Genomic DNA, 283,469 nt, shown 5'->3' on the forward strand with positions numbered 1-283,469 from the left:
GGGGATTGAGGCCACTTCTCATTTCCTTTTCCCTCCCTGACCCAGGAACTGCATCGGGAAGCAGTTTGCCATGAACGAGATGAAGGTGGCGGTGGCCCTGACCCTGCTCCGCTTTGAGCTGGTGCCAGATCCTTCCAGGATCCCTGTTCCCCGGCCAAGAATTGTGTTGAGGTCCAAGAATGGGATCCACCTGCATCTCAGGAAGCTCCTCTAAAATCTGTGCAGACAAGGATGAGCCCGAGAACCTCCTGCCTGCCATCCTGTCTTCCTGTCTGTGTCTCCTGTCCCCTGTCTTCTGCCTCCCTCACAACCTCCATGATCTCCCCCTCTTTCCCATCGGACTGTCTGCCCTTCTCTGTCTCACCCTTTTCCAAGACTCCTACTAGTTTTCTGTTACCCTCCTCCTACTCGGCTGTAGCCCTGACTGTGCGTGTAACTCTCAATCACGCACCTGTCCTCTAGCCTGTCTGGCCTCTCCTGTCGTTATTCTTCCTGTGCGCTGGTCTGTCCTGTACTGTTTTGTCTTGCTGGTTTCCCAAATGACACAAACTTAGTCCCTTAAGGGACTGGGGCCAGACTGCCTGGCTTTGAACACTGGCTCTCCCTCTTACCAGTATATTGACGCTGGAAAGGCAACTAAGCTCTGGGTGCCTTGGTTTTCTCGCTCAGATTTTGAGATTTATTTGAAAAAAATCTGTTGCGGGTTGGGGCACCTGGGTTGCTCAGCTGGTTAAGCATCCAACTTTGGCTCAGGTATGATCTCATGTTTCATGAATTTGAAGCCCACATCGGGCTCTCTACTGTCAGAGCGGATCACACTTCCAATCCTGTCTCCCACTCTCTCTGCCTTTCTCCCACTTGGCTTTCTCTCTCTCTCTCTCTCTCTCTCTCTCTCTCTGTCTGTCTCTCTCTTTGTCTCTCTCTCTCTCTCTCTCAAAAATAAATAAACATTAAAAAAAACTGTGTTAGAGTAGTTGTGGGTTAAAATATATAACGTTCTTTGCCCAGTGTCTAGAACATGGTAAGCACTCACTAAATGTTAGCTATTTACAAGTATATGCACCCAACTATATAGAGGAAATCGAGGATTTGGGGAGGAAAGACAGAGTGACACCCAGAATTCCATCCCAAGTATCCCACTTCCAACCTCCCTCCACAAGTGTTCCCAGTATGCTAGGTGCAAAGCTGGTGCTGGGCCAAGTAAAGAAAGGAGTAGGGTCCAAATTCAGTGGGCCGGGATCAGAGAGAGATGGGAAGTAAACAGAGAACTGGGGCAAGGTTGAGAGGAATGGGTAAAGTGGCTACCTCTCCCTGGGTTTGGACAGGAGCCCAGATTTAGGGGAGAGAGCTAAGAACTCCAGTGCTGTGGGTTGTGTAATGAATCTCCTGTCACGAGGTTGGGCAAAAGAGAAGGACTTTGGAGTTACAGGTGAGATGGGTGAGGAACAGGGCAGAAGGAAAGGGGGATTCATGGAAAGTGCCTTCTAAAGAAATCCTCATGAAGATATTTTGTTTTTATTTTTCTGAATTTTGGGCCTAGAGTTGACTTTGGGGAAGAGAAGCAGGAACAAGTAAGAGATTAAGTTGTCCCCATCAGATATGCTTTCATAGGCTCTCCATGAGCCTTTAGTGCCCATCCCCTTCTCTAGCACTCCACCTGGTGAACTCCTATTCACCCTTAAAGCTCCCACTCTCCTGTTTTGTTTTCTCCTTCCCTCGTAGGGCCCAGCCTACACATCACTCTTTCAGGACAGGCTTTATTGTGTTTTCCTATAATGTTAGTTCTCTGCTTTTACCCTTTAGACTGTGAGCTCAAGAACATTGGCTGAGTGCATGAGTGACTGCATGAATGTGCATTCCTGGGAGAAACTTGGGAAAGGGACGATTATGCCACATTACAGAAGGAGAAACTAAGGTTCAGGGAGTCTAAGTCACTGGCTTCCTAGATCATGAGTGTGCCCTAGGGTTGGATATCTAAGGCCGGTGCTCTGTCTGCCAGCACAGTCAGCCCCAGGCAAAACTGGTGAGTAGATAGTGACAAGCATGGGGAACATTGCTGAGGCAGATGAGGCAAGTGGTCGGGAGAACCCCTGATTCTAATCTCAGCTGACGCTCTCGATAGTGGTTCTCCTGTGGCCATCTCACATTAGCCCCCTGTAAGACTTGCTCTCTGAAAAGGGATAATAATCCAACCAAGGCACACATTCTCACTTGGTAACTGGACTGTGCTCTTATTGCCATCAGGGCTCATGTCTGTTTGCAAGCAGCTGTGTTGTGGCACTTAGTACACCTGACACTTAGGAGATGCTCATGAAATACTGGATGACTAATTGGGAGAAGGGCAAGTGGGAGTTTGCCAGCCACTGTCGCTGTCTGCTGAGAAAGCTTTCCTCCCACTGTTTCCTAAGGTGGATCCTCACAGTTAATGAACTCTGAAAGCTCTGTCAAAGCTCTTCTCTCTCCCTTTGCCCTCCCTCCAGGTGGGCAGGGCAATCCTCCCTGCAGTGATGGGGCTGGGGTGCTCAGGGGAAGTCAGACATAGTCGGGGACAGACAGGAACAGCCAGCAATCCAGCAGTCCCTGCACCATGAGTGTCTCTTTGCTGAGTCTCACCAGACCCCTGGGCAGTGTCTCTGGGCTCCTGCAAGTGGTCTCTCTGCTAGGCCTGGCTCTGCTGTTGCTCAAGGCAGCACAGCTCTACCTGCACAGGCAGTGGCTGCTCAAAGCGGTCCAGCATTTCCCGTCCCCTCCTTCCCACTGGCTCTTTGGGCACATCCAGGAGGTAGGAAGGGGCTGGACCAGGGATGGGAGGGCAGGCTGGGCCAGCAAGAGCAGCAATACCCACCCAGCACTGACAGCACTAGCTGGTGGTGAAGGGTGCCCAGAGCAAAGGAACGACCCACATGGTGAGAGTCTCAACAAGGTTTTGTGGATTGTTCAATGGTAGGAGTCGATCAGGATTTGCCTTCTGATGTCTGCCTTTCCTTAGAGAAGGAGTCACCTTCATCTAGTGGCTTGAACATAAAGAAGAGAACTGGAAACAGCTCCTATGCCATATTGGTGCCCCAACACTGCTCTGTCCCTTCTCCTTCCTAACCTCCTCCTGTACCCTAAGTCATTCATTGTCTCCCCCTGCCTGTGCATTCCCCTTCAACGGCGCTGCTCATACTTTCCCTTCCCCCTGGATAAATCTTTTCCCTCATATGGCCATCTGCCAAAGTCCAGCCCCAAGCCTCCTCCAAGATGTTTTTCTGGGCATCTCAGGAGTGGAGAGGACAACTCTTTTTCCCCTGGACTGTCCTTCTAATAAAGCAGGGCTGACCTGACTCCGCTATTTTTGTCTGCAGTGTCAAAGTTGTGAGCTCCTTGTAGGAGAGACCACCTCTAATTCATCTTTGTAACCCAATAGGGTGTTGGTCAATGACTTGATGAATGAGCAAATGCATGAGGAAGGGCTTTCTAATGTCCAATTCTGAGTGCTCAAAGCTTCCCCAGACACTTGGGTTTCCCTTTATCACATTAATAATCTACTGTCGTGGCCACTTACTCTGTCTGTCTCCTCAAGTACAGCAGAAGCTTCAAACAGGTAAGATCTATGGCTATATCCTAATTCAGTGTTTAAACCAATGCCGTGCACATAGTAAATGCTCCGGTAACATGTGCTGAGTGAAGGAACCTGCCCTACAGTAGCACAGGTCACCTCAGCACTAGGAAATCCTGATTGTCAGGTGGGAGCAGGCAGAAATTAGATGCCAATGTAGCAGAGAGTTGCTTGAGTTACATAGATGTGGTAGAAATAAGGGGAGTTGCCTACGGGAACAAGTCCAGGAACAATTGCTTATGTGAATTCCAGAAGTGGAGAGCAAAGCAGAGTGTTGAGAGCTGAGGAGTGGCAGTTGCTCTGTGGCAAAGTAGAAGGGCCCTCCAGGTAGAGGAAAGGGTGTGTACAAAGGACAGGAAATGTAAGCAGGTGTTGCAGGGCAGGTGTGAGGAGCAACAGTAACAGCATCTTCAGGGAAGGAGCAACAGGGCTGCTGGAATGGTCACAGGCAGGAGGCAAAGTAGAGAAAGCGAAGTCAGAAAGCAAAGACTTTTGTAATCCCCACTGAGGAGATGAAGGATACTACTGCAGACGGTAGAAGCTCACAAAAATTTCTTTTTATTACAAGGTGAAAATGAGATAAAACCCTCAAATATCAAAACCATAGATCAGTATTTTTATCTCTATATATCCAGACTTAACAACTGTGTGCATATTCAATATGTAAAACTACATCATGCACACAGTTTTGTATTTATTTAGTTTTCACTTAGCTATATACCTCCCAAACACTATGCAATATTAACAAACATTTACATGTATTTACATGTATGCTTTCAATTACTGTTGAAAGTAATATGGCAAAATAAAGTTAATACATAAATTTAATTTTAAAATATAAACCATTTCATGCTCCAAATAATATAATGAGTTGGCCAACTGCTTACCAAGTAATAAAAGTTGTCTTAAATTTTTTATGCCAATGTTATACCAATGACTTCCAAAAGTTTTGTACACCATGGAGTCAATCCCTGACATGTTTCTGTAGGCAGCTCGTTGTCAGGGCTCCTAACTCTACTCGACAATACGACAGAACCTGGCCTTAGGGCAATCCTTGGACAGCCACCAGAGTCTGGATCAGAGGCCAGGTCATAAGACACAGTTCTGAACACTTTGTTCTGCTGATAGTTCCAGAACTCTTTCCCTGTGCCCATCCTGACCTTAACGCCAACACTAACCCTGGAGCCAGAGGAAAGGGTTTACTGATTTACTTTTCCTGTGGTGATAGTTCCAAAAAGAAGAGGATCTGCAATGCCTACGGAAATGGGTAGATAAATTCCCATGTGCTTGTCCTCACTGGCTGTGGGGAACAGAGGTGGAGCTTGTGGTCTATGACCCTGACTACATGAAAGTTATCCTGGGACGATCTGGTGAGGGGACACCTTCATAACTGTTGAAGCAGCTCTTGCCCCTTGGGTACATGCCCACGGGTCTGTGAAATTGTAGAAGAGACTGGAGGCTCAGAAATCAATACCTGACCCTTTCTCTAGCATCCTCCCTGCTCACAACCAGCATGAGGCTGAATATTTATTGAAACCGAACTCTGTTTCCTTTCCTTTCCTTTCCTTCCCTTCCCTTCCCTTCCCTCTCCTCTCCTCTCCTCTTCTTAATCCTCCTTTCTTCCACTCCTTCCTTTCTTCCTTCTTTCCTTCCTTCATTCTATCCTTCCTTCCTTCCTTCCTTCCTTCCTTCCTTCCTCCATTCCTCCCTGCTCACCTTCTGGCCTTCTTTCTTTCCTTTTTTAATCAAACTGAGATAATTCTAGAGTGAAAGACAATTTTCTACACAAGATGATCTGACTTTGGCACCTCTAACTGTTCCATATGGTGAGTAATGGGATGGCTGAGCCACTATAACTTACAGAAAAAACAGATTCTGTTTTTTCTTTGGCAATGAAACGGAACTTTTGTTTCTGCCCAATCCACCTACCTGGACTGGTAGGGCAGTACTGTGGACACTGAGTCTACCCTCCTGAGCCCACAGTGATTATCTGGAAAGAAAGGGAGTCAGGGCTGGGAGGCAAGTGGGAGGTGGCTTGACCAGCTGACAATCCTCAGGAAGGGATAGGGACCCATGGCCTGGACCACTGCACCTCCTGGGGGCAGCCTGCTTTCCTTATTCCCCTCAGTTTCCTGCAATGCCCTCTTACCTTTCAGACCCAAAGTCTCATGGCTTCTACAGACTCCTGGCTCCCTGGATAGTTAAGTACATTGAACCAGGACTAAAGTCCACCTTCTGGTTAGGTTTGCCAACAACTATCCATTCAGCCCAGATTAAACAAGAGGTGACTGGCACCATAGTCACACCCCTCAAGTCTGAATGGAGCCCCATTTCTCTCCTGATAAAACCCTCACCCCTTCCTAATGGTGGGGAGAGCCCTCCTGAAGCTCAGCTTCTTCCACATCACTTTGCAGTCCTCGCCAATGATGTCTGCCTGACTTTTCACCAAAGTCCTTCTATGACAAACACCCTACAACAGACTATAAGAGATCTCAGCTGTCATGACCATTTGTTGTGAAGTCACCCTCCTCATATGCATTGGCCTTCCTGACTTGCCCAGGATGCCCTTCTCATACACTGGTTACTCCCAAATTCTTGGGACATGTCTGGGAATACCCCTCCCCACAAACCCCCATTATGACCCAGGGTATGGTTTGCTCCTGTTGAATGGATGGTCATGGTTGAAGCACCGGAGAATACTGACCCCAGCCTTCCACTATGACATCCTGAAGCCCTACGTGGGTCTCATGGCTGACTCTGTCCGTGTGATGCTTAGAAGTCCATCCCACCCTCACCTGCACACTCATACCCACAGCACAGTTCACAGAATAGACTATCAGGCAGGTGTGTCCCTCAGATATTCATCAGGCATGCCCCCCAAAATCATGCACTTGTACCTTACCATGAGACAGGGCTCCCAAGAGTCGATGCGACAGGAAAGTACCCAGGCACCAGCTTTTCGCCACTCTGTGCTCATTGCCCACAGAAGAGAGAGTCATGGTGGATAGAGGGTCCTTCTCCTCCCCACTTCATGTTTTTGGCTTGGATAGGAAAAGTAGCTTATCCCCCTGAAAGCTGCTAGGACAAGCTGCCACTGGCTGACCTGGGCAGTAGCAGCTTCAGTGGCAGGGTAAGATCCCAAGGATGTCACTGAAATAGGCTCTTGGCTTGGGCTAAAGGCTTCTACATAGATTTTAACCATTCCATGGAGGGAAATGGAGACCAGGTCTCTACCCCCAGGGCTTGGTCCTGGAATAATATCATCTCTGAACAGGACCCTTATTTCTCACTGTGCTCGGCTGACTTTTGTTGAACAAAAGGAATTGAGATCCTTGATATCCCTTCCTTAGGAACCCTGGTACTGGCCCTTTAGCCTTTCTCCTACTTTGACACTTGCCCCTTAATGTGGAACTTCACCTTTTTCTCATGTTAGATCAACTACAGGACAGAAAGATTCCCCCTTTGTGCCCTGGGGAACAATGTTTCCTGGTCTGCTAAAAGATGGTTAGTGCCATAACTTACTCCTACATCAGACTATAAGAGATCATGATTAATTATGTAACAAATATGTCTGAGAAATATTAATCACTTTAGAAATACTTACTTGCCATATGGCTCCAAATAGCCCCAAACACATCCACTTTAGAAAGTGAGGACATCTCAACAGAATATTTGCAGAGACAGAAAGAGAGTCTAGCTTTGTCAACATGGGCCTTCTGGAGGAGTAGAGGATTAATATGTCCCACCACCACAGGACAAATGGGAGGACTTCATCAGACAGAACTCATATGTGGAGATCTTTGAGCATGTCTCCTTGATGACCTTGGACACCATTATGAAGTGCGCCTTCAGCTACCAAGGCAGCCACCAAGCAGACAGGTCAGTGTAATCTTCAGCTACCAGGTCCTATTTCCTACCAACTGGCATGGACTTATCCTGAGAGGTAGGTAGGGCAGCTTAGGTGTTTTCTAGCACAAACAGCCACATTATGCAGAGAGCACCAGGCCATAATCAAATTCGGCCCACACCAAAGTTAATTAGGCACAGATCTCTGATCCCTGCCATAGGGAAAAACCTGGCTACCATCACACAAATGGGCTGATGGTCTTGAGTGCATAAGACAGAAAAGGAAAATGCCTCGGGTTGCCTGTCCCACTGATTGAGGAACCCTCCACCCACAGCCCCAATCCACTCCAGGGCCGATGTCTCCCTCACACAGGCCCTTCTGCATCCTCCCCATTCAGGATCTCCCAGTCCTACATCCAGGCCATTCAAGACCTGAGAAATCTGTTTTTTTTCCCCTGTGGAATGCTCTCTACCAGAATGACATCATCTACAGGCTGACCCCTGAAGGCCGCTGGAACCACCAGGCCTGCCAGCTTGCCCATCAACACTCAGGTTGGACTCTGACCCCTGGGCAGCTCCACTCCTTCACTGGACACATCCCAAAGGAACTGGCCCCAAATACTCAGGCAGACCCCTGTCTCCTCTCTGCTACTCCAGGGGCTGGGACACACCCACACTGGGTACCCCCCTGGTGCAGGTGTTAGGATGCCAGTGCTGTGCAGGAGCTGACACGTGTCAGCACATGGGTGAAGGTTGAGTGAGACCCCCTGCCAGCAGCATTCAAGCAGAGTCTCTACAGGCTGTGCTGTTGAGAGGCGACCCAACCCACAAGCACATGGTGCCACAGCTCGCACCCTGACATGCACACCCATTACCACTTTCCTCCTGATCCAGCTGGAACACAGGCTGGGATACAGGCAGCAAGTGGGCCAAAGGAGGTGACTGTGTCTGGGAACTTAGAGCTCTCAGCTCTGCCTGGGAACACTGTTCTGGGACAGACCAAGTGATCAAGCTGAAGAAGGCTCAGCTGCAGGAGGAGGAAGAGCTGGAGAAGGTCAGGAACAAGAGGCACTTGGACTTCCTGGACATCCTCTTCTTTGCCAGAGTGAGTGTGAGCAGGGGAGGCATGAGGCTTTGCACACAAGCTTAGAGGAGGGAGGCAAACCCTGCTGTGTCTCCATGTCTTCCCAGATGGAAGACGGGAGCAGCATGCCTGACAAGGACCTCTGTGCTGAAGTGGACACGTTCATGTTTGAGGGCCATGACACCACAGCCAGTGGCATCTCCTGGATCCTCTATGCCCTGGCCACACACCCTGAGCATCAACAGCAGTGCCATGAAGAGGTCCAGAGCCTTCTGGGAGATGGTGCCTCCATCACCTGGTGAGTGCTCATGAGATGGGAGACCCCTGATCACTCATTTAGAGAATTCCCTGCTTTCCAGCATCTTGCCTGTCCTTCAGGATAGCTTTGTTTCAGGGACCACCTAGACCAGATGCCCTACACCACCATGTGCATCAAGGAGGCACTGCGACTCTATCCGCCAGTTCCAGGCATTGGAAGAGAGCTCAGCAAGCCCATCAGCTTCCCTGATGGACGGTCCTTGCCCAAAGGTATGAGCATCACCACACTCACTAAATAAGAACACACGGGAAGTCAGAAATCTATACACCCCAAGGCAGTTCCTGAAAGTCTTTGAGACTAGTTTCCACCTCAAAATCAATGCTTCCTTTGCAGTTTGGGTGAGGTATATGATGTGCTTTGCACAGAGTTTAAATCCAGCAGAAGCTCAATAAACAAATGGCAGCCTCTGAATGTGGCTTTGGGTTTTGCCCTAATATTCTAATTCCCTGAGATGTGAATGCTTGAAAGACAATCAGGTGGAGTAGGGGGAGATGTTATCTTTCCTTTTGGGGTCTAGGTTACTGAGAGACATTAAAAAATTCACTGTCATGGCTCAGATGGTCCAGGATCTGGAGAGCCCTCAGGTTGGTGGCAGAAAGAAGATGAAGATCATACCTGAGATCCCAGCCATGGTTGGAGGCCAACATTTGGCTCACCACTGATCTGAATCCCAGCCCTGCCACATTCTAACTGTGTGGTCATAAGCAAGTAGCTTAGCTTCTTGAGGCTCAGGTGTCTCATGTGAACAATGGAGATATGAGTGCCTTCATTGGACGGTTGTTGTGAGGATGGATAAGTTCATGCATATTCCCCAAAGGCTCATAGATTGTACTTGACAAATGTGAGTTGTCTGTCACTTTAGTTCCTCCAGAACATAAGCCTCCAGTTCTTTCTTGTTTCTCAACCTGTTCTGGTTATCTAGTAATATGTTTACATATGCTTTGCCATGTAAGCCCCACCTCCCTTGCCACACAATCAATCCACTTGGAGTGATGAGAAGTGGCTCTCATTGTGCATGCACACGGCTCCTCATGGCATGAGTATGATCAGTCTTTTGTCTTCTGTCCCACAGGATTCTTACTCATGCTCTCTTTTTATTGCCTTCACCACAACCCCAAGGTGTGGCCAAACCCAGAGGTATGATGGCCTGGGGAGGAGGGGATGGGATGATCTCTCCAGACAAATCCATCTTCCCCATCCCACCTCTGGGTAGTCTGTGTGGTGGTTGGTTGATAGGAAGGAGAGACTTGACCACACCTGTCCTGTCCCTGGTGTTCCCTCTGCAGGTGTTTGACCCTTCACAGTATGCACCAGGTTCTGCTTGACACAGTCATGCTTTCCTGCCCTTCTCAGGAGGATCAAGTTGAGGTGCTTGAACATGGATGGGGGTGTTCTAGGCATATATTTGATGTTTATGACCTCTTCTGTTCATCTGTGATGTCTGCAGTTACTGGTCTTTTATGATTGTGTGTTGGGAAAAGGTGTGTGTCTCTGTGTTCAAAGGAAAGGTGGTAATCACAACCTGCCATGATGTCTTTGACCCACGCTCTTACCCAATAGCCAACTATAATTCAGTATCATGGTGTTCCAAAGTTTAGTGTATTCCAGTGCTTTCCTCACTTTAGGAGGATGATTTCTCATAATCAGAATATTTCAGATGTTTGATTTTCTCAATTATTACTAATTTCTAAAGATGATTTTCTCTCATCCTATATTGTGAGTCCAGCCCACTGCTTTTTGTACCTAATTCACTGATCTGTCACTCACTGTATCAATGCTATTTGCCTGGGTTTGGATTTCCCATGGATTCCTTTTACAAATGGTCAAGTCATATACATGATTGGTTTGAGTAGTCATTTGAACAATGTCTCACATCAATACCTGTCTTCTCTATTTTTGCAATCTAATCCAACAAAATGTTTACTGTGCATTAATATTCACATAACCATGACAACTTTTCCAGCTAGCAAAATTCCTTATGCGAATGGGATTTATATATCTTAGTCCCAGAATTTATATAGTCAACATTGGCAAAAAGCACAAAATTGAGGACAATCAACTGCTTTTGAGAGAAAACTCACTAATTTGTAGTGGCATTTGCAAAGTTCCTGGTGTGTAAAACATAAAGCAGACTTGAAGTGGCTGTGGAGCTGGATGACTATTCTCCCGAGTGGCTGCTCTGAAATCCTCCAGTGCTGTTGAAATGGTCCTCTAAATAGTAACCTCCATAAACCTTGTAAATGTTTACTAGAAACAAGTTATTTTCTGAATACATAAATCTGTGAGTTCTTCAAATAGTGAATCCACTTTCACAGAATAGGCTTTAAGCAAACTACTCTTCCAGATACTCGCTGTAGGATTTGAGCCTAGACATTGGTGCAAGTCATATGGCTGCCAGTAGAGACAGGAGAGGGATAGACAGCTCCAGCCTAGCTCACACCTAATAGTTACTCATATTTCATTTCATTCCATTCAGGGTTTTTTTCAGTTCAATAAACATCATTGAGTTATAAGACTACTAATTAAGCCTATCTCTGTGTGCCAAGTCCTCTTCTAGGAGTTGGGAACACAGAGAAAGATACTGCCCTTGCCTTTAAGAGTTCACAGTCAATAGATAAATGTCTCCACTCAAAGAGACATCATTCATTCATTCATTCATTATTCTTTCACTCCATCATTTACTAACTGAACACACAGTAGGATATTTCGTGTACCTGGAACTGTCCTATTATGAAAGGCGATGTGTCCCTGAGTAAAAAACACTAGTGTGACTTCATGGTCTGTGAATACAGATATGCTGCCAGCAGCAGAGGTGAGGGTGAGCTTTCATTGCCCTTAACCTCGAGCATGTGGCAGGTAGAGGTAGAGGGAGGGTATTCTCAGGGATCTCATCAGCAGGAGCTGAGCTGGAAGGTGGAGCTGGATAGATGACAGGTGAGTGAGGCAAAAGCTGGAGAGGGTTTTCATGCCAGCTGAGGCACATGGACATGTCCTAGGTGTGATGGAGGGCCTGGGAGGGTCTGAACTGGGCTGAGGCTTCAGGACAGGAAGGGAAGGCAGGAGACAGGAAAGCTTGGGTGAGGAGCCTGAGGGATGGCAGGCAGGGACTTTATCAAATACAATTAATATTTACAGCAGCTGGTTGAAGGAGGGGTCAAGGGGATGACAGGAGTCTAGACCCAAACTGGGTGGCAGATGGTGTAGCAGGTTGAGCATCGCTAAGGCCTTGACCCTCCAGGATGTTTCTCTGTTTCCATTCTGACTTCCTTACACAATTCCACCTTGTCCTTTCTCTGAGGATCTGGGTCCCTATAGCTCCCCAGATGGTTAAGGCCTGAAGTGTGTCCCAGCCTATCCCCTATGGTACCCTATCCTGGGTTTCCCTTTATGAAATCAGAAATGGCTTATGGAGAGAGCAAATAACTTGATTAACTGTTGTAGTGATCACTTGACTTGCCTGGGTGGCTCAGGGGGCTGACCCCCTTGTAAGAGGATTTCAGGCCTGTTGACAGCAGAGGTAGGAGAAGGAGCTAGCCCTGGAAGACTGTAGGCTTTGTCAAAGGTCAGAGGTAGAGTGTGAAGCAAGGCTTGGGTTGAGATGTATGTGTATCCTATAAGGAAAGGGATCGGGGCCGGGCCCATGCAGGAGGGCCCTGCATGTGCTGTTCCCAGCAAGGGGATTGAGGCCACTTCTCATTCCCTTTTCCCTCCCTGACCCAGGAACTGCATTGGGAAGCAGTTTGCCATGAATGAGATGAAGGTGGCGGTGGCCCTGACCCTGCTCTGCTTTGAGCTGGTGCCAGATCCTTCCAGGGTCCCTGTTCCCTGGCCAAGAATTGTGTTGAAGTCCAAGAATGGGATCCACCTGCATCTCAGGAAGCTGCTCTAACCCCTGTGCAGACAAGGATGAGCCCAAGAACCTCCTGCCTGCCATCCTGTCTTCCTGTCCGTCTCCCCTGTCTCCTGTCTTCTGTCCCCCTCCAGCCTCCCTGATAGCCTCCTCTTGCCATCAGAGTGTCTGACCTTCTCTGTCTCACCCTTTGCCAGGTTTCCTATTTACTCATCTTTTACCTTTTTCCTATCTACGTGAATCCCCGCCTGTCCACTTAACCCAATGCCTGCTTGTCCCCCACCTTGCTTTCCTCTGCATGTCTTTCTCCTTTTGTACCTATTTGGTTGTCCCTATATTATTTTTTTCTGGCTGCCAAAATAACTTACCATAGCCTTAGTGACTTATAATAATATCAATTTGTTCTCTTACAGTTCTGGAGTTGAAATTCTAAAATTGATTTTGCTGGAAAACGGCCAAGAAGTTGGTACAGTCACACTACCTCCAGGCTTTAAGAGAGAATCCCCCTCTGCCTGTTCCAGCCTCTAGCTGCATTCCTTATGATCTTTGGCTTTTGGAGCCTCCTCTATATTCAAATTCAGCAGTATCTTTCAATGTCTTTCTGCTTCTGTATTCATATCACCTTCTCTTCCATAAAGGCTTTTGTGATTGTATAGCCCTGCTTGGATAAAACAGACCTATCTCAGGTTCCAGGACATGGCCTTGGGGAACCATCATTCACCCTGCTTAGTTTCTGTGTGATTGCTATTGGTCCATGCTCCCAGCTCTCTCCTGTGTGTTACCTGTATTCTTGTTTGTAATTATTCATATACCTTCTTCTTTTTTCCTCCCTGGAATAAAGTTCTTAATGTTGTATGGGGTGTGTGTCTTCCCTTGGAAGTAGATGAAGAAAAGAGAGAGAAGGGGGAGAAATACAGAGGAGACAAGGAAGTGGGGTCATATCTGCTCTGTGATGCCAGAACCCCAGGAGGGCCGGATGTGTCCCATTGCATCAGACCATGGAGTGGTTGGCTGTCTAGGAAGTACTGGTAGGAGCCCATGTGGGCCGATGGATTGGCCAGTGGCAAAGGATGTGAGACCCCAAGCAGCAAATTGAAGGTGGTATCTCTCCCACAGGACAACCCCCTTGGCAGTCCCTTGCATCTCTGGTCTGCCACCCTGAGTGGGAGGGACTTTTTCAACCCTGCCCCATTATGTGACTGCTTGGGTGTTTGTCCTCCTGACCCTGGGCCCTGTTCCCAGGCCCTCCTTTGCCCTCCTCCACCTCTCTCAAACCAGCCCCCATTCTTTCCTTGGTTCTAAACACAGATCTCCCTCTTATCCCACCCCTGCCATTCCTAGCCAGACCCCTGGATGCCATAGACAGACTTCCTTGCAGGCCTCAGCCTATGGTGTGATGCTACATTCTGCCTCCCTGAAGGGCCTTCTTCCCCAGTTGGTGCTTGTAGCCAGGACCTCTCTTTCTGTCCCCTGGCTTCCTAGATCACTGGGCTAGTTCAGCCCTTCTTTGAGAAGGGACAGAGTGGATGCTTGGTGTTTGACTAGGGGTTGGGGCAGGAAAGTAAGCTGGGAAGGCACTGGACAGGAAGTCTGGAAGGTTCCCTGGCATCAGGTGGTGCAGAAGGGGAGGGGCTGAGGCTCAGAGAGTACAAGATAATGGGAGCTTGGAATTCTAGGTGGCCAGCCATGGACACATGCTCTGACCACAGGATTACATTGATGTTAATGATTGTGACCAAGAAGTGAGCCTGCTGCCTCTAGGCAAAAGAAGAAACCCAGGCTGAGTTCACACTCATATGCACAATCCCCATGCCACATACCTGTATAGCCACACCTGTGTGCACTCCTCACACACTCTATAATCTACCCCATACACGTGCATACAAATGCCAGGGGTCATAGGAAGCCACTAGGTGTTTGGAGGGCTAGAAAGATTAAGTGGAGTTCATCTTTGGTGCCCGCTGTTCTGCAGCCTCGGTCCTCCCTTGCCACGTGGAGCTTTCCCCTTCTGTCAAGCTTGGAGCTCTCAGCTCTGTTTCCCACAGACATATGCTCTCAGACCAAGAGAATCAATACACCTATGGAGTCTTGGTCACGAGGGTCCAAAGTCAGAAGACCTCATCTCAAGATGTTTTCTGATGGGCATCTTGGCAGTTTCCTTCTCTTAACATTGAAGTAGGATAAGGGCCGCCTCCAGTCCTTCCTCATAGGTTTCCTGACAAACCAAACAGATAAGGGAAGCAGACAAGTCTTAGACTTGGGTGCCACCCATGGGCCAGAGGTGATTATGACCTCTGAGTTCTGCTCTCTGGTGATGGCTACCTCTACTTGCATAGAGAAAGGTCTGTCCACAAGCAGGATAGAGAGGGAAGTTGGTGGTATGGATGACACCCTAGCTGAGGTCTCTGAATCCCAGCCTCAGGTGGGTAAGGAGTTCTGGGTCTTGACAAGGCTTTGCAGGAGTGAGCAGGTGGCCCATAGCCAAACTTCCAGGGCTGTGGCCTTCTTTTAAGAAGGGGAAGCATCTGGGGCGCCTGGGTGGCACAGTCGGTTAAGCGTCCGACTTCAGCCAGGTCACGATCTCGCAGTCTGTGAGTTCGAGCCCCGCGTCAGGCTCTGGGCTGATGGCTCGGAGCCTGGAGCCTGTTTCCGATTCTGTGTCTCCCTCTCTCTCTGCCCCTCCCCCGTTCATGCTCTGTCTCTCTCTGTCCCAAAAATAAATTAAAAACGTTGAAAAAAAATTTTTATAAAAAAAAAAAAAAAGAAGGGGAAGCATCAATAGCAGGAAGGTTGTGTCTCCAGATGGTACATCCTCAGGGCAACATGGAGACATCCCCAAGTCCCAGGGCTAGAATTCCCCTCTCTTATCCTTCCCCTCCATCTCCAGTGTCCTCCCTTCCACTGTTGTCTAATTCCTGGATTAGAACTCAATAGTGGCCTTAGAACTTGAACCCTGGTGATATATGTGACCTCACCCATCAGGCAGCTGCTGCAGGGAATACTGAGGAAGAATTTCTAATTCATCATGGGGCCCCCCAGTCTGAGGCCCTCCCCTAAAGCCATTCTTTGTACCTTTGTACCTCACCTGCCTCAAGGTTTGATTTAAGCACTGTCTCTTCCAGGAAGCCCCCCTCTTTAATGCCACTCTACTGCTTTCTCCAGCAAAAGTCTGAACACTCAGAGTACTGGGTGACTGTGACACAGATGCTGACAATGGCTAGAGTGCTACAGAAACCTGTCTCAGGAGGGGCAGAAGATACACTTGGGAAACCATGTTCCATATTCCTTGATTTCAGTGGTAGTTGCCTGGGAATTTCCTTTAGAAATTCATTGCCTTGTACATTTTTTGTTTAGGTAATTTTTCCTTATGTCTGTTATATTACACACACACACACACACACACACACACGCAGATGCACACACATGCACACACATACACAGTTAAGCAGAGAAATACATCTCAGTGAGGGGGAAAGTCCCCAAAGCCATCCCTCTTTCATGTGGAGTAGGTGAGTGCTGGATCAGAATCACGAATCCCAAGACAAAGCTTCCATTGCATTCACTGCATCATCAGGGCTGGCATGTAAGTTTCTGCTACATTCTAGAAAGATTGTCAATTATAGGAGATAAAGGGAGATCCTAGAAGCAAGTATGTGCTCATCATATGTTTGTTGAATGAATGAGGTTTAGAATACACACATAATAAACATTTATTGACACACATGCTTACATGTCACTGCCCTCCAGATGACTGTTTATGTGGGTGCCTGCTCCTCTTCTAAACTGTAAGCCTCCCAAAGACAGGGAGCTATAGCTATTCTATGATCCAGCCTGGGAGATTCTATGATCCAGCCCAAGGAGAGGCCACAGTCTGGGCTGTCTGGGGCCCTATCCTAGGCAGAGCTACTTCCCAGAGCCCAGGTGCAGAGGCTTCAGGCGGAGGTGGATTCCATTCTTGGAGCGCAGAATTAGCTGGGGCATCCTGATGGGGGGCTGCAAGGGGTCCAGGGCGAACTCAAAGCGGAGCAAGCAGAGGGCCGTGACCACCTTCATCTCATTCATGGCAAACTGCTGCCCGATGCAGTTCCTACCGTGAGCAGCACAAGGTGGCATCAGACTATGGTGTGTCAAGAGTGAGAAAGTCCAAAACTCTTAGTGGCCAACAAAAGCCAATAACTATTTGTGGATGGACAACTGGCTGATCAATTGATTGACTTGGACACAGGCAACAGATCTTGGGAGCACAGTGAGGGTCCTAGACCGAATAGATTCACATTGGGGGTTCTGGTTTGGGGGCTTCTCTTGGAATGACTCAGCCAGCCCACCACCTGCCAGGAACATGAATATGCTAATGGAAAGAAGAAAGTCCCTGGAATTTACTCTGCTTTAGGATCACCCAAAACCCAGTGGCAGCTCCCTTATCACAGAATTCCCCAAAATGATGCTTTACCCACAACATCTTCCATTCTCCCCTCCCCAGTCCTGAGGGCCTGGGGACATTGGTCCTCTCCTTACCTGGGCCCAGCAGAGAAAGGCATGAAAGCAAAGGGGTGGCGTGTGGCCACATTCTCAGGAGTAAAGCGCAGAGGGTCAAAGACCTAAGAGGACAAGCCTTGTTTAAATATCTGCCAGGTGCTGGAGAGGGTGACCTCCATAACCTCCCACCCCATCTGACCTCCAGGCCCAGGGATGGGGTACCTCAGAGTCAGGCCACACTGAGCTGTTCCTGTGGAGGGCATAGATGTGCAGAGAGATCAGGCTGCCTGTGGGCAGAGCAGAGGCTTGGTAGCTAGGTGGTCCTCAGAGAGCCATGCCCACCTCCTCACAGGGCCAGAATCCCCTAGTATTCTTCTAACTGGGCACGAGCCCCTGCCTGAGCACTGCCAGTGATGGAGGGTTCATCACCACGTTCAAGACATAAAAGTGCTTTTGATGATCATATCTACTTCCTCCAGTCCCAGCACTGGACACAAGCACCTGACACAGACATTGTGGAATGGAGAGAGGAAAAAGGAGGACTGAACCCACCTTACCATGAGATAGGACAGGCAAGGACTATTACAACACTTTTTACTTTCAAATAATTGATGCTTGAGGGAAGTTACTATTCATAACCTTATGCTATCAATAGTAACACCTACCATTCATCAGGTGCATGTTGTGTGCCAGATACAGAGTTAAACACTCCTTACGAAGCTACTACATACAGCTGCACAGGTTGTGGAATGCACATAATCATTGTCTATGTGAATGGTGCTTCCTGAAGTTGTTCAGGACACAACCTACATAGTGGCACATGACATCCCTGATGAATACTGTCTCTTTAACCTTGACAACAACCTTGTAAGGCAAATACTCTTCTTCCCCCTGCTTTACAGAAGAGGAAACAGAGACTCGAGGTAGAGATTTATCCATACATTATAGAACCAGGATTTGGACCAAGGCCAAACACAAAGCTTGAGCTCTTCCCCATTGGTGCAAAGATTTGGCCAAAGGGACAGCGAGTGTCAGAGAAGCATCCACAAGGACTCCAGTTCCATCCCCAATCCATTCCATCTCACCTGCAGGTAGAGAGCGGCCATCCACAAAGTTGACAGGCTTGCTGAGCTGGCGGTACACCTGGGGCACAGGTGGGTAGAGGCGAAGGCTCTCCTTGATGCACATGGTCAAGTAGGTCATCTTCCCCAGATCATCCCTACCAGCAATACAACCAAGCTTTCTGGGGATGGGAAGCAACGGGGTTCCACAGGAAGGCAGGCTCCAGCCCCACCTTTCCACCTTAACCACCATCACACATCCAACAAGGAGAGGGACATAAATGCTTCAAGTGTCTACACCAGACTGGAATGGGGTAGCCACTTGGACCCAGGGGTTTTGGCTCCACTTTTCCTTTTTTTATTTTTTTTTCTGATTCCACTTTTCTCCATCCCTCCCTCATTGCTGCTAGAAAAGGAAGGCACAGAACCCTAGAGTTGTATGTGTATCCAGCCATCAAAGACAAAGTCACTCCTGTGTCTCTCAAGGCTCCGCAAAAGCCCCATAAAGGACAATTCTTTAGGTTCCACTTGGTTTCCCCTGTGGAACTGAGGTAGAAGAAAACAAGGGCTGATATACATTGGTTGAATGAAGAAATAAATGCATAAACTATGACAAGCTCAGTTCAAAAACAAAAATTGTATTTCTCTTTTCCTCTTTTCTACCAGGAAGCTCACACACAAATGTGGTCCAACCATGATCACTATGCAGCACTTTATTAGAGAGCCCCAAACCCTAAGGATTTTTTTTTTGGCCAGGTCCTCATTTTTTTTAGATATACTTGACTTTGTTAAAACCAGGAACTTGTATTCATCAAGAGATACCTTAGAGGAGATGAAATGGCAGGTTACACACCAGGATAAGATATTTTCAATTAACATTAACAAAGTATTATATACCAGTAATAATTTTTTCATTTGTGTTTTATTGCTTGTATTGAATAAGTGTCCTGTAAGTTGCTTCAAGTTCTAACTGAAATGAAGTGAAAATAAAATAAATAAATATTTTAACTCCCTGCCTCCAAGCCGTGTTCATGTTGTTATACCACCTAAATGCCTGTTTCTTTCTTCCTTTGTCTGGGTGTCACCCCTCCTTAGAAAGCCAACTCAAGGGGCATCTGGGTGGCTCAATCAGTTAAGCCTCTGACTCTTGATTTTGGCTCAGGTCATGATCTCACAGTTCATGGGTTTGAGCCCTGCATTGGATTCTCTCTTTCCTTGTCTCTCTGCCCCTCCCCTGCTTGTTCTTGTTCTCTCTCTCTCTCTCTCCCTCTCTCTCTGTCTCTCTCTGTCTCCCTCTCCCTCTCTCAATAAATAAAAGAATTAAAAAAAAAAAAGAAAGTCAGTCCAAGCCCCACTCCTTCTGATTCCTCTGCTGTCAACATGGGTCACTCAATCTTACTCCATTCTGTGTTTTCTCTCTAGCTTTTGGTTATTTGGTTCAACTTTCTAAAAACCTCCTAATGGCAACAACTTGGCTCCTTTTCCTTCTCTTCCCAGCCGCACCCCCAGAAGCACCTGGCACATGGCTGGACACGCTGGGAGGTTTCCAACATCTGGCTGGTAAAAGTATATAGTGGCGACATCAAATCTCAGATCCCGAAATATAGGTCAGTCTCCTTCTGGTGAATCTAAAGTCTCTCCCACTGACGGAGCATTTGCTGTGCTATGCTGTGTGCCTAACCCCATGTTGGAGGTAGCACAGGAGCCAGAGAGAAAGTTAAGGTGGCTGACAGAAGGCCAAAGCCTGAGGGGGAGGAGGGAGGGAGAGAGGGGCCTGTGGGAGAATCCCAGAGATGACCTGCAAAGAGGTCAGCATCTGTCAGTGTCATGTCAATGAGTTCAAATTTGAATCAAGAAACAGAGAACAATTGAAAGATTTTAAGTGATAGGGTTTGGGAAACAGGCTTTTCTCTTTCACCAGAGGAGTCTAGAGGCTGCACATAACCATCCAAAGGCAGGTGGGAGGGATGTGGTCAGCTCCCCAGGGTCTGGCTGTATCCATCCTCAGTTCCCTCCTATCTCCCGGCAGCTGGCCCCCACTGTTCCATCCAGCACCCCAGAAGGGTAGTCAGGTTCTGCCAGCAGAGGCAGTCAGTACACCAAAAATCGGCCTCCTGGTGGCAACTCAACCTGAAAAAGGCTGCACTATGGGAGAAGGAGCTGAGGGATGTGTCTGCAGAGGTCCCCCCCTGAAAGCCACAGCGCTGGAAGGAACAGGACAATGGCCACCACCCTCACCTAGTTTCCAGGATGGTCCCCCTGCATCATCTGAAGATGACACCAGACAGCATAGGCTCAACTTATTGCTGGGACAGGGAAGCAAGACACTGTGCTCAGCCACAGCCTCACTCACCACTGGAAGGAGTCCCGGTCCCCAAGGATCTCGCAGACCTCCTCCCGACAACGACTCTGGTGCTCCGGGTACAGGGCCATGCAGTAGAGAAACCAGGAGATGCCACTGGTGGTGGTGTCATGGCCTTCAAACATGAATGTGTCCACTTCAGCCCGCAGTTCTGCGTCGGACAACTTGATCCCACTTTCATCCTAGGTTAGGGAAGGCATGATGGGACAGCTCAACGTATTTGAGATAGGTATCAAGAAGACATCATAACAGCTGTCAAATGAAGGTCCAAGGGAGGGAAGGAAAACACCTTTTCAGACTGGGAGTTGAGACCTTCCCCCAGATTCCTATCTCAGGCATGGTTTGGATGCCTCCTACTCCAGGAAACCTTCCCTGATCCCTCTGCCCAAGTGACTTTACCCAGCCCTGACAGTCAATTCTGCTCAGAATGCCACCTGGCAGAGGAAGAGATCTTTGTCACTGTCACCTCCTGTCCTTCCACTAGACTATAAGTGTCTGGATGCAAGGCCAGGTCTTTCTCATCTTCTGCACAAGAACTAACCCAGGGTAGGGGTTAGTGAGTTTGTAGAGTGGATGAATAAAGGAAGGAAAAAAGGAAGGAAAGGAAGGAAGGAAAGACTCTTCAGAGTCTTAGAAGGCTAGAATTTGTCTTTAGGACTTCTAACGTATGACCCAGGCTTCCTGCTACTACATCTCTCCCCACTGCCACAGCTTCCCATCTATGAGTTTTTTCTGATGTGTGTCATAAGACAAGGAGCAGGTCATATTTGCTGGGGAAAGAGAAGGAAAGTGCTTACCAGCCCCTGCTGCTGTCCAAGGGAGGGGCTTGACCCCTCTGGTACAAGTTCTCAGGTGGTCCACTGCACACTCACTCACCCGAGCCCCCAGAAGAATATCTAGGAAGTCCAGGTGCCTCCGGTTCTGGATCTTCTCCTGCTCTTTCTCATCCTGCAGGGCTGCCTTTCGTTCCCTGATGACCTGGTCTGGGCCAGGAGCAGAGGGTGTCACTGCCTGGGGACCCATTCTCTGCCTGAAGGGGGGTTGAAATTCTTCAATGGCAGAGGTCCCAGATGGGCCTAGAGGAGCTAGACTAGACCCTTGGCTTCCTGTGGTTGGGCCCTGTGGGAAAGGCCCACCTGTGTGGTCGTGGGCTGCCTGGCAGGCCCGTAGGAAGCGTCGGCCATGTGGGGTGAGCCAGTAGATGAAGTCATTATGGTACTGGAAGGACTCGATGCGCTGCTGCATCAGCAGGGTGAGGTCGCTGACCGCCAGGTAGTAGCTATTGTCCCTACACAGTAGAAGAGTGGGCAGGAGTGCTCAGACTGTGACCCACAGAGTTGCCTGGGGCAATTCCATTCCAGAATCCAGCCCCAACCACATGCTTCTCACCCTTCCTCTCCCTGCCATTAAGCCTCTCCACCAAAGGAAGAATCTGTCTTCTAACTTTGGGCAAGGCCCAGTTGCCTCCACCTATGCCCAAGCTGGGGCTTCCTAGGGCAGGACCCTATGTCCTCTCAAACCAGGGCCTTAGAGTCTTGCCAACACTCCCCACTGAGCTGGCCTGGGTAGATAGAGACTGTGGTCAGCCCCAAGTACCCCCAGACCTGTGACTGAGACCGCTGTTTCCTTTGCCAAAGGTGCACTTCATGAGTGAGTCCAGCGCCATGTGGCCCACATCACAGAAGATGTCAAAGCTCTTATCCTCACGAGCCTTTTCTTCCCACTTGTCCTGGAGCCCAGAAATGGAAGGTAATGTCAGGGGGTCAGCTGGGCACCCCCACCCCTGTCCTCCAGGATGCATAGCCTATCCTCTCTCCCATGAACCAAGTCCCTGGCCTGGCCTCCATCCTGCTGGAATGTAGGGGTGCAGGGCAGGTAGGGGCTTCAGGCTAGGGTAGGACCAGGAGGCAGCACATACAGACACTGAGCCAGAGAGCCTACATAAAGGGAAAAGGAGGGCTGAGAGGTGGAGAGCTCCTCACCACAGCCTGTGTATAAGTCAGGCCTGCAGTGATGCTAGCAAGGAGTTTCCTACGAGGGGAAAGACTAGCCCGGGTAACTTCCAGGGATTACCCATCCCTGAGAGTCAGAGCCTGATCTCTGATCTTTGGCATCCCTTTCAGAGATGAGCTGCTAATGACATTATTTTAGATAGTTGTGGTAGGCAGAGAATGAGAAGGAAGCACTTTCCAGATATGAAAGACCTTCCTAATATTCTCAGATATAGGTATCCCTCCAGTCTGCTACAGGAGGATCCCTACTGGGGCCTCACAGAAGCCCTTTGTTCTAGGAAGAGGGATGCCTGGATTTCCCAGTGGAGACAGGGCCAGAGCTGCCCAACTACTTGGAGTCTCAGCACTTGATCAGAACCCAGCACACAGCAGGTATCAGGTACAGCAGGGCTTGGCACTGCTATTACAGGCAGTACAGGCCTTTGGGGTCTTAGCAATTCTCCTCATGGCCCTGCCCAGGGAAGCTTGGGGAGGAGGCAGCCATAGCCTCCAGGAGCCTGGCACTGGGACCTCACCAGCATGGCGTGTGTGGAGTTGTTGAACACAGCCACATAGGGTTTCAGCACGTCATAGTGGAAGCCAGGTGTGAGCAGCTTGCGGTGCTCATACCACTTGGGCCCATGGAGGACCAGCAGGCCTTTCCCTGGGTAAAAGATGGCAGAGGGGAAGCTGGTTATCTATAAGATCCTGTCCCACACCTGGCAGCTTGGGGCTCCCACCCCAGTCCTCCTTACTCAGCCTCCTGTCCCAACAGCTCTGCCTTCTAGCCACCCAGTGTTTGCAGCCTCTGATGAAACCAGCTTGGCCCTACCATCACTCCCTCCTCAGGCTTTTGCCCGGCCAGCACCACCAATAAAATCTCCTAGGATCCCACTCCAGGGCCACCTATTCCAGGAAGCTGTTTTTCAGACTCATGTATTTTCCAAAGCCCTTGCTATGCCTGTCCATGGAAGAGGACATACCCAAAAGGAGAAGATGCCTGAGCCCCACTTCCCCAGCCAGCTAGGAGCTATCCTGCCTCTTCCCCTGTCTCCCCACTGAGCAGCTGAGCTTGGGAGGGGCACTTGGGAGCCAGGTGTTCCCATGGATGAGATAAGACTGAGTGGGCACAGGACAGAGAGGGATGGGACAGGGAAGGATCCTGGTAACCCAGCACTAAGGTCAGAGAAAGCAAGTGCCCACTCACCAATCCACTGGAGGAAGAAATCATACACGTCCGCAGCCTTGGGATCTGCAGGAGAAAGAGAAGATCGGGTCATGCAAAAACTAGGAGATACCTGAAAGAGGCTTATTAATCAATAGGATGTGGACCTCGGCTGCCCAGACGTAAGGTGCAGACCCCAGGATTCCTCCCCACTTGGAGCTCTGAGCCCTTTGCTCTCAGGAAACCCCACCCTCTCTTGGGAGGCCTCACCTCCTCGGCTATACACAGCCTTGGCATAATCAGGCTCATAGATGTTCAGGAAGCCAAGGAACTGTCCAAGCCAGAGTGGGTGGGCATAAGGGAACTGGTGGGCCCAGGACACCACCTTGTCCAGGCTCCCTGTCTTCTGGATCTGAAATAGTTAAAGAAGAGCAAAACATTCAGGGAACACTATCACCAGCCAGGCCTTAAGTCCCTGGGCAGGAAGAGAGGAGGCTGCCCAGAGAGACCCTTGGAGCATCCTCCCCTCCTCCTGCATTCCTCTGCCAGCCAGTCACAGTCCTATATATCTCTGGGCTCAGTCCCCTCTCCAGTCCCAGAGCCACTGCTGTAAGTCTAAGCACACTCTTACTATACGTGGTTTAGCTTAACAATCCCAAACTAGCCAACCTGCTTCCATCTGGTGCCTGTCACCAACACTCTGTCTATACTGCTCACAAAAAGCAAATGCTTTTGAGCATTAAACTTTTTCATAGTTTAGAAAGATAGTTTAGAAAGATAATACCAGCTTGCTGTGCAATGCAGAAGTCTGCTCGATTCTGCCCCTGCTATGTCATTCAACACATTTGTATTGAGGTCCTACTATAGGCAGGGCACTGTCTAGATGTCCCAGGGGATGGGACAGACATGGTTCTGCCCTTTCATTCTATGGGGAACACTGATAATATTCAACTAAACAACAAGTAGAATGAATACAGACAGTAGTAAGTGTAACAAGGGAACAAACACAGTGCTATGAGAAAGACTAACAGTGCTATGAAAACAGACTAATCTGCTTAGACAGGGAGATCCAGGATGGCCTCTTGTTGGAGAGGACACTCAAGGTGAAAACCAAAGAATAACAAGGAGCCAGCAGTGCAAAGAGTAAGGAAGGAACACTCCCAGTAGAGCAAACAGCAAGCACAAATGCTCTGGGGCAGGGGGAATGTGGTGTCTTCCAGGAGCTGCCCCTCCGTGGGACAGTGGCCTGAGATGAGGTTGGAGAGGTTATCTAGAGGGTGGTGTGTGCTCTTTGGGGGATTTTCTAGCTACATCTACTCACCCAGAGGTGCTTTATATAAATGTACTTTTCTGAAACCTGCCTTTTTCATTTAACGTATCTTGTCCTTCTTTTCAAACTCATGCATTTAACTGTCCCTCAATATTTTTAGCTATTTCAATTATATGGTATTCCACTATAGTGATGTACCATTATGTATTTATCCATTTTCCCCTATTCAGAGGCAGTCTTTCAGAGATATACTTAAAACCCTTCAGTGGCCTGCCCATGGGTCTCAGAATAAAGTTTGAGCTCCAGAGTTTGTGAGGAGGTATAGTTATAGCTAACTGGGGAGCTGGAATGTGAACTAAGGAAAGCTGACTTCACAGCCTGCAATCTTTGGAGCTTGGAAGATCTGGGCTTGATATTGATTTCCCCTATTTTTAGATGTGTGAACTCGGGCAACATCTTTAGGCTTTCTGAATCTTACTCTTCTCATCTGTAAAATGGGAATGATAACTTACCTTATAGGATTTTTTTGGTATTAATTAAATCATGCAGGGCATGTGTTATTTGTTGAGGTCATGCGGCATTTAAAGCCCTTAACTGATATATTATATGGAAGGACCCGGCACTGGATCCTGCACAAGGTAAGCCCTCGACTTGTAGTTACTTCCCCTTCAAGCCTATTTTTCCCCAACATCCTCCTCCCTGCATCTCCTGCCATATCCTACTCCCAAAAGCCCCCAAACTACACTAAAGAATTCATTCTGAACATGCCCTACGATACTTCCACCCATGGATAAAGGATTAATCCTTGTCCCGAGTCACATGGGAAGTTGAGCTTGAGTTACACCCTCCATCTCCATTCCCTTGGAAACCTGGTAACTGCCTGTGGCGTTCTCTGTTAGTGTCCACTCTGCTTTCTGGGGCCACAGGCTCCCACTGCCCAGGAACGTCCTGGGATTGGAAAGTGGGGGCCAGATTCCCCAGACCGGCTCCTCTCTAGGGTGGACATCCTTAGGGGTCCATGGGTGCTCTAGTCTCAGTCCTCCCCCACCCCACCTCTTGGTCACTACCTCTCCCCACAAGACTGGGCAGTACTAAGCATGTGCATAAACCCTAACCAGTATCAAGGACACCAAAACTGTATATTCAAAGCTAAAAGATTAGAAATATCTACCAAGAAGAACTAACAACAATTGAGATGAGGCAGCATCTCTGAAATAACCATAAAAAATCAGTTTAAGAAAATGGATTAGATTTACACAAACTCCATGGGTCTAAGCACAGAGTCATCAGGAGATTGGAGGGGTATGTAATGGTCCACGGGGTAGAGAGGCAATTTCCCCCCCCACCCTAGTGACAAATAGGTGACTTCATTCTCTATCCTCCTTTTCAGAGACAAGTGTACTACCACAAATGTACATGTGAACACATGTGAATGGCTGTGAACACACAACTCAGAAGAGACCCTTGGCTCAACAGAAGGAGCAGAGGGACTTTGGGTGAGATTCACATGGGTCACCATGACTCTCCCAGCCACCACATATTGGCTAAGAAGTGATGGTGAGCCTTGCCCAAAGTCACACAATCCTCAAGTCCAGGTCTTTCAGTTCCAAAGCCTGTGCTATGCCTCCAATACCTCCCTGTCTTCAGCACCAAGGATGAGCTCCAGCCCCAGGAATGACCAGGTTGGAAGGGAAACACAGGGAAGCATCCAAACACCTAAGAAGACAGGAGGACAGGGGCCCAAGAAGTGCCCAAGTCATGGGGATGCAGACATTGGCCCCCACCCTATACGAGCAGTTTTGCTGCCCCAAATTGGGTCCCCCAGGGATTCATTCACACATTCAACAAGTGGGCATGGAGTACCCACTCTCTCTCTTTTTAAAAAAATGTTTAATGTTTATTTATTTTCGAGAGACAGAGTGCGAGTGGGGGAGGGGCAGAGAGAGAGGGAGACACAGAATCTGAAGCAGGCTCCAGGCTCTGAGCAATCAGCACAGAGTCTGACATGGGGCTCAAACCCACGAACTATGAGATCATGACCTGAGTTGAAGTCTGGCACTTAACCGACTAAGCCACCCAGGCACCCCGAGTACCCACTCTCAATGCTAGACAACAGGGCTAGTTCCTGGGGGAACAGTAGTGTGCAAGGCAAAGCTCTGACTTCTCCAAACTCACATGCCAAGTGGGGAGAAAGGAAATAAACAGGAATCAAATGCATTAGCAATATAATTTCAGATAGCAATAACTCCAGGAAGAAAAATAAAGCAAGCTAAGGAGCAAGGCTCCTACTGTAGACAACGGCTTAGGATGGTCAGGGAAGTCCTCTCTTAGGGGACATTTGAGCAGAGATTAGCAGAAGCACCTTCTAGAAAGCCCCATAGCATTGGGCCACTGTCTACTTCTCAAAAGCTGCTTTCCTCAGTTGTCCCCTTCATCCCTCTGCTCCTTGCTCCCAGAAAATTAGCTTTGCTCTACTTCATAAAGGAAACAGAAGCCATCAGATAAGAGGGCCCTAAAACCACAAGATCTGAAGAACTATCTGCTCTGCACCAGCTTTCCTCCTGTTCCAGTAGAGGAGGTGCCCAGGGCCTCCAACCCTCCCTTTGGGCACCTCACCCATCATTCACCCCCTCACTCTCCCACATCACAGACCCCATCCTCTCTATTGGCTCCTCCCACCTGCATTTAAAACATGCTCAAGTCTCTCTCACTTACAAAACAAAACCAAACCTCCATGGATTCTGCTTCCTCCTCTAGCTAACACCCCCATTTTCCTTCTCCTTTCATAACTTCTCAAAAGAGTTTTCTTGATGTTTCCACTTCCTCCCTCTTCAGCCCTCATCTCTCCAACACTGCTGTTGCTAATGTGACCAACACCCTTCTTGTGGGTGAGCCCAGCGGATTTCCAGCTGCTGTGACACAGTCGATTCCCTCCTCTTTCTTGAACTCTGTCCTGGATGTCTTCCCACCTCTCCCGATGCACCCTCTTGGTAGCTCCTCATCCATTATTTATCAATCAAAGAGTGAGGCTCCCCCTAGATCCAGTCCTGGGCCTCTTCCCATGCTGCACCTTCTTCCTGGAGGCTCTCACCTACTCCCATGACTTCCTTTGCCATCTATCTGAGACTACAAAATTGACAGCTCATCCCAGCTTATCTTTCTCCTAATCTCCAGAAACATGACCAGCCATCCCCTGGAAATGTCTGCATGACACCCCCTAGGCCCTCAGACCCAGCATTTTCAAACATCAACACAATATCTGCCCTCTTCACATACCTAGGAATGGAATCACCATCTGCCCTGATACCAGCCAGAAACATGGAATGAAGCCCTACCCCCTAATTTATAGTAATACAAAAGGGGATGACCTATGGAGGTTGCCTTTCTCCCCTGCAGGTCCTCCAAGTGATTTTTTCCCCTGGAATCAATAAATCAGAACTAAGAGAGCCAGATGTAACAGTTCCTGGGAAACTCTCCAAATCTGGACCCCAAGGCTCCTGTGCCCAGACACTGGAAGGTGCTGCCAGCCCTAAGCCTTTTCGTCTTGGGTCTCAAATCCCCACATTTTTACACTTAGACACAGAAATTCATTCCTCCTGGTTACAGTCCAGTCTTGTGGCTCAAGGAGACCTTTTCTCTCTTTAGGTGACTTTTCTAAATTTGGTTCTTATCCAGCTGTATTAATGCCACAGTTTAACAAAGCTCCCCTTTTCCTAGTGCATACAGGGGACCTCACTGACACCATTACATCTGGCTGTGGAGGAGGCCTTACTGCCAGCTTCTGCCATACCCTCAATGCCAGGACAGCCTGCTCTACCTCATACTCCTCCCCATGTCACTAACATGTCATTCAACTAACATCTGCTTGGATGGGAGCCTCAGCCCTGTCCTGCTCTTCCTGCCTCCTTTTTGGTCTCTGCCAATCTAGCCACCATCCCAAAGCCAGAGTTCACACAAATCTGAGCTCATCACTTCCTGACTTGAATCCCTTCAATGGTTCCCCATTGCGCTCAGAATAAAGCCTTTTGATGTGGCCTACAAGGTCCTATGTGATCTGCACCTGCCCTCTTCTGGCTTCATCCTCTTGCTTCTGTCCTCCCCCCTCAGAACTCCAGAAGTGAACAGCCATGAACATACTAGACCTAGAGAAAGAAGTATTTGTTGAACAAATTAATTTCCTACACACTCGATGCTCTTTCCAGCTGCTGTGCCCCTACACAGGTAGTGTCTTCCACCCTTCCTTCCTCACTTCCATAGGCTGCTGCATCTAGATCTCTCGGGACTCACTTCAGCATCCCCTGCCCAGGCTGGGCACTGTGTTGTGTTATCTGTCTCTCTTACAGACCAGGTCACTCTAAGGCTGGCTCTAATCTCATTGCTTTATCCTCTGCCCTCAGCAGAGGGCAAGACCCAGAGTTGTTGATCAGATAACACCAGCTGTTTGAGAAAAGAAGAACCTTATCTGACTCCCAAAGACTGGGTTGATTTTGGAGAAAGGAAGAGGATGAAAGAAACCAATGCCTCAGTGTGTTTTGCAGCAAGAATCTCTCCACAGGGGTTTAACAGCTGACATCTGCCCAGCACTTTGCATAGTATCTATCTATATTTTATCTTTTCTGATCCTCTACTAACCCAACAATGTAAAAATGCTTATCTCCATATTGTCGACGAGGAAAGGGAAGCACAGACAAGAAGCACAGTGAAGGCCCATCAACTGAATAAAAATGAGCCAGGGCCCCAGACTCCAGCCAGGGCCCTTCACTTCACAATACAAGGTCAGGGGCACTGCCCCAGTGATGAGCAAGGCCAGGGAGGAGGACTATGCAGTCCCAGGGGATCACTGTTCCTGGGCTTGGAGCTGGCATTCTCCCCTCTTCCCCCTCACAACAGTCCAGATTCTCCAGCCCCTCCCAACCTCAGACCAACAACATGACATGGCACCTACTATGTGCAAGATCCTCTCTGGGCCCCAGAGTAGAAGAAGGGGGACCCTGGAAGAATAAGACATGATCCCACTTCAAGGGGACACATTGTGAGAATTGAATAGGATGATAGGCAGATGTGTCCAGGGCCTCTAGACTGTAATCAGAGATAAAAAAGGAAAAATCAAGGGGTGCCTGGGTGGCTCAGTTGGTTGGGCATCCGACTTTGGCTCAGGTCATTATGTCACGGTTTGTGAGTTCAAGCCCCACGTCGGGCTCTGTGCTGACAGTTCAGACCCTAGAGCCTGCTTCAGATTCTGTATCTCCCTCTGTCTCTGCCCTACCCCCACTTGCGCTCTATGTCTCTCAAAAATGAATAAATGTTAAAAAAAATCTTAGGAGCACGTGGGTGGCTCAGTCAGTTAGGCGTCCAACTTCAGCTCAGGTCATGATTTCACAGTTTATGAGTTTGAGCCACGAATCGAATTTTTTAAAAAATTTTAAAAAAACTTAAAAAATAAAATAAAAGGAGAAGTTAATCCTGATGGACAGCTCTGCCCCACCTCCTGCCCTTCCTTTCCTACTTCCACAATCACTAGGCTAGGAATCAAACTTGCAGTCACTTTGTATGGAAAGATCATGTCCTGCATGAAAAGGCACAAGTCCTGCACCCAGCCTTGTCTCATTTCCTGAGCTACTATATGGACATAGGCAAATACCTCCCCTTTTCTGAACCTCAATTTCCTCATCTTGGTTTGGAAAAACATCCCTACCCTTACCCTCCCATCCCTCAGGCTCACGTGTGGATCCAACATAGCAGAGGTGCCAAACCTCAGAGGAATGTAGAGGTGTTAGGCCTGCCATGGTTCCCCAGGAAACCTTTGTAGGCCCAAAAGAACCTCCCCTCCAACACTTGTTCTTTCTTCCTGGTGCCAAGGCCCTCCAGATTCTTGTGTAAGAGCCAAGAAGCCAGAGCTAAGCTGTGCTCCAAGCCCTCTATACATCTCAAGGTGGGGGACAGGGGCATTTGGGGGGAGGAGGGCATCCAGCTCTGACATGAGATAGGGGAGCAAGTCCCTGGGCTAGGGAGGCCTATGGGCCTAGGGCAAGCCTAGCTTTGGTGGAGGCAAATAGAAGTGAAAGGAAGTGAGAGACAAGGGATTGAAGGTCTCCCTAAATGCCTTTCACACCTCCATTAGGGTTGACCTTCCCATGACCTCCTTCTGTACTCAGCAAAGCCTCTCCTTAACCCACTGGTCTCACCACTTGTCTTCTCCATCACTGTCTCCTCTATCAAAACCCTCCCTGCTCCCCAACATTCACTGTTTGTTCATTCAGTGATGTCCACTCTGTGCCAGGCTTTGTGATGGATCCTGAGGGTACAGAAATGAATCAGAGTAGATCTCCATCCTCCAGCAGTCATGGTCTGGTGGGCAAGATGAACAAGAAAACAGAAGATGACAACCCAATGGGACAATGATATAGAGATACAGAGCAATGATATAGAGATACAGAGTACACGCTGATGCAAAATCCTGTTTAGGCATCCCACTCAACCTGGGGCAGGAAAGGCCCTGGTGTCTGTTTTCCCTCTAGACAGCAGGCTATTTGAGAGCAGGGCCTGGGTCTGATTCAGCTTCCCAACCTATCCTTTCCTTTCCTGGGTTTCTCCAGGATGTATGTAGGTTACTAAGCCATCCTGAGAGGGTAGTTATTTGTAGGGGAAAGGTTAAGTCTGGACAGTCCTTACCTGGAGGTCAAGCTCATTCCCAGAATCATGGAGGAGAGGCAATCCCTAACACAGTGAAAAGGAAATGGGTATTCAGGAGGCAGGAGCCTTAATCTCTGGCATTTATACCTGAGTTCCCAAACCTGGATGCACAACAACAAACACTTGGAGAGGCTTTTAAATTCAGCCTCTTCTCCTAAATATATAAATTCCTACATATCAACAACTACAACAAAACAACCAACCAACAAACAGACTACAATCCAATTTAAAAATGGGCAGAGGACCTGTGCAGACATTTTTCCAAAGAAGACATACAGATGGCCAACAGACACATGAAATGATGTTCAACAACACTCCTCATCAGGGAAATGCAAATCAAAATCATAATGAGAAATCACCTCACACCTCTCAGAATGGTTAATGTCAAAAGAGAGGAAATAGTAACTCTTGGCAAGGATGTAGAGAAAAGGGATCTCTCATGCACTGTTAGTGGGAACGTATGTTGGTACAGTAACTATGGAAAACAGTTTGGAGATTCCTTAAAAAAATAAAAATAGAAGTACTGTACAATTTAGCAATTGCACTTCTGGATATTTACCAAAGGAAAACGAAAACACTAATTCAAAAAGATATATGACCCCAATGTTTATTGCAGCATTATTTACAATGGCCAGGACATAGAAGCAACCCAAGTGTCCATTAATAGATGAATGGATAAAGAAGATATATATATATATATATATATATATATATATATATATATATATATATATAATGGAATATTACTCAGCCATAAAAAAGAATGAAATCTTGCCATTCATGATAATATGGATGGACTTAGAAAGTATTATGCTAAATGACATATCGGACAAAGGGCTAGTATCCAAAATCTATAAAGAGCTCATCAAACTCCACACCCGAAAAACAAATAACCCAGTGAAGAAATGGGCAGAAAACATGAATAGACACTTCTCTAAAGAAGACATCCGGATGGCCAACAGGCACATGAAAAGATGTTCAACGTTGCTCCTTATCAGGGAAATACAAATCAAAACCACACTCAGATATCACCTCACGCCAGTCAGAGTGGCCAAAATGAACAAATCAGGAGACTATAGATGCTGGAGAGGATGTGGAGAAACGGGAACCCTCTTGCACTGTTGGTGGGAATGCAAATTGGTGCAGCCGCTCTGGAAAGCAGTGTGGAGGTTCCTCAGAAAATTAAAAATAGACCTACCCTATGACCCAGCAATAGCACTGCTAGGAATTTATCCAAGGGATACAGGAGTACTGATGCATAGGGGCACTTGTACCCCAATGTTTATAGCAGCACTCTCAACAATAGCCAAATTATGGAAAGAGCCTAAATGTCCATCAACTGATGAATGGATAAAGAAATTGTGGTTCATATACACAATGGAATACTACGTGGCAATGAGAAAGAATGAAATATGGCCTTTTGTAGCAATGTGGATGGAACTGGAGAGTGTGATGCTAAGTGAAATAAGCCATACAGAGAAAGACAGATACCATATGGTTTCACTCTTATGTGGATCCTGAGAAACGTAACAGAAACCCATGGGGGAGGAGAAGGAAAAAAAAAAAAGAGGTTAGAGTGGGAGAGAGCCAAAGCATAAGAGACTGTTAAAAACTGAGAACAAACTGAGGGTTGATGGGGGGTGGGAGGGAGGGGAGGGTGGGTGATGGGTATTGAGGAGGGCACCTTTTGGGATGAGCCCTGGGTGTTGTATGGAAACCAATTTGACAGTAAATTTCATATATAAAAAAAAGAAAGAAAGAAAGAAAGAAAGAAAGAAAGAAAGAAAGAAAGAAAGAATGAATTATGCTAAGTGAAATGAGTCAGAAAGAGATAAACACATACCATATGATATCACCATTTGGAATCTAAAAAACAAACAAATGGCAACAAAAAGAGAAATTAACTCATAACAATAGAGAAAAAAATAATGGTTTCCAAAGGGAAGAGGAGTGAAGGGATGAGCAAAATAGGTGAGGGGCATTAAGAGGTACAATCTTCAGTTATAAAATAAGTAAGCCATGGAATGAAAAGTACAGCATAGGGAATATACTCAATAATACTGTAATAACTTCATATGGTAAAAGATGGGAACTACACTTCTTTTTTTTAAATTTAACTTAATGAAGGAAATTCTGCCATATTCAACAACCTGGATAAACCTGGTGAAAAAAAAAGTTTAATTAAGATAAATAAATAGGCATCAAAATTGGCAAGGATGAAGTTAAGCTTTCACTTTTTGCAGATGACATGATATTATACATGGAAAATCTGACAGACTCCACCAAAAGTCTGCTAGAACTGATACATGAATTCAGCAAAGTTGCAGGATACAAAATCAATGTACAGAAATCAGTTGCATTCTTATACACTAATAATGAGGCAACAGAAAGACAAATAAAGAAACTGATCCCATTCACAATTGCACCAAGAAGCATAAAATACCTAGGAATAAATCTAACCAAAGATGTAAAAGATCTGTATGCTGAAAATGATAGAAAGCTTATGAAGGAAATTGAAGAAGATATAAAGAAATGGAAAAACATTCCGTGCTCATGGGTTGGAAGAATAAATATTGTCAAAATGTCAATAGTACTCAAAGCTATCTACACATTCAATGCAATCCCAATCAAAATTGCACCAGAATTCTTCTCGAAACTATAACAAGCAATCCTAAAATTCATATGGAACCACAAAAGGCCCCGAATAGCCAAAGTAATTTTGAAGAAGAAGACCAAAGCAGGAAGCATCACAATCCCAGACTTTAGCCTCTACTACAAAGCTGTAATCATCAAGATATCATGGTATTGGCACAAAAACAGACACATAGACCAATGGAATAGAATAGAAACCCCAGAACTAGACCCACAGAAGTATGGCCAACTAATCTTTGACAAAGCAGGAAAGAATATCCAATGGAAAAAAGACAGTCTCTTTAACAAATGGTGCTGGGAGAACTGGGCAGCAACATGCAGAAGGATGAAACTAGACCACTTTCTTACACCACTTACAAAAACAAACTCAAAATGGATAAAGGACCTGAATGTGAGACAGGAAACCATCAAAACCCTAGAGGAGAAATCAGGAAAAAATCTCTCTGACCTCAGCCACAGCAATTTCTTACTTGACACAACCCCAAAGGCAAGGGAATTAAAAGCAAAAATGAATTACTGGGACCTTATGAAGATTAAAAGCTTCTGCACAGCAAAGGAAACAATCACCCAAACTAAAAGGCAACCAACGGAATGGGAAAAGATATTTGCAAATGGCATATCAGACAAAGGGCTAGTATCCAAAATCTATAAAGAGCTCACCAAACTCCACACCCGAAAAACAAATAACCCAGTGAAGAAATGGGCAGAAAACATGAATAGACACTTCTCTAAAGAAGACATCCAGATGGCCAACAAGCACATGAAAGGATGTTCAACGTTGCTCTTCATCAGGGAAGTACAAATCAAAACCACACTCAGATATCACCTCACGCCAGTATAGATGCTGGAGAGGGTGTGGAGAAATGGGAACCCTCCTGCACTGTTCGTGGGAATGCAAACTGGTACAGCCGCTCTGGAAAACAGTGTGGAGGTTCCTCAAAAAATTAAAAATAGACCTACCCTATGACCCAGCAATAGCACTGCTAGGAATTTACTCAAGGGATACAGGACTGCTGATGCATAGAGGCACTTGTACCCCAATGTTTATAGCAGCACTCTCAACAATAGCCAAATTATGGAAAGAGCCTAAATGTCCATCAACTGACGAGTGGATAAAGAAATTGTGGTTCATATACACAATGGAATACTACGCGGCAATGAGAAAGAATGAAATATGGCCTTTTGTAGCAACATGGATGGAACTGGAGAGTGTGATGCTAAGTGAAATAAGTCATACAGAGAAAGACAGATACCATATGTGTTCACTTTTATACGGATCCTGAGAAATGTAACAGAAACCCATGGGGGAGGGGAAGGAAAAAAAAAAAAGAGGTTAGAGAGGGAGAGAGCCTAAGCATAAGAGACTGTTAAAAACTGAGAACAAACTGAGGGTAGATGGGGGGTGGGAGGGAGGGGAGAGTGGGTGATGGGTATTAAAGAGGGCACCTTTTGGGATGAGCACTGGGTATTGTATGGAAACCAATTTGACAATAAATTTCATATTAAGAAAATTAAAAATTGAAAAAATAATAATAAAAAAATAAAATTAAATAAATTCAGACCACCAGTTCAAATATGCTAATTAGGCTCTCCAGAGACAGGGTGCCAAGGAATCTGCTTCTCCCAGTTGATTCCAATGCAGGTGTCCCTTGCCCTATGTTCAGAAAACTCTGGTCTCAATCCGATGAAGGCAGGGAATGTTCCTAACAATAGGTGCTAAGGTCGTCCCCAGCACCCTGAGGTAACTGGGGAGGACAAGCCAGGATTTGGACCCAGGAAGATGCCATGGCTCCAAGTTAGCCCACAGACATGACAGAGAGAACCCCATCTGTGGGTGCACCAATCACTTAGATGCTCCAGGGTAGAGGGGTCTCTCCAGGATTGCTCCAGGAGATGCTCTCTAGAAGCAACAGACTCATCTCTGCTTTCACTTTTAATTTCTTAAAAATGGAAATCTTTACACTGCACAGAACAAAGAGGATGGTGCTTAAGCTCTAAACAAGATAGCCTACTTCTTCTGGACTTTGTAGGTGGTTTTCCCCAATGCTATCACTGAGCCCTTAGCAGAGTTTTACCAGAATCTTGAGCCTGAGAATGATGAGGAGTCTGTGGCCTATTTGGGTTCCAACACTGAAGTATTCCCACTCCCAAGGCTGGGTCAGAAGGCAGAGGTGACGGGAGGAGTCAGTGGGGAAGCTGAATGGAAACCGTGGCTCCAAGGACATTAACCCCCTGCCCAAGCATAGGGGCTCCCTCCATAGCCGCTGGGGGGTTAGGCTGTATTCTCTGAAGGAAAGGAGGCAGTCTACGGCCATACCATCCTGAACACGCCCGATCTCGTCTGAAGGAAAGGAGGCTGTTTCCTTTTTCCAACCCGTCGCCCCACGTACCTCGAGGGCATGCCCGAAGAGCCAGTGGGTGGGGGGTCCTGGGAAACTATCCATAGCCCTGGCCAGCATCTGCCTCCGCAGCAGCAGACGAATGAGCTTGAGGAAGCCTAAGACCAAGATCAATCCAGATGCCCACAGGCCCAGGTGGGAGAGATTCAAGGAGAGCAAGATGGAAAGCATGGCTACAGCTACAGCCACCAAGGCTCTGGCCTCCTTCCTGCAACCCTGGGGTTTCCTTATACTGCGCACATGGCACCCTGCCAGCCCCCACCCCCAGCCACACCCTACAGCCAACAGCAGCACAGGCTGGGCTGAGCTCCAAAGGGCAGAGACAGCAGCCCCAGAAGTCACAGGCAACAGAGAGACAGCCTGGCTGACTCCTCCCAAAACTCAGCTGAAGAGACCAGGCAATGTGTATACCTCCTTGGCTTCTTGGAGGAGAAAACAAAAGGCAATTCTGGGTATAATCATCAGCATAATAATGACTTCCTTTTCACACAAGCACTTTGTATGTTTTGGGAATTTTCTTTTTTTTTTTTTTTAATATATGAAATTTATTGTCAAATTGGTTTCCATACAACACCCAGGGCTCATCCCAAAAGGTGCCCTCCTCAATACCCATCACCCACCCTCCCCTCCCTCCCACCCCCCATCAACCCTCAGTTTGTTCTCAGTTTTTAACAGTCTCTTATGTTTTGGCTCTCTCCCACTCTAACCTCTTTTTTTTTTTTCCTTCTCCTCCCCCATGGGTTTCTGTTACGTTTCTCAGGATCCACATAAGAGTGAAACCATATGGTATCTGTCTTTCTCTGTATGGCTTATTTCACTTAGCATCACACTCTCCAGTTCCATCCACATTGCTACAAAAGGCCATATTTCATTCTTTCTCATTGCCACGTAGTATTCCATTGTGTATATGAACCACAATTTCTTTATCCATTCATCAGTTGATGGACATTTAGGCTCTTTCCATAATTTGGCTATTGTTGAGAGTGCTGCTATAAACATTGGGGTACAAGTGCCCCTATGCATCAGTACTCCTGTATCCCTTGGATAAATTCCTAGCAGTGCTATTGCTGGGTCATAGGGTAGGTCTATTTTTAATTTTCTGAGGAACCTCCACACTGCTTTCCAGAGCGGCTGCACCAATTTGCATTCCCACCAACAGTGCAAGAGGGTTCCCGTTTCTCCACATCCTCTCCAGCATCTATAGTCTCCTGATTTGTTCATTTTGGCCACTCTGACTGGCGTGAGGTGATACCTGAGTGTGGTTTTGATTTGTATTTCCCTGATAAGGAGCGAGGTTGAACATCTTTTCATGTGCCTGTTGGCCATCCGGATGTCTTCTTTAGAGAAGTGTCTATTCATGTTTTCTGCCCATTTCTTCACTGGGTTATTTGTTTTTCGGGTGTGGAGTTTGGTGAGCTCTTTATAGATTTTGGATACTAGCCCTTTGTCTGATATGCCATTTGCAAATATCTTTTCCCATTCCGTTGGTTGCCTTTTAGTTTTGTTGGTTGTTTCCTTTGCTGTGCAGAAGCTTTTTATCTTCATAAGGTCCCAGTAATTCATTTTTGCTTTTAATTCCCTTGCCTTTGGGGATGTGTCGAGTAAGAGATTGCTACGGCTGAGGTCAGAGAGGTCTTTTCCTGCTTTCTCCTCTAAGGTTTTGATGGTTTCCTGTCTCACATTCAGGTCCTTTATCCACTTTGAGTTTATTTTTGTGAATGGTGTGAGAAAGTGGTCTAGTTTCAATCTTCTGCATGTTGCTGTCCAGTTCTCCCAGCACCATTTGTTAAAGAGACTGTCTTTTTCCATTGGATGTTCTTTCCTGCTTTGTCAAAGATGAGTTGGCCATACGTTTGTGGGTCTAGTTCTGGGGTTTCTATTCTATTCCACTGGTCTATGTGTCTGTTTTTGTGCCAATACCATGCTGTCTTGATGATTACAGCTTTGTAGTAGAGGCTAAAGTCTGGGATTGTGATGCTTCCTGCTTTGGTCTTCTTCTTCAAAATTACTTTGGCTATTCGGGGCCTTTTGTGGTTCCATATGAATTTTAGGATTGCTTGTTCTAGTTTTGAGAAGAATGCTGGTGCAATTTTGATTGGGATTGCATTGAATGTGTAGATAGCTTTGGGTACTATTGACATTTTGACAATATTTATTCTTCCAATCCATGAGCAGGGAATGTCTTTCCATTTCTTTATATCTTCTTCATTACCTTCAGAAGCTTTCTATCGTTTTCAGCATACAGATCTTTTACATCTTTGGTTAGATTTATTCCTAGGTATTTTATGCTTCTTGGTGCAATTGTGAATGGGATCAGTTTCTTTATTTGTCTTTCTGTTGCTTCATTGTTAGTGTATAAGAATGCAACTGATTCCTATACATTGATTTTGTATCCTGCAACTTTGCTGAATTCATGTATCAGTTCTAGCAGACTTTTGGTGGAGTCTGTCAGATTTTCCATGTATAATATCATGTCATCTGCAAAAAGCGAAAGCTTAACTTCATCTTTGCCAATTTTGATGCCTTTGATTTCCTTTTGTTGTCTGATTGCTGAGGCTAGAACTTCCAGCACTATGTTAAACGACAGCGGTGAGAGTGGGCATCCCTGTCGTGTTCCTGATCTCATGGAAAAAGCTCTCAGTTTTTCCCCGTTGAGGATGATGTTAGCTGTGGGCTTTTCATAAATGGCTTTTATGATCTTTAAGTATGTTCCTTCTATCCCGACTTTCTCAAGGGTTTTTATTAAGAAAGGGTGCTGGATTTTGTCAAAGGCCTTTTCTGCATCGATTGACAGGATCATATGGTTCTTCTCTTTTTTTTTGTTAATGTGATGTATCACGTTGATCGATTTGTGAATGTTGAACCAGCCCTGCATCCCAGGAATGAATCTCACTTGATCATGGTGAATAATTCTTTTTATATGCCGTTGAATTCGATTTGCTAGTATCCTATTGAGAATTTTTGCATCCATATTCATCAGGGATATTGGCCTGTAGTTCTCTTTTTTTACTGGGTCTCTGTCTGGTTTAGGAATCAAAGTAATACTGGCTTCATAGAATGAGTCTGGAAGTTTTCCTTCCCTTTCTATTTCTTGGAATAGCTTGAGAAGGATAGGTATTATCTCTGCTTTAAACGTCTGGCAGAACTCCTCTGGGAAGCCATCTGGTCCTGGACTCTTAATTGTTGGGATATTTTTGATAACCGATTCAATTTCTTCGCTGGGTATGGGTCTGTTCAAGCTTTCTATTTCCCCCTGATTGAGTTTTGGAAGAGTGTGGGTGTTTAGGAATTTGTCCATTTCTTCCAGGTTGTCCAATTTGTTGGCATATAATTTTTCATAGTATTCCCTGATAACTGTTTGTATCTCTGAGGGATTGGTTGTAATCATTCCATTTTCATTCATGATTTTATCTATTTGGGTCATCTCCCTTTTCTTTTTGAGAAGCTTGGCTAGAGGTTTGTCAATTTTGTTTATTTTTTCAAAAAACCAACTCGTGGTTTCATTGATCTGCTCTACAGTTTTTTTAGATTCTATATTGTTTATTTCTGCTCTGATCTTTATTATTTCTCTTCTTCTGCTGGGTTTAGGCTGCCTTTGCTGTTCTGCTTCTATTTCCTTTAGGTGTGCTGTTAGATTTTTTATTTGGGATTTTTCTTGTTTCTTGAGACAGGCCTGGATTGCAATGTATTTTCCTCTCAGGACTGCCTTTGCTGCATCCCAAAGCGTTTGGATTGTTGTATTTTCATTTTCGTTTGTTTCCATATATTTTTTAATTTCTTCTCTAATTGCCTGGTTGACCCACTCATTCGTTAGTAGGGTGTTCTTTAACCTCCATGCTTTTGGAGGTTTTCCAGACTTTTTCCTGTGGTTGATTTCAAGCTTCATAGCATTGTGGTCTGAAAGTATGCATGGTATAATTTCAATTCTTGTAAACTTATGAAGGGCTGTTTTGTGACCCAGTATATGATCTATCTTGGAGAATGTTCCATGTGCACTCGAGAAGAAAGTATATTCTGTTGTTTTGGGATGCAGAGTTCTAAATATTTCTGTCAAGTCCATCTGATCCAATGTATCATTCAGGGCCCTTGTTTCTTTATTGACTGTGTGTCTAGATGATCTCTCCATTTCTGTAAGTGGGGTGTTAGAGTCCCCTGCAATGACCACATTCTTATCAATAAGGTTGCTTATGTTTATGAGTAATTGTTTTATATATTTGGGGGCTCCGGTATTCGGCACATAGACATTTATAATTGTTAGCTCTTCCTGACGGATAGACCCTGTAATTATTATATAATGCCCTTCTTCATCTCTTGTTACAGCCTTAATTTAAAGTCTAGTTTGTCTGATATAAGTATGGCTACTCCAGCTTTCTTTTGGCTTCCAGTAGCATGATAAATAGTTCTCCATCCCCTCACTCTCAATTTAAAGGTGTCCTCAGATCTAAAATGAGTCTCTTGTAGACAGCAAATAGATGGGTCTTGTTTTTTTTATCCATTCTGATACCCTATGTCTTTTGGTTGGCGCATTTAATCCATTTACATTCAGTGTTATTATAGAAAGATACGGGTTTAGAGTCATTGTGATGTCTGTATGTTTTATGCTTGTAGTGATGTCTCTGGTACTTTGTCTCACAGGATCCCCCTTAGGATCTCTTGTAGGGCTGGTTTCATGGTGACAAATTCCTTCAGTTTTTGTTTGTTTGGGAAGACCTTTATCTCTCCTTCTATTCTAAATGACAGACTTGCTGGATAAAGGATTCTCGGCTGCATATTTTTTCTGTTTAGCACACTGAAGATATCGTGCCAATCCTTTCTGGCCTGCCAAGTTTCAAAAGAGAGATCAGTCACGAGTCTTATAGGTCTCCCTTTATATGTGAGGGCACGTTTATCCCTTGCTGCTTTCAGAATTTTCTCTTTATCCTTGTATTTTGCCAGTTTCACTATGATATGTCGTGCAGAAGATCGATTCAAGTTACATCTGAAGGGAGTTCTCTGTGCCTCTTGGATTTCAATGCCTTTTTCCTTCCCCAGTCAGGGAAGTTCTCAGCTATAATTTCTTCAAGTACCCCTTCAGCACCTTTCCCTCTCTCTTCCTCCTCTGGGATACCAATTATGCGTATATTATTTCTTTTTAGTGTATCACTTAGTCTCTAATTTTTCCCTCATACTCCTGGATTTTTTAATCTCTCTTTCTCTCAGCTTCCTCTTTTTCCATAACTTTATCTTCTAGTTCACCTATTCTCTCCTCTGCCTCTTCAATCCGAGCTGTCGTCGTTTCCATTTTGTTTTGCATTTCGTTTAAAGAGCTTTTCAGCTCCTCGTGACTGTTCCTTAGTCCCTTGATCTCTGTAGCAATAGATTCTCTGCTGTCCTCTATACTGTTTTCAAGCCCAGCGATTAATTTTATGACTATTATTCTAAATTCACTTTCTGTTATATTATTTAAATCCTTTTTGATCAGTTCATTAGCTGTTGTTATTTCCTGGAGATTCTTCTGAGGGGAATTCTTCCGTTTGGTCATTTTGGATAGTCCCTGGAGTGGTGAGGACCTGCAGGGCACTTCCCCTGTGCTGTGGTGTATAACTGGAGTTGGTGGGCGGGGCCACGGTCCGACCTGATGTCTGCCCCCAGCCCACCGCTGGGGCCACAGTCAGACTGGTGTGTGCCTTCTCTTCCCCTCTCCTAGGGGTGGGATTCACTGTGGGGTGGCGTGGCCCGTCTGGGCTACTTGCACACTGCCAGGCTTGTGGTGCTGGGGATCTGGCGTATTAGCTGGGGTGGGTAGGCAAGGTGCACGGGGGCAGGAGGGGCAGGCTTAGCTCACTTCTCCTTAGGTGATCCACTTCAGGAGGGGCCCTGTGGCCACGGGAGGGAGTCAGATCCGCTGCCGGAGGTTTGGCTCCGCAGAAGCACAGAGTTGGGTGTTTGCGCGGAGCGAGCAAGTTCCCTGGCAGGAACTGGTTCTCTTTGGGATTTTGGCTGGGGGATGGGCGGGGGAGATGGTGCTGGCGAGCGCCTTTGTTCCCCACCAAACTGAGCTCTGTCGTCCGTGGGCTCAGCAGCGCTCCCTCCCTTTGTCCTCCAGCATTCCCACTTTCTGAGCAGAGCTGTTAACTTATGACCTCCCGGAAGCTAAGTCGCGCTTGCTGTCAGAACACAGTCCGTCAGGCCCCTCCGCTTTTGCCAGCCAGACTCGGGGGCTCTGCTTGGCAGGCGAGCCGCCCCTCCACCCTGGCTCGCTCCCGCCAGTCCGTGGAGCGTGCACCGCCTCGCCGCCCTTCCTACCCTCTTCTGTGGGCCTCTCATCTGCGCTTGGCTCCAGAGACTCCGTTCTGCTAATCCTCTGGCGGTTTTCTGGGTTATGTAGGCAGGTGTAGGTGGAATCTAAGTGATCAGCAGGACACACAGTGAGCCCAGCGTCCTCCTACGCCACCATCTTCCCTCTCCTCCTTGGGAATTTTCTACACACTATCTCATTTAACCCAAACAAGGAGGTCATAGTTACTCACTCTTTATACGCATTTGCCAGATAATGAAACTAAGGTTCAGCTTGCTTGTGCTTTCTCACAAGAAAGCTTCACTGTCTTCTTCAGGATGGACCTCTGGGAGGCCTTGCATTCATGCCAGGCTCATAATGCTTTGAGTCTTTTTTTTTTTTTGTGAGGGATCTTCAGGGACAAGGTTCTAGCCCCAGAAGGGAGATCCTAGGTCAGAAAAAGGCCAACTCTACTCCCAAGATCCTAGTACAAACTTGACACTTAAGACCATAGAGTATTACACTTCGAGGGCAATGAGGAAGGTCATGAAATCTAATTACTCCTGGATTGATGGACCAAGTCTCTTAGGACCAGAGAGGGGCAGGGAATTGTCCAAGGTCTCACAGTAAGGCAATGGCAACTCTCAGTTCCCCAGGCCAGGGTTCTGTTGAAGAATAAGCTTGTCCCAGGCCCCAGACTTGCATGTGGAGAGTCTGATGTTTCTCCCTCCACTCTAGGGTTGGAATAGTCAGTATCCCTGTGCAGATGTTTCAGATGAAGAGACTTGCATCAGGCTCCTTTCAGAGGGGTAGGCAATGTTAAGAAATCAAACAAGGTATAAAATGGCAGCCAGAGACTAGCAACAATGGAAACCTAAAGGCTGGAGAATACCATTCCCAGGTTTTTGGGCTGAACGAAGGGGAAGAAATAGCATCACTGGAGCCTCATAGAGGTAGCTATTGAATGGGGCTGAAACAGGAAAATGTGTAGTCAAAGGTGTGTTCTAGGAAGATTTCTCCCTCTGTGTATATGCAGTGGTTCTGAGCTGGACTGGGGTAGGAGGAGCCTGGTGTCCGGGTTCACAATCAGGAAGAGGAAGTCAGAGAGAAGACCAGCAGGATGGATGTTTCCTAGGCCTCAGAGGTCCTATATACCTTGTCCTGCCACAAACATGGGCCAATTTATCACTCTCTACTCCCTGGCTGAAATCTAGCAACCACTCACACTTCTAGAGCCAAAGACAAGCCATCGTGTGGCCACCACAAGGAGACTGGGCAGTAGTCAACTCCTGACCCTACCATCTATGCTTCCAGATGCCTTGGCAGTGTGATTCTTGGAAGTCAAAATATGCCTCCCTGGAACTTCCACCCACTGGCCCTCGAGGGCCCAGTAGAAAACTTTAGCTGTAAGGAAAAATGTGGTGAGAACCCTCTATCCAAGCATGCACATGTTAAGGAGATGGAAACAATGAGACTCTGCCTTTATCCAAATGCTCCCCAATAGCCCTTCCTTCCATACCTGTCCTCCACCTTAGAAACACCAGTTAGAGCCAGTCTTCTAAATCTGCCAACTTAGCCTGCAGCTCTTCCCTGATTTCTTCACTTTCTCCTTTGCAGCAGCTGAGGGATTGGCTTCTCCTGAAATCTTCCCATTCTGCTGCAAGCCTGAAGACCGAGCTTGTCTCTTCCCTCACTTTGCTTGGCTGAGCCGGGACAGACAAGCCATAAGCATTCAGTGAATGCATGATCAGGTGTATAAATGAAAGAATGGACTACCTTGAGGGTTCAGTAGGTGCTGAGTTTTGTGGAAGTTGAGAGAACACTGGCAATGTGCGCTCACTGCACCGCCCTGCTACCAGCCACTCCATAAACCTTCAAGGGAGGCTCCTCTCTGCTTCCCCAGCACCAGCACAAAGTGGCACTTAATAAATACTTGTTTGTTGAATGGATGTTGCAAGGATTGGCTGCTATGGTAGGGGATGTGGGGAGGAGAAGGAGAGTAAAAGTTAAGTGGCCAGTGCAAAATATATGGGAAATGCCCCACTGGCGCCCTTCTGGATGATGCTGTTGGCACCCCCTGTGGGCAGGTCCCAGCAGCTGCTGTTTGATAGGGGGACCAAAATTCACCACCAACCTCAACCTGACCTCTACCTCAATTTCCCAGGGATGTCAGGCCAACTGAGGGAGTGGCGAGTATAAAACTCCTTGACAAGGGAGAGGTGAGGTCAGATTACATTCAGGAAAAGAATTGTGTCTAAAACACTCTTTCTCCATCTTGGCTGCACATCGGAATCGCCTGGAGAGCTTTAAAAAAGTCCAATGCTCTCGACATATCCCCATCCTCTCTGCTTGCCCACATCTGTCTCTCCTGGTTACACAGCCTTCTACACAGAGTTGGGGTGAGGACACTGAGAGTCTGGCAATGCTCTGGACCCACTGTGATTTCAGTGAACAGGTTAGGATATTTTTCATTGCTACAGTCATTTCCCAAAGCGAGTCCAGAGTTGGGGAGGGGAAGCAAGGAAGATGGTTCCCCGTCCTGGCATCTGGGACTTCCTGATTTTTATGATCTGCCTGCCTCCTTCCACCTAGATTTGTATTTGCTCATGAGCAATCCTGACTTGCTTTGGCTGAGTACTGAGCTGAGAACTGGCTGAGTTAAAACGAAAACCACAGGATCATAATGGAGCCACTTAAGTTAGGGTCCCATGTCAGTAAACTAAGATTTAATACCTAGCCTAGCTGCAGTTTCCAACCCCCTCAGAAATGTAACCTTTAATCAGCTGCATTGGGATTTCCTAGAGGCAACCCTCTCAGGGACCCTTTCCCCCTTAGGAGGGCCACCTTGCCTAAACAATGCATTCCTTGCTAACCATTTTTTGTGTGTGTGCCTTCTCTCTGTCTTTAAAAAACTTTTCCTTTCCTGCAGCTCATTGGAGCTACCCTCTGCTTGCTGGATGGGATGCTGCCTGATTCATGAATCATTTATCTTAATTTGTTTAAGTTTATTTATTTATTTTGAGAGAGCATGATCACGTGGGCAGGGAATGGGCAGGGAGAAAGGGAGAGAGAGAGAATCCCAAGCAGGCTCCACACTGATAGTGTGGGGCCTGAACTCACAAATTGTGAGATCATTCATGGCCTGAGCAGAAATCAAGAGTCAGACACTTAACCAACTGAGCCACCCAGGCTCTCCACATAAATCATTTAATAAAGCAAATTACATCTTCAAATTGACTCAGCTGAATTTTGTTTATTAACAGGATGCTGGTCTTAAAAGCATGGGATGTAGGGGAGGGGAGTGTGGAGGGTATAGATGGAGCAGGGGGCAGGAGGGAAGTCGGTTTCTCTGCAGCCTCTGTCCTGAGCTGAGGCTCTAGAGAGTATAGGGGACTTCTTCCAATGTGCTTCTGATCACAAGAGGAGCTTTGCCATGAGGACTGCTAACTAAGGACCTTTGTCTCAAAATTGCTGCCCTTTGGAGGACACCAGAGCCCAGCCCTTCCAGCTGGAATGGTGTAGTGCTTTAGGTTGCAGGAAACACTGTGAACTGTGTAACAATCTGATGGAAGTTACTGAGAGATATGTGCCTGGGAAGGACAGGTGCAGTCATGGCAAATGGGAGGAGAAAAGGAGGTGAGGGAACAGAATGTTCAAAACTCAGCAGACCTGAGTTACAATAAGTGAACAAAGACATGTCAGTGCTCATGAAGATACACATCAAAGCGGAGACTGCTTCTACTTGCGTATAAGAGGGGAGGAGCGCAAGGTGGCACCATGTTTCTATCAGCCAACAAATCACTCATTCATTCATCAACACATATATATTGAGTGCCTACCATAAGCCAGATATTATCTTGGATACCTGAAATAAGGTGATAGACAAAACAGAGAGTTCACATTCTAACACCGTTCTGCCAAAAACAGATTTCTCCCTGTATTCCCAGGAGCTGAGGTCCGGAATGCAGGTGTTCCCCTGCCTGCCAGGTGACCGCCCCTTTCCCGGAGAAGATCACTTCTATATAAGCCCAGTAACATTAAGACATTTGGAGGAGTGAGGAGTCAGGAAATACAGGTTTTGGTTTCAAGTCTTGGGGCTCAGTGGGTGACCTCTGGTGAAACCCTGCTGCTCTCAGTGCCTCAATTTGTCCCATGTCAGTGGATCAGATGGTGTCTAGGGGGTATTGGGGCTGTGGTGAGGATCCTGAGAGCCCTGCAATGCTCTATGCTCTCCAGCATACAAACTATAGTACACTGGCCCTGGCAGAATTTTTGTCCCATTTTACATCCTCTGTTCCCACCTTTTGGCTCTGATCATTTCTGCAGCAGCCAGTTGGCATGCAGGTGTAACCTGTTGGCACCTTACCTCACTTCACGTCTCTTGTTTTTGCCCTAGGACTGCCCTGCTGCTAGTAGGGCCAGAGAACTACCACCTCTGAGGCAAGCTTTGACCAATGAAGTACGGGAGCTAGTGAGTAAATAGTCTCCTCTCCCATGCCCTGGACAAACAATTTTGAGGTGCATTCTATACAGTTCCTCAGAGGCTCCCCTAGCAGGATTGAGCTGGTTACCTCCAGTGGCAACCAGTTCAATAACACAAGTTAGATCAGCTTTGTCTCCTCCCCTGTTTACTTGTCCCAGGCAGGTCCCTCCTATTTTCTGGGATCAGCTACCTGCAAATGAGCCTTTCCTGCAAGTCCTACACTTTGGGGAAACACAAGCTAAGCCATATGGCTATATGACTCATGATGATATGACTCTGTGTGGATGGAGGGTGCTGGAGTGACAGCGGTCAGAAGGCAGGGGGTGGGGTTTACATGTGGATGCTACATGTTGTGCTAATGCCATCTTTTTAAAAATTTTTTGTGTTTTATTTTTGAGAGAGAGAGAGACAGAGCATGAATGGGGGAGGGTCAGAGAGAGAGGGAGACACAGAATCTGAAGCAAGTTCCAGGCTCTGAGCTGTCAGCACAGAGCCCAACACAGGGCTCAAACCCATGGACCGTGAAATTATGACCTGAGTCAAAGTCGGATACTTAATCAACTGAGCCAGCCAGGCGCCCCTGTGCTAACATCAGCTTATTGCACAGATTAGTGCAGTAGACTCTGAGTCTGAAGAATCGTGAAGCTTAGCAACCCCCATGTGAATACCCTGTTTCCCAGGTACCAAGAAAAAATGATACAAGTATTTCTCAATCGCTGCAGAACCCACAGGGAGAAGACGTGTATTTGGCACATCAGGGGAAACTCTACCTGACATTCTTAAAGGACCTTTGTCCTTGCCTCTCTCCTTCCCTTTCTCTTCTTTCTTCTTCTTCCCCTCTCTCTTGCTAAAAGATAAACTGAGGCATATGAAAAATGTTAAGAGAGTTTATTTGAGCAAAAACTGATTTGAATGGAGCAGCAAACCATTTAGTAGATGGAAAGGAGCCCCAAGGAGCTGTACAAAACGGAAGACTTTTATAAGTAAAAGGGGGCAGGACAAGGAAGTTATGAGCAAAGAGCGGGCTGTTTCTGGCAAGGCCACTTTCCTTTAGGAGACAGCAGGGGTCTCTCTGGAAGATTACCTCATTAGTGCTGGCCAGGTGATTCCAGATTGACTAGTTTAAGATTCTACTCCTGGGAGAGGTTGAAACTGACTTAAATCAGGCATTAAATCTCAGTTTGGTGATGTTGGCTCAGCACAAATGACTCCATTTTGGACCTGTTGTCCCTTTTTTAAAACTCTCTCACCAGAGATGATGACTCAGTACGTTCCCTGATTGGTCCCCCTGGGGGACAGATAGATGAGTTTGCAGTGTAAGCTCAAAGAAACAGGGCTTCTGTTCCCCACTGGAGGAACCCAGGTAAAAGGGTGTATTTCTGCATGGGTGTGGCCTCTGGTATATGGACCCTTACATCCCTCCCCTCATGCCCTGTTCAGCTCTACCCCACTTGGTATTTCCTAGATATAAACTTCCAATAGTTTCTGCCCTCAGGGGCCTGGCTGGGGGAGCCAGGAAAAAGCCAAACCCTTACCCTGGCATTCAGGCCACTCCCCATCTAAGCCTTGCCTGGCTTCTACCACCTCCTCCTCAGATAAACAAGCTGCCTGGGACAGCCAGGAACCTTCTCACCTAGGGTTTCTGAGTGGCCTGAGGCACACATCCAACCCTGAGTAAGTCTCTTAACCTCTCTAGCTCTCTGGTTGCTAATCCTGTAGAACAGAGGTTGTAACAGTATATACCTCATAAGATTGTTCAGAGGATTAAAGGAGATCAAGTGTATAAAACACACAATTCCCACACTGAGTGCTCAGTAAATTTAAGCTTAAAATTCTTACAATTGTTTTTGGATGGGTATAATCAATGAAATTGTTTTTGGATGGGTATAATCAATTGTTTTTGGATGGGTATAATCAATTGTTTTGGATGGGTATAGAGGTGAGACAACCTCTAGCTTTGTCTTTGGAACTGCTTGTCCCACTGAGATAGACTTGCTTCAGAGCAATGCCAGCCACCCTGGCTGGTGTTTAGGCCCAAGCATGTACAAGTTGAGGGAGACAGCTCAAGCTATGGAATGTTGGCAGTGTAGGGTAGGATCAGGAGGCCTGGAAGCCGGCCATGTTCCATTCAGGTGTTGCATCCACACGACTCCTGAAACAGAATGCTACGGGCACCAGTGACAGTTGCAACAAAGTTTATTATAATGAGAGGCAAGGCCGACCGATCGGGACCAACACTCTTGATAAGAGTGTGGCCCTGAACAGCCGGGGTACAGAGTTTTTAAAGCCGATCACATCGTTTTATCATTATCTGGGAACAGAACAGAGAAACAGTTGCCAGATGAGTCAGAAACAGTTATCGAATGAGGTGATTATTTTAGACTTTCTGCCGCTAAGTTGCAACCAGTGGATCTCTTTGACCTTGTCTCTGACGCTCTTTTTTGAGGTTTTGTTTCCTTCATTGGTAAAGCCTGATTCACAAGAGTATGAAGTATGATTTACAAGAGTAAAAGCAAGGCTGTTATCTTTTGACCTTCAGTGTCAGAACAAAGTTGTTATCTTTTAAGCTAAGCGTTAGCCCTACAGTACAATTTAACCCTTACACAGGCACTACCCAGCAAGACAAGCCAGGATTCTGCCTCTGGAGTGGCCTGAAGGCCTTTGACTGAGAGTGCAGGATCAGGTCCCTGGAATAATGGATTTGGGGTGTGCTGGACAGTCTACTGGGCTGGGAAGCTGAATTCCAGGTCAATCTCTGCCATGGACTTGCCGTATAATCCTGAGTAAGTATGTTCCTTCTCAAGTCTTCAATCTGCCCATGTGTTCAATGGGAGGGTTGGACAAGGTCCCATCTTGCTCTAAGACATTTTATCTGAAAGAGTCTGACACCCAAAAAGGAGAACATACCTAGTCCCAAATCACGGATGAGTCTGAATGCAGCTGGGAGAATTCTAGAATTAGAAGAAATGGCATGGAGGAGAGACCATTTGAGTAAATAACAAGGAGGAACTTTAAGAACTAATGAAAGACATAATCCTTAGAATCAAGAATTTTAATAAATTCTAAGTGGGATAGATGAAGAAAAAAACCCACATCTCAACACATCACAGTGAGTCTGAAGACAGTATTCTCCATCTTCTGTGCTTTATTGTTGCTATTGAAAAGAAAGTCATTAGTCTAATTTCCTTCCTTTATTGCTAATTACCTTCTGTCTTTGCAGTTCTGCAAAGTGTAAGAGAGAATAACCATCAACCTAGATGTGAATACCCAGAGAAACTATCTTTCAAAAATGAAGAGGAAATAAAGACATTTTCAGATAAAAAAGAGAATATACCTGAAAACTAAGGAAAGTAGATCCCAGATGGAAAGTCTGAGTTGCAGTAGAAAGTAGAGAAAGTGGCAAATCAATGGGTAAATATAAAAAGACACTGACTGTATAAAACAACAATAGTGTCTCATGGAATGTTAAAAAGAGAGAGAGAGAGAGAGAGAGAGAGAGAGATTACCAAATAAACTGATAGTAATAATAAAAGATAGAGGAGGAAGGAGTAAAGTGTCCAAAGTGTCCAAATAATCCTTGGATTATTCAGAAGGAGATAAAGTATTAATTTTACTTTAACTTTAAACTTTGATATGTAAAGTTTGATATGTAAAGTGGCTATTCTAGGTAGCCACTTAAGGATATATTTCAACAACTTTTATGGGGCACCTGGGTGGCTCAGCTGGTTGGGCATCCAACTTCGGTTCAGGTCATGGTCTTGGGGTTCCTGAGTTCGAGCCCCACATTGGGCTCTCTCTCTGCCCCACCCCCATTCTCCCTCCCTTTCTCTCCCTCTCCCACTCACACACACACACACTCTCTCTCTCTCAAAAAGAAATAAACATTTAAAAAAAAAGAATATATTTCAACAACTTTTAAACATGGTAGAAAATGGAGTGAGAGAAAATGTTTAGTCAATCCAAAAGAAAGCAAGAAATACAGAAAAAATGGGGAATGCCATCTTCAATAGAAATAGAAAATAGAAAGCACAAAACAAAATGGACAGAGGAAGGGGAAGTTTTGCACCCAGCTGAGGCAGGGAGGCTGGGGAAGTCTGCAAATGGTACTGAGGGCACTTTCCTGACTTTGACCCCCAACCTTCAATAACCTACAAGAGGCTCCCACCTAGTGTCCTTCAGAAATACCATTTAAGTAAAAACAAAGCACTTGTTATGTAAATGCAAAGAAGCAGTGCTCCAGATATTCCCTACTCCTCCTCCAAGACATACCTCCCATTCCAGTTGAGGGTTCCTGTGCAGATTAGATGTTTAATTTGCACATGCAAACATAGAAGGTGCTCCGGTCAATTTCATGGGCCTTTTATTGGGATTCTCCTGAGCACAGGAAGGACTGACCCAACCATTGGGGCACATCAAAAATGTAAGAGGCTTAGGGGCACCTGTCTGGCTCAGTTGGTGGAGCATATGACTTCTGCTCTCAACATTGTGAGTTGGATCCACGTTGGGGGTAGAGATTACTTAAAAATAAAATATTTAAAAAATACTTATAAGAGGCTTGGTATTAGACTCAATTGGGGGTGGGGTGGGATTCCTGGACATGCCTTGCAGCCTGGAGATAGGAAAAGGACAGGAGAACAGGAGCTCACAGTTAACTGAACACTTACCATGCCAGGCCCATTATACAATCAGCCTGCCAGGCAGGCACACCTGAGCTTTGAGATGGTAAACTCCCCATCACTCTGAAGTAAGTGAGCAGGGCTAGGGTTACAGTCAGTGAGGCAGAGGAAGAGGGGCTGATTCAATGCCCACAGAAACTCCTTTCTCCCTAGCTCAGAGAACAGGGCTCCACTTGAGCAAAGCAGGCCTTTTGATGGCCCTTTCTCTGGGGACAATCGATGGGCTGGGGCAGGTACAGGTCAGGGCAAGTGATCAAGTTACCGGGCTATCCTGTGGGTCCTGCACCCGCCCTGTGACAGCTCAAGCAATTAGGCAGAATTTAGGGTTAGGACAGTGTCCAAAATCTCTGAGAGCTGGCTAAGTACCTTTGTCTCTTTGTGCAGCCTACAGCCCTGCCCTGGGAATGGCTCCCTTTACTGTGATCAGGAAACATTTCCTGGCCCTCAGGCCTGCTGAGGGGGAGCTGAGCAGATTTAGAGAAAGGGCTGGGCTCAGAGAAAAGTCCTGCTGGTTTGAGCAGGAATGGGTAGGGGTGTACACTGGTGACCTGGGCCAAAGCCACGGCAGAGGAACGACTCTGGGGCCAGAAACAGAACACAGTGGGTGGAGGAGTGAGTGGGGAGTAAAGAATGTAGGCAGTGAGGGTCACAGATCAACTGAGCAGGGCTCAAAAGAGGAGAGGAGCACCAAAGTGTGCTTTACTTTAAAGGTGGAGAGACAGGAGCATTTTTTAATGCTGAAGGGAGGATTCTTTTAATGCTGAAGGGAGGATTTTTTTTTTTAATGCTGGGAGAGAACAAGGTTGAAAATGCAGGGCATGGGGATAAGAGATGGACCCAGGTCCCAAGCAGTCAGGAAGACACGAAAACTACAGTACAGAATTGACCACTCCAAGACGGAGAAGGTGCAAGAGAGTGGGGTGGGCTGAAGGGATGAAGGTGAGGTTCTCAGGGGATCAAAAAGGATGCTGGATCCTTCTCAGGGCAGAAGCCAGGTTTCAGGCAGAAGGGAGGTTACCCTGAGTAGAAGACATGAATAGGAAATGGTGGACACCCAGAGAAGCTCAGGGACAGTCTCAGAGAAAGGACATAGAACACAGCGTGAGCTGGGGCACACCATACTGAAGGCAGATAAAGGAGAACAGAACCTGCCTGGAGCGGAGGTGCACAGAGTCTATGAGGGCTATGGCAGCCCTGGATAGAGAGCTTAGCCCGGTGTCAGTGATAATGGGCTGTGAGCACCTGCCCACAGTACCCAGACTGGTTCCTCCTCAGGGACTGTTCTTCATCCTTCAAGACCCGGCCTGGGGCCTTCCCCAGTCCCTGCCACCCAGCCAGAGTGAACCCCTCCATCCTGAGAGCCCCCGCAGGCCTCTCTTGAGAATCGCAACCCCTGAAATAGTGCTAGGAGCACCCAGATCTTTAGGTATGTTGCTTTTATTTTTCCTTTAACCCTTATAACACACCGTCAATAAGCAGGAATTACCATCCCTATTTTACTGAAGGGAGGACTGAGGTTAAGAGAGAGCAAGACAGTTGCCCAAGATGACTCAGCCAGGACTTGGCCAGGTCAGTCTGACCACAAAGCCCAGCCTCTCCACTTTGCCATGATTTCCCTGCTCTGAACTGTGGGCTCCAGAGGGCAGGAATGGGGGCAGCAGACACAGCATGGTGCTTGGGAATATTTGTTAAGATGACACCAGAGACAGATCATCTAGTGTGACCTTTCAGATGGATAAGGAAATTGAGGCTCAGTAGAGGAAGAGGGACTCATCAGGGTCGACTGGCAAATTGGTCCCAGTGCTGGCTTAGGACACAGATCTTCTGACTCTGAAGCCAGAGGCAGGCCTAGAGAACCCAGAATAATGTTTGGCTCCTTTCCCTGGCACCACACTCTCACTTGTAGCTAATTATTTGCCTGCTAATCCCATTGTATATTAGGTCAGAAACAGAGTCTCCTCTGACTCTCTTCCAGAGTCTTCTGGAACTTTGGAAGGCTGCCCACCAATCTCCCTGCTTCTTCTACCAAAGGAAGCCATTCCAAGAAACATGCAGCCATCTTGCCCAAGAAATCTGGGCTGGGAGCTGAGTCCACAGGCCAAGGGTTAGGCTGGGTCCTCCTTGGAAACACGAGAGAAGTCACAGATCAGAAACATCTGTGGGAAGGGGCCCAGATGTGATTTGGAGAAGTGGCTACAGAGCCGAAGTCTGTGTAAGAGGTAGCTACCCAGAAAGGAGTGTGGGAAGGGCACTTCAGCTGGAGGGAACAGCAAGAACAAAGGTGGTAGAAAAGTGAAAGATGAAAAGGACATCACAAGTTCAGGGTGGCTGTAATGAAGGTGCCATGAGACATAGGGTTCAGGAGTAATAGGGGAGGAGATAGTGTACAGGGCTGAGTGAGGCCAGAAATCCTCCCCATACAAGGAAGAGAATGGCACTGGGCACTTCAGGCGAGAACAGAACGAGCAAATACCACAAGAGGGAACAAAGAGGAAACTATTTGAATCATGGCACTACTCAGTCTAGAAGCTACCAATGGGATCACACCTCTCACCCTCAGGATGGAAGTCAAATCCTTTGCCACCCAGGCCCTGGTACAAACAGATTCCTGGTTACCCGATGTCCCCTCCTCACCTGCTGTTCCCTCCTCATATCCTGCTCCTTATGCCCAGGACAAGCTGTGCAGTTCTGTTCATGCTGTTGCCTCTGCCTGGAATGCTCTCACAAGCTCAAATGTCACTTCCTCCATGAAGCCCTCCATGGCCTACACTTGCAACTGGATACTCCCTGCTCTCTGCCCCAACATCCCCCAGTGCTGGCCTCCACCACAGCTCTGGTTACACACCACAGCTCAGTTTTATAATTATATAACAGGCGCCCAAAATTATATAACAGGAAAGAGAAAAGTGTTATTTTTAAAAGGCATCTGCAATCTGGGCCAATTGGCTTAGGAAGGAAGAAGGTAGATCTGTTCTTAGGGTAAAAAAAATGTTCTTCTGGTTGGAGAAAGGCCCTAAGAGGGGCACTTTTGGTGAAATGCCCTGCCCATAGGTTAGATGTGAGCTGAGTGGAGAGAGTTTAAGTTGCTCTGTGAGAAGTTTCCCACCCAGGGTTCTGCTATCTGTGTGCCTCTTTCCCTGCCCCTTCCGGTCCCCACCCAGGCAGCTAGGTAGGCCCAGGCTCTTTGCAACCAGAGTTAAGTTCTTGATTTGGGGATTCAAATGCTGAGACCTTGAATCCCAAAAACCTAGGCTTTGAACTTCAAAAGCCTAAGCCCTGAAGGAGTTGGAGCATCAATTCTACAATGTATAGTAGATCTGGAGAAGTACATGCTCAGTCAGGGCCACATTCCTGCAGGTGAGACCAGAACTGAACTCAAGTGGGGCAGCAGGGAGAGAGGAAAGGCTGGGATGAAGAAGAGATGAGACACTGACAAGTCCCTGAGAAAGGTCTTTGCATCGCATATGTGGGAACTCTGGAGATAAAAGACATGTGTCACACCTGGGGCAAGCCCAGGAACACAGCAAAGCTGAGTAGTGGCTTTGGAAAAGTGGCAAAGAAGGGGGTGGCATGGTGCCTCTAGGCTCACAGCTCTTAACCTCACTGCATGGGAGCAAATGAGGTTTCCGTGCACTCAGGTGGGGTGCAGGGACGACTGGGAGGGAGGTGGACCTGGAGAGGCTGGTGGTTGAAAATGAGGGAAGACATGGCAGCCACCCTCGTGAGTTGGCAATAAGGGTGAGACAGCAGCATGTACAGCTCAGGGTATGCCCCCAAGATCAGGCACCCCAAGCACCATACTCCCCACAATTGCAGTGACTACTAGAACTCAACATACACCTGGCAGAAGAAATGAGGAAACCCTGTAGTGACAGAAACACGTTTCTGGTGCCTGTAGGAAGGGTGTTGGAAGAAGAAAAGCTTAAATGTGGAGAGAGAACATTTCATTTCTTGCAGCCTTACATTTATGGATTAAGAATCCAACTGTTGGATGGCTCCCCATATGAAAACCAGAATTACTGCAGCTGAAGAGGTACAGGAAGACTGAGGGCAGAAGAAGAAAGGCCAGAGATGACAGGAGAGAGCTTAGGCCGAAAGGTGGACAGGACCAGCAAGAATCCCCTGTGGTGTGGAGCGCCCGTGAACTTGCACAGAAGTAAGTGTAACACTCAAATTTATGTTCTCATCTGTCTTGGTCTTTCCTGCATCTCCCCTCTGTGGCCCCAAATTGTCAGTCTCACCTACTACAGATGCTAGCCTTCCATTAGTGATGCTTTGTCAAGATGAAGGAGAGGCAACGGTGTGTATGCAACCAAGCACCAAGAAAGAGCATGGTCTTGCCGGGACATATGGTGGATGCGGCCAGCTGGCGCTGAGGCTGGGGTCTTCTCAAAGTTTCCCTCACTCGCATGTCACCCACAGGTCACCTGGGATGTCAGCCGAGGCTGTTGGCCAGAAACATACACATGGCCTCTCCATGTGGCCTGGGCTCCCTCATGGGACGACAGCTGAGTTCCAAAAGCAAGCGGCCAGAGAGAGAGCTTGATAGAAGCTCTATCACCTTGTATGATTTTGACTCGGGAATCGGGTAGCATCACTTCTGCCTCATTCTGTTTATTAAAAGCAGATCACAGAGGTTGGCCCACACTCAAGTGGAGGGGATTAGACTCAACTTTTTTTTTCAAGTTTGTTTGTTTATTGAGAGAGAGAGAGAGAGAGAGAGAGCAGGAGGGGCAGAGAGAGAAGAAGAGAGACAAAGTCCCAAGCAGGCTCCACACTGTCAGTGCAGAGTCTGATGCACAGCTTGAACTCAAGAAACGTGAGATCATGACCTGAGCAGAAATCAAGAGCTGGACACTTAATCAACTGAGCCACCCGGGTGCCCCTAGACTCAGCTTCTTGATAGGAAGAGTATTAGAGAATTGGCAGACATGCTTAAAACCACCACAAAGACCAAAAGGTGACCAAGAGAAACACAAGTCCCTGAGAATCTCTGAAAATATTGATTGTGAGGGTCACGCTAGTTTCCCTACCATGGTGGAAATGGGTCTCAGATGATTCTATTTGAGTAGCAAAGAGCAGGATGACCTGAGAGGCTAGAGGACTTTGGGGAACCAGTTTGCCTGACTGCCAGTGTGCCTCAGCAGCACACTCACTGCCCTCTGCCCCTGGGCATTGGACTATGCAGGTGAATGAGTAACCTACTATAACTGGAACCATTCAGGGTTTCAGTTTCCAGGGTGGGTACATGCTTGCTTACACTCTGAAAAGTTTGTAAAATGCATGATGCTCAAAGGAGCATTGCTACAAGAGAGGGTACGACACTTTCATAAATGGAAATGAGCATCTGGAATGGATTTTGGGACTGACCAGGTCTCCTCTGGACACACCCAGAAGCGGGCAATGGTTCCTCCAGTGATCAAAACTCTCAAACTAAACCAGGCAGCTAAAATCAGTATAGATATATTGAAAAATTAATCCCTCTACAGCACAGTGTCTAATAATAAAACAATCAGACCTGTGTATTGCAAACATGTCTGTGAGTGGGAGGAGGACAAGACAAGGGCAGAAAATGTGAATCAGTTTCTGCCAAAAGGAAACAAAAAAAAGAAAAAATCCCAGGGCCCCCCAGCTCCCATTGCCTCTGAGGACCCTCCCTTGCGAGAGGCTCAGCTCCTGACAGTAAATTGTTCACCTTCTTCCCTGCAGCAAGTCCAGAAGAGGAGGAATTACTTCTGCTTAGTCATTGTTGCCACTTCCCTGAGAGAATGGAAGTCCTAGAACACACGCATATTACTCAACCTATCCACTTTCACTCTCTCCCATCTCTAGCCTCACCTTCTCCCTTGCCCTCTCCTGATAAGCGACAACAGGGAATGGATAATATGGAGGCCAGGAGCTACACAGAGACTTTGTAAAGACCATGGGCAGACTTCTGGAGAGGGAAGTGGCTGGGGAGAACGGAGAAGGGAATGTTCTTCAAAGCACAACTCAAAGATACGCTCTCCCTCTGGCCATGGTGGGGTGTGGTGGGGGATATGCCCTACCTGTGGAAGCGTGCCTGGAGGAAGGGGCAACCTGACTAGCAAGGACAATGAAGCCAGCTCTTTCTTCATGCCACTTGGTACAGTTTTTCCAGAACCTCAGAGGAGATTGGAGCAGCAGGAACTAAAAGCCATGGACCTGAGCAGTGAAGCCATCTGAGATCATGTCCATACATTCAACAGACACCCACTAAGCTACTATTATGTGCTGGACCCAGTGCTGAGGGCTGGGGACACAGCTATCTCAGACATGGTGCTTGGGGTCAATGGGAGAGACACAGAATTAGGGCAGTCACATGTTTTTGGTGCTGGAACACGAGGAGGAGAGGAGGAATTTGTTTTAGCTGGGGTGGAAAGAAAGGTCATGGAAGCCTTCCCAGGGAAGGGTCACTAGACCTGAGTCTGGAAAGATAAACAAGCATTCCCTAGCAGAGGAAGTAATGTGGGTAGCCAAGACAACAGAGGTGGGGGATAGCTGGGGTACTAGGTGTGAGGATGGGGTAGACTGAAGGAAGACCCTAGAGAAGCAGGCCAGGCCCAGACCATGCCCAACACTGCAGAAGTTGGAGGAATTGGAGCTTTACCCTATAGAGGCCATGGGAGTGCTGGAAGGCTTGAAGGGAAGTGAGGCATTGGCAGTGAGGCCCACTGTGGCTATGATGTGGGGATCAGTGTGAAGAGGTGGAAAGGTGTGGAGGGTGGGAGATCAGTGGGGAGGGCTGACAAGAGATGGTGGAGGCTTATACTAGGGTAGGGGCTATTCAGGAACACCTGGATGCAGGACTACCAGCAGCAAGACCAGGATAATTGACAAGGCCAGAGGCCAGTGGTCAGGATCCAGCTGTCCAGTGTCCCAGATACTAACCCCAAGCACCTGGTTCCAATCCCAATCCCAGATTTGAATGGAAAGAAGATGTGGTATTGTAATATATAATAACATATATATATATATATATGTTAGAAATATATATGTTATGTATAGAAATATAAATATATAAATATATAAAATATATATATAAATGTATTTTAGAAACATGTTATATATAGACATATAAATATGTAAACATATATACACACACACACACACACACACATATATATATACATATATATATATATACATACATACACACACACACGCACATATAAAGATATATATATCTTCCCTTGGTTCCTGGCACAGAGCTCCTAAAACTCTTGTAAAACCTAAGAACACTAGGAGCATCTTTTGTTCTAATATTTGTCTTTGACCCTGGTTTTGAACACAGGGCTCCTGAAATCCTTATAATTTCCTGGGCGATGGAAGTGTCTTTCATTCCAACAAGGCAACTCTGGGTGTATCCTGGATAGCTCCTAGATGAGGGCTAATCACCAGAAAAACAAAGCCATAATTAGAAGCTTGGAATTTTCAACCGTACCTCCCATTCTCTTAAGAAGGGCAAAGGGCTACAAATGGACTTAATGATTTATCATTAAGATGCCTCACTAAAGATAAACCCTCACTAAAATCCCAATAGTACAGAGTTCAGAGAGCTTTCAGGTGGGCAAACACATCCACACCAGGAAAACAAAAACTCCTGTGCTCAGGACCCTATGTATCTTTTCATCTGAATGTTTGTCTGCATCCTTCATCATATCCTTTTATAATGTACCAATAAACCTAATTAAACTGTTTTCCTGAGTCTGTGAGCCACTCTAGCAAACTAATCGAATGCAAGGAGGATTTCACTGGAATTTTTGATCCATATATAGCCAACTGGTCAGAAGCACAGGTGACAAACTGAACTTGTGACCAGTGTCAGGGGAGGTTGGGGCACTTGTAACACAGAGCCCTTAACCTGTGGGATCAAACACTATTTCCAGGAAGATAGTGTTAGAATTGACTACAATTGTAGGGCACCCCATTGGTGTCCAGATGATTGCTTGGTGTGGAGAAAAACCTCCCCACATTTGGTGACTGGAAGTGAAGTGTTCTGTGTGGATAGCAAAGAAGAGTCACTGGCAGGAAACATCCAGTAGGAAAGAACCCAGCTTTTCCTGAAAAGATAAAAAGTTGAAGCTTTCTCCTTTTTAGAAATATTGGGGCCAGCTTCAGAAAGAAAAGAGAGACAGAGAGAGAAGAAGGCATCATGGGAGACACTGGGCAGTGACAGAATCCAGTGGGGGAGGCAGGGAGCAGGGTGACTTCCTCCTTGAGCTGGGGATCTGCATTCAACCCTGTGTGGTGTTGACTTGGAGCAGTAGGATGGCTGGGAGGGAGGAGGACCCCTCCTTGACTTCATTCAACAAGTTCATTCAACAGACATTTGTCCTGGGCCTGCTGAGGGAGAGGCACCAATCTTTTGGAAATAGCAGACCTGGTATGCCATTTACTAACTCCATGGCCTCAGGCAAGTAACTTAATCTCTGGGCCAGTTTTCCCATCTGGAAAATGGAAATGATCATCCCTTCCATATATAGTTGTTTTAGGGATTAGAAACAATAATAGCAGGAGGAGCCAAGATGGTGGAACAGCATGGAAGTTTTTTTGTGTCTGGCATCCATGAAATACAGCCAGATCAACACTAAACCACACTGCACACCTAGAAAACTTATTTGAGGATTAACACAACAATCTGCACAACCTGAACCACAGAACTCAGCAGGTACATGGTGCAGAGAGATGAACTAGGGGAGAAAGAAGCTGCGGATGGCAGGGAGCTGTTTGCATGTGTGGAGAGAGGATGGAGACAGGGGTGGGGAAAATATGGGAAAAGCACACCCCCCAAAAGCAGCTGAAGAGAAAGTGGAAAAGTGGAAACATCCACAGGGACTGAACTAAAAAGGGAGAAAAGGAGAAAGGAGAGGGTTTAAATTCCATTAAGACTCTATAAACAGGGGGAGTGCAGAGTCTGAGGCTCCGCAGCTCAATACCTGGTGGTGCTCTGGTGGGAAGGGCAAATCCCCTGAAGTCCGGGGGTCTTCAGGCCACATAGGGAGAGGCAGTTCCCCTGCTGGAAGGACATCTGGTAGAGGCTGTGTGGCCCCCCACAGGCAAAGGTTCCAGTGGACCTGGGAGAACAACCACATTCGCTGGTGCTGGAACAAGGTGGTTGGGGGTGAAGCCTGGTGCCAGACACATGTTGTCATTTGCCATAATCTCTGAAACACTGCTGTGACACAATCGCATGAACTTTTTCTGGGGTGGGCTGGCACCCAGCTGCAGTCTCTGGGCATCAACAGCAGCACAGTCCTGCAAATGTTCCTGGGTGCGGCCGGCACCCAGCCATTACTCAGTGAAACGGTCCCGCAGAGGGGCAGAACAGGTCAAAGCCACAGTCCCTCAGAAATAAGGGGTCAGGAAAAACAGCCACATCTGAGATAAAACTCAGGAGGGAGGTGCTGCCTAGGGCTTGGTCACGAACAGTGTAAAAGCAGGGAGTGGACAGAAGCCAAATACAAAGGATGGGTGCACTATTGCTGATCAGGGAGAACAGAGTTCCGATAATAGAGACTGAGTAGCTGGATGATGCCATTTTCACGCTCCCACACATGCACGTGCACACACACACCTACAAGCACTGCAACAATCTACCACAGTAAGCTAAGCAGCGCCATCTAGTGGAGAATGGAGCCATTACAGTAAGCCCCACCCAACTGGGCCAACCTCTGTCTTCAGGAACACAAGTCTCTCTGCCTGCTTAGTTTATGGACTATAAAGTGCTTCATAGTTTAACTTCTAGGGGAAAACTAAGTAATTTCAATAATATTTCAGTCTGTTCACTGGTCCATCTATTCAATTTTTTTTTCTCTTTTTCATTTCTTTCTTTTTCTTGAATACAGAAAGAGAAAAAATTATTTTTATTTTCAATTTTTATTAATAATATTTTTCTTTAATTTTTTTCTACTATATTTTTACTTTTGTGTAAATTTTTTCAAATTCTATTTTACTTCCATCATTTCACTTTATTCTATTTCAGTGTATTCATTTTTTCAAATTTTCAAACAATTTCCTTTTTTTTTCTTTCCCCTTTTTTCTCTAATCTGTCAAGCCCCTTTCAAGACCCAGACCAAAACACACCTAGGATCTACCTTCATTTATTTGATTATGTGTGTGTGTGTGTGTGTGTGTGTGTGTTGTTTGAAATCTTTTAATTTTAATTTTTTATTTTAATTTATTTTATTTTATTTTATTTTATTTTATTTTATTTCACTCATTAATTCCTTTTCTCCTTTCAAAATGATGAAACGAAGGAATTCACCCCAAAAGAAAGAGCACGAAGAAATGACAGCCAGGACTTAACCAACACAGACACAAGCAAGATGTCTGAACCAGAATTTAGAATCACAATAACAAGAACTAGCTGGAGTCAAAAATAGATTAGAATCCCTTTCTGTGGAGCTAAGAGAAGTAAAAGCTAGTCAGGATGAAATTAAAAGAATGCTATAACTGAGCTGCAATCTTGAATGGATGCCACGGCAGCAAGGATAGATGAGGCAGAACAGAGAATCAGCAATATAGAGGACACATTTATGGAGAATAATGAAGCAGAAAAAAGAAGGAGACTAAGGCAAAAGAGCATGATTTAAGAATTAAAGAAATCAGTGACTCATTTAAAAGGAACAACATCGGAATCATAGGGGTCCCAGAAGATGAAGTGAGAAAAAAACAGGTAGAAGGGTTATGTGAGCAAATCATAGCGGAAAACTTTCCTAACCTGAGGAAAGACACAGACATCAAAATCCAGGAAGCACAGAGGACCCCCATTAGATTCAACAAAAACTGACCATCAACAAGGCATATCATAGTCAAATTCACAAAATACTCAGGCAAGGAGAGAATCATGAAAGCAGCAAGGGAAAAAAAGCCCCTAACCTACAAGGGAAGACAGATCAGGTTTGCAGCAGACCTATCCACAAAAACGTGGCAGGCCAGAAAGGAGTGGCAGGATATATTCAATGTGCTGAATCAGAAAAATACGCAGCCAAGAATTCTTTACCCAGCATAGTTGTCATTCAAAAAAATAGGAGAGATCAAAAGTTTCCCAGACAAACAAAAATTAAAGAAGTTCATGACCACTAAACCAGTCTTCCAATAAATTTTAAGGGGGACTCTCTGACAGGAGAAAAGATGAAAAATACATACATACATACATACATACATACATACATACCAAAAGCAACAAAGACTAGAAAGGACCAGAGAACACCACCAGAAACCCCCAACTCTACAAGCAACATAATGGCAATAAATTAATATCTTTCAGTACTCACTCTAAAAGTCAATGGAGTAAATGCTCCAATCAAAAGACACAGGGTAATAGAATGGATAAGAAAACAAGATCCATCTATATGCTGTTTACAGGAGACCCACTTTAGACCTAAAGACACCTTCAGATTGAAAGTAAGGGGATGGAAAACCATCTATCATGCTAATGGTCAACAAAAGAAAGCCAGAGTAGCCATACTTATATCAGACTATCTAGAGTTTAAAATAAAGACTGTAACAAGAGATGAATAAGGGCATTATATCATAATCAAGGGGCCTATCCACCAAGAAGACCTAACAATTGTAAACATTTATGCTCCAAATGTGCAAGCACCCAAATATATAAATCACTTTATCACAAAAATAAAGAAACTCATTGATAATAATACCATAATAGTAGGGGACTTCATCACCCCACTTACAACAATGGACAGATCATTTAATCAGAAAATCAACAAGGAACAATGGCTTTGAATGACACACTGGACCAGATGGACTTACCAGATATATTTAGAACATTTCATCCTAAAGTAGCAGAATATACATTCTCCTCCAGTGCACATGGAATATTCTCCAGAATAGACCACAAACTGGGACACAAATCAGCCCTCAACAAGTACAAAAATATCTAGATCATACCGTGCATATTTTCATACCACAATGCTATGAAACTCGAAATCAACCATAAGAAAAAATTTGGAAAGGTAACAAATACTTGGGAGACTGAAGAACATCCTACTAAAGAATGAATGGGCTAACCAAGAAGTTAGGAGGAAATTAAAAACTATATGGAAGCCAATGAAAATGATAACACCACAACCCCAAACCTCTGGGATGCAGCAAAGGCAGTTATAAGAGGAAAGTATATAGCAATCCAGGCCTTCCTAAAGAAGGAAGAAAGTTCTCAGATACACAACCTAATCCTACACCTTAAAGAGCTGGAAAAAGAACAGCAAATAAAACTGAAACCCAGTAGAAGTCAGGAAATAATAAAGATTAGAGCAGAAGTTAATGCTATTGAAACAAACAACAACAAAAACAACAACAACAAAAACCAATAGAACAGATCAATGAAACCAGAAGCTGGTTCTTTGAAAGAATTAACAAAATTGATAAACCACTAGCCAATTTGATCAAGAAGAAAAAGGAAAGGACCCACACAAATGAAATCAAGAATGAAAGAGGATAGATCACAGCCAACACAGCAGAAATAAAAACAATAATAAGAGAATATTATGAGCAATTATACACCAATAAAATGGGCAAGCTTGAAGAAATGGACAAATTCCTAGATATATATACACTACCAAAACTGAAACAGGAAGAAATAGAAAATTTGAACAGACCCATAACCAGTAAGGAAATCGAATTAGTAATCAAAAATCTGCCAAGAAAACAAGAGCCCAGGGCCAGATGGCTTTCCAGGGGAATTCTACCAAACATTTAAGGAAGAGTTAACACCTATTCTCTTAAAGCTGTTCAAAAAAATAGAAATGGAAGGAAAACTTCCGAACTCTTTCCATGAAGCCAGCATTACCTTGATTCCAAAACCAGACAGAGACCCCACTAAAAAGCAGAACTATAGACCAATTTCTCTGATGAACATGGATGCAAAAATCCTCAACAAGATATTAGCCAACTGGATCCAACAATACATTAAAAAAATTATTGGGGTGCCTGGGTGGCTTAGTCGGTTAAGTGTCCGACTTCAGCTCAGGTCATGATCTCTTGGTTTGTGAGTTCAAGCCCCACGTCGGGCTCTGTGCTGACAGCTCAGAGCCTGGAGCCTGCTTCGGATTCTGTGTCTCCCTCTCTCTTTTCTCCTCCCCTGCTCATGCTCTCTCTGTCTCAAAAATAAATAAAAAACATTTAAAATTTTTTTAAAAAAAATTATTCACCACGACCAAGTGGGATTTATACCTGGGATGCAGGGCTGGTTCAATATTCGCAAAACAATCAATGTGATTCATCACATCAATAAAAGAAAGGACAAGAACCATATGATCCTCTTGGTAGATGCAAAGAAAACATTTGACAAAATACAGCATCGTTTCTTGATAAAAACCAACAAGAAAGTGGGAATAGAAGGATCATAACTCAGGATCATAAGAGCCATATATGAAAGGCCCAATGTTAATATCATCTTCAATGGGAAAAAACTGAGAGCTTTCCCCCTAAGGTCAGGAACAAGACAGGGATGTCCACTCTCGCCACTGTTATCCAACATAGTATTGGAAGTCTTAGCCTCTGTAATCAGACAACACAAAGAAATAAACAGCATCCAAATCGACCAGGAGGAGGTCAAACTTTCACTCTTTGCAGATGACATGATACTCTATATGGAAAACCCTAAAGATTCCACCAAAAAACTGCTAGAACTGATTCATGAATTCAGCAAAGTTGAAGGATATAAAATCAACGCACAGAAATCGGTTGCATTCCTATACACCAACAATGAAGCAACAGAAAGAGAAATCAAGGAATCTATCCCATTTACAGTTGCACAAAAAACCCATAAAATACCTAGGAATACATCTAACCAAAGAGGTGAAAAATCTATACACTGAAAACTATAGAAAGCTTATGAAAGAAATTGAAGAAGACACAAAGAAATGGAAAAAGATTCCATGCTCCTGGATAGGAAGAACAAGTACTGTTAAAATGTCGATATTACCCAAAGAAATCTACATATTCAATGCAATCCCTATCAAAGTAACACCAGCATTCTTCACAGAGCTAGAACAAATAATCCTAAAATGTGTATGGAACCAGAAAAGACCCTGAATAGCCAAAGCAATCTTGAAAAAGAAAACCAAAGCAGGAGGCATCACAATCCCGGACTTCAAGGTGTATTACAAAGCTGTAATCATCAAGACAGTATGGTACTGGCACAAGAACAGACACTCAGATCAATGGAACAGAATAGGGAACCCAGAAATGGACCCACAAACGTATGGCCAACTAATCTTTGACAAAGCAGGAAAGAATATCCAGTGGAATAAAGACAATCTCTTCAGCAAGTGGTGCTGGGAAAACTGGACAGCGACATGCAGAAGAATGAACCTGGACCGCTTTCTTATACCATACACAAAAATAAACTCAAAATGGATGAAAGACCTAAATGTAAGACAGCAAGCCATCAAAATCCTCGAGGAGAAAGCAGGCAAAAACCTCTTTGATCTTGGCCGCAGCAACTTCTTACTCAACACATCTCCGGAGGCAAGGGCAACAAAAGCAAAAATGAACTACTGTGACCTCAACAAAATAAAAAGCTTCTGCACAGCGAAGGAAACAATCAGCAAAACTAAAAGGCAACCGACAGAATGGGAGAAGATATTTGCAAATGACATATCATATAAAGGGTTAGCATCCAAAATCTATAAAGAACTTATCAAACTCAACACCCAAAAAAACAAATAATCCAGTCAAGAAATGGGCAAAAGACATAAATAGACCATTCTCCAAGGAAGACATCCAGATGGCCAACTGACACATGAAAAAATGCTCAACATCACTCATCGTCAGGGAAATACAAATCAAAACCACCATGAGATACCACCTTACACCTGTCAGAATGGCTAACATTAACAACTCAGGCAACAACAGATGTTGGTGAGGATGCGGAGAAAGAGGATCTCTTTTGCATTTTGTTGGTGGCAATGAAAGCTGGTGCAGCCACTCTGGAAAACAGCATGGAGGTTCCTCAAAAAACTCAAAATAGAACTACCCTACGACCCAGCAATTGCACTACTAGGCATTTATCCAAGGGATACAGGTGTGCTGTTTCGAAGGGACACATGAACCCCCATGTTTATAGCAGCACTATCAATAATAGCCAAAGTATGGAAAGAACCCAAATGTCCATCGATGGATGAATGGATAAAGAAAATGTGGTATATATATATACAATGGAGTATGACTCAGCAATCAAAAAGAATGAAATCTTGCCATTTGCAACAATGTGTATGGAACTAGAGCATATTATGCTAAGTGAAATAAGTCAGAGAAGGACAAATATGATTTCACTCATATGTGTAATTTAAGGAACAAAACAGATGAATGTAGAGGAAGGGAAGCAAAATACGATAAAAACAGAGAGGGAGGCAAACCATAAGAGACTCTTAAATACAGAGAACAGACTGAGAGTTGCTGAAGGGGAGGTGGGTCAGGGGATGGGCTAAATGGGTGATGGGCATTAAGGAGGGCACTTGTTGGGATGAGCACTGGGTGTTATATGTAGTGATGAATCGCTGGGTTCTACTCCTGAAACCAATACTATACTGTAGGTTAACTACCTTGAATTTAAATAAATAATTTCTTTTAAAGATGGTGGATGTTATCAATGCTGTTATGCAGACATTGTGATAATAATATTGTTTTTCTCCCCTTATTCTATAATAGAGTGAATTGTACTAATTTTCAGACGTTAAATCAACTTTAATTACCAATTTTTTTTTAATGTTTATTTATTTTTGAGAGAGACAGAGATAGAGCATGAGCAGGGGAGGGGCAGAGGGAAAGGGAGACAGAATCTGGAGCAGGCACCAGGCTCTGAGCAAGCTGTCAGCACAGAGCCTGACATGAGGCCTGAACCCACAAACTGCGAGATAATGACCTGAGCCAAAGTTGGACACTTAACCAACTGAGCCACCCAGGTGCCCCTAAACCAACTTCAGTTTCTAAGATGAACTCCTAGTTGTTCATAATATATCCTTTTATATGTAGCTGGTTATAATTTGCAGTATTTGTTAGAGATTTTTGCATCTATTTTCATAAGAAAAAGTGAGTAATTTTCTTTCTTTGTAATGTCTTTCTCTTTTTTTAAATATCAGGAGAGTATTGATCTCCAAAGGTAAGTTGGAGAAAGCTCCCTTCCTCTGTTGTATTTGGAATGAGTTTGTGTTGGATTAGTATTATTTCTTCCCTTAATGTTTAATAAAATTCACCAGTGAAGAAATTTAGGCCTGGATTTTCTTCTCCTTTATTATTTTTTGGGAAGAGAGGGAAGAGATTTTAATTACAAATTTAATTTCTTTATGATATAGGGCTCTTCAGGACATCCCTTTTTTTCTTGAGTAACCTTTGCAGTTTGTACTTTTCAAGAAATTTGTCCATTTCTTCTAAATTGTCAAATTTATTGGCATGAAGTTTTTCAAAATATTACCTTATTATCCTTTTCACATCCAAAGGATGCGTAGTGATGTTTTTTCTTTCACTCCTGATGTTGATAGTTTGTGTCTTCTCTATTTTCTCTTGATCAGTCTAAGTATAGATATATCTCATTTTATTGATATTTTCAAGGAACCAGACTTTAGTTTAACTTTTTCTATTGCTTGTTTTCTATTAAATGATTTCCACTCCTATCTTTCTTATTTCTTTCCTTGTATTTATTTTAAATTTAATTTGCTCTTTTTTCCTGGTATGTTAAGGTATATATTTATATAATTAATTTTCATCCTTTCTTCTTTTCTTTTTTTTAAATTTTTAAACATTTATCTATTTTTTGAGAGACAGAGCATAAGCAAGGGAGGGGCAGAGAGAGAGAGAGAGTCACAGATTCTGAAGGAGGCTCCAGGCTCTGAGCTGTCAGCACAAAGCTTGACACAGAGCTCGAACCATGAACCATGAGATCACTACCTGAGCTGAAGTCAGATGCTTAACCAACTGAACCACCCAGGTGCCCCAACTTTTCTTTTTTTCTAACATAAGAATCTGAATTGTAAATTTTCTTCTATGTTATATTAACCACAACCCTCAAATTTTGATATCCTTTGTTCTCTTTTCCTGCCTTTCTTTAGGTAGAGTTTTTGCTTGTTTTTACTATTTCATTATATTTCCACTATTAGCCTATCAGTGATGCATCTTTTCCCTATGCTTTACAATATTTATCTGTAACTTACCACAATCTACCTTCAGACAATATTATATCAATTAATACATATTGAAAGAGACATAATAATATGCTTCTGTCTCCTTCCTATCCTTTGTTGTCATACATTTTACTTCTATATATGTCATAAACACCACAATACAATGTTGTTGGGTTTTTTTTTTTCATTAAACAGTTAATTTCAAATTTTTTTAACTAAGAAAAAAAATCTGTATTTAACTTTCTTGGTGCTCTTCATTCCTTTGTATAGGTCCAAATTTTCAGCTGGTATTATTTTATTTGAACTTAAAGAATTTCCTTTAGCCTTTTTAAAAGTGAAAACTTGTATAAATTCTCTCAGCTTTTGTTTGTCTGAAAATGTCTTTACTTTCCTTCATTTTTGAAGAGTATTTTCACTGATGTATAATTCTAGATTAACATCTTTTTTCCTCATGCTGTTCTTTATTTTCTTATGTTTATTTTTTTTTTTTAATTTTTTTTTTCAACGTTTTTTATTTATTTTTGGGACAGAGAGAGACAGAGCATGAACGGGGGAGGGGCAGAGAGAGAGGGAGACACAGAATCGGAAACAGGCTCCAGGCTCCGAGCCATCAGCCCAGAGCCTGACGCGGGGCTCGAACTCACGGACCGCGAGATCGTGACCTGGCCGAAGTCGGACGCTTAACCGACTGCGCCACCCAGGCGCCCCTTATTTATTTTTAAGAGAGAAAGAGAGAGAGTGCAAGCGGGGGGAGAGGCAGACAGAGGGAGACACAGAATCTGAAGCAGTCTCCAGGCTTCGAACCGTCAGCACAGAGCTGACACGGGGCTCAAACTCACAAACCACGAGATCATGACCTGAGCCAGAGGCTTAAGTGACTGAGCCACCCAGGAGCCCCATCTCATTCTGCTCTTTAAAGAAATTATTCCTTTGTCTTTTGGCTTCCATTGTTCCTAATGAGAAATCTATGATATTTCTTATCTTTATTCCCCTGTATATAATATATATCTTCTTTTATGTCTGCCTCAAATATTTTCTCTTTATCACTAGGTTTTTAGTAAATTTGTTATGATGTGCTTTGGTATGGTTTTCTATGTGTTTATTCTAGAGTTTGTTGAGTTTCTTGGGTCTGTTGTTTATAGCCTTCTTGTTTCAAAAACATTTTGGCTACTAGTTCTTCAAACATTTTTCTGCCTCTATACTTTCTGAGATCCTGGTTATCCACATGTTATATCACTGCAGTGTTCCATAGGTAATGAAGCTCTATTCACTTTTTTTTAAGTCTGGTTTTTTTCTTTTGCTGCTACAGGTTGGATATTTTTAATTACTATGTCTTCAAGGTAACTGGTGTTTTCTTCTTCATTATCTAATCTGTTTTTTAAGTTACACGATGTCATCTTTAGTTCAGATATTGTACTTGTAAACTCTTAAAGTTCCATTTGGTAACTTCCACTTCTTTCCTCATATGTTCATATTTTCATTTAAATCTCAAATTTCTCTCTCTCTCTCTGTATATACATATATATATAATATACATATATATTAGCTACTTCAAAGTCTATTTCTGCTAACTCCATCATCTGTCTTATTTCTGGGTCTATTTCTATAGATTAATTTTCTCCTGGTTATAGGTCATATTTTCCTGCTTCCTTCCATGTCTAATCATTTTATTGAATGTCAGACATTGTGAATGTTCCATTGTTGAGGGTCTGAATTTTGTTTCCTTCCTTTAAAGAATGTTGAAGTTTGTTTAGTTTGGGCAGGAATTTAGGTTACTTGAGGGTCAGTTTTATTCTTTTTAACTTTTATTAAGGTAGCTCTAGAGTACCTTAACTCTGAGACTATGTTAGCTCTACTACTATGACCCTTTTGAGGTCTCCACTGAATACCCAGGTGTTCAACAAATTCCCTCCCCCGTAGCCAGCTGGAATTTTAATGTCTCCCAACCTGGTTCGGCTTATACCTACCCAGTAGTTATTATTTCCCCACACTCATTAAGTTTCACCCTGTGCATGCACAACTTAGGATTTAGACAAAGACTCAATAGAGACCCCTACACAGATTTCTAGAACTTTTTTCTGGGTAGGTCCTTCCTCTAAGGTACTCTACTCCTAGAAACTCTTCTTGAGTTTTCTCTCGCTGCTCTGCCAGAAAGTGCCATCAGGCATAAAGCTAGGGTAATCGTTAGGCTCACCTTGTTTGTTTTCCTTCTTTCATGGATCATAGTCCTGTGCTAGCATTGTCCAATGTCTGAACAGTTGCTTCATATACTTGTCCAATTTTCTAGCTGCTTATTCAGGAGGGAAAGCCCAGTACAATTTACTCAGTCATTTTCCATGTTACTTCGTTGAAACGTTACTTCAAAAAGTTGCAATCACTCCAACGATACTCCCTGTCCTCCTTTCCTGCTTCATTTTTCTCCTTAGTACTCAGCATCCAACACTATCTATTTTTGCATTATTTTGCATTATTTCGAATTATTTCCCTTCATTAAATCCAGGCAGGCAGAGATTTTTTTGTGTATTTTGTTACAGCTGTAACAAGCACAAAGATAAGTTGTAGCTCAGGCACAAAGATAAGTTTTTACAATACATTAAGGACTCAATAAATATATAATAGATGGATGAATAGATGAAGTCTCAAAAACTTTCCTAAATGACATCCCTAACCTTTCTGCATCTTGCATCATGGTGCTGATACACCTTTATTGCTTATGTGTCTGTTTTTCTTCTTCTCTCTCTCTCTTTCACTCTGTGTGTGTGTCTCTGTCTCTTCTTACACACACACACACACACACACACACACACACACACACACACACCCAGGAGTTCTTGAATAACAGGAATATGATTTTGTCTATCTGTGTGTTCCCACCTCCCAACACAGGGCTGGTCACAGGAGAGTTACCATTTATATGAGTGGAAATTGTCCACATCTTAAAAGTGCAGTTTTCTAGAAAACCAGAAGAGGGCAGTACAAGGCCATGCATGTCTTTATTGTGTCCCAGTGCATCTTCTCTAAGTAGGAATTGGTCTCAGAGGGAGCTGGACTTTTCAGTCTTAGGCTTAGACACACAGAGCTAGTGCTATTCTCTCAGAAAAGGACTCAGGAGGGCCCAGGAAGCTTCCCTTAAGTTGTTCTGTCACACGGCTTTGCTGATTCAGCCTCTCCCACCATTTACTCCTTCATCCATAAACACCCAGCCTTGACTGATGAAGCAGACACACACACACACACACACACACACACACAGTTCTTCTTTGCAAAAGAGACTTCCTTTCATGATCCCATCACCTCCTCTCCCAGCCTGTGCTATTTAAGTTTCATGGTTAAAATGGGATTTCTCAAAGGTCTGTTTCCTGGCCTCCCTGTTTACTTAATGCACTTTGCAAACTCCCTTGAAGCTTTTAATACACGCCATTTAAATTTAATCTTTACCACAAGCACTGCCAGGAGGTAAGCTTTGTTAGTTCCAATTTATAGATGAGGAAGCAGGCTCAGAGAGGAAAAGGAACTTGCCTAAGGTCACACAGCTAGTGGGGCGAAAGGGTGAGACCTGCACCCAGATGTGCTAGTCCAGGGCTCCTGTGGTCACTTGCAGCCCCTTCTCCAGCTCAAGCTCCAGGGGAAGAGGGCAAGTGGGCTGGAGGCCACAGTGCATGCTCTTTCTTCTCAGGATTATTGTTCTCATCCCAAAATAAGCTCAGTCACTCCAGACTTGCTTCCCCCCCACTTCCAGTATAAACCTCCTCTGTGGTATTTACCCCCAGGGCCATTTCCTGCTTCCTGGAAACTCTTGCAGGGCAGAACATGGATATTATTGGTGTATTCCAGAGCTTCACACAGCCCCCTGCAAGGGCTCCCTCAGACCAGGGTTGCTGGATGGATAAAGTAACCAAAAAGAAGGACAATGCCTAGAAACTCTTTAGAGTTTCATCTATTTCCCCCATAATTTAATCCAGCAAATAGTCCCTGAGGTCCTCCCAGTACAGGGCCCTGTGCTGGGGGCTAAAGACAGTTGACGGATGGGGAAACTGAGGCTACGACACAGCCGAGGCACAAAAACTTGCAGCAACTGAGAGGAGGCTGGGCCCAGAATAGAAGGAGAATCCCAGTGGGGGCAGCTCTCACCCCTGCCCATGATAATGCTGGGAACCAGTTGCTGTTTCCGGCTGCCTGGGACCCACTGGGAGAGAAACAATTGTTTAGCTTGGAGCCTGGCCCCTTTCCTACCACCCAATCTTTCCCTTTCCCATTGTCCTTAGGCCTCTCATCAGGGTACAGGATACAGCTGCTGGCAAAGCAAGGAAAAGAATGGGAAAAGGGTCGGGGGAAGCAGATGAGGCCATCCCAGGAGAGGACAGACCCTTACTGGTGGTCCCTTCCCAGATGAGCTGCAGACAAAGGCCTCAGGCTGCGGGCTCCCTGGGTGAACAAGTTGGGCTTCAGAGGCAAACAGATCCAGATTCAGGCCCCAGCATCTGCCCCTGACGTGCAGTGCCTCTTTTTCTGAGCATCGATTTCCTTCTCAGTTAGCGTATGGTAAGGTGCTTGCCTAGTGAGGATTGGCTTATTGTGGTGAGGATTAACACCAAAATGCCTGATATCTAAGTATTTCTAAATGTTTGTTTATCTTCCCTCCCCCCACTTTGACCATCGCAAACCACCAAGAAATATGATGATGGCAGAGAGGCTTCTTATAGCAGATGGAAGCAGCACATTCGATTAGGTAAATGACGATGTGTTACCAAGTCATCATTAAAATCAAATTTTAGGGGCACCTGAGTGGCTCAGTTGGTTAAGCGTCCAACTTAGGCTCAGGTCATGATCTCACAGTTTGTGGGTTCGAGCCCCATATTGGGGTCTGTACTGACAGCTCAGAGCCTGGAGCCTGTTTCAGATTCTGTGTCTCTGTCTCTCCCAGCCCCTCCCCGCTCGTTCTCCCTCTCTCTCTCTCTCAAGAATAAACAAACATTAAAAAGTTTTTAATCAAAATTTAAAATCTGTAGTAAATCACATTTAATAATTAATAATGACATTAATGGAATAGCTGACATTTATTGAGACATTTATTGACATTTCCTATGGGATAGGCACATTACGTGTTCACAGCTACCCTGTAAGCTGGGTATTATCAGGGCCAGCTTCATGGATGTGTGAGTAGTGCAGTTACACAGAGCCCTCCACTCAGAAGGGCAGTCCATAACTGGGGTTTAATGCTCTGTGGCTACCATCTTATAATTCTTAATAATTTTAACTTTGAATTTGTGTTTTGTAAGTGAAGTCCAATGAAATAATGGAGCACACTCTGGGGACTTGGAAACTCAGCTGACACATAGCTCTGCCTTTCATTGTCTCCCCGCCTCACCCTCCCCAGAATGGGTTCTTGGCTGCCTGCTCCCTGGCCTCTGTCCCAGGCAGGGGCTTGGATTCAGGCATAGGGAAAATTGGGTTGAGGATGCCTGCCAAGTCATGAGGCAGGGCCCCATACCCCTGTGAGTATCCCCATGCCCAAAGGACTGCAACTTTAAATAGTGAATAATAAACAGGTTGAGTGCAAAATCACAGAAGCAAGAAAAAAGGCTTTTTTTCCTGCTTTTTGAACAAGGAGCCCTGCATTTTCATTTGCACTGGGCCCCCCAAATTATGTAGTTGGTCTTGGGTACTATTACTACCACCATTTCACAAAAGTAGAGGCTCACAGAGGCTCAGTAATTCCCCTGAGATCACACAGCTACCAAGTGGCAGAGTTCAGGCACGGACTTGGATCCCAGAGGAAAGGATTCATCTGAGATCTCAAAGAACCACAACCCAAGAATTAGAAGCCCTGGATCTGATTTCTGACCATGATGTTGGGCAAGTTTGCCCCCACTCTGTGCCTCAGTTTTCCCAAGTGATAGTGCTCTGTGGAATTTTCCCAAGGTAGCAGAGGGTCTCAAGATTTGGCTTTCCACCTATACAGGTTGAGATTTTGAGCATGGGAATGTCATCTCTGCCCACCTTCCCCACAGAGATGCTAGGAGGATTTAGTAGGCATCACTTGTCCTATGTGACACTTCACAGCATATAAAGCACTTTCATGCCACTCCCTCCCCAGAAAGCTGGGCAAGGAATATTCTTATTACCAGTTTACAGACAGGGAAGTTGAAGCATCAGACCCACAGAGTGATTTAGTCAAGTTCACACTGCATTTTAGACAAGGTTTGGAAGGGTTATAAGGGTTCCACAGATATATGAACATCCCCAAATGAAAAGATGGGTCACAACATTGGTGAGTCTGGTGTGGGAGCACACCATAGGCTTCTCAGTGCAGGAATACTTGCTCTGAGAAGGTTGGCTTCACCTCTGGTCTTAACAGTCCCAGGTATGAAGGAGGAGGCCAGAGAGGCACCAAGAGCTCCTGAGAGAAGACACCTGACCAGCAACTTTCAAAGGTCCTCGGAATCCTTTGGGATGTTTACCCAACACAGGAGGGCTGTTATCCACAGATCAACAGACAAACAGACAGACAGAGGGGCTAAATGACAGACTGAGCAGAAGTATCCCCTTAGCTCTCAGCTCCACTCCTCAAGTCTCCCCACCCATGACTAGCCCACTGGCCAGTCCTGGGATAGGGCCCCATCTGCAGAGAGGGCAGAGTCTGGCTGACCGGAAGTCATTGCAGCTAGGTCATGCATCCTCAGCCCAGCACCACTCCCCTGGATTTCTCAGTCCCTGGTTCCCTGGGTGACGATGTGACATCTACAACACAAGAGGGCCATGGGAAGGGCTGTCCTAAGCTAGCCACCAGTCTTGCCTGGGGACTCTCATGACCCCAGAATGTGTTTGTGAAATGCCTCCTGAAGTCAGGACCCTTTCCTGCCTGTCCCCAGACCTTCAGGAAGGTGCTAGTGCAGAGTTGTCCAATAAAACTTCCTATAGAGATGGAAATGTTCTATGCTGCCCAATAGCCACTAGCCACATATGGCTATGGGACACAGTGGCCAGTGAGACTAAGAAACTAACTTAAACTTTTTATTTAATTTTAATTAAGTTAAATGTCAACTTTAAATTGCCATGTGTAGCTAGTGGCTACCATACTGAGCAGCGCAGTTCTAGAAAAAAAAGGAGATAATAAAAACAGAATAACTGCACCATAATTGGGGCTTCAAAAGCCCTTTCACAAGCACCTTATCCGGGCTAGACAAATGAGAGGAGAGTAGTATCTTAACTGTCCTGTGAAACAAATGTTAATCCCCATTTTGCAGAGGAGAAAACTAAGGCTCAGAGAATTTTTTTAATGTTTATTTATTTATTTTTGACAGAGAGAGTGTGTGTGCAGGAGGAGCAGAGAGACAGGAAGACAGAGAATCCCAAGCAGGCTCCGTGCTGTCAGCACAGACCCCAAGGCGGGGCTTGAAGCCATGAACCATGAGATAGTGACTGAGCCAAAACCAAGAGCCCAACGCTCAACCAACTGAAAGCTCAGAGAATTTAAATGGCTTCCGTGTTGACAGAGCTAGTACTACAAGCATGACTTCATCCCATATCTCTTGATTCCAAAACTCTATTAGTACCTGTATTCAACCCTCCCCCCTTCTGTAAACATTACATATTTATTGGCTCATTATTATTAGATGCCTAGCTCTGGGCTAGACACATACAGACAAATAAGAGACAGGCCTAGGCTTTGGAGGGGGTATCCCAGACAAAGATGAAAAATTACCACAATAATATGGGGGTATAAAAATTACTTCAAGTGACTTTTTTCCAAGTGGTTCAAAGCACTTTGCTTTAAAAACCACCTACACTTGATAGCTTTCGGATTTATATTTCAGGCCCCAGCCTCTGCCCAGAACTCCAGATGAATACAGACATACTTCATCTTATTGTGTTTTGTTTTATTGCACTTCGCAGATAAGTGCATTTTTTTTTTTAAATTGAAGGTTTGTGGCAACCGCGGGTCAAGCAAGTCTACTAGCGCCATTTTCCCCACAGCATTTGTTTACTTCGTGTCTCTGCATCACACTTAGGTGATCCTCACAATATTTCAAACTTTGTCATTATTATATTTGTTATGGTGATCCATGATCGGTGAGTATAATCACTGAAAGCTCAGATGATGGTTAACATTTTTTTTTTGCAATAAAGTATTTTTAATCAAAGTATAGACTGTTTAGACATAATGCTATTGCGCACTTAGTAGATGACAGTATAGTGTAAACATAACTTTCATTTATTTATTAATTTTTTTTTTATTTCTTTTTGAGAGAGAGAGAGAGAGAGATAACACGAGCGGGGAAGGGGCAGAGAGAGGGAGACAGAGAATCCCATGCAGGTTCTGCGCCATCAGAACACAGCTCAATGTGGGGCCTAAACTCACGAACTGTGAGATCATGACCTGAGCCGAGGTCAGGCACTCAACTGACTGAGCCACCCAGGTGCTTTTTAAATCTTGTATCACTTTGGTTTAATGGGTAACTAAATATTGTATCACAGTGATCTGTGATTGTATTTTATCAAATAATAATTTGTCTTTTGACATTTGTAACAAACTTCCCCAGATGAAATTCTGAATCAATTAGTAAGAGAAATGTTAATTTCTTTGGTCATTTGAGATGTTAAATTACATGGGAAGCATGGTCAAATAAGAAGCGATGCTGAACTTTCTTTAGCTTATACTTATATATGTTAATATAAGTGTTCCAGAGATTGTATGAAATTCCTAAAAATCCGATGTGTTCTGGTATAACCTTATCAGCCATGATTTTTAAATGTATGTCACAAAAAGAACCAAATTTAGTTGTCAATTTCATCATTGTCTTTGTATGTGTATGTGAACTCTTACCAGATCTTTTAAACTCTTTTGTAACTTATAGACTGTTATTGTTTCACTTTGATGCTTTTGCAAAAGTATTCCTGCAAAAGTGCTTCATCTTCAAAGAGATAAATGGAAAAAACCTTGACAAGTATTCTAAAATTCAGGTTTCTGGTATCGTTAAGATCAGAACATCACATAAAGTAAGAATTTCTAAAGCTCCAATGGAAAGCTGATTGATTCATAAAGCTGCTAACTCAAGATGAAGCAAAAGTTAGGGATTAATTGCCTAACACTGAAGGAACTGATGAGATGATTGTAATTTTTATTCCATTTAAAACATTGCTAGTAAAAAAAAAAAACAAAAACATTGCTAGTTCTTTAATGCTTTGTTCTCCAGATTTAAAGAACCCCTTTTTCTCCTCTCTTTCATGCTATCTGTAACTTATAGCAATTTGGTAAAATGTCTTTGTGACCAAGGTTAAAACATTTATCTTTTTCTCCCTACCTGATCCCTCCTGTATTCAGAAACTCCTATTAAATATTCTTGTTTTTATGATAATATATGTATTTGCATAAGTTCAATAAGAATCTGTTCTCCTTGTAACAGGACACAATTGGACAAGTCATTGGCTTGGCTTCCTAGCCTCAAGAAGCTTTGGAAAGTGCAATCTGAGAGAAGTTCTAGCAAAGCAGATTTTAAAGAGCCTATATGGTCAGTCACTATTCTTGCTGTACTTATGCAAATAATCAGGCCCCGTTTATTGAAACTACTTAATTTATAAACAAACTAGTCTTATTGTGGTTATCTTTGACAGAAATGGGGATAATTATACAGAATCATAACCTCAAACTGAGAAGCAGTATTTGTAATTTGCTTGAACTATTAACCTTTGTTTTTATTCTGTTTCCATAGAAATCCCTCTCATTAAACTACCTGATTGCTCACATCAAATAGAAGCCAATTTAGCCAACACTGGTTTCTGACCTACAACCTCCTCAAGTTCAGCCTGTTCTAACTAATCATGCTAATACATGATGTGATGCCTATGTAAATAAATAACTCATAAAAAATTGAAACCCAATTGCACATTATTCAAAAAATATAGATTGACTTAGGTAAAACATGAATCTGATTATAACCCATTTGAGTTATTTACTTGGTTAAATCTTGGCCCCTGGGAATCTCTGCTCTGGAAAATTTCTCAGTCCTTGGTTATTGTTTTCTTTACAGTCATCGCATTAACCTCTCCAGCATGTTGCATACTCTGGAGGGTTTTAAATGCCTGTCAGCAGCCAGTCATATGCCAAATGGTAGCCATCAGGATCAGACAACTGAATGAAATCAGCAATAGCCACATAAATGATGAAGATGGTAACTAATGGCCCTCCTGCCTGATGACTCAACTACTGGGAACATAGAATGTGTGATTCTGCGGCCTGACTACATCAATGTAGTAACCAAGAATAATGCTATATTGGTTGGTCATACCTTCAGCGTGCTGAGACAATGACCAACATGGGGGGAAGAGGGATTATTAAAATCAAAAACAAATGGAGACCAGCCTTGAAAACTCCCTGAGCAGACAAAGCCAGTTTAATCATACAAATAAAGCTTAATTTAGCTTTAAGTTTGCAAGGCTAACTTGACCTGGGTTGCTTGTGCCCCTGGAAATCATAAGCAAAACTTAAATTGCTTCCAAGGTTAATGTGAGGTAACCACTGGCCAATTCCCTATCATTTAAGAAAATTCTAATATTTACAACCAATCACTGTGAAGTCACTGCTTTGTTACTATACAAGCTTCTTTTTTTTTTTTTTAATGTTTATTATTTTCTAGAGAGTGAGAGAGGGAGCTGGGGAGGGGCAGAGAGAGAGGGAGACAGGATCCAAAGCGAACTCTGCCCTGAGAACAGTGAGCCCAATGTGGGGGTCGAACTCACAAACTCTGAGATCCTGACCTGAGCCGAAGTTGGATGCTTAGCCCACTGAGCCAGATGCCCCTATACAAGCTTTTTTATAATGATATACCCTTGAGCCTAATTCCAAGTTTTGGTTTGATTGCTCCCAGTTTGCAAACTGTCTTTAAGTAGTGTATGTACAATACAGTTTTACTAATTACTACTTCTATGATCCATTGATTTAACTTCTGTTATTTCTGAAATTTTGACACAGTTTTAAGCACCAATCGTTTCCCAAAGTCTTCATCATGGTCCATAAAGCCCTACAAGATCTAGCCCCTGACGCTGCCTGCCCTCATTTCCTACCAATCTCCTCTTTGTTCTTCAGGTTCAGCCACACCAGATCTTCCAGGTCACTCCTTCCTCAAGGCCATCGCACAACTCCCCACCTGTCTTCCTCCCAGTATCTAACCAAAGGCGCCCTCCCTTATCATGAGCCACTCCCTATCCCCTTATCACATTTCAGTTTTCCTCATAACATTTGTCACCTCCTGACATTTAATATACTTGCCCGTTGTTACTCTCCTCCCACTAGAATATAAGCTGCAGAAATAGAGTTGGCAGATAAAATACAGGACATCCAGTTAAATTTGAATTTCAGAGTTAAAAAAAAGATTGACTTTCCAGTATGAAGACGTCTCAGACATTGCATGGGATATACTTATACACTGAAAAAAAATCGTTGTTTATCTGAAATTCAAGTTTTCCTGATGTGCTGTTTTTGTTAAATCTGGCAACCCTACGCAGAAAAGCAGGTGGTTATTTAGCTCATCGCTGTGTCCCCAGCGCTAGAGCTGCTCCTGACAAGTAGTAAGCTCTCAGAAAATATTTATACAATGAAAGAATGTGTTCAACCGGGTCACTAACCTGTAACACGCCTAAACTTTTCATAAACAGCAACCGAGTCAGGGGGGCGGAGTCTCTAGACTGTGTTAGCCCAGATCACAACCGGGGGTCAGGTGGCTGGTGCATTTTACAAGCAGGTCGAGCAGCTGGGTATTTTGCCGGCCTCACCCTAGCACCTGGCGAAAGAAAACTCCGCCCCGGACAAGTGAACCGGCTGGTCCCAGGTGGCCCTCCTGGGGGCGGGGCCTCCCCAAACTGCCGGCGGGACCCAGCCCTCGCCGAAGCCAGGGCCCCTTTAACGCCCCGCTTCCCACCACCGCTCGCGTCCTCGTGTGACGTCACCCGGCTGACGGCCAATGGAAGCGTGGCTTACTGGCAGGCGGCGCCGGCTGCTGTGCCAAAGGGGAAGTGAGCTGGGGCTGGAGCGATGGCCCGGGTTTGGAGCCCGCGGCCGCCGCCGCCGCCGCCACCGCCACCGCCAGCACGTTTGGAGCAGCTGCGGCTGCAACCGGAGCGGGGGCCGGAGTCGCGGCTGGAGTGGAAGCGGCGCGTGTGAGTTGCCGAGAGTCGCCCTTGCCGAACACCTCAAACTCTGGGCGGGAGCGCTTCAGGTGGGCTGAGCCGCCGTCGCCCTTCTTTCTGCACCGCGCCACGCCGCTGGCCCAGACAGGAGGGTTGGGGTCTCCCAGGTGAAGGACTGGCGCTTGGCAGGCTTAGCCCTCCGAGCCGGGTTCTAGGCCTTCCTCAGTCTCGGGCTCCTTTCAAACTCAGGGCGGAGGCCGAAGGACCGTGATCACCCCGACCCGGGCATTTTCTTGGCGCCTAGGCTGTGTCGGGGCTGCGAGCCCCCTCTTGCTGCCACCTCTCCAGCTAGAGAGCGACTAGCGCATTCCCACTGTCTAGCTCTGCACCTCCCCCTCTCCTCTCATTCAAGAACAAGTTTCTTTTCGCTCTCAGTTGGAAGTCCTGCCCTGGAAGGCCAAAACACCCATCTGTGTGCCCTTCCCCAGTTCCTGGAGCACAGTTAGAAATATCTACTTATTGGGAGATAGAGGTTGCTCCCCTATCCACCCTCTTATCTAATTGAAACTCCATGCCCAGAGCCTTACCCATTTTGATCACCAGCTCCCTGGCCATCTCTATGTGACTTCCCCCACCCATCTGAGTTCCACTTTCCTCTGGGCTCCAATCTCTAGCCCCCAGCGGATCTGGTCAGTCCCACCCCTGGGTGGGAGTGACCCAGGGCTCTGGCCCAGATTTCCCACCCTGGAAGGCAGCTCCAAGGCAGCGAGAGAATTGGGCGTCGGGTACGAACCTGGCAGCTCAGGAGTGGGTGCTCCACTCACCCCACACAAGAAGATGAAGAAGCGCAAAGAGCTCAATGCATTGATTGGTTTGGCTGGGGACAGTCGGAGAAAGAAGCCCAAGAAAGGCTCAGGCCACCGCCTTCTTCGCACTGAGCCTCCTGACTCAGACTCTGAATCCAGCTCTGAGGAGGAAGAAGAATTCGGTTTAGTTGGAAATCGCTCTCGTTTCGTCAAGTGAGTGATGCAGTGGTGAGGGGTGGGGTGGGGAAAAGGCATTTCCTTATATTACCAAAGGGGAAAATTGAAAGGAAGGAGAAGGGTGTTCTTACAAAGCAAAAAGGGTGTAGACCTTGGACAGCAAACAGGAAGAAAAGATGTTAGGGAGAAGATGAGCTCAGGTTCTGAATGAAGAAGTTAGAGATCTGTCTGTAAGTGTATAAAGAATTCAGAATCCAGGGTGGAAGTATGGACTTGGGGAATGTACCAAGAGCCCAGAGAGAGCAAGTTGGGAGTGGCAGAAAAGCTAAGAATAGGTACATGGGAGCAAAGAAGCTTTGGGAAGTAGACCTTTTTTAAAAAGTGTAGTAAAGACAGGAACTTTAAGGCTGAAGATTATTTTTCACACTCTTGATGAGTCTGAACCTTGATGGTGGGAGGATATGGTGAGGAACATACAAAGTGTGACACTTGAGAGTATGTGGAGAGTGGGAGACAAAAAGATGAGGCAACTTTTTTCCAAACCACTTTGAGATGGTGCAGCCACTAGGCAAATCCAAATGAGCTTTGAGAACATTGGGAATTGGGCCCAGGATGGAAAAAGGCTAAAGGGAACCTCGAAGGTGCCCTGGGACCCTCCCAAGAGAGCACACTCAAAGAATATTCTGCTGAGGATGTGGAAGCTAGAGCTAGGCAGAAGGTTGGAGTGCTAAAAGAGATAAATCCTTTGAGGTTTTTTTGTTTGTTTAGAGTGTCTTTGTCCTTTTATTTTGTTAAAGGAAGAGTTTGGTTTCTAATGAGCTTTGTCAAATTAAGCAGTTAAAAGCAGTCTCGGATTTGGGATATGGAAAGATGATGAATAGTTCTACTGGAATAGTTGCCCTGATGAGTTACTTTAGACCTTGAGTGCTGGTTGAAGTTTGGTGTGAAATCTAACCCTTTTCCATGTTTCCTGCCTTCTGAGCCGATAAGCTAGAGTGTTCCAGGTGTCCACTTAAACCTACGGGCTCCTATTTCTTCTGTTTGCACTAAAACTTGCTCAAAAGTCTATGAAGTTTCAATAATAGGAAATAGGGTCCCCTGGAGGGAATATGTGTTGGAGAGCCAGAAATAGGGAAATTGTAGTGCTGTAATGGAATTGCAGAGATCTGGTCTTTACACTTTCCTAACACGAGTGTATCTCCAAAGACCTGAATCCATGATGATGACTGTGGGCTGCCGTGCCCACAGGATCTCTTTCTGTGTCATGTGAAGTTTGAAACCTTTGTATCCAAAAGATGAACTCTTCATAAGGTCTTAATTAGTCACCTTCAACCCGCTGTTCAGATTTACGTGTGTTACCCAATGTTCCCTGGTAAACAACTATATGGCAACACATGCATGCTATTTCTAATATAGCTGTACTCATAATCATTTTTGTACTCCTGATTGAATCTGTTCTTACGATCAGGGGAGACTACTTACGATGCTGCAAGATCTGTTATCCCCTCTGTGCTTTTGTCATCCTTGCCGCCTGTGTTGTGGCCTGCGTTGGGTTGGTGTGGATGCAAGTTGCCCTGAAGGAGGATCTGGATGCCCTCAAGGAAAAATTTAGAACAAGTAAGTGGTCGCCTTTTTCAGAGTATTATCTTATTTCCAGGTCTAGGTCCACAGAGTGGAATTAAGAGTTTGCCCAATTATATATTCCTTCCAGCCTTCTTACACTTTTTCTTAGCTGTCAGCTTGAATGTGAAAATAGCTGTTTGTATTTTTGAAACCCACAAACAAAAAGTTATGCTTATGTACCATCATGAAAAATAGCATCTGAAATCATGGCATTGCAGTCAACACTTAAGGTGCAGAAAGGAAGTGCTAAAGTCCAGGAGTCTAGAACCTTGGTGAACCTCAGCCTGTTGCCACTTATACTTCCCCAAAGATGAAGTGGCAGTAGCCACACTGGGCTATTTCCTTCCTCCTCACAGGGCCATTTGAGAAAGAATGTGGGAATGTCTGTCAGTTTCCTCCTTAAGAAACACCATATGGAAACAGGAATGGGCAATAATAATAGCATTTATTGAGTGCCTACTGTGTACCAAGTCACAAATAAATATTTGTCTCATGAATGAGACAACCGTTTAAGAAACTTTTTTTAAGTTCAAGAGTTTTATATATTTTAAATTATAAAGTTATATTTTGCCATGTCCGAGGTACTTTATTTGAAAGGTGTATTTGCATAGTAGCTTCCACCAGATTTAACCTAAGTATCTTCCTTCAGCAACACTGAGATCTTTAGTTCTAGGATTCAGGAGTTAATTTTCTAAGCTAAAGAACCAGTTTCAAGTTAATCCCAAATGCCTTAACCCTAGCAGTATTAGCACATGGGGTAACTGACCACTAGGCTTTCTCAAGGTTTTAACAAAATCTGGCTCCAGAACTGGAATTAGAGCTGTGTCCCTTCTTCCCATCTCCGTCCTTCGGAGATCACAACCTTCAGGCTTTCCCTCACCCCACCCTCTGTTTGCTGCCTGCAGTTATTCAAGTTCTGAACCTGACCTAGAGGCAGCTAATCCTTAGTTACTGTGATAGTAAAGTTCTTAGTGATGTTGCTTGAAAAAAATGTTGAAATACTAATTTTGCTTTTCTTCTGATTCAGGGAATGGAACTGGGTAAACCACAGTTCTCTGCCAGAATCATCTTGACCTATATGTTTAATCAACTGGTGGAATCAGAGTACAGTATAAGAAAAAATGAGATTTGTATTCTAATTAATTTCCTTCCTTAATGGCTGTCCATACCAGTATTACAAAGTGTTTTTAAGGCCAGTGTTGTCTTTGTAAGCCAGTAATCATAACTTGGAAATGAGGTTCTCAGAAACAATGTTTAACTATATATAACCACTAAAGACACCTGCCTGTGCCCTCATCTCTATATAATTAATTGGGCCACCTAGGTTTGTGCTATAGTTTGTTTTGATCACGTATAGCAATCATTTATTTATATGTTTCAAAACATTGCTCACTTCTACCCTCCAGGGATTCCTTTCTCTGACTGCTCTGTGCTTTTGTTTACAGGACACCCATGTAATTTATACCTTAGCTGAGCTTTTCAGGGAATTTCTTTTTTTAGAAATGTATATTTGAAGTGTATACACATAATTGACCTGGCAATCAATCAGTCAGCAAATATTTGTTGAACACTTGTTAATATCAATCCCTGGAAATACTACATTCAGGAGATGCCAGGAATTGTACCCTGAACTATGAGACCTGCTTTCTACCATTGAGCAACAGTCCCCTGGGACCCTGACTACATTTGTCAGCCAGCTGAGTGAAGCAGATTTGGAATTGTCAGTCCAGCTGCTTTGTTGTCTTTGGTTTTCTGCAATAGAAATGCCAGCTCTGTAGGGGTGTCTGGGTGGCTCAGTCGGTTAAGTGTCCGACTTCGGCTTAGGTCATGATCTCATGATTCATGGGTTCAAGCCCTGTGTTGGGCTCTATGCTGACAGCCCAGAGCCTGGAGCCTCCTTCGGATTCTGTGTCTCCCTCTCTCTCTGCCCCTCCCATGCTCATGCTCTGTCTCTCTCTCTTTCTCAATAATAACATTTAAAAAAATTAAAAATTAAAAAAAAGAAATGTCAGCCCTGTAATGTCTAAAGCAGGACTTCTAGGGGGTAGATCACGGGGCATAGTCAGTAGGCTGAACCATCGTGGACCACTGGCCTCAGAGGTGTTTTTTTTTTAAACCATTATCTTGAGTAAATGAGGTCAGTCATGTTAAGCTTAAATAGTCTTTCTTTGAATTACATTTCTACTTTAAATATATTTCAAGAAATTTATTTCTTGTTTTTCAAGAGGACCCTGGAAACCACTGATTTAATTAAGACCACCTGCTGGTCTGGCTTTACTAGCTTTTTGGGAAACTCAGAGCTCTTGTTCTTTATTTCAATAACTTTTCAAAGACATTTGTCAGGAAAGGAGGCGGGATTGCTGAAATATCTGAAATAGAAAGCAAATCCGATAGACTTGGTATTTTTCCTTGTGGTCCAAGAGTAACATGATACTGAAGCTAAAGGTACTAACTGGCCTTGAAACTCAGCTCAGTATTCTTTCCAGACCCAGGTACTTCAGAAGACCTCCACAGTTATTCTAAGGAAGGTTCCGTTCTCAACCATCCCTCCCTGTCATTCAACAATGAAACACTAGAGTAGAGAAAAAGAATTTGGAAAAGAAGGAAAATATTAATAAATTAGGCCATCTCTTCAGTCACACAGGCAGAGTAGCAGTTTGGTCATTTAGTACAGAACTTAAAAGTGTTCTTGTGGTGATGAAGGCTTTAGGAGGTAAGTGTCTGACAGCTGGAGTATTCTAGAGAGAGTACTGGCCCTAAGAGCAGATTTGACTGATGAATCCTGGGTTGCTCATTGCTAGCTGTAAAACTTAGATAAGTCACTTATTCTTTCTGAGCCATGATTTTCTCATCCATAGAACACAAAGACCTATTTATGCTACCAAAGCACTTTGGGCATCTCTCTGTCATAACATCTGTCACATTGCATAGTAACTCTGTGACAACACCTTGCTCCCCCGTAGGCTGAAAGCTTCAGGGTCTTCTGTATGCACTAGTGCTGCGTGCAGGACTGGGTACATGGTAGAGACTCCATAACGAGTTTGAATGATTACACAAAAGTTTATTGCAAACTAAAGTGTTAAATATAAAATATTGCTGTCGATATTGTATGTATTCTGACCAGAGTGTATGCAGAAATCTCTATTTCATTATCTTAGAGATCAGAAAAAGAGCTATGTAAAGTCCTTTGAGTATTAATATACCAAATTTTAAATGAGTTGCTTTCCATGTTGAAAGAACATAAATTAGTAATTGTAAGTTGTTTGCTACCCTTCCTCCCATTTATGTAGTCAAAATACCTTGACTGAGCTGGTCTCTCCTAAAAAGCCCCAAATCAGATAATGAAAATGATCATCTCTTGGCTCATACCATCTTAAGTATCCAGGGTGTTTTCAGGGCTTATCAGCTTTATTTGTTTGTTAGTTGATAACTGTAACCCAAGTTACTTACGTATTTGTCTTATTTCTTCTTCCACTTCTGCCTTCTACTTCTTTCATATAAACTATAGGAAAGATTCCGGCTCCCCTCCCACCCCCCACTTGGGACATTTGACCACCTGAGAATGACAGGCATATGTGGGATAAGTTTTACTTTACAACCTCACTGAAAACGTAAAAGAAATTCAGTGAAATGCTAAGTGCTGTATTAATTTAGACTGGTAAAATGTTCTTACTGTTGGATGGATATTTTCCTGCAAACTGTGTGAGTCAAATATTACATTAAAAGCCCTGAGGGAGGAAAAAAATAAAAGCACTAAGGGAAATCTTTCATTTGTAAAGAAACCATTTCACACATATTTTTGAAAAATTAATAAAAATATCTAATTTTTTAAATCTGAATTTTGAGGTAGTGGGCTTGTTTGCAGTAGGGATACCACCACCACCCCATCCCCAGTTTTGTTGGGGATTTTTTGTTGTTGAGTTTGATTGCATTTTCTTTGTTTTACTTAATAGGATAACATTAGTTCCATTTTACACCCTACAGTTATTTCCCTGGACAAGCATTTGGGTGCTTCTGTGTACCTGGCACTGTGCTGTGTGCTGGAAATACATCACAAATAAAACCTGGTCCCTGTCCTTAAGCAGCTCTCTCTTGGTCTGATAGAGGAGGACAGATGTGTTAAATGTATGTAATGAGCACAGTGTGTTAAGTGCATTGCAGAGTTTGGAATGGTAAAGTGGTGGTGGTCCAAGCCGGGAGCCCAGCTATTTGTGCTGAATCTTGAAAGGAATTAACTAGGCTAAAGTAACAAATGGAGAAGGAGCAAGCCAAGGGCATTTAGGAAGAAAGAATAGTGTGCGCAGGGTCACCGAGGCTTAAAGAGGTTCATGTCTGGGAAATCCATTTGGCTGGGAGATAGTTTGAAGAGTTATGTAAAGTGATGAGAAATGTGGTTGGGAGGTAAGCACAGACCAGATTTATTTGATCAGTGATACTTTCTGAGTGCCTAAGATGTGTCAGGTATATTCCAAAGCTGGCTTCACAGGGAGGAACCAAAAAAAGTCATGGTGCTTAAATTTTAGTAAATTGTTTAGTAAATTGTTAGTAAATTGTTATATATCTGTCCTGTATGCCAGGGTTTTTTTTGTTTTGTTTGTTTTGTTTTTTTTGGTTTTAAAGGAAATGTACAATAGCTTATCAGGCAGAAGAGGAAGGACTCTTTCAGGCCTCTGCATTCAGGCTGGCAAATCTCTAAACCAGTCAGAAGTTACAGTTTCCCAAAGGAAAGTTCAAATATCACCCTGTGCTTCATCTAACCTGCTCCTTTATCTTCTATTTCACTTTGAGCTTTTGGGTTGATTTAAGATTTGAGGAAACACTTTGCTGTTTATGAAAAAAGATTTAGAATTGTAATCCTCGTAACAGCACTTGAAAGGTGATTAAGAACCTATCTTGCATTTGACCAGTTTGAGATATAAAAAAAGTAGATCTAAGCACTTCGAGATACAACTTTTGATGTCACCTTGAGCATTAATGGAGTAAGGTTTATAAATCTTCACTGACCAATCACAAAGCTCCTTAATTGCTCTGGTTAATACTTAATATTTATTTATCACTTATTGTATGCCTGACCAGCCCTGTTTAGTACTTACTTTACAGCCATTCCTTCACTTAATTCCAAAAATCCTGGGGGTGCCTGGGTGGCTCAGTTGGTTAAGTGTCCGACTTGGGCTCAGGTCATGATCTCACACTCTGTGAGTTCGAGCCCCGCATCGAGCTCTGTGCTGACAGCTCAGAGCCTGGAGCCGGCTTCAGATTCTGTGTCTCCCTCTCTCTGCCCCTCCCCTACTCATGCTGTCTCTCTCAAAGAATAAACAAACATTTAAAAAAACTAAAAATAAATAAAAATAAAAGTCCTATAAAGTATATTTTATCCCTGATGAGGAAACTGAGCTCAAAGAATTTGAGTAATTTACTCAAGATCACAGTAAGTTACACAGTTAAGATCCAAGTCCAACTCTTTTTGCTGATACTTTATCATTTTTAGCCATCTGACTTTTAAAAGTTGCCTGTAGTGAAATAGCCCCAGTTAAAATGGAGCTTTAGTATTAAAGATATATGTTTGCATAAATAAAAGAACAGTATAGCTGATCAGATACAAATTTAGTCATCCTATCAGGATTAACTTTTACTAATCTGTCTTCTTTCCTAACGTATGATCATTTTTTCATCTTGGAGTCATGAGGAACTTTGGCTATTTATGATTATTCTTGTTTTTCCTTTTAGTGGAATCTAATCAGAAAAGCTCATTCCAAGAAATTCCCAAACTTAACGAAGAACTGCTCAGCAAACAAAAACAACTCGAGAAGATTGAATCTGGGGAGCTGGGATTGAACAGAGTCTGGATAAACATCACAGAAATGAATAAGCAGGTAGCAAATGTGTGATTTTATGTCTGTGTAGTCTGTGAATATTTAGTTTGTTTAGTATGAATTTGTAGGTATAGAGCACTCACTTCCAGTTGTCTTACTTTTTGAAATGATGTCTTGCATGCTATGATCCGAACACATTACAGTCAGGCAGAATGGGTAATAGTTTTGCATTTGCCAAATATTTAAGATGTTAGCCTTTTCTATAAAGCAACAGTTTTACCAAATAGAGTAGTTTGGAGGGAGTTAGAAGTTCTTGAGTCAACGTTTCCTAAGGAGCATTGTAGGTGTCAGATAAAGAAAGAGTGTCATTCTGACCTCTAAGAAAAATGGGTAGTCGATTTGTATTAGATAATGAGAGCTTATTTTGTTTAATTAGAGTTCACAGACTTACAGTTGCAGCCTTGAGTTTAGTGCTATACACTGTTGTAAGAAAAAAAAAATCTGTAAACCATCAATAGCTAATAATAGTTATTCTAGAGTAGCATAGGAAGAGGTAGCAGAGTTGGTAGCAAGCCTAGAGGAAAAGCCCCTAAATTGGCCAGTTCTCAGTAGGCATTGATTCCAGAAGAGGGGTTCTGCCACAGGAAAAGGGCTAATGCAAAGGATGTTGGTCGAGAATCTCCTATGTATAAGGTACTATAGTTGCCACTAGGTACTCACCCTCTGTCCCCAGTTTTTGCAGTTTAGTTACAAAAGCTATGCATTGGCAAGACAACTCAAGTACCAAATGAATGGTATACCTGCAAAGTGTTTAAAAATAAATATACCATCTTCATTGGAGCTAAGAAGATATTCTCTTCTTCAGAATGGAGTCACAATGTTCAGAATCAGCCACTGGCAGGGAGCTCTGTGCTAGAATAAAGTGTTTACACACATTTCCAAAGCTACCCTCATCTTTCAGCAGCAGTGTGAGAGGGGCAGTTCAGCTCTTGAGACAGGGATCAGTGGCCTGTGTCAGTGGTTTTCAGACTTTGGCCTTGAACCCATAAAAATAAATGTTTTATGTCATTACCCAGTAAACATTTATCTCCATACATTTATGGGTAACCTAAATAAAAGTTTCTGAAAACAGTAACTTACCCTTAATATGCTTTATGTTTACTGGTTTCTATTCAGTTCTATTTCTCTTTCTTAAATCACTCATGAAATAATTGATGGGTTGTAGCACCTAGTATTTACTCGTTATCATTTATCTTTGGATTCTCAGTCATAAAGGAAAAGCAAGTATTCACTCCCTTTTTGTAAAAAGAATAGGATAAATTGTAGCCTTGCTTATATTGACAGAGCAAATTAGCAGTTTGACCAGAGATTATATCAGGTGAAAATAGACCACAGCAAAGCACTGAGAAATAATTAATTAGCATCCCTCACTGGGGCAAGCCATGGATTCCATTGATATAGTTAGTCATGAAGAGGCAAGAATGAAATCTTTCAAGATGAAGAGTCAGTGTCAGCTCTTTCCCATCTCCTTCACGTAAATCGGCATTGTGGGAAGAGTCAAAGAGGAAATTGGTATTTGGTGTGAGAGGTCACACAGATTTTCAAATGTTTGATACATATTTTGGCCTCTGAACTCTCTTTAACCAGGAATCTAGCAACAAAAGAATCATTTTGTTCTTGGCCTGGCTGTTATTTTTAACGCAAGAAGTACCTGGGAAGGCAGGCATACAGAAAAGTTTACTTCAATCCTGGGGTTTTATGTACAAAACTGGGAGAGATTGAACTGAAGCCCTTTCCATTTTAGTCTCCATAGATCTTCAGAGATGAGGGGACTGATGAGACCAGCCTGATGCAGAGGAATTCTCTTCTGGCAAGGGCATAGGAGGATGCGTGGTAGTGAAGTGAGCTTTGTGTTGGTCCAAGGGGAGCCCTTCACTCTCTGAGTGATGTTCTGAAATTAATGATACACATATCTGATGGTGTACTCAAGTAAAAGGCATTTGTCCTAAATCAAAATAGGTCTAAAAATAAAATTAGTATTTAACCATGTTTCCATATCTAAGGGTAACTGTCAGTTAAGATGCTTTTATTGGCAAATTATTTTTTAAAGAACAACTCAGAGTGGCTTAAACAATAAGAAAATGGATTATACCACTTAACAAGAACTGTTCTTATCACAGTGTGAGTTGAAAAAAGAAAGCCATTAATTTGAAATAAGTTAAAATCAAATTTTGCATTGCAAACCTTTAAACTAATAGTTAAAATCTCATTTACTTTTCTGTTTTATTCATGAGAAATCTCTAATTTCATACCCATAGCCATTCTCAACCATTATAGGGAGTCTCCTCCCCCTTCTTTGAAGGCCGGTAATTCAACAAATGTTTAATGAGCTGCTCTTTTAGAATTAGGCCTTGGATTCAAAACCAAAAATGATGTAACTTCTGCCTCAAGGCTCTTACAGTCAAATGGAGGAGATAAGAATGTGAACAATTGTTATACAGCCTCTTGAGCAATAAGAAACAGGTCCACATGAGTGCTGTGAGGGTATTTTTAAGTATGTATTAACGAGCATGCTGGGGCCAGACGAGGCTTCTCACATATCTTGAGCTGAGTCCTGAAGGGCACATAGGAGTTGGCCAGGTGAAGTTTGCAGAAAGAAGAGTGTCATAGGTAAAACATTACTAAAGTTTATCCTTATTTGGAGATACCATATTTGTGAATTCACCTACTTGCTAAAATTTGTTTTTAACCCCCAAATCCTTACTTGTGGTGCTTTCATAGTCATTCACTGATGGGCATACATCAGTCATTCACTGATGGTGGCAAAATATTTGAGTCACCCAACACAAACGTTTCCAGGTGATATCAAACAAAGTGACACTCTGTTGTTTCAGCTCTCATACTGTAAACAGATTTCCTTTTCGAACTATAGTTAGTGGCATGTTTTCACACTTCTGTGGAGTTTTTGGTGATTTCACTGTTTGAAATGTCCCCCTAGCATAGTGCTGAAGTACTAGCTAATATTCCTAAGTGCAGAAAGGCTGTGATATGCCTTACAGAGAAAATACGTGTGTTAGATAAGTTTCAGGCATGAGTTCGGCAATATACGTTTAATAAGATGTCTTTAAACAGAAACACACGTAAAACAAGGGTTACGTATAATATTGACCAGTAGCCAAAAATGTGACCAGAGAGGTCTCAGGAACCTAACCCTCTGCTTCCCTTAGGAGCAATGGTTCAGTAGCCACTAATTCAGTTTTTGCTGCAACTTTCTAGAACGTAACTATTACGAATAATGAGAATATACTCTATGTCCAAAAGAATAGACAAATGAAAACCACGGTGTGTTTAGAGAATTTTAGTAGTTCATTATAGCTATAGTTTGGCAGAAAGAGGCCAGAAGTAAGGATATGTCAGCAAGAGCCAGAGGACCTTGAGTGCCTTTTTATAGTATGCTCTGTATCCCTTTTGGCACTCAGTCCCAATAACCTTATGTTATAGTTATTTGTATATGCATCTAATTACACTACAAGGTCATATACTGTAGTGCGAACTTTAAGCATGATGATGGCGATGATGATGATGATGGCAGTTAAGACGACAACTGCCATTCATGAAATGTTTTCTTTGTGTAGTCCACTGTTAAATTCACAACATAACGTGATCTCCTTTTTTGGTTCTATAGCCCTTTGAAGTAGGAGGTAGTATCTCCATTTTACAGATATGAAAACGGAGGCCCAAAGAGGTTAAGTAGTTTGCTCAAGGTTACATAGATGCGTAGCATTGCTAACATTAAAATATTCAAGGCATGGGAGCCCGTTTTCTTTCCAGTTTTCCATTCTGCCTTACATCTTTATATCCTCTATAGGATGCAGTAAGTGCTCAGTAGATCAAGTTGAAAGGTTGTGATGTCAGGTTTCTACTAAGACTCCTCATTCAACACTGATGATTATCTGTTTTAGTAACTTTTTTACTTACTGTTTAAAGAATCCTTAATTTTAGCCCCAGAGCAAAAAAAGCAGCATTTCAGACTTTATAGTAGGAGATGGTCTGATAAGCAAATGGTCTACAGTAGTTATTTTTAATTCTGCTAATGAAAAGTCATGTAATATGCATAAAAGTCATGAATAATCTTTTGGCTGGAATGTGGAATTTTTTCTTAATTCAACTTTTTAGACTCTTTGAACTACAGCGTGTGACTTTTAGAGATAAATTCTGTCATACTTGAATCCTTTCTGACATTCTAGAATGTCTATTAGAGACCAGAGGAGTCCCAGAGATAGTAAAAGGAGAGTGCCCCTTGTCTGTCCACTCTAGTTCCACATGTAGCTTTGCTGTAATTTTCCACAGATACTAACATTACTCCACTCTTGAGAGAGGAGTGCTGACAGATGGAGTCCAGCTTTGCAGTTATGGGGATGTAGTTGAGTCCTAGTGACCAGTGTGGGGCTCAGGACTTATAAATAAGAGGTCCTAAGTGATGTTTGGTAATTAGAGAGTTAATGGTCAGCGCATCCTCTTTCAGGGAGGCAGCTGATACCCTAGGCCTGGCTTTCACCTGCTCCTCTGGTTTTGGGTGAAGTGGTGGCTGCCCCCAACCACACTGGCCATTTGTGGGGTTTTTTTGTTTTGGGGGTTTTTTATTCCAGATGTCCCCCACCCCTGCCTCCATCCTACACTGGCCATTTAAATGGGAGGCAGTTGCCATTCTTGAGATACTTCTGATTAGCATCAGACTCTACCATAGCCTCAGGATATTGCAGTACCCGGGAGAATAGTGTCTACCTGGATCACTCCACCCAGAACACAGCTTGTGTCTTTTAGGACCTGGCCTATTGTCAGTGGAAGGAATTTGTTCCCTTAGGTGGCCAAAAGGTAACTGCAAAATTGATGGGGCATTTAGAATAACCATATTCTCACCATCCTATTGTTATTGAGTTGATTGTGTACATACTTTGGAGTACTGAGTAAAACATACCTACCTGGAGGATGGCCTCCTTCCTAGCTTTTATGTTTGAGCTAAGCATGTTCAGATAGTCTTGGAAGGCCCAGTGAAGGGCATGGAAGACAGGGCCAGCCAAGGAAATCTGTTAAACCCTTCCAGAGTTGTGATGTCTTTTTCCTATGTGTATTTCATTCCCATCTTTTGTGTTTAAAATTTTATGAGTAGTATGTGAATGTATTCTTATGTAAGGTTTAAACAATAAAACACTTAAGGAACTCTTATGAAAATTCCCTTTCAACCCTCATCTCTGTATGTTCCCCCATCACATACACATTTCTGGTCCCCATGGGTGTCCACTGCCATTGGTCTGGACTGCATTCTTCTAGTCCCCTTTCTAACAAAATCATAATAGCTTTTAATATGAATTAGCTTATGGGTTAGCGTGTGTGTATGAGACCAAATGGATGGAGTCATTCAGTATATATTGTACAACTTGTTTTGTTCCCTGAATACATCTCTTTATCCTTAGCAATAGATAAAATGGTTTCTAGTGTCTTGCTATTACAAATAAGGAAGGAGTAAATATTCTCGTGCGTACATCTTTGTGTACATGAGCAAGTTATGTGTAGATAGATTTCTAGAAATGAAATTGCTAAATTAAAGGATATAAGCACTCAAATTTTGACAGATACTCCTAGATAACGTTCTTACAGGTCTTCTCCAGTTTACATTCCCATTAAGAATGCCTTTTTCCTTATGTCCTTTTCAAACCCCAGTATTATTCATATCTTTTTAAAGGCGTGGATTAAAGCAACCTCTGTGATGTAATTGCTACTCTTAAGAGGTTATAGTTTGCTGAGAATATCTCTCACTATAGAGAATATCTCTATAGTGGGCTGAGGTTTCTCAACCACATTGATTTCAAGTACATAGAGTTGGAACGTTGAAGAGTATTCTGAATATTTTGGAGCATTTATGGAGAATTACATGTTTAAGTGCTTATTAAATTTCACTATTAAAGAGCTAACACTTATCTGGTATTTTGTTTGTACTAAGAACTATGCTACGAACTTTAGTTATATATCTCATTTAATCCTCGTGGCCTGTATTAGTCATCTTTCACTGTGTTACTTTTATCTCAAAACTTAATGACTTAAAACAGCAAACATTTGTGATCTCACAGTGTCTGGGGGTAAGGAATTTGGGAGCATCTTAGTTGAGTGGTTCTGGCTAGGATCTCTGTAAAGTTGCATTTAAGATGTAGGCCAAGGCTGCATCATGTGAAGGCTTCCCTGGGACTAGAGGATCTTCACTCGCATGGCTGTTGGCAGCAGGTCTCAGTTGCTCTCAATGTGGGCTTCTCCACAGGGCTGCTTGAGTGTTCTCACAGCAGAGCAGCTGAGCGAGTGATCCAAAGAGGAAACCCTGGTGCTTTTAAAGACCTAGTGTCCAAAGTTGTTGTCACTTCCACTGTCTAGTGTAGGCTGAAAGGAAGTCACTAGGGACAGGCCACACTCAAGGGAAAAGGATGATGTCCCACTTCTTGAAGGGAAGACTGTCAGACACTTTGTAGACCTATTTTAAAACATTCAGATGTCCCTATGAGATGATTGTTGTTAAACAGTTTTTATTGTTTTAGGCATTTTACTGGGGAGAAAAATGAGTCGACTACTTATTTAGGCTTATCTCCTCCTTCCTGGCCTCTACCCTCTACTCTGCTTGGACTAGTCTTCTCAGCGTCCATCCTAGACACAGAGTGTTCTTTCTCAGCCATACATACATTGCTTTCAGTAAATACTTAACCAATCCTTGTCTATGTGCCAGGCATATTATGGAAAATGTGAAAATACACATGGTCCTTGATGTCATGGAGCTTACAGTCTAGTGGGAGAGAGAATCCTTAAGTAATCACACAAATAAATAAGTTATTGTCACTTTGAGAAATGCCATGAAGAAAAGGTATTCCTGGACCCGTTCATGCTGTTGCTCCCTATTTCCTAATGCCACACTCACCTATTTAACCTAGGAAGAATAGCTGCTTTATTTTTATATATAAAATCCTTCTCCCATCAGAGTCTAATTTGAGCCCTCCTTCAGTGAAGCCTGTCCCTTTCAGGCTACACAAATATTCTTTTCACTGAACTTTATTCAGTATCCCATCTAGTACTTAATTATTTCTTTAATGTTACCTACCTACCTCTACCCCTCCACCTCCCTCCTTCCCTTCCTCCCTCAGTCTCTCCCTTCCTCCCTCAGTCTCTCCCTGTTTCTCCTTCCTCCTCCCCCTTTCTCACTCACATTACAGTTCCTTCCACTGAGCCTTCTTTCTGTTCTTTAGATATGCCAAGCTCTTCCCTGCACAGGGGCATTTGTCCTAGCAATTCCCTCTGCCCTGCAATGTACTTCATTCAATCTTTGACTAATTCCTTATTATTAAGATCTCAGTTCAATTTTCATCCCTCATCGAAGCCTCAGCTAATCTAATCTATTTGCTACCATTTAATCTAAAGTAGCAACCCGGTCACTCATCAAGTCAACTTATTTTAAATTTTCTTCTAATGCACCTCACTAGTGACACTAACTAGTGTTGTTTTTTTTTTTTTCTTTAAAAAAAATTTTTTTTTTAATGTTCATTTATTTTTGAGAGACATTGAAAGAGCACATGCGGGGAAGGGGCAGAGAGAGGGAGACAGAATCCAAAGCAGGCTCCAGGCCCAAGCTGTTGGCACAGAGCCCAATGCAGGGCTCCAACTCAACCGTGAGACCATGACCTGAACCGAAGTTGGACGCTTAACCAACTTAGCCACCCAGCCACCGCACTAGTGTTTTTCTTATATAAAATTGTCTGTCTGCTTGCACTAAAATGTAAATACCACAAGATCACTCACCACTGGTATGGAATAGGTCTCACTTGTTGCAGTAATGAATGAGTGAAAATGGACCCGAAGTCCCTGAACATACCCCTCCTAAAAGGAAACAGCTAAAGAGAACTCAGTTCCTAAGTTCCTGGGCTCCTTACTAGGCTTCTTGTTCAGAACACACTGTCAGTTGCTCCAGGAATCTGTTGAAATTCTTCCTAGTACTTAATCTGGTGCTTTTCTTCTTTGTTTTTCTTTCACCTTCTACTAGGCTGTAAGCTCCTCGAGAGCACGCCTCATGGTCTTGTTTGCCACTGTCTCCATAGTGTCTGCAGCAGTGCTTAGCACAGAGATGCCCGGCATTTATTGAAGGAAAAAATGAAGGATCAGGTTTACTTTGTCCGCTAGCTCTCTGGTGCCTACCACAGAGTTAGGCACATAACAGGTGCCCAAAAACTTTAGCGATTACTCTGTGAGGCCATTCTGAATATAATTGCTATTGGTAGATCTGTGTTCTGATCCTAGAATTGGGGACAGGAAAGCAGTTTGGAACTAAGAATCTTTCAAGAATGTTTTGAGCCACACTGTAAAGGTGTTTAGAATGTGATTTCTACAGCCTGAAATTATGTATTATACAGATTTCCCCAGTCCTCATTCAAGAGAGAAATCCAGCTATTTAGAATTCTACCCCTAAATAGCAGACGGGAAGACACATTTTATTTTTATTCTGTTCCAATTTTAATACATGTACTGAATCAGTCAGTGAGTCAGTGGGTATTTATTGAGCCCCTTCAGGTACAGAGTACTACTTTGATTGAGCTATTGAGTTTGAAATGTTAATCACATTGTTAAACCAAAACTGAATCCCCAAGTAGTTTAAAGTGTTGTACAAGTTCCTGTAGACTGTATTTTGTGATGATGGGCTTTTACTTTATAATGTATGTTCCCACTTGGTGAGCAACCAAAGTTCAGTAAATACCCAACGTGTTATTTTTTTTACCAAAATGAAATCTTTCAGGGGTCCTTGATCATTAGCCTCCTCCTTGTCCAATTGTTGAGGGATTATGTTGTAATTACTGCATCTTTTCGTTTAAGATTTTGGATCTTGTAGCTGCCAGGAGTAGGGTAAGCAATAATACTTACCCTTCCCTCTTTGGCACTAGTGTTTAAATTTAGCAGAGAAAAATAGATATTACTACTGCCTTCCAGATCTCGGTTCTTTCCAAAGTGCTGTAGTTCCCTTTCTTCTTGTGAGCTGACAGGGTATGATGTCTGGAGTGCCTTCATACCATCAGCAGCCATAGAGTCTGTGAAGGAAGCATTCATTCTCCAGATTCCGTTGTCATTTTTTATTACTCTCTTCCTTTCAGATTTCTCTGTTGACTTCTGCAGTAAACCACCTCAAAGCCAATGTTAAGTCTGCTGCGGACTTAATTAGCTTGCCTGCCACTGTAGAGGGACTTCAGAAGGTAAGTGCTGCATTTGGGCACTGAGATTAACCTGTTGCTGTAATTTTAGCTTCTTACAAGTTTTCTTTGAAAGCATGGCATTTGAAATCCTCTGGTCCAGGAGGGCAGTAATAGAGTATATCACTGTGTTCTGAACAGTTCAGAACATCTCTGTTTTAGTTTGGTTAGTTGGGCCTTTAATTTGCAACAGGTGAGTTTAGTTGTGGTTTGTACGGATTCACACCTTTTTATTTGCCTCCCTGAATCCCAGGATTTCTCTTCGGGGACTCATAGGTTAACAAACGTGGGTTTGCTTCTCATCACTTGCCTTTTCAATTCATCATCCACAATGTCTTCATGAAAGCAGACCACTTGTACAGGAGAGTTGCTCTAAATTGCTATTTTTTTTCTTGGTTAAGAGGTTGTTTAAAAACAATACTAATTTGAGGGAAATGCAAGAATTAAAAGTTTAGGATATGATAGGTATTGGCAAGGATGTGGAGCAAAGAAAACTTTCAAAGACTCCTGCTGGGAGTATAAATTGGTAAAAAGCATTTTGGAAAACATTATATATTATTTTATAAAGGTAAAGGTGCACATACTCTAAGCAACTCACTCCTAGGTATATATCCTAAACTCTAGGGCCTAGGCAAAAAATAATTTGGAATTTTTGTTTACTTGATCCCTAGGATTCAGGCCCAGAGCAGATGGCAGTGACAAACCAGGTGAATAATATAAAGTGATCTGTAGAGCTGAATAGGGAGAGTGGCCAGGGGTAGGAAGGAGAAAAAGGTGCCTAATTGAGACACAAGCAACATCAGCCCCTGCAGCAGGAAACGAAAGGGATTCTGGAGCAAGGGAGCCTTAAAAAAATGGGTGCCAAATCTAGGATCTTTGACTTTTAAAAATTAGTGTGTGATAAGTTTTATTATATGCCAGGCTCTATAAACATGTAAATCATTTCCACAAAGGAGTGAAACACTACTATGTCACATGCAGAAACAGAACTTTGTATTTTATAGCCATACCACCCATGTGTGCTCAGTCTCCGTAGTTTCCTGTTTATCCAAGATGGTCATCTGCTTACAATTTAAAGTGGGGGAGGGAGAAGACAGGGAGACAACCATAATAAAGTAAGTTCTTTTTGTCATCATTCCCAAGGGTCCAATGGAAAAAAGGTAGGCTTCTGTAATCTTTAGCACAGAAACAACTCTGGCAGTCTTGCATTAGAAAACGCCATTGAGGGGTGCCTGGGTGGCTCAGGCAGTTAAGCGTCTGGCTTCAGCTCAAGTCATTGTCTTGAAGTTCATGAGTTCGAGGCCTCCATTAGGCTCTCTGCTGTCAGTGCGGAGTCCTCTTCGGATTCTGTCTCCTCCTCTCTCTTCCCCTCCCCCACTCGTTCGTGCTCTCTGTCTCTCAAAAATAAATATTAAAAAAAATTGGTTTATTGCACTTATTAATTCAATAAACATTTGGGGAGCTTCCTCCAGTTTGTGCCAGGCATTTTGCAAGTGGTAAGAATACTAGTTTCAGGGTTTTGCTCTGGAATTCACATGGCTCTGTCAGCTGCTTCCTTAAAAAAAAAATCTTAAACAAGAGCTTACTGTCTTGCATCCTAATGGGCTCGTACATCCAACAAGAGAGGATTCTCTAACAGTAGATGTCTTTGAACACCCATCACTTCTGTTAACAACAGTTTGCATAGATAACATCCCAACTTAGAGACTTGTACCCAGTGAGTTTTCTCTTTGCAAATCTGTGTGTTTATAATGTCAGATAACTACTTTTAATACAAGTGGCTCAGTTTTGAAGTGGTAGGTCATCTCAGATACCTGACTTCAGTGTATCTCGTGGTTTTTTTAAATGTTGAAAATGTCGTCTCTTGGTCTTTTGGATTCTTGGCTGTCAGTGTAATAAAAACAACCTTGGTTAGAAATACTAACATATTTAGTATAAAACCAATAAAACTGTCAGTATATCTTAATAAGAGGCGAACATCCACCAAACAGTAGCACTCTTGGATGTTCCCTTAGGACAGGTCTTTTTAAAGTGATGGTTTCAGAATCATGTTTCCCAAGTCCCCAGTCCACTTGGGCTCCTTAAGCCTAATGAAGACAAAGTAAGCCACTACTCACGGCTCATTCCACTCAGCAGATGCTGATGGGATTCTAAAGCAAAGGAGGAACAAACACTGCCAAATGGAATTTTTCCTTCATCTCTGCAACACTGGGTTTCCCAAAGCCAATAATGCTTCCACCCATTTTCATTTAAAAGCCCTCATTTGCTCCTGACACAGTGGCAATCTGCATTGTTAGCTGTGGCCTTCTGCCTGTCTGCCTTACCACAGGGCTTAGTAAGGGCCATTGGTAAGAGAACCTTATCTGTGGGTTCCAGATTTATGAACTAGAATTTTTTTTTTAAGACAAAGACTTAGTTTTCCTCTAGGAAAAGTCCTTTAAATAGAGAAAATTATTTGTTTTACATATATAATTGTGTATATATACAGGTGATCTTTGAACAACATAGGTTTGAGCTGTGCAGCCCACTTGTACATCAATTTTTTTTTTCAGTAAATACAGTACAGTCCTGTAAATGAATTTTTTTTAATGATTTTCTTTTTTTTTTCTTTTTTGTTATTTATTTTGAGAGAGCAAGCACGTGCACACGGGAGAGGGACAGAGAGAGACGGAGAGAGAATCCCAAGCAGGCACCACTGTGTCAGCATAGAGCCCAATGCAGGGCTCGAACCCACAGACTGTGAGATCATGATCTGAGCTGAGACCAAGAGTCGGGCACTTAACTGACTGAGCCATCCACCCGCCTGTCTCTTTTGATTTTCTTAACAACAGTATCTTTATTGTAAAAATATAGTGTATAATACATATAATATACAAAATATGTGTTAAGTGCTTATGCTATTGGTAGGCTTCTGGTCAACAACAGGCTATTTGTAGTTAAGTTTTTAAAGGGAGTTAGAAGTTATATGTAGATTTTCAATTGCATAAGGGGTCCGCACCCTAACCCCTGCATTATTGAAGAGTCAACTGTATATAAACATAAATGTGTAGATTCCTGTTAATTGTCTCTGCATACGCTACATGAAATTCAATTTGAAGAGACTTGAAATAATTAAAAGCACTGGTCAGTGCTTACCCTAAAATTACAGGGATAGACCACTGCACTCCCAAAAGAATGGTGAAAATTGAAAAGACTGAAGGTAGCAGTATTGATGAGAATATGAGGGAACTGGAATTCTCCTACACTGCCAGTAGGAATGTAAAATGGTATAATCATTCTAGAACAGATCTTGGCAGCTTTTTAAATTAAGTAAAGTATATATCTACCATATGATTAGCCATTCACCTCCTAGGTATGATGGTGATGAGAAAGCATATGATGAAGGGAAATGAAAACATATGCCCACATAAAGACTTGTACATGAATTCTGAAGGCAGCTTTATTTGTACTAGTCAGATAGAGAAAACAACCCATAAATGTCCATCAACAGATGAGTAGTTAAATTGTGTTGTATCCGTATGATGGAATGCTTCTCAGCAACAAGCCTAAGTGGCTACGGCATGGGTTAATCTTAAACTAATGAAGCTGAGTGAAAGAAGCCATACCAATAAAACAAAAAATGAAACCAAAAAAAAAAAAAAAAACCCACATGCTCACTCACTGGTCCTCTTTATACAAAATTCTAGAAAGTGCAAACTGATATATAGTGGATCAGTGGTTGCTGGAGGGCAGGAGAAGAAGAATTACAAAGGGGCTTGAGGAAACTTGGGAGTGATGAATGTTTATTATATCGATTGTGCTAATGGTTTCCCAGGTGTGTATATATATGTCAAAACTTATCAAGTTACACATTTTGAATATGTGAAGTTTATTGTTTATCAGTCATATCTTTAAAAAAACTATTAAAGTTTTTAAAAAGGAAAACACACTGACCTTACAACATGTTTCTGTTCAGAGCGTAGCTACCATTGGCAATACGTTAAACAGTGTCCATCTCGCTGTGGAGGCAGTACAGAAAACCATGGATGAACACAAGAAAACCATGGACTTACTGCAGAGTGATATGGTAAGGAAATCTACAAATGCTGCAGGAAGTCAGCATTCTGCTCACCCTCTCCTGTGTAATTGGAGTGATGCCAGTTATCCATTTGTCTAAACAGACCCTACTAAGCACCTTGTTAAAAGATGTAATCTGTAAATTAAGCAGTTAAGCTGGATAAAATTAAAAGCTGAGTCTTCTACGAGCATAGTGGAAAAAATAGTAAGATACAGTTCATGGGTGGAATGGGTAGGAAAGAAAATGGGGAAGAAGGAAAGGGAAGTGTCACAAGTATTGATTGCTACATAACAGATCACCCTAAACTTTGTGGTAAAACAACATGTTATTATTTCTCACTATTTTGTGGGTCAGGAATTTGAGCAGAATGCAGCCATACGTGTGACTTCGGCCTGCACCACATGAAACAGAAGAATACCCCCATCCCACTGAGCCCAGTCAACCCACAGAACCATGGGAAATAATAAATTGTTGTTTTAAGCCACAGAGCTTGGGGATGATATGTTATGCAGCAGCAGATAACTGAGACAGAAGCAAACCCCTGCAGTGTTCAAAAATTGTTTCCAGATGTCTCTTAGTGTTGTGCGGGTATAAGCTATCTGCAATCATTCAGAGGCCTTAATTCATCACCTAGTGGGTACTCTGCTCCATGAAAGATTTATGAAGGGTGAAAAAGATGGCACAACCTTCGCTGTCTTTCTGGGGAGATAAGTTATATGTACATGAGATTAGGACTATTCAAGAAACACAAAGATTCCCTAGATTCTCCACTAATTTCTAGGTCTATCGCACATGCTCTTCTCAAGCTTTGGAGTTTTGAGTTTAAACCAGGAAGTTTGTATCAAGGAGATCTGGGCTATATTAGAGCTCTAGAAAGGGGGGTTTTTCATTTCTTCAAAACAAGAACTCTTCACTGTTATTTAATGGGGCTGACCCAGAGGAAAAAGCATTGACCTGGTGTTCAGACACTCTGGATTCTAGTTCCAACTCTGCTGCTGAGTGGGAGATTCATAATAATAAAGATCCCTAATTTAGCAATTATTTTATTACTATTATTTTAATATCTGGAACATTTTCTCAAAGTAATTAAATATGTTCCAAAATAACTTTTTTCCTAACTCAAAAATTCATGCTTTAGAGAACCATGGAGTTTTTTTCTCCCACCTCTCTTACTTTTTCTTTATTGTGCCTTTTATTTCTTATAAAAGAGTTGATAAATATCTAGGATTTCAGGGAAAACAATTTATTTCCCCCAGTTGCATTCTATTATAATTAAATCTGCCTCTTTTAAACTTCCATAGTTGCCTGTGATAATCCTTCCATTGGCACATTATATACTGAATTAAGTCATAGATACAGACTCTGAAAGATTAAGGCATGCAGAGTTTTTCCACTAGAGGGGAAAAGTGTATATAAACGTGTTACACTTCACCCTCTTCAGAGAGAGACCTGAGCAGTGGGAAGGGGATGGGAAAGGAAGGGTAACCTTCAGACATAAATCTTGGCATGTGCTGTTAAAATTGAAAAACTGTGGTGCGTGATTGGTTGTTGTATTCAATGCCCAAGGCCAGTGGTTACACAACTGGCTTCTCTTTGAATGTACAAACCTCTCTAGTCCTGGGGAAATGATGACACTAGCCAAGTTCGGACTGAGTTCTCAGGCCCCTGGGACGTTACAGTGATTCTACAGTTTCTCTGAGAGTACGGGTAATAGAGGCAAGGAGGACTGGTGTCTCGGGAGTTCATTCCATTCAGAGATGGAGAAACACTGGGAGGGTCTCAGTTCCCTGAGGTGTCTGGGTGCTGCTGATCCAGTCCACCCTTCAGGCTGGCATCCCCAAAAGTACCTGGTGTCCTCAGGGCCTAGCACAAGACTGGTCACACTATAGGCTCCTGGGAACTAATTGTTGATTAATCATGGATACCTCCTTTGGGAAGCTAGAAGGTTTTGGGACCATCCTAGATGGTAATTACTTGCCTATACGAACCTCTATTCCTGTAAACAGAATCAGCACTTCTTGAAAGAGACCAGTGGAAGGAACCAGAGCAGTCCATCACCTTCAGTTACATCAGAAGTTGACAATAAAACCCACAGTGAGAATTTGAAACAGGTACTTTTTTGTCTCTGGCTTAACTCCCTGTGCCCACAGTGAACTCTGAGGGCCGCTTGAGTAGTTGGGCTCCATGTTGTGGCGCCTCATCCCATGCATATATTTGCCTGCCTGAGAGCTGAGCAGAAAGCAATGTGTGTCGCTGTCTTAGGAGTCTAAGATGTCATCCTGACTCTTCTTTGGCACTCTGCTTTTTTTCCCTGCATGTCCATCAGTAGAGTAAATTCCTTTTCACATCTTAAAAGGCATAGAAGAGCCAGATTATCCTGAAACTGTTTATGAAAAATAGTGATCTGAGCAAGTTAACATTTCTAAACTGTTAGAAAGCATTTTAGATGCTTTCTGAGACTAAAGACAAGAAGAGGAAAAAGGTTATTGAGTTCAGAATCACATGAAAGAGAATAAAGGAAATCTTCACTAAGAATTCCTGTCCTGAGTTTAATGCCCTCTAAAACCTATAGTCATCATTCCTTTTTAAGTAGCAATCAGTACTAGAGGATGTCAATAAAAATAATTGAATCTTGTACTAAATAATGCACTACTTGTTATGGTTTTGCTGCATGAGCCAATTCAGTAATTGGTATTGTTCCTAAGGTAGTTTTGTTCTGACAAATTAGGTTAATGGGCGTTTCAGTTAATAACCCAGCAAGCTTTCCCGCCAGCAGGTGAGGTAAACATTGGGCAATCAATTCCCCAGCTCTCAGCTTTCTGGGACCAGAGAGTGAATCATGTAGTTAGTCCCCTTTCCTCCTCCTGTCTAGCTGAGGTCAAACAACTCCAGAGGGAGTAAACTCAGAGCAATTGAGAGTGGAAGGACAAAGCCAAGACAGACAATCGATGGTCTAAACCAGGAAAAGGAGTTTACTTCGGTCACGTGACATGGTAATGGTTGTTTAGTGCTGCTGGCCTGCTTGTCTAGTGTATGTCTTTTAGTTGGATTCCACAGTTTGATTTATTTCCACTCCAGGATATCCTGTACCTTCACAACTCTTTAGAGGAGGTAAACAGTGCCCTAGTGGGGTACCACAGACAGAACGATCTTAAACTCAAGAGAATGAATGAGACAGTCAGGAACCTTACCCAGAGAGTCAACTGGATAGAAACAGATCTGGTTGCTATGAGCAAGGTAGAAAAGCAAGCGAACCTGTCCCTCAGCATGGTAAGCCATTTCGGGTCTTTTGTGATATGTTCTGTGTTGCCGTGTGTTTTGTCTGCACGTGGATGACACTCCACAGACCTTTCAGATGCAGTCTCCTGGCATATTTGAGAGGCTACACCTGTGTGCTGTGCTTCATCCTGCCTCCTTTAATCTCCACACTAGCTCTGTGATGTGAATGGCACAGGCATAGTTAGCCCTGATCTGGAAAGAGAGATGTAGAGGGGGTTCAGTTGCTTGCCATGGCTTCACCACAAGCTGATGGCAGAAATGACAAGCCGCCTATTGTGTTACCAGTGACCCATCTGGTAGAGAAGCTCTGGCACATGTTTCCAAGGGAGATCTCCTTGCTCTTTTTTAAGTTGTTAGGGGTGGGAACAATGACAGTGACAATAAGTGAAGAATCTTTTGCCATTTCTTCAAGCCTGAACTTGGCTTTTCAGATTTATCCTGCTTTGTCTGCATGTTAGGGGGATCCTTTGCCATTTAATGTGAGAAAGCCATTTAAAACAGACCAGGTCAGACCAGCTCCTCAACTTGAGAGATCATTGAGTCCATCCTCCCATTTTACATGAGGAAACAGTGACCTGAGTCATTGGTGCTGGCAGACCATGTGGTTTACTGGTTTTCATGGTATTGTTAATAAAATGTGTTTTTTTCTATATTGTCCTGGGATCCATGTGGATTGCTTTTTAATAGCTGCAGTCCCCACCCTTAAAGATTTCATACAACAAAGACACAGGCATATGTAAAGAAATGGAAACCTAAAACAGGGAATTGTAGCATAAATTCAAGTAAGCAGCAAAGCTAGAAGCAAGCCCACAAGTAAAGTTGAACTCCAGCACCCGGCAGGCAGGGTTTGAACTGACTCTGCCGCAGTGGAGCCTTGGTGGCTTGCCTGGCATGGCTTGGAACGTGGAGTCAGAAGACCTGTCCCCACTCCTGCTTTACAAGGGCATGGATTTACTACAAAGCCGTGAGGATTAAAGGAGCCTTGTTTTATTTTACTTATTTATTTTTTAATGTTTTTATTTTTGAGAGGGAGAGGCAGAGAGAGAGAGAGAGAGAGAGAGAATCCCAACCAGGCTGTATGTGTCAGTGCATAGCCTGACACGGGGCTCAACTCATGAACCGTGAGATCATGACTTGAGCCGAAATCAAGAGTCGGACATTTAAAACTGACTTAGCCACCCAGGCGCCCTAAAGGAGCCTTATTTTAAAAAGCCCCTTTGAACTCAACTAAACTAAGTAGGGGCTAGGAATTTGGGGTGGTTTGATGAGTGTTGGGCCTTGAAGGTTTTCAAGGCTAATTGTGAGAATTTGCTGCCCCAGACTCCCCGTACAGTCCCTCCCCCTCCACTTTATTTTTCTCCAGAAGAAGAAATCGTTAATAGCACCGTCTGTCCTGCTGTTTTCTTCCAACAGCGTCATGCCTAGCCTGGCTCTGGCCCTCACCTTCTGTACTTTAGAAGTATGAAAGTTTGTGAAGCGACGGTTTCAGCTTTGTGTCTCAGCTGCCTTTCTCCCCCTCTCCTTCTCCTATTGGCATTTCTTTTTTTTTTTTTTAAATTTTTTTTCAACGTTTTTTATTTATTTTTGGGACAGAGAGAGACAGAGCATGAACGGGGGAGGGGCAGAGAGAGAGGGAGACACAGAATCGGAAACAGGCTCCAGGCTCCGAGCCATCAGCCCAGAGCCTGACGCGGGGCTCGAACTCACGGACCGCGAGATCGTGACCTGGCTGAAGTCGGACGCTTAACCGACTGCGCCACCCAGGCGCCCCTCCTATTGGCATTTCTGTTGAAAGTGTCCTGAGAACCTTTCAGTTTGACTACTTTGTTTCAAAAGTGCTAGATGTTTAAGTTTTAATGTTTGCTTTTAATCTTGTTTTTATCCTTTAAGATGGATGATAGAGCCGCCACTCTAAAAAGAGAGTCCTTGCATCATATGACCAACAGAACGGATACATTAAAAACCCAGAGCATAAAGGTAAATTACAGGGGGCTTCTTTTGAAGTAAGAATAATGCATCAGCATCTTTGTGCTTTTGAGGGGTGTCTGGCTGGTTCAGTCGGTACAATGTGCAATTCTTGATCTCAGGGTGGTGAGTTCGAGCCCTGTGTTGGGGGTAGAGATTACTTAAAAAGAAAAAAACACAACAGCATCTTTGTGCATTTGAGCAACTGTTTCTTTCTTGAAAGGAGCACATTGGTCTCGTTTGCTGAGACTTCAAGACAGAGTAATTAATAAATTAGTATATGAGTGAATAGGTGAATACTTTATCAGGCACCTACCCTGTGCCAAGCCCTTTTTGAGGAGCTGGGGTGACCGCAGTGAGCAGGATAGACATGTGACCCTTATTCTGATGGAACTCAAAGTCCATCAGTCAGAAAATCATTACTACATAATTGAACAGATAATTACTGTGAGTATGATACCTGCTACAAAGGAAAATTACAGGGTATGATGAGGGTGTTAACAGAGGTCAGGAAAGCTTCCCTAAGGAAATTACTTTTAAGCTATGACAGTAGGTTATCTGTACTAACAACAGAGAACAGAGGCATAGATCATCTAAAACTGTTGTCTAACCTAAACATTATTTTTAGATTGCAGTCTCAGTACTTACATAGTCCATTTAAACTTCAACCAGTTCCTTTCACCTTGTACCTTCCTGTTTTGTTTTTTTTTTAAGTTCTTCCCTGACATACTGTCAAGATAAGACAATCTGTGATATGCTTTGATATCCCAGGAAATAAAGTTTATTTGTTAACATTCTCTGTGATTAGAGTATTGTTTAATACTATAAGATCTGGGCTATAAAGTAAAAGCCAGGAAGATTGTGGCTAAGTGGCTAAAATACCACCTCAGATGTATATTGTGTGTGAGAAGCTCAAGGATATGAGGTTCAGAGGAAATGAACTTGGAAATGAACCATAGGACAGGCAGTTTTCAATGTAATACTTTGTATCTATATTTGTTCTTCCTTAACTATTGCCCAGATATATTAAGATTTTAATACTTTGTGATCTCGGCTTTTGTTGCATTTTCTAACTACTTCTATAAAAAATAAATAAATAAAAATACCTCACCTGGGGAATGACAAGAAAAATTGAAGATCCAGATACAAATGTTGAACACGAAAAGTAACAGGTGGTTACTGATGGAAACTAGTGATTTTAGCAGTGGTTCATATTTTAACAGTAAACGTCAGAATCAAATAAACATCAGAATCGTGCACATTTTTTGTCTAAATTTCCTGGTTTTGCTTTCAGACCCTTTATGTTTTTAACTGTCATCCCAGTGTATTGGTCCCTCTGTCCTACTTAATTTACACATCCTAACCAGATATAATTTCTCTTTAATTTCTTCATAAATTCCTCAAGTATTTAGTACCTAGTTTTAGTCATCTGTGTCCATATATTAGCCCCTTAATAAGCCCGAGTGATCTTCTATATGATAACTATTAGAGTAGAAATGAAGGTCAGAGAAATAATTGAATTTAAAAAAAAAGACAAAACACGTAATGAGTTGGTGTTCTGACTGAACACATGATCAGGACCTTTCACACTAGCCTAAGCAGTTAGAAAAGCCTAATAAGCCTTTGGCGCCTGGGTGGCTCAGTCAGTTGAGCATCCGACTCTTGATTTTCGCTCAGATCACGATCCCAAGGTCATGGGATCAAGCCCTGTGTCCGTCTCCATGCTGTGCATGAAGCCTGTTTAAGATTCTCTCGCACTCTCTCTTTTCCTCTCCCTCTCCTCTTCTCCCCTCTCCTCCGCTGTGCTTTTTCTCTCCTTTAAATTAAAAAAAAAAAAAATTTAAAAAGCCTAAGCCTCATAGAAACCAGATTTCTCTCTTTTTATAATTAAATATATTTTTTGTATGCCACTCTGGATCATCCTGGAAATGAGGGAAGGGTATAGGGAAAAACTTTTTAAATTTTTTTTTAACATTTATTTATTTTTGAGACAGAGACAGAGCATGAACGGGGGAGGGTCAGAGAGAGAGGGAGACATGGAATCTGAAACAGGCTCCAGGCTCTGAGCTGTCAGCACAGAGCCCGACGCCGGGCTCGAACTCATGGACCGTGAGATCATGACCTGAGCCGAAGTTGGGCGCTTAACCGACTGAGCCACCCAGGTGCCCCTGGAAAATCTTTTTTAAAAGATGTAAGTAAGTCAAACTTGGAATTAGAAATTTTCCAGCTCTCCTACAGCTCCTCCTGCTCCTACAGCTCCTGCCACCACTTGAACCCTCAGGGGTGGGGGAGAGGGGGACAAAGAAAAGCCAGGGTTTGTTGCGTTTTTTCTTTTTCTTTTTTTTAAGGTGATAAAAGCATAAAACTCTACCTAAAGTTATCTAGTCACAAGGTAAAGTAAGATATTGAGGAAAATTATTTAGTGTGAAATAGCTCCTAGAAAATAATATCTACTCATTTAGGAAATGGGTGTTACATGGGCACCTGAGCAAGGGTACATTTCCTTTACTGCTGACACACGCCTGCCTTCCGCCATCAGCCAAACATTCACAGTGGATCTCACATTGCCTGTCGCATAATGTCCCCTAATGGTCTAGTCTCAAATCCAGCTAGGCCCTCATCAACTCTGAGTACCAAAGGTATCTCTAGTATTTGTTGATTCATTCCTTCATTACCTTTAATAGGGAACCTACTGGAAGTCAAGCACTTCCTGCTAAATAGGCTCTGGGAACATAACGAAGAATCAGATAAGGTCTTCTCTCCACCCTAAGCCTCTGTGGTCTTTATTTTGGACAGAAAGAAGATAGTTCAGATTCTCAAGTATCTAAGCTCAGAGAGAGACTGCAGCTGATCAGTGCTCTCACAAACAAGCCTGAGAGCAACAGGCCACCAGACACCACCGACAAAGGTGAGATACTCAGGGCTGGCTTCTGCATGTCTCACGTAGGCTTGGGCAGCTCGCCTCCCACACAGGGAGTGGGGACAGGTGTTCCAGCAGGACTGATCAGACCGAGGGAATGATGCCTGAGTGCACCGAGATGAAGATGATACACTTTGGTTTCATTTAGGAAAAACCATTTTGTACATGATTTGTATTCCAGTCTATTAAGGAAAGAATGGGTAATGTTTAGCTTGAAATAGACTTCTCCATGCTGTCTGCATCCAATTATGGGCAAAAATGTAACTGTCATAGTATATATTAAACCAGCCCTATATGTTGTTTACGGAAGTCTTTTCATTACTCTAAGTGCATAAAATTTACTTAAAAATAAATATTAGTCCTTCTGAAAAACCATTAGCAAATAGTGATGGGATCATTGAGTTGGAAAGGCCCTTGGCTTTAGGGAGGGACATACCTAATCAATATTAGCAGATGCCTCAAGGACATAACTAAAGCACTGGACTGGATTGGCTTTGGCCCCTACCCCCCACAAATATTTTTCATTTTGGGGAAAACATTACATCTTCTCTTACTCTCTTTTGGGTAGGGGAACAGTCTACAATGGGAGGCCTTGTCCTAACATCATGCTACATAATTGTGTGACAGCCCTCTTTCAGCACCAGCTGATCTGGTGGCACATACCCCACATCAGACTTATGGTATGGCTCCTAGAATATCAGACATCCAATGCTATTCTCACTTGCAGCTTAAACTCTTAGCATCTAAACCTATGTAAAGCTAACTTGTACTAGAAGAGCTTCCCATGGGACCACAGCTTAAACCTTAATGTTATAGGATACTGTATGATCTTCACTTACCCACACAACGTATCCATGCCTTTAACTTCACACAGTCACTGTGCTACTTGGTACGTATGTAATTACCCTAAAAGGTGACCTTTAGTACTGGTTTATTTTGGTGTCAGGTTTGATAATACTATAAAACAATATATGTTTGTTACAGAGCAAGTACAGAGTTTCACATCAAAGCCATCAGCATTGCCAAAATCTCCACCGTCTTATGGAGATCACATTGAGAAAACTGCCCAGCTAAGACCTATTGCCCTACCAGGAATTTCTAGCATCAAAGGTAAATGCTTAGGGGCGCCTGGGTGGCCCAGTCGGTTGAGCGTCCGACTTCAGCTCAGGTCATGATCTCACAGCTCATGAGTTCAAGCCCCGCGTAGGGCTCTGTGCTGACAGCTTGGAGCCTGGAGCCTGCTTCTGATTCTGTCTCCCTCTCTCTCTGCCCCTAACCCACTCGCATTCTGTCTCTGTCTCTCTCCAAAATAAACATTAAAAAAAAAATTTTTTTTTTAAAGGTAAATGTTTATACCATGGAATAATAGGGGAAATGTTCAAAGCTATAAATTTTTAATTTTTTTAACTTATAAGAAAAAAATAATTCTTTTATATATAATTATATATAATTATATAATTATAATTAACATTGAGTACTTTCTGTGAGCCAGATACTTGGTATGATATGCATTATATTATATATTATTATTATATAATATATATATTATATTATATAATACTCTGAACAATCCTGGGAACATAAACATTCATGTATTCTACCCATTTTATTGATAGGGAAACTGCCTAAGTCCACACAGCAAGTTTCAGGCTAAGGCAAAATTCACACCAAGACAGCCTGACACCCAAGTTTGCACTCTCAACCAATGCACTGTAGAGTCTACATTCATTCAGTGAGTGCCTAATTAGACCCAGTGCTAAGCAATAAAAATACAGTGTAAGACATGATCTCACTTTCCTCAAGGATGTGACAGTCTAGTGGAGAAGGCAAACAAGCAACCATAATACCCTGAGATAGCAAATACTGTTTGCTAAGGCCCTCTAAAAAATGAGGGGTCCTCTGGCTGAAAACCAGCAAGATAAACAGTAGGAAGGATATGATTCACAGAAAAACCATGTTTGCCTTGCTTCCAGCAGTGTGTCCTATCCTTCGTGGTGATGTTTAGAGTCTCCTGATTTTGCATTCGCTAACTGCTTGGAAAATCACCCATTCCTGTCCACCTACACTTGTCTGGCTCTCCACCTTAACTTAGATTCCATTCCACCAGAAAACATTTTCTTACCTCCCAGGACTGGATTAGGTTCTTCCTGTGTATGCTCTTTTATAATATCTTATGTTTGCCCCTGTGTAACACATGTCACTGTGTTGTAATTTCCTGGGGAGATAGAAAATTGACTTTACTCCCAGCCCCTAGCATAATGCCTGGTACACGTGAATATTTGTTACGTGAATGAGTTATCTACAGCCTACAATTAATGTGTAAAGCGTAGAAGACTTAAATTTCTATTGCCATATAAATGCATTACTTTCTCATCTTATCTCCAAGTTTTTTTCTTTCTGTTTTCTGGGGAGACAGAAGAATGCTAAATTGTGTTTACTGGCAACACAAGTGCCTTCTCCCACTTTGCATTTATTACATCAAGAATTGATGAGAATGCATGGAGGAAAGACTGATAGAGCAGATTGAGAAATAGCCATCTTAACATTTATACTTCAATCCTTAACATTGGCCTTAGATACTTTGGATGACTACACTTTTGAAATGACCCAAAGCAGCAATAGGATTTTTATTTGAATACTGCTACCAAGTGCATAGCACATTTTATAAACTCACGCCCTGTATAGAGACACACACAAAACACATTTTCCAGCTAGCCACTTGGTGGCAGCCATTGAGAACAAGTGTCCCACCTGCTTTTCTGGCTTTCAGAGCTTTTGAGACTCTTGAGCTGCTTTGCTGGGGCTGTCTCAGGAGTGAAAGCAGGGCTTTCTTCAGAAGCTTGTCTGCAAAATTCCTTGATGGACTGCACCTTGCACTGCTTCCCCCGCTTCAGGGCGTTTCCGTTCTTCCTGAGTACCAAACAGCAAGAGGCCTATAGAATCTACGGGTGGAGCTGGCTAATGAAGAGAGGAAAGAGATTTAGGAAGACTTTTAAGGAAACCTAAGCCTCATGACTGTCTCTTGATATTAGAGACTAAATCTACTAAGTCATTCTGTGGGGACACAATCAAGTCCTTTTAAAATATTATGTGAATAACCAGCCCTCCTACATGTTCATTATGGGGCCCTTGAGAAAATACCAGAAGAGACCATTGATGGAAACTCTCCAATCCTATTGGCTCAAATAATATCTTAGAACTAAAAAAGAAGCTACAGATCAACTGGTGATAGTGCTGTCTTTTAGCTGGGAGAGAGAGCACATGTGCCTGATGCTTTATACTCTTATGTATCACTTTGAAGAGATCTGTAGCCCTCTGGTTCTTTTTTTTTTTTAATTGACATTTAAGTCATAGTATCATAGTATTCACCCTTTTAAAATGTATAATCCATGGGGCGCCTAGGTGGCTCAGTTGGTTGGGCGTCCGACTTCGGCTCAGGTCACGATCTCGTGGTCCGTGAGTTCGAGGCCCACATCGGGCTCTGGGCTGATGGCTCAGAGCCTGGAGCCTGTTTCTGATTCTGTGTCTCCCTCTCTCTCTGCCCCTCCCGCATTCATGCTCTGTCTCTCTCTGTCTCAAAAATAAATAAACGTTAATTAAAAAAAAATTTTTTTTTTTTTTTCAAAATTTTTTTTTTAACGTTTATTTATTTTGGGGACAGAGAGAGACAGAGCATGAATGGGGGAGGGGCAGAAAGAGAGGGAGACACAGAATCGGAAGCAGGCTCCAGGCTCTGAGCCATCAGCCCAGAGCCCGACGGGGGGCTCGAACTCATGAACCATGAGATCGTGACCTGAGCTGAAGTTGGACGCTTAACCAACTGAGCCACCCAGGCACCCCAAAAAAAAATTTTTTTTTAAATAAAAAATAAAATGTATAATCCACATTGTACAACCATCAGCATTATCTAATTCCCCAGAAGAAATCCTGTACCCATTAAACACTCATTCTCTATTCCCCCACTCCAAGCCCCTGGCAACCACTAATCTTTCAACCAAAATCTTTGGATTTGCCTGTGCTGGTGTTTCATATAAATGGAATCATAGGATCCATGGCCTTGTATATGCTTCTTTCACTTAGCCTGTTTTCAGGGTTCATCATATTGTAGCATGTAGCAGTATTTCATTCCTTTATATGGCTGAATAATATTCCATTATATGGATAATACTACATTTTATCCATTCATCAGCTAATGGACATTTGGATTGTTTCTGCCTTCTGGCTATTAGGAATAATGCAGCTGTGAATATTCACGTACAAGTTTTTGTATGGGCATATGTTTTCATTTCTTTTGAGTATATACCTGGGAATGGAATTGTTGGATCATACGGTAATTCCGTTTAACTAACAATATGCTATAGTCTGTTTTACAGGCTCAGCTCCTATCATTAGCTCTTGAGGCTTCTGCAGTCCTTTTTACCTGTCCAACATAAGAATAAAATCTGGAAAATCTAAAAGGAAGGCCTTGGGGAGAAATGCCAGCCCACTCATTTCTCCTGTGATTATCTGTCACTGCTTCTATTTTGGAAGGATAGTGCCATTCAGTAATTCTTCTCATTCGTAAAGGATCAAGAATCATCTTTCTGATTTAGTGAGATACTGAACTTTATCTTTTGGAAACAGAGTCTGCAAAGTAGCTTTTCTTTTAGTGCTTTGCATTCAGTTGAGGCTGCTTTTTAAACTGTTAAGTAAATTTGGGGCACTTGGGTAGCTCAGTCAGTTAAGTGTCTGACTCTTGATTTCGGCTCAGGTCATGTTCTCACGGTTCATGAGTCCAAGTCCCTCATCAGGCTCTGTGCTGACAGTGAAGGGCCTGTTTGGGATCCTCTCTCTCCCCCCTCGCTTTCTGACCCTCTCCTACACACACACACCTGCGCGCACACACGCTTTCTCTCAAAAATAAGTAAACTTTAAAATAAACTAATTAATTAAAATAAATAAACTGTTAAGTAAATTTTAGCTATATGTGTAGACATACACATTCTGTAATTCCTTTTTAACAGATCTTCAGGATTTATTCCAGAAGACTGGCCAGGACATGGATGGAAAGCTGACCTACCAGGAAATCTGGAACTCCTTAGGTTCTGCCGTGCCAGGACTAGAGACTTTGAAAGAGTTTGATTCTGATGGTGATGGAAGATATTCATTCCTGGAGCTAAGGGTAGCTTTAGGTGTCTAGTCTCATCAGGCATATTTTAGAAATGCTATATACCCAGGACTACCTAATATCTACTCACCTAACAAGAACAACTGTTTTACTTACCAGTCAATCCTCCAGTCCTCCAAACTACTGTAGCAGACACATTGTCACCTTTTAACTTGTTTGAAAAAGCTATAAAATTATTTTTTTTAAAAAAAAGGCCATTTTACTTATGTGATATTCAGAAATCTCTGATTTCCTAAAACCAATAAGATCTTAATTTAAAAATTGCCAGAAAAAAGTCAAGCTCTCTTTTTTCCCTCTTTCCTTTTTTTTTTTTTTTTTTTTTTTTTTTAGGGAAGGAGACCTTATCTTTTAAAACTGGAAAATGTGTATATAGAGAGAATAAGCCACCTTTTATATTTCACATAAATTTGCCTTAAATTAGCTGCACTTTATACAGACTCAGAAAATGTCTTTCCTTTAAAAGGTAGACCTTTTCTGTTTGTAAATATTTAAAATGAAAGAAAGAATTGTGCATATTTTGTGGGAAGTAGGAAGAATGGTTTGAAACAGGATGTGAACAAATGACTTGTTATTAAAAATCGCTGATCTGGTAACTGCGGAAAGTATGTCCATGTCTCCTTTAGGTGCTGCCACGGGGTTTGGCCTGGAAGCTGGAGGAATAGATTTGGGGAGGTGAGGTGACACGGTAGCACAGTGCTGCCCCCAGGCTCAGGAAAATGATTCTGGCTCTTTGTTCCTGTCCCCTCAGCTAATCCCAACCTCTGAACCAGAGAAGTCTTGTTGGGGGTTTATTCTCACTTTTAATCCTATTTCAGTGTTGATGAGCATAAAAAGTTATCCTGTGGGGAGCTACGTTTTCCCCACTGAGTGAGCTAGATTATCTTCACCCACCCACCTAAGTCCATCCTCAAGCCAGAGCTGACCGCCACCTCTGATGCGGTCTCCGTTCTGAGGGGCAGGGCAGCACTTTCACTCACTATCACAGCCTGGCTACCCAGGAGGAGCCTTAGAGGATAGCTTTGCCCCTCGTTTTGACCCAGGAAACTCCTTGAGGTTTTACCTGAAGGCTTTTACCAAGAAGAACCTCCTACGTTCCTCTGTGGCCTGAAACCAGAGAAGTTGTGAAATGCAGCACATGAAATCCTGTTAGGTTCCCTACCAGTTGTCAGCTCAGAAGTGGCTACAGGGGTTCTGTCCAGAGGATGCCAAACCACGTGGAGGTGGCCTGGACCAGGCGCTTCACTTGATGGCAGCAAGTTTCTTCAGATCTCATAACAAGCAAGTGCAATACTTCTCCCTTTAAATATTTCCGTAGGCCCCCAGAAAAGTAGAGGTCCCCAGACCAGAAGGAATTACATCTGTGTGTGTGCTGTGCTGTTCGTAGAAGCAGGCTTTGGGCAACACAAAAGGAAAAACTTCACGAAACTTAACTGGTGCCGTAGGCCACGTCAGGGAGAAACTACAGGTTTCATGGCATAGACTTCTTTAGTAGAGCTCATTTCTATTTTAACTTTATCCAAGTTGCCCTGTTACCCGTGGTTGCAGTCGCACACTCTTAAACATTTTAGGGCTGGGTTTTTTCTTTATATGATGTTCAGTTTAGTGTTGGCTAACCTTGATTTTTTTTTTTCTGAAAGTATTAAAGTTTAGTTAAAGCAAGATGAAGTCTTTTCCCATGAATGTGTCTGCTTACCTCATAATGGCTTGTGCTTCTTTCTGTCTTTTGAAAAAAACAAAAAACAAAAAAACTCCCTTGCCCATCTGAGCTATTTCACTTTCTTGGAAAGGTTAAAATATAGTATAAAATTAGCCTGGCACTTTAGGTAGCTTGAAGATAACTCTTTTTCTTCTGGCTGCCTTCCATGCCCACCCCCTTTTTAAATATATATACCCTTACAGATTTTGTAACAACCAAATAAAATTCTAGCAATAAATTGAATTATACTGCTATATTTGTATATACTGTACCATAAATAGTATGTCTGTACCTGGAAGGTATTTTTTTGAGAACTGATTTATATGAAATATACTTGAGGGTAATGTAGCTTGTCCTTTTTAGTTTCAAATTCTTATTCATAGGCAGATACTTTGAGGACACCTTAACTCTTTGTTGCCTGTACTTTTCTTTTGTACCAGATAGCTATACCTGGAGAAGTCAGTTTTGTTTTTCAGTTGATCACCTGTCCGTCCCACCTCCAGCTTATCTGGCTAGCTAGCATTGCCCCAGGGCCAGCTGTATGTACCTCTTCCCTACCAAACTGGCGGAGGTGTTTCTGCTTCACTCGCAGATGAATCCCTTTGCCATAACTGCTGCCCTGTCTCCCAGGCTGAAGCAGGGCATGTTGAACTCTTTTGTTCCAGGTTGAGCAGATTCATTGGCTTAAGAGTTTTATAAGCCACTCACTCAGTGTTAATTTGGGAGTTTTATTTGTAAGTGGTCTTAACTTCTCCAACCTGGGACTTCTGAGCTATAGTCAAGCCTTTCCTGCCTCATCTCAGGGGAAGATTGGATTTTGGTTTTTGTTTCAAATACTTTTACCTTTTCACTCTGGCAGCGCCTACTGCTGCTGCTTTCCTAAGTTACCCAAAGCACTGCTTCTTGGCCCCTTTTTTTTCTTTTGCCTTACTATCTGGGATAATGTTTACTTAGAGAGCCTCCCTATAAATCAGAGGACCAAAAAGGTATTCTAGGAAGAGAAGAATCAAAGGAATAGAGAACCTAGCTTAGGGGTGACTGTAGTGTCATTTTACAGGCAGAGAGGGACCTGGCATTTAGGAATGTGTCTGATACAGCAAAGCTGAAGAGGACACCCTTCACCTGCCACCAACAACTTTTCCTTCCATTGGTGTTTCCTCACTTTATGTTGCTTTGCTGGACGTAACCCTGTTGCCCCCTACTCCTACTGCGCCAGTCTTGCTCGTCACAGTTGAAGACTTTGACGGTGATGGGCTCATACTCATGATGGCCTGCTGTTGAGTTGTTTTTAGTGACAGCTTTTGTTTGCTACACACCTCATTGGCTTATGAACACCAGCTAGATGTGGTTCCTTCTTTCATATCCAAACCAGAACACATTTGGGTATTCCTGAGACTTATTACAGAGTGTGTGTTGTTTGTTATACGAACCTAACCTACCTTGTTGTTTTCTCATATTAAGAAATGTAAATCTACTTTGCTTTAGTGGAGCTATTTTGGTACTGTATAAGCAATTTTGGTTCTATTTAGGGAGTGAATTCAAGGTCTCTATGACTTAAGCTTTGCTTATTTCATATAGGTAATACAGCTATTTTAATTTATCTAAATAAAACATTTCCTTTTTCTCCCACTGTGTCTGTGACTAAAGGTCCCCCTCTCCTCCGACCTTCAATTACTAAGGAAAAAACCTTTGATCCTTATATAGACTCCCTCCTTCCAAAAACAAGAACTAACAGATGGTAAAGAGTCTGCTTTAAGAACTGCAGAATCTGCCCTAAAGTGAAGGCTGCTGCTTAGGCATCTGCAGTGTTGAAGAGGGTGGGGCAAGGGAAGAGTGAGTCCCTTCCCCTCTCTGTATCAACCAAGCTCCACTTAGGTCTCCATTGATGTTTTGTGTTTGGGGTTTTTTTGGTTCTTGGGAGTTGCTTTTGTAAGATTCAGTGGAAGAGCATGTTTACAAGGAATGTTCCACTGCCTTCTAAAGGGGTAGGGGATGGTGGGAGAAATCCATTCCAAGAGAGTGGTCATATAGAGGCTGGGGCTTTTTCATACACTGAGAAAAATTAGCTCTGCATGTTTGCTAGGGTTCTGGGATTTCACACACAGAAGCAAACATACACAATCGGTGGCCTTTCCCTTCAGGAAGACTACAGAAAGCTTAGCTCATTTACAATTATGGTGAGATGATTTCTTCATGCCTAAAGTGAAGGGGAAATTTTATATCCTGGGGGAGAGCTGGGGTTTCTTATCTTTAAAGTGGGACCAGGGCACCTGGGTGGCTCAGTCAGTTAAGCGTCCAACTTCAGCTCAGGTGATGATCCCACGGTCTGTGAGTTCGAGCCCCATGTCAGGCTCTGTGATGACAGCTCAGAGACTGGAGCCTGCTACTGATTCTGTGTCTCCCTCTCTCTCTGCCCCTCCCCCACTCACACTCTTTCTCTCTCAAAAAAAAAAACCAAACATTAAAAAAAATTAAAAAGTAAGTAAAGTCAGACCTCATAGCCAGTATTCTCTTTGTCTCTTCTTTTAGGATTGTTTCCAAAATGTACAAAAATATCCCCATGTAGTGGATATTTACTTTTGGAGGGTCCATGGATGCGTTTGAGAAACATTTTAAAAAGAAGAAAAAAAGGAGGGGTGCCTGGGTGGCTCAGTCGGTTGAGCATCCAACTTCAGCTCAGGTCATGATCTCATGGTTCATGAGTTGGAGCCCTGCATTGCACTTGCTGCTGTTACCACAGAGCCCGCTTCGGATCATCTGTCCACCCCCCACTCCCCCCCACTTACACTCTCTCAAAAATAAACATTAAAAAAACTTTTTTTTTAAGATCAAAAAAAAAGTACATTTTGTGTGTAATTTTAGGGGGTTCAATGACCAGTCCTCCTAAGCCAATCCATGGACCAAGTTAATTACACCCTACAGACACACACACAATCATTTGCCAAGTGTTTTCTAACGAGACTTATCATTAGGGAAGGGATACTATGGGGGATGCTGAGAAGACCAAGAACTTTGATGCCAGGAAGATGGAAATTTGAGACCTGGCTCTGCAGCATAAAAACAATATGGCAGATGCCCTTGGAACCTGTCTCTTCCTTTGTAAGAGGAGGATTGTGATGTCCATTTGGCAGTATTCTTGTATTAGACATAATGCAGAGATACCCATAACTCAGTGCATCATCAACGTTAACAAAGAATGCAATTCAGCCAGCAATGCAGTGTGGCTCATGGATCTCATGATGGCTTGTCTGTGACGTGACCATGACCACTGTGAATCGCCATAGCTCACGCACCCTCAGCAGCTATCACTCTTGTGGCAGCTGTGCTTAATGTCACACAGAACAGCAGTGCCTTTGGATACCTAGCCCAGGGCCTGGCATGCATTTTTGGTCTCAAATACTGAATAGAAGGATGTTGAGCTCCATTGTGTCTCCCCACAGCCAACCCTCCTGTTCCCATTTATGAAGGTCCCGTTGGTGACCTTCAGCTAGGTTTGCAAAGTGCCCCCATCAGACAGGGGAAGGACACTGCCCTCCTAAAGACAAATAAGACACAAGGGAGCCTTGGACTTTTTTTAGTCTTTCATAATGTGACATCCAGATGAGTTCTGGTCTGTGTGTCAATACCACCTCCCCGAGGTTCGCTCCATTTTCCTGCTCTGCCCATAATACTTCCAGCTCCCACCCTCAGTGAGAGGTGGCTATAATTCTGAAGCAAAAGCCTTGGCACTGAAGCAGTGGTCTTCATGGACCATCGTGGGGAGGGAATGGAAGTGGACATTCCTTTCAGGACAGGTGTCCAAAGGGTAGGAGACCGAGTGGTTCAGCATTGGGGGCAGGTTGCACAGGGAAGGGGCAAAGGGCACCTCCTGAAAGATGGGCACCAGGAGTGGGGAGCTGGTCCGGGACTGCAGCACTGGGGAAGGTAAAGGCTGCCCGGGAACCAGCTGCAGTGCAGGTTGTGGGGGGGCAGGGGCCTCCACCTTGGGGCTGCTGTCTTGGGCAGCAGAGCTCCTGCTCTCAGGGACGTCCAGTTCCCACAGAGGATCTGAATTCTGGACCTCAGTCTCGGTCTTGGTGACAGCAGGGGGAGGGCCTGTGTTAACAGTTGTGTTCATGCCATAATGCCGACGCTTGTTAATCCAGTATAACAGGGGGCTGTAGGTGAACGTGGCGGCTCTCATCACCTTCACCCACTCCTGGGCACGCTCTTCTCGTCGCAAGTTCTTCCTCCAGTGCAGAAAGAGAATGCAGCCACCGGTTACCACAGAACACAGCCCCAGGAATCCAAAGTACAATGAGACCCATACTAAGGCAATAAGAAAGAAAAAGAGGCAAGCTGGCTGATAGCTCTAATTGGGGCCTGAGCTGTTTCTCATTCTTTTCCTTAAACCTTTCATCAATTATCCCATCCACTTAACCACTCTCCGTTCCTCCCTTCCCTCATTGACTTGTCTCATCATTCTCTTATTTAGTCAATGCTAGATTTCCAGGGAGGTTAAGAGGCCATCTTTAGTCCTTTACAGATAAGGAAAGTTAGGTCTCCAGGGGGCATGACCTGCCCAGGCTTGGTCAAGCCTCTGATTCACCATCCTGGCCCCATCCAATCCATCAGATTGAGAAGCCTTACCAAAGGCAAGGCCCATCAAAAGTAAAAGTTTATCAGCTGACAAGGACATAGGTATCCCATCCCATTCCACCATACCCTTACCCATTCAGCTGTGATAGCCCTAGGGTATTCATAGAACCCCCCTCTGGTTCCGCAGAGAAACGTGATCTCTGCCCTTAATCCTTAGTTTTCTAGAGGAAACTATATCCTAACTGCTTAGCACCCCTCCAGGCAGGCAGCCACCACCCCATCCATGTAAAACGTTTACCCTGGGTGCCTGCTCTGAGCTAAGGCACAAAGCAAGGGGCAGGAACTGAAGGGGCATTTACCACCAGGGAGGCTCAGGTCCTCCCGCTGGGAATCCATAATTTCGAGCCCTGGTACCCAGCTGATGGCTCTGGGGAGAGGGAGCTCACCTACCCATCTGCCTAGCCAATAGGAGTCCCTGTAATGCTCAGCCCCATTGTTCCCTAAAGGTGAGGTCACTGAGTTCTGAGCATTAAACATTCCAGGGGCAGGGCTTGTGAAGCCTTGGGTAAACGAAGGAAAGGACTCTATCCAATGGTGTCCTTATAGGCATAGTGTGTCTCTACTGCCAGGGACTGATCCACCCACTGAATTGTCTGTCCCCCACCCCTTACGGTGAAGAGAGGACCCCAGGAAAGGGACCCAGGTCTCTCAAGGGTCTATCCATGTTGCTGGGCTTTAAGAAACAGTTGATGGATACCTGTCGAAACCTGTTCAAGGGAACTAAGTGATCAACACCTCAGTCCTTGACTCTTACAATCTCTCTTTTGTTTAGTTACCTTCCTTCAACAAGTGTTAGCCAATCTTTCCTGAGCATCAGGCCCTGTAGGAGCTCCCCACCATCTGGCCCTACATGTTTTTCCAGCCTCACCTTCCTCCCTATCCTTTACATACCTTCCCCTCTGACCAGGCCAGACTCTTGAACAGACCCTGCCTATTCACATCTCTGGACTTTTGCTCATAATGCTCCTCCACCTAGGAGTGCCCTCCCCACTTCCCCCCGACTGAACACCTACTTACATTTCAAGGCTCAGCTTAGCCCCCCAACTCTGTGACAGTTGTTTCTGTTGGCTTCCCAGAATCCCATCATCTCCAGTTTGAAGGGACTTTGACAGCTGCTACTCCAACTCCTGTCAGATGCTTGAGGCCTGGAGGTAGACCTCTTCCACCCAGCAGCCAATGCTTCAGGACTCACCTGAATCAGGGACTTGCCACACTTCCCATGGCAGCTCAGTCAGAAAGCCCTTCCCTAAATGAAGCCCAAGTCAGCCTCCCTGCAGGCACACCCCTGGGCCTAGCTCAGCTTCTTGGCACGATTCAATTCCTTCTTTCTAGTCCCCTAGCCTGTGACTATTCAGCACAGATTTCCCTCCAGGTTCCACTTGCCCTTGGCTCTCCTATCTCACTCACTCCTGCTTTTCATTGTCTTTGCTGATTTCTTCTCTTTTTCCTGATCTCTCAATGTCAATGTGCCCCAGGGCTCGGTCTTCAGCCTTCTATGTATATTCATTCCCTCTGTGATCTCATCCAGACTGTGGTTTTAAATATTATACATGCACTGACTGACAACTCACACTTTATTTATATCCAGGCCAAACTGCTCCCCAGGACTTTGAACTCATTCACCTAACAGCCTGGTTGACATGCCTACCATTATGGGGATTAAGTCTATTACGTTATCTCAAACTAACATGCCCCCCAAACTTCTGATCATCCAGCCTCCAAAACCTACCCCAGACTTCCTCCTCTCCATAAATGGCAACTCTGTCCTTCCAGTTGTTCAGACCAAGAGCCTGTAAGTCACCCTGGACTCCTTTTATTCTCTTGTGGCCACATTCGCTCCATGAGCACAATCATTAGGCCCTGCCTTCAACACACATCCAGAATGTAACCACTGTCCCATCACTATCACTTCTTTCTAAGCACTGCCCTCCCCCACTTTGAGTGCTGGTCTCCCTGTAGGCTGACCAGCCATCCCCATTTGCCCTGAACTGAGGACGTTTCCAGAACAGCAGATTTTTGACACTAAAAACAGGAAAGTCTCAGGCAAACTAGGACAAATTGGTCACCCTTGGGAGAACTTCCATCCTTGCTGCAGCCCCCCACCCCCACCCCACCGCCGCCCACCACAACATGCCCTGTATTTCACCAGCAACCGGAAAGAGGCTTTTAAAAAGTAGATTAAAAAAAAAAAAAAGTAGAGCATGTTACTTCTCTGCTCAAAACCTACATTGACTCTCCATCATACTCAGAATAAACAAAGTCCTCAACCAAGGTCTACAGAGCCCTAAGTGATCTAACTACCCCTTCCCATACCTCTTCACATAAGAACCTCCTTGGTGTTCCAAAAGTAGGGCAGGTATGCTCCTGCATCGAGGCCTTTGCACTTACTGTTCCCTCTATCTGGAAGGTTCTTCTCCCAGATATCCAGATAGACGATTCCCTCATTTCCATCAACTCTCCGCACAAGTGTCCCCTTATCTCTATCTCTCTTACCCTGTTTTGTTTTTCTTCATAGAATGTATCATCACCTAACATTACAGTTGACCCTTGAACAATATGGGGGTTAGGGACAACAATCCCCTGCACAGCTGAAAGTCCATGTGCAACTTTTGACTCCCCCCAAACTTTACTAATAGCCTACTGTTGACCAGAAGCCCTACCAATAACATCAATAGATTAACACATATTTTGTGTATACAGTATATGCCATATTCTTACACATAAAGTAAGCTAAAGAAAATGTTAAGGAAATCATAAAAGAAAACACATTTACAGTGTTGTAAAAAATCCACGTGTAAGTGGATCTGCACAATTCAAACCCGTGTCGTTCAAGGGTGAACCGTTTATTTTTTGTCTCTTACCCCACTAGAATGTAAGCTCCATGAATAAGTGTAAACAAGGAAATCACTACCTAAGAATTTCAGATAGAATTGCTATGAAGAGAATAAAATAAGGTAGTGGGATAAAGAATATAAAGGGATAGGGGGCATCAAGAAAAGTCCCTTTGAGGTGCTGACTTGTAAACTGAGCCATAAATGATGAGGAGGGAGCCTCATGCAGATCCAAGCAGAGGGATCAGCCAGTGCAAGGATCCTGAGGCAGGTATAGGTCAGCACACTTGAAGGACTTACTAATCTCAGAGTCTACCACACTACTTCCAGCACATGTCAGGGCCCAGGGCCAATCTCCACGAGTATAGGTTAGCCTGAGAAGAGTTGAAGATCCTGTCCCTGCCCCAGAGGAATCCACCATTCAGGAAGGGTTTCTACCAGGTAAGACCCAGACAGGAAGGACTTCCATGAAGACAAATTGATCAGTGCCATCGTAGGAGGCTTGTTCAGGGCCCTGTGCTGGGAGCGGGACACAGAGATGTTGATGTCACTGTCCATAACCTCAGGAGCTCCCACTTGGTTCAAGGGGATGAAGAAGACTGTGGTGGAGTACCTGGGTGGCTCAATCGGTTAAGTGTCCCACTCTTGATCTCAAGTCAGGATCTCATGGTTTGTGAGATGGAGTCCAGCATTGGGCTCTACACTGACAGTGGGAAGCCTGCTTGGGATTCTCTCTCTCCTTCTCTCTCTGTCCCCCCCCCCACCCTTGTTCATACACACACTCTCTCAAAATAAATAAATAAACTTAAAAGAAGATGGTATTGGGTCAAGAGAGAGGAAAGAAAGAGCATTCCAAGCATCAAAAGCAGCCAAAATAAAGACTTGTCAGGGACAGACCCAGGTGTCTCTTTAGGGAGGAGGGTAGTTCAGTTTGGCTGGCGCTCAAAGTGGATGTCAGGAAGCAGAGGGAGACAAGGCTTCGGAGGCAGCTGGCATCTTGCAAAGAGTTCAGTCCTTGGGTAGAACTTAGACAAGTTCTCTTAATGACCCTCAGCCTCAGTTTCTTCATTGGTAAAATGAGGAAAAAGCCTGCCTCACAGGGTATGAAGCAGTTAGTGTCCTGCACACAGAAACCCAGAAAAGAGAAGCTGTTACTGTGATTCTAGTTGATGAAAGGGCCTTGGATGCTGAAGGACAACTACTGCGGCGAGTGCCAAGAGAATCTGAGAGGGAGCGATCTCCGTGAGGACCAGCAGCAGGCCCGAGCGGCTTTAAGAAGAGACTTGGAGCGCACAGACTGCTGGACCCGAGCGGGAGGGCGTGGAGGCCAGCGGGCTCGAGGGAGGAGGCGGGCCGTGGCGCTCCGAGCGGTGGGCAGAGCGGCGAGCTCCCTCCTCCCCTCCGCACCTCACCTCGCCCTCTCCGGGGCCCGGAACCTTGCGCGCGCGGAACCTCGGTGCCGGAGCCGGGGCACGGCAGACCCGGAGCGCGATGGAGCCGGCGCGCGGGCCGCGGACTGAGGCCGACGCGCACGAGGAGGAGGAGGCGGGGGCGGCAATGGCTGCCGTGGTGGCGGCGGCCGGTGGCACGGGCCCCGCCGTGCTGCAGGTGGCCGGTCTGTACCGGGGCCTGTGCGCGGTGCGTAGCCGCGCTCTAGGACTGGGACTCGTGTCCCCCGCGCAGCTGCGTGTGTTCCCGGTGCGCCGCGGCTCGGGCCGGCCCGCGGGGGGTGCCGACGGCAGCGGGACCGGGGCCGAGCTCGAGGCCAACCCCTTCTACGACCGCTACCGGGACAAGATCCAGCAGCTGCGCAGGTGCGGGCGCCGGCCGGCCGGCTGGCGGCGGGCTGGGAGGGACGGCGCGCGGCCCGCGTTTCTGGTGGATCCGACGCCCTTGGTGCTTAGAACAGCCCTGCGATGCGGGCCCGGTTGCTGTCACTACTCTATAGATGATGCGTCTGGGCTCAGAGAAGCAAGGTCACTTGCTAACATCGCACAGCTAGGGTCAGAGCTGAGAGTCTCTGCAAAGTCCTCGCTCTTCCCCCAGTTGTCTGTCTCTGTGCTCTAGTTCTCAAAATGCAGAGGTGGAATCATGTGTCAGACCTTATGAAGTAGGCAGTTCCAAGAGACCTGCCCTCATTATAGAAATGGGAACGTGGAGCCTTTCATAGAAGGGACTTGACTTGCTCAAGGTCACATATTGATTCACTGGGGCCTGGCCTAGAACTGGGGTTCCCAGGTTTCTAGCCACAGCCCTAACTACAAGGAAAGGAGGTTGGGGGAGGGAGCAGGGCGTCAAAGACTAATGGTGTGGCGGAAAAAAGGAAACTGAGAATCAGCGTCAGAGATCTGGCAGAGGTCACACAGCTGGTTGGGATTCATCTGTCTTGGAATCCAGGATTCCTAACACTTCTTCTCAGCTTCCAGATAAAAGGACTTGGAGATCAAGAGGCTTAAGGTGGGTGTAAGGGGACCAAGGGAGGGTCTGAAGAGTTTAAGTGGGAAGAACTGAAGGAGATCAAAGATGGAAATTAAAGGGGCTTGGGAGAGAATTTGGCAGGGTAGGCAGGCAGTTGGTTTGGGAAACCAAAGACTGAGTACTATTAACTTCTTTGAGTTCTGTCTCACCTCTACTTCCATGGCCTTAATTTACTCCTCCGTCATCTCCTGGACTCTTGCAGTCATCCACCAGCTAGCCTTCACCACTTCCACCCCAGTCCAGCTCACTGCTGCTATTGTGATCTGTCTTCTCTTTTTGAAAAAAATGACAGAATAAAGGAATGAGAATTTTTGCTCTCCTTTCAGCAACGTTCATATATTCTCAAGAATTTCTCATCTTTAAAACCTTTCCTTGACCTACATTCCCCTCCAGTCTTTTCTCATTGATCCCTTCCACAGGCAGGCAGGCATCTTAGCAGAGTTGTCTACTCATACCCTGAATACTTCACAGCTCCCATTCATTCTTACTCATGAACCAATGAATGGCAGGTTTTATTCTTCTTCCCCACTAGATCATTCCCATCAATATTTACACATACTGACATCTCCTAAAGAGTGAGCTTTCCAAAGCACCCACACTGACTCTGGGTAATGTCCATATTCTGTAGTGTTCCACACAAGGTTCTCACGTTGTAGTATCTGTCAGTCTCTCTATACTCACGAAAACCTGGGCTCTTGTAGCACCAGCCCCAGGTTTGGTTTGAGCCAATAGCAGGACAAGGCTGTGTGCCCTGCTGACCCCTTCCAGCCTAGTATCTGGATTTTGCATCATACTCTGCTTTGGTGAATTGGGAGGATATGATCTAGCTCCAGACCCACTATATCTAGAGTGTGGACAAATTCCAGAGAGCAGGTTGATAGTGAGGAAATATTCACAAATTACAATATAAAGAAGGGCCAAAAGAACTAAGGCAAGTTTAACCTAGAGAAAAATTTAGAGGGTGACATAATAGTAATTTTCAAGTACTCAGATAAAAAGAATTAGACATTTTTTTTTTCTTGTTCCTAGGAGTGAAAGATACAGATAGATTTAGGCTCAGATGTTTTAATAATAAAAGATGTCCAAGGTGGGAGTGCACAGACTCCAATGTCTGGGCTGCTCCTCACTCACTCTACCCACTCACCGTAGCAGACCCAGGTACAGCTGTGGATGCTTGCAGCACTTACCCTGGTCCTGGCATTTGCAGTCCCAGCTGGGTGGGTGCCACATCCCGCAGGACAGGACCGCTGGCCTGACTGTGTACTAAGTTGCTGCTCTGCTGTGGAGGGGAGGAAGACGATCTGCCCATGTAATGGCAATGAAGGGAGTGGTGTTCCTCTGGAATGGAGGAATGGAGTGTTATGGAAGAGGAGTCCCATACAATGCCTTGACCGGGAAGGACTTCACCAGAGCAGTGATCACGATGCCCTTGGATCCTGCAGACCTCACCTATGACAGGTCTCATGGCCCAGGAGCTGGAATCCCTATATGAGGTCTTCACCAAAGTGTACAGTGGCAAATATCACCTTGTTGCCTACACAGCCTGGAGACTTCTTAACAAGGATGTCAGCCCCAACATAGCCTGAAGACTAGCTTCATTTTGACACAAAGGACAAGTTCTGCTGTTCCATCTGCGGGAGCAAGGTCTTGGGAGAGAATCAGGGAGATACTCAGATACTAAATCTCCTGCAAAATAGGCTGCCTAAAGCCTCTGAATCATCTGCATCTGAATAAACAAGTATTTAACCTGGGAGTGGGGGAAAGAGGATGTCCAAGAACTAAATGTGTTCAAGTAACAGTGTTCAAGTAAAAACATCTACTAGGACTGCTATTAGACTCCTGCCTGAGTAGGACAACCAAGCAAGATGACTTCAAAGTCCCCTTCCCATCTTGAGGACTGAATTCCAAGGATGTAGAGTATAAGTACCTGAGGGACCAAGCTCTGCATCACCCTAGGAAATATCCTGCAGGAGAAGAATCGTACACAGGCCCCTTGAGGATTAACAGTTGTTAAATAACTGGATATCTTTGTCCACTTTCTTGATTTGTAGGCAAATCCTTCAACCTCTGAATGCCTGTGTCCTCTCTCTCTGGGAGTGGAACATGATGCTTTGTTATTTCCAAATCCAAAAAGGCTCAAGTAGTTTAATTTTTGGTTTACCTTTAATCAGATCTGACCCAGCTGCTTTTGAATCCCGACTAGAGAAGCGCAGCGAGTTTCGGAAGCAGCCAGTGGGGCACTCCAGGCAAGGTGACTTTATCAAATGTGTGGAACAGAAGGTAAGACCTGCCCCCTTTGTGTTTTTGGCTCACCAGTGCTCCACCCCCCTGAATGTAGCCTCATTGTATTCATCTCAGGCTCCATCCATAAAGGGTATCCTGCTCTTTCTGGCAAGGTGCTGTGGTCATGGTAGAGAAACAGAGGGATGAAAAAGGCATGCTTCTGGGGGGATGCAGTAGAGTGGTCAAAGCAAGGCACACATGGCAGTGGGCTGTAGGGATCAGGGGACAAAAAAGTGCTTCATAGCTATTATTATCCTTAAACAAGAATCAAAGCTGAGGGAAAGCATGTTGAAATCTAATGCAGTGCTTTTCAAACTTTTTGATCATGAGCCACAGTAAGAAATATATTTTACATTGCAGTTCAGTACACACATGTGTATGATTATAACTGAAGCAAAGTTTTTACAAAACAATGCTTACTTTTAGTACATGCAATGCATCTTATTTTCTTTTAAAAACCTTTGGTCACAATCTAGTAAATTGATTTCACAACCTATGATTTGAAAAATACTAACCTAAGGGCACCTGGGTCACTCAGTCAGTTAAGCTTCAGACTCTTGATTTCGGCTCAGCTCATGATCTCATCGTGAGATCAAGTCCCACATTGGGCTCCATGCTGAGCGTGGAACCTACTTGTGATTCTCTCTCTCTCTCCCTCTCTCTCTGCCCCTTCCCTGCTCACTTGTGTGTGCACGCACATGCACACACACATACGTGTACTCTCTCAAAAATAAACATTAAAAAAAAATACTAATCTAAAGTGGTACATAGAACAACTTGGGGGAAAAAAAAGAAAAAGAACAAATTGGAGTGGGAGAGGCTAACACCAGGAAGGATATGCAGTAATCCAGGTGTAGACTTGAGATAACATACAGTAGAAAACTGGGATTCTGCATTGTGTTTTAGAATGAGAGATTTTTATTTAATTTGGAGAATAACTTTTTTTGCCTTAGGTGTTTTAAATTTTAAGAGAATCCGCTCAGTTTTTTAATAACTGAGTGAGTTCATTAGAACAAAAGCAATAGGTACTGGGTTAATCATTGCAAGGTTGGGGAGCAAATTCAACTTCCTATGACAAATATAGTTTACAACTTTATGTGAACAAACAGGTCTCTACTACAATATTTTAACAAATATAATTTCCTATAATAAACATTTATAGTGCCAAGATTACAAGTCAGTAGCTCTTGGAAATATTACTATATTATAAACTTTTAATGTGACATGGGAAAGCTCTTTGTCCCCTTTTGTAAACAGAGTTAGAAATTCAACTTTATGATGACAAGATAAAATGTAAGTAAAATGTAATTTAATTTTTTTTAATGTTTATTTATTTTTTGAGACAGAGACAGCACAAGTGAGGGAGGAACAGAGAGAGAGGGAGACACAGAATCTGAAACAAGCTCCAGGCTCTGAACTGTCAGCACAGAGCCTGACGTGGGACTCGAACTCACAAACCGTGAGATCATGACCTGAGCCAAAGCCGGATGCTTAACCGACTGAGCCACCCAGGCGCCCCTAAAATGTAATTTAAATTATGGCAACTCCTGGGTAAATAATGACTTTCTGTCTTTACTATCTAGGTAGATAGAAAAGGGCTAATGACTCCATTCCCAAAGCCTTTTCTTAACTCTGAGTCATTGGTTCCCTACCACATGAGACCCAACATCCCCTTTTTTAAAAAAAAAGGTTTTTTAATTCTCCATTTTCTATACTGAAATGGTATGTAGACAGTGTAACCCACTGGTGCACATAATTTCAGGGGGAAAAAATCAATATAATGCCCTAGCTGTAATATAAAGGAAAGAACTTTTTAATAAAATACTTATTTAGTAGATGATATGAATGATATTTTTCTATAATGAGTGAATGATACAAATGAAATTTTTATAAGTGAAATTTAGTATCTAAGTTCTTGAGCACAACTATGCTGTGAAACCTAATGCAGTCATCAGAGGTTTTCGCCTCCATGTGAAATCCCCATGAAGACGTAAGCAGCAAATATTGACTGGTATAGGGGTGTTACATTATTACTTTAAAAAAACTCCCAAATCATAAGCGATGTTGTTTTCAGTGATCCTCATGAGATTCCATGATGTACAACCTTCTTTTAAGTTATATAATAATTGCATTTCTGAAAATTTCAGTGTTTGTTAAAGCCGTGTTAAAAAGAGAGAGTGAGAGTGAGAGAGAGAGAGAGAGAAAGAAAGAAAGAAAGAAAGAAAGAAAGAAAGAAAAAAAGAAAGAGAATTAGATTCTAGATGCAAGTAATTGTAAAAAGGTTTTTCACTTACAAAGATATTTGGCTAGACCCTGAAAAGTTGTGCAGGATGAGGGAAAATTCATTATGTGGAACTCATCAGCAAGATCACAGCGCCTGGCACCCCTTCCCGTCCCATAAATACAAATGTCTTCGTCCAGTCAACTATTGTAATAATAGAAAAGTTGTCCACACAGATTTCCAAAGCATCTGTAGGGGAGTATTAATGTACCCATTTCAATGTTTTATTAAGTGCTCTTGACACTTTGGGCACATACTTTCAACTATAATTTTAATTACCTTATTTTATTATTTCCAAAGCCTACTTTTTTTAATTTTTACATTTTAACATTTCCAAAATTGTCTTAAAATTGATGTGATCTGAAAGTATGCTATGTTATTTAGTTAGCGTCATTTTCTGATGCATCAAATAATGGTGCTTCTTAAGAGGTGTCTTAGGGTTAGATAAAACACACTAAGCTTATACTTAGAGCTTAAATTTGTTATTTCTATAAGTGCAAATGGAAATAAAGAATGGATTGGAGGGACATTGTGGGAAAAGAATACATCAGGCTTAGTGAGTAAGAGGAGAAGGCAGCTGTGCAGGTGGAGGGCTTCATTTGTTTTGTTTTCACAACGCATCTGAAGGTGAGTGGTATGAAAATGAAATCTATTCTCTCTTTTCTGGAAAGTTTACATATGAAGGACAGACTGCATTAGGATGCTGCCACAGGATAGGGGTATGACCAAAAAGACCAGGGTGTATCCAATAGATTTTTCTACACCAGACTTTTGTCTAATTTATGGGTACCAGTCTGTGGGCATCATTTATGAAAGGTTTGAATTTGTGAAGGCACAGAATAAGAAAAGACAGGGTTTTGTGCAGAAAGTGCTTTTTAGCCTCAGAATCCCAGGTATAGATTATACTCCTTCTTCTGAAAGGCGTGGACTTGAACTAAGAAATTCAGAGGAAGACTCAGAAGAAACCATCCATGCTATCAGAAATCTCAAAATAGGATTTCCTGGATGTGGCCTTTCTCAGAAATAGTGGGCAGGAGAAGAAATAATCACTAATTTGATGGAGGGAATATTAAGAGTATGTGCTGGAGGGATGTCTGAGTGGCTCAGTCGGTTAAGCGTCTGACTTCTGCTCGGGTCATGATCTCACAGTTCATGGTTCAAGCCCTGCGTCAGGCTCTGTGCTGACAGCTCAAAGCCTGGAGCCTGCTTCAGATTCTGTGTCTCCCCCTCTCTGCCCCTCCCCTACTCGTGTTCTCTCTCTCTCAAAAATAAGATTAAAAAAAAAATTAAAAAGAGTGTGTGCTGGAAAACACTCTAGTCTGATGAGGATGGCTGCCATCAGAAGTGCTGTCACAGATAAGAAGTAGCCTTGGAAAATACATTTTTTCATTTCTTGCCTTCTTTGTGGCTCACTGTGGAGCAGATCAGAGAGCAGAGCACAGGAAACCCAAGCAGCTCTCATTCTGGGAAGGAGTCCCTCATGTCCATAGTGGCAGGTATGGAATGGACTGTCAGTACCATTAGATGGTAGTTACTAACAAAGAATCTTTTTTCATCTCTGTATCTCAAAAGCTTAGTCATAGAAAAGTTATATCACAAACAATAACTCTTCGGACAGTGTGTACAGTTACTATATAGAATAGAGAAAAGTGAGTTCTGTAGTGTCAAATTACTAAAATGAGATATTGGGCCCTTCACCTAGCTTTGTGGTCTTTTTCTTATGAGTAAAGCACAGATAAATATCCTGTCTCAACATGTATTTCAGACAGACCCCTTGGGGAAACAGCCTGTGAGCAGAGGATTCACTAAGGACAAGGTAGGTTTCTAGTTAAAGATCCAAGTCTGGAGTCATGTGGAACATCTATAACAAGAGGCTGCAGATTTGAACATATTTACCGTGGTTCAGCAATTTGGCGATTTTTTTTTTTTTCCAACTGTGGAGATGAGAAATGTTTCTAAAAATGTTTATGTCCTTGATATAACCTCTAGCATAGTCTGGGTCCCGGGGGTGCTATAGGAAATATGAAGTAAATACAGTAATATAGAAATAAAGATACCCTTTCTTTCTATAGGCAGTATTTTCTTGAAAGATCAAAGCATGTTTACGCTTATTTAATTTGCAAATAAGGAGCCACCTCTGGTAGAATAGCAGTTAAGGTAACAACCAGATTTTCTTCTCTTACCAGCTACAAGGTGCTGTAGTGCTCATTAGTGAGGATGAAGCATTCACAAAGTACTTATAGATACTCTCCAGGAATAGTACTGTGAAAATCTGCCTGGGCTTAGAGGTTCACTTCTCTGGGCATGCAGATTTTCTTATACATGTTTTCTACTTACCGAAGATCTGCTCCACTGTCCTGATATGTTGCATCTGACAAGGCTTATAGATAGAGCTAAGCTATTTTATTTTTTAAATTGTGGATGTTAATTGCCTTTTATTTTGTCATCCAGACTCTCAGTTCAATCTTTAACATTGAGATGGTGAAAGACAAAACTGCAGAAGAAATAAGACAGGTAATGAATGAAAATGGATTGGCATACTTTATGAAAATGTGTGCTCTGTAAACCAAATCTGGAAGTAGAAAGCAGCATACATTTCTTGATACCTTTTTCTAGCCAAAATGAAAGGTGGTCATAGAAAGGAAAAGTGATGAATTACATGAAAAAGAATGGCATAAGAAAGCTTGTCCTTATTGGTTTTACTCCTATATGTCTAACCAACTCACTTTTCGCCTTTCTGTTTCATTCCTGTTGCCCACATCTTATTTAAAGTCATCCATACTGGGGTGCCTGAGTGGCTTAGTCAGTTAAGCATCCAACTCTTGATTTCTGCTCAGGTCATGATCTCATGATCTCACCAGGCTCTGCACTGGTGTGGAGCCTGCTTAAGATTCTCTCTCTTCCTCTCTCTGCCCCTCCCCTGCTCATGTGCACTCCCTTCTCTCTCCCTCAAAAAATAAAATAATCAGTACCGTTTCCTGGCTTGCTGTACTACCTGTCTGAATAGGTTTCCCTGCTCTTTTTTCTCGCTGCTTTTCCACCTCTCATAACCTTACCAGTTTCATTATGGAGAAGCATAGTATATTGGTTAAGAACACAGACTCTAGGCCAAGCTGCCAGTTTTAAGTCCTGGCTCTGCTACTCTCTACATGAATGACTTTGATAAGTTAGTTGATCTCTCTGGGTCTTAGTTTCCCTATCTGTAAAGTGAAGATAATAATAGTACTTATCTCTTAGAGGTATTTGAGGAATTAAATGAGTTAATATTTATAAAGCATATAGAACAGTGCCTGGCACAGAGTGAGTGCTACATTTGTATTTTTAAGTAAATGAATAAAAATAAGTATTTTGTTAGTAACCCGCTTGCAAATGTTCGGTGACTTCCCATATTCATTTGCTTAGCATTCAGAGTCCTCTGTTATAGGCTCTCCTTCAGGAAACTTTCTGGACACTTCAAAGCACTTACCATCTATCCTGCCTGTTTGGTCATTCCACATGCCTTGATTTGCATTGCTATTTACATTTTCATGTCTGTGATTCTTTTCTCTCTAATTAGACTATAGTCGATCTATTGGTATTCTTTGTAATTCCATTAATTATTTTAGGTATATTGAGAAAATCAAAATCATAATAAAAGCAGTAGACTGTCAGGTCCTGTACTTAATGCTTCATATGCACTATTTCAGTAAGTTCTCATAACTGCCTTGTAAAGTAGGTGCTATTACTTCCAATTTACAACTGAGGAAACTGTAAGATTAAGTAACTTAGTCAGTGGTAGAGCTGGGACTCAGACCCCTGTCTGTTTGACTCTGCTTCATATTCCCTTTCCGGAAGTTGTGCCAGTTGCCACAAGTTTTCTTCGGGTGCTGTATCATTTGTTTCAGCAGAAGCATTTATTGAATACCTATTAAATGTCAGACTGTATGTCAGACCCATAAATTAAATGAGAGAATCCCTTACTCTCAAGGAGTTTTAACCTAGTAGAAGGACAGACACAAAAACAGATAAGAACAGCACAGGTTCTAACTTCTGTTAATAGAGGCTTATGCAAAGTCTGTAGGAGACCTCAAACTGTCTTTGGGAAGAAGTGCCAATAGAAAGTGGACACCAAGCATGTCCTTTAGGAGAGAGAAAAGCCAGGCCCAAGCAGCTTGATCATGTGATGAATATCATTCAGACTTACAATTTTAGACATAAGTTTGTGTTTGTTAAAAGCATTTTGAGTAACCAAGATCAATTGTGTTAGTAAACATCTGTCCATCCTATAAATTTCAGTGTTGGTTCATGACCTATCTACTAATATAGATTAAATAAAAATAGCTGGATGTGCTGTCCTTAAAATGAAAAGACAGTGTCTGACATGCAAAAAAAAAAAAAAAAAAGAAAGGCAAAGCAGCTTTAGGCTGCACTGACAGAGTGATTTGCCCAGGTCCTAGGAGGTAATAGTCCTCTATACTCTGTGTTGGTTAGATCATACTTTGATTAGTGTCTTCAGTTAGGGCTCACCCATCTTTTTTTTTTTTTTTTAATTTTTTTTTTATTAACTTGTTTTTTATTTTTTTAAATTTACATCCAAATTAGTTAGCATATACTGCAACAATGATTTCAGGAGTAGATTCCTTAGTGCCCCTTACCTATTTAGCCCATCCCCCCTCCTACAACCCCTCCAGTAACCCTCAGTTTGTTCTCCATATTTATGAGTCTTCTCTGTTTTTTCCCCCTCCCTGTTTTTATATTATTTTTGTTTCCCTTCCCTTATGTTCATCTTATGTTCCCTTATGTTCATCCCTTATGTTTTGTCTCTTAAAGTCCTCATATGAGTGAAGTCATATGATTTTTGTCTTTCTCTGACTAATTTCACTTAGCATGATACCCTCCAGTTCCCTCCATGTAGTTGCAAATGGCAAGATTTCATTCTTTTTGACTGTAGGTCTCACCCATCTTAATGAAAATGTTGACAAAGCAGAGAATCTCTAAAGGAAGGTGGCCTGTTCTTCAAAAGCTCACTCAGGTGTCACCTTGGCTGCGATGCCTTCCCCAACTTCTGTGCCTTTGCTGATGCTGTCATTCTCTGCTTAGAATATGTCTCTTCTATGGTGTTTGTCTTCCCAGCCTCCTTGTTCACCCGGCTAACCCCTGTTCATTCTTCAGGATACAGCAAAAGTATCCCTTCCTCTGGCACTCATTCCCTAACTTGGGTTAAGTGCCTCTTTGTTGCCCTCAGAGCACTTGTCTCTGGTTTGCATTATAATTCTGTTGTTCTAAGCACAAACCTACTTCATTTCAGCTAGTCTTCACAACAATCCTGTTAGGTTGGTTTTATTGCTATTTTACTGATGATTATGTTGATGTTATATAGTGATTTCTAATAATTTGCCCAAAGTAGCATGGCCAGCAAATGATTGGAGCTGGGATTTGCATCCAGGTCTGCCTGACTCCAGACACTGAGTTCTGAATGACTGATGTCCTGGCTGTCTGACAAGGCCCACAGTTGGCTGGGGAATAAGAGTTTGGGGAAGGGAAAAAGAAGATAAAAGAGCATGTCTGTTACATACAGGCACATCACATCTTGAGAGAAATGATTAACAAGATCATGGAATCCATTTGTCCATTCCTGGCAGGAATTTGTTACAGAGTTACAGTTTAATCATCTAGAAGAGTAGATGGTATTAAATCTTTTTTGTAATCATGTACTAGTAATAAAAGCATCACGTTGGGTTTTCTTCCCTGTTGTCAAATAGCATATTACTCTGAGCAATGAAAGCTGTCACCATTTCTTGGCGCAGGTTGAAAAGATTACCCACATGTCACAGACACCCTCTCTTTTTTGTACAGATTTGGCAGCAGTATTTTGCAGCAAAAGATACAGTCTACGCAGTTATTCCTGTAAGTAGTTTGGAGGGGAAAATGAAAGTGTTATAACATGAAGGTCAGGTCTCTACCCTTAGCAGGCAGTTGCCTTTACTTTCCAATGTTTATTGCCTCTTGAGAACTTACATTTATAGCTCTGAGGGTTTTTATTATGCCCTAAACACCAAAGATTGGAAGCTCCATATGGTATATTTATGGCTCTTGTTTTCCCTCTTTCTGGTTTAGAAATGTCTCTTAGACTCAAGTCTCTGGCAAGGGAGCATGGTATAAGTTCATGTTGCTGAGCAATTTCCAAATGCATTTTACTTCTTTTTGGTGTTTCCCAGCCACGCTGTTGGAATTTCAGGCAGGGCCTCTAGCATAGCTTTTCTTCCCCTTTTGTCTATAAGTGACCTATTACTGAGCTGACTTAGAGCCTCCTCCTAGGTTTTTTCTGGCATTTCCCCTTAGCAAGTGGTGTTTTCTTTATTTTTTCCCTGCTTGAAATTGCTGTCTTGGAGATAGTCACTGGCCACTGCTTGACCATTGAGGTTTGTGTCTGGGAAGGGGTGCTACTGGCTTCTTCTGGTTCGGTGCCCTTACAATGACTTCTGCCATAAGGAAGTATTTGATGTACTGGATTATCAGCTAGTTCTTCCACTATTCTTCTTTCCTAAAGAGGAAGCCATTTAAGTTAAGTTATATCAAGCACACAAATAGATACTGAATTTACATGTATGAGTTTAAGATTAAGGAGGTAAACTTAGAGATGGAAAAATAAAGCCAGGCCTTTTGGTTGCTCTGAGAGTATTGCTATCATTTTTTCCCCACCTCTTACACATATATACCCTTGCCCTTCATGAGCTCAACAGCCAAAAGGATCTATATTTTTTGTGATATGTTAGATCTCTAATACCGACTCATTGTTTGAACAGGCATTCTTGGCTCTCCCTCAGACAGCCTCAGTGGCACTTGGCAGAGTCCCTTGCAGAGTTTGGAACATTTGAAATACCCACTCTTGACGTGTAGTTCTGACAACGAGCAGCAAAACGTAACATCACATTTTTCTCTCTGTCATAAGAGGGATTTGTAAATAATAGAACTTAAGAGATATTTTTAGTAATATTGAATAGAATTCAATATTGGTGAATTTAAGTGTGGTTGAGGCCTTATGTCTTCTTGTTTTTGAATTTTATTCTTTTCTGACCTGTAGGAAGAGAAGTTTGACTTGATCTGGACCCGAGCTCAGTCCTGTCCAACAGTAAGTTTGTAGTGGTCGTATGAGGATTGCTTATCAATTCTACCAAATAAGGATATTTTCTAGCCAATCTCTTCATACTCCATACTATCTCACATGTTATAGTGTTCTGTTTATTTAAGAAAGATGCTCACATGCTGACTCTACTGATAAGTGAGATTTTCAGCCTTAAGAAATCATGGGACTTACTTGTCCCAATAAGTGTCTCTGGCTTTTTAGCCCTGTGACACAGTGTAGCCCTTTCTGATTTGGATCTCTTTCAGTATAAGCGAATGTGGGAGGCAACACCTGAGACCTTAATAATTTCACTTTCCTTTAATGTTCTATTTTATTGGCAGTTTCTTTTTGATTTTGGCCATGCTATCCTGATTGTATGTGCCTAAGGAATTATGAGATTGTTGCTGGAGTAATGAGGTGCCAGAAGACCTTAGGAAAAGGGAATTGGTGAGGTGGACCAGCTGATTTGGTGTCTGTAATAATTTCTAAGATTCTCAAATAGATTTTCCAAACATTACTGAGAGAAAATAAAAACATCTAAGTAAATGGAGAGATGTATACTATGGTCATGAATTGGATGACTCACTATTGTTGTCCTTTCCCCCCAAATTGATCTCTAGAGTAAATATCTGAATCAAAATCCCAGTAGGCTTTTTTTCTTTAAAGAAATTGACAGAGTGATTTTAAAAATTATCTGGATGTCCAGAGGACCTAGAATAACAAAATGATTTTGAAAAAAAGAACAGTTAGAGGACTTACATTTCATGATTTCAAGAATTAATATAAAGCCACAATAATGAAGACAATGTGTTATTGGCATAAAGATAGACATATAGATCAACAGAACCAAAGAGAGAATCCAGAAATAGACCAACATGTGTGGTCAGTTATTTTTTAGCAAAGGTGCCAAGGTAATTAAATGGGGAAAGGATAATCTCTTCAACAAATGGTACAAAACAGTTTGGCTTTCCATATGCAAAAAAATGAATCTCTACTCTTGCCTCATACTATATCCAAAAATTAACTCAAAATAGGTAATAGATGTAAATGTAACTCCTTAAAAAAGCAATCTTAGGCTGAATGTTAGTGATCTTGATTTTGGCAAAGATTTCTTAAGTATATCACAGAAAGCCCAAACTATAAAAGAAAAAAAAATCAGTAAATCAGATTTCATCAAAATTAAAATTTTCTACCTGTATTCTCATGTTTATAGCAGCATTAGTCCCAATAGCTCAAATATGGAAGCAATCCAAGTGTCCACTGATGGATGAATAAACAAAATGTGGTATATACACCCAATAGAAAATTATTTAGCCTTAAAAAGGAAGGAAATTCTGACACATGCTACAACGTGAATGAACCTTGAAGACATTATACTCAGTGAAATAAACCAGTTACAAAAGGACAAATACTGTATGATTCCACTTATAGATCTAGAATAGGTGTAGGTACCTAGAATAGTCAAATTCGTGGACAGAAAGTAGAATGATGGTTGCCAGGGGATGGGGGAAAAGGGGATGAGGAGTTCCCATTTAATGGGTATAGGGTTTTAGTCTGGAAAAATTAAAAAAAGTGGAGATGGATGGTGGTGATGGTTGTACAACAGTGCGAATGTACTTGATGCCACTAAATTGTAAACTTAAGAATAGTTAAAATGTGGAGCTTCTGGGTGGCTTAGTCAGTTGAGCATCCGACTTCAGCTTAGGTCATGATCTCACAATTCAGGAGTTCAAGCCCACGTCGGGCTCTGTGCTGATAGCTCAGAACATAGAGCCTGCTTCAGATTCTCTGTCTCCCTCTCTCTGCTCCTCCCCCACTCACACTCTCTCTCTCAAAAATAAGTAATAAAATAAGCATTAAAAAAATTAAGAATAATTAAAATGATAACTTTTATGTTACATATACTTTACCACAATAAATAAAAAATAAAACTCTCTACTTTTCAAAAGACATTGTTATGAAATTTGAAAAGACAAGCCACAGACTGGGAGAAAATATTTGCAAGACATGTATCGACAAGTGACTTGTACCTAGGAATATATTAAAAACTCACAACTTAAGAAGACAGGCAACCCAATTAAAAATGGGCAAAAGATTCAAACAATTCACCAGTGGAAGTGGAATGGCAGATAAGCACCTGAAAAGATGCTCAATATTATTATTCATAATGGGAACTGCAAATTAAAACCACAGTGAGATACCACTAAAATGACCAGAATTAAAAAGACTGACTATACCAAGTGTTGGTGAGGATGTGGAATAACTGGAACTCTCATATACTGCTGATATAATTGTGTAAAACAGTAAAAGCACTTTAGAAAACTGACAGATTCTTTAAAAGTTAAACATATACCTGACATACCACCCAGTTATTCTACTCCCTAGATATTTTCCCAAGAATTGAAAGCATATGTTCATATAACACAAATGTTCATAGCAGCTTTATTTGTAATAACCAAATATTAAAAGATACCCAAATCTATCACAGGTACATAAAGAAATTGGCGGTGGGGGTGCTATGTGTATATATACATATACAGTGGGATAATATTCAGCAATAAGAACAAATGAACTATTGGGGCAGCTCAGTTGGTTAAGTATCTGACCTCAGCTCAAGTCATTTTCTCACAGTTCATGCATTTGAGCCCTGCATCTAGCTGTGTGCTGACAGCTTAGAACCTAGAGCCTATTTCAGATTCTGTGTCTCCCTCTCTCTCTCTGCCCCTCCCCCACTCACTCATGCTCGCTCTCTCTCTCTCTCTCTTTCAAAAATAAATAAACATTAAAAAAAAGAAGGAATGAACTATTGATACATGCAAAAACATGGATAGATCACAGAACAATTACACAGAAAGAAATCATACAAAAGAAGTATAGGTTATTTGGTTCCATTTTTACAAAATTCTAGAAAATGTACCCTGACCAGGAGTGACAGAAATCAAATCAGTTGCCTGTTAGCTAGGCACTGAGTTTATGTCATCTAATAAAAATAAAATAGAGCCTGAGTGGTTGGTCATAAGGGGACAGTTCGTGACTAACATGCATTGGACTGTTTCTACTTTGTTTTGTTCTGGCACCATTCTCTTTACCACTCATCCCCAATTCTAAACATCGTAAACCTAAAACTAATCATTTCTTTGTGTTTAGAACCATGCTCCAGTATCAGCCTCAAATGATAGAATAGAAAGCAATTGTAATAATTGGAACAAAAGTTAATTCAGCATTAGAAAGTTTACAAATTGAAAAACTCATATTATCAGTAGAAGAACAGATAAATTGTGATAAACTTCTAGAGTAGAATTTCATACAACAGTGAAAATTAATGAGTTAGAGTTTTATTTATCAACATAGACAAATCTCAGAAGTATAGTGTGAAGTGAAAAAAGCAAGTTGCCAAGTGTACGTATAGTTTGGTAAGATTTAAATTTTTAAACATGCAACAGGTTTTTAAACATGTAATATTTCTTGTTTATGGATATGTGCATGCACTTTAAAGTATAAAAACCTCAAAGAGAATGACAGACACCAAATGCAGGATAAATGTTACTCTGGAATGGGATTAGAATGGGTGACAGAGAAAGAAACCTTCAATTGGATCTCTAATGCTTTCATTCTTAGGTGGATTGGGAAGCATATGACTATTTGTTAGATTATCATTTATGAATTTCATAATTTAAAAAGTGTTTAAAGACCAAACAGTGAAGAAATGGAGCAAATGATATAAGTGGTTGGACGTAGAACAAATGATTTTATTTATTCATCTATATCCTTGTGTATTTATTTCCCGTAGTTTCTATGTGCACTACCAAGAAGGGAAGGTTATGAGTTCTTTGTAGGACAATGGACAGGTACTGAACTCCACTTCACTGCACTTATAAATATTCAGGTAGGTGGCCTGTACTCATCCCCTAGAAGAAGGAGTCTTCCTTTGTGGGACTATGAGCCCTTGCTGAGGTTTGAGGACACAGTATCTACTAACTCCCAGCAGTATTTGCTTTGGTATTGATGAATTGTCATACTTTGTGTATCGGGCTAGCTGTCTAGACCCTAGTCAATACCTAGAAATTGGAAAAGACCCCAAAACATATTTTCTGACTGCATCTGGTCTCTTGTGTCTCTTCCCCAGACCTCTATACCATTTGCTGCATGTGCCTCACTTAACAAACATGGGTGAACTATGATGATTATCTTTTTAACCCTAAGGTAGATTCCATGTCTTGCTTGTGTTTTATTAACCAAGTCAGCACTTTCCAAGATGCGAGATGCATAGTTTCCATTCCATAGGTGTCGTTTTGTTTGCTTCCTTCCATCCTTTCTCTTTCTTTGTTTTGTTCCCAAATATTAAATTAAGAAATTCAATCCAAAGCATTTGAAACTTTTAAAAAAGAAGTCAGTAGTTTAAATCAGATCATAACTAGGATTTATATTATATATTTGGAGACCAAATCTGGCCCCCAAATCCACAAGCTTGTGTTATAATGGCTTTGAACACTGGGGAAAAAGAAGTACAAGATAGAATAAGAGTTTCTTGGGGCACCTGGGTGGCTCAGTCGGTTGAGCGTCCGACGTCGGGCTCTGGGCTGATGGCTCAGAGCCTGGAGCCTGCTTCGGATTCTGTGTCTCCCTCTCTCTCTGCCCCTCCCCCGTTCATGCTCTGTCTCTCTCTGTCCCAAAAATAAATAAACGTTAAAAAAAAAAATTAAAAAAAAAAAAAGAATAAGAGTTTCTTCATTTATGTATCCCATGTGATTATATGCTAAAATTGTATCATGTTTGTTAAAAAAAACAAAACACCTTACTATATGCCAGGTGTTTTATATACATCATGTTTTTTAATCCTCACAAATGTCCCATGAGATAGTTACTGTCATTATTTCTCTAGAGAAGAACATGAGCCCATGCTAGGAAGTTAGGAAGCTAATATAGATGAGTGTGGTAATAGGTGCCAGGGCTAGATTTGATTGACTCAAAACTCTGTGAACTGAACCATTATGCCACTGTGTTAGGGATGATGTTCAGACTTGGAGACCTGTGAGACAAGGTCCCTGCCCTTCTGAAGCTCTTAGACAAGTATAAGAAAAAAATCCAGAAACATAATTATGATCAAAATGATCAATATATTTGAAGTATATGGGGGGGAAACTGAGAGGCTGAACCCTAGCAATAGTTAGGTATTGATAGTTAGAAAGACTCTTGCTGAAATTTAGAGATGAAACCCAGAGATCTTTTTTAAATGTATAGTTGTTTCCTCCTGTACTATATGAAGGCTTTAACTTTGAACCCAGCCTCTGTTCCTAGTCTGGACTGAGGTCTGATAACCACTACCCTCTCCACTCTTCATGAAATTATGATGTTCCCATTCTTCTTTTCCCCCCTATCTCCCACTCAGATTATATTTTAAAACTGCACATTACAAATCTGGCCCATGTGCAAACTCTCCAGCTGTTTGCTGCAGCTTAAAAGAGCTCAGTCTTCAGAGCCAGCCAAGGGGAGTAGATTTCAACTGTGAAATGCACTAGTCCATAAAAGTGGCAATTACACAGGCATATTGCTTTCTTTAGAACTTGATTTGGTAGCTGCTTGTGCCGTTTTGTTTTTAAATATATGGCCATGATGAAGGATTCACTGCCTACTGTAAACATTTTCTGGGAAAAAAGCCAAACCCTTTTCAATTGAAGACACAAATAACACTGTGCAAACTGTCAGTTTCACGGTGCCTTGGCAAGCCTGACCATCCCCCCCACCTACTGGTCCTCTGACTCACTGGCCACCCAAGGGGCTGTTAAGAGCCCAAATTTCCTCCAGACTCTCTATTGCTCTGAAATTGCAGTTTTGTGTGGTGGTACCTTATTGAGCCTTGATAAGTGTTTGTCCTTACAGACCCGAGGGGATGCTGCAGCCAGCCAGTTGGTTTTATATCACTACCCTGAACTTAAGGAGGAAAAGGGCATAGTGCTGATGACAGCAGAAATGGATACCACATTTCTGGTAAGAATTAACTTTCATCTCTTTGGATTTACTTGGTGGCCCTGAAGGTACTATCCTTCTGCCAAAGATCATGAGAGGTAAAATTCCAGAGACCTACATGTACTTGTTTCTTACTTAAAGTTGGTCATAATTTTGTCTTGCAAGAGCTCCTCCAAGTTGAAGTTAGTGCAATCACTAACTCAATCACTTATTCACAATTTTGAAGTCCATAAGCTCTGAAAACAAGGTTTCCTCATAATTCATTTGGTCACAAAACCTTACCTGACTAGAACTTACTTGGTAGCTAAATCTTCATTTAAACTGATGTAAGGCCACTTATAGTCCTTATTAATCCCACTTGATGTAGAATAGTCATACATTTTACTAAGGAAATATTAATGTGTTTGATTATGGGGTGTTGCCTAATGTACCTATCGCCTTTATAGAATACAATAATTCTGACTCCAAAACACATCTGGCCCGAAGGGTTTCAAGTAAGAGAGTGTGGACAAGCAAATGGCTTCTTAAGTATAAGGAAGAGTTCAAAGTCTAGAATAGTTCTCAATCTCTTATCTTCCTGCACACTGTTCATGTGTACTACCTTCATCATACATAGTGATTTCTCTTCCTCCTTTTCCTGTAGAGCATCAACCATATGTCCATAGGTAATGATATCCATTGTGTTTGTTCTTTCTGTATATCCAGGGCCAGGAGCAGTTTTATGGTTCTTGTACAGCTGGTTTGTCTAGTCCTTGCTCATTTCTGTCTCTCTTATTTGGCAGGATTTAAGTTCAGGATGTCCTCAAGACAGTGGACACTTTAGTGCCTCTTCCCCCTCCCCCCCCCCCCCAAGATTCATTACAGCACCCATTTATTTTTCCTCTCTCTCTTTACCAGCCACTTACAGAGAAGGAAAAAGTGAGGACACTCAGCTGGTATCTCATAGTAGCAGTAAGCCCCAAGTCTGGAACCAGAACTGGAACTCTTCTTCCCTATTATCCCTAAAACTGTTCAGTCCTATTTCTCCCATTCTTCTTTCCACCATCACACTCAACTGGCAGTCACCCAAAATCCTATCCAAGAGAATGGAGTTGCCATTAACTTAGATAAGATTTCAGGAAGAACAGATTTGAGAGGAAGATCTGGAGCTCAATTTTGGATATATTAAATCTGAGATAACTGTTAGATATCCAAGCAGTAGGCAGTAGAACTCCAGTGAGCCTGGAGTTCAGGGGGGAGGTCCAGGCTGGAGATATAAATATGGGAGTTGTCAGCAGGCAGATTATTATTTAAAACCATGAGACTGGGGGCACCTGGATGGCTCAGGCAGTTGCACATCCACCTCTTGATTTCGGCTCAGGTCATGATCTCATGGTCTGTGGGTTTGTGAGATTGAGCTGTGTGTGGAATTGTCTCCTCTCTCACAGTAAATAAGTAAACATTAAAAACAAAAACAAAACCATGAGACTGAATGAAATCACCAAGGAAGTAAATGAAGATAAAAAGAAAAGAGGCCTAAGAACTGAGCCTGGAGACATGAGGAAGCTTCAGCAAAGATTTAAAAGGAATAGTCAGTGAGATGGTAAAATGCCCTGAAAGCTAAGATGTAATGTCTCAAGGAATAGGGAATGCTCAACTGGCCAAGTCTCACTTGCTGGTAGTGCAAATGAGATGAAGACTGAGGATTTACTAGATGTCACAACATGGAAGTCATTAGCGAGCTTTTTAAGGACAGTTTCAGAGGAGTGGTGGGACAAAAGCAACATTGGAGTACATTTAAGAGAGAATGGGAAGAAAAATTACAAAGAGTAAGCATAAACAAGTCTTTTCAAGGATGGTTCTGTGAAGGGAAGGAGAGGATGAGACACCAGCTGGAGTGGGAGATGTGGGGACAACAATGTTTTTGTTTTAAATATGAGAGAAATAACATTATATTTATATGCAGGTGGAAAGATTCAGTAGAGAGGGAAATACTGATAATTCAGGAGAAAGAGGAGAGAATTGTTGAAGTATTTTTAAGTGGGCAAGTCTGGAAATGAGGGATTGATCTTTGCCAGAAATATCATAATAGGAGAGAAGCCAGAATATATACAGACACAAATACAGTTAAGTGGATAAAGGTGTGGGTGGTATCTTGAAGAAGTTCTCTCTAGATTGCTTAGAAAGAAAGGTCATCAGCTGAGAGGGAAGATGGAAGAATAGGTGTTGGACAATTGAGTGGAAAAGAGAAAGTGAAATGGTTTTCCAGGACAGAGTTGGCAACCACGGCCTGTGGGCCAAATCCAATGCATTATCTGCTTTTAGAAGGGCCGTGAGTTAAAAATGTTTTCTATATCTTTACATGGTTGGAGGGGGAAGGAGCAGAACTAAAGAAGAGTAATATTTCATGGCCTATGAAAAGTGTTTGAAATTCAAATTTCAGTGTCTATAAATAAAGTTTTATTGGAACACAGTTTGAAATTCAAATTTCAGTGTCTATAAATAAAGTTTTATTGGAACACAGCCATACTTATTATTTACATATTATCTATGGCTGCTTTAGGTCCACATCAGAGTTAAGTAGTTGCAACAGAGACTGTAGGGCCAGGAGAACCTCAGATACTAGCCATGTGTCCTTTTACAGAAAGTGTTTGTCAACATGTGGTCTAGGAGAATGGAAGAGAGACTGGCTGTGTGGGTACAGGCACAGAGAGAGGGCTGAGATTTGGATTTATCTGGGGTTATAGTTTAGCCAAGTGGTCTAATGAAGTATAAGAGACCGGGAAGTTAAAGGTGAGTGCAAAAGAATGATTATAATTACTGACTGTGGAATGCAAGCTGGCTAAAGAGGGAAGTGAAAACATAAGGAAGGTTTAGAGACCATAAGAATTGTGAGTTCTGGTGGAGTTAAAAGATTTTTGAAGGTGGGAGTGAGCTTAAAAGATAGGAAAATATAGACCAACTGTGGATGTTTCAAATTGAGATTTGGAGGGGATATGGTTACTGCTAATGACAAGGTTTAAGATTTGACCACAGGAAGGAGGGAGTAACACAGAGACTTTCTTTTCTGGACTTTAGCAAAGCCCAGCATCTAACCATATTGAAAGTGTGGACTCTAGAGGTCACAGGAGGCCCTTCTGCTCTGGCATTTTTACCACCTCACTCTGGTGGTCTCAAACTGCAGCACAGGCCTCATCAAGATTAAAATTTGCTTCCTGGCCTTATAGTATTGGACAGCATGCCAAACAATATACATTTGCCTCATAGAAATCAATGTGACTGTGAGTTTCTTACTCGCAGTACAAAACTAGACATGATAGAGTTTATTGTAGAGCCTGTGACTCCGAGATGGGAAATATAGAGATGTAATATGAATATATGATCCCTTGCTGCTCTTTCATGAATTTGCACTTTGGCATAGTACTTCCAAAAACAGTAAGGCAAATGAAGAGAAACATACAGAATTGAGAACTGATAACTTTAATGGCGAAATTTAGTAGAATATTTGAAAACCTTATTTGGTTCCACCTCTGTGTCAATAGATGATTTCATTGGAATGCAGTCAGTGCTAGGGTAGAGTACTGGGATGCTTATGCAGGGGGCGTTTGTTACCTGGCCCAGGAGGAGGAGGGAGATCCTAGATCCCTGGGCTGAATCTCAAAGATGAGCAGGAATTTAGCCAGATAAAAAGGGAGGTGAGGGAGAATGTTCCAGGCAAAGGGAATAGCAAAAGTACATGCTCGGAGGCATAAAATGACTGGAGGTATTACAGTTTGGTATCATATATGTGTGTGTGTGTGTGTATATATATATATATATATATATATATATATATATATATATATGATATTTTTTATACATATATATGATTTTTGATATAACTAATATATTAAAAGGAACATTTGGTGGGTTGTGTGTAGAGGTTTAGCTTTATCCTGAGAACATGAAAGTGTCATTAAAGGTTTTTGAACAGGGAGTGACCCATAAAAAGTTGGACATCAAGGCCATTTACCTTAATTATTTGCTTCCTAAATATATTTTAGTTCTAGCCTAGTCAGTATGATCATTTAGAAGACAGTTGCAATAGTGTTAGCAAGAGATAGGGAAGACCTGAAGTAGAGTAGTAAGGGTGATGGAGAGAGAGGGGCCCTAAAAGTAGATAGTAAAATGGACAGGATTTAGTAAGCTGATAGTATCTATGAAGATTGAAAGAAAGGGAAGAATCAGTCTATTTAATATACCTCCTTATTGAGCAACATAGGAATGAATGTGTTTATCTTCTTGGGTCCTAGAAAGGGAGACTATTGCTTCATATTGAGACCTAAGGCAGGGGGAGGGGGCTTTCCATAACCCTCTGTGAGAGACAAATACACATGTCTCCCATACTAGTGGTTAGAACCCTTTATCCAAACAAAATCTTATTATGTAAAATCTCTGATATAACAGCCGACACAGGTAAAGGGACCTGAGCCACCTCCACAGAGCCCCTAGCACTCTGCAGTGTGGACAGCACTGTTCTAAAATGAACACAGCTAAAACTACCCTTACCTCCACTATTCTGAGCCTTGAATTAAAGTTGATAATTGGAGGTCCCTATAGTTCATAGGACCAGAAAGTAGTGGTATCTGCCTCCAATTATGGCAGTGCACTTGCTTTAGAAATGGTTTACTCTTGAGGCATGTTTGAGTAGAGGAAAGGTAAAATTGATGAAGTAGTTGTCAGTCTTGACCAGTCTTAATTATCTTGCCCCACCAGAAACAGTATCAGGATGAAGTAGAGGGAGTACCAGTCTAGCAGTCCAGAGGACTGGTCCTGGCTCTGCCATTTGCTAGTCATATGACCTTGGACCCATCCCTGAGCCTCATCTTCTTTTACTTCCTGGCCTATTAAATGAAGACTGGGTGATCTCTGAGGCTCCTTCCAGCTCTAAAATTCTATTAATTTGAAATACCCAGAGTTTTGGAAGAAGGCTTTTGATTGAAAATCCAGTCTCAGAGATTAGTCCCTGCCTGTGAGAAATTACCTGAAAGCCCCATGGGAGGGAATGGAGGTAAAGCAGCCTATGGTATTCATAAATCCATTTTCATCATTCTGTAGCTAGACATAGCACACTTTTGGCAGTTAGTTTTAGTGGGAATTTCCCACTATCTTTTGCAGTTGGGTTTTGGCCATATGAACACAGTGATGATGAGTAAGTGCCTCTGACCAGCTAGAACTAGAGGATTGCATAGGAAGCAAAAGTAATAGTTGTTTGAGGTAGTTCTTTTGTAAGGTTTTGAGAGTGTACCTTGTGTCCTGACCCTATCTCTGTTACATAGAGTGAGTGTACCATTTCCCCACCGCTGAGCTTTAGAGAAGGTGGACCCTTCTCTTCCGTGGAGCTTTGCTGGTAGATTTGCATAGCAAATTATTCCAAAATTTAGTGGCTTAAAACAAAAAAATTTATTACCTCACAGTTTTTGTGGGTCAGGAATTCAGGAGCAGTACAATTGGATGGCTCTGGGCATAGAGTCTCTCATGAAGTTGCTGCCAGGATGTTGGCTCAGGCTGTAGTCATCTGAAAAGAAGGTTGATTGGGCTCAACGACCCACTTCCAACCCCATGGCATGGCTGTTGGCAAGAAGCCTCATTTCCTTGCCACATCGGCTTCTTCATAGGGCTACTCCAATGTCCTAATGACTTTGGCAACTGACTTTCCCCAGAGTAATTCAAGAGGGATAGCAAGACACAAGCTGCAGTGTCTTCTGTGACTTAGTAGAAGTCATTCTTCATTTCACCGTGGTCCATTTGGAAGAAGCAAGTCAGTACGTACAGCCTACACTCAAGGAAAGGGAAACTAGGCTCCCTCAAAGAAAAAAGTGTCTTAGAATTTGTGGACAAACTATAGAACCACACAGCTGACTTTGGCACTAGTTTTCTGACTGAGGTGGTTTCAGGAACAGTGTTTATTCAAGAGTATGTCTGGTTAGTCAAGAACTTAGTACTGACTCACAAACTGGTTCTTGGAGGTGGGTAACTATTGCTCTTTTTCCCTCCCTTGAGATATACCTAACAGTTACTGAGGAACTGAATGAAAAGGAACATTTTTGACATATTTGTTACTTTATTCAGCAAACATTGACCAGATGTGACCATGTGCAGGAATGTAGAGCAAGCACATACTTTGAGGAATTCATACTAGGGAAGACACAAAAAAAGCAAAAGAGGGGAAAAAAAGGACATACAATTTAATATGATACATACTATGGTAGAGGTCAGCATGGTGTAATTTGGATGCACAGACAAGGGGCACCTAACAAAGACTTGGATGTCAAGGAGTCAGAGAAGCTTTCTGGAAGCAGTGACTCCTGGGTAAGGCCCCTCCACCTGCCACAGGACTCAGAGATAGAGCTTTATGGCCCTGTGCAGGGAAGGACCTCATTACTCTTTCTACCTTACAGAATGTTGCTGAGGCACAGTGCATTGCCAACCAAGTTCAGCTCTTCTATGCCACTGACCGGAAGGAGACCTACGAGTTAGTGGAGACCTTTAACTTCAGACCAAATGAATTCAAATATATGTCTGTCATCGCTGAATTGGAGCAAAGTGGACTTGGAGCAGAACTGAAATGTGCCCAGAACCAGGATAAGACTTAGAGCTGTAAGGATTGGCTTACAGCGTCTGCTCAGCCCTGGATAGTTTTCTAAAGCCCACCTGCCCCCTTGAACTTTTGGAGCTTAACAGGTATAAGGAGCAGTCTCTAATGAGTTGACCTGGGTGCTTATTGCAAGAAGTAGTCATGGAGGTGAGCCCTTTTACTTGATATTCAGGAATGAAGGTAGCAGACATTGTGAGAATTATCTGCCAGCGTATTTAAGCTTTCCTTTTTAAGTGTTTGAGGTCATAACCAGAGAGAGCTAAGGATCCACAGGATGGTTGATTTGACTTTACACAGTGTAATAGTGCTATGCACCGTACAGCTCCCAAATGATTAGTTCCTCATATGTATAAACTTGTGACAGGGTAATAAGCTTGACGACCTGCTGTAGTTAGACGTGGGCTTTGCATACTCTTCCTGTGTGCCCCTTGGCTGACCAAAGGCATAGCCCAAATATCCTGTTTAGAATCTAGAACAACCAGATATTGCTATCAGGATTAAGACTTAATGTACATGTCCCCAGAGTTGCCTTTAGTGTAGCTGGTTTGGAGGGTCTTGTAGATTTCAGGTGTAGTTAAATACACCAGTATGGTGCCTGCGTACTGTTAAACCATAGTTTGTGGTACCTCCTCCTCTAGAAGCTGTGTATTTGGAGGGGGGGGAGTCAGTACAGTGTCAACAAATCAACACTTCTGTAAGGAAAGGATTGATCCAGATTTGCATGTTTTGCTTTGTTTGTTTTAAACAACTCTAAACCATGCCAGTATTAAATGAAAAAGTAGGTGGAAGCAAATGTTCCCAGATTGGGTGTGGGGAAAATGTAGCAATAAAATAAAGTCTGGCTTACAGTCTTTTTACACTAAACAGTGAAATCTAACCTCTGTGCTGCCCTTGGTGTCAGTGTGAATCAGTGGACTGATCAAAACCTATCTTTGGACTCAGCAGTTGCTTGAAACGCCAAATACAAGAAAGGAGCTCTCCAGCGCTGAAAACTCACATTTGGTTTGTAGTGTCATTGTTGTGGCTCCCAGCTCAGTGATAGAAGAGGGTGGTGGTTACACACCAGCCTTCTGAATCTGAGGTACCAGAGCCCCCCCAGTATTGTCATCGACCCCCTTTATTATGCCTTTCCTTTTCCTGATCTGATGTGCTCCAACTTTGCCGCTCCTGCCTGCGGTTTGCCTGTGTGACACTGAATTGGTAAGTGAGAATGTAACCAGGAGTTTTAGACTGTGTGTGTATATGTTCTTTATTATGGAAGATTGTTTATAGGTTGGGCCTGTCTCTAAGCTCTTGAGATGGGATTGGTCTTTCCATTGTTTTCTGAGCTGTGTCTGTTTTGTTGTACTTCTGAGTCTGTGTGTAGAAAGAGATCGTGTGTATTTAAGCTGAAAAAGCTGCTAGCCTTTCACAGTTTCTCTAAAGGTTGAGCTCTTTCCTAATGCAAATTCTGGATCTGCCTCTGTTCTGACAGTTCATTTTTTGAGAAACTTGAGTCTGGATGTTTCAAGTCCCAGGAATTTTTGACATCAGGTTGGAGTTGCTTTCATGGGTATCCAGTGATGTGTGCTTTTCCCTCTGGATTGACCCACTTCTTGGCCATAGTACATTTTTATAACACCTCCACCAGAGTGTGAGAAGAAATAAGATGATGGGAGAAGAAATAAGAATTAATTGGCTGCTCGTTCCTCCCAGCTTTGCTCTATATCCCCACTTGCCAGCAAAGAATGTATACATGGACAGTTATATTGGACATGGTCAAAATGCCATCTGGCTGTTCTTTATAACTTACCTGGCAAGATCTGGCAAAGAACCAAAAGAAAATTGTGACAGTCAGTAAATTTGTACCCTGGTGTGACATGATGTTACGGGAAGTGGACGAGTTTTAGAGTTAAGTGAATCTGGGCTCAGATGTCGTGTTGGGATTCATTAGCTCTGTAATGTTGAACAAATTATCTAAAGCCTTTGATTCTATTTCTCCATCTGTAAAATGTGGACCATAATAATATCTACCTCATAGGATTACTGTGAGAATTTAAACAGACTTACACGTAGACTACAGTAGAGCTTCATAAATGTCAATACCACTCTTTTCTCTTCCCCCTCCTGTCATTAAAGATCAAATCGGTGTTTCAGATGCGGAGATCATTCTTCATTCTGGTGTAAAGAGCAAACCTTATCTCACAAGTTCTCAAACTTTAAGTTGCAGTAGAATTACCTAGAGCACTTTAAAATGCAGACTCTCAGGTCCCCCACCCTGCTGAATCATAATCTTTTCAGAAGGTGCTGGGAATCTGCGTTTAAGATGTGCTCCAGATGACTGGGATGTAGGTAATTCACCAGTCACACTTTGAGAACCACTGCCTTATCTGTTCTTCACAAAAAAAAACCCCTCCCATTAGCCAGATCTTTCTTTCCTACGGACATTAATCTTAGGATTGGTTCCTTTGCTCTTGCCTCCCATAGTGGTCTCCCTTTCCGTACTTTAAAGTATAATTATTTATGTATGTATCTTTTTTTCCCCACTAGACTGTGAGCTCCTTGAGGGCCAGAGTTTATCTCCATTCCCAGTGCCAAGGACATGGCCTGGAACATAGATGATACTGAGTTGTTTGTTGAATAAATAAATAACATGGATTTTAGCCAAAACATGATCTTGTATGTGTACCTATATTTAAATACTCTGAATTTAAGTGAATCTCTCCACATCCACAGATTGGAACTTACTGAGTAGTAATATCTGCAAACCAAGAGGCCAGCTTCTACACAGTGTCTGTATCTCACCAGTCCGCTGGCATTACCACAGTGGGCTGTCTGCCCAGGACAATTCAGCAGGCACTCACAGAGCGCTTACTCCAACCGCCATGTAGGAAGATGAGTAGGATGGTCCCTGCCCTCAAGCTCTGTTCTGGCCGCAGCCTGAGTCTCTTTTCCCTCTGCCATTGTGCTTCACATCTGGCACCTGGTCTTAGTTCTTCTGCTTCTTTCTTCAACCAGTTTGGAAGCGGGAACCACATGTTCTGTTTTTTGTAGTCTCTACAACCCTGACCTTATTCAGTCTTGGAGGAGAGGTATAAATGCCCACCCCCAGTCATTTAATTTAGCATTGATTCAGCATCCGTTAATATTTCTTGAGCACCTATTGTATGCCAAGCACAGTTCTAGGAAACTGGGGAATACAACAGACAAGATAAATAAGGCCCCTGTTTTCATGGAGCTTATCTCCTTGTGGAGAAGACAAATGAATAAACCAGTAAGATTATTTCAAATACTGGTAGTGCTATGAAAATTAAAAAAAAAAAATAGTGTGCTAGAATGTGGAGTGGAGGCAGTAACTTAGTGGTCAGGAGAGCCCACTCAGCAGAGGTGGTAGTTGATACATGAGTTGAGGATAAGTCCCAGGTAGAGAGAACAGCAAGTGCTGAGGACTTGAAGCAGGGTCAAGCTAAGCATGAGTGTTTCTGGGTGCAGTATATAGGCTCATTCCCTTGAGGAGCTCACAGTTCAGCAAGTGAGACACTGACATGAACTACTATAATATAAGGCCAGTGCCATCTCAGAAGAGGGGCAAGGAAGGCTAAAGAACACTGCTGGGTACTGTGGGGATGCACATCTTGCCAGATCATGGCACCTACCATGAAGCACTTATGCTTGTAATAGAGAATAAGAGGTAGACGATATCAAGGTCTCAAAGAGTATGTGCTCCATACAGAGAGGCCCGATGAGTTCAGAGCTGACCTCACAATATATACACGTTAGCAATAACCACTAGCATAGATGACTGGAGGCTCACCACGTGCCAGGCGCTTTGTAAGCCCTCTGCATGGATTATCTCAATCCCTAGTTGGTGAGATGCTCTGCTGCTCTCTACACCAACCCTGTCCTCCCCTACTTCCAGCTCAGATAAGATGGCAGCCTCCCAGTTACCCCTAACCCCAGCTCCAGCAGCCAGCTCAGGCCCTGGGAAGCCATGGGTGGCTCTTGAATCAGCCCTTGCTCTGAGACACAGGTATGCCAATCTTCCTGCTGTCAACTAAAGAACAAAATGCATGCGTTAAACATTTCTGATTTCTCCAAACTTTATTTCAAAAGGCTTCGTGTTCTAAGGAGAACTTGCTTTGTGCTGCATGGAACACTCTGGTCTTGGCAATTCTAATGTGGCACGGTGGTGGCAGCATTTTTGTCCCTGTTCTGCTGAAGGAGAGGCTCAGGGCACAGAAAGGGAAGAGGTGGCTTAAAGGTCATTGCCTGCATCAGGAGCCAAGCCAGGAATAGAAAGTGACTGTCCAGGTCCCAGACTAAATGGTGTCGTTGGTAACGTCCACTGAGCAGGCTCATATCCCTCACATTCACAGGGCTACCTCTGAACTCTCTGGACCTCAGGAACTAGAAGGGCTGCAAGAAAAATTGGTTTGAAGCATTATGAAGCCTCCCGGGCTCCCTAGAGCTTTCAGAACCAAGGCCCTTTGGATCAGCTCACAGGACACAGGAGCTTCAGGATCTGGTCAACTTCTCCAGGCTCATCTTGTGCTAGACCCCCACCCACTGCCTTAGCTCCAGACATTCTGGATGACCAGCAGTTCCTTGAATACACTGTGCTCTTCTTACCACTGTTCTGGTCTTTTTAGATACTTTTGCCTGCCTCAACTGCCCATTTCCCCTTCATCAAGTTAATTCGTCTATGTCTTTCAAAACTCCACTTAAGCATCCAGAGCCTTCCCTGACATCTGCCCTCCCTCCCTGCTGCCCATTATGTGCTCCTCTGTGACTCCCCGGCATTTTGTGCTCCACATTTACAAGGCTGTCTCTCCCATAGACTGGATGCTTTTCGGAGACAGGGATCACATCTTATTGGACATTATCTTCCCATGAAGCCTAGCACAGAGAGAGAAAATACCCAGCGAATGTTGAATAAATTCCTCTTGGATGACTGCTCAGCTCAGACCACCTGTGTCTATAAACATCCCTTGCACAATGAGATCTAGCCCTGGCAAACACACTGTGATTATGTCCCAGCCCCAGGCAGCAGGCATTTTGCTTGCTCTTATTATGGACGCTGCACATAGAAAACAAAACCATGGGGCCATCAGAGGAGGCAACCAGCTTCAGGGTATGTAAGCAGGAAGAACTGAGAGACAATGTCCAAACTTTTGGAGCAAGACAATTATTTTAAGGTACCAGCACAGCATGTTCAAGCTCCTGTCTTGGCTTACCAAATTTTATTTATTTATTTTTAATGTTTTTATTTATTTTTGAGACAGAGAGAAACAGAGCATGAGCAGGGGAGGGGCAGAGAGAGGGGGAGACACAGAATCTGAAGCAGGCTCCAGGCTCTGAGTTGTCAGCACAGAGCCCGATGCGGGGCTCGAACTCACAGAGTGTGAGATCATGACCTGAGCTGAAGTCGGATGCTTAACCGACTGCCACCCAGGCACCCCAAGGCTTACCAAATTTTAACATTAAAAACAATCTTAGCCCGGGGTACCTTGGTGGCTCAGTCAGTTAAGCTCCCAACATTTGGTTTCCACTCAGGTCATGATCTTAGGTTTGTGGGATTGAGTCCCATGTCGGGCTCTATGCTGACAGCACAGAGCCTGGTTGGGATTCCCTCTCCCCTCTCTCTCTGCCCCTCCCCTTCTCGCTCTCTCAAAATAAACATAAAAATAAATAAATAAAAGGATCTTAGGGGTGCCAGGATGGCTCATTCAGTTGAGCATGTGACTTTTGATATTGGCTCAGGTCATGATTTCAAGGTTTGTGGGATCAAGCCCCACATCAGGCTCTGGACTGAGAGCATGGAGTCTGCTTGGGATTCTGCCTCTCCCTCTCTCTCCCTCTCTCTCTCTCTCAAAATAAAAAAAGAAAAGAAATTAATTAAAAGGATCTTAGAGGGGCACCTGGGTGACTCAGTTGGTTAAGCATCTGCCTCATGCTCTCAGCTCAGGTCTTGATCTCAGGGTTGTGAGTTCAAGCCCTGCATTGGCCTTCAGGCTGGGCATGGAGCCTAAGATAGATAGATAATTGGTAGACAGATGAGAGAGAGTGAGAGAGAGAGAGAGAGAGGATCTTAGAGACTGTCCAGTTGCTAGTTTTCAACTGTGCTTCAGGAAATGCCAACAGTTCCTTAGAGGTGGGAATCCTGGGAGCCTGGTCCTTACCCCAAACTCAACCTGAGAAGCAGTGTTGTATTTACTGGACTTCGCCTAAGCTGTCATTTGAAGAAACAGTTCCCAAGAAAGGCTGAAAAACCGTGGTCTAGTTTAACCTCCCGCCATGACGGCAACTCTCTCTACAGCATCTCCTAGCCACTGGGCAACTGTTTGAAAACTTCCAGGGTCTGGGAGCTGTCCACCCTGCTAGCTGACGTGAGCCCTGCTGAAACAGCTCTGAGTGATGGTAAGTTCTTCCCCAACCAGCACTGAGACCTAGCCACCCCTCACTCCTGTCATCTTGCTGGGCTTCTTTCTGCCCACCATAGCTGAGCCTCCCAGCAAACTCTGTTCACTTTTCTACCTCACAGCCTCTCCTGCTGGGATATGACAACAGCTCTCAAGTTGCCTGGCACCCTCTGCTGCAGATTAAGCTGCCTTCTGTCTTTCCTGAGATGACTGAAAACCCTAGCCCCTGCTTATGGAAAGACTGCCTCACCACTGGGGCCTGGAGCTGAGCCTAAGGTCACCTACTGGGATGACCAGAGTGGATTTAGGGTGATGGTCCTTCAGGAGTTGTCATGGCCCACCTGGCAGTCATCTCCTCACACTGCCACTCACTGAGGTCACCTTAGTAACCCCTCCACCTTGCCCTTTTCTCACGTCCCCACTCCCACCCTCGACTATCTCCCCGCAATCAGCTGTCAAACATGGCTCTTCCTACCTGGAACTCTTGACTTCGAGGCTTCTACACGTATCCTGATTTCATGTCACCTGGCTGGTTTCCATCACAGTGTTCCCATCACATCTTGACTTGAACCTTGACGCTTGCCCAGAAGTTGTCTCCCTCTCAACAGATGTGATACTCACTTTTCCTCAGCCTTCTATATCTGCCATGGCAGTTATCAGAGATAAGTGGTACCCCCTCAAGCATTTCATTTAACCACTGCCCCCCCCCCCAAAAAAAAAACCCTTGCCTTGGTTTGAAACATCACTGCTGCATCATTTGGACTCTTGGGATCCACTGTGATCCCCAGATTACTTTTGCTAGTGTTGTTATGGGGAGACAGCATCATAGATGTCAAGAATTAGGTGTAAATTAGAATCCCAGGTCTGCCTTTGGACAAGTTACCCAACTTCTCTGAGTCTTTGTATTCTCATCTGTAAATTAAAAAAAAAAAAAAAAAAGTATTATCTCAAAAGAAAAGGATTAAATGAGATAGCATATGTAGAGTGTTTAGCTCTATGCTTCACACATAATAAAAGTGCAGCAAAATCATAGCTGCTAGATTAAATACTTCATTTTTTCAAGGCAGACATCTCCACATGGAGGAGGTGGGATCTTCCACTTTTAGAACACAGATCTACTTCTAGAATATGGACCTACTTCTAAACACAAGTTTCTATTGTGCTATTTCTCCTGCACTATGTTTTCATTTCAAGAAATTCTTTTCTATGAATATAAAGAGACTTGAGCAATAGTTATCAGGTCAGAGAGCATGGCAGTAGGAATTTGGGGCTCTCAAGGCTGGATTCACAAACTGGCTGGTAGGAGCCAGGAGGGGAAGACTGGGTTAAGCCCAGACCAAAGTATACAGGTTGGAATGAGCACTATTTATCTGTCCTGATGATCAGTGCCCATACCTAGGACAGGGGAGAGAGTGGTAGGGGCAAGCAAATAAACCCAGCACCTAGGAGCTGACATCTGGGTCAGGAGCCAGTTGACACTTGGAGTTTCAGGCCAAGGTGTGGGGCCTGCCTGATTATTTGTAGATGGCTTATTGGAGACCAAATTCTTCCAGATTATAGAACTCTGCTTACTTAGCTCATTAGATTTAACAGTTTGACAGCTTTTAAGAGGCCTAAAGCGTATAATTTTCCCACCTGGTTGGGCATCAAAAACACCTAAAGAACTTGTCAAAGATGTTGATTCTTGGGCCCCACCACTAAAATATGGATTCTTTTGGTCTGAGGTGAGGCCTGGGAAACTATTTAAAAAATAAATCTCCAGGTAAGTTTACAGTTCAGCCTGGTTTGGGAACCCCTGCAATAAAGTAGTGATTATACACCTGAAAGAAAGGGCCCCAGACCAGGCAACATGACTTTCCCAATGTCACACAGGGTGTTGGTAGCAACATTCCTTCTATCTCTTTGTAGCAAATTTTCTCTGCACCTTGGTGCCAGGCAACCCAACTGTAACTATCTGAAAAACAATGGTTGGGCTTATTGTCTGCTTCTAGGAAAGATTTCTGGGGTGAGACTGGCTATTCCTAGCAAGTCCCAGGGAAGGACTTTGAAGGACAACAGAGGAAAGCAGAGGCCTTCCCAGACTCTTGGAGTCCAGATGGCTTCCTTGTATGATTTTGAGAGCTGAGATTTCCCCAGCTTGTGACCCCTGGAGCCAAATACTGGATTATCTGTTGCGCTGGATTATCTGTGCCTGGACCCTGCAGCTGTACAGAGAATTGTGTGTTGCCTGTGTAGGCTGAAGCTCTCTATCCATCCTGTGCATATTTGCTCTTGCCTGTGGTGAGGGAGCAGAGGGGGATGATGTATGGTAGCTGGGCAGGCATGGGGGATGGATGAGAACTCAGCTACAGAGCTTGCTGGGGGACTCACACCCCATTGGAGCTGGGATTGATTGGCTGGAACTTTCTCGCCCTTCTCAGTTTGTCTCAGAGCCAGCAGCCTGCACTGTGTCCTCTGGGCACCCCTGTGGAGAGGGGATTGCTTTCAAGGTCACGGAAGCTCTGGGTATCTCAGTGGTGGTCTACCATATACCTTCTTCCCAGAGGCAGAGACCCTCCACTCAAGTGACCCTCAGATAGCCTTCTTTTCCTGAACCCCTTCTCTCTGTATCTTGTCTCCTTTTTGTGTCTTTCTCTTTTTTCCCCTTCTACCTGCAGCTCACCTTAATGACTTTCTCTCCTGGGTGCTATATCTGTAGAATGTGTGGAATATGACCTGTGCCGGCAGATTTTGCAAGGGTCTCAAAAGAGTGAGTGAGAAATCTAAGGTGGTGTCAAGGTTACTGAGGATGGTGGGTGAACTTAATGCTGTTAATACTCTAACATGGATCCAGGCACAAATGTCTGTGCTATCATCTACTTTCCCAGGAGACCGTTTTTAGAAAAGTGTCTAGCTCCCTTCCAAGCCAATTTGTTCTCTCCCTGATTTACCAGTGGGTCATATGAGGTAGCTCTTAAACAGTACATGTGCTAAACACTCATGTGTGGGACGGGGTAGACCCATGACTGGAGTTAGGAGGCTGGGTCCCAGCTCCACCATTTTCAGGCTGTGGCTCTTGGCCAAGTCATTTCGAAAACCTTTTGGAGCCATTGCTTGCCTCCCAGGTTTGTCACAGGACTCAAAAACGACCAGAGAGGTGAAAGCACTTTGTAAACCAAAAAGTTCCTTACAACTGTCAGTTGTTGCTACAGGGTTCCAAGGAGAGAGTAACATAAGGAACAGCCCACTTTTCAGGGTTTACTGTCCAAAGGGGAAGACAATCTCCTGGGCTTCACCAGGAAGTCCTGAGAACTTTCTGCAAAGCACTAAGAACTTTCTGTGCCAAGGGCTCCCCCGTGAGGAGGATTGGTTCCAGGCAGCTGGTGTGATGAAAGAAGACTCCCTGGAAGAGGAGAGCGAACTCTTATCTCCCTTAGCCTGGGGCAAAGCTGCACACCTTAAGCTGTTTCTTGAAAGAAACCCTAAATGCAGCCCCGTGGGGAGCTGGGTAACAACTGTGGAAGTCACGGGCTGTACTTGCTGTGGAATTCAGACTCCACAGGGTGCAGTGTGAGTCCTAGAAGCAGGGCCCCACCCACTGCCTGAACAGCTGCTTTCTGGCTGGGAGGAGCAGTTTTCCCACCTCCAGGAAATGAAGCTAAGATGGGACCTAGTGGTCCTCCCAGAGAGAGCTGTAGGGCAGAGCGTGGGGTGTCATCCTAACATGCCCACTGCCTTCTTCCCCCTGAGCATAACCTCTTTCTCTCTTGCCCACTCCTTCTTCTCTCCCTCTGGAGGGAAGGACAATTCACAGCTCTAGAAAGACAAACCTGTCTCCCTCCCAGGGCTGATGAGAGGAAGAAATGAGAAAATGCATCTCAAGTACAGGTATATAAAAAGCTCACTGAATGGCTTTTTTGTCATTATTTATCTTTGGGCCCATCCCCTTCACTCCCTGTGCCTCATGTTTCCCATTTACTCTGAGGAAGTTAGACCAAGTGATGATAGTCAAGGACTTTCCCCTTTAAGAGCAGATCTCTTTTGGTTGCATGTAATGATCTTCTGTAGCCTCAGGTTTTTGTTTTCCTTTTTGTTTTAAGTAAGCTCCGTGCCCAGAGTAAGGCTTGAACTCACACACCGGAAATCAAGAGTCCCATGCACTACTGACTGAACCAGCCAGGCACCTTAGTGTAGCCTCAGTTTTATGAGCTGTGAAATGGGACACCTGGACCGGGTAGAAAATCCTCACAAGACTGAGGCTTTTGTCAGCACCCACACAGCAAGGGCAAATACAGCGTGTCTGCCAAATGCAGTGCCTGACATCCAATGAGTCCTCAGTAAATACTATGGAATGAATGAATAAATGAACAAATGAATGCAGTGGGTATACTGTTTTCACTCCACCATGCTGTCTCTGTAAGACGTTTACACTAATTTACTACTATCATTACTAGAAGACAGCACCCCGGGCCTCTGGGAGGGCCTCCAGCTTGACTCTGCCCCACAAGTAAAACAGGGAACAGGAAGCGGTTGTCTTAGTCTGTCCAGGCTGCTGTAACAGAATGCCATAGACTGGTTGGCTTAAAAACAACAGAAAGTTATTTTTCACAGTTCTGGAGGCTGGGAAGCCCAAAGTCAAGGCATTCACAGCTTCAGAGTCTTGTGAGGACCTGCTTCCTGGATCACAGATGGCCATCTTTTTGCTGTGTCCTCACATGGGAGAAGAGGCAAGGGTATTCTCTGGGGTCTCTTTTGCAAGGACACTAATCTCATTCCTGAGGGACTCTCCCCTCATATCGTCCTCACCTCCCAAAGGCCCCACCTCCAAATACCATCACACTGGTGATTAGGTTTCAACATATGAATTTGACGGGGTGATATAAGCATTCAATCTGTAGCACAGGTTCTCAAACCTTAGTCTTCTGAATAAATATCCCTGGGTAGCTTGCTAAATAGCAGATTCCTGGCCCCACCCCAGAGGTACTGAAACAGAATCTCTATGAGAGAGGCCTAGAAATCTGCCCTTGTGTGGTTCCTTTTTAAAACTTATTGTTAATAAGTTTACTCAATTATTGTTAATAAGTAAATACTTATTATTTAAATAAGTAATAATTATTGTGTAATTTAATTGTTGATAAGTTTACCTATTACTGTTTATAAGTTTTGGGGTGCCTGGCTGGCTCATTCAGTTGAGTAGTTGAGCGTCTGACTATGTTGGCTCAGGTCATGATCCCAAGGTTGTGGGATGCAGCCCAGCATCAGGCTGCATGCTGGGCATAGAGCCTGCTTAAGAGTCTCTCTCTCTCCCTCTTCTCCTATCCCCCGACTCATGCACTCTCTTTCTCTCTCTAAAATTAAAAAAAAAAAAAAAAAAATTAAATATATTGCCATTAATAATTTTCAACTTACTGTTGAAATATTAAAATGTATACAAAAGTAGAGCCAATAGTATAACAAACCCCAAGTCCCTATGACTCAGCATAAAAAATTTTTAACACATGACAATCTGGTTTCATATCTACCCTCACCTACTTTCCCTCCAAATCCTAGACATCAGATTGTTTCATCCTTACATTCTTTTGTTTATATTTCTAAAAGACAAGTACTTACCAAAAAAATCCTAAAATAACAATAATTCCGTAATATTATCAAAAGTAAGTCATTCAAATTTCCTAATTATTTCATTAATATTTTTACAGTTGATTTGTTCAAATCAGGATCCAAAGATCCACAACTTGCAACTGATATGTCTTTTAGTCAGTGTTTAAAAAAATATTTTTTTAATAATCTTGGACTCACATGGAAGTTGCAAAAATGACACAGAGCTCCTGTGTACCCTTTCCCCGGCTTCCCTCAGTGCATTTAGTAATGATCACAACCAGGAAACTGACATTTAAAACTACAAACTTTATTTGGATTTCACCAAATATACTCATTTTTCTTTTTTTTTTTTTCTTTTTTTGAGAGAGAGGAGGGGCAGAGGGAAAGAGAGAATCTTAAGCAGAGGCATAAGAGCATAGAGCCCATGCAGAGCTGGATGCAGGGCTCGAACTCATGAACTGTGAGGTCATAACCTGAAGCCAATGTCAAGAGTCAGACACTTAACTGACTGAGACACCCAGACATCCCCAAATGCACTCATTTTTCATTTTTTTCTTTTGTATATAGTTCTGTGAATTTTTATAACATGTATAGGTTTGTGGAACCACAATTAAGACACAGACCTGTGACCCAGAAAAGTCCCATATGCTATGTCTTTATAGTCACACTCTCCTCCCCACCTCTAACTCCTGGCAACCACTGATCTATCATGAGTAGAGTGGGACAGAACTTCCTATGCAGGCTTTGTAGCAGGCTCTATGGAAGTCTGAGCCTGGGACACTGGTGAACCTGCCCCTGCCCCGGCCCAACACACACACACACACACACACACACACACACACACACACACACACACACATATATACTGTCACCTCCGCTGGGAACTAACCCAAGTGGTTGGAGGGTATGCACCTAGGGGAGGGGGCAATGCCCACCAGGGCCAAGTTGGGGGTCAGGTCAGAGGGCTGTGAAATTGTCCTAAGGCCCATATGCACACAACTATACCTCTCACTCCAAGGGTGGGTGGGGAGCCTGGAGGGAGGAGCACCTTGGAGCACAACCAGGCTGTGTGACTGGACAGTTCTGGGTGTTTCATACTGCCTGGGTCTCTGCCCCTGCATTCCAGGACCACAAGGACAAGAGCAAACCCTCTTCTACACAAAAGCCTGCCGGATGCTTGAAGGCAGCACCCCCCGCCCCAAAAGACTGGCTTTCTGCAGTTTACAAAGATTATTGCATCTGACCCTCGCAGCTCTTGTTTTGTTGTTTCTATTTTACAGAAGGGGAAATCAACTCAGAAAGAATAAATGCATTGTCCAAAGTCACACAGAATTTTAATGTAAATCCTTTTCTACCTTGTCTTCCCCTGTCACATTCCCTTGAAACTTATCTTCCTCAAGCTAAAGGAAATCTAAACTCAATTCCTCTTAACTGCCATGACAGTATCCTTCACTTTTTTCTCCAAGTGCCAGGATGGACGACTCAGGATGACAGAGCCTGCCTTCTGGGCAGGGAGGGGCAGAAGTTGAAATAGAAATTTTTCCTTTGGAGAATGAGGGGAAGGTGGGCCCCATCTGGCTATAGGCCAGATACCTGGTGGGGAGAGCTGGAGAGTACCGTCACCCATTCTGGGGGGAGTGTGGAAATGAGGGGGTGCTTTCTACAGGAGGGGCTGTGGAGTCCCCAGGGAAAGGTCACTCTGTATCAGCAGAGTCACTGGGTACAGGCCTACAGGCCTATGGGGAGGGGGGGCAGGCAGGAGCAGGAAGTTGGTCCTGATAAGGGATTTGAAATGGTGTGGGTGGAAGATACTCTTGTAGCACAAATGGGGAAGTAGACTTTCCCAGACACACACACAGAGGAGCAGAGACTTCCACAGATACACAGGTACCCAGGTCTGGACACAACATGGCTGCCACTTGGAGCTCTCATAGAGGAGTCATGTGCCCAGGCTGTGCAGTAGAAGAGGGTACATCCTCAACTGGGTCCTTGATGGCTCCCACCAAGCTTCAGAGACAAGTCCTTATTTGAGCCACAAACACTCAGGACACAGTGGGATGGACCAGTGTCTGTCCCATAGGGTTACAACATGCCATCAGAGAGGGTAGGAGCAACCCAAGGTCACACAGCTAATGTGTGTAAAGCCTCGACCTTGTTCTCCAAGGTCTGGGTCTGGAAGAACACAGTCTCTCTAGCCCAGACTGAGAGCCATAAGAAGGAGATACAGGTGTTTGAGGAACCTGGGTTATCTCTGGCTTCTCCCAACCCTTCCACCTGCCAGCCTGTCAGTTTGTATTGAGGCAGATGCCAGGGAGCCCTGTGGATGAGCTGGGAACTTTTGAAGTTCCTTCAGAATGGATCATTTATATTTCCCACAACATACGATTCTGTGCTTTTCACTCTTTACCAGGCAAACTCCTGCCCATCCTATAAAACTCAGCTCAGAGGTACAACAAATAACCATGTAGAAAACCACAGAGGGAGTCACATCACATTCCAAAGAATCTTACAGACCATGATCTCCAACCACAATGCAATATAATTAGAAGTCAACAAGAAAAATATAAACCTCCCATAGGCTGAGAAACTAAAATCGTACTTCTAAATCATCCATGAGTTAAAGAGGAAATGACAATGAAATTTCAAAATATTTAGAACTGAATGATAAGGAAAGCACAAGCGGTTTCTATTTCCTCTGTGGAGTCACAGTCCCTGGGCCCATGTGCCAAGCATTTAACTTCTATTGCCTCTCCAGCCACACTCTGCATCCTCCTCCCTCCAACTTTAGGCCCTGGAAGGCCCACCTCAATGGGCTGTATAGAGGTTCCCTTGTCCAGGCTTTGGGTAGGATTTTCCCCCAGACCTTTGCACTATGATTGCCCTGAGCTGGGTATGTCCATCGAGCTTAGGCCACAGCTCCAGTCAGTAGCCCCCTCCTCATAGTTCCCACTTTTACCACTCCCTCCTAGCACCCCTGCAGCTTGGGGGTGACAGCTTCAGCCTAGGGTAGATAGCAAAGGGCTGCTCTTGCTAGCCCTTCAGTGATATGCCATCCCTGTGGTTTCCCTACACATTAACTACACCTCTAAATAGTGCCTCCTTTAAACTCTCCTTAAAGTGCCCAATTTGAGTGTTCCATGTGCTTCCTGCAGATAACCGCGCTCTTACAAAGGGCTTGCCATCAGTCCATAACCGTGTTCTCACTTCTGGATGACTGAGCTCTGGCCTTGTGTTAGCTCTGAGTGTTGGACCTACTGCTGACTTGTAAGCACCTGAGGTCAGCCACTGGGTCAGCTTCATCACCTGATCCCAGGCTCTCAGTGCACAGTCGTGCTCAGTAAAGGTATTGATTAGGATATCAAACAAATGAAGGACTAGATTAGAATTCCTTCTGCATACGCTAGAGCATGTGATTGTTTGCTTATAGGGGATTTGGGGAAGAGTGAAGACTCAGACATCATATAAAAAAAAAAAAAGAACTTTAGACTGGGCAAAAATAAGTGCTTCACAAAAGAATGAATCCTCAGTTCTAGGAGCTGGGATTCTTAAGGATCCAGTCTGTTCTCATGCCATCAAGCAAGCAGAAGATCCAGACACAAGAGGAACCCAGTGATCTGTGCAATGGTAAATGCCTACCTCCTGCTGCCAGCTCCCCCTACCCCACACCTGCTCATCTTCTGCACCCCTCCAGAGTGACTTCTGTAGCCCGTATCTCTGCCTTGGCCCTCCCACCCTAGAAGGCCTCCAACCTTCCCTTCCATCCCAGGAGAGTCAGCCAACTGGTCTCTGGGCCTGGGGACCACGGCCCAAGTCCCCAAGTCCGCCCAAGTCGTGGTATGGGATATCTGCCTGCCCTCAGGGGAGGAACCTAAGCTGAAAAGTAGAGAGAGCAGATCAGGTCTTAAAGGTTTGGATTTGGTTGGAAGAAATGAGGTAAAGAAGATACTTCAAACTGGGAAGAGCTGGAACAAAGGTCTTGTGGGGGAAATGGGGTGACTTTGAGGAGTGAGGAGAATCTGCCCAGCCTGACCAAAGCTTCCAGGCATGATCGCGGGGGGGGGGGAAGGGGCGGTGTAAGCCTGTCATCTGAGCATTGTCCTTTCAGTGCTGGGTGAGGGACTCAGCTTGTGTTTACCAAAGCATTTATTCACTCAGCAAATGGGCATTAATTAAGTGCCAGCTATGTGCCAGGCACCATGCCAGGAACCGAGGGTATGAGAGCGGATAGGGCAGACCCGATCCTGATTGAGCTCAGGGACAGTGGAACACAGGAAACCACCATTACCTAGCAGCTCCTTGTTTCTGCTCCACACACAAGCTGGGCCTGTCCCCATTTTACAGTTGAGGAAGCGGAGGCTGCCTCTGTGGCAGAAGTCCAAGGGGACTCGGCCAGGGCCAGCTGCTCAGTCCGTCCTTTGCCCAGCGGGAAGCTGGGAGCACGATTCGGACTTCCCGGAAAGGCGGGCGTGCGTCTGTGCACTGGGAGGGGGTCCCCTTTCCCCGCCCCTTCCCCGCCCGGCGGCCGCGGCGCTTCGGGCCGGGAGGGCGGGGGCGGAGCTGGCGTCGCCGCGGGGGCGGAGGGCGACCGCGGCCCGGCGGGGCGGGCGGGCCGGTGGACAGGCGAGAGAACCGGCCCAGCCGGAGAACGGGAGGAGGACGCGACCCAGCGTGTTGGGGATGTGACCCCGCGGCCAGAGAGGAGGGCCGAGACGGTCCCCGTGAGTGAGCTCCCGCGCCCCCGCCGCGCGCACGGCCCAGCCTCGCTGCCACTTTCATTTCTTCGGCTGTCCCGGCGTGGCCTCGACCGGAGGCGACGTCCGCCCCAAGGCAGGCTGGCCGCAGGCGCTCGGTCCGGGGTCCGAGGCTCAGAGCTGTGAAAGTCGGGGTTGGGGGTGGCGGTGTTTGAGGGGGGCGTGTCTTCGGGAGCGGAAACGTCAGGCCTGCGCCTCTGGGTCCTAAGACAGGTCTGTCCCGGCAGCTGGGCGAGGGGGTCAGGGGGGTTCAGGGGGAGGGCAAGGGGTGGGCGAGGGTGACCGGGCGCGGTGGGAAGAGCGTGGAGTCCCGCCCCTACCTTTCTCTTGGATCTCTGACCTCAGGGCGCCCCCGCACACCCATCCTACAGCCGTAGGCTGCATTCTGGGTTCAAACTGGGTCCAGCCCCTGTCCAAGATCCTGGGCCAGGTCAGAGTAGTGGCAGGTGTGGCTCTGGCAGGGGGGTGGTAAATGTCAAGAACAGACAGGACCATTCTGTGGTCCTTTGGGAAGCCCACCCAGATGCCCACCCAGGGAGTGAGTCATCACTGGGCACTTTAGGAGTGATGGACACAGAGAATTAGCAGCAGGGACTGAGAGGCAGAAATGGCCATGATTCAGGGAAGGGACAGAGGTTCTGTGAGGGATGGAAACTCAGCAAGGGCATGGGAGTGGGAAGTGAAGAGACAAGGGGTGTGTATAGATTCCCTCCCTCCCCTTCCTGAAGTTTACTTACATTTTCTTGGGGAAAGACCCAGATCTTGACATTCTACAACCAGAAGATGGGAGTCTAGCTCACTGTCAGGTCACTTAAGGTGTTGTGGGGGCAAGGGGGAGGTTCAGCATGTTGGGGGATAGGAATTAGGTTCATCTAATTGGTGGGAATATGCTTCTCCTCTCCCCCCACTCCCCTCCTTTCTCTCCCTCCACTCCCCTCATTTCCCCTTACCTCCACCAGACCAGTGACCAGCCAGTACAAGAAAATGGTCCTTTACTCATTGTCATGGGCTGCGCCCCACCTTATCCTGGGGTCCAATTCAATCATTAGAGATCCCCTGCCAGAAACTTGCTTTGTGAATGGTGGCTCCTCAGAAAGAGGACCTCCGTTTCCCCATCTGTGCAAGAAGTGGGTTGGTCGGTTGATTTTTCAGGGCTCTTTCAACTCTATAGTTCTTGATTGTAAGGTTTCCTTAAAGCCTGAGCATCAGCTATGTGCCCTGACTTAGGCTGGGGTGGGGGTGGGGCAACAATGGCCAAAGGGCAGCTTCCACCTGAGGAGAAAGGCTTCTGGGTTTAGTAGAGAGGGCTGTGGGAGGAGGTAGCATTCAACCTGGTCATGTGTAGTCAGAGAGACCAGTGGAAGAAAAACATGGGGGCAGGAGGGTGGGGGATCAGGAAACAGCCCTGGGTGGCTGGTGGAGGGAAGTGGGCAGGAAAGGTGGGGTGAGATGATGAATGCTCAGGTGGTAGTCTATTGGTAACTGTCAGTAAAGGGGGCTGTGCAAAGGAGGAGAACCAGGAACCCCGCCTAATTGCAGTAGGAATGATTTTTGGAAGCACCTGCCACAAGCAGAGTTTAGAATGCAGGTGGCATGTGAAGGGTGGAAATCTCCTCTGGGATCAGGAAGTTCAGGAGCCACACTGGGGACTTCTTTGGGTAGAAGTCAAGGATAAGGAAATGGGTGAGATGACTTTCCACATCTTCAAGGGGTTTTTTCAAGAGGACAAGATCCTGCTGGGAGATCTGCCCCTCCTGTCCATACCACCTGTCATTTTCTTGACCATCCCCATCCTGGCCTGCCTGTTATGGGTCCAAGAAAGAATCCTTGTTCCAAATTTCTCCACTAGCCTGACTTGTTGCCTAACCTGATACCTCCCCCAATTGTCACCTTGTTCCTGTCCTCATTCCTCCATTCTTCCCAGCATTATTAGAGACGTGAGACAGGAAGGTGCTTCATATCAGCTCTGAGGTTAAGGCGAGGCTTTGTTTGTGGCTGTGTTCAGCCTCAGTCTAGGGCTAGAGTCAGGACTCAAATTGACCAGGGTCAGGGCCAGGTCAGAGGTCAGCCCGGAGCCACAGCTCAGTGCTTAGCTTACACTCAGGCTTAGCCCTCAGTCTGTGGCTAAATTCCATTCTCAGCAGGTACCTGGGTCTGATTTTCCCAAGAGCTCACACATGCACAGCGTAGGTGAGGTGACTACCACACCAGTCCCAGAAACCTAGTCTGTATCTGAGTGACCCAGGATGTTGCATGGGTGAGACTCATGCCTGCTACGGGGATCACCCAGCCATGGAAAAGCTGAGACTAGAACCCAGGACCCCTGTCTGCCTCCAAGCCTGCTGTTCCAAACTCTGTTCTGAGTCTGGGATGCCTCCATTTAAGAGGCAAAACAAATTTGTCTGAATTCTAGATAGGCCCAGCTGGGTAGATCTGACTATATTCCCCTACTTTCCAGTGCCAGGCACATAGTAGGTGCTCACCGAGCTTGTACTGTCAGGTGCAGGAGGAGCCAGCAGCTTGTTCAGTTTTGGGTCTGGAGGAGGCTGGCTTGGTAGGGAGGGATCTCTAGCCACTGTTGGAGGAAGTGGTACCCATCTGGACCTGCCACCTCCCCCTCTCCTCTAGTGCCTGCAGCCACACTCAGAGGCCACCAGCTGGCCACATGAGGTCCCTTTCCTCTTTCGGAGGTAATAAAAGGAAAGTACATTTTTGGTAGAAAAGTCCCTCCCGCTCCCTGGGAATCCCCGGTGGCCGGATGGACTCGGGATATCCCAGAGGAAGCTGAAGGCGGGGCCTTGCTCCCTACCCCAACCCCCAGCACAATACAGCCAGCCTCTCCCACGCTGCACCACCTGGTCCACAGGGCACCCCTGAGGTCATCTCATCCAGGCCCCTGCCTCCTGGAGGGCCTGCAGGAAGCCTCTGCCACCTCTCTAATAGTCAACAGTAAGTCTGATGAGCACCTGTTTGGAGCCCAGGCCCAGACCTCTGTGAGATGCAGTGAAAGGGGAGAGGTAGCAAAATGAGATGGGGGGGCTGTGGGTGCTTGGCAGGGGGAGCAAGGGTAGCTTGGAAATAGGGCAGGGGCCCTGGACTTAGGGGATGAGGAAGACTTAGACTCCAGGCAAAGGCTGAGGTGGGCCAAAAGCTGAGAGTGAGAGGGAAATGATGTGTTGGGAAGTCAAAGCCCTTTTGGCGAGGACCTCACCACCATGCTCTCTCCGTGCCCTTGGCCCTGGCAGGGCAGCCACAGGTCCTGCCCCTGGACACCTTGCCCTCAGCCCCGCCTGGCCATGGCACTGTGCCTGAAGCAGGTGTTCGCCAAGGACAAGACATTCCGGCCTCGGAAGCGCTTCGAACCAGGCACACAGCGCTTCGAGCTGTACAAGAAGGCACAGGCATCACTCAAGTCAGGCCTGGACCTGCGCACTGTGGTGAGGCTGCCACCAGGAGAGAACATCGACGACTGGATCGCCGTGCACGTGGTAGACTTCTTCAATCGCATCAACCTCATCTATGGCACCATGGCTGAGCGCTGCAGTGAGACTAGCTGCCCGGTCATGGCCGGAGGGCCCCGCTATGAGTACCGCTGGCAGGACGAGCGCCAGTATAGGCGGCCTGCCAAGCTCTCAGCGCCGCGCTACATGGCCTTGCTCATGGACTGGATTGAGGGCCTCATCAATGACGAGGACGTCTTTCCCACTCGTGTTGGTGAGTGCCACCTGGCAGGCAAATCAGGCCTGGCCAGGGAGGGAAGGAGCCACAAGAGGCCATTCTACAGATGAGGCATTTAGTTTGACACAGCAATTCCGTAAGGGGTGGTGGGGGGGGCATGATTTTCATCCCTATTTTGTAGAAGAGGAAACAGCCTCAGAGAGGTTAAGTGTCTGTTCAAAATTAGGCATCTTGACCTAGGACTACGTGGTTCTGTTTGGGACCCTTATCTGAGGCTTAAGTGTCCTTCCAGGAACCACCCTGGCAAGACCACTATGATTCTCAGAACCTTCTAGAACAGATGTCTCTAGGTGCTCCTAACAGGTCACCTTGCCTTGGCTGACTGACTTGCAACCTCCTGGGAGCTCCCTCTGACTCCCTGCTCCAGGAAAGGGAAAGGGGTGGGGATTGGGAAGGCCAGATTGTATCTCTACCTCAGGGGGCTCAGAGGGCAGAATTTTCCCTTGTCAGGCCCAAGCCAAGGGGCCTTTTCTTATCTCAGCTGGGCAGCCTGGGCCCATGAGGGTGGGGAGAGGAGATGAGTGAAGTCACACTGGCCCTGCTTCCCCACCCAAGGGCAGCAATAGCAGGTGTCAGCCCAGGAGCTGAGCAGGCATGACACCGTATTCATCACAGCAGCCCCACCCCCACCTGGCCTCCCGTTCCTCCACATCAAGGCTGTAGGAATCAGAGATGGGTTGGGCAGGGTGGTCAAGCCCAGAGGGGAGATGTCTGAATACTGAGAGAAGCTGGGCACTGAGTCATGATTCAGTGCTCACAGCCCCTCCCCAGCTGGGGGCCTGCCATTTCCTGCACCATCATGCCCAACAGTGGGCATCTGCATTTCACATAGGAGGAACTGAGGCCAACAGAGGCAGTGCACTGAATCAGGAGGGATTCAGAAGTGCAGCTCAGGTCTCTTAAGACCCAGGGCCCCAAGTCTAGATGGGCAGGACAAGTCTGAGGAATATGGGCTGGGCCTAGTAGGGCTCACAGGGAGGCAGGGCTTAACCCCACCTGAGAGCAGTGAGGACCAGTATGGAGCAGGGTGGACCAGTGTGGGCCTGTGTCTGGGCTCTTATTCTCTTGTAGCCTCTTCTAACTCAGGACTGTGAGCCCCAGGTATCTGTACCTTAACCCTGGGGATGACTCTGCCACAGCAGAGAAGATGGCATCGCCACCAAGATCTCTACCCTGAGTGTGAGGGGCTGTGCAGAAATTGTGTCTTTTTCACAGGTACCCGGGCTTCCCTCAGGCAGGGGCTGTGGCATTTATCTCTGCGGGTCACAGCAGTGCAGTGCCAACAGCATTTAATCCTGCCTTCAGTCTGTCTAATCAAGAAGCATGGCCTTGGGCAAGTGGCTTCACTGTCGTGTGTCACCACCACACACTTCTACTTTATCATATCTATAAGGGCTATGGTACCCATTACCGTATGAAGCAAAAGGTGAGGAGGGCCCAGCACAGAACTTGGCTCAAAGATGGAAGGTTCTTCGTAAGTGTTATTGAATAGTTGAAGGAATGAGAGATATCTGAACTAGTTCTTGAGGATTTTGTAGTTCTCGGGATTGGGGATCTGGGACCTGCTGTGTGAATGTTATGAAAAGGAAGGGTTGGGGTGGGGCTGGAGAAGGAGGTCAGGATCAGATCATGAAAGTCCTTGAGCAGGCACCATGCTGTGCAGTTAGAACTTAATCCCAAAGACCAATGTTTTTAAAAATGGACCCTAGATGTTGATAAACTCGCCTTGGAATTGTAACCCAGGTGTCACAGGACAGCACCTGCAGACACACATATTTCTGTGGAGAATTTGAACATAACTTTCATCATAGCCAAAGAACGGTTGGTCAGTGACCCAAACACAGTTGCAGAGTCCTGCTCAGGGTGATGGGAAAATGTGGGAGATGATTTGTATTTCAGCAAGGAAGGGGCACAGTGAGATTTGTGCTTTGTTCAAAAGGGAAGTGGGGAGAAAGTGGACCATGGTCTCTCTCTGTCCCTGGCAGGGAAGTGGCCATCCTAGGCCTGGAATGGGGAGGGCAGGGTTGGGCAGTGTTTCATCACCAGGATGCTGATCCCCACCACTTCTGCCCATCCCCACCCCCTAGGAGTTCCCTTCCCCAAGAACTTCCAGCAGGTCTGCACCAAGATCCTGACCCGCCTCTTCCGTGTCTTTGTCCACGTCTACATTCACCACTTTGACAGCATCCTCAGCATGGGGGCTGAGGCACATGTCAACACCTGCTATAAACACTTCTACTATTTCATCCGCGAGTTCAGCCTGGTGGACCAGCGGGAGCTAGAGCCACTGGTAAGGCCCCTGTTGCCCTCTCCAACCAAGGCTAGCCTCAGAATTTTCAGATCCAAAGGCTATCTACTTCAAGAAAATCTAATACCCAAGTGGATAGATTAGAAGAAGGCAATTCATTTAGCAGCGGATTCTGTTCTTTAATAGAGAATTCATTCAAGTCTCAGTTTACAGACTTAAGTCTATAGTCTGGAGTTGGGAGTGGGGGCAGAAAGGGGCCAGGTTCAGGCAGAAGAACAGCCAGGCCCTATAGTTTGGGAAGGGGCTGCCTGGTAGGTTGAGCTCTGACTGATCCCTTTCCGCCTTATGTCTCTGCAGAGGGAGATGACAGAGCGGATCTGTCACTGAACCCAGGTCTGGAGTTGTTGACTGTCAGATGGACCATGTGAACACAGAGTGTCTGGAGAGAGAACCCTCAGTAGTCTGGTAGCAGAGAAATCTGAAGTGCCTGGGACTCTTCCACACACACAAAGCCCCTGAACTTGTGGTTCTCAGGAGTCTGCCCACATGCCCCTTGACTGCTTATGAATGGAGAAGGGGAGAGCTTAAAAGTGGTCACACAGAAGGAAAAAAGGAGCTACATCTCCACATGAAGTTTAGGGGTGGGATTGGCTAGGTTTCTGCTCCAATACTTGACCCTTCCATGGTGGTTCCCTTGCCTATTTGGGGAATGTGGATGTGGTTGAGTGATAGCAAGAAAGGTACTAGAGAGTGAGCAATCTATGTGAGTGAATACAGATGACTCTGAGTGTGTGTGAGTGTATGTGTGTGTGTATGTGGTTTTCACTGTGGGGTGTCTCTATAAGAACTAGCTGCTTTAGATCCTCCCTGGCACATAGTAGGCCCTCCATAAATGTTAGGTAAATGGATGAATGGAAGGAAGGAGGGAAGGAAGAAGGAAGTTAATAGGGATTGGGACCACCAGACCACGACCACTGTAGGAGTGATGACAGGTCAGCGTCCCCACTCTGACCATGTGTAAAAGTGCACAAAATGTGATTGTAGATGTAGCTCTATATTTTAACCTTTAGGCTACCGTCTTCCATAAGCATGAGTTCTGGGGAGCTATAGGGAGGTAAGGAGGGGGTCTTGCCCTGGATACCTACACCCCTGGCCCACCACGGACACATGTTCTGATTTGCTCAGCCAAAGATACCCAGGAACTATCATTTCACTCATCCCTCTGCCTCCAGGAAAGGCTGATTATAGACAGCCTCTTGAGGGCTGGGGTTGATCCCTTATATCCACAAAGGTCCTCTGGTCCCTAAACTGGAAATCATATACTCCAATCTAGCTCCCAGAATCTGTAGACTTGGTTCTCAGGATCTGAAGCCCAGCACAAAATAATCCTCCAGCCCAAGGAGCCAGTGGAACTTGAATTGGGGAACTCCAGAGTCTTTTCTCCCATCCCAGGACACTGAAGATGTGTTGCTAGTGAATGGACTCTTCTAGGCTTGGAAAGCCCCCATTCTGCAAGGACCTGCCTCCTTCCCAACCATCCCCGAGACAGTCCAGCTGGTTGGATAGCTATCCACAGAGAAACTGTTGATTTGACACTCCATTACTCAGCACCGCCATGCCCAGCCCTGTGCCCAGATCCACAGGTGGGGAAACTGAAGCAGAAACGGGGCCCTCCCCTCCAAGAGCCTCTACACTGGGAGGCCAGGATGGACAGCCACGAAGGGCCTGAGGATTATCCAGTCTCACAGAATCATCTGTGTACCTAGGAGGAAACGGAAGCCCTGAGGAAAGGAGGGAGAAACTGTCCAAGGCCTCATAGCAAGGCTTTTATGGAGTTGGAGTAGAAACCAGGGGTCCTGACTCCACCTCAGGGCCTGTGGATTGCTACATAGGGAGGTGAGATGCATGTGGAAAGATGGTCTGACAGCCCCTCTCTAGGGCACAACTGTTCCTGCTTTGAGCAAAGACTTCTAGTGAATGCCAGAGTGCCCCACTGCCTCTCAGGTTGGCTGGGGCTGTCTGCTGAGCCAAACCTCCAAAGTCATGCCCCTCTCAGTGGTCCAGAAGCTGCCTGATCTCTGGGGAAGTGTATGAGGCTCCTGAGGCCAGCCAGCTGGACCTGAGACAGCTGTCTCTGGAGAAGTTCCCAGGGGAAACACTGACCCAGCAGCTTTGCTGGAGGCTCTGGGTTGGGGTGGGGTCCAGGGATCAGAGATTCCCTCAGGGAGGACTGAGGACTGGAAGATGGGTTCTAGGCCGTGGCCAGTGCTGACTGCAGAGGGGTTGGGGAGACGGGAAATCTATTTTTGTGAAACAGAGGGAAGACTTTATTATTGTTATTTTTGGTAAAATAAAGGAGACAAACTAAAGCGGCACTGGTGGGAAGCTGTGGTCTGGATGCCACATGGCTCCTGGGTAGGCTGTGGAGGGAGCCGGGCCAGAATGGGGAAGGGAAGGCTCTTTGTCCTGAGATCCCAGGCCATGGGGAGGGCTGGCTGGTGTGGTCACGTCTGGCCTAGCTCTACAGGGTGGAGACACTAAGGGTTTCCCAGGGTTCTGGGAATTCTGGACCCAGAATTCTGGCCTAGTCTAGGACTCTCAGAGTAGGGAGGGTTGGCGCTTGACTTTGGGGAATTCAGTCTCTTGGGAGTCTTTCCTTGTTTCAGCTCAGGTTCCCTGGCATGGCTATTCTCACCCCACCCCTTAATCTGTGTGGCTTATTGGAGCTAGTGGGTTAAGGGACAGGGCAGAAATATAGTGCTACAGTCCCCAGTCACTGCAGAGGAAGCCCTTCTCGAGAAAAGGCTGTTTGTTGGGTGCTGGCCAGAGCTCAAAGTTGGGGTGGCAAGACATGGGGCTGACTCCTGAGCTTATTCCCAAGGAGACAATTTGTTTTGGTCTTGCTGCCATTCCACTGTCCCTTACCCACCAGCTGCCCACACAAGAACAGAAAACAGCTTGTTCTTAAGAGTTAGCAAAGGGCTACCTAGAGCTCTTTCCTCTCCCTAAGAAGGAGACAGCCTGGCTTTCTGCAGTGACTCTCCTGGGAGGCAGAGACCTGGGGTCCAGGCCCAGCCCAGCCCCTGAGGTACAGTGGTGGGCCTCTTTTCCCCTCTAGACCTCAATTTCCCAGTCTGTTTCATGACCAGGTGTGGGAGTGAGTGACTGACTTATCTCTGAGCTCCTTCATTACTCACAGTCTGTGGATCATTCACAATCAACAATAACAGCTAATACTCTGTGTCAGGTACAATTCTAGATGTGTAACATACAATAGCTTACCAAATCAGGTTTGTCTTTGGCTATCTGCCTGGCTTGGCTCCCTTCCTGGTGCCCAGTATCCCTGCTTTCACTGCTCTAGGAGCTGGAGGCCCAGCCCAGCATTCTAAAAGGTAGCTCTGTTTGCACACTTCCTGTGACAGGTACCCACTACCTCCTCAATGACTGGATAGCTCAGACTCTTAGAAAGTTCAGGCTCCGGGCTCGTAGTTATTTTGAAATACACCATGGCAGAGGAGGTAAATTTATCTCAGAACTGTGTGGCTAAGGCCTGCACTTTACATGAGAATGTCTGAATACATCAGGAAGACATCACAAAACTGCTTTGAGAAATTCAGACAGGGATGCTCAGAGAAGACTGGACAGAGGTAGAGAGAAAGGAGGATACAGAAGAGAGAGCTGGTGCCTCAGCAAGACAGAGGCTAGAGCCCCCACCTCCACCCCATAGGGCAAAACTTGGCAGGAGGGGTTCCTGAGAGAGGCATGTATTGGGGGTAGAAGGGCAATTCGGTTGGGCAGCCACTGCAGAAGGCTTTCTTTTCCTGCTTGTTCAAAATCCATAAAAATACTTAGAGCAGGGAATGAGGAAGCCAGCCACTCTGCATCTTGGGGCAGAGCTTCCACCTTTGAGTAAAGGATGCCCCCCACCCCACCCTTGGCCCTGAAGAACACTGTAGCTTCTTTTTTGAGGTTTCTGCTGCCATTCCTACTCTCCCACCCCCAAGAGCTGTATGTAGTGTGGGGTGAAGGGAGCCACAGTATGGCTGGAGCTCCACCTGATTTGGGGGAGCCCTCCTGGAGCCCTTCTTTGAGCCCCCCAGAGCCATCATCTAATATTACCTGAACTTGGTCACCATGTGCATAGAGACATAGCAGTTTTAAGAACCTGGATTGGAACATAGGCCTGAGCAACTCAGGACCAGTTGGCTATTTAGATATTCAGGGAACAGGCCAGCATGGCCTCTGAGGACATGTAGCTTGAGTGGGCCTGGAAGGTTATGGGTGGGGAGAGGTCAGGATATACAGGGGCCTCAGGTTGGACTGAGGGATTCTGTAAGTGACTCAACACAGAAGCGTGGGAGAAGGTTCCCCTCTCCAGCCTTCATCCAGACTGGGAAATCTAGCAAAGCCCTGAATGTTCTCTCATGTTCCAGACCTTCTTCCATCATACAGGTGAGAACACTGAGCTCAAAAGGAGAAAGGAATAAACATTGTCAGAATGGTGGGAGATAGAAGTCTAAGAGGCTCTACCTCATCAGACCCACACAACAATCCTGAGACAGATATGGAAGGGATGTTTACTTCCATTTCACCACGGAGGAAACACATTCAGAGTCAGGACCTGAATTAAACCCAAGTCAGCACTCATTCCCTCATTACACTTGCAGCCTAGGGAAGGGCTGGGGGTTAACATATTAATTTAAATGCACTTGGTTTTCGCCAAGAGATTAACTTAAAAAAATTCTTTTTTTAATGTTTACTTATTTTTGAGGGGAGGAAGGGGCAGAGAGAGATGGAGACACAGATTTCTAAGCAGGCTCCAAGCTCTGAGCTGTCAGCACAGAGGCAGACTACAGGATCAAACTCACAAGTGGTGAGATCATGATCTGACGCAAGCCGAAGTCAGACGCTTAACCGACTGAGCCACCCAGGCGCCGCTCCAAGAAATTAACTTTTAAGTGTTTCATTTTGAACTACTGGGGGTAATCCTTTACTCAAGGAAACTCTCAAGGTGAAAAGATAGGTACGCAAACGTCTTCAGAAATTTTACAGAATCAGCCCTCGTTTTAGAAAAGACTGGCAGCATTTCCCCACATGCAATAGGCACTTTAAAAATTCCATCCTGGCACACAGAAGCTCCCGGTGAATGTTAATTACACCAGCCGCTTGCCTGGCCGCGTCCCTCCTGTCGCTTCCTTGACTTCCCGACCTTCACTCCGAAAAAAATTTGTCAAAGGAGCTAAGCCCCACCCCCTGCCCCGGCAATCTCTACACCCCTCTCCCTCACTTGGTCTCAATTTACTTAGCTCGCTCCCACCCTTTCCCGGGGAGTAGCCATCAGGGCGCACGCGCAGCTCCGCCCCTCTCTGGTCGGGCCCGCCCCTCGGCTCTAGTACCGCCTCTTCCGCGTTCTCGGAGCGACCTGCAGGTGGGTGCGCGCGACCGGTCCCGCAGAGAGTCAGCTGAGGTAAAGCCGCCCCAGCGAGGTATCCCTCCGAGCAAAATGGGGCGGGGGTCTGTGAAGGAGTCGGTGTGCCTGGGACAGGGCAGACGGGGCCTTCAGAGCGGCCCGAGGTCACGATCCGATCGTGCTGTGAAGGGAATGTTGAGGGGACGCTTGTTTAGGGCTCTCTTCAGGGACCGCGTCTGTGACCTGGCGGGGTACCGTCTGTGGCGAGCCCAGGACGCAGCGTGTGTCCCCGGTCGGGGCTCCGCCGGTGCCTGGGGTCAAGATTAGATTGACAGGTGTCCGAGGTCGGAGCTCAGTCAGTGGCCAGTTTGAAACTCAGCCCCTACCCTGCTGTATGGCTGGGCTCAAGGCGCAGGCAGTCCAACATCACGAATAGATTTTCACGTGAGGAGTTTATTCCGTGTGTGTCCTACCTTATTTTAAAGTTAGCTGTTTTCATCTAAAAGCTCTTGACATGTGTGGGTCGCTGTACAGTGAGGGGAGATGATGTCAGGAGTAATCTCTTCTTCGGGATTTCCAGGCTACCGTCAGGTGGTCAGTAGCAGATCAGAGCCCAGCGCAGGTGACACGAATAAAATGTTGGAAGTGCTTGATTTTGGGTTAGGTAGTCCTGGGTTCACATTTCACACCTGCCACTTCCTAGCTGTGCGTTCTTGGGTCATTTCCCCTCTCAGAGCTGTGGTTTCTCTGGTATAAAAAGGGCATAATACATATGGTCATTGTGAAGGTTGACTAGGATTACATGTGTCACTCAGGATGGCACCTATCACAGAATGGGTGCTGAATACATGGTAGCTGTGATTTCTAGGAACTAGGTCATTTTGGAGGGGAGAACTTTAGAGAGGCCCCAGGGGAAGAGTTGAGGTCACCTAGGTCTTGAACCCTCACTGGACTTTGTAGATGGAACTGACTTGTAGGATGAGAAGGGAACTGATGCTTATTGACCGTGGCTTACGTGCCAAGCAGCGCCCTGGGCAGTTGATGTATATTGTCGCTCTAGATCCTCAGCCATCCGCCTGCAGCTTTCAGCCCTACTATCCTTTGCTTCAGCCCCTCTAAAAAGGGCCAGGCTGGAAGTGATGTAAAGAGGAGACTCGGGGTTGGATGTTCATGTGGAGCCAGACCAGTTCAAGACTTTGTCCCCTTCCCCAATTTCTCCCACCTCAGCTCTTCCCTTTGTGTGATCCCAGAGTTAATTGTGTTCTTGACTTCGGGGAGCCTTTACTCTAGTGCTGTAGCAGATTTTGATGGTTAGAAGGCCTGGCAAGAGAGCACCTCTTAAACTTAGATTGCATGAAGCTGAACCATGGCAGAGAGAAGTTCTGTGAACAGGACCTGTTGGATTCTAGCATATGCTTAGGAAGTGTATATGGCCTCCTGTTATGGGGTCCCATAGTAATCTAGTAATGTGGTTCTTTTTGCATCCTCTTCATGGGTGCCCATGTGATCTTTCTAAGACAATGTTCTCATCATGTTATGTCTCTGCTCAGAAACCTTGGCCGGCTTCATTGCTTACTATATAAAGTCTGGACTCCTCAGCTGCATAGACAGTTCTCCCCTCCCCGCCCTATAATCTGTTCCCAAACCTATCTCCTGCCCTGTTTCCCTATGTTCTCCCAAAACTGCACCCATGCCCCAGTCAAAATAAACTAGTTTTTGTTGCTTAAATACTCCCTGTATGTTTCTTTGCTTGCACTCTCTTCCTGGCATTCCCTCCTCCTTTCTTGTCTTTCAAGGCTTGTCTCATGTGACCTTCTCAGCAACTTCCCCTTGCTGGATTAGTTGCCCCCCTTCCCATCTTCTATAGCAGGGGCTGAACCTCGAATATAGCTCTGATTACTGTCTACCTTGGGGTATATCACCTCATGTGTACCCTGAGTACACTGGTAGTAAGGGACCATGTCTGTTTCATCCCTCCTCTTCCTGACACATAGTAGGCCTTTGCAGTGTTTGTGGTTGAGTGAGTCATTGACATTTTTTATGTACTCGCTTTGGTCTTTGTTTTATGAGCTTTCAGGTTCAGAGTGGGCCTTTGTGTTTTTCCTTCTCTTTGTGCTAAGGAGAGCCCTTGTTTAGATTGATGATGCCCTAATTTACAGGCATCAAAGGGAAGAAAGTGCAGGAATTCTGTACAAGGCAGGATTCTTCATTGATATTATTGTTCTCTTGCCTTTGGTGTGAATTTTGTTGGAAGGGAGGTGGTGCTCTGTTCAAGGACCTGAAATGAGTATGATATAGATCATGCAGGGGAAGGCTCACAGGTGGTTTATTAATCTGTTGTCCTGCCTTTGGCCTTGGCATTGTCCCTGGCCCTTTCCATCTGGGAACGAGCTGCTACAAATCCACGTTTTTCCTTGCCAACAGCTTGAGCACATGGAACAGAAGACTCCTTGATGATCATAGAAAAATACACATCACTGAAGATAGAGGCGTTTGGGAACCATCTGGTTCTACCTCTGATTTTACAGATGAGGAGAGGCCCCAAGAGGGGAAGGACTTGATCAAGACTGCACAAGGAATCAGTCAGTGGCAGAGATAGTACTAAAAGTGAAAGTACTGACTCTGTTTTTTTCAGTCCACCGACCTTGTTAATATAATATCTAACATTTATTGAGCACTTACTATGTGGTGGATACTATTTTAATGCTTTATATGTAACACCTTAAAACTCTGTTTATAGACTTGGAAACTGAGGCAGATGGAAATCATTCAGATCTACTTTCTGATTCCACAACTCTGGTTTTTAATATGGTGGAAATGGCAGTCCTCTCCTAACCAATGAGATAGAATGGTTCTCCAAAGAGTTTGCTCGCAGATCCCCCTACCTCTGTGAGTAAGAGATGTCCTCCCAACAATGTATCCCTATAACCTGGGGAGATGTCTTAAGAGGAATCCAGAGTGTATTGAAAGAATGGATGAAAAAAGTGAAGCAAGCCAATGAGTATTAGTTTATCATGTTTATCAAGTCAAGTAGTAAATGCAAAGTTTTAGAATAAACTCAGTCCAGGATCTTTCTGTAAAGATTCCCAGTCAAGGATGGCAAGATTCAATTTAATGAACACATATTGAGCTCTTGCTATGTACAAAACCCTGGTATTGAGAAATATACACAGAGGAAAACAACACATTTCCTGCCCTTCTGTAAGTAATTGTCTTCTCAGAGCCTTCTCCCTCCAGTGTAGTTGGGAAGATAGATAAGTACATAAATAACTGAAATCAGACTGACTGTGGTAAATATAGTAAGGAATGTAAACAAAGTGGGAGTTTGGGAAAAGGAGAAATCAATCCCAACATGACCAAAGGGGGTCTAGAGAAGGATTCTTGAAGGTGGAAATTTATGCTGGGCTTTGGAGGAAGTTCATTCCTATGAGAAGCTTCAGTTTGAGCACTGGTCTAGAGATGGAAATGAACAGAGGTGTGTGTGTGTGTGTGTGTGTGTGTGTGTGTGTGTGTGTGTGTGTTGGAGGAGAGGAGTGGAATGGGTAAGGAGAGGAAATAAGCTGAAATGATGGATTGTGGCCAAAATGTAGAAGGAAGTTGGGAGAAGAACATTAACATTTATTGAAGGTCTGCTCTGCATTATGGCTTGCAATATGTTAGGTGCTTTACACACTGTAATTTATTTAATCCTCACAATCCTATAATGTGGGGATATTTATCCCCAATTTAAAGATGAAGAAGCCAGACCTCAGAATGATTAAAGTGACTTGCCCAAGGTCAGGTAGCTCGTAAGTGTCAGAGCTTGGTCCAAACCGATGAGTGTTGGATTTCAAACACCTATGTTCTTTCCAGTATGCTGCAAGGCTCCTAATGCCATGACTAGGGTTCTGTTTCCTCTGGTTGCATAATGGAGGCTAGTCTGGAGCAAAGAATGTCCCAGAAGGAGGACATCAATGAGGAGTCTGTTGGAATAGTCTAGTTCAGGCTTAAACTGTGAATCACCAGCCTAATATGGAAGCTGCCTGGTCCAGGTCTGCTGCTGTAGCACCATAAACCAAGCATGTTGCCGTCCTTTGCTAGTAGAATCTCAGAATCAGTTTAGAGAGGCTGCTGGCACCCTTACATTTCAGGCCTAAGTTCTAATGTGAGATTCGCAGGTTATTACAGAAGTGTCTGGGGAAGGAACCCATTTGGCAGAGACTGTTCCTTCATTTTCTCACCCTTACATTGAACAAGAATCTGTAGTGGAGGAAATAGGACTAACTCAGAGTCACTAGGCTGGTCTTAGTTTTGCTCATTATCATCTGTGAGGCCTTGATCTCAGCTTCTTCCTCTGTAATATTGGATCTGTTTGGGTTCACTTCTGAGATCTCTTCTCTTGCTAATGTCATGTGTTGCTTTGCCCTTCCTGGGTTGGGGTAGTATAAAGAAGTGGCCGAGTTGGGGCGCCTGGGTGGCTCAGTCGGTTAAGCGTCAGACTCTTGATTTCGGCTCAGGTCATGATCTCACAGTTTGTGGGATTGAGCCCCACATCGGGCTCTGTGCTGACAGCAGGGAGCCTGCTTAGGATTCTCTCTCTCCCTCTCTCTCTCTGCACCTGCCTTCCCCCTATCTCAAAATAAATAAATAAACTTTAAAAGAAGTGGCTGAGAATATGCACCTGGATTCCCAGAGATTAGGCTTTAAATTCCAGCCTCTCATGCTTCTTCTGGTTGCCAGTAGCTAGGTGTATAGACTCCAGAGTTGGACTGACTAGGTTTGAGTCCTGGCTCTATCACTTGCTAACTGTGTGACTGGGGGAAGTTATTTAACCTTCCCGGGTCTCAGTGTCTTCATCTGTAAATTGGGGATACAAATATTATCCACCTCATAGGGTTGTTATGAGGATTGAGATAACTCATTTCAAACACTTAGCACAGTGCCCAGCATATAGTAGGTGCTCAATGAATGTCAGCTTTAATACTAATCATATTAACAATTATTATCAATGTCTAGTTAGCTATTCTTTTTATAGAAAGTATATTTATTAGGGCCATTTTTCCTATGGTCTTACTCTGACATTGTTGCCTTCTCTTTCTTTCCATTGCCTCATCAGGAAACTTTGAAATAATAGATAGTTCTATCACAGAGCTGCAAAGTGTAACATGACAGAAAATGCCTATAGGAAGAGGGTCAGGTAAAAGTCAGTGGCTCATTAGAAAATCTCACCTGACTTGTGGTTTCACCACCTCTGTCACGATAAACAGGAACAGAGCAGCATACTTATTCCCTTTTGCACAGCCTTCAACAAAAGTGCCAAGTAAGACCCCTCCAATTCACTTGCCAAAAAGTACAATAACAGTATCTCTGGAAAAGTAGTACGTAATTTGGTTCTTCTTTCTCTCCAGTTTAAACCCCTTTGACCTTAACTTAAGCCACTTCATCTTGTTCCATTGTCCATAAATATGGAGAATTTCCTTCTGATTTTAAAGGCAGGATGAGATCAAGATTTTCTCATGAGAACCTTTTGTGTACTTAAAGCCAGAATCGAGTTAGGCCTCCTCTCCTCTTCTCTAGGTTAAGCAGCCTTGGTTTCTTTTACCTCGGTCTTAAAACCTATTTTCCGTTGCTTGGATCACATTGGTCATGCTTCTTTTCCTTCTTTTTGGTTTTTCTATTTCTTGGCAGTGACCCAGACTGCTTAGTCTGCTAATAAGAGTCCAACTAAAACAGTTTAAGGGAAGAATAACTTCAGGTGTTTTCATTCAGTCATGAACATTTATGGAGTGTTTGCCCCATGCCAGGCCCTGTGCTAGGTGTAGGGTACCCAGAGAGGAATTAGACATAGTCTTCACCCTGTCCTTAGCTCACAGTCTAAGGGGAGGTGTACAATTAAATGTTACAGATGCCGTGATTAGATTATGCACAAGTGTGGAGAGCTGGAAATTGTTGAGGGCCATTAGGTAGAAACAGATCATCCATTTTGCCTGGACTGTAGGTCAAAATTTTTGTAGAGGAGTGGTAGGACACAATGCAGGAGTGGTAGTCTGAAGCAAGGTTGTGGAGGCCCTGAGTGACAGCACAGGAGCTTGGTTATTCCAGCGATGGTGGATACCCATTAGACGTGTTGCAGCAAGGAAGTAACAGGCTCATATTTGGGGTTTTGGACCAAGCACAGAGATAACACAAGCTTTAGTCTTATTGGTCCTCCATGGATGTTTTCATATTACTTGAAAGTAATATGATGGATCCCTTGTTTGTAGACTGGCTTTTTTGCTCTAAAACTTCTTTAGGAAAATTAGTTCTTAACTCTGGAAAAATTTCATTCCTTATACAGGCAGGAAGTTTGTGAGGAATTGATAGAGAATTGGGTGACCATCCTATATAAGACTCAGTGGCAAGCCGATGTGTGTAGGTATGGTCTGACCACATTCACCCTTTCCCAGCCCTATCCCAGGCAGAGGTCCAGGAAGGAGGAGAGGGCTCCAGAGCTCATCAGGGTATTTGGTAAGCCATGCTGAGAAGAGTCAGGCAGTGTGAGAGACAGAAGTTCTTTCTGAGGAGGAAAAGAGGCCCAGAGGAATTTGAAATGGTGCCAGAAGGAATCAGGGCCAACCAGGCACTTAGAATCCTGGGTCATGAATCTGAAAACCTCCAAATTCTATCTCTCTGCGTTTGTACTTTGCTATCAGTTTATTCCTTCTGGCTGCACAGTTGTGGTTTACAGAGTGCTGTCCAGGGCCACAGCTAATCTGGGGAAGCCTTATCTCAAGCTAGAGTCATATCTGCTATTTATGGAGTGCCTACTTTGTGCCAGCCATTGTGCCATGAACTTGAAATACATTAACTTATTGAATTCTCACAACAAGCCTGCAGCGTAAGTATTCTTGCCCCCACTTTATAGATGATGACAGTGAAGCAGTACGGTTAAGTATTATTTCCAAGACAACCTCATTAGTCAATGCGAAAGCCAGAATCTCAATCTAGGCCCTAATGGCTCGAAAGCCCATGTACTTCCTACCTCCCCAGCCCTTGAGTAGTTCCAGACAGCAGAATAACACAAAATCCATAAAGGAATTCTGAAGATTGTTTTTACTATAAACCTACTAGAGGTAGGAATGAACAGAGGTGTGTGTGTGTGTGTGTATGTGTGTGTGTGTGTGTGTGTGTGTGTGTGTATTGAGGGGAGGGGAAAGTAAACTGGGTTGGCAAACTCTGGCCTACAGGTCGTATCTGGCTCACCACCACTTTTGTGTGGACTAAAGAATACTTCTTACATTTTTAAATGGTTGGGGAAAAAAATTCAAGAGAAGATTAATATTTGTGATGGGAAAATTATATAAAATCCAAATTTCAGCATCCGTAAATAAGGCTTCGCAAAAGTAGAGCCACAGTTGTTTATTTACATATTGTCTATGGCTGCTTTCACTCTACAAAGGCAAAATTAAGTAGTCACAACAAAGACCATGTAACACAGAAAGCCTAAAATATTTACTATCTGGTTCTTTGTGGAAAAAAATGGCGAGGCTCCTGGATGGCTCAGTCAGTTAACCATCCGATTTAGGCTCAGGTCATGATCTCACAGTTCATGAGTTCAAGCCCTGCATCGAGCTCTATGCTGACAGCTCAGGGCTTGGAGTCTGCTTCAGATTCTGTGTCTCCCTCTCTGTCTCTCTGCCCCTCCTCCACCTGTGCATGCTCTCTCTCTCTCTCAAAAATAAAAAATAAACATTTTTTAAAAATTGGCCAAGTCCTACTATAAGCAACAAGAAGCAACCAATGGCAAGACTAAAGACAAAGAGTTGAAGTTCAAAGATGGTCAAGGTTGTCCCTGGAGGTGTGGCTGTAAGGAGAGGGAGTGTAACCTGAGCTGCTTTGGGCCCTGGAAATAGTTTTATTGGGCCAAAGAGATTTGTTGGGGAATAAAAAGTACAGTAGGAAGGATAATTGTATGTGCCAACATTCTCTCTTGGACAATAAAGAAGTATTTTATGGATGAAGTAACTTGGATATTTACTAGAGCCCTTTTTTGTGCCAGATACTCTGTTAGATACTAGAAATACAAAGATGAAAAAGGGGTGTCACTGCCTTTGAGGAGCTTATGGCCTAGTGGGCAAGCCACACATGCATGTGAATAGCAGCTCTGTGTATTATCATAGCATGCCATGGATTTGATGAAATGCTGGATGAAGTAAAAAAGAGCCAGGGACTGCTGTACTTTGTGGAACCACTTTCAGTAATTCATGAGAGGTCCTGAAGGATGAATAGATGTTCTTTTCAAGAAGCAACGTACCAGGCTGAGAGAAAGCCTGACCATGTGAGTATTTGGAGCAAGGAGGTTAGAGGAGAAAGAGACATCAGAAATTACATAGAGCGCCCGGGTGGCTCAGTCGGTTAAGCGTCCAACTTCATCTCAGGTCACGATCTCGCGGTCCGTGAGTTGGAGCCCCGCGTCGGGCTCTGGGCTGATGGCTCAGAGCCTGGAGCCTGCTTCGGATTCTGTGTCTCCCTCTCTCTCTGACCCTCCCCCATTCATGCTGTCTCTCTCTGTCTCAAAAATAAATAAATGTTAAAAACAAAAAAAAAAGAAATGATTTAGAAACATTCTGTGGGTGGGCAGCTGACAGGGTGAGATAATCTGATAGAGAAGAAGGGAAAGGAGGAAGGATGGGGGTTGGGACAAGTCCTTTTTGGGACACGTGATTTGAGGTAATGGTGAAACATATCCGGCTTCCAGTTTAAAAATCATTTTAGAAATGTTAGCACAGGGGCTCAGAATTCAGATTTAAACTGCATGGTCAGAGCTTTTCCACTGGGAAAAAAGGGAAGTAGGGACTCATTTTGTAGAGAAATTGACAAATCAGCTTTGATACAGGATAACTAGAGCCGCGAGTTTGAAAATAGCAGTGGACATGTAGAAAATGACATCAGATGGAAAACTAGCAATAATTATGCATTGGGCATAAAACCTTGCTCGTGTTTATACCACCTGCTGCTCTCGGCATCTACTCTTACCTTTTCTGGCTCCACTGCCTGCTGCCTGTGAGACCTAGACCTGGCCACTAAGAGATAGAGCCAGAACTCATTCATCCCTAAAAACATGGACGACAGAGAAGTGTCAGCTTTTACCTTCTGCGAGATGCTCTTCGGCGACCAGAGCTGTCCAGAACCGTCATCCAGGCCTAGGTCTGGACTCCCACAGTGGAAACAGAATCTGACAACTTTTATTCAGACCCTTGTTAAATCTCCAAATGCTTGGTGTCAACATTTTCAAACACTCAAATGTCTAATTTTCCCACAGATGGGAAATCTGTGATGGCCTTGTGTATATCTACTTACTAGTATAACACATAGGTTTGGGGGAACATGTAGAGTGAGCCTTATCTTCTTTAGTCATTTTAAAGAAGTCAGACTTTTATATCTTTTCTATTTCTGCTTTTTTAAAGATTTTCATGCCAGGTGAAGCAAAAGCCAGTGAAGAACTGAAGAATGCTACCCTCCAGAGGCAATTAAAATGCTGCAGTAGCTGGTAGACAGCGGCCCTCTGTCAGGAGCATTATTTCATTATTTCATCTCAGTTTACAGAGGATTTACTTCTCAGAAGTTGGGCAAGGTAAGACGGATGCACATTTCACTTAACCTTTTAGATTGCTTCGGGCGGAAATTACCTGATACTTCCAGAGGGAAGGGTGGGTCAGAGATTTCAGTATTCAGGGGGCAGCGAGGATTAACTGGGTTGCCTGGCATGCCTAAAACAGTTACTTAGTAGGGACGAGCACATTTCTACCAGAATACAATGGCCGAGAAGGTCACAAGGAAAACCACACAGTAAGTAAAACATATTTATTTACTTATAAAAGTAAAACAACTGTACCATAAATAACAAAATCCAATAAAACAGAGGTATGAAAAGTAAAGTTCTGTACCCACCCAATTTCATTCTCTTAAAGTAACCGTTGTTAATAATGGCTTGAGATGTATCTTTTGGGGTTATTTATTTTTATTTTTATTTTTTTACTGCATAATATTTGTGACATATGATGCTACTCTGAAGTGTTCTTTTTTTTTTTTTTTTTTTTTTTTTAATGTTTTATTTATTTTTGAGAGCAAGAGCTCGAGCAGGGGAGGAGCAGAGAGAGAGGGAGACAGAAGATCCGAAGCAGGCTCTGCACTGAGAGCAGTGAGCCTGATGCGGGGCTCAAACTCACAAACTGTGAGATCATGACCTGAGCCAAAATCAGACGCTCAACCACCTGAGCCACCCACGTGCCCCTGAAGTGTTCTTGAATACCTGCGGCTTCATCATGCCTGGCAGATTATAAATAATGCCTGTGTTGTAGATTGGGTCAGATGAGGGTTGGCTGAGAATAATTTTAGTCTGATCTGTGAGCTTTTTACTCCTTTGCTGCCATGTGTCACCCTTATTTATCTGAAGCTTCCCAGTGGCCTTCCCCATTCCCAACCAGCAACCCTTCCTGAATTCTCCCCTTCTTTGGTGGTACCACTGCTCTTAGGGTTACCTGACTTTAGTTAATAAACATAGCTTCATAAACATATACTGCGGTCCTCCTCTGTGCTGGATCCCTGCTGGGCAGTGGGGACAGAGAGAAAATAGGCCCCATCCCATCCTTCAAAGGGTAGTCATCTTGGACTCCTCCACCATCTCCAGTCGCTTGGCAGGACTAGGACCAGTTCTGCCTGTGCGGCTTCATCCCCTCGCCTCTTTCTCCCATTCTGTCCCTGCCTCGGTCACAGGCTTTCCTTGCCCTCCTGCCTATTGCGGCGGCCTCTCTCTACTCTCCCAGACTCAGTCTAGCCTCCAGTCTGTTCTGCATATCACAGCCAGTTTCATAGCCCAGTCCCTCCCCACTGCCTAGAATGGTGGTTCACAAGTGTGCTCTGCTGACCTTGGGTGTCTTTGAAACCTTTTCAGGGTATCTACAAGGTCAAAACTGTTTTCAGAATAGCACTAAGATGTTATTTGTTGTTGCAAAGCAACGGTGTGTAGAACTGCTAGTGTGTGAGCATGAGTCCAGGCAGCGGCACAAAGATGTGCTAGCAGCCTCTGTACTCCTCACTGCTACACTCCCAGCTTCTTACAAAATGCCATTTTCACTTAAGAATGTCCTGATGAAGCAATAAAAAGTATTAATTTTAGTGAATCTCAGCCCTGGAGTACACATCTTTTTTTATTCTGGGTGACAGAATGGAAACGCTCACAAAGCACTTCTGTACATGCTGACGTACCCGGGTTGTCTCAAGGCAAAGCGCCTGTGGGATTGTTTGCATTACAAGCTGAACTCTTCATTTTTACTTGAAAGAAGGACTGAGGCTTGAGGAGGCTGCAAAGTAGATAGGGAACTTGGAGGGTCTCGCTGGCCACGTTAATAAGCCCGCGTGATCTGACTTCAGCCTGCCCTTTTCAGCTTTTTATACTAACCTGCTCACCCAAATCCAGTCCTTCACTCCTGCTTGCTCTTTCTAAAGCACACACTCCCTTTACCCGCTCTACCCTTCCTCTGATCATTCCTTCCACCAGGAGATGCAGTGACAGCTCTGAAGAGTGCTTGTGATCCCAGAGTCAAAACAGAGGAAGAAGATGGGCCTGACTCCAGACCCTTTGCCTCTGGGAATCTTGCTGTCACAGCCCTGTTGGGGGCCTGTTGTGAATGACCACCCTGCTGGCACCGGGGTGGGGGGGTGGGGGGGTGGGTGGGGGGGGCTCACACTGCCCACTTCCACAGCAGTTGAATGAGAATCTGCAGTCTGCCTAATGCTGGCCAGCCTTGCAGCACACAGCACTCTTGGGAAAAACCTATGAACTACCCTAGCCCCTTGGAATCACACTCCCAGACTGTCATCTGAGTGAGATGATTTCACAGGTGGCTCCTTTCATCTGTCATGCGTTAAATTTGACTAGCTTCTGTTGGAGTGTACTTTTCCTTGACCTTGTCCCCTACACAGTAATGATCCATCAGAAACGAAATCAACCAACTAATAGGTCAGGTGGAAGAAGAACGTAGCTGTGTACCTGATACCCGAACTGCCATGAAATAACGTGGTTGGACTGGTTTGTAGCTCATCCTCCATAATATGCGGAAGCATAAAATGCAAAGTTATCTCCAAGTAAGACAGAGAAACTTATGATAAATCAGATTTCTGATTAATATAATAATGTGGCAGTAATGCTTTTGTATTTATGTAAGCTAGTGCAGGGCTGCCCAGCCTTTTTGACATCATAGCACACACAGAAAATGATATTGTTCAGCCCGGTGAGGGGATCAATACCTCATTCACAGCACATCAGTAGGGAAGCTCTGTGCTAAGGTTTCTTTTTTTTTTTTTTTTTTTAAGGTTTCTAAATAAAAGCATTCTTATTGATGCCTGGCTAACTTTACCCTCCTGCCTTTCAGCATTAATGTTTAAATATAATATTAATAATATTTAATATATGAAGTAATATTAAATATGCTTATAATAATGTAATAATGTAAAAAGCTTGACTTTTAAGCCAGTCCATCTAGATTTAAATCCTAGCTCTGCCACTTACTTAGCTACGTGACGATGGGCAAATTAATTACTTAATCTCTTTGTAGCTCAATTTCTTCATCTGTAAAATGTAGATAATAATTATACTTATCTCCTCCAGTTGTGAAGATGAAATAAGTTAGGATATGTAAAATGCGGTGTTTGTAAAATACTTGGGACGTTGCCTGGCATATGAAGAGCACCACATAAGTGTGCCTGCTGTCACTAATCATTGTGTGCACCATGGCTGCGAGTACTACTCCTTCAGGGACGTCAGCGTCCTGGGCTCCAGCTCCCCAGACCCATCCTCGGTGCCTGCTCCTCGGCCACACATGTGTCAGTCTTAGCTCTTCCTTAAGAGTGCCCACCCCCTTCCTTTCATTTCCTCCGGTCTCCATTGTTTGGGGACCTCCACCAGCTGGTGACTGAGAAGGCATCACTACAAATAATTGTACTCATCACCTTGTTCTCACCACTGTTCCTTCTCTGGAAAGCCCTTGTGACTGAGGCAAATAACTCTCACAGGGTGGGAAGAGGAGTGAACCATAGTCTTTGAAGAGAACTCTCAAGTACTTGGGAGAGGAGTGTGAGCTAAATTTGCCGAGCTGAGTTAGCCAGCAAAGTCGTGTTCTTAGCGGGGAAATGATCTCCTTTGGTATCACACAGCAGATGCAGGAGCTGGTCGGTTCTCTGAAGTTTCTGTCAAAACATGGAGAACAGATATGGTGATTTGGGGGACAGTTTGGAGAAATGACAGTTCTTTCAGAGGCAGGCCTTGGGGTCACCTGTGGGGAGAACTGTGGATGATGGGTACTTGCCTGTCAGGAACATCTGTTGCTGTTGCAGTCCCACCCAGGTGAATCTCCTCAGTGCCTCCTCAGCTGCTCCGGGAGTTCTGATTTGCCCTGACCAGCCATAATGCTTCTCTTCAGGCTTAGCACATGTTCTTTGTCTGTCTCTCTCCCCAGGCCCACCCTGGCCAGTTCCCATTTATCCCCCAGATGTCAGCTTAGCTGTTCCTTCCTCTAGTTACCAAGCTGAGTTTGATGACTGTCTTCTGCTCCACAGCACCTGCTACTTGCTGTCACATAGCACCTGTCCCACTCTACTGAAATTGTTTTATACACCAGTGGATTTAAATTCCTAAGGGCAGAGACCGTGTCTTTTCTTGTATTCTCACTGCCTAGCACTGGACAATCTGTAGGTACCCAGTAAATATGGTAGTTGCCGAATGAGTAAGTCAGCAGTGCTCTTATGTTGTGTCTTCTTTGACCCTCACACAGCCTGGTGGTGCAGGCAGCCCGGGCCTTACTCTGACCTTTTTTGTTACATGAAGAAACGGATACTTAGGGAAGCCAAGCAAGCTACCAGAGTGCACACAGTGCTGGAGAGCCAGGATTGAGACTGGTATCTCTCAGGCTCAAATGCTCATTGCATCATATTGTCATATTGGTTTTTACAGAATTTTTCCTTTTAAAAAAATTAGCATTTAAAAAAGATAAAAATTAAAATAGTGTTCTATGTTGTTTTCCAGTATTATAAAAATAACATCTTCAGGGCACCGATATTCCTGAAATGTTTTTTCCTCGCTGAATGTTGAATTTCAATACAGAGAAATCTACATACATTTTTAAATATTGTATGATCAGATTCTAAGTTGCAATTTGTGTCGGAGAAAATTTATTGTGTATTTTATTGAAAATAAAACTTGGCCAAAACAATAAGAGCATTAAAAAGTAACACGTTTCATTATATACAATTTGGAAAATGCTGAAAAATATAAAGCAGAAAATAAAAATCACCCTATCACACAGAGAAAACTACTATATAGATTAGAAACATCCTGGACTCGAAAGGTAGCACTGAGTTTGAACCCGCTAAACCGCTAACTAGATGTTTGATGTTTGGTAGATCGTTTAACCTCTGAGCCTCAGTTTTCCTCACCTAAAATATGGCAAAGTATTTACCTCGTGGGATTATTGTAAGAATTGGAATTATTGTAATGTATGTAAAATACCTAGCATGGTGCCTGGCACATACTAAGCACCTTTTCAAATTTTAGTAGTGTTAACATTTTTATGTATTTCTGTCTGGTATTTCCATACACGTGTGCCCACACAGATTTACCAAGTGTGTCATTGGGTCATCACAGGGTTGCTGGAAAGGGCAGGTGTTATTTTAAAACCTACCCCACTGATGAGGAAACTGGGGCTCTAAGAGGCAGAGTAGCTTGGCATAACCTTGGTGGTGTGTCTGGTAATCTCTGAGTCAGGACTCTCACCTTGGTCTCCTGATACCAAGCTCACGTCCTTCCCTGTCAACACTGTGCTTCCCCTCCAGCTCCAGCTCCACCAGTACACAAATGGTAGACCACCGAGCTCTGACCAAGAGGAAGGTAAGGGCTGGAGGCAGTGGAAGTACTGGGAACCTACACACCAGCTGGGGTCTGTCTGAAAACTTAAAGGAAGTACTCACTTTCTCCTCTAAAATAACACATTGCCCAATCCTATAGCAGGCACTAGACTTCTGGCTAGGATCTCCTGGGTCATGGGGCTTTTTCTTAGAAGGACTTTGTCGGAGAACTCATAGAACTGAATAGCCTTACACTGCATTGTCTGTAGGGAGAGGTGTACTCACATTTCTTTCAGCGCGTGTCCTTGTTACTTGTACCTTGTTACAGGTGACATGCACGCACCTGACATTAAGAGTGTGCATTGTTTCATATCATTTCACTTCAGAGCACATTTTCTGATACTTCATGGGTATCTGATGCTGTGCCGCGGCTTATAGGAGATGCAGAGATGAACAGGCAACAGTCCTGGCCTGTAGGAACACTAGAGAGAGCTCAAGGCTGTCAGTGCTCAGCACCAAATTCTGTCAGCGCTCTAGTAGAACTTCTAGCGGGGTGTTTGGGAGCAGAGGAGGAGCACTATTAGTTCTATGCAATAATACCATCTGTTTGCCTGGTGCCTAACTGATTTCCAAAGTGTTTGTACAAACTGAACTCATTCAAAGGGGCACAGCCTTCTGAGCTGGGTTTTGGTGGCTGAGAGGACGTCGTGGGCCAAGGGAAGGAGGTGAGCCAGGGACCAGTGTGATTGTGGAGCCTTACGCCTTGAGGAAGCTTTCATCAAATGATTGTGCAATTAATAAATTAAGGACCCACAGCCCCCGCTAGTGGACCATGATAAAACAGAGTTTATGGACAGGCTCCAGATGGGGACCTATCAACCCCTTGGTAAGATTAGGACACCTCCCCCCTCCCTGTGTAAACAGGGAAGTTAAGCATGTTTTGTTTTGTTGTGTTTTGTTTTTTTACTTCACTGTCTTCCTACATTTTTTTTCTTCCTAGTTTCAAAAACAACTCTCCTTCAACAAGTTCTGTTTCCAAGGAAAGTGTTAACCATTTGTCCCTTCTGGCGTACCCTCTTCCATTGAAATCCATGCAGAATAGTCCAGGTACTCTATCTTTTTGTGTGTGAAGCCATAAAATCTAATATTGAGTATGTGGCGGTGCTCAGAGGTATGATTCTTCCACAAGAGGCTCCCTCAGCCCTGCTGTGGTAAAAACCAAGTATAAATTGCCGCTAACAGGGTTTTCTAGCTAGAGTCGTAAGTATGTCTGAGCATCCCCTGTGAATTATAATGCTGCCAGCTCTCTTGCTGCTCCTCTGCATTGCCTGCCTTTTGGCTGTTTTGCTTGTCCTCAGGCCCTCCATCAGAGTGCAGGCAGGGGAAGGAGACAGAAGTGAATCCAAAGTCAGTCCGCTCTGCGTTTGCCTCGCAGCACCGATGAGAACATAGATGGGGACAAGGACTGACACAGGACTGCACACAAGGGCAGGGTGAGAGGGACAGTGGTCCCTCCTCCTCTGCCTGCTGTCCCCATGGCCAGTGCCCCTCCCTGGGCTCCTGAAGAGCCCCCTGTGTTTCATTTCTGTAGAATTTCTCACTGCGTTGGGCAGCTTTTTCCCTTTCATTTACCTTGGGGGGAGGGTGGATATTGGATGCTGATTCAAGTTGGATTCTTTGAATTCATAACTAGCTACAGTCCCCAGATTTATCTTGTGCTTGAAGCTATTAGCCAGAGTACTATTTTGAGATCCCCTGTGGACTCCTTTTATCCATGTGTTTATCTGTTCCCTAAAATATCATTGGGGGCACCTGGTGGCTAAGTCGTTTGAGCGTCTGACTTCAGCTCAGGTCATGATCTCACAGTTCGCGAGTTCGAGCCCCATATTAGGCTTGCTGCTGTCAGCATGGAGCCTGCTTTGGATCCTCTGTCCCCCTCTCTCAGCCCCACCCTGCTTGTGCTCTCTCTCTATCTCTCAAAAATAAATAAACTTTAAAAAATATTTCAAAAAATGAAGTATAATTGAAGATCTGCTGTCATCAGATCCAAGAATGGAGGAGGAATCGCCCAAACCGGGCTGTCAGACGCTCAGCTGTCTAACCGTGCTTTCCAGGCTGTGGTGTCGACAAGTGCCATCGCTCTGCTTTCTCTTAATGGCTGTTGGGTACTTGCTTCTGAGAACAATGTATAGATGTACATTGGCTCTAATCAATCTTCCTGAGCCAAGTTGCCATTTCTCCGACCGTGTTCAGCCGGAGTCCTCCAAGAAGAAAGTGGGCCCTTCCCCTCAATGGGCAAAGAGCCAGCTTCCATTTCAAAACCTCTTAGGAAAAAAAAAAAAAAATCCAACAAGCCAGAGCCTGTGTTTATTGAAGGTTGGTCTAAAAGTCTGTCATACTGAATGCCCCACCAGTACCCGAGTGCCTCTATTTTAGAAGGATGTAAAGGTTTAATCACCCTGGTGGGGATTTAGACCCAGAGACTTCAGAGAAATCTTATTATTTCTAACTGCAGGCAAAGAGTATTAAGGCTTCACTCTGCATCAGGGGCATGACATGTTCTATAAGTAATTTATCTTTAATAGGGGAAGGCCCTTACTAGAGTGTCTTAGAAACAGTGCTGTGATTGGGCCCTGGTTCCCCGTGCCCCCTTTCTCTTTCCCCTCGTGCCTCCTGCTTATTCTTTCTGTCCCTACCCTTTCCTGCCCAGTGTATCCAGTGTTGAAATGCTTGCCTCACAAATCCTCCCTTGAACATGGGGAGCCTCCCTTTAACCTGCTGGTCAATGAGAGATAATAATGTTTTTGCAATGAATGACCTCATCCAGCAGCCTGATGTAGACCTGTCAACTGCAGACTTCTGAATGGACCCTAAATGTATCCTCTCAAATAAGGAGCTGAGGGGAAGGGGAGAGTGTGCTCGGGGCTCCACAGGTACTCAGGTCTTTGCTGTTAGACATGAAGTAATTTAGGGCCATCCTCAACCCTGTCCCCTGCCCCATTGTACCTCCAGAGGCTGCTCCACCAAAGGCCTGTGAATCTATGTGCACATCCATTCAGATGTTGCTGCATATATGACTTCATTTGCATGGACCCCTCCCAAGCCCACGCCCTTGCTTAGCTCCCTGGGTCCTGCCTTTCTGGTGCTGAGGCAGGAGGACGTCACAGGTGGGACTCTGCTTATGGATTCATTGTTTTTGTTGGGAACTGTAGTTTGACTGGTGGCGATCTAGATCCATGTGCTAATGAGCCTGGATAAAGCAAGCTCTGCTATCCTCTTTTAATCTAGCCTGTCTGTCTGAGTTCCTTTCCACAGTTAATGATCTCCTATAATGGCTTTGCCTTTAGTTTTGCCTCCTGGGTCAAACAAATCAATAGTCCTCACAGATATTTAAAAACCATCAGTGTGAAGCTCCTGGGTCCCCCCCCCCACACTTTTTTTTTCCCTTCTGGGTGAACTTATGGCTTGATCAGTATAGTGATGTTTCCCTTACATCTCTTTTCTCCCAGAGATGGGCAGCAGTGAGCCCCTTCCTATTGCAGAAGGTGACAAGAGGAAAAAGAAGAAGCGGAAGGCCCGGGCCACTGACTCCTTACCAGGAAAGTTTGAAGGTGGGTCACACGACTTCTCAGATCTGGGCCTACAGCTCTACCATATGGCATTCTGGTAGCCCATGGATCTAGGTTAGAGCGTGCATCATCTGAGAGCCACCTCGTGCTTATCTGTGTGATAGGGATGAAAGATGGGATGGCAGAGCTCTCGGGTGGTGTGCTCTGAATGCTTTCAGCACTTCATCAGGGGAACAGGAAGACCAGCTTGTCAGACTTGTATATGGAGTGAGATCACTTGGTGTGTTTCAGCTCTTTTCTGATGTGATCTTTGCCCCCAGCTTGTTCCTGCAGGGGCTGCTGAGATGTAGAACAACCAGGTAAGAGAGAACACCTAGGGCCACAGCTCCAGATGAAAGTTAAATCTTCTATAAGCAGAGGATTTGACTCCTAGAGATTGCAGCTACTTGTGCTGTATGAGTTTGACTCCATTTTAAGAGTTCATGCCGTGTTCAGGTTGTGAGGCACAGATTCAGTGCTGGTCCTGTTATCTCTGGACATGTGATGAAATGAAGTGAATCACTGAACACTTTTGCAAATGGATCAGTAGCTACTCCAGGAGTGACACCTCCCCCCTTCATTTATTGTGTTTCTTTCATCATGAGAACTGAAACAGCTTCCCCTCATGGGCCTTCTTTCCAATGTTGCAGATACACTAGTGAATTGATTGTTTTGTACAGTGATTCTAATAACGAGCCCTTTTATAAATCAGGAATATTTGGGCTTCTAACCACCAGCCTATCCTGACATGCATGAAAGGCTAATGCCAAAGTATCCATTGTGAGAGAAACATGTCATTTAAAATACTTACAAACAACAGTGTACATGCTTATAAACAGTCACAAGACCAAACTGTGATGGACCCAGGAAGGTACTTAGTGTAGGGTTTGTCTTTAACTTAAAACGTAAACATATGTGTATAGGAGGGTCGTGGGGATTGATAAAAGCCTCAAGGTTTTTAGAATAGTTTCCAAATCAACAGGTCTTGCCCTTTCAGTGAACATGAGAGTATTTCCTGTTATTCAAGGATGGCTTGTGCAATTATAGGCTTCTCATGCTAAAAGTGATAAAATCTAATTTCATGGTTTGCAAGTGTTCTGCTCACTCTGTGGGTTTAAATGCTAGGCTGCCTTGAGAGGAAACAAACTGAAGAATGGAGGTCAAGGGAGGAGGAGGTCAGCTCGGCAAAGGCCACGATGGAGCTGTGGCTTTCTTAGGAAGGGGCTCAAAAATTTGTGCTATTTGTGAGCTTAGGCAGGTTACCTGTATGTTCTTTCAACCCAGGCCTATTCTTCTGTTAGAACTGCCCTGACTCAGCACCCTAAAAACCTCAAGGCATCCGTTTGCATCCTACTTCTGTCTCCTGTTTCCTGTGGGTGACTTCTGGAAACTTCTCGAAACCTCCAGTGACTTCTGTGTGTGGTGTAAAATAAAACTGCTTTATTTCCCTTTTATCACCAGTGCCTAGCACAGACGTAGGCACAGAGCAGGTGCTCAGAAAATGAGTAAATGAGTAAATGAATGAATGATGTCCATTTGAATCACACTCCTTCTATGAGGATCCCCCAGTTTCCCTAAACAGATTTAACCTTTCCCTCCCCTTGTTCTTTTTCGCTGAGTCTTGTCCCTTTATAATAGTACTTACCACTGCCTGGCTTATTCTGGAGTCATTTGTTGATATGACTGTCTTTCCCACTGGACTGTGACCCTCAAAGGGCAGGGACTATACTTTATTCCTCACTCTGTCGCTATTATGAGTTTAATATGTTGTCCGGCACATAGCGGATGCTCAGGAGGTGTGGGCTGAATTGAAACTCTTTCACTGACCTCATCTCTAAAATGAGGAACAGGATGCCTTCGATGTGGTGTGGCTGTTGAGAAACTGAGTCCTAAGATGGCTGGAACAGTTAATGATCTTCCTCATCACTGAGTGCTGCGGAGCCATTGTGTGTGCCTAAGCTGTCACACAGGGACAGGAAGTGGCAGAAGCTCCTCTTTCCATGTTGGCTTGAAAATGCGTGACTCACCTCGTAATTCCTCTCACCCATTTCGCTTCTAGATATGTACAAGCTGACCTCTGAATTGCTTGGAGAGGGAGCCTATGCCAAAGTCCAAGGTGCCGTGAGCCTGCAGAATGGCAAAGAGTATGCTGTCAAAGTGAGTGTCTCATCTGGATGCCAGGCTTTACTTTGCAAATAGGTGTCGCTTGCCCTAAGCCAAATAAATTTTATATTCTGCCATATGGCAACTCAATAAAAATGGAGGCTCCAAAGTTGTATTCACTGGATTCAGCTCTTGGTTTTTCAACTTACTTGCTGGGTAACATTGGGCAAGTTACTTAACACCCCTGCCCTTCAGTTGCCTTATCTGTAAAATGGGTATAATAATAGAAACTATACAGTATTGATGTAGGAATTGAATAAATATGTGTAAAGTGCTTAGAACAATGCCTGGCCAGTAGTAAGCTGCTTTTGATTATTCTGAAAAATAAAGTAAGCTTCAGGGAGTAGACAACCAGATTTGGAATTAGAAGGCCTACCTGAATCTCTGTTTTAATTTTTTTTTTTAATGTTGATTTATTTTTGACAGAGAGAGAGACAGAGCATGAGTGGGGGAGGGGCATAGAGAGAGGGAGACACAGAATCCAAAGCAGGCTCCAGGCTCTGAGCTGTCAGCACAGGGCCCGACGCAGAGCTCGAACCCACAGACCGAGAGATCATGACCTGAGCTGAAGTCGGACGCTCAACCGACTGAGCCACCCAGGTGCCCCATGAATCTCTGTTTTAACAAACTACTACTTGACTTTGGGCAAGTCACTGAACCTGCTTAAGCCTCAGTTCCCACATCTCTAAAATGAACACAATAATACCTGCCCTTCCTATCCCATGGAGTGGTTATGAAGATGAAAATAAAAATGAACTGGTAGATTTAGAGACCCTACAAATTATAAAATGCTGTAAAGTGATGTATAGTATAATAATGAGGACTGAGCACTCAGCTTTGGGGCAGGAGAGGTGGCTCCTTGCTGCATGACCTTGGGGTGGCTCACTCTACCCCTCTGTGCCTCCATTTGCCAGCTCCATGTGGAAGAAGGGATGGATCTGAAAGTGTGGTTCCTGCACCAATAGTGTCAGCATTGCCTGGGAACTTGTCAGAAATTATAGATTATCTGGCTCCATCCCAGACCTACCAAGTCAGAAACTAGGGGTGGACCCAGCAGTTTGATTGTAGCCAGCTCTCCAAGTGGTTCTGACACTTGCTGATGTTGGGGAAGCCCTTATTTAGGACCATTTTCCATTTAGTGTGGATCAGAATCATCTAGAGAGCTAACAGCGCAGAGACCCAGTTTCTTGATAAAGGATAGGGTCTAGGTCTTTGGTTTTTTTTGTTTGTTTGTTTGTTTTGTTGTTGTTGTTGTTTTACCAAGTTCCCCAGGTGATTCTTACACCCACCAAAGTTTGGGAACCACTAATCTGGAAACAAGGTCACATTAAATCCAAGGGGGTAATTCAGGTGTATTTCCCATCATCCACCTGAACGCCCAGGTCAAAGCGCTGCCTCATACAGGCAAACCCAGCCAAAGTGGCTTCTGAAAGAAGTGTTTCTTCTTTTAACCAACTGTCCATAGTCCCAGCTGTGGATTAATGAAGGCAAAACTTCTGCTAAGCCATAGTCCTTGTTGCTGGAGTGTTGCTTCATATGGTAACGAAAGTATTACCTCAATTCCTTTTTGGAAACATCAGTATAAATTACAGGTAATTTTTTAAAAATATGCTTAAGTGTGGCAATAAATCACAAATACAAATTGATTTTCAAATGCATCCATCCAGACCTATTTCTTCGGGGTTGGATCGTAAGAGGAAAACCAGGCCCTCCGTGCCTCCCCCAGCATCTTTGGTGCAAACACAGGACCCTAGCTTGGTAATTCTTTGGATTGAGCAGTTTGGCCCACATCTCTCCTGTCCTTTGGAGGCTCCCTAGAGATGTACTACTTCTGCCAGCATGGCCCCACAACATTGGTTTTATTAGGGCTTCCCTACAGGCATCCAACTGACAAATCCTAGAGTCTCAGGATTGGAATGGAGTTTCAGGATAATCTGGTCCTGAATTTCTTCCATAACTCCTCAAATAGTTGCCTGTGTTCTGCTCCCCCACCTCTGATAGCAGGGGTCCATTACCTCTGCAGAGAAAATAATGCCATTGCTGAATAACTTGCCTGCTACAAGGTTCTTCCTGACTTTGATGCGAAATGCTAGGTGAGTGAACAAGTCGAATAGCTTCTGTGCCCCGGCACTGCACCTCTCTGACTGCTTAGAAATGGGCCCGCAGTGGTTTACTAACACACGTGGACTTGTATAGAACATTACACCTGGACATGGGTGTTTGTGCTGCAGCGTATAGGAGTGATTTGAATATAGCAACCTGGGAATGAAGGAGCAGGATGTCGTCGTCTGTGCTGTGCCCACTCCGCATGTGGGACTGTAAAGCAGAGCCGTCTCTGCAGAGGACTTGCCCCCATGTGCGACTTGCGGTGGTCTGGGGCTCGGGAGGGGTCCATGGAGGTGTTTGGAGCTAACCAGTCCCTCCCTACTTAAACCACCTGCTCACCTGTTGGCTCACCCCTTCAGTTCGTACTTGCCAGGCACCCCCAGGTACGGGAGGGAGAGACAACTCCCCTCAGCTCCCTGAGAGAAGCTGGACAGGGTACAGACAGGGATAGGATAGCAAGGGCTTTGGAGGCAGCTCTGGACTGGAATGGCAACCCTTTCACCACTTATCAGAGCTGTAGGCAGAATGTTTGACCTCTTCCTGTCTTTTGGGATTGTGTTGTAAGAGTTAACTGAGACCAGGGACCTGAATTACTTAATGGAGTGCCTAATGCAGCGCCTGCCGAAGGGCACGTTCTCTGCAGAATTGCAGAGGTGGGGTCTGAGCTGGGCCTTGGAGCTTTAGTCCCTCTCCACTGTGTCCTCCATCCCCCTTGCTGTTCCTTCAACCCTGGGAGGTCCTTCAGTGGAGGTTGTAAATCTTACCCTTAAGGCAGGAAGAGATGCCCTTGGGGTAGGAGCTGGGTAGAGGTAGCTCTTTATCTTCTTGCCGGCAGCTTCAGTCTCCCCTGGGCAGCTGGGGGCAACCACCCCATGGCTTCCCCCATGTTTGCCTGGCCAGAGTCAAACAGGCCCAGCCAGGCTGGAAATCCCTCAGGCCAGTCTGTCGTGTTGCCGGCAGAGTCACAGTGCCAGGGTCTGCTCCAGGCTTGTGCTTGAAACCGGCTGTGGGCTGAATTGGGCCTTGCATTCTCCCAGAGGGATCCTGCTGAGACATGTTTTGAGGTCAGGTGGGTATGACAGATTTTATTCTTCCCACAGATCATCGAAAAACAAGCAGGGCACAGTCGGAGTAGGGTATTCCGAGAGGTGGAGACGCTCTATCAGTGTCAAGGAAACAAGTGAGTACAGTCTTGGGTTACTTGCTACTTCTTTTGGGGGGATACTTAGCCGCAGAAAAAGTTCTTTCTCACCACCTCCCGACCCCAGCATTTAGCTCTCACTCCTTGGCTACAACTGCACAGGATTCCTTCTGTCTTTCCGTGTTTAAAGAGAGAGAGTGGGGACAGAAGCAGTAGTGGCCTTTGCTTCTGTTCAGGCTGCAATACTATAAATAACAATACAGGCAAGTTGGAAGAGTGAGCAATCTGAGTGAGGGGCTGGGAGAAAATTGGGATTCTGTTTCTTTCAAGTGCCTGTGGGAACCAGGCCGACGGAGTGTCTGTCCCCTGACACGCAACTTTAGGGCCCAGCTGTAATGACTAGGTGAGGATGTGTTCCATTCCTAGCATACCTGTGTCTGTGTGGCCACTGCTCAGGCAGAAGAAGCTGCCGGGCACTGTGCTGGACAGCTGGGCCAAGGTGGTCTCCAGCCCCGCCTCAGCCTGCTCACCACCAGCTCCAAATGAGCGGCTGTCCCACGGTGGCTTTAAATCAGGGTCACCTCTAAGACTCTGCTTCCCACTCTCTCTCCCTGCACAGCAGGGTCAGCGGGGAGCCAGCGGCCAGGTATTGATGGCTTTGTCATTAAGCTTGGAGGGCGGGGGCTGCTGTTGATTTAACTCCAGGCGCTACCTCCACAATCTTCTTTCAAATCAGGCCATTTCAGTCATCTTATTTGGATGCCTTCACACCAGTAAAAGCCTGGTGTCTCCCAAAGTGGTCAGCATTTTTTTATGAGGGACAGATTTTTATTTTCAGCCCTGCAGCTTCTGAGTTCAGCATTAGAGACTCTACTTGGTTTATTTCGTTCTTTAAAAGAAAAAAAGCCCCCAACACCTCCGATATCCAGGCTGGTGGCTTCCCTCCTGAGTTACAAGACGACCTTGTTGGCAGAGCCCGGTAATGCGCAGGCAGACAGAGAGTGCTCACCGGGGAAGGCCACAAGTGCTGCGGTGGCGGGAACGCGGCCGTTTCATTAAGCAGCGCTTAGCAGTTAGGGTCTAGCGGTGCCCACGTTAGGCCCCAAGTCTATTTGACAGATGTTTCCATTTTCTCCAGGCAATGTAAATACTGCCCCGTGATTTATGGGCAAGAGGGAGGGCAAGTAATTATTTGCTGCCTGCCTCCAGGACACACACCTACTATTCAGTGTTATTAGCCGCAATTGCTTCCAGTCGGCTGCAGATTTTATTCAGTTTAATGTGACCAGGACTTTTTTATAACTCTACCTAGTGGGTTTTAGGGTTGGGGTTTGACAGCACAGGCTTGGTGAAAACACCAGAGACCGAACATTATGGAAAGATAAGGTGACCTGAGTCTTGCTAACACCACTGGCTACTTCTCAAACATGGGTCTTTAATAAGCATTCTGATTTGAAGCTGATTTCTGCCCTGCTACAGGGCGTTGTGAATTTTTTTTCATTGTATATTTGTAAGCGGGCTTTAATATATGATACCATTTTTCTTTTTTTCCCCCTTTCCTCCTATTTTTTTGTTTTCCTATTTAAGGAACATTTTGGAGCTGATTGAGTTCTTTGAAGATGACACAAGGTTTTACTTGGTCTTTGAGAAATTGCAAGGAGGTACTTACTGTTGAGTATGTGTTTGGACTTCTGATTAAGACCCAGAACGGTGATCATCCATCACGAATCCCAGAGACTTCTAAAATGAGTCAAGCTAATAAAAAGGATGAAGGACTTAAAACTGCCCTTGATTTGGGAGAAGGGAGGCCGGAGGGAAGGATGATAATTAGCATTTTGCAGAGCCTAGAATGTCACCTGTGTGGGCATTCTAAAAATGCCTTCTCATTATAATAGGACTCATATATAGATACATTTACTTATCAATTTATCAATCCAGTGTTTTGACATGTTCTCTATTTAAATTAATTGTGGGGTGGAAGCTCTTGCATACATTGTGAAGGCCAGAAAGGCTCACCAGAGGAACGGAGGGTCCCATGGCTTAGGACATAGACCCAGGATAGAGAGGAGGCCTGAGAATCTGGATCCTTCAGATGGAAAGATGCCACTCTTAACCATCACCACTACTGCCATCTCCCACGCACATAGTCACTGGAATGTCTGTTGAAGTTGCTTTCCTGACGTAGAGAAGGGGATAGAGGAGCCCTTGCCCTCACCATCATTCATCCAGCCCGAGGACAGATCTGCAGGGTACAGGTTAGGGAGGCTATCTGGAGCTGAGTGGAGGGCCATGTGGAGGGGTTTGGTGGCTAAGGGAGCATTCTTTAGAAACCAGTAAAGCTGAGTTTAAGTATAGCTCCATCACTTACTAGCTGTGTGACCTTGGGCAAGTCACATAACCTTTCTAAACCTTTCTAAACAATGTTCTCATCTATAAAATAAGGATAATGACAGTACCTACCCTCTCTGATAGCTCTGAAGATTAAATGAGATCATTCATGTGAAATGCTTCGCACAGTGCCCCATAGGCACTAAGGGGTCAATAATTGTCAGCTGTTAATATTATGAAAATTATAGGGTGTACTGGAGGCTATCTTAGAAGAAGTAGCATGTCACTCTCTATCTTCCGCTTGAACAAATTTGGAAGCAAGAGACTCACTAGAGTAGAGCAAGCCTGAGACCTAGCCAGGAGCCAGTTTTCTGGCAATGTTCCTTAGCATGCTGGGATCCTTTCATTGTTTAATCTGGCAAGTGAGAGATCTTTCATCCCCTCCCCATGCCAAAAACCAGCGATAAGTAAACACGTGCCATTTTTAAGATACAGAGATGATACCTCCAGCTTCCAGGAGTGAGCATAGACCACATGGAGCCAGGCCATGTGCTTCTGCCCTGCCCAACAACACGGAGACATTACATTTGAAATGCTAGGGGTCATCTATAACCGTATTGCTTAGAGTGCAACCCTACTGAGGCTAGACCCAGTGGGAAAAGAGATTGTGGATGGCTCAGGGCAGCCCATGCCCCCAGCAGTCAGACCACACATCTGGTTCAGGGGATGTGCACAGGTTCTCCGGTCAGACTTAGTGGGCTTACGTCCTCATGCCTCCACTTAGTGGGGTGTCATCTTAGCAAGTGGCTTACCCATTCTTGGCTTCAGGTTCCCCACCTGTAAAATGGGGATAGCTGTATTTTGTACATTTCATACAGTTATGGTGAGGCTAAGATAATCTGTTCAAGAGTATTACTTAGTGCCTGGCACATAGTAACCACTCAATAAATGTTAGCCATTGCCAACAAAGTAGTAACAATGGTATTAATAATAAATAGGAAAATTCAGAGGGAAAGTACTTTCCCCCCTTTTTCTAGACCTTTATATATCTGGTGAGGGTGTGGAATTTCTGTTTAAAGGCTCATGCTCTTGTTTGGATCTGAGATCAAATGCAGAGGAGGTAAAGTTTCTGTGGAGAGGCCCCCAACCCTATGTGGATTCACTTTTAGTTCTTTCTTATTTCATAAGTCAGACCTGCCCTGATGGTGCTAGTATTTTTGGTCATTTAAATAGTTGTTTGCTGTCCCTTCTGTGCTCATCATGGGCAGGTACAGAAGACAGCAGTGCAGTTCTATTCCATCCAGTTCTGTGCTCGTGTCTCCTCGGTGCCAGGTACCAAATGGGTGCTGGACGTTTAGTGATGAATAAGCCTGTGTCCCCACCCCAAACTTGTGAAAACTGGCCTCTGAGAATTTATACTTCCTAAGGCCCGAAAAGGCATAGCTGTGTGTCTCCTCTGCTCCCCAGGCTCCATCCTGGCCCACATCCAGAAGCAGAAGCACTTCAATGAGCGAGAAGCCAGCCGAGTGGTGCGGGATGTGGCTGCTGCCCTTGACTTCCTGCACACCAAAGGTGAACCAAGCCTTCGCCTCAGTGATTGGGTTGGGCCAGCCAGCCTCTGAGGACGGAGGGAGAGGAGCTGGGCCAGGAGCTGGTACAGCCGGCAGGCCCGCCCATGAGGGTGAGGGAGCAAACCAGGACGGCACTAGGCTTCTGATGTGGATGGTGGGCAGATGTGGCGCTTTTAAGAAGGGGAGGGACACAGGGGAAGGAGCAGGGAGGAAAAAGTAAATTTCATGTTGAACAAGATGTGTGAGCGTGTGGGTATGGATGATCTCCTTCTCCTGTCCTAGTGAAGAGTGCAAGCCTCATCATAACACTACTATTCCAGTGTAGATATGTGGGTGTTACTCTTTCTAGTCTTTAACATAGGTCACCTGCATCTCTCCAGAATCAGCATGATAGTATGTATCTAGTTTTGTATCTTGTTTGTCATAAATGGAAAATGCGTTTTTCTACTAACATGGTTGAGGTATCTGTTGAACATTGCGATGGTAAATCACGGGTTGCTATTGTCCAAATTACACTTCAGTTAACAGTCCCTTATCTAAAACTGATTATTTCAGAACTTTTATAGTGGATTAAATCTTTTTGCAAATTAAATGTTTTTGTATTTCCATAAATATGTTTGACTGTTACATTTTTTTAAATGTTTATTTACTTATTTTGAGAGAGAGAGAGAGAGAGAGAGGAGGGGCAGAGAGAAAGGGAGAGAGAATCCCAAGCAGGCTGTGCTGTGTCAGTGTAGAGCCCAGCGCAGGGCTCGAACTCATGAACCATGAGATCGTGACCTGAACTGAAATCAAGTTTTGGACACTTAACCGACTGAGCCACCCAGGCACCCTTGATTATTATATTTTTTAAATTTGCCTAACAGCAGTGCCACGGAAAAATGAATTCTGGCTTCACTTTTTACCCACTGTGTGCTCTCTCGGTAATAATGCCAACCCACAGAGTGATGGTGTGAAGAGAGAGAGTTACATCATCAACAGTAGTTAACACTCACAGAGTCAGTGTTAGGCACTATTCTAACTCGCTTACGGAATTGCGTGCAGCCTGTGTCTGTGTTGTGTATGTATAGCACAGTTGGAGCAAAGTGCCCGGCACTTAGTAGCTCAGTAATGTTATCTCCTCCACCCTTAACCCCTGCCGGACAGAAGTATTTTTATTCCTAATATTAATTCCCTTAAAATAAAGCATTGTGTCTGGTGGGGGATGTGGGTGGAACGAATAATCTGGGACTTAGCTCTGCTCCCTTCCGCTATTGTGGGTATGGGCCAGCCACACTGGTTGCAAGAGACCACTTGTAGGCATGCTGGGTGCACAGAGCAGCGCAGACCCGGGTGGCATGTGTGCAAGGAAGTTCAGCCTCACTGGTCCCGCCTTGTTTCCCTCCATGGCTAAAGGGAGATCTCCGTGTCGACAGTGCCCATGTTGGGCACCTGACTTGCACGTGGGACGAAAGTTCCTAGGAGGGGCATCTGTACTTTCCCCCGCATGATGAATAGCACTAGTTCTGTTTCTGAAAGCTGGGATGCATGTAGGTAACACCTGCTTGACAAAGATTTACAACTGTTCCCCAAGCTGCCTCTGTAGATTGCAAAACTGGGTCACGCTTTTTGCAAGATCCATACCTTAGAGGGGGGTAAAGGCGGTTTTATTTTTTATTTATTTTTTTTTTTAATTTTTTTAGAAGAATGCACTAAAGGGAACTGAGCTGCTGTGTCTTAGGAGTTCTGAAGTGCTTGTTAACATCTAGCTGGCCAGCTGCCCATGTGACTTGAAGTTGGAGGGGATGAAAAACGATTTCCAGCTGAACTTGGCTGTTTTCTAAATAACTTCACGCTGGGAAGATGAATTGGGCAAGAATGGGTCAGCCCTGAAACAAGTTCCACACTTTTAAATACTGGACACACTGCAGCTTAACCTCTGGGAAATGAACCAGAGCAGGTCGATGGCTGGTGTGCTCACAAAGGCAGGCCCATTATTACGGCATGGCGCTCAGTTCTCAGGCTGGGGGACAACTGGGCCATCGGCACCTATTTGGAGAGCAGGACTCCATGTGTGGCTCGTGATCCTTCTGTGGGAGCACTTGCTGTAATGGAAAATATCTTTCACTTTTAGTGCAGCAAGCTGTAGCCCGACTCAATTTGTACAGCCTGGACAGAGCTGCTCTGGGTTCTCATTCAATTAGGTGACTGATGAAGTTACTCAGCCTGCTGGAGCTCAGGTTTTCCCTCCCTCACGAAGTGCCTTGGGTGGGCTGGGCCTCTGCCTCCTACCAGGGAATCGGAGGGCTGCCCAAGAACTTGGTCATCGAGGGAGTTTTAGGAAAGCAGATTCTGCTTTTCCATCTTACTCCATGAATCCTCTGCTACTTTCCAGTACTTCTGGGCACTAGCTGTTTGGCTCTCGCTCAACCTTCCAGCCTTTCTGTCTCTGAACTGTGCGTTCTGCAGGAGGAAAGAGGGATCAAGGTTTCTGTGTCCGCCATGGCCCCATGAGTTGGTTCTTTGTCCCTGTCTTTGGTCAGAAGGTGGTTTTCCCCCAGGTGCCCTCTTGGCCAGGTCAGCAGCCTTGAGCGCCTCATGGAGTAAGCTGCTATCTGCAGGAGGTCTGGTCAAAATGCAGGGCAGGTGTCTCTTAAGAACAGCACCCTCGGCCAAAGCAGTCCTTGCTGTGCTTCTAGCATGACTATTTTGGACATGCAGCACGGGTGAGAAAGGGATTGGACAAGCTTTGGAAGATTTGTTAACTAACACTTGGCGCTCTGACCATTCAGGGAGTCCCGCTTAGGGAATCATCTTTAATACACATTGGCCACCCAAGAAGAAATGAGGTAGAGCAGCCTCAGTCTCCCCAGATGCTCTTAAACAAGGCACTAATTATTTCTGCATTGCTGTCCCGGCATGGCCATTTGCAGGGCTCTTTGCTCTGCTTCATATTAGCTTCTTATTCTTGGTCGTCCCTGCGGTGCTGAGGAGTAGGCTGGCTGGGACTCGTTCGGCCCAACTTACCCCTGCCAGACTTCTAAAGCTTTGGCTTCGAAAGAGCTTGCAGAATCAACTGTGCTTTTTGGTTCGTCTCCGGTTACTCCTGCCTCCTGCAGCTCGTTGATTTTTTAATGTACCATAATTGGGAATTAATCTGCGAACAACAGCATTTGGAAAAAATTAATTGTGTGTGGAATGTTTGATAATTATGTGCATATGTTAACCCTTTCTTTGCTCTTTGTCATTTCAGGCATTGCTCACCGCGATCTGAAGCCAGAAAATATATTGTGTGAGTCTCCAGAAAAGGTACGTAGGGCTGACTTGGGAGATTACAGTTTACACTGATGTGGGGAAGCCACTTCCACTTTCCTTTGGGTTGTTAGCAGCACCATCGGCCTCGGGTACCAACCTGAGCTGATTGTTATGAACCTGTGAGAATGTTATGCCTACTGTGTGGCGTTTCTGCCTTCCCAGTTGGCTTCCTCCCTGTCTCTTCCTTGCTCTTTATCAATAGTGTGATCGGCTTAAGCCTGAGAGTTTATAAAATACATGGGACCTGCACACAACGAATGTTTTCTAGTCCAGTCTTTAGAGCAATTGATGTGAGTCATAAACAACAACTCAATCTTCTGGGAAGCAAATCTCTGCCTAAAAATGATGTTTGTGTTACGGTACACACACCAGCTAGTGTCCACCACTTGAAGTGATAATTAGGAAGCAAGTTCTTAAGGGTTTCTGTTTCCATTTTTGTTTCCAGAGGTGCCCATTAATAAGAAAACACTTACATTTGGTGTTGAACAGATGCCACATACTCTAAACTTTACCTCAACCTACTAGTAAATGGAAGTGTTTGCCCTTCTGTAAGCATGTATCAATTTGACAAATTCTGTGTTTGTTGGAGGGACTGAGGCCCTGTGGGCACACATTCATGGCTCTGCGTACGTATAAGAGTGTATACATATGAACACACATATTGGTCTGACTGAAGGGATAGCTCACAAGCAGGAATGGCTTCGAGTGAACGTGGGAGCCAGCCTGCTACTTACAGCTCTTTTGTGGGGATAGTAATACGTTAGCTCAGATAAGATCTTGTGATTTCCCGTCAGTGCCTCTGGCAGAAGACTTTATGATTTGTCACTATTATCATTATGATTATTAGTAATAACCCTAGCTAACATTTCTTGAGTACTTATGTTGTGCCTGGCACTTATACTCAGCTGATAAATAGTATAGATTAAAACTAAGGTGGTTTCACCCCAGAACTCCACAGGCGTTCTAAACCACTCTGTTGCCTCTGATTTACAATATGCTTTCATGTCTTTTATCCTTTCATTTGATCTTAATGGTGCAGGATTGTTGCCCCTTTTCTGTGGTTGAAAACTAAAACTAAGAATGACTGAGCATCAAAAGACATTGTCAAGAAAACAAAATGACAAGCCACAGAATGGGAGAGAATGTTTGCAAATAATGTAGCTGATAAGAGTTTAATATCCAAAATGTATAAAGAACTTCTAAACCTCGACATCAGAAATACAGCCCAAGTTTAAAAATGGGCACAGGACTTGAATAGAAATTTCTCCCCCAAAAAAGTATACAAATCTCCATTGTACATATGAAAAGATGCTCAACGTCCTTAGTCATTAGGGAAATGCTAATTGAAACCACAATTAGATACCACTTCACAGCTACTAGGATGGTTAGAATTTTAAAAAGAAGGAAAAAAATAGGTAGGAGTGTAAAATAGTGCTGCTACCATGGAAAGCATTCTGGCGGTTCCTCAAAAAGCTAAACACACAATTACCACACCACTCAGCAATTCCACACCTGGGTATAATACCCAAAAGAATTGAAAACAGAGGCTTGAACTTGAACATCAGTGTTCATTGGAGCGTTATTCACAATAGCCAAAAGCTGGAAACAACCCAAGTGTCCATCAACAACAGGTAAATGGGTAAACAAAATGTGGCTTGTCCATACAATGGTATGTTGTTCAGCCGTACAACAGAATGAAGTTCCGATCCACGCCACATCATGGATGAACGTTGAAAACAGTATGCTAAGTGGAATAAGCCAGACACAAAAAGACAGATACTGTGTGATTCTACTTACATGAAATATCTGAAATAGCCAAATTCATACAGACGGAAAGTAGGTTAGACATTACTAAGGAGAGGGGGGAATGGGGAATTACTATCAAATGGTTTCTGTTTGGGATGATGGAAGAGTTTTGGAAACAGATACTGGTGATGGTTGCACAACAGTATGAATGTAATTATTGCCACTGGGTTATTTTCTGTCCTACATATTTTACCACCACCACAACAAAAACAGAGAGGCTAAGTGAAAAAGAAAAGAAAATAGAAGAAGGAGAAGAAGGGAAGAAGGAGGAAGGGAAGGGAAAGGAAAGAAAGGAAGGGAGGAAGAAAAGTTGAGAGACTGTCCTGGCTTCCCTAGCAGGTTAAACGGCTAAAGCTGGGACTCCCAAAACCAGCATTTTGGAGTGGCTCACTGGGCTGCCTCCACCACGCAGGCCACTCTCCTGCTTGCACACAAAGTGCCCTCCCAGTTGGCTCCAGAGATGACTAATGCTGTCTGTGGTTTCAGGGGCAACATCCAGTATGGGTGACCAGCCATCCCGGCCTGCTTGGGCCTGTAGGCTTTCCCAGGATACATAACTTTCGGTGCTCAAACAACAAAGTCTCAAGCAAGCAAAGACAAGTTGGTCACCCTGAGACACCGGAGGTCATGCCCTGCACTGAACAGGCCACAAGGAGTCTTTCAGGAATACATACTTCTCAGATTCTGCAACCTATACCATCATTTGTCATTTGTCATTTGTGGGCAAGAGTTCCATAGGCTTCCTGCTTGTTTTACTAAGTGCACAGCAGTCTGACACCACGTAGCGTGCACGTTTTTCCTTAGGAAGTGAGGAAGGGTGTGGGGCAGAGGGCACCTTAGGATATATCCTCAGGTGATTTCTAGTTAACCCAAGGACAGCAAACATTACCTAACAGATAAAGCTGGGCTTCAGCATGGTGGCCATATAAACATAGAGACAGAGAGAGAGAGAGAAAGAGAGAGGGAGAGAGAATGCATCCTCGAGGGCAAGAGTAAGAGTGAGCCAGTGAGAAGCCCCCCCTCCTACATGAGGGGAGGGAGTGAGAGGGGGTAAGTGTGTCACAGTCACACTGGTCTCCTCCTGCCCTTGGGTTTCTTGTATTTGTAACCTTGTTTTCGGCTTTCCTTTTCAGGTGTCTCCGGTGAAAATCTGTGACTTTGACTTGGGCAGTGGGGTGAAACTGAACAACTCCTGCACCCCCATAACCACACCAGAGCTGACCACTCCAGTATGTATGGCTGGGCACCCTGTACCGCCTCCTTCAGGGCTCCTGTCATTTGGAGTACCCACAACCCAAAGCTGGAGTGCAGAACAGGGGCTAAGGAAGGAAAACCGAGTGTATCTACATCATTGCCATCTGCCTGAGTTGTCATCTGGCCACTGCATAGTGGGCCCCACCCCCCCGCCAGTGCTTAACTGCTGATGAAAGAACTTGCAGTGTGGGGTGGGTCCTCTGCCAATGACGGGACAGATTGTATCTATGAGAACAGGCTGAGCCCTGACTCCTGACCCAGGTAAAGACAGACGCTGTCCCAGGCCAGCCCTTTGCACATGGCACATGGTAGCTCTGAGAGTTCCGCTGTGCCCGGCAGCATCTGGGCGCGTCCCCCTGTGATGGAGGACAGGAGTGTGGTCTCTCTGTGGCACGAACCGAGAGGTCCCGGCTCCCTGCACGTAGGATCACTTGGCTGAGTTATCCTGCTGCTTCCTTCACTTCACATTTCATGCCCAGATGTGCAGCTGGGAGCTGTCCTTCCTAAGACGTCTCTTGTACACACCTGATGTACTACAATTATTGTGAGGCTTTTGGGATTTGCATGCTTCATAAGTGAATTTTCCTAATACCCTTTTTTAAGACATGCATTTCAGTATGCTCGTGTCTTATTCTAATCAACATTATTAGAAATGTTTCCATATTAGCTTCTACTACACCGAACTACCTTGTTCTCAAAGTCATTAACTCTAATTACCAATAACAGAAAGTCCTTTCTCCATTTCCCATCTTCCCATGTAATTAGTTGTGTGTGTGTTGGTGGAGGCCAGGGAGGTATCTCTTGGCGAGCCTGAAATAATGAAGAAGGGAGCAAAAAGTATTTGTTTTGTTTTTATCAGCATTTTCCATGCAAGGATGGGAGGAAGGAATCCTGAATTCTTATACTTGGTTACCACCGATGTGCTTGAACCAAATCCCTGCCCCATCCTAGTCCTTGGTGTTCCCATCTATAAATGGGAGAAGCAAGGAGGTTGGATTTGTTCTAAGAGCTGTTCCAGCTTTGATGGACTCTTAATTCTAAATTCTTACTCCTCCTTGGTCTAAAATGACAGAGAAGCTTGGCAGGGCTTCACCTGAAGAACTCCTTGCCTTATGGGATTACATGTCCACAGACCCCCTCCCAGAGCCATGCCCCTGGTACAGCCAGGTGGCTGTATATTAGGTGACTGTCTGCAGAGAGCTGAGGCAGAGAGACTCCTGCAGCTTCTTGACCAGGAGCCTCTGCCTACTGGAGAAGGACCTGAAAAGATAAGGTGACCTGGAACTGGTCATGTGATCGTGAGGAATGCTAGGATTCCATTTACAAATGTTCAGTTGGCCCAGCTTTTCTAAGTGCCTTGGTGGCATCAGGCGAGCCCTCTGGTGGCTTTCCTGACAGCTTCTTGCTCTGCAACCCCATCCTCTTGCTCAAGTCCCATTTCATTCTGCTCTTCGCCATCTCCTCTCCCTGTGACTAAGCCTCTCCCTTCTCTGCCATTTCCCCTCCCCAACCTTGGCCCCCACAGTGTGGTTCCGCAGAATACATGGCCCCGGAGGTGGTGGAGGTCTTCAGGGACGAGGCCACTTTTTACGACAAGCGCTGTGACCTGTGGAGCCTGGGCGTGGTCCTCTACATCATGCTGAGTGGCTACCCCCCCTTTGTAGGTCACTGCGGGGCCGACTGTGGCTGGGACCGGGGAGAGGTCTGCAGGGTGTGCCAGGTGAGCACAGCACCGGTACCCCCTGCACAGGGCCTGCTGGGCGGGGGTCAGTGTGCTTGTGGGATGCCCAGCAGGACTGGGCTGAGGGTTGTTCCTGCTCTGGAAGGGGGTCTATAGTGCCCCTTCCCTCTTTTGTCCAAGGGCCAGTGACAGGGTGAGAGAGAGACAGTGGGGCACTCAGCCCAGCTGGGAGCTCAGAGGAGGATTGTTAGAGAAGACCATACCTGAGCTGAGTCTTAAAACATGAGTCTAGCCCAGGGACAGAGGGGCAAGGAATAGAAGCAGAAGCAGCAGCGCCAGCAAAGACACGGAGGTGTGAAACAGCGGCGTGCGTATGGGGAAGGAGGGTAGAATTGTAAGGTTGGGGGTTGGGGCGGTGAGACCTGACAGGTTGCGAGGAACCCATTTGTGGGGGCCCCATACGAAGGGCTAAGGAATTGGGGCTGTGTTCCCTAGTTGGTCTTCCCCAGGTATCACCCACCTAGCCCCCCAGGTGGCCTAGCCATCTGTGCCCGCCAGGGGCATTCTGCGTGGCCTGATGATTTAGTGGGGACGGGGGAGCCGGGGAGGGCCCTGGCCTGTGGCATCCTCAAGCCCTGAGCTGCAGCTTCAGCTGAGGTCAATGGGACCCGGGGTGACCAAATCAATGGCAGCCACATCCTGCTTATTCCCTGGTAGTGTGGCCTCAGGAGGAATCTTCTTTACCTAGAACAAGCTGTTTGAGAGCATCCAGGAAGGCAAGTATGAGTTTCCTGACAAGGACTGGGCACACATCTCCAGCGAGGCCAAAGACCTCATCTCCAAGCTCCTGGTTCGAGATGCAAAGCAGAGACTGAGTGCCGCCCAAGTTCTGCAGCACCCCTGGGTGCAGGGGGTGAGTAACCCAGGGCAGGGTGGCCATCCACTTCCTTGGGCCTGGAGTGTGGCCATGAGGAAGCTTTTATAGGAGCAAGTACTGGACAGCAGCCCAGGTGGCTGACTTCAGCTGGAGGGAGACTATACGGCAGCTTCAGTCCCTGCACATGTGGAGCGAACTGGCCACTGAAGGAGCCACGTACTGGTCATAGACTTGGCTCTAATCTTGGCCTCAGACGAAGCTCCTAACTGACCCATGCCTCTCAGGAATGGACAGAGGCCTCTGGGGGATTTGGCTCATGCATCCTACCATTGGCAGAGGCACACAGTCTGGTATTGGCATTTGGGGTCTGTGGTACCCTCCCCTTATACAGACATATCATTAGCTGGGAATGCCCAGAAGCAGGGCCTTGGTGCCCTGCTTGCAGTGAGGATGCACTGGGGGCACATAGGTTCTCCATGTGGTCCTGGAGTGCAGCTTGCCTAAAAGGCAACAGTGGTGGTTTCCCCAAACTAAAGATCCAAGTCTTTACTAGAAAATATTTTTTTTAATGTTTGTTTATATTTTAGAGAGCGAGAGCAGGGAAGGGGCAGAGAGAGAGGGAGACAGAAGATCTGCAGCGGGCTCTGTGCCATCAGCAGACAGCCCGATGCAGGGCTGGAACTCACAAAACTATGAGATCATGACCTGAGCTGAAGTCAGCCGCTTAACCGACTGAGCCACCCAGGCGCCCCTACCAGGAGACATTTTTAACCGTCCTCCTCAGTTAGTCATGGTACCTGACATCTGCCCCTCTAAAGGGTCTGCTATACCTCCTGTGATTCACTGTGTCATTGGTCTGCCAGGCCCTACCCATCCTCAGTGGCCCTGCCAGTGGAAGGGAGCAAACATTGCCAGCCCCATGTGACAGGGGTACCCAATCCAAGAATCTCTGAATGGCTAATTCCCAGCCACCCAAGAGTTGCTGTCTTTACTGAGCACCTGCCCCATGTCGGACTCTGCAATCCTGGGATGAGCAAGACCCAATCCCTGTCTTCATGTTCTAGTGGGAAGACGGAGACAGGAATAAATGATGTGATAGTGTAATGAATGCTTATCAAAAGGACAAGGATCCAGCCTCTGCTTGGGACAGGGGGAGGGAGGTGGCATGGGTGGGAGTATAAATGCTTCCTTCACAGGGGAAGCGACCCTCAGGCTGGGTCTTGGAGGAAGGTTAGGACTCTGCCAGGCACAGGGAGTGGCTCTCCGTGCAGAGGCAGCTGGGTTCAACCTGGGCCTTTCTTGCTCTCTCCTTGGAAGGTCTGACCCCACAGGCAAGCTCGACCAAGTCTCTGTGCTGGGCCAGGAGCCTCTAGTAATGTACCCACCCTGTGCTGGGGTGGGCAGGGGCAGCTCTTGAGGGAGGGAACAGTGCTTACCCCCACGTCTGTCCTTCCCATTCTAGCAAGCTCCAGAAAGGGGACTCCCCACGCCGCGAATCCTCCAGAGGTAAATGCCCGATGCCCCTTCTTTGGCTTTGACTGTCCCTCAAACTTTCAGCCACATTGGGATGGAGGTGGGGACAGGGAGCCCATCTCTAGGCTCAGGTGTCCTCCTCCTGGAGGGGCTACCCAGTCTGCCTACTCTGCACGTCTCTTCCTCTTTCCCCTCTTCTCTTCTGCCACCTGATGGCCTCCTCTGCCCTGCAGCTCCTTCAAGGCCTCTCTGCAGGAGAAAAACCTGTTTCCATATCCACTCACATCCTAACTAGAAATCACCATTTACAGTCCAAAGACCTTCTCTGTGGGTTATTCACCCCAGGGTTTCCTACTGCTGCTCTGGTTGTAGTAGCAGGCTGGAGGTGCTGTAAAGTGCTGGGACGGGTTGTCCTGTCACCACTAGGCACAATAGGAATGGCCACTGGAAAGTAAATACATACTACGTGCCAGATATGCTGCTAAGAGCTGTGCAGAGATGCTATTCATAATCTGTAGGATAAATTTAAAAGAGAGGTTTACCCCCATATTGTGGATGAGAAAACTGAGAGCAGAGAGATTATGGTAACTTACTTAGGGCCACACAGTAGCCTTGGGAGTTGGACTTTGAACCCGGATCTGTTGGACTCTAGTCCTTTTAACACTAGGTCATGTTCCTAGTGAGCACTGCCCTATTCCCAAAGGACCAGGGCTACCACGTTGTGGGGACCCCTCCAGGAACCAACCTCATGACCAGTTTCTGGGAGTCACACAGGGAGGTCTTACACCACTGTAGTCTCCATTCATGTGAGCCAGAATGCTACTGCCCAGCTTGGTTCCTACCTGATTCTCTAGAGCTGTGTCCAGGGGCCTTGAGGCTCCAAACCTCTGGTCCACCTTAGAGGATGTATTTGGTAGACCCACGGTGCCTGCTGTAGGCTAGCCCTGAGCTGAGCCCTGGGGACACAGACAGAAAGGCACAGCCCCTATTCTTGGTGCTCTATGCCCTGACAGGGGAGAGGGGATATATGTGTGCGCACTTCGTGTGCCGGGCCTTTCCTCTGGGAGAGCTGGGTGTGGAGCATGAGAGTTCAGAGGAGGGTGTTCTGAATAGAAGGGGGCATTTGTCCCAACTCTGAAGTCTTAGGACTGTAGTTGAGGCTCAAAGCCATTCCAGCCTCAGTGAAATCAGATTCTGAACCCAGGCAAGAATGACTTCTGGGGGAAGCCACCCAGAAAAAGCTGCCGGAGGTCTGGGAGGCAGCCAGCCAGGGCGCTGAGCCCCTCTTCCCTCTGCTCTGTGCTGCCCACCCCTCTAGAAATAGCAGCACGATGGACCTGACACTCTTCGCGGCTGAGGCCATCGCCCTTAACCGCCAGCTTTCTCAGCACGAGGAAGACGAGCTGGCAGAGGAGTCCCTGGCTGAGGGCTTGTGTTCGGTGAGGCTTTCTCCTCCATGCAAGTCACGCCTGGCCCGGCGGAGGGCCCTGGCCCAGGCAGGCCGCAGTGATGACCTGGAACTGTGTCCAACTCCCACCACACTCTGACCCACTCCGGCCACACCCTCCAGGACCTCAGCCTGCCTGGGCTTGGCCAAAGTCTGCAGAGCAAGTAGAGCGAGCTGCTCTGTGGCTCCGTCCAGGCCACCCAACCCCCCATTTCCCCAGAGTCCTCAAGGAAAAAGCTCTTTCCAAAGGGGTTGTCTTTGAAAAGGAAAGCAATCACTTGTCACTTTGCATAATCGCCTGCGGCAGGGACATCTCTGCTGGGCTCCTGCCCACCTGCTCACCCGCCTGCGGATCCCGGATGCAGCCTGCTCTCCTGGGCAGCAGGCGGCAATGGCGGCTGGGGCTGCAGCCTTCAGGGAGCCAGCCTTGAGAAGCAGCAGTTGACAGAGGCTCTCTCTTCTCTTTGCACTGTCACCCCCCCCACCCCCCCGCTGGTCCTTCCACCTTCCTCTGTCCTCCGGATGTCCTCCCCTGGCTGAACAAAGCCATCCCCTCACTTCAGGAGAGGGCAGGGAGCCTTCTGCGTTCAGGAGGCCAGATCAGTCTTCCAGTCTGTAGCGCTGGAGAAGCACATAATCTTTCTTTGCCGGGACCAAAACGTGTCCCTCATTTATCATCCCCTTCCTTGTTTGGGATTGCTGCTGAAGTCCGTATTATTTCATTTAAAAAAATGTTTTTTTTTTAACCATGCACTTCCAGCAAAGATGGGACTTTCAACTCCCACTGCGAGCCCGTGGATTTTCCAGAGCACGCAATGGCTCGCTCTTCCTCAAATGTCCATGCATGTGAAAGGTTTTAATCAGTGTTTCCTATTATTCTAACTGGTTTTAAGCTGTTGAGATGATGCGTGACTTGGAGGCTGTGTCTGCTGGAGGGCAGCATCAGTCCAGGGCAGTTAGAAGGAGCCGTGCGCCTGACGTGGCACCAGATCGGAGGCAGCGCGGGTGCCTGCTGCCAGAGAGTGAAGGCACATCCGGCGTCAGATAAGCTGGGCTGCGCAGCTACCTAGAGAAAATCGATTTGTACAAGTCAGACAAGACATTTACACAAAACGACAATGCTATTATACAATGTGCTTGTTTTAATAAAACTGTTTTAAATTTTAGCTGTGGCCTTCTTGATGGTCCCTTCTGCCCCTGTGAACCTGAGGACACAGGCCTCCTGGAGAGGGGCCGAGTCCAGCCCTGTGCCGGGAAGGTGCGCCTGGTGGGACCTCTCAATCTGGGACCTCTCAGTCTAGCCCCTCATTGGACCCACGACACAAGGTGAAGGAGATATCATTGCTCTTCCTTTTTACACGAAGAAATGAAGTTCGTCAGCATTTGTCAATCTCCTGTTCTGTGCCTGGACCCAGAGATGAGTGAGAAGCAGCCTTTGCCCCCTAGGGTCTCCTCATCAGACGGAAGAGGTGCCTATCAGTAACCATTACACAAGCCGTCTTCAAAAAGTATTTTATTAGATGTGCTCTGTGCCCAGGCCAGCTACCCCACCCAGGCAGGAACAAAGCTCCCATCTGTCTGGAGCAGCACTAAGCCTTTCTCAAGGATCTGTTGTGGGGGTGTTGTGTGCTCCGGACTGTGCCAGACTTGCAACAAAGAAAACTGGCACCTCACAGCCATGGCTCTTGTGTCCATTGTGCAAAAGGGCTTTCCTGTGCTTCGTCCCGTGTCATCCTCAGAGCCACACTGGAGAGGGCAGGGGTGGGAAGGCGGCGGCAAGGGGGAGGTCCGAGGGGTCAGGGCAGTGCACGAGGTGCTGCTGGCAGATTTTCTCCCCATGGAGAGCAGAGAGGGGTGATGGGATCGGGAGCTCCTCATTCTAGGGGCTCTCCTGCAGTGTGGGTGCTTCCGTGTTGACGCTGACGTACTTTCTGTTGACTGTCTTTCCTTCCCAGTAACTGTTACCACCCTCACATCCTGTCTTCTACCTGAAGTGAGATGGGCTAGAGAAACAGGCCTGCAGAATTGGAGCCTTTGGGCCCAAAGTCTCCCAGTCCCTGGGGGCTTAGAGCCATGATATGAGTTTTGTTCAACTCCAGCACCAGCCCAGTCAGTCCTTCAGGTTGGCCAGCTGGGATGGGACTTCCAGGGGCTTCCTGGACCAAGCACCCCTGACTCCAAGCTGCATGTAGCTCCAGCTGGCTCTCGTGCCTCCAAGCCTTTGCTCAGGCTGTGCTGTGCCCTCTACAAGCCTGCCTCCCCACCCCAGTCCAACCAGCAAGGCCCTTCTCCTCCTTCACGGCTCTGCTTTTAAATGCTACAGTGCCTACTTTGGTTTTGCTGGCATTATTGTGTGCTTACTAAGGAACAGCTGCTTGCAGAGAAAGTTCTAGGCATTATCTCATTTAATTTTCATATGAGGTAAAGTACCATTATGTTACCCGACTTAGAACTGAGCAGAGAAAGGAAAAAATTACTTCGCTGTATAGGTAGGAAGACAGAGATGGAATTCTCCCAAGAGAGACTTAAGATCCAGAGCTGCACTGCAGGGGTTCAAGTCCCAGCCCTGCTACTTAACTAGCTTTGTGCCCTGGGCAAGTTCCTGCCCTGGGCGGCAGTTTCTTCAACCAAAAATTGGGGCTGCTTAGCTCTTGGTGCTGTTGTGAAATTGTGGATTGATTAACAAAGTGTTAGAGCAGTTCCAGGCACACGCAGCAAGTACGCAGTATAGGTTGGCTGTGATAGTTGTAGTTGTTTTTATTGCCATCTCCTAGGGCAGAATTATTCCACTCGGTGCCAGTGATAGAGATGAGCTTTCCCCCTTTCCTTGGCTTGTGTGGGTGGAGACGGATCTGGGCTTTCCAGGTGGGTCTGGCTTCTAGCCCTTTGTGGGGTCCTCCTACTGACAGGCTGCTCTGCCCCTCGGGGCTGGGCTCCCTGTCCCCAAGGGGCTGCTGTGGTGCCCAGAGCAGAGTCTGAGTTTGGGGATTTCAGGGGTCCTATGTTCTAGTCCTTCTGCTACTGTTCACTGGGTGGCCTTGGGAAGTCCCTGCCCTTTCTGAGGCCCAGGCCAACGTACCTGGCTCTGCTGGGCAGAGACGCATGGCAGACACACTGAGGGGGGCTCTGAGGCCTTTAACTGGGGTGGCCAGTCCCCTAGCTCTAGGGCTCAGGCTTGGACTGGGCCTTAGGAGAAAGATGGTCCCAGCCAGCCGGCATGTCCTAGACCTCAGGTCTCCTGCCTCAAATCTAGTTAGTAAGACTCCTATCTGATCCCTAGTTCGGGCCCTGGGCATAGGGGCCAAGTGTTTCTCCCTGTGGGTGTCCACCTGCCTGAGCTCTGGGGCACCCTCCTCCCTCCTGGCCCAAAGCCCTGTTCCACGAACAGCAGTGCCCTGGTCCCGTGCCAACTGCTCCAGCTGCTTAGGTCTGGAGGGGAGCGAGGAGCAAGGTCCCCCCACGGCTGGCACTCTTGTTGCCATGGTAGCAGTTGCCTTGGAAGCCACTTCCCCAGAGTTTAGCTTCTGAACAGTCTGGGAAAGCTGCCCGTCCCCCAGGGGATCGGTGCATTAATCACGCTCTTTTCCAGGGTCCTCACCTCTCAAGGAAAATAAACAGAACTAAACCACACTGAGGCCTTCCACCCACTCTTCCTCCCCACCCCAGGCCAGCCTTGGACTTGGCACCTCTGGGAAAGAAGGAGCAGAGGCAGGCACTCCAACCCCAGCCTTGCGCAGAGACAGAGATGACCCATTGCCTATACAGCCCCCGAGTCCAGAGGCCTGGGGGACCCAGACTTCAGCGAGGAGGGCTCTGATGCTTGCAGGGTGGGGAACAGGTGGGGTGATCAGTCTCTAGTGACTTGGACCTCCATCTCCTTACCTATTGTAGGAAACACATCACCCAAGGACAGGCTTGTATTTTCTTTTTCACAGATGAAACAGCCTATATTGAGGAAAGAATTGGCAAGCCTTCCTCTCTATATTTCTAATCAATGGAAGAGTGGGCGTCACAAAGGTTTTAAGATAACCAATGGATGAATGGGCATCCAAAGGTTTTAAGAAGCCTTTAATGACACTCCCCTGTCGTGATGGAAAAAATGGAGGCCTTGACTGAACACAGTGCCTCCCTCTGATGGTGGGGTTGCCAATTCCTCCCACCTCAAATAAGACAATTTAGAAATTCAGAGACAAAGAAATGCTAGAGTACTTCTGAGCTGAGCCGGGAATCTGGACACAGGTTCTGTCAAGGTCTCTGGGGCAACCCTTCCTTTCCCCATGCCTCAGTCTCCCCATCTGTTCTATAAAGGAGCTTGCATGGATTTGTAGTTCTGTGATCTTGTAACTGATAATAGCTTCATGTGTCTCTCCTCCGTATTTCCTCCTCTGACTTTGTGCCCTGAGGAATTTACAATGTCAAAAAAACAAAAACAAAAACCCCAAACCCTCTAATTTAGCTTTGGTCTCCAGTTTTTAGAGGCAGAGTATTCTTCTGGAAGCTGAAACTCACAATGTGCAGGCCCTCCTGACTCCAGCCTCTGCCATCCCCATCCCCCTTCACCAGATGGGTAAAGTGAGGTTCAGGCGGTGGAGTGGCTGGCCCAAAACCCACAGTGTGAGGTGCCCGTCTCGCTGACGGCGTGGGAGCCGCCCTTGGCTTTACACCCTGCCCAGCCTGAGTTATGCAAACACTTAACGGGGGTGAGGGCTTTGAGATTCCCAAAGCTCAAAATCTCAGAACACATTTTCATAAACAATTATTTTGACAGCTCCTTCTAAAACTAGTAAGTGGGGGGGTCAATTATGTGTGACAGAGACATGGGCTGTCATTTGATGCCTAATTAGAGGAATAATCAGACCTCATCCTGGAGAGAAGCACAGAGAACGTTGGCAGCAGCCGCTGTAACTGGGGAATGCCCACCTCCAGGGGCTTCCTCTTCTGGGGCCCAGGGACACAGCCTGGGGCCCCCTGGTGCTCTGCAGTCACCCCTCCTCTCTATGTACCTTTGAGTTCACACCTGTCTTTGCCTCAGGCTTCTCTCCAGCCTCCTGGCAGTGCCTTCCCTCAGCTGAAGCTCAGTCAGGTGACCCTGGCCTTCTCAGGCCCCCACCCCCACCCAAGAAAAGCCCCTTGTTAGAGGCAGAGGTCCCAGGGTGCCTGTAGCCTTCCTCTTTGAGGACCTGAGGTGGTCGTGCAGGTCTAAGCCCTCCCTGAACTCTACCTTGTGTTCAGAAGCCTCACCCGAGTCCCTTCTAGCCATGGCATTCTGTGGAGCTCACTCTGAGTCTGCCCTTGAGGGGCTCACAGTCCACAGAGGAGACAGAGGATGAGGTCAGATGGTGGGCACTGCAGCATGGGGCACACGGGAGCAGCAGTAGGCAGCACCCCCTCCCTCACCCCCCGCCTCAGGCATGGTCAGGAACAGCTTCACAGAGCTGGGGCTGGCCAAGCAGCATCCTGCAGGAAGGAGGCGCTCTCCAGACAGCTAAGCAGACATTCAGCAGAAGGCAGCAGCAGAGAAGGGGAGGAGCGAGGGGCAGTGGGTAGCTATGGAGGTGGAGGACCTTGGCCTGGCTATGCTGGGTGGCAGACATCATCAGGGAGACAGAGGCACACAAAGAGAGGCCAGTGGGGCCAGTGATGGGACCCTGGGAACAGTGCCCAGGTGCCTAGGTCCAGGCATAGAAGCAGGCCCAGATAGATTCTGGGATCGGGGAGGTCCTTATCCACAAAGGCCCAGAGACTGCAGTCAGTGGCGAGGGCTGTGTCTCGGGTGGGATAGGGCTACAAATGCCCAGCCTCTAACTGGTGGGTACTGCAAGTAGGTCAGATAGGCCGGGCAGAGGAGGTCGAGAGGTGCCAGCCATGTCCCTATCTCCTGACCCCGGCTGCTGACACTCCACCCCTGCCAATCCTCTCCCCATATTTATCTTCCTCCTATCTCATGCCTCCCCACCCCTGCTCTTCCCTCTCAGCCCCCTACCAGGGATCCCTCCCAGCCCACTGGCAACTAAAAGGGGGGTGGGTACCAAGCCTACTTGAGGAGAAGGAGGTCCCCTGAGATCAGCCTCAAATCAGGACCCTTAGCCCTGCTCTCCTTAGGAGACCAGAGGTTGACAGGCTAAGGGGAGGAGCAAGGGGGCAAGCGTGAACCTCTTTTTCTCCTCCTGTCCCAGTCACTGTTCTGGCCTCTGAGCCTCCTGTAGGTCCCCTGTGTCTCATGCTTGTGCCTGTCTCCGAGTCCCCGAGCAGAGGTCTCGTGTGCCAAATGGCCGAAGACAGCAGGGTGGGCCCTGAGCATGTAGCCGGAGAGTCTCCTCGCGTCCCTGGCCACTAAACCCCGCATGAAGCCACCAGTCCACCCTGCCCCCTCCAGCAGTGGAACCCGGGCTGCGTGCCCTCGTGGGCATCTGGGACAGGTGGCAGCTCGTGTTGCAGTCTCATGAATAACTCAGGACCTCCCTGCTGTCCACTTCTCCGAGAAACCCGTGTTCCCTGGACCAACCTCCCCCACCGCTTTAAACTTTAATAGGCCAAACTTTAATAGGCCAAGGCCCAGGGGCAGCCAAGCAGGTTCCAGGGAGCTAGGGCAGGATATCCTGAGCAGGAGAGCTCAGGCTAAGCTCTCCCGAGAGGAAGCTAACAGGGGACAACCCTGTACAGCAGGCCCGGCTCTCCAGAACTCTGGCAGCCAAGGCAGGATGTGGCCAGGCAGGTGTCCCAAGAGTGGCCTCCACATTCAGGGGCCTTCCAGGGAGGAAGAGTAGGCTGGGGTGACCTGGCAGGGATCCTAGGTCAAGGTGTGGCTGGGGGCCCCTGGGAGAGCTGTGGGATAGGGTTACTAGCCTCGACTCTTCCTGCCCAGAAACTCCCACTCTGAAGGTGGAGCTCCAGCAAAGATACATCCAAGAGGACGGAGACCTCCAGGGCTCTCCTGGGGACAGGCCCCTCTGGCAGCAGATGGTACCCTGGGTAGGCCTGCATGGACATCCCCATCAGCAGCAGAGACTTCCGCTGCCTGCAGCTAGCCTGTGTGGCCCTCGGCCTGGTGGCTGGCAGCATCATCATCGGTGTGTCCGTGTCCAAAGCTGCAGCCGCCGTGGGTGGCATCTTTATTGGCGCCGCCAGTCTGGGTGAGCAGGTGCTGGGCTTGGAAGGGGAGCGGGGGGGGGGGGCATAGTCAAGTGAATGAGAAATGGAGGCAAGGGTTGGTTTACTAGGAATTGGTTGGGGACCATAGAAGCTAAAGAGATGTGAGCAAAGCAGCCGTCGGGGACGCAGGGAGGCAGGGGAGGGTTGGAGTAAGCTTCCTTCTGCCTGGGGTAGGGAGACTGGGAGAAGGGAGCTGGTCGTCATGCTCCTCTCTGGCTGCTCCCCTCTGGCCCTCTAGTCCCAAGCCCTGGGCTCTTGGGTTTTTGGTGGAATTCGTAAGCCTGTTGAGGGTGGGTTGACAGGGGACAGGTAAAAGAGGACAGAGGTCTCAGTGGGACACTCTGTGAGCCAAGAGAGGATCCAACTCAAAGGGTTTCTTTTTCTCTCCTGGTATTTCTTGGCATGGCATCTGTCTATCTGTCCAGGCATCCATCCATCTCTCTATCTGGGCCAGTCCCACTGATATCCCCGCACTGATGCTGAGTACTATCCCTCCCCACTCCACCACCCTGGGCCAAAAGCAGAGCCAGAAGCACCAGAAGGGTGGGTTCTTGGCATCTGTACCTGCAAACTCCTGCCAAGAGCCACAGACACTTGGTCTGGGGATGAAATGCAGGTGGGCAGGGCAGGGTCCACTCTTCTGCTAACCCATCCACAGGTCTGGGTGGGAAAGAGCATGCTAAGAAGCTCCCGGGCTTGGGGCAGACTGGGGCAGAGGAGTGGTGGTGGTGGTGATGTAGCTGGGCCCACTTCCAGCCAGCTGAGAATATGCTTAGCACCTGGGAAGGCTGGAGCCGGGAGCCCTGGCTTTCACAGACTGTAGCCCCTTCTCCAAAGAGGCACTACTCCCTGCCCCCTCTTAGGGCTGGGTGATGGGAGCCGCCCCCCTAAACTCCCACAGGCTCACATTTATGCACTCACAGTCCCAACCTGCACACTCATGCTCCTCCCATGCCCATCCATATCACCCTCATAAACCACCCCCAGGCTCACAGCCTACCCACAGCCCCATGCAGCCTGCACTAACCAGGCCCCTTCCCCATCACAGAACCCCTCTGTGTCTCTCTTCTCAGGGTTCCTCATCTTGGCCTACCCCTTTCTAAAGGCTCGGTTCAACCTGGACCACATCCTGCCCACCATAGGTGAGTCCTCTCCCCAGCACCCAGCAGAGCCCTCTTCCAAGGACTGTTGTGTGAGACCCATTGTGTGTAAGTCTGTGGCCCACTGTGGGGCAGAACTGAGACCCTGTGTGTGACTGATCCTGGCTGTGTGTGTTAGTTGCTGGGTGTGTGTGTGTGTGTGTGTGTGTGTGTGTGTGTGTGTGTTTTGGCATTGCCATGACTACGGTGTAACAGACTCCAGCCTGTTGCCTGCTCCAAAGGTGCCTGAACCAGCTCAGAGCACCTAGAACTCCCATCTCCCCGGAGGGAGCCTCCAACTCCCACAAAGCCTCCGAGATCTCCAGATAAGCGCATTTCATTCCTGAGCCCCCATAAAAACCCTCTACCTCCCCTAAGACCTCAGGACCCCTGTATAGCTCCTCAATTCATCTCAGCTCCCCACATACATGCTACCATCTCCATCAATCCTGGGGGGCTTTCCATATCCCTAGTTCTCCTCACGACCCTCACCTCCTCAAAAAGTTTGCCATCTTCCCCTTCAAGGGCCCATTTCTCCCATCTCCACTCCCAAACCAGCCCAGATCATGTGAGAAGCCTAAAGGAATGTGGTGGAGTGAAGACAGCAGCAGGGATGGAGATGAGACAACAGGCAGGTCTTCCCTTCCCAAAGCAGGACTTGATCTGAGAATGGCTTAGTAACCAGGGGGCTTGGGGTGATCTTATCATGCAGGGAGCCTGAGAATTCACCCCCACCCGGGGCCAGACCATGGGGAGGGAAGATCCAGCACCAATGGCAATAAAGAGGGTAAGTTTTAAAAACTCCAGAATCCATCTTCCACCTCTGCTCTCTGGCTGAGCAGCTCTGGGGGGCCCGGGGAGAAGCCTTGAGGGACATGCAGAAGGGGTGTCCCCAGTCACCGGGAGCCAGCAGAGTTAGCCAGTTCTTCCATGTGTTTGGTCAAAACCCTTCTCGCTCCAAGCTGAGCCGGGCTCCTGTTTGACCTCAGGGCTTCTCTGTTGTGCCCGGCATGGACACTGGGACCGACCCTTGGTCCCATGTCTCAGTTTATGTTTTCTCACTCTCTTCTCCCATGATGGAATCCAACTCTCAAAGCTGGTAACTGAAATGGAACATCTTCCTCCTCCCCTCCCTCCACACACTGGAAAATTCTAGGGCAGGAGTTTCTCAAAGATGGGCCTCGCCCACAGCATCTACTGCCAGTGGTGGGATGCCTAATCCCAGCAAAAGGCCCCATTCCAGACCCTGCTCCAAACACTTTACATATATTTATTTGTTCTATTCTCAAAACAGCCACATGAGGGAGGTACTGTAATTAGGCCCACTTTATATATGGGGCAACTGAGGCCCAGAGAGATTAAGTAAGGCAGCTAGGAAGTGGTGGGGCCAGAACTGAAACCAGGCAGTCAGCCCCGAGTCCTGCCTGTAACTGCCCCCACTATGCTGCTGTCCTCTTGAAGAGCCATTCTGACCATCCGTGCCTCTTTAAATTCAGCTGAAACTGTCCCTGGGACTCCCCTCTCTCCCCACTGGTCCCTCTGGGTTGCTCTGATCTGGAATCTGTCTACTCAGGCAGCCCTGTGCTGGTCTCTTCCCCAGGAGCCCGAAGCAGCCTGTCCACTGTGAGCAGAACACTGGAGAAGCTGAAGCCAGGGGGCCGGGGAACTGGGGAGGGCTGAGGCAGGGCTGAGGGGTTACCCCCTGCCCTCCCTCCCTCTCTGCCTGCTACCCTGATCTCAGAGCCCTCCTGGGTCCGAACCAGAGGTGAACCAGGCCCTGGAGACACCAGAATGCATTCGCCTGAGCAAAGCTCTTGAAAATGGATCCCACGTGGCCGGGAGCAGGGCCTGAAGCAAAGGTGTCACTGGAGGTTCCACAGGGGACCCTTGTATCAGGCTTTTGATGTGGATTTTCTCTCTGGACTGCAGCTCAGCAGGCTTCTTCCCTTTTTGATCTACTGACTGGTTTCTCTGGAATTGGGGGCCAGAGGTACCTCAGGCCCTTGCTCCAGCCTGGCCACAGAAATGAACCACAGGCTGACAGGAGCCACAGACAGGATCCCCTCAGCCCCTAAGGCCTGGCCCTGAGCTTCTAGAGCTCACTGGCTAGATAGAAGGGCTGGAACAGATTCTTTCTGGATATCAAAAACTTTGGGCCACTCCTTAGGTACAGGCTTTCAGCAATAGCAAACCAGACAGGAGCATGTCCTAGACAAACAAAATAGTCATGCTGGGACAGGGGCCCAGGTAAGGCAGTGACCTAGAGGCTTCCAGGAGGAGGTGGCTCCTGAACTGAGTCCTGTCCTGAGACCCTTGTGTGTGACTCCACCATCCAAGGCTTTTTGTGATCTCACCCCAGACAAGACCTCCAGCCTTCCCTCTTGTCCCCTACCCTCTCACTGCTGCTGAACAATCTCAAATATTCCAGCCTCCATGCTTTGTCTTGTGTTCTCCTGGAGGCCCCCCACTCCTCTCTGCCTATCCAAAGCCCTCACCTTGAAAGGCACAGTTCCAAGGATCCCCTTAACACAACACCCTCCCCATCATCTTCCTGCAGCCCGTGCCTCTCTCCCTCCACGGGGTCCAGGCAGGCCGAAGTCTCCTTTTTCATAAAACAATTATTTAATCCTACTGAAACCTACTGTGCGTTGCCCTTTTCCAGTCACTGTCAGAGTACACAGTAGGTGCTCAATAAATGTTAGTGGCATCAATTTAACACAAAAACAATTCCCCAATCTTTCCCTGGAGAGTCACGTCAAGGCCCCATGTATCTTTGTGGTTTGGGGCAAGGAGGACCTGGCCCACGTGTGTGTGGCTATGCAGAAAACATTGTGCCTCCCTCCACACCACTCCTCACTCACCTACACCCTCAAGGTGGAGCCGGTGTTTGACCTCTACAGAGACATCTGCTCCATGTGGCCTCTGTTCATGTTTGTGAGCAGAGGACAAGCTAGGAAGAGTCTCATTCTTCAAGGACCAGTGCAGATGACACCTCCTCTCAGAAGCCTCCCCTGACTGTGCTGTGCTCCCACAGCCCATATCATTCTGAGTGGTCTTTGTCACCTTCCTCCTCTCAAGAGCAAGGGCCAGAGGACCAGGCACACAGGTACCCAGCAGACGTTGCAAAACCAAACCAAAAGTGGGAGAGGCCACTTCATTGTACGGATGGGAAAGCTGAGGCCCTCCAGAAAAAAGGACTCATCGAGTCCTGCGGTGAGAGGTTGTGCAGCCAGGCCTTATAGTCAGGGCTCCTCTCTCCCCACCCAAGGCTCTACCCTCTGCTGTCCTTGGCACTGAGACCAGCTCCCTGACCAGAGTGGGACAGACCTCCACTCATAAATGCTGGCCAGTTGTGGAGCCTGTGGTTCCTCCAGCCTGAGGGAAGTCCCCCTCCTTCTACTTCCCTCCCCTCCACCTCCCTCCTGCCTGATCACTTACCCTTCTCCACTCCCTCAACGTCATTATCATCAACATAACTTGGGCCCAGTGGCCCCTCCTTGCTCAATAAGGAAACCCTTCTTCCTGCCCATCTTTAATCCTTACCTGAAGCACCCTGAAAGATGCCCATGGGTGGAAGGGGTGGGAAGGGGGGAAGTGGAACCTGGGCTGTGGGGAGGGTGGTAGCCCTTGGCCCACCACCACCGCTTCCCCAACACGATCTCCCCAAGGCAGGGCTATTGCATCTTCAATGCCTGGCAGAGCCCGGCACAGAGTGGTGTGGGGATCAGAGCAGAATAAAGTAAGGAATGAACACATAAAAAGGCAAGGGCTATGTCCACTGGGGAAGAACTAGGCAGGGGTCCAAAGGACCCTTGAAACTGTGGGAGTCTTCAGGGCCTGAAACCCCGAGACTGCCTGTCCCTGAGTCTAAGTGAATGTCCAGATACATCCTCCCAAGTGCATACTGCACCCCCATGCCCCCACCCCCTCAGCCTGGTCACAGGAGTGGTCCGTGTGGAGCTCATGCCTTCTCCCCCTTTGGAAGGTGAGTTTGGGCCAAGTAGGCAGGGTGGTGTGGTGGGTAGTGTTAGGGAGGAAGTGCCCTCTCACCTCTGAGCAGCTCCAGAACCCTCCAGTATTTCAGTGGGAGTGGATGTGGGCATGGACAGGTCATTGGACCCAGCTCTTCCAGTGGTCTGTTCAATAAATGAAATCAGTTCTGACAACCCTCAACTGTGGCTGTGCCTGGCTGGCCCCACAGGGGGTAATGATGCTGGTGCTCCAGGAAGAAAGTTGGAGGATACAGATCTGGACACCTGATCTCACCTGCCGGTTTGGGGGTTTAAGGAAGGCGTCCTGAGGGAAGTGATGTCCCATCTGCACTCTGAAGGTTGAGCTGGAGTTGGCCAGGTGAAGGGAAAGTCCACCATGGGTCAGAGAACTCACTGAAGTGGGGAGTGCTTGGTTTGGTCCAGGCAGCCCCTTGGAAGTCACAGCCCTGCTGGCCAACCTGGAGGACTGACCAGGCTGGGCTGGAGTCTGGGGGTGACTCACATCCCACCTCTGCGTCCACAAGTCCGGGGGCCGGAGTTCTGGGCAAGAGGCTGTGGGGCCTTGCGCCTCAGTTTCCTCATCTGCAGCCAGAGAATGAGTGTAGCGCCGCCTTCCCAGGGCCACTGTCAGGAGGAACGTTGCCTGGCACGTGGTTCACATCGCAGAGGGTTTATGAATGGATGAGCAAATGAATGAAGACAGAGGTTGGAGGAGATGCTCTTCCAGCTGAACTCCAGGTTCTGGAAATCAGCATCTCAGTCTCCCACCCAGTCCTCCCTCTCCATCCTTCGCCCCCCACTGGACCTCTTGCAGATCCCAGTGGGACACGTGTGTCCTCCTACAAGGGGCTCGTGGCCACACCCCGTTCTCGAGCGCGGGATTGGTGGGCGGTGTTCTGGGAAGGGTGGCTGAAAGCAAGCCCCTTCCCGAGAGAAGGCTCCCTGCCCCCACAGCCCCACCCCCGTTCCCTCCAGGGAAGGTGGGGAATCCGTCAGGGGCTGCAGACGGAACCCGCGCCACCTACGTCCCTCGCTCCAGAGTGAGTGGCAACGTCTGCGTCCGGCCCCGAAAGTCCGGGCTGGAAACCGTGGGGGTGCTGGGAGCCCAGGGCAAGGTGCTAGAAGCCGCAGAACGTAGAGGAGGGAAGGGGAGAGGGGCGGTGCGGAGAGGAAGACAGGAAGACGCTCCGTGAGAACGCCGCTCCACCCGGGAGCCCAGGGGCCCAGCGGCGGCTGCGACGCTGCGCGAGGGGCGCCCCGAACCCGCCGCCGCACCTCCCGGCTCGCCGCCGCGAGGGGCGGGGCCTGCCTGGGGGCTGCGCTCCCCACCCCCACCCTCCGTGCCCCCCGGCCCCTCCTGCTAGCCCGGGGTGCTCAGAGAAGCCTCCGACCACCGACTGGCCCAGGCAAGTGAAAGCCCCACGAGTTGGGGGCGGTTGAGGAGGGGGCGGGGGTCAAGGGGATGAGACCGGCGGGAGAGGGCGGCCAGGAGGGGAGTCTTTAGGGAATGGAGGCCATGCTCCATCCAGCCCGAAACCCTAGCAGAACGGAGTAGTGCCCAGACAAGCGGTCAGGGACCTGTAGCCTGGGACAGACTTCCCAGAAAAGGTGAGAAAGAGAGGAAAACAGGAGAAGGGCACATGCAGCATGGGGTGACTGCATTGGGCCCCCTCTGCCTGACCCTGATCTCTCCCTGCTCTATAACTCAGTGGGAATTTGCCCTAGGACCCACCTCCAGCCCTCGCCCAGCTGACCCAAAGTGAACAGGAAGTCAGCATAGAGAAGTGGGCATAGAGTCACTTCAAAACCAGGACACAGGTGAAGCCAGGAGACCCCTGTGACCAACCTCTGTCTTCACCGTTTGTTTAACCAATATTCCCTGGGCACCTGGGGACAGTCAGGCGCTTCACTGGGGACTAGCAGCAAACAAGATGAGTATAATGCTGGTCCTCCAGGAAGAAAGTTGGAGGATGCAGACCTGGACACCTGATCTGGCCCTGCTGATTTGGGGAGTTAAGGAAGGTTTTCTGAGGGAAGTGATGTCCCGGCTGCACTCTGAAGGTTGAGCTGGACTTAGCCAGGTGAAGGGAAAGTAGACCATGTTTCAGGCACAGGAAGCAGCGTGTTCACCTGGCCACACGTGGTGAGTTCAGCTCCACTTGAGCAAAATCAAGGGGGCGGCCTGGAGGAAGCCAGCCAGGATGGCAGCAGTGGGGAGCCCAGGAGAGATGTAGCCACTAGGGAGACATGGAGGAGGGGGATGGTGGGGCAGCGGTGAGACTGAAAAGGAAGGGATGGGTTCTAGAGACACTCAGAGGGAAGAATCTGCGGGGCCTGGTGATGGATTGGGTTGGGAAAGTGCGGTGGAAAGCCTGAGGGAGAAGGAAGAGCGAGGATGAAGCCTGGGTTTCTGGCTGGGAGTCCGGGCTTTGTGGGAGAAAATGAAGTTTAAGGAGACTGTTTCCAAGAGGAAACACTTTGAAGAAAGGAATAGAGTGTTATATGGAGGCAGAGGTGGGGTGGAAGGAGGGTCTGGTTTTGTTTTAGGACAGGAGAGGCGTGAGTGCATCCAGGAGGAGGTGCAGTCACAGTGAGGGAGGCTGATGAACACCGATTGGGAAGGGGGAGGTTTCCCTACAGCCTTGGGGGCCTGAGCGATGCCAGAGACGTGCCAGCTGGTGATTTTCTTTTCACCTGTGTGGCTTAACCGTTTGGGCACAGACTTGGAGGAAGCAGAAAGCCTGACCGATGCAGGGTCGAGACTTTGCTAGGCAGCTCTGGCAGAAGGACAAAGGAACAGGTGAGGCTGCAGGACAAGGTAAATTGCAGGGGAGTAACTGAAGTGACGTAGTGTGCAGAAAAGGAAGTGGAGATTAAAGGCTCATGGAGAAAATGCTGATAGTTCCAGGCCTGCACTAGATCAGAGAACAGTCACAGCAAGAGACAGTACAGAGTCACAGTGAAGAGCACAGGTTTAGAAGACACACTGCCTAGGTGTGAATCCCAGATCGGCCACATATTATCACCATGTCTATGACAAGCAGTGCAACCTCTCTGAGCCTCTGTGTCCCCATCTGAAAACAGAGATGGCAAAAGCATCTGCCTATAGAGTTGTCACGGGGCTTAAATGAGATGATATATAACATATATAAAGGGCTTGAAAGAGTGTTTGGCACATAGTAGGTGCTGTACCAGTGTTTCTATAGTGGTAGCAGTGAGGTTATGGTGGAGAGTAGGAGGCTCGTGGTGATGACAGGGGTGATGAGGGTCAGAGTTGGTGAGGGAAAGGGTCACTGGGGTGGAATGGGGGAACTGGGCACTGGAGATGAGGAGCCAACCAAGTAGGAGGGCACAGGGTAGAGCGGTTGTGCCCAGGATGCTGAAGTCTCTCAGTGCTGGTACTCAGACTGGAGGGCAGGAAGGGCACGTCCACACCAGGGAGTCTTTAGTACCCCCTTCCGCCACCCCTCCCGCTAGCTCCAGGCAGCTGAGTTGCATGGAGTGGAGGCACAGGCCCAGACTGAGGCTGGAGATCCAAGTCTGGCTTGCCTGGGTGCAGACTTGGTTTGATAACCACAGAGCTGTGATTGCTGCAGAGTCCTGTGTGCCTGGGGACCCTCAGCTGTGCAGGAAGCCAGAGCCTGCTGGGCCGGCAAAGATCATCTAGACCAAACTCCCACTTTCCCAATGGCAAATCTGAGCCTCAGTGAGGGGAGCGTCAAGTACTCGCCTGTTTCAGGCATGGGAACCCCCTGTAAAGGGGAGGGTGCCATCAGAGCAGCTAGAATGGAACTCCCATCACCCCTCCCATAGGCCCCAGCTCTCCTTATCACCAAATTACCCACCCCCCATGCTCCCAGGCAAAGAGAATTCTCCAGAGCCCATCTACTGGGAAGCAGCTCATTTCCACTGTATAGGCAGGCACCTTAGAGAGTGTCTGTCTATGTGTTGGCCGCTGTTTGCAGCTCTCAGAGTATATTACATCTGTATTTGTATTTCTGGGTATGTCTGATCATTGTGCATGTGGGGTTTGTGTGTGTGTGTGTGTGTGTGTGTGTGTGCACGCGCACGTGCACATCCACTCAGGGACTAGGATAATGGGGCCCAGGAGTCAGACACAGGAACTGGGAGTCACACTTTCAGACTTCATCCTCAAGCCTTGTTTCCAGCTTGGGGAATCTATGAGGGGCCAAGGGTGGCCTGTGGGATGGACTGGGGTGGGGGTGGTAGCAGCTCTTTCAGCTCTGTCTGGGGAGGCAGAATTCAGCTGGCAGAAGCTGAGAGCTTCCAGGGTAGTGAATAAGCCAGCACTGAGTAATGGTGGTGTGGGAGGTTCCCTGAGGATAGGGAGAGGGTTAGGGATAGAGAGCATGGTAGAAGTGTTGGGGGCCTGAGAGTTGGCCCAGACCTTCACGGACTGAGGGAGAATAGAAGGGCTAAGATTAAGGGGAACAGAGGGGTTCACAGTGAAGGGTAAAGAGCCAGGCTGAGCAAATAAGGGACTCAATCCCACCTGGAGGACAGGGGCTGGGACTAGTGACTAACGCCTGGACTAAAGCCTCAACCCCTTCACCCAGAGGCTCTTGAGCCCTTGGAGCAGGAACCCGGGACCAGGAGGCCTGGCAGCTGCCCCTGGTCAAGCCACCGCTCTTGTATAACAGACATCCCAGATTTGTGGATTGACCCAGGGGTGGGGGTGGCCAGCTGACCTGAAGGGGCTTCAGGCAGAGACCCTCTTTCCAGGAGCTCTTGCCTCCTCCTACTGAGGACCACCCTCCTTTGGCCCCAGGATTGCTGATGATTAGCTGGATAGTAATAAGTAATATATATATATCTTATCTATATTATATATAATGTTTTATATTATATGTTTTATATTATAAATAATATAGAATATGTTATATATATATATATATATATATATATATAGAGAGAGAGAGAGAGAGAGAGAGAGAGAGAAAGCATGCACACAAACAGGGGAGAGGCAGAGGGGCTCAATCCCATGACCCCAGGATCATGACCTGAGCCAAAATTGAGAGTTTGACGCTCAACCAACTGAGCCACTCAGGCACCCCATTATGTCATTATATATAATATATATTATATAGCTATATAATATATATGTATATTATATATATTATATGTGTATATTATATAACTATATAATATATATGTATATTGTATATTATATATGTATATTATATATATTATACATGTATATTATATATAATATATTATATGTATATCATGTATTATATGTGTATATTATATATAATACATATTATATATGTATAGCATATATACTATATATGTATAGTATGTATATTATATATGTATAGCATATATATATTATATATGTATAGTATGTATATTATAAATACATGTATATAAAATATATATTTTTTGGTTTGGGCTTGGTTCTGGACTGACTTGGCCACAGACACCCTCCATGACGTTTTCCATTCCAAGCTTCAGTTTCTCCCATCCATAGATGAAGGGGTTGAACTAGGTGATTTCTACCAGGTCAGCAGATTGGAGTGCTCACTAAAGAGAAGGTCTGTTCCAATCCTAACAACTCAAGATTCAGAGCAATGGCCTTCCCTCCTGTTCAGGCAATGAGATCGAAGTGGAGAGGGCTTAAAGGATTTGGGAATGTGATAGCATCATCCCAAAGGTTCCTGCTTCTGAAATTAAATAATCCAGAAGCAATAGAGCCTACAAGTGATGCATGGTGCCGTTCATTGGCCAGAACTACTCACATGGCCCCACCTAGTCACAAATTGGCCACTAAGTCCAATTTTAACATGTGTTCAGAAGGGGGAGAACAAAAAAGATTTAGTGAATGGCACCAGTGACACCACACAATAAGAGTTAGTCAGAGCACCCACCACAAAATAGCATCTGACATTGCAGCAGCCCCAGCTGGAGGGCCACAGTCAGTCAGATGGAGACGGTGGCACAAACTGAATTGCAATAGCTGAGGAACCTCAACATCCCTCCCCTTTGCACCCTGGATCCCAGTTAACCAGGCTGGAGACACCTATCAACCCTTAGCCCTTTCCCCGCCTGGGGTGGAGACTCTGGGGGTAGTTTTGTCTTTCAGAGTCAGCTCTGCATCCCAGAAGCAAATAATCATTCATTGACAATTGGCACTTGGAAGCTCAGTCCCCCGCTAGTGCTTTTGTTGCGCTGAGTGTGCTAAGCAACAGAAGGAGAAAAGTGAGTTTACTTTTCTCGAGAGATGCACAAAACACACCAGCCCCCTCCTCTATTGTTGACTTTGGAGCAGTGTAAGTGCTGATTACAGGAGCTTAGCTACAGGGCCCGAGGAGAGTCCATGCCCTGTGTTCCAGTCATTCAACAAGCATTTAGCAAACCTAGCACTAGACTAGCTTGATTGAGAACTCAGGCTGCAGGGTCCGGACACCAGGTTTCAAGTCCTGGCACCACCACGGCCCCTCAGAGATCTTGGGGTGAACTTAGTTAATCTTTTTGTGCTTCAGTATCCTCATCTATAAAATGGGGATATAACAGCAATACTTAATCTCATGTTGTAAAAACTAAATTAGATATTATTGCAAAATGTTCAACATAGCACAACCTACTTAGCTAAATTAGTGCTAATTTCAGATTCCCATCTAGACCTGTTTCTGGATAGACTAGCTTGTATCAGACCAACTTATGCACTGAGGATAACTAAAAGGCGGGATTAAATTTAAGAAATCTGTTCAAAGGCATGGGAGAGCTATGAAAACAGTAAGGACTTGAGGGGCTAAGATCTTGGAGAGAAGTGTTATTTGGTTCATTTTTCCCTTAAGGAATTTTTTCCAGTGTGTAGGAGACAGTGGCCATAAATTAGGAAGTCGACATTGGAATTCAGGGCTTAAGAGGGGAGAACCTTGTTAAAACCTTTAGCTTTTGGTTAGGGGGCCCAACAGCCTATTCTCTGGGAGTAATGGTTAAACGAATACAGGCCAGACTCAGGAAGACTGAAACACGGCTCCCAGTCAGTGCAATCCCAGACTGGGTTAAGGTGGCCTATCCCTTAAACTGCCTGTCAGAAACAAAAGTAAATCTCTGGACGAAGGTAACATCATCTGGAACCTCATGCTATCTCTATGATTTTTCATGCACAATGTTGGGCATTCAATAACTTATCTAGCCTTCCAGGAGATTAGACTAAATGACCAAAAGCCAAGGGCAATTAGACAATAGAAATAGGCAACACAGATGTTGTAGTCTTCAGACAAGAACTTAAAGGGCTTAATCTGTTCAAGAAAATAGATAAGAGGGATTCTGTCAGTAGAATACTGGAAGCTATGAAAAAGAATCAAGTGGAAATTCTAGAACTGAAACAGTGTAACAATTGAAATTAAGAACTGAATGGTTGGATTTTAGAGCAAAGAAGACACAGGTAAAGAGAGGATTAGTGAGTTGGATGACAAATCAATTTTAAGAAAGCATCCAGATAGAAACACAGAAAGAGGAAAAAAAGGCTAGAAAATAACAGAACAGAGGGGCGCCTGGGTGGCTCAGTTGGTTAAGTTTTCAACTTCGGCTCAGGTCATGATCTCACGGTTCCTGAGGCCAAAACCCAAATCAGGCTCTGTGCTGACAGCTCAGAGCCTGGAGCCTGCTTCGGATTCAGTGTTTCCCTCTCTCTCTGCCCCTTCCCCGCTTGTGCTGTCTCTCAAAGATGAATAAATGTTAAAAAAAGAAAGAAAGAAAATAGAGAACAGAGTGTAAGAGACGTGTGGGACAACGTCATATGGTTGAACATATGCACAATTCAGGTTCCAGGAGAGAAGAAAGAGAATGAGGAAAAAGATAATGCCTGAAAAATTTCCAAAACTGTGGGGAAAATCAAGCCACAGGTTGTAGAAGCACCAGGAAGTACAAGAAAGATAAATACAGAGGAAATCACACCTAGGCACATCATAGTAAAACCGAAACCCAAAGAATCTTCCCTAGAAGGGAAAAGAAAAAAGAGCTGGACCCTCCAGGGCCTCCCCAACCCTTGTCCAATGTTGCCTTTCAAGAATCTGTGTGAGGTGAGGTGAAGGACCAGACTCCACCTCAGCCTCAGATGGAGCCTTCCCCACAGGGGAGGGGGAGGGGGGGCACCTATCTCATTCAGATAATACTGGATATTGAGAATATGGGGGAGGGACTTGAGAAGGGGGAAAAATTGGAGAATCTCACAGCCCCTCCTGAGGGCAACAGGAAGAGTCTGTTAGGATTCATGTCCACATCAACCCTGAGGAGATCAAATCCTTCTCTTTAAAATGAAGCAAGATCACATATGGTGTGCACCAGATTATGTATGTATTCTCTGACTCTGGTCCCAGAATGTCTGGTCTTCCTTCTACTCCAGCCACAAGAGCCCAGATCCACTTCCCTCCCTGAGCCTCGGTTGCGTCAGTTGTAAAATGTGTTGATACTGTTGATAAGTATCAAGCGCTTGTAGGGATTCCGTGATGTCATGGCTGTGAACATGCTTTGCCAACTGTTGAAGTGTTGTATCCTCCAGTGGTTGCTATTTCTGCCTGGCAGAGCCAAAGGCTGCAGGTTAAAGGGAGCAGATGGTTCATGCAAATGTGGAGCTTCCTGAGGAATCTGTGGTTTGTAAGTCCTCTGAAAGGTCAGCAAGTGCTTGCTTGGCCAGGATTTGGGGATTTCTGGCTCTGGGTCAGCTGGCTGAGTCAGCAAGGTGCTTCTGGCCAGAGTCCCAACAGAACTTCTACCTCTCACCGTGGTGCCGGGGGGGGGGGGGGAGCCCTGAAGTGATCAGATCTGGGCAAGAAGCAGAGGTGGCCCTCCTGGCCCTCTGACATGCTTGGGCCAGGCTGATTCCAGCCTGTGTCGAGCAAGGACTGTGCTGCCCCTCTCCCACACTAGCCCTCGCTTTCACTCACCCAGTCATCACATTCTCTCCAACCCCACAGTGTGCAGGCTTTGCAGACTCAGGAAGGACAACTCTGGGCTCAGTCCCAAGGCAGTCCCACCTGAGGGATAGATCAACTGTTCTGTTTCCAAACTGACACACCCCACCTCCCAGATCTGAGACCTTATAGATACCCTTCTCTAGCAGCCACCACCGTGACAACATGGCTGACAGTTATTGAATTCCCACTGTCCTCCAAGCACTGTTCAAAGCACCCGATTTAGCTTAGAGCATTTAATGATCACTACACCCTATGAGGTAGGTTCTATCACTGACTCCACACTACAGGTGTTAACACTGAAGCACAGAGAGGCCACTCAGTCACGCTCAGTTACTCAACCTGCATGCTCTGCTCCCACCTGCGGTACCACTACCCCCATGACTCCCTCTCATCCCCACTCAGAGCCTTTTCTGACATTTTTTCACAATCCTAACACAGTTCCATAGCTATGATCTCATCCTTTGAGGACCTTTATACCTGTGATTTCATGTTATAGAACAGAATTCTCAAATAGAAGTCCTAAAGCTCCAGACTCTAATTTCATTACCTTTGCTTCTGCATGTATTCCCAGAATTCTAGAAGCCAGTGATAGATCCCAGAATCAGAGACAATTAGAGAATACTAGAAAGGCATTCCAGCAACCAGTGATTAGGCTTTCAAGTCCAGGTTTAATAGTAGAGTCCTGGGGGTGGGACAGGGACAGGATTGGAATCTGTCGGTCTACAAAGGATCTTGGGTCTGCCCCAGCCCATGTAGGGACTGTCCCTTCTCACTGGCCATCTGAAACATCAGGAGCTCCTTACTCTCACGTGGTCACTCACTCCAGGGCCTCATCTGATGTTCAGGAAAGTTAATGTCACTGCTGTGCCTACCAGAGCCTAGGGTGGGGACAACCAGGCCAGGTGGCAGGTCATTAGATCCTGGTCCTGGATCTTGGGTAAATTGCTAGAGCTCTCTGGGCTTCAGTTTCCTTATCTAGACAAGGAAGGGCTTGAGCAGATGGTTTCTAAGGCTGCTTCCACTTGCAAGGTGTTAGAAGTTGTCTAAATCCCAAGAGCCGCCATCTGCCCTCTAATTAGGACTACTGATGATGATTGTCATTTTATGAGCACCTAGGCACACGCTGGGCACTTTACAGCCTTTCACTCGCTTAATTTAATTAATGCAGGAAGGCTTCCTGGAGTAGAGGAGGTGGAGGAATTGCATCTGTCTGAAGGACTGGAGGGAGGATGGTAAGATTAGCCACCAGAGAGTCCAGAGCCAATTCCCATACAGGATGGGTTCTGCTCCCCAGAGGCAGAAGCAGGGGGCTGGCCAAAATAACCGCGGCACTCCCAGGCACTGAGTGTCGCCCCAGAGCTGAGAGTTCTGGAAACTGAGGTGCCCCGCTGACCCTCCCTCCCGCTCTGTGCCCACAGGACTCCCGTGAGCTCGCCAGGTGGGCCTGGCCGGGCCGGCGGCAGGACGGAGCCTGATGCGTGCCCGGCGTCCCCAGGCCCATGCCGCCCCCAGAGAAGAGCCGAGGCGCCCCGGCCCAGGCGCTCGCGGGCCGCGCTCGGGGTCGGCTGCCCGGGCTGCCGTCGCCGGCGCTGTTCTGCGCCTGCGGCCTGTGCGTGCTGCTGGCGGGCGTGAACGTGACGCTGGTGGGCGCCTTCGCCTCCTTCCCACCCCGGAGCAACGCGCCGCTCGTCGTGGGGCCGGCGCTGCTGGCGCTGGCGCTCGTCTGCTTCGCGGCCTGCTGCGCGTGTAGCCGCCGGGGCCCCGCGCCCCGCGCGCGCTCGGCGGCGGCCTCGGGCCCGGGCCGGGGCGGCGGCGGCGGCGGGCCGGTGGCGCTGGAGATGGAGAGCAGCGAGCGCACGGCGCAGGACACCACGGCCGTGCAGCTCAGCCCTGCCGTCTCGGCCGCGTCCTCGAGCCGCTCCAGCCCCGGCCCCTTCGCCCTGGACGCCTCCGCGCCGGCGGCGGCCTATGTGCCGCGCACCGAAGCGGTCCAGCTCAACCTGCCCCGGGAGCGCGTCGCCCCCTAGCGGACCCGGTGCCGGGCCCTGACTCCCCGTCGGGCTCCCTTCGTTCGGTGCCACTTAAGAAAAAAAGAGGAGTGGGAGAGAGGAAGGAGAAGAAGGAAAAGGAAAAAGAAAAAAAAAAATCCATATGGGTCGGGTGCTGGGCACAGGTGGCCTCATCTGTCCCATCTCTGGAACGTCTGGAGGGGAGAATGTGACGGTGAAGAGGCACACTCGCCAAAGGAGGGAGCTGTGCCTTGGCCCATTAAGTGGGGTCTGCTGGGCCCTACTTTACCTCACCCCCTAGACTTGAAGCAACGGGGCCCCTGGACCTTCGATCCCTACCACCACCACCCATGGCACGCGGGCACTGTGAACAGAGCTGCTCTGAGAGGGACTAACTACCAGCAAGGCCCCTGAGCCCAAGGGGTGGGAGGAAGCAGGGGCAGGGAGGAATGCCCTGCGCACGGCGAAAGGCCACCAGCTCCCACTTCTCCTTCTGCTCTCCTTGTCTCTACCCCAACATCATCTTTGGGGATTAAGGGGGTGTGAGGAGGTCCTGATTTGAGCCAGGATAGTCTCCCAAGGTAGAACTGGGATGAGCACTCCACTGACTGGTAGATCAGATCCGGGGGAGTTGAGGCTGAAGCACGACAGGGATGAATGGTGAGGGGGCTCCTCCAACCAGGAAGGCCTCAGTGTGATCCCCACTGCATTCCCGATGAGCCTCTCTCCTCAGTAAAGCACCTCTAGAGTCCAGTCCTCTGTGATGGTGCAGCCTGGGGTGAGAGGCTGCCTGTGGAGCTTCTGGCTGAGCACCCTTGATTCTGGGGTCCTCCTAGCCAAGTGCCTCATCTTCCTAGCACCGGCCCCTCTTGGAGACCTGGAAGGGGCCCCCAGGGGAGAGGAGTGTGTGACCGATCATCGTGGGAACAAGTGTGTGAGATTGGGAGCGGGGTGAATCTATGTGTCTGTGCATGGGGTTGCCTGGCTACGCGTAAGAGATGGGGAGTGTGGGAGTATTTGGGTGACAGTATCTAACGTCATACACGAATGTGAGAGTGTGTGTGGGTGTGTGTGGTGGTGGTTAAGGAGTGAGTCACCCAGTGAGAAGGATGAGAGAAGCACTCCCCGGGGCTGGTCAAAGCCTACACCTTTCCCCTGACATGCCTGTGTTCTGCCCAGTGAGTGAGGGCATCTGGTAGAGGGATGGAGGCCGCCTCACAAGAGAAGCAAGGGAGCTGGGGACCGGGGGGGGGGGGGGGGGAAGATCCCGCAACCCTGGGCCAGCCCCTCCTCGCTGCAGAGACACAGGAAAGCTGTGCCCAGAGATGGTGGCACACCCTTGCTGGCTGTAACTTCCTGCCCATCGAACTTGGGCTTCAGCAGCCTCCCTTTTTCTTCCCAGGGTGGGCTCTACTGCTCTTCTTCCCTGGTCTGGGATTTCCCTCCAGCCCTGGGAAGGGCTGACACCCTCTCTGCCTCTTCCCCCTCTGACTCTTCCCTTCCCCTGACTCCCTTTCTGCCTCTGCCTCTCCTGCTGTCTCCCCCACCACTGACCTGGAGAAAAGTGAATCTGTCTGTGTAGGTGCAAGCAGGTCATTTCTATTAATTCACATAGATCGATGGGCCCTAACCTTTGAAGCATCCAGCCCCTGGAGCTGATGACCTCTTCTCAGAACACTTCCCCACCCCCCAATCTGTGTGTGTGTGTGTGTGTGTGTGTGTGTGTGTGTGTTGAGCATGCACATGCAAGAAAGACCGCTTTCCCAGGTTTCACTTCTGGATCACTGGTCTGCAGCCTCAGACGCCACCTGCTGCTGCCTTGGTAGAGCAGGAGGTGAGAGGGGCCACCGCTGATGCTGCCTTGGGGTGTGGTCTGGACCACCTTCTTTAGGACGAGTCCCCCCAGATTCTAACCTGGAATGGTAGGCCCAGCCCCAACCTCTCTCCCACCTGCTGGCAGAGGCCTAGAATTACACCACCAGACCTTCCTCTTCTCCCTGCCAAAGACTTCCAGGTCCTGTCTGGGAGGGTGGGAGGAAGAGTGAGCATGTGATAAGGGCTCAGTGCCACAAATGCATGGTGTGAGTGAATTGAATTGGGGAGGGGGGGCACCAGGGGGAAACATTGGCTCGCTGGAGTCTCCCTTCCATTGCCTCCCCTAGCCAAAGGGCATCCTTTGTCCCTTCTGTGTCCCCTCCCCCTCCACAGGTACATTAGGAGATATTCCCCATACCCCAGGGCCCACTTCCCAAACAGCCAGCCCTAGAAACCACTCCCCCACTCCCCGTATCTTTCCTGGGCCTCCTACTGTGGGTGGGGGCTCCTCCCCTCACACTCCTTCAGGCCCTTCTAGGGCAGTAGACCACTGAGGAGCCAGCAAGGCCCAGGAACACCTCACTCTCTGACACAGAGGCTGGATGATGGCTCTGTCCCCACCTGTCTGTAGGCTCCTCTCAGGCAGGCTCAGGGGGCCAGTCTGTGGACAGTGAAGACACAACTCTGACAGCACAGTCAGCGGGCTCCCTGACCTCGAGGAATTCAAGCCAGGACTGGCTTGCAGGGACACCGTACAGGGGCGCTGAGATGAGGGCCAGACCCTCCCACTCCTCCCCTGAGACTCTGAGAATGGAGGCACGAGGGCCTGTCCTCAGAAGCCCAGGGGCTGCAAGTGTAGGAGGCACAGCTGGTCCTTCTGAAAGGAGGGGTGCTTCCTGGGGCCTGTGGGGCTCAGGGGTTGGCAGGGTGAGCCCCACTTCCCAGAGGGAACTCCCAATAGCCTGGGACAAGGGAGCCTACTAAGGTGCTGGGAACTCGTATCTCCTCCCTCTGTTCCCACCAGAAGAAATGAGGGCAGCCACTTAGGACCATTTTTTACTAATGATTTAAACAATTCCTGAGGGGCGTCTGGGTGGCTCAGTCAGTTAAGTGGTGGTTAACTCTTGGTTTCGGCTCAGGTCATGATCTCACAGTTCGTGGGCTCGAGCCCCACGTCAGGCTCTTTGCTGACAGTGTGGAAGCCTGCTTGAGATTCCCCCCACTCTCCCTCTCTCTCTGCCCTCCCCCACTCGTGCTTTCTCTGTCTCTCTCAAAATAAATAAATAAACTTAAAAAAATAAACAATTCCTGAACCCTACTATGTGTCCAGCACTGGGAATATAGCGGTGAACAAGCTCTGGAGGGGGGCTTACATCTACTTGGGGGAGACAGACAATAAAGAATTAAGTAAACAAGACAAAAAATGTTAGCTAGCGGAAGTGCCGTGCAGAAAATCACCATAAGAAGATGTGACAGAGGGACTTGTCGGGTGGCTGGGGAGGTTTTCTCTGAGAAGTGACATTTAAGCTGAGCTCTGACTGACAAGAGTCAGTCATGCAAAGGTCTAGGGCAAGAACATTTCAAGCTCAGGAAATGGCCAGTGCAAAAGCCCTAAGGTGAGAATGAACTTCGCCTCTGTGTCCAACCAAGAAAGAAGGGCTGTAGATGAAGTTGGGGAGGGTGGGTAGGGGGGGCATCTTGCTCAGCTCATGTACAGCTTAGTAAACCAGGATATAGAGTTGGGATTTTACTCTCAGTGAGGTGGAGGGTTTTAAGCAGGGAAGTGACGTGGTCTGATTTATGATGGTAAAGATCGCTCTGCCTTCTGTGTGGAAAATAGAGTGTCGAGGGGCAAGAGGGAAAACGGGGTGGAGTGGGAGGTTATTGCAGTGAGATATGCTGGGGGTGCTGGGACTGGAGTGGTGGCTGGGAAGTGGACAGATTCTATGCCCATTTTGGAGGTCTCTCTGTTGGGGAAGTTCAAGAGGAGTGAAAGAGAGGACTCCAGGAGGAACTTCTAGAATTTTTATTTGAGAGCTCAGCATAGCGGGGAGGAAGAGTCAGGGCTGTGGTAAGAGGAAAATTCTGTTAACCCAGGGGAGCTGTCCTGTGATTGCTGGAGGCACAGCCCTGAGTTCTGGAAAGAGAGGATGCAGATTTAGAAGCCATTGTCATATGGATGGTCGGGAAGCCACGAGTCCAGATGAGGCATCTGAGACATGAAGACAGAGGACTCAGAATCTAGAATAGTCTAACCTCTGAATCTAGGAGAGAGAAGGAACATTGAATTGCCCAGTTCTGAATCCCACCCAACCTTCTGCTAATGCAAGTGCCTTGCTGAGGAGGTCTGTGGACTTGGGAAGTTGGGGATTGGGGAGAAGTGAGTGGAATGTGAGCTCCAAGAAGTTAGCACTTCCGGCTTGTTCACTGCTCTGCACTCAGGTGTTCACCTGGCACAAGGTAAGTACACAATACATATTTGTTGAATGACTAAAAGGTGGGGATCTTACAGGTCCCCAGTAATAGGGAATTATTAAGATGCCTGCTCTGGGCAGGAAGGGAGAAAAGCCCCTTACGTGTGTGGGACTTGCCATGGCCAGTTCCTGTTTTGCACCTCTTTGTGGAAGGTGGGGTGATGCAGGAACGTAGAGCTGGCTAGATGGGTGTGGATGGAAGTGCCTGAGGGGTAGGCTCCCCGAAGTAGGAGATGGCCAGATGGACTGGGGAAGCCTGAGGAAATAGGCACTGCTAGGGAGTGCCACCAGAGGGCACTCTAGGCACATGACAGGGGATAGAGACTTAGCCCAGCCAGACTGTATTAACTTGGCCTTTACCCTTCTGAGGGCAAACCCCTGAGGAGGAGGGGGAGCAAGGAGCCGGGCATACAAGGACTGGGGGTGGGGTCACCCAAGTTTACTGACACCTCCAATGCTGAAACCTGACCTTATTACAGAGGGAGGCCTGATCCTGGACAGCCTCTATCAAGGTCACAGGTAAGACCTGAGTCTGGTTATCTTGATCTTAGACTGAGACCTCCCTCACCCCAGTCCATACTGAGTCCTGGCCTAAACATGATCCTGGTCATAATCTGAGGCTTGACACTGCCTGGTCCCTACACTGAATCCTGATCCTGATCTTACACTGAGTTCTAACTCAGTCCATAAACTAAACCCTGATCTTTATCAAAAATTAAACCCTGACCTGGGCACAGACTGAGTCTTGATCACGGGTCTACATTAAGCCCTTATTGTGGTCCCAACCTGAACTCTGACCCTGATCCATACATTGAACACTAACCCTGGACAAAGACTGAATTTTCATCATGGTCACAGACAGAGTCAGGCTTCAGTCCCAGAAGGAAATAACTCCTGGAAATACTTTTGAGGGAGAGAAAAGGAATTCTGGATCTCTGAATGGTCCAGAAACTCCTGGACATTAGACCCCTGAGAGGCCAGACAGAAAGGCTGTCTAGGACATGAGGGAGGAAGGACGGCCAGGCCTTCTCCAAATACCCATGGAGCTCCGGGGGGGGGGGGGGGGCCTTCCTCCCTGCCTGGATGTCTGAGGGGCCTGCTGGCTGAGTTTCTTCCATCTGCACTTCTGACCCCCTAGGAACCTTGAGCAAGTCCCTCTCATTGTCTACCCCTTGTTACCTTTCAGGGAAAATGTGAGGAGAAGGTGACCTTGCATGTGAAAGTGTCCTTCCACGGACCAGGCCATGACTGAGGACTTGTGTCCCCTGTGCTCTGGATGCCCCTTCCCTCCTCACTCTGGCTGGTCACTCCAAATAGGCAAGAAAGAGTGAATCATGCTCAAGGTGGCACCAGCCAGGCCTCAGCCTCAGGTTGGCAGGGGCCCGGGAGCGTGAGGGCGGTGTGGGCTGGGTAGCAGAAGTCCCAGAGGTCCCCGTACACTCCCGGGGTCTGGTGTGTATGAGGGCTGGGAAGACCACACACCTGTCCCCAAGGCACACGGGCCAATTCAGTTTCTGCCCTACTCAGGGTACAGCCTGGGTGTCTTGCCCTGCAGGGCCAAGCTGGCCTCTACCAGGCTCACTGGCCAGCTCACCTTGGGAGGGACCGAGGGCAGGAATGGGGACCAAGCCAGGCAGGAGCCCGGGCGGGGGAGGGGACAGCTCTAGTCAAAAAACGCTGACGCCAAAGACAATGAGCTCTCCGAGGCTGAGGCAACTCATTTGGTCCCGGCCACGCTTTATTAAATTCTCATAAACCTGTCAGGGGGGACAGGGCTCGCTTCAGTTTACCTCATTAGCCCGACACAATGACAGTGGGGGGGGGGGGCGGGCAAAGGGAGGAGGCGGCAAGGGGAGGCCCTTGCTCAGCGCTGAGAACTGAGCCAGCCGGGAAGATAATTGAATTAAGTGGCTTTTGTTAATGGTTTTTAAGACTCCGAAGTGTAAATAACATTTAGGGGCTTTCTTTTAATGGTGCTGGGGTTTTAGAGACCCAGGGAGCTTAGAGGAGGCCCAGCAGGTCCCTGCCCCTCCCCCACCCCAGGGAGCTGCACGGTGACGCCTTGAAGTTAGACTGGGAGGAGCGAAAGGAAGGGCCAGAGAAGGTATGACAACTTCCTGGTGGGTCTTTGAACCAAGGCAGGGAGGGGACATGAGCAAGGGAGGACAGAGAGGCTGGGGCTGACTGTGATGGCCTGCCCAGGCTGGAATGCCGCCATTGGACAAAATGAGCAGGGACGTCCCTGGGGTGTTACCGGAGGCATGGCTTGTAAGTGTTCAGGGGACACTGGGGCATCCAGTGTTCGTTCCTCATTGATGGTCTCCGGACTTTATGGGTTTGTTGCTTATTGCCAGTGGGAGGGGCTCCCCTGGAAGGTGGTGAGGGCCTCACCATGGCACACGTGGGAAGGCTTCCTGGTGGATTAGACTAGACCTCAAGCTTCTGGTTTTGGACCCAACCCCTGGCTTTCCTCAGTGACAACTTCTCCCTCTCTGCAAGTAAGAGCAGGTCCAGGAGCTCCTGGGGCTGGAGGCAAAGGGCTCTGACTAGATCCCAAGGAGCTGGAAGTGAGATGGGGCAGGACTGGCCCCAGGCCAGCCCATAAAGGGTTAAGGCATTAATCGCCCTGCATGCGACAAAGGGAAGTGGGTTTTCTGATCCAGAAAGGATCAGTCCGTGGGATGCCCCATCAGACCCTTCAGCGTGAAATTACACCCCAGCAGGGGTGCTCCCCCCCCCCCAACTACCCGCCTAGGCCTGGCACAGGATTAGGGCCTGGAGTCATCAGTTTAATAGATCCCACCTCCCCCACCCCCCCTACCACCACCCCCTCTCTCCCAGGAGCCTTCAGTCCTTCCTCCAGGCCCGGGCCAACCTCTTTACTCACCTGCTGTCCACCTGGCTATGGATCTGTCTGGTCATCTCTGGCCTCACTCTTAGTCTAGTCTGGTCATTCCACCGGTCTCCTGGGCTGAACCCTGACCCCAGCCATGCACTGAGCCTTGACCCCACTCTCTATTTTAGTTTCTTCATAACCTTTAATCAGCATCCCAGATGTATTTGTTTCATTGCTTATCTATGTCTCTCCCCACTAGCACTAAGTGCATTTGGAGCTGAGACAGTCTGTTCATCACTGTATCCCCAGCACCCCAGCTCTGTCTGGCCTGTGGACGGTACTCAATAAAATTAACTGACTGAAGTGCCTCCCGTCCACCTGACAAAGCTTGGGCTGTGGTCCCTAAACTCTGGACATTGGTGCTCGGGACTGAGAGGTAGGAGCTAAAGCCTGTGCCGGGACAGAGCCATGGCCTCCAGAAGAGACAGGGGGCTGTGCTATTGCTCTGCCTCAGGGCCAGCTTCATCTCATAAGGATGTCATGAGTGAGACAAGAGAAGGGAGAGGGTGCTCACCCATCCTTGGGTGCCATCCCTGAAGACCCTTTCACCTACTTCCTTAGGCTGCTGCTAGGCCTTTGCTACACAAATCCCTCTAAGCCCTGTCTGCACCTACAACTGGCCATACCCAGCATAGAAAGAGGCCCTGGAGGGGCGCCTGGGTGGCTCAGTTGGTTAAGCGGCCGACTTTGGCTCAGGTCATGATCTCACGGTCCGTGAGTTCGAGCCCCGTGTCAGGCTCTGTGCTGACAGCTCAGAGCCTGGAGCCTGTTTCGGATTCTGTATCTCCCTCTCTCTGACCCTCCCCCATTCATGCTCTGTCTCTCTCTGTCTCAAAAATAAATAAACGTTAAAAAAAAAAAAAAAAAAGAAAGAGGTCCTGGAAGGAACACTTGAGGAAACTGCGGCAGGTGGGGGTGGGGTGTGAATATCACACAGTAAAGAAACCCAAGCAGGACATTCAGAAACCAAGGCTCCCTAAGGCAGGCAGGCAGCCTGTATAGACTACCCTCCAACATCTACACAGGAAACAGAGGCCTAGAAAAAGCCAGGGCTTGCTCAAGGCCGCACAGCAAGGCCAGACAGGAATCAGGTGCCCGAGATTGTAGGCAGAGCTTGTCCTTCATACTGTTCAACTTGACAAGAATGGCATTCAGGTTGAATACTAACTCGGAGCCAGGCTTTGGGCCATGCCATGTCCTGCCCGGGGTGTTCCATCTGCGTGTGGGTAAGAACTACGCAGTAGCCAAGGGGGTTCAAGAGAGGGAAGGGGCTTCCTCTCCCCTGGTGTTATCAGGCCAGACTCCCTGGAGAGGGTGGTTTGTGAGTGGGTTCTGTATAATGACTAGACTTTCCCCAGGAGGAATCAGCAGGAGCAAAGGCAGGTGGGAAAGGGCACAGTGAGTGTGTGAGGCCCCACATGATTTGGTTGGACATCCCAGAACAAGATGAAGAGACATGCTCTGTGTGCACAGTCCCCCACCCCCACCCCAGACCGGGGCCTGATGAGGAGGTGGCAGGTTTCAGCACAGCAGGAGGAAGAACTTCACAAGAGTCAGACCTGGCAAGGAGCTTCCCATCCCTGCAGATTTGTGAGCAGGGGCTGGGTGTTAGTGACCCCTGCCCGAATGGAGACTGAACTAGAGATCCCTGCAGATATCTATTCTGAGAACCTGTAGCAAGAACCTCCAGACCATCCCTAAGCCTGCTCCTCCAGCAGGCCAGCTGCCACCCCTACCCTTGTCCATTCCCTTGGGCTTGGCGGGGTTCTGGTGGCTGGAATGGGGGAGAAGGAGATGAGAAGGCAGGCAGATAGACTCCTCCTGCAGCTCCAGCTACTCAGGGTCCTGTCTGTGTATCGTAGCGTCCACCCAGTCCAGTCTAAGGTACTTGAGTCCAAGCCTGACTTAAAAACAGGACTAAGACCCTGAGAGGGACTTTTCCCATATTCCACAGTCCGAGAGGCAGATTGAAGGTGGCTTGCAAAGAGCAGACTGAAGGTGAGCCCGAATGAGGGAAGCATTTCGGGCCATTTGTCGGTGCTGCCTCCAGAGGGAGAGGCCCCAGGGTCTGAGGATATCCTGTACCTTCTAAAAGAACCGAAACTCTCTTCCTTCTCTCCCGTGTTGTCAAGCATCCACTTCAGCCTAATCTGGATTCTTCCTGAGGTAATGGAGCTCCTGTTTCTTGGAATTCTCCCTCCGAGAGAATCTTAAGGGAGAAACCAAAGCGTCTTTCCCCCACCCCCGACCGCCCAGCACATCTGCATGGAGGCGGGGGGATGGAGGGGGTAACCCTGTGAAGGACCCAGGCTTCCAGGTCTGCCAGGCTGCTCAGGTGGAGATGCCGACAAAGAGCGGCTTTGTACACACACGCTCACGCTCACATGCACCCGCGCACGCCCCACACAAGCTCTTTCCAAGAACGGCTCTCCAAGCCTGGTTGCCAAGATAAAGGAGCCACTGGGCGGTCAGACCCCAGGAGGAAATATCGCTCCTGTGGCCTTTGTTGTTCAAAGGGCTTTGCGAAATCTCCAGACTCCTCTTGGAACAGATCCCGGGCTGAGGTGGCGGTTTCCCGCAGCTGGAGACATAGGCGAGGATGGCATGGCCTCCTGGGCCTGGCAGGGGGGAGGAGAGCCCCAGGGGGCCAGGCTTGGAGTCATGAGCACCCAACAGAAGTATAATCCTCCACTTCCATACTTCCATTATTAGCTCACTCAATTCCCACAGGCCTGGGGGTAGGCAGAGATCTCCCCATTTTACAGTGATAAAACAGAGGTCCAGAGAAGCCTTGAGTTTATTAAACGGCCCCACCGTGAGTTCATGCTAGCAATGAGAGTGACTTGGCCCCCGTCTCAGACTTAGCTCAGCCCTACCCCAAATTGAGCCCTGCCCTGGCCACATTCTGAGCCCCAACTCTGACCTCTGAGCTGTGATTTGTCCTAGACTGAGCCCTGCCCCTGGCCTCAATTGATCACTGATTCCAGCTACACACCGAGCTTTGACCCTGGCCCCTAACAGAACTATGCCGTACCCCAGACTGGTCCCTGATCCTAGCCTCAGATTGCCTCTCCTATTACCTGTAAGCCTCATATGAGGTCAGGGATCTGTGCTTCTCATTCACCTGTGCTGCTTTACATTTCTAAGTGTGTGTTTACTCAAGTAATCTCTAGTTTACCTACTAGATTATACATAGGGCTAGGGGGCTGAGTCTATTTTGTTTGTCAGCACTTATAATAGTGTAGTGATAGCAATAATAACAAACATTTGTTGAGCATTTACTAAATGCCAGGCTCGGGGCTAAGCGTTTTACAGATGCTGTCTCATTGAATCCTCACAAAGATCCCTGAAGTAGGTGTTATCCTGAGTCCACTTTACAGATGAGGACACTGAGCCCCAAGGCCACACTAGGAGGAGGGGTGTGGAAGTACAGGATGCTCTCAGTAGTTCTCTTATCCATCACACTCAGCTGCCTGGTGAGGGGAGGGGGCCGAGAGGGAAGCCTCAGAAGTAAGAGGCAGTGGAGGCATTTGGGCAGGTGGGAACAGCTGAGGGCTTTCTAGAGACCGAGTTTCTGAAGCCACAGAAGGGCTGGACTGAGGGAGATTGTGATGAGGGAGCCAGACCGGCTATGTAATGTGTGGAGTCCAAGGCAAAATGAAAGTGCGGGACGCTTGTTTACGAATTAAGGATTTCAAGATGGCAACGTCAGAACATTATAGGGCTTGAGCCCAGAGCCCTGTGTGGCCACAAGTCACACGTCCACGAAGGCAGCCCTGAGAGGGAGGACAGTGTGTGAGGATGGACGTGTGTGGATCAGGGAACATGGGTGCTGCAGCCAAGGACGGACTCACGTGGGCATTCGGGCCGTATCTTCAGCAGGCACGGGGCAGCAGTCACGGAGTATCTTTGGACAGCAAGCTGGCAGCGTAGCTAAGGAGGCCCGCGTGTGGAGGGGGGTTGGTGCCATGCTCAGGGTGTTCAGGGGCGCCCATCTAGAGTGTAAACTAAGAATGCATGTCTGGGAGCTGGGGCGAGTGTGTATGGAACATCCAGGCAACAGACCACGGGCTTGGGTCTGAGGGCTTGTATGGGGGCGGGGGGTGTGTGTCCGTGAGTAGGAGAGAGACAGACACTCTGAGATTGTGCAACCCACGCGGAAGCCAGCATGTCCCATTGGTGCATGAGAGAGGGTATGTGTGTATGTGGTTGTGAGTGCGAGAAAAGGTGCGTGTGTAATTGTGAGTGTATGGGAGTGTGTGTGTGACTGTGTGAGGACGTGTGCGTATCTCCACCCACCCCCCTGGGCACCGGCCTGTGCTGCCTTCCCTGTTGTGAGGGACTCCCAGGTGAACATGTCCCCCGGCCCGGCCCCAGGCCTCTGTGGGGCCAGAACCCTCCCAGAGACATTCCAGCCCCGCCATAGGGTGGGCAGACCACAGAGCTGCCTCCAAGGCTGCTGGAGTGATCCTGGGCCTGTGGTGTCAGGTTCCCGGTGGTGCCGGGCCCTCCCTCTGCAACCCTCTGAGGGCCTTTGTTGGAAGTTCAGACAAACTTGTCAGGGGGGCGGGCAGGAGGCCACCTCCTAATCGGCTTTCCCAGAAGGGAGAGGAGAATGAGAGATTGGGGGGGGGGGGCGCTCCAGTCCCCACAGCTCTGTGGGAAAAGGGGGGGAGGGGCAGGCCTAGCCCTAATGGCCCTAAAGCGGCCCTAAAGCCGTCCATCCCCCACGACCTCTCGGAAGGTGCCCTATCCCCTAGGCCGCTGAGGAGCCAGACTCCTGGACTCAAAGAACACTGGGGCCAAGGCCTAAGAAAAGGAGGCTTTGGGGAGAAGTTTCAGGGAGCACCCCCCTCCTGACTTTCTCATCTCACCTACCACATACTATCTGAACACCTTCTGCATGCCAGGCAACCAACACCCCAGCCTCCTCTGGGGCTTTCTCCTCTTTAGCTCACCTGAGCCTCCCAGCCAGCAGGCTGGTCATAATTAACGATTCCCATTCAACAGAAGAGGATACTGAGGACCAAAGAGGGCAGTTATTTGCCATAGTAAATAACACACTGAGAGTAGCTTGTCCCAACCCCATAATAGAATCTTCTCTGCTTCGTTGGATTTCCCTGAGGTCCCATCCTCACCGTCACTCTGTGTGCTCTCTTATGATAACGAGGCTTCATCCACCATGTCTCTGTTGACAACCACCAAGGTGAAGAGCATGGATTCCGAGGTTAGCCAGGGTCATACCTTGGTTCACTTATTACTAGCTGCATGGTCATGGACAAGTTGTTTAACTGCTCTGTGCCTCATTTTCCTCATCTATACAGTGGAGATAATAGTGCCTACTGCATAGAGTTGTGTGAGAATTAAAGTATCAGGCACAGAGAAAGGGCTATGTAGTATTTGTTAAAGAAATTAAAGTCTAGGTCAGCAGTGCAGACAGACCCGTCCCTTGAGCCCTGGTCCAGTACACTCCAACATCTTCCCTTGAATAAACTGAAGGTTCCTCAGATGCAGCAAACAAGGCCAGCCTGAGCTCAGGCTCATTTCCCCAACACTCACCCCAGCCCAAGGGTCTCCGTCTAGCATGTTGCCAAACCAGAGACTCAGCGGCAACCTTGACCTTTCCTATTCCTACAGTCACCTCAGTAATTCTAGTTCCTAGATTTCTCACCCATCTGACCCCTACTCCCAGACCACATGGATGCCACCCTCCTCTCACCAGGACATGACAATGGCCTCCCCTCCGGTCCCCCAGCCTCCTCATGAACCACCATACTACAAAGAGATGGGGGGATGGGTTTACTAAAATGCAGTCTGATCAGCCCCCTCCCCCACCGGAAATAACTCCCAATGGCCCCCACAGCTCTCAGGCTTGAATCCAAGCTCACAGCTTCTCTTTCCATTCTCAACCTCTGACTAGCCACCCCCCCCCCCCATCCCCACCATGTTCAGTGCCACCCAGACCAGCCCCTTGCTCAGGGCTCAGGGCTCAGGGCTCAGGGCTCAGGGGCTCACCCAGCCAGCTAAGTCTTGCAGCTTTGTATGTGCTGTGTCTCTCCCGGGACACCCTTCCCTCTTGCCCTGCTGGTGAACACTGGACCCATGAAGCACAGCTCCGAAGTCTTTCTCCCAAGGGGCCTTCCTGACCTCCCCAGGCTGAGCGAGCGATGCCTCTTCTGTACTCCCTTAGTTCTCTATTTTTCAACCCCAAATCACCTTGCGCTGTAACTGTCTTGAGAGCACTTTGTCCTCGCTTGTTTCTATACCCAGCACCCAACGCAGGGACAAGCATACAACAGATGCTCAGTAAGTGTTGAGTAGACGAGTGACTCGGGTTGCAGGGCTACCAGGGCACCTCCTACACCAGGGAATGCGTGTGCTGCAGGGCTGAAGTATGTAGGAGGCACACAGTGGTTCAGGTCTGGGAGGGAGCAGTGAGAGATTTGGGGCAGACATTTGATCTGCCAGCCCCTCCTAGGGAGGTGGGAAGGCAAGGTGAAGGGGGGTGTCCTGCCTAATCCTCAGCCCTACTGGGGAGAGAGGAATGTGTCTCCTGGGTCAGCACAGGGAAATGGGGAGGTCACGGCCCTCCCAGGGTCCCTGCAGCTTGAGGCACCTGCCCCCTAGAAACCCAGGAGACAGCTCCCCGCACACTATTCAGGCCTGCTGGGCTTCTACCAGCAAATCTTCAGAGGGGACTCTCACCACCCCCAAACCTCGGCCTTGAGCTTGTACTACCCCTGCTGGCTCAAGGGCCCTGTACAGACACTCTGGAACCCCAGGGAAGGGCAGTGAAAGCTGAATAGAGAAGATGCCTGTACTCTTTTTCTTGAAATGCAGCAAAAATGGATGCACACGCGCGCGCGCGCGCGCGCACACACACACACACACACACACACACACACTTATGAATTCATGGCACAGGTTCTCATACATACTTATAGACTTATAGGCTATAATCACACACACACACACACACACACACACACACACACACACACACACACTGCTCACCCTAAGCTGGAAGGACCTTCATAAATCTCTAATCCATCCTGCCACCCATAGCAGAAATCTCTTCTTCATTCTCTACTTGTTCATCTCTGAGGACAAAGAGCTCATTCCCTCCAGAGGCCGTCCATCCCACTGGAGAACAGCTCTGGCTTTAGGTGCAAATGTACCTGTCTGTCATCGCCCTCTGGGCCTGGCTTACTTGCTGTTTCCCACAGAATCCCCTGCCTCTCCTTATCCTGCAGACCCATCATCCCAGGCTGCCCTGAATACCCCCAAGTGCCCTGCACCTGCCACAAGTACTGTGGTCTAAACAGCCACAGAAGATGGAACCCTCCCCCACCTTGGTCCCTCTGTTCCCCACAACCACTCCAGACAACAGCCACGATTGGTAAGGGCCATGGAGAGAGCCACGAGGCCAGTATGGGAGTGGCCAATCATGAGGCATGCCTGCCTCCCACCCCCACTGGCCACAGTGCTGGACAAGCAGGAAATAGACCTTGAGACGCTCAGCCCACCGCTGGCATCTCTGGGAATGAATGTGGACCAAGGGCTGTGCTGCCGGATTCTTTTATTAGCCAAGAAGGACAAAGAACAGGTCACAACATCACAGGAAATCAGACAGACGGACGGATCACAGGACAGAGTGTCATGCTGCACTACGCAGGAGGCAGGGCAGGGAGGGGGAAATTTGAGTCTTGCTTTTTTCAACTAACAGAATAAATAAATACAGTACACAGTGTTTTTGCCACGGCCTGGCATAACCTCTAAGCACAAATGGTCACAAAACAGCTGGTTTGGAAAGCAGTCTGTACAGCCCTCCAGCTGCCAAGTCGGGGTTGGGGGCCCAGGCCCCTGGACCATGCTCAGGGGAAGCGAAGAAGCAGGGAAAATGGAGACCTCAAATAAGAGGGAGAGGTGAGGAATGAGGCTTTCCTGGAAGGAATGGTCAGAGATAGAGCCTCATGGTGAGCCAGCAGGCCCCAGGGGAGGCTTCAATCTCAGGTACAAGGGGCCCACGCCAAGCCCATACCCTCTGACTCCTGTAGGAGACACATGGTACACTCTCCTCCAGCTCTCTAGCTGTCTTCAGTAACAGGCTGGTCCCCTAAACTAGGTTGACATCTGCACAGGGGCAGGGGATCATGTATACTTTCCCTGCCTTTTCTGGGATAGTGGAATTGGATCAGTTGAACGAGGAAATGTCGACAAAGATCCGAGAGAAGCTGGGCTGAGCTCCAGCCAAGACAGAACATGACTCCAGGGTGGACTTGCCCTTTAGGAGGTCAGGGGAGGCTTCCTGGAGAAGATGGTAATATCTAGAGCTGTTGGATTCCAAGGCCTACTGACAGTCACCCGCATCCAGGGACTGCAAAAGGTGTCAGTCCCCATGCCTGATCTAGATGAGACTGCTTTCATTGCAGAAACAGACCTTCCTGGAGCTGATCCCAGAAGACAAACCAAAAATCCCTTCTGTCTCAGAGAGTCTCCATCCTTCAGTCTTCCTGCCTGAGTCCCTTTTCCTCTGATGCTCCAGTGGCTGTTAAATTCACCTTCCAAATCCCAGATCCCAGATCCTGGTTCAACTGATCCCCATCACCTGCCTGCCACATCAAGGTGAAGTCTTTAGCCTGGATTCAAGGCCCTCAGCCCCACCTCTCATGAAACAAGGGCCCCCTGCCCCACCATCCACCTAGTCTCACTCCGTTGCCTTATTAAAATAGCTTTCCTGGCCCAGGCGACCATCCCCCTCACTCCCCCCCCCCCCGCAAAGCCTCCTCCATCCGCCCCAGCTCAGAAAAACACCATCCCCGCACAAACGCCAAGAATGATGGGCATCTACTGCTCTGCAAACCAGTCCTACCTGGCCCCAACAGGGGCCTCTGCCTCCTACCACTGGGAGAAGAGACACACCTTAGGAATCTTTACCCTGGTTTCCAGATGCAATTCCTGTAAGTAGAGTGTTGAGGGTTCAGTGGTGAGCCACAAAGGGTTGAGGATCATGACTCAGAATCTGTGCAAGCCATTCCCCTCCCCTTGCCCCGAGTCCCTGACACCCTGTAAAGGCATGGAGATGGGGCAACCTCAAAAGCTGGCACTATGACTCAAGAAAATCAGGGTCAAATCCACATTTTCTCAACTAGAAGGGACCCATTATATTTATGGGGAAACTGAGACCCAGAAACTGTGGCCATGCTCATGCAAAGGCTTGTACGTACAACACTCATTGCTCCACAGCAAGGCAACAGTAAGTTTCCAATTCATCCACTGTACTTTTGAGAGCCTTTTTGCTGTTGTTGTTGTTGTTGTTATTGTTGTTGTTGTCGTTGTTAGTTTAACTAAAAACTTCCACCCTGCAAGGGTTGTGAGCACAGACATGCAGAATGTTACAGCTGGGCAGGACATTACAGACCATCTAATCCAGATGGGGAAACAGGCCCAGAGAGGCTACGGGCTGACTCAAGGCCACACTGCTTTGAAGGGAAGTTTGCTGAGCTGGCCTCCTGGGCATAAACAGGAACCCACTTTTCCATGCCAGTGACTAGCTGGACAGAAGCCCTGACTTCAACAATTAGCTCCAGGACGGCATGTCAACAGAAGCCTGAGACTATGCACTGTTGTGTGGTTTGCACTTATTGTGATCAGGAGTTAGGGTTCAGCCTTTCTTCCTGGCTCAGACGCACCCCTGCAGCAGACTCTAACTGCAGGACTTAGGGGCCAGGAGTGGGAGAAAAGAATCTGCCGCATTCCTCTGAAAAGACCTCTCTCTGAGAGCCCCCCTCCCCTGCTGCCTCCCTCCAACCAGAGAAGTCTCACCAGAGAGACCTAGAACCCTGTGGTCAGTCCTGGATGAACACTGGCGGCCGTCCTCTGTCCTGGAGGTCTTACAGGCAGGGATGCCGCCATCCTATTGCCTGCCTCAGCCTGACTCCTGCCTCCACTCCCCTCCTCCTCCATCTTGGGTGGGGCCTCAAAGCTGAGAAAAGAGAGAGAAGAGAATGCGATTTGTGACCCCTTCTAGATGACAGGTCTGAGGGAGGACGGCTAAGGAGGCCAATGCCAGCTCCTGCCCTCAGTTCCAGTGGGCCTCCACTGGGTCTCCAGCTAGGGCCTTACCACCTCTACTGGGGATGGAGAGGAACAACAGCCTAGAGAGGCCGGTGCAGTGCAGGGAGGAGACAGGCAGGTGGGAAGAAGCAGGAGGAAGAACAGGAAAAAGCAAAATCACTACAACTAAGAAGTCACAATCCCAAACAAAACATAGCCTGGGAACTGACAACATCACACAGCCAGGACCAAAGAAAGAAAGGAGGAGCAGGGAGAAGAGATGTGGGCAAAGGTCCAGAGTGGGGAAGACAGAGGCTGGGAAGAGTGGGTTAGGAAACAGGACAGAGGCAGGTCAGGGAAGGAGAGGGGAGAGAGAGAGACAGAAGAAAGCCAGAGAGAGATGTGGACGCTGTACGGGGAGGCAAGGACGGCAGGGGGGGCTGGGGCAGGCAGGGGCCTGAAAATATAGCTTTATATATTTATATTTATACCTCACATTCCACACATCGACTTACTAGGGGGCAAAGGGGAGGTAGGGAGGGCAGGGAGGAGGCGGTGCAGAGGGGAGGATCTGGCCACGGAGGGCCTCGCTCTCCTGCAGAGGCTGCGGGCGCCCCAGCCTCCCCTCCTCCGATTCGGCCTCCATGGGATCCAAGCAGGGCCATGCATAAGGTGTGCAAGTGTGGGCTTCACCGGGGGCTGGGACTCAGGGAGGGGGATGGGGGCAGGACTCCAAGGCCCCAGGATCCCCGGGCTCATAGAGTTAACTCCATGCAAGCCGTCTGGGGGTAACCCTGGGGCTGGGAGGGGGCACCCAAGACCCCTGGCTGGGTTGGAGGCCAGCGGTCAGTTGGGCAGCGTATCGAGTCCCAGAGAGGCTGCGTGCTGCTTGGCCCGAAGCCGCAGGTTCTCGATGCTCGTGGTTTTACTGTTCAGGGCAGCAGAGGCAGGTGCCAGGCCTGCTGGGGGCGCGGGCAGCAGCGGGGACCCCCACACGCCCTGGTGGGCAGCAGCGGCTGCCGACAGGGACTGGTAGTAGGACTGGCAGTGCAGCGAGCCCAGCGGGGCCATGTTGACACCCAGGTAGGGGACGGCGGCAGCGGCGGCAGGGGCCGGGCCCCCCACTTCGAAGGATGAATAGTGCACTAGGTTGTTGGTGGCTGCCATATGCTGGCGGAATTGCTCCTGCAGACGGAAGAGGCTCAGCGGGGATGACGAGTAGGAGTGGGAGGGGCCCAGGAGGCCACCCCCGGGTGCTGCAGGAGCCAGGGCCAGGCTGCCTGGGGAATCTGCAAGCAGAGAACCGAGAACCAAGGGCTCAGGACAAGGACAGTGGTCTGCCAGGAGGGTCTCCCTCAGTCTTCCCACCCCTTGGCACTGCAGATAAGACAGGCATTGGCTGAAACCATATCCACTCATCTCAGCCAAGGCGTGTCCTGAAGCACCCCTCAGAATCCTGGGAGGTGGGGAGCCAGGCTTCTTCCTAGGGCAGTCCCAGAGACCCTGCCAGGGCCCCCGTGTCTGACTTCTTGGGAGGACTGTCACCTCCCCTTCCCCTCTCCTGTCTGTGGCTCCCGCCCCTCACCAGCTCTCTGCCTGGGCTCAGGATTTGTGTCTGAGCTATGCCTCACCCCACAGCTCTGTTCCCTCAGAAACGTGGCTCTGAGTCTCTGCTGCACGTGAGAGTCCCCGATACCAGTGTGGAATTCACCCGATAGGCACTGGTGCATCTGTGCTGGCTGTTAAAATACCATAGTATTTCCATAATGGTTGATAAACAGCTTTTGCCCTGGGCTCCCTAAGTCTCCTCCCCTGCCACCCGGCCCTCCCTGGAAAATACCTGGCACAGGCCTGCTATGGCCAACTCCTTTCTTTTATTTTTTATCTTTTGTTTTGTTTTTTGTTTTTTTTTTTTTTGAGACAGAGAGACAGAGAGAATCTTAAGTAGGCTCCACGCCCAGCACTGAGCCCGATGTGGAGCCTGATGTGGGGCTCCACCTCATGACCCTGAGATCAGGACCTGAGCTGAAATCAAGAGTCAGATGCCTAGTTGACTGAGCCACCCAGGCGCCCTGGCCAACTCCTTTCTAAGGGATCATGTCCTAGTGCCATGTGCTAAAAGCCGACTCTATCCCTGCCCTGATCCACCTCACATACCCAGGGCCCTGTCCAGCAGGATCTGGCTGTTTTCCCTCCACTGGGCCCCAGCCCGCCCACGGCACCTGCCAAGCCTCACCTGCCTTGGGGCTGCCCCTCTTGCAGCCCAGCCCCTTGCTCTCAGCCCCAGGGCTCTTCTCAGTTTTGGGATCCTCGATTCCTGCCTGGGGATCCTCCTCCCGGTCTGGCTGGTCCTCAGGGGCTGACTCACTGGCCGACTGCTCAGACAGGCTCAGGTGAAGCTCGGCAGGGGGGTCGCCACTGGGCAGGCTTGGGGGCTGATCAGTCTCCAGCTGGGTGTCTGGGGCTGGGGCCTCAGCCTTGCTTTCCCCATGGGAGCCCTCAGCCTCCTTCTGCTTCTGGAGCTGCTCTTTCTGCAGGCTGCGCTGCTTCTTCCGGAACTTGGCCCTGCGGTTCTTGAACCACACCTGGGGATGGGAGAGCAGCTGTGGGTTGTGGAACTGGGTGCTCTGGGAGGGGACGTGCATGATAACATTGCCTCCCACCCCACAGGAAACATGCACCCCAGTCCCTTCCAAAACCCCACTCCTGTCATCGCAGGCATTCATGGAGAGAGTAGTTACACGGGCACTGAGGGATAAAAATGCTGGCTCCTGGGCAGAGGGAAGCCAGGTCGGTGGGCTGGTGCTCGTCTGCAAGGTCCACTTAGAGGAGCGGGGACCTACCTGCACCCGGGCCTCAGGCAGGTTGGTGCACATGGCCAGCCTCTCCCGCATCACCACATCTGGGTAGTGAGTCTTCTGGAAGGTCTTTTCCAGGGCCTCGAGCTGCTGGGCAGTGAACGCCGTGCGGCTACGGCGCTGTTTGCGATGCTGTGAGCCATAACGGGCCTCCAAGATGATGTCTTGAAATGTACAGCCGTTGGAGGGCAAGGAGAGGGCGCCCATTTAATTATGGGAAATAGGTTTTGAATCTTACTTTGCCCTGACCCGCTGCAGACACCCAGGCTCCTGCAGAGCCGGGTCCTGGCCCTTTCCCCTTGGAAACCCCGCAACTTCTCTCCATATGGCTGGGGTTTTGAGATCTCTCCTTGCCCACGTTCACTATAAGGACCACAGAGGTCTAACTCGTCTCCATGAACAGCTGTCAGGAACGTGACTCAGAGCAGTCTTCCTCATTTGGTTTGAGGGTGTATGGGTAGATAGGTGGACATTGCCCTAAGATCCTCAAAGTCCTAGGATGCTGAGCATAATATTCCGAGACTACATGATGCTAATAATCTGTTTACCAGTGTCACAAAGGTTATAACATCCTATAACCCTTAGATTCTGGATACCAACAGAATATTGGCCCCTGACCGTGAGAAGCCAGGCTGGCAGCAGGGATGGTATCTGCAAGGTCTAGTTAGGTGAGGTCTGACTGGTACACAATTCACTGGCACTTGATTCCATGTCCTCTGCGTATGACTCTGAGGATCCAAGTTGGCCTAAGAGTCTCTGATAGCAAGACCTGAGGCTCCTGCTCTTATGTCTCCTCAAAAGAAAGCCCGGCACTGGCAGGGCCCTCAGAGCACGGGAAAGTTTCTGCATCTAGTCTTGGCCCCTTTGCCTGCTTCCTCAAAGGACAAAAAAGACTAGGTTCTAACCACTGCTTGGATGGGAGACAGAGCTAATGGACTGTTGCTTCTACCGTCCTGCTCACATGTTGGTAACATGAAAACCACTAAGGATAGAGATCTGCCTAGGGCTAGTGTCTAGGATCCAGCCCTTCTGCTTGAGTACATCCTGGTGGATGGACAGTAACCTCTCTCCCCTGCCTCCCATAGCCCATAAATGGATCCTGGACTGCCTGTACTGAAGTGAACCTGAGCTGGGTCAGCCTCTGATAGGGCTGCCAGAGTCCTTCCCCTGTACTCCAGGGACTGGGGAGTCATCCACGGCACTCTAAATGGGGAAGGAGGCAACTGGGTATCCAGAAAGGCTACCTTTGGGTTGCTCCTTCTTCAGTTTAGAGGGAGCCCTGAACCTCTCACAAACTGGCACTAATCCCAGCCTGGACTGAGCTCACATTGGTTACCTGGGGACTGGGGACCCCTCAGTCAGCTGAACCCTGGTTGAGGGAGCAGCGGCTCAGCACCCTGCTGCTGGCTCCAGGGGCCATACAGGTGGGTGATCACAGGGGAGGCCGGGCTGTCTGTACCGTCAGCAAAACTTTCTGCCAGAAGGCGAGGCCTCCAAACAAAGGCCCACCTAGAGCTCATGTCCTTCCTTCTTAAGAATTAAGAGAATTGGGGTGGAGTGCTAAATGTTCCCGTTCCTCTGCCCCCACCAGCAGAGAGGAACCTCCACCCCCTGACTCCTCTCTGGGTCTAGAGCACAGTGAGGAGCTGGTGTCACCACCAGGTTCAGGATAGGGAATCCACTCCAAATCAGAGATGCAGCCATAGCCAGGACAGGACTGTACCCACATTCCCACACTGGAGACTTATGCCCCACACTGATCTAAAGAAGACAACCAGGGGCCCAGGGATTTTGTTCACTGAGCCCTACCCCAAGGCCCCGCAGGGTCTCAAGGAGTGGAAATGACTGCCCCGCCCTCCCCCAGGCCGACACCTCTTCCCAGGCAGGGTCCTCATATCCCATCCCTTTTCTGTGCCTCTGCTCATGCTGGTGCCCTCACCAGTCATTCCTTTTTAAGGCCTGGCTCCTGCCCCACAGCCTGCAGGAAGGCTTCTCTGACTACACCAGATGCCGCTGCTCTGAGCTGCCCCGCCACTGAATCTTAGCCACACTCCTGCCGTGCTCTTCTATGGCTCTGTGAGCACCTGCTCTCCCTGGGGGTGCCCTGAAGTCCTCTGAGTACTGCCTGGCACAGGGCAGTGAACCCACATGTGTTCACTAGCTGCTCAAGGTTTGATCTGAGACAGGAGAGAATGGGCGGCCCCACCTCCAGGGAATCATGCCCCTCACCTATGCGGTCACATCCTTCTCACACCCAGCGAGGGGCTACAGGGCAGGGCAGCAAATCAGTAGAAGGGAGACGGGGACACAGGACTGCAGCTCCCTCATGGGCCCTTACCTTGGGACTTGAGGAATAATGACTTCTGAGCACTTACCAGTCTCTGCTGAATCCTTTGCCTATGTTACCTCAAATAACTTCCCGATCATCCTATCGTCCCCTCTGATTAAAGGGGACACAGGCTCAGAGAGGAGAGGTGAATGTGCAGACCCCCAATAACTACAGACCTGGGGCTCCAAAGCTTATATTTTTAGCCCTAGTGTCATGTTGAAACCCTCCAGCCCCACCCCACCTAGATTTGACCTCTCTGAGCCTCAGTTTCCTTGTCCATAAAATGGAGATAATAACCTCCTTTATAATGGGGTTGGATTTGATGCACAGAGAAAGCCTCACACAGCACCTGGCACACAACCAGCTGTTATTACTTGTATGACTCCCTGTGCCTGAAATACCCTCTCCTGGGCACTCCACTCCTCTTGCAGCGACTCCTCAAGGCGAGTCCCTTACCCTCCCGCCTCAGTCTTCATCTGCAAGATAGGCAGAGAGGCGGATGAGTCCCTCCCTCATGGGGTCGTTAAGGGAATCCAAAGGCCAGGGCAGCACCAGTGCCCAGCACAGTCCTGGCAAACAAGGAGCGCTCTGGATGGTCACACATAGATTTTAAATTGATGCCTTTCTGTGTTGCTAAGTGACCTGGGTCTTCCATAGCCTCCCAGAGTAAAATTTCCCAGTGCTCCCTCCCTCCTATCTTCAACTTCCAGAGCCTTCTCCCCCAGACCTCTCCTCCACTGCAGGCCCCACGGTTCTGTCCCCAAGGTCCCATCTCCATGGCCCTTACCAGCCAGGCGCTCAGCCAGCGTAAGCGCATGCACCGATGGCCGGTAGTCGGGGGCGTGCTGGGCCTGCTGGGCCGCCTGCTGGTGCAGGTTGTACATGGTGCTGAGTGAGTTCATGGCGTGCAGCGAGTAGCCATTCACCCCGTAGTGCTGCATCGCGGCGTGTGCCTGCGGACGGGGAAGAGGAGAGGAGACCTGAACCAGGGTATCACACTCCACCCTGGGGTAGACATCCCTAGCCTAGACCTTGGGTGTTCACCTCACCCCCGAGAGCTTCTGCCTCTCCATCAGAAAGTGGCCTGGGCTCTGGGCTCTGGAGTCAGACTGCCCGGGCTGGAATCTCAACTCTACCACTTAGGAGCTTTGTGACTTTTGGGCAAGTCACTTAACTTCTCTGCCCCTCTGTTTCTCCATCTGCAAAAGGGGGCTAATAAGAGAAGTCTTTACAATAGGGCCTGGCACACAGTATGTGCTAAAAAATGTCAGTCACTGTGATTTATCAGTCCAATTGCTGCTTTATGCAGCCATCTCCATTTAGTCACCCAGGCACTTTCTTATCTGTGCCTTCACTGATTCACTCACACACATATTATTTACTCAACACCTACCGAGGCCCACATGGGGCCAAGTCCAGGGCTGGACTGGGGACACTGAGGCACTTGCTCTGAGATAATGGATTAAAACCTTAATGCGCTACACAGACAAAAGGACACTATTGTTATGACTGGTATATATTCACTACCATTACCTCCCTCTATTTATCATTTTCACAAGAGCAATGAACCCCATTTACAGATGAGTCTACCAAGGCTTAGAGAAAGAGCAGTGACATGTTGAGGCCACACAGCCAATCCAGGGCCCAGCCCGCCCACACTGCTTCAGCTTCATTTTTTGGTGGCTAATTTATCATCCTTCCTGCTGAGACGGCCCAGCTCAGCACAAGGCTGCCAAGGTCCTATCAGCCCCAGGTCTCCTCTGGACCCTCACAGTCCCCATCTGAGTGCCCACCTGTGTTGGCCTGAAGTGTCATTTTTGGAACGTGACCCAATGTCTGCAGGCTCCCAAAGACACATAGGTGCTTCCTGTGTCCTGGGCATGGGAGGGAACGGGGGAGGGTTGGCGCAACGGCAGGTCCATTTGGTAAGAGGAAGAACTTGCCCAAGTGTCTCAGCTCCCCACCCTCGCTGACGTAGACACTCAGGCTATACGTGACCAAACATCCACGGCACACACACGCACACACGTTTCATGCCCAAATACACACACATGGACATTCTCAGCGAGCACTCACAGAAGTACTCGTGGTCACACACAAACTCATCAAATTTACAAATTCTATGTCATTATTCCCCATGGCTCTGCACACAGACATTCTCACGGGTATTTATCCATGCAGCAGATATATCTACACACAAACATTACACTCACACACATTTATATATTACATGTATTCATTCAATAAATATGTATTAAGCATCCACCTACTAAGTGACCAAAGTCCTTGCCTTCGTAGAATTTACATTCCAAGGGAGGAGGACTACAAAAAAATAAATATAGGTACTAATGCCAGAGAAACAAGTGCTCTGAAGAAAAATAAGACAGAGGAGGAGAATAACAAGAGGAAAAGGGAAGATTGTTATGGAACACGTGGTCAAGAAAGGCACTCTGCTATTTGGAGTAAGCCATGCAAAGTTCTGGAGGGAAGGCTTTCCAGGCAGAAGGAACAGCAAGGATGAAGGCCCTGAGGCATGAAGAAGCTTGGTGTTTATGTGGAACAGCAAGACAGCCAGGGTAGCTGGAACACAGAGAGGGAACGAGCGAGTGCAGGGAGAGGAGAGGCCAGACCCCAAAGAGCTTCACGGCTCCATTGCAAGGAGTTTGAATTTTATCCCCACCATGATGGGAAGCTCCTGGAGGGTCTTGACTAAAGAGTAACATGATACAATTTGTCATTAAAAGCTCACCTTTTAGAGAGAACAGCCTGCAGAGAGTAAAGAAGAAAAGTGGAGAGACCAGGTCACTGCAGAAGGCCAGGCCAGCAACTAGGTGCCTTCCGCTAGGCGGTAGGGGGGAGGTGGTGAGAAGTAGTGAGATTCAGGACATGTTTTTCTGAATTTGTTTTTTAATATTTTCTTAAGTTTATCTACTTTTGACAGAGACAAAGTGGGAGCATGAGCTGGAGAGGTGCAGAGAGAGAGAGAGAGGGAGACACAGAATCCGAAGCATGCTCCAGGCTCCAAGCTGTCAGCACAGAGCCTGATGCGGGGCTTGAACTCACGAACCATGAGATCATGACCTGGGCCGAAGTCGGACGCTAAACCGACTGAGCCACCCAGGCTCCTCCCCCCCTTATTTTAGAGAGAGAGTGCGCGTGCGTGTGCACACACACACACACACACACACACACAGAAGCGGGGGAAGGGAGGTCAGAGAGAGAGGGGGACAGATGATCTGAAGCAGGCTCCATGCTGAGCCCCAACAAACCATCATGAACCATGACGAACCACAAGATCATGACCCAAGCCAAAGTCTAACCTGAGCTGAAGTTAGACGCTTAACCACTCTATTGACTGAGCCACCCAGGCACCCCAGATTCAGGACATATTTTGATGGTAAAATGGACATGACTGTGATAGGTTAGTTATAAGATGTGAGGGAAAGAGGTCAAAAAAGGATGACTGGGGGTGCCTGGCTGGCTCAGTCAGTAGAGAATGCCACTCTTGATCTCGAGGTTGTGAGTTCAAGCCCCATGTTGGGCATAGAACCTACTTAAAAAAAAAAAAAATGGTTAACTCAAATTTTTGGCCTGAGCAACTGAGTGAAGATGGGCGTTTTCCTGAATCAGAAACACTGAGGGAGAAGGGGGTCTGGGGAGGGGGCAATGGAAATCATGGTTTTGGGGGAGTATGCTAAGTGTGAAAATAGGGATCCAACTTCCAAGTAAGGATGCTGAATTAGCAGTTGCATATACAAGCCAGGAGCTGAGGGCAGGATTTATAGATACCTGACCTGACACTCCCACAAAATACCTCCCAACAACCTTTACTTAAAGAAGCCCACTCTACACACTATAAACATGACCCCAAAGGCAGAGATCTAAGAGGGAAGAAGGACAGACATGGTGACATAGTGTTTAAATATTGTATAATAGAGGGGCGCCTGGGTGGCTCAGCCTGGAGCCTGCTTCAGATTCGTTGTCTCCCTTTCTGTCTGTCTCTCTGTCTCTCTGTCTCTCTCTCCCCCTCTTTCAAAATTAAATAAGCATTTAAAAAATGTAAATACTGGGGCACCTGGGTGGCTCAGGAGGTTAAGCCTCCGACTTGGGCTCAGGTCATGACCTCACGGTTTGCAAGTTTGAGCTCCACGTCAGGCTCTGTGCTGACAGCTCAGAGCCTAGAGCCTGCTTCGGATTCTGTGTCTCCCTCTCTCTCTCTCTCTCTGCCCCCTGCCCTCCGCTCACACTCTGTCTCTCTCTCTTTCTCTCAAAGATAAACATTTTTAAAATTTAATTTAAATACTGTATAATAGAATATACCATAAACAAAGCTAAAAGGCAAACAACAAACCTGGAAAAATATTTACCATATATATGACATAGCAAAATTGATAAAAATAAATAACACAAATAAAAATAAGAGAACATCCATAATATATAAAAAGTTCTTCTATAGAAACAAAAAGATGGTCACCTTAAAAGACAGCAAAGTAACTAAAGAGACAACTTATTAGGAAAAACACAAATAGCCATCTGATCTATGACAAAAAGCTTAGCCTTCCTTGTAACCAAAGAAATAAAAATAGGAACCATAAGTCACAATATTTTTCACCAATAAGATTAGCAAATATGAAAACAAAATTATTACCCAGGATTATCTAGAGGAGTAGAAAATGATCCTTTCCTCCTCCGACTTTGCTGACAAAAGAGCTTTAGTTCCTGGCATCAAAAGCCTTTAGAAAGAGCATCATTTAACTCAATGATTCCATTTCCAGAAACATATCCTTCAAATATGCAGAGATGTGTGTCCAGGAATGTTTATCACAGCCCTGCTTACGATGGTAAACAACTGGAAACTTCACCAACAGGCCTTTTGCTTGGCAGGTAGCAGAACATAAATACACAAGCCCAGGAGCACCACGCCAGAGCTCCTGCCCCAAGAGAGGGTTAGTTCAGTAAATGAGGGGACAGTCATGCCCACAATGGAATACAGTGCCACAGTCTGAAACAATGATATGGATCTGTATGTGCTGATGTTCACAATACATCGTTGAGTGGAAGAAATAGGGAACAGTACGCATGATATGATCCCATTTTTGTAATGTATGTATAAATATGCATAGAAAAGAAGTCTAGAAGGTTATACCCTGAAATGTTAACAGGGGTTATCTCTGGGAGATAGCAGATGGGATTACTGGTGATTTCCACATGTATATATTTTTTTCTATCTTTCCTTTTTTGAGGGAGGAGTTGGGGAGGGTTATCCACATGTTTCAGTGGATGTGGGGATGGAGCCAGGCCCCAGGATGTGTCACAAGCTCCAGGTGGGGAAGACGGAACAGAGTTTAGAAGTAATTTTATCCATCCCCTTCCCCCACCTCTGCAGGGCTCTGTTGCTTTAAAACTCATTGCTGTTGATGTGGTGACATTTTAATTGACTTAATTATTGCTGATCTCACAGTTTTTGATGCACGACAAGTCTTTATTAACTAAAGCCAAGAGAGGTACCTCTCTCGGCGCCACAACTGCCCCAGCTCACTGGTCCTCTGAAGGTCTCCAAGACCTTCCCTGTCTGGCCTCTGCCCACCCCTTCAGCCTGATGCCCTCCCTCTCCCCAGCACCCAGCAATCTCGGATTACCTGCCACTCCCTCTTGTCACCTCCATGCCTTTGCTGCTGCTGGGCCCTCCACCTGAAACACCATTCCCTTCCGCCCCCTTCACCTGACAAATCCCTCCCTCTCCATCAAGACCTAGTTCAACCTCCTTGGAAACAGGGACTTTCCCACCTCGTCCCTAAGAAGGTATCTCTCTTCTCTCTAGGCTCCAGATAACTAAGCTCGGGTCAGGGAAATGATGATAACAATAACAAGAAAGCAACGAAAACAACTCCTGTTTACTGAACACACTCTCTGAGCCCATGCTCACCACACAAAGCGCCTTCCATGGCTTTTCTTCTTCTAGCACCTGAATCGGAATAGTGTGGTGATACTCCTACCTCCCTTACTAGACTGGGCTCCTTGAGGGTAAAAGGCGTATCTCATGCATTTCTGGACTCCCCACCCCAGCCCAGATCACAAGGTCTGGCACAGAGGCAGGGCTCAGGAGATGAGGACTGGATGAATAAATTAATAATAACAACTATTTATAAAGTGCCTTGGATACATCAGCAGCCATCTCCATCAATCCTCCCAGCACCATGGGAGGTAGGGACTGTTTTTATCAGATGCGGAAAAAGGAAGGTGAGAACGACTGTTGAATTTGTTAAAGGGCAAGCAGCTAGGAAGTGGTGGAACAGGTTTCCACAGTGAGGTTCTTCCCACCAGCTAGTGTTTCCTAACCCCAGTCACGCAGGCTCTTACTCCGGTCTGTTCCATTCCCTGACCTCCAGCATCTCTGATTTGATCCAAGGCAACAGGACGACAGCAGAGAAAAAGCACATCTCCCCAGTGTGCATGCTCATGCATGCGTGTGTGTGTCCGTGTCTCCACGTGTGTATAAATGTGTGTGTGCGTGTGTTGTGAGATGAGGCTGCGTGTGAGCCCAAATCTTGCCAGCCGAGCTCCTCTCCCCCCAGCCTCACACTCCTCCTCACTCCAGGTGGACATCAGGGCCCCAGATCTGTGGACGCCACTTACCACCCGAGCTACACACATGTGGTAGCACACAGCGTGCAGTTCATCTCTGTTCATGTGTGCCCATGTCTGTGTGATTGGCCATATACCTGCATGTGAATCTGTGTCTACGTGCGTATGTGCAGTTATTTATGTCTCTGTGTGTGCACGTCTGGGGGCCCATGTGCATGAATGAATGTGTGTGTGTGTGTGTATGATTAGAGGAACATACACTAAATGGGACCCTCAGAAAAAGGTCTGAGGGAGAACAAGAGAGAAGCACAAGGAGGAAAAAGGGGAAAAACCAAGGAGATGGAGTTGATACAGAGAGACAGAAAGAGCAACGCAGAGAAAATGAATAGATTTGTCCTCTCCATTTTTTGTTTCGGCAACACCTAGCACAGAGCCTGGTACACAGCCAGTGTTCAGTAACTAATAAATGCTGAATGGATGACGAAGAACCAGAGGCTAAGAGAGGTGAGGGAATAGTGAAAGAAGCAGGGCCACCATAATGGGCTATGGTCCTCAGGCCAGAAAATGGACACTTAGAGCCCCAGTCCCACCACCTCCTTTGTCCCCAGGACCTGAAGCCAGGGTTTGGGGAGAACCCTGCTCAATGTGCCCTTTTCCAGCAATCAGGGCAGCCCAGACCTGGCCCTGGGGTCCTCAGACAGGCCCAGCGGCTGGAACACCACCCACATCCAGGTCCCATGGTGAGGCCAAGAGCCACCCACGCTGGAGTCCTGCAGAGCCTGTGGGAGCCTCTGAACAGGGCCCTGCACTCCTGGCCCCAGGCCGGGCCCTGCACGGGCTCAGCCCACTGCACACTCCAAACAGAATCAATTATATATTTAAAAGGTGCCGCCCCGCAATTCCTGGCGAGCCAGAAGAGCCATCCATCACGGCGCGGCCGTGTTTCACAAGCTGTCGAATTGTGCTTACATTGGTTAAAAGAATCTTTATATTTCATTAAGCAAGCAGATCGGCGGATCTCCCGCCACAGGCGCCATATAGATGGCTTTAATTTTCCAAATCTGCAAATGCATCCGTTATGTCCCCGCGTCGCTGCTGGCTGCGGCCTAATGCCCAGCCAATCGAAGAATCAAGCAGAATTTTATTAGGGGGCATTTTTTATAAATTAACAGCAGGACCGCTAGGAAACCACACGCAAGGCGTCTTTGATTAACAGGAAAGTGGACCCCTCCTTCGGTCACACCCAGCTCAGCACCTCCACAGACCCACGCCATCTGTCTTCACCTCTTCCTCTCCTGTTCTGAACTTTTAATTCCCCCTCAGTTTCTTCTCATTCCCACACACGGTGGGGAGCAGGGCAGAACAACTGTGTTTAAAGGGAAGGAAAGAAAGCAGGAGGGGAGGAACCAACATTCTCTGAGGACTTGCCTCCTCTGTTGCAAGCCTGGTCAGACACATTATCTCATTAACAATGACAGCTTCCTTTCAGTGACACCCACTGTGAGCCAAGCCCCCTTCTCACTCACGAGCTTCAGCACAAGCCGACTGGGTAGGAATTATTATCCCCATTATATGAATGAGAAAACTGAGACTCAGGGAGGTAAAACCACCTGCTCCAGGTCCCACAGTTGTTAAGTGGTAGAGGCAGGACAGGAAGCCCAGGTCACTGAGGATCTATCTGGGATTCATCTCCAAAGTGTGGCCAAGGAATTGGCCCTAGTGAGGGCTAGTCCTGGGTGTCAATGGCAGCAGGAAGGATTGAAGGGAGACTGTTGCTACAGACTTCCTTCCCTGAGAAATGCCGCCCTTCAGCCCCACAGGATCCCCAGTGATCCTCTGTGGGAGAGGCCCCCTGCAGCCATCCTTCCTACCTAGCAGTTTGGAGACCAACAGGCCTTTTGCTTGGCAGGTAGCAGAACATAAATACACAAGCCCAGGAGCACCACGCCAGAGCTCCTGCCCCAACCCTAGGGTGCTGTGTGACCTTGGCAAGGGTCCTCCCTACTACTGACCAAATGGCTGCCCCAGAAGGGAAAGAAACCTCAATCATGAGAAGTGTGTAACCCAGGGCTGGCCAGCCACCTGAGGGAGGCTAAGGAGGAAAGATTCCTTCATATGTGTGCATGTGTGTGCATACGTGTGTGTGTGTGTGTGTGTGTGTGTGTGTGTGTGTGTGTGTGTCTGTGTGTCGGAGGTGGGAAGCTAAAGACTTCCAGCTCTGAGCAGGTGGGTCCAAGATTTTAAGAGAAGCTCTGTGCCTGGCACATGCTGGATACTCAACTGCGGTAACTTCACCAATTTCTTACCTCAACTCTATGAGGGAGGCACTATTGTCATCTCTACTTTACAGAGGAGGGATTGAGGCTCAAGGGAGGTGAGTTACCCTTGGCTGACCTGTTTGGGAACTGGAATGGCTGAGCCCCCATCCTAATAAGTGCCCCTATTCCCACATCAGTCCTTAGTCCTGAGTTGTCCAGAAAGAGCAATGGGAGCATATGCTGTATGGGGGCCACCGAGAGCCCGGCCCTACCCTGAGCAAGGAGCCTGCAGCCACCAGGTCTGAAGGCAGACTTGAGATGAAGCATCCCTAGCTGCTCCCTCTCAGATGCTGTTTTACAGCTTCACTGTCAGGTCACTGCTGAACCCTCCAACTCCAAAAGTCTCCGCCGTCAGCATCAGGTACTCAAAGGTGCAGAGAGCCCAGGAACCAGTCACTTTGTCGCCTTGCCAGGGGCCAGATTCCCCCACGCATGGCCTCCCTCCCAAGGGGATGGGCCAGGGCACCAACAAATCAGTGACTCAAGGTGGCCAGCAAGACCACAGGAAATGGCCAAGGACACATTCTAGAGACACATCTAAGGGCTAATGGCTGGAAACGTGGCATCATTCGCTTCTGGGTGTCTAAGAGCTAGGGAATCTAGGGCACATGCCCCTCCCTGAGATCCTCATCCCCTGGATTGCCAACCCCAGCCCCACCGCTCCTATCAGTGCACATTTAAACCTGTTTCCATGTCCCTCTTTTAAAACAAAAGGACTCATCTCTCAGAACAGTCCTCTCTGGTCCCTTCAAAGACAACTTTCTTGAAAGGCATTTCCAAATTCATCATTTCCACTCTGGAAACACTGTTCCTCTACCAGCATTACCTGAAAAACTCCTGATCCCTCACACTAGGCTTAGGCACCCTCTTCTCCTGGAAGCCTCCCCTGACACCCCAGCCTGGGTCAGGTGACTTCTCTGAACTCCTACCATAGCATTACCTCACCAGATTATAGTTAGTTGTCCATCTGCCTGCCCTTCACCCAAGATATAATAATAACTATTTTTACCAGCCATCCTGATAGAGACCTGACAGGCAGCATCTCATTTAATCCTCATAACAAATTCATAATTCCCATTTGGCTGATAAGGGACCTGAGACTCAGAGAGGTGAAGTCATTTGCCCAAAGCCACACAGCTAAGCAGCTTAGCCAGGATGAAATCCAGGGAGTCCAATTCCACAATGCTGAGTCTAACTCAATGCTCACCAAGAACTCATCAGTTAGGGGGCTCCGGCAGGGCAAGATCTGGCTCCGGAGCCAGTACTCAGTACCTAGCACAGGGGACATTAGATGCTCATTCCTCAAGTAAAGAGAGCGACTGTTGGTCAGGTAATGGACTCTGGGGTAATGTAAGGAGTTCCAGCCCCATTCTAGGGGAATGGTCAGATAGTCAGATGCCCTGGAGAAGAGACCAGCATTAGGAGATGTGATAAGGGCAGTAGAGCCCAGAACTGAGTGAGCCAAGGCCCAGAGTCCCCCTCCTCACTTGCCTGCCCTTATCCTACTGCATCAGGAAAGACCGCATGTCCCCACCAGAAGCCAAACCACCTTCTGGCCACAGCTGTGACCTTGACCTTGCCACAGACTGAGCTCTGACCCTGTACCAAATGGAGCCCTGGCCACTGCTCTCACCTTGGCCATGCCCCATCCCCCAGTGGCATTTGATACAGGTACCATGACCCCACATTGCTACCACTAATCCCACACTGCTTGATCCATGTGGGTAGGGAATGGGCTGTTGTTGAGGTCCAGAAATCCCAGCGGCCCCCTTCAGCTGCGGGCCCCCAAAGCGGTCCTGAGCCAAAGAGCTCAGGTGGGCCTCAGGGTTTGTAGCTTTGCAAGGGTCAGATCAGATGGGATGCTGGTCTCTTGGCACCTAGAGCTCATCAGTTCCTCAAAGGAGATTCTTACCTCCCCTCTTAGTTTAGGGATGGGGAACGCCGGCCAGTGTGGAGAGCTCCAGGGTCTGAGGTAGGTCTCAGGACAGACCCCACCCCCATGGCCCTCTGGAGGAGCCCAGGAGCTTAGTTCCCTACACAAACTGTTATCCATTAACATCCAATTATCCCTTGGTCCGAGCCATTAATTATAAATCAGAAGCTAATTGGGGTAATTAGCCCCCCGCAGGCTAATGGGCTGAGACTAAGGGAGGCCACTCTGCCTACCCTCCTCTGGTTTTCTGAGGTGCTTAATGTTGGGGGGGGGGGCAAAGAAATCAGGCGGCTGGAGTTAATTTTAAGGCAGTGAAATGCGGCAGAGAGGAGAAAAGATGAGAGAGGCTGATTTTTGTTATTTTTTCTCAAGATCCCGTGCAGCGTGGGCTCTTGAGGACAGTCTGTTGCAGGGGAGGCCTGACCGCAGGCCCTGGGAGTAGAACTCGAAATAATTGCTGGATTCTCCACTTCTTTTCCAGCACAGATGCAGCTAGAACATGAGAGAAGACCGAAGAGACTTGGTCGGAGCCAGGGTGTTGCAGAGGCGGCGGTCAGCATGTTCCCGCCTCTCCCGGGCGAGAGGAGGCAGTCTTGCTCGCCCGGTGCGCCCCGGACCAGAGTTCCGGGGGGGACGAGTGGGCCTCCCCGCGCTCGTCCAGACCCAGGCCCGTGCCGGTGCAGGGGAACACGGACTGCGGCGTCCCTGCGGAGCCGCTGCTCCAAGCCCGGCTCTGGGTCTCAGACCGCGAGAGGAACTCGGGAAGGAGTGAGTCGTGCCGGCTCCGAGAGCCTGGTTCCCGCCCTGCGCGCAGACGAATGCCCCCGGGATACAACCAAACCCTGGCGGATAGAGCTGTGGGGGCTGGAAGCCGGCTCCAGTGACCTGGACGCACTGAAGTAACACCCGCAGCGGCACAGGCTGACCCGCAAGGAGTGACCCCGTCTGGGAAAGGCACTCCGGCCTGGTTGTCGCGGATCCATACAACTCTCCACTTTGCCGCCGCCGGAAACCTGGCTTAAGTTCGAAAATCAGTCGGAGCCAGAGCTGTGATTCCGTGTCTGTGTGAGCTGGGATCTCCGCCCATCCGGCAGCAGTGGGGCTGTGTTAAATAAGTTGTCCGAAGAACGGACGAGTCACTAAACAGCAAGAGAGATCGCTGAGTGGCAGGGGGCCGGACGGGGTAACGGAGGACGCGGCTCAGTGCCGTTCTTACTGAAAGGGAAACTGAGGCCAAGGAGGAGCAGTGACTCACCCGAGGTCAGAGATGAGGGGTACTCAGTGCAGGACGAAGGTCCAGACCGGACCATACGCTCCGCTAGAAGCTCACCCGCCTCCCCCTAGCACCCCTCCCTACTGCGCCCGCCCGCTCTGTAATGGGCTTTGGCGGGCGGCGGCGTCGCCCCGGGCCTTGATTAGATATTTATTGCTGTCATTTACATGGGCACCGCAGGGCGGCCGAGCGGGACTGCGGGGAAGGGGCGGGGGAGGAGGAGAGGAATGGGAACGAGAGGGAGGGGGGGTTGGCTCCACAGGGACCAGAGATCCAGAGAGAGCAGGCCCGGGAATTGGGAGCGCAGCGGCCAGACGCCAGTCATAGACGCACAGGCCCTTGGGCTGCACAGCTAAAGTGGGAGAAGTGGGTTGTTGCGCATCCCAGCGTTGGGGGGCGGGTGGGGGGGGGGGGACAGTGCATGCGTATGTGTGATGTGCAGTGAGTGTCCGTGTGAGTTTAACCAGTGTGTACCTGTGTCTGTCAGAGGGGTTTTGTGAGTGTGCATCCGGCAGATCTGCCTGTGTGCTCCTAAGTGTGTGTGTTCCTCTACCTGTGTAACTTCTCACCTGGGTGTATTTTAGCTACCCCTAGCCCAGGTGACTCTAACCCAAGCGTCTGACTTTGTGTGGCAGTCAGCATATGTGTGTCTGGCTCCGTGTGTGTGTGTGTGTGTGTGTGTGTGTGTGTGTGTGTGCAGGATTAGCTCAGAGATGGAGGTGGGAGTCTGTGCCCCTTGGTCAGGTTCTCCCCTTTGCCTCCTCAACTTACAGCCAGAGTCAGGGTGCTCCAGTCTCCCAGAACCCAGGCTTCAGGGAAGCTCGCAAAGAGGGCTGTAACTGATCCCTCATTCCAAGTCCACAATAGCGTTGGCCCCCAGGGGCCCTGGAAACTGTTTCCTGCTCAAGATCCACCAGGCAGAGTGTGAGTGGGTGTGCCAGGTCTCCAGAGCAAGTCGTTTGTATCTGAGCAGAGAAATGGCTCCAATTGCATGACCACACTGGATGCCACTCGTGAAAGTGCCAGTGACAGGGTGCAGGGGCCCCCCAGACACTCACCCGTTCCTCTTGAAGCTGACCCGCAAGCCGGCCCACAGGCAGAACTCATCCAGAGGCCCAGGGTGGTCGCCTTCCAGGTTGACTTCGCCTGGAGCGGGTTTCCACTCCTCTGCACCTTTGCCCTGTTCGGATTTCCACTCGGGATTTGTTGCAACCGCAGCCAGGTTCTCAGGTGGTAGCAGGAGTCCCCGACGGAAAGGTCTGCAGGGGTGGGGGTGGTTACCCCTATCCTGAGTAGGGATTCCCTGCTTCTGATCCAAAGACTGTGTCTACCCCAGCCACAGAGGAGAGAGATTTGAACCAATTATCTGGATAATTTGCTCTCACTAGGTAGCAAATTCGATTTTTTTCTGACCGCCTTCACACACATTAGCACAGCTGGCTGGCAGAGAGGGGAGGACTAAATTCACCATCCTTAGGTCAGACTGCTTTCCCTTTTGGGGAGGACTGGGGATGCGGGGACGTGAAACGCGAATCCCTGCAAAATTGAAAACAACTCACTCCACCCCACCTAAAACTAATAGACGACAAGACCTCCCAGGAAGATACTAGACTCGGCCAACCCGCCTGCAGCGCACAGAATCCAGAGCTCCCATGAGTGGAAGAGACAGCGGCCGCCCCGCCGTCGCGGCGGCGAACTGGGAACTTGCAGTTTCCAGGGCTTCGGCGCGAACCACTTCCGCGGTGCGAACTGCCTTCCCCGGACCCCCACCCCCACCTCTGCAAGGCCCACCGAGTCTGCAAAGCCCTCCTCTCTTCCCGAAGTCCTTAAACCAGGGAAGCCTCAGAAAACAAGCACAGGCTGAGCTGGCCAAGGGCCTCTGCAGACTTTTCTAAAACGAAAAAGGGCGCCCAGTGTCCCGGGCAGAACCGGCCCTGAGACTGCGCGGGAGACTGCGCGGGTCTCCTGCTTGGGGGGATTCCAAAACCGAAAGAAGACAAAAAGGCCGAGGATCCCAGCACCCCATCCAGACCTCCTTATTGAACATCCAGCCCAAAGAGCTCCCCTCCTGCCGCCGCCAGAATCCAGAAAAGTTCGATCCCCAATTTCGGGTTGAATTTGGAGGAGGAAAGGTTGCGCCTAGGCACCCCACCGCACCACCGGGGCCGTCGCGGCCCCAGCGCAGAGCCCGGGAACTTGTGACGGGCGACAAAGTTAAGCTATGGGTGTCCGGGACACCGCCTATTCCCGTCCAGAACCGGATCACGGCCACCCGGGGTGGGAGGCCCAAAGACGAGAGACCATGGCAGCTCCCTAGCCCCTTGACCTCTCCTCCCAATGCACCGTGAGAGCCGCTCCAGGGACTAGACCCAGCCAGCGTTTCCCCGCCTGAGCTCACCCGACCCACGCCAGCCGGGGCCGCAGAAGGCAAAAACGAATTCTACGGGACTGGGCCCACCGCGCCCCAAACATCCACCTGAGGTACCCTAGCCCAAGGTCGCGTTTACGCGGACAGAGGTAGACTGAGCGCTGAACAATCCCTAACTGGAAAATTCGTGCAGAATCGCAATCCCGAGAGAAAAGGCGCACTCGCCGGCGGCGGAGTTTGAGCCGGAGCCGCGCGGGCGGGACCTGAGCCGGATCCCGGGTAATTTCCCGGGCACCGAGGGGTTCACCAGGCGGCGTGAACGCCGAAGCCGGGGAGGCGTGGGCAGCCCCTGCGCTCCGCAAGCGGGAACCTGGGCTTCGGGCCGCGCCCCCTCCCCAGCCTGGGCCCCGGGCTTCTCGAAGCCCGGGGCGCATCTGCTCCGCATTACCCCGGCCACCTCCTCCCCACCCCCCTCCAAACTGAGAAGGATTTGTCTCCGCTTAATATCCAAACCTTTTTTGTATTTTTTTTTTCAAGGGCGAAGTAATATCTTCCAAATGAGGCAAAACCGTGACGGATCTGAAGCGTTCTCTGCGGGTGCCTGCGTCTCCGCGGGCCAAGCTTCCGTCTCGGCCGCGGCGTGTTTCTGCCCACGGCTCTCCTCTCTCTTTCTGCCTCGGAATTTCGAGTTCTGCGCGCTCTGACTCCGTTTTCAGCCCTGAGTATCGTCTCTGTCTGACCCTGTGTGTCTCCCTCTCTCCTCGGATCTGCGTCTATGGCCTTCCCTTCTGCTTCCTCTGTCCCTGCGCAGTCTGTCTTGTCTCCAAGTCCCTGACCGCAAGCAAACTTTCCAATCCTCCCAGCTGGTACTGGACTGCAGGACCACAGGAGGGGAGGCGGTCCCCAGAGTTCTCGGGCCGTGTCCTCCCCGCCCCGCTCCCCTCCCGACCCGGCCCCATCGACTCCGCCCGCTCGCACCTGGTCTCCGGGGCCACGCCGCCGCCGCCGCTGCCATCTACGCGCGCCGCGGCCAAGGCTGGAGTTTTAAACGGCGTTTCCCGGGCGCCCGGTGCGGGCCCACGCGATCCCTAATGGCCCCGGTGGCTGCCAATCACGCGTCGCTCCCGCCCCCGCCCCGCCCCGCCCTGCTGGTGCAGTGGAACCACTCTTGGCCTAGGACGCGAGGGTCCGACCGTCGGTGGGTCTGTGGGCCCGGCCAGCGTCCGTCAGCTCCTCCGAATCTTCATCTTTCGGTCTTCCAGTCCCGGGATCTCTGCGTCTCTCGGTTCTGCAAAAGCCGCAGGCCAATCCCTGGGACGAGGAGGGGTCCTGACAAACCTTTCCCTCAAAAGGCCGCACCCGCGACTGGGGGCTTAGCGCCAGAATTAGTGGAGCTGGCATGGGGGCGCTCTGGCTGACCCCCGCCCCCCACCGTCCCTCCAAGATGGGTCCTGAGCTGCGCGCGCACACAGACACGCACTCTCCCTACGGGTCCCACACCACCGGCCGCCCTGCCGTCCCCGCGCCACCACAGCACCCTACAACCCGAAATCAGCACTCGCCGCTCACGCACTCAGCCCATACACAGGATGGCGCTCCTAACCGCCGGCCTCCTGTCTGGCAAGCTGGAGGCCTCTTCGAGAGGCTGTGGATGTGGGACTCAGCTTCACACGCAGCACACGCACCTGTTTCAAGGGGGACAGACACCCGGCTCCTGGCCCACATGGGGAAAATCCTGGGCCTGGGGCCCTCGCATTCCTGCCAGTGCCCTACTCCCTGCAGGCAGGACCGGCTCACAGGAAGAAGACGTTTGGGAGCTGCCTTTGGGGCCAGGTGGTGAAGGAGCCCAGCCTTCTGAAAGGTGTGTCTGAGGTGTGTGCCAGAGGGGCAGGTAAACGCAGACGCTACTGGTGGTGCCCAAGTGACGACTGATCGTGTTGTGGCTGTCCGTGGAGGTGACTAGAGAGGCACTTGGCCAAGTGTGTGTAGGATGTAGGGTGCATACAGTGTGTGTCCCTGTGTGGCTGGGATTCTGTGCAGTCTGTCTCTGGCCACAGTGGTAGCAACTGCGAGTCGAATATAGAGTGTGTCCTTGTAACAAGTGCTCCCAGGACCGCAAGTCCATGTGTAACTGTGGCCGTAAGTCCTTTCTGTGTGTATAACCAATCTTTGTGCAATTGTGAGTCCAAGCATGATTGTGGATCCAGGTGACTGCGTGTAAGACAGACACAGGATGAGCACATGGTCTTAAACTTGGGACTGGAGCAACTGGACCCTGGTTCTGGCATTCCCTCCAGTAAGAGAAGCTTCTGGGAGCTGGGCTGTTTACTTAGAGGCAAAGGCACAAAGAAGGTGGGAGGTGTTGGCTGCCTGATGCTACCAGTAAGTTTCAGAGTCCTGGACTGGGTAGAGGAGGTCAGGAATTTGGGCCTGGGCAGGGCAGAAGGGGCCATGGACAGATTTGAGGATTGATCCCCAGGCAGAGTTAGGGGCTGAGTGCCTCAGGCGGGGGGGGGGGGGGGGGTAGGGAGTGGTGGGCCTCAGAAGGGAGGGGAGAGGAGGGGGTGGTAAGAGGATTAGGCTGCTTAGACCCTTCTCTCCCACCAGGATCCCCCACCCCCACCCCAAAGCTCCAGAAAAGATTTCTTCTGCCAAGCAAAACCGTTTAGGCTCCATTTAAAGGGACAAGAAAGGTGGAGGCGGGGGCTTTAAATAACCTTTTAATTTCCCTTCAGGGATCCAGCCCTGTGAGGGAGGGGAGAGAGGAGGAGGGAAGAGAGGGAAGCGGCGGGGGGGGGGGGGGGGGGGGGGACCTAAGCCTGTCTCTTTGGCTTAAACTATCCAGACTTTGGCCAGGCCCTCCACAAGCAGGACAAATGGTGGGAAGGACACTGCGCCCCCACCTGGCTGCCCTCCACACACAAACAAATGAGCAAAGATCATCCTGGAGAAAATTGTAACCCCCTACACACATATACAGTTATTCAGTCACACACAGAGACCTAGATATGGGTGCACACGTGGAGCATCCCATTTAGAGATGCACAAATGAAGTCCCTTCTGTGTAGCACAGATGTGGAATCCCTCTCTCCCAGCCTCAAGCCATCTCTGCTTGATGGTAGCAGGAGGGTTTGCTGAGGGCACTCCCCCC

General features: G+C 46.8%; 11 protein-coding genes across 32 annotated transcripts in view; 8 read left to right on the forward strand and 3 right to left on the reverse strand.

The window, feature by feature from the left end:
* CYP4A106 (cytochrome P450 family 4 subfamily A member 106) overlaps positions 1-337 on the forward strand; it is a 13,380-nt gene extending 13,043 nt beyond the window's left edge. The window contains exon 12 of the mRNA XM_019449405.2: positions 46-337. Within this exon, the coding sequence (XP_019304950.2) occupies positions 46-214 (169 nt within the window). The 3' untranslated portion in view covers positions 215-337. The remainder of the gene's footprint in view (positions 1-45) is intronic.
* Positions 338-2,587: 2,250 nt separating this feature from the next.
* Positions 2,588-10,348, forward strand: LOC109266618 (cytochrome P450 4A11-like). Its single transcript, XM_053899161.1, is given in 7 exon segments — positions 2,588-2,782; positions 7,356-7,480; positions 8,342-8,552; positions 8,639-8,829; positions 8,926-9,059; positions 9,923-9,987; positions 10,137-10,348. Coding segments are annotated over 7 exon segments (1,002 nt in total). The 3' UTR covers positions 10,218-10,348.
* Positions 10,349-16,392: 6,044 nt separating this feature from the next.
* On the reverse strand, positions 16,393-81,129 carry CYP4B1 (cytochrome P450 family 4 subfamily B member 1). 3 transcript variants are annotated; one of them, XM_019449403.2, is made up of 12 exons: positions 80,972-81,129; positions 24,026-24,167; positions 23,798-23,842; positions 23,127-23,254; positions 22,204-22,328; positions 21,736-21,887; positions 21,476-21,582; positions 20,591-20,781; positions 18,262-18,395; positions 17,399-17,463; positions 17,216-17,298; positions 16,393-16,787 (listed from the first exon to the last, which is right to left on the reverse strand). In XM_019449403.2, the coding sequence occupies exons 1-12, from the start codon at positions 80,993-80,995 to the stop codon at positions 16,604-16,606; spliced, it is 1,380 nt and encodes a 459-aa protein (XP_019304948.2). In that variant the 5' UTR covers positions 80,996-81,129; the 3' UTR covers positions 16,393-16,603. The 3 variants fall into 3 exon arrangements, with proteins under 3 accessions (XP_019304948.2, XP_053751686.1, XP_053751691.1); XM_053895711.1 differs by lacking the exon at positions 80,972-81,129 and adding an exon at positions 36,761-36,986; XM_053895716.1 differs by lacking the exons at positions 16,393-16,787; positions 80,972-81,129 and adding exons at positions 16,794-17,048; positions 36,761-36,988.
* Positions 81,130-81,360: 231 nt separating this feature from the next.
* Positions 81,361-119,873, forward strand: EFCAB14 (EF-hand calcium binding domain 14). Of its 3 annotated transcripts, none has more exons than XM_053895732.1 (11): positions 81,361-82,491; positions 83,924-84,072; positions 89,806-89,951; positions 99,065-99,163; positions 103,116-103,226; positions 105,224-105,328; positions 106,296-106,487; positions 108,387-108,473; positions 111,258-111,369; positions 112,366-112,491; positions 116,385-119,873. In XM_053895732.1, exons 1-11 carry the CDS (start codon positions 82,310-82,312, stop codon positions 116,558-116,560), a joined length of 1,485 nt encoding a protein of 494 aa, XP_053751707.1. In that variant the 5' UTR covers positions 81,361-82,309; the 3' UTR covers positions 116,561-119,873. The 3 variants fall into 3 exon arrangements, with proteins under 3 accessions (XP_053751707.1, XP_053751714.1, XP_053751716.1); XM_053895739.1 differs by lacking the exon at positions 116,385-119,873 and adding an exon at positions 115,743-116,100; XM_053895741.1 differs by lacking the exon at positions 106,296-106,487.
* Positions 119,874-121,804: 1,931 nt separating this feature from the next.
* TEX38 (testis expressed 38) lies at positions 121,805-123,747 on the reverse strand. Of its 3 annotated transcripts, none has more exons than XM_019449406.2 (2): positions 123,182-123,747; positions 121,805-122,552 (listed from the first exon to the last, which is right to left on the reverse strand). In XM_019449406.2, the coding sequence occupies exons 1-2, from the start codon at positions 123,357-123,359 to the stop codon at positions 121,945-121,947; spliced, it is 786 nt and encodes a 261-aa protein (XP_019304951.2). In that variant the 5' UTR covers positions 123,360-123,747; the 3' UTR covers positions 121,805-121,944. The 3 variants fall into 3 exon arrangements, with proteins under 3 accessions (XP_019304951.2, XP_019304954.1, XP_019304952.1); XM_019449409.2 differs by having other exon boundaries at positions 121,805-122,473; positions 123,182-123,740; XM_019449407.2 differs by lacking the exon at positions 123,182-123,747 and adding an exon at positions 122,955-123,117.
* A 3,437-nt stretch (positions 123,748-127,184) lies between these two features.
* On the forward strand, positions 127,185-155,092 carry ATPAF1 (ATP synthase mitochondrial F1 complex assembly factor 1). 2 transcript variants are annotated; one of them, XM_019449411.2, is made up of 9 exons: positions 127,190-127,527; positions 130,363-130,471; positions 134,521-134,571; positions 135,207-135,269; positions 138,591-138,641; positions 139,819-139,866; positions 143,651-143,746; positions 145,741-145,848; positions 152,247-155,092. In XM_019449411.2, the coding sequence occupies exons 1-9, from the start codon at positions 127,205-127,207 to the stop codon at positions 152,439-152,441; spliced, it is 1,044 nt and encodes a 347-aa protein (XP_019304956.2). In that variant the 5' UTR covers positions 127,190-127,204; the 3' UTR covers positions 152,442-155,092. The 2 variants fall into 2 exon arrangements, with proteins under 2 accessions (XP_019304957.2, XP_019304956.2); XM_019449412.2 differs by lacking the exon at positions 143,651-143,746 and having other exon boundaries at positions 127,185-127,527.
* Positions 155,093-168,912: 13,820 nt separating this feature from the next.
* MOB3C (MOB kinase activator 3C) lies at positions 168,913-177,533 on the forward strand. 7 transcript variants are annotated; one of them, XM_019449413.2, is made up of 5 exons: positions 169,022-169,385; positions 171,994-172,121; positions 172,418-172,886; positions 174,998-175,200; positions 175,516-177,533. In XM_019449413.2, exons 3-5 carry the CDS (start codon positions 172,469-172,471, stop codon positions 175,543-175,545), a joined length of 651 nt encoding a protein of 216 aa, XP_019304958.1. In that variant the 5' UTR covers positions 169,022-169,385; positions 171,994-172,121; positions 172,418-172,468; the 3' UTR covers positions 175,546-177,533. The 7 variants fall into 7 exon arrangements, with proteins under 7 accessions (XP_019304963.1, XP_019304958.1, XP_019304959.1 ...); XM_019449414.2 differs by having other exon boundaries at positions 172,004-172,121; XM_019449416.2 differs by having other exon boundaries at positions 169,026-169,139.
* Positions 177,534-180,509: 2,976 nt separating this feature from the next.
* Positions 180,510-221,342, forward strand: MKNK1 (MAPK interacting serine/threonine kinase 1). Of its 8 annotated transcripts, none has more exons than XM_019449421.2 (15): positions 180,510-180,586; positions 189,994-190,160; positions 195,416-195,470; positions 196,428-196,534; positions 198,937-199,038; positions 201,095-201,192; positions 204,405-204,484; positions 206,033-206,106; positions 208,241-208,345; positions 211,577-211,632; positions 214,578-214,673; positions 216,224-216,418; positions 217,128-217,292; positions 218,719-218,762; positions 220,048-221,342. In XM_019449421.2, the coding sequence occupies exons 4-15, from the start codon at positions 196,519-196,521 to the stop codon at positions 220,274-220,276; spliced, it is 1,260 nt and encodes a 419-aa protein (XP_019304966.1). In that variant the 5' UTR covers positions 180,510-180,586; positions 189,994-190,160; positions 195,416-195,470; positions 196,428-196,518; the 3' UTR covers positions 220,277-221,342. The 8 variants fall into 8 exon arrangements, with proteins under 8 accessions (XP_019304966.1, XP_019304972.1, XP_019304964.1 ...); XM_019449419.2 differs by having other exon boundaries at positions 180,518-180,625; XM_019449422.2 differs by lacking the exon at positions 180,510-180,586 and adding an exon at positions 180,624-180,644.
* A 5,816-nt stretch (positions 221,343-227,158) lies between these two features.
* KNCN (kinocilin) lies at positions 227,159-232,619 on the forward strand. Its single transcript, XM_019449429.2, has 4 exons — positions 227,159-227,309; positions 228,402-228,470; positions 229,180-229,254; positions 230,068-232,619. Exons 1-4 carry the CDS (start codon positions 227,159-227,161, stop codon positions 230,145-230,147), a joined length of 375 nt encoding a protein of 124 aa, XP_019304974.1. The 3' UTR covers positions 230,148-232,619.
* A 10,206-nt stretch (positions 232,620-242,825) lies between these two features.
* Positions 242,826-246,546, forward strand: TMEM275 (transmembrane protein 275). Its single transcript, XM_053895794.1, has one exon. The coding sequence runs from the start codon at positions 242,904-242,906 to the stop codon at positions 243,429-243,431; it is 528 nt and encodes a 175-aa protein (XP_053751769.1). The 5' UTR covers positions 242,826-242,903; the 3' UTR covers positions 243,432-246,546.
* Positions 246,547-260,533: 13,987 nt separating this feature from the next.
* Positions 260,534-266,791, reverse strand: DMBX1 (diencephalon/mesencephalon homeobox 1). Of its 2 annotated transcripts, none has more exons than XM_053889063.1 (4): positions 266,629-266,791; positions 263,498-263,676; positions 262,891-263,239; positions 260,534-261,943 (listed from the first exon to the last, which is right to left on the reverse strand). In XM_053889063.1, exons 1-4 carry the CDS (start codon positions 266,780-266,782, stop codon positions 261,501-261,503), a joined length of 1,125 nt encoding a protein of 374 aa, XP_053745038.1. In that variant the 5' UTR covers positions 266,783-266,791; the 3' UTR covers positions 260,534-261,500. The 2 variants fall into 2 exon arrangements, with proteins under 2 accessions (XP_053745038.1, XP_019304376.2); XM_019448831.2 differs by having other exon boundaries at positions 263,498-263,693; positions 266,631-266,788.
* Between the last annotated feature and the right edge of the window lie 16,678 nt (positions 266,792-283,469).

Source organism: Panthera pardus, unplaced genomic scaffold (genome assembly GCF_024362965.1).
Source record: "Panthera pardus isolate Hobbes unplaced genomic scaffold, ASM2436296v1 HiC_scaffold_11, whole genome shotgun sequence".
Lineage (NCBI taxonomy): Eukaryota > Metazoa > Chordata > Mammalia > Carnivora > Felidae > Panthera > Panthera pardus.

Coding starts and splice junctions, on each gene's coding strand:
- CYP4B1 (XM_053895711.1), bottom strand. CDS start 36,940: ATGCTTTCCATCTTGCTCTCCTTGAATCTCTCCCACCTGGGCCTGTGG. Junction 21,888..22,203: donor AACAGCGGTCTCAGTCACAG/GTCTGGGGGTAC, acceptor TCTACTGTGTAG/GGACAATAGCTACTACCTGG. Junction 17,299..17,398: donor CAGTGTGGCCTGACTCTGAG/GTACCCCATCCC, acceptor TTGTCCTCTTAG/GTCTTTGACCCTCTGCGCTT.
- EFCAB14 (XM_053895732.1), top strand. CDS start 82,310: ATGAAGAAGCGCAAAGAGCTCAATGCATTGATTGGTTTGGCTGGGGAC. Junction 82,492..83,923: donor AATCGCTCTCGTTTCGTCAA/GTGAGTGATGCA, acceptor TCTTACGATCAG/GGGAGACTACTTACGATGCT. Junction 105,329..106,295: donor ACAGTGAGAATTTGAAACAG/GTACTTTTTTGT, acceptor TTTCCACTCCAG/GATATCCTGTACCTTCACAA.
- TEX38 (XM_019449406.2), bottom strand. CDS start 123,359: ATGTTTAATGCTCAGAACTCAGTGACCTCACCTTTAGGGAACAATGGG. Junction 122,553..123,181: donor GGACCTGAGCCTCCCTGGTG/GTAAATGCCCCT, acceptor TTATTGCCTTAG/TATGGGTCTCATTGTACTTT.
- ATPAF1 (XM_019449411.2), top strand. CDS start 127,205: ATGGAGCCGGCGCGCGGGCCGCGGACTGAGGCCGACGCGCACGAGGAG. Junction 130,472..134,520: donor TCAAATGTGTGGAACAGAAG/GTAAGACCTGCC, acceptor CATGTATTTCAG/ACAGACCCCTTGGGGAAACA. Junction 143,747..145,740: donor CTGCACTTATAAATATTCAG/GTAGGTGGCCTG, acceptor TTGTCCTTACAG/ACCCGAGGGGATGCTGCAGC.
- MOB3C (XM_019449418.2), top strand. CDS start 172,469: ATGGCACTGTGCCTGAAGCAGGTGTTCGCCAAGGACAAGACATTCCGG. Junction 172,887..174,997: donor CGTCTTTCCCACTCGTGTTG/GTGAGTGCCACC, acceptor CCCACCCCCTAG/GAGTTCCCTTCCCCAAGAAC. Junction 175,201..175,515: donor AGCGGGAGCTAGAGCCACTG/GTAAGGCCCCTG, acceptor ATGTCTCTGCAG/AGGGAGATGACAGAGCGGAT.
- MKNK1 (XM_019449421.2), top strand. Junction 201,193..204,404: donor GCAAAGAGTATGCTGTCAAA/GTGAGTGTCTCA, acceptor TTCTTCCCACAG/ATCATCGAAAAACAAGCAGG. Junction 214,674..216,223: donor CACCAGAGCTGACCACTCCA/GTATGTATGGCT, acceptor TGGCCCCCACAG/TGTGGTTCCGCAGAATACAT.
- KNCN (XM_019449429.2), top strand. CDS start 227,159: ATGGACATCCCCATCAGCAGCAGAGACTTCCGCTGCCTGCAGCTAGCC. Junction 227,310..228,401: donor TATTGGCGCCGCCAGTCTGG/GTGAGCAGGTGC, acceptor CTCTCTTCTCAG/GGTTCCTCATCTTGGCCTAC. Junction 229,255..230,067: donor CACCAATGGCAATAAAGAGG/GTAAGTTTTAAA, acceptor TCTCTTCCCCAG/GAGCCCGAAGCAGCCTGTCC.
- TMEM275 (XM_053895794.1), top strand. CDS start 242,904: ATGCCGCCCCCAGAGAAGAGCCGAGGCGCCCCGGCCCAGGCGCTCGCG.
- DMBX1 (XM_019448831.2), bottom strand. CDS start 266,782: ATGCAGCACTACGGGGTGAATGGCTACTCGCTGCACGCCATGAACTCA. Junction 263,694..266,630: donor ACGCTGGCTGAGCGCCTGGC/TGGTAAGGGCCA, acceptor CTTGCCCTCCAA/CGGCTGTACATTTCAAGACA. Junction 263,240..263,497: donor TGCCTGAGGCCCGGGTGCAG/GTAGGTCCCCGC, acceptor TCCCATCCCCAG/GTGTGGTTCAAGAACCGCAG.